Source organism: Euleptes europaea, chromosome 3 (assembly GCF_029931775.1).
Source record: "Euleptes europaea isolate rEulEur1 chromosome 3, rEulEur1.hap1, whole genome shotgun sequence".
NCBI lineage: Eukaryota > Metazoa > Chordata > Lepidosauria > Squamata > Sphaerodactylidae > Euleptes > Euleptes europaea.
The window spans coordinates 27170341-27458698 of record NC_079314.1 but is presented as its reverse complement, the minus strand read 5'-3'; the positions used below and the strand labels follow the sequence as shown (position 1 = coordinate 27458698).

The following is a 288358-nucleotide window of genomic DNA, read 5'->3' as shown; positions in this document are numbered from 1 at the left end:
TTTTGTGCACTGAGATGCGAAGGGTAGACAACCAAACAGTTGTTAATACATTAGATAAGGTTATTCAAGAGGAAGAAAAAAATCCAGGTATAGGCAGAAATTGACAGGTAACTGGGTGGTGGATTAAGGCAGCAGGTGGAACTGGTTACTCACAGTCGCAAAAACTGCCAAGTCCCTGGAAAAAGTAGCTGAGCAGAGACACTTTTGTTCCTAATAGTTAAGAAGGCAGCATTATAGCCACACACACCGAGAAGTATGCTGTAGGCATCGGTGGGGTTCTATGCACTTGGAGGCAATAATTCTGGCCAACAGACGGCGCCACGATAAAAGACAGCAAGCTGCTGTCCAAAGAGAAGAACCCAAAATGGTTTTTTTTTTAAAAAATCTTGTTATGCTGAAGCCAATGAGGCCAGCTTTCCATCCTCTATAATCATGCATGGCATGGACACATCTCCTCTGAATACAGGAATGGACCCCAAAGGCATTTCAGGACCTTGAGGCTAGTGAAGTAGGGTGGTCCGGACTACATTTTTGCTCACTCGGGGAGCATCCCTGAAACCCTCTTTTGTAGAGCTGCAGGTTTAGGAAGAACCATTTAATACAAAGAGATTTCCCTAGCAACACTTCCCTCGAAAGAACAGGTAGCGCTCGGGAGGGGGGAAAGGAGCATAAAAACCATCAATAGTATAACTACAAAGAAATACGGGTTTCCTTGGGAATATATTCTCATGGTGCTATTTTTAAGACCATGAATTATTATTTTTTGTTTTTGCAGGTACGTGCAAGTTTTAGTCTCATCGACTTTTTATTGTTTCTACTTCTGCATGCTTCTACTGAAGGACGCAGCTTATTGATCGCCTCTTGAACGGTAGGAAGCTCAAAAGTCAACGGTAGCTAAAAATCATTTATAAAGCTTAATCTTTACAGGGGGCAGTCTTGTTCAGCGCCATGAGCTGGAAATTTTGCCTATGTGTATGCAGTCACAAGGAATAGAAGCACGAGGGTTTTAATTTCATTACTTAAAAGAGAAAGCGGGGGGGGGGTTCTGCTTGTGAGGTACAAAGGCTGCTTGCTGCAGACCCCCAATTCCATGGTTCACGATCTCTGAACAAAATGCTCAGGGCTTAAAGAGCACTGATCCCAAAGTACCTTATATCCACACAGTGGATTTTAGACACCGTATTTCATTACTGTTCTTTCTCCGACATATATAATAATATGAATATGGTCCTCTTATCTTGGTCCTGACTCAAAAGGGGGAAAAAACCCTCTACATAGTACCCAGTGTCACAAGCAAAACTACAAAACTCTTTGCATGTTGTCAGTAGAAGTCTGTTACCCCTCCCTCCCCTCCCCCACGTAAAACTTCGGAAACAAAAATCTACAGCACCATCTTCTAAAAAGGCACTTTGAAGACTATCTCACTTTAAATATATCATCCCTAAGTTTTACAGACTGCAGACTTTTTGTTGTTAACAGGCTGGAGTTATGCACCTATCAAATGCAATTCAGATACAATTTTTGTACGGACATGGGGCTGAGAAAGAGACTGAACACGATTTCTCTTATGTCAACATTTCATCTCCTCTAGCAACGATTCTGAGGTCTAGCTTCTCAAAGGGGACTTCTGCTCACAGCTGAGATCTTTCTGCTTCTAATTCTAACAAGCCAAGACTGTAGAGAATCTAGAAGGCAAGTTGCAATGCATTTATCTTAATCTACAGTTTACAAATTAAAATAACTGCATGTGCTTCTGGAGTTACAGGGTTCCTCTTTAAAAAAAAAACAACTACACATACATATATATGGCCAAGTGCACTTAACTCATGGCTAAATGAGTGAGCATATAGTCAGCATACAGAGAATAACTTTGCTCAAGGGAGTAGTGGAAACTGTGCCTGATGTCCGTTGAGCAACAGCTGTTTTGCACACACCCGCTATCCTATGTGTCCTGCCCCTCCCCACCCCGTATGCACAAAGAGCCCCCCGCTCCCAGCCCCATCTGGCTAGGGAAGTAAGCTAAGAGTCTGACAGCCCGTTCCTGAGCTTGGGGCTGAAAGTGGTATGGAGGCGGTGTGACCCCCTGCGCCAGCGTAGGCGTCCCCTTATCACAGAATAAGGGTCACTTACGCCAGGGCGCTGCAGAGCTGCACTGAGCTCTGCTGCCACTTCTCCGGGACCCAAATCCCGGAAGAGAACTGTGGTGCTGGCGTTGGGGGGGGGGGCGCGTTTCCAGGGGCAGAGCTGATAGCTTCTTCATCCCTTCCAGCTCGAAATGCCTCCTGCAGAAACAGCAGTGCTGCGCCAGCTTTTTGTTGGTGCGGCATCGCTACTTTCAATGGGGCTATTTTCCCCCATTTTCAATTTTTTCTTTCTTTAAAGGCGTTTTTCCCACCTCACAACAGCCAGGAAACCTCTCCGGAGGCATGGCCATGGTGGGTGCCTCGGCCATGCTGTCCCCGGCCGCTGCAAGGCTCAGGAATGAGCTGTCAGGGTAGTAACTTGGTAGATTTGGTGTTGGGTGGCATTTACTGGCTCGTGGGCTGCTCTCATTATTCTTTAGCACCACTACACATTCAGGAGGGTATCTGTCTTACGTGGAGAACCAAATCACACTTTGAACATTATTTGCCCCATCAAGAACCATTCAAATTTGTAATTGTATACACATTTAACCTTGAACTAATCTACCCTGAACTTGGCAGAAATATGTTTGCATTCCACTGAGATTTCTTTTAAAAAGTTCCTCCAGTCTCCATTTTCCAATCCTGAAAGTGCTTGGAAAGGTACTTTTCCCCCAACAGTTTTAAAAAACAGAGTGGAATTCATCTAACAAGTGGCAAAAAAGAAATCTGACAATTTACAAATATTGCCGTTATTTAAAAAAAAGAACTAATGGCAAAGCAACACAACAGGGGCAGGTTGGTAAGTCTATTCAGTATCCCGTTCCAAAACACAAGAATTTGTATGAGGAACTAAGAAACAAGGTCAAAGGATACCTTGAAGCAGCTTGACGTTCAACCCTTAGAAAGGCAACTTTGCAGGAAACTGCCTTGAGAAGCATTCCAAAAAGGAGAGACACTTTGGGAAACTACCTTGCCGTCCTCTTAAAAACGTCTTTCATCGAACACTCCTGAGTCGTTTTTAAATTTCAACACAATCACAGACCAATTAACCAACAGAATCACAGGCACATAACACAAGTGCTGAAGAATCTCACAGAACGAAACCTTCAGAGCTGAGGACTTCAACACTGTGCCCCTTGGAAGCTGTTGCCAGCTTGTCAACGGGATTCTCGTGTGTTTCCTTCCCTACTACTGACCGGAAAATTGTAAGAGGGTGGGGAAGGATCGTTTCCCACACTAGCATCATTGGAACAAATGGGGATTGTGCCCAACAGATTGCAAGCTGTTGCTCGCGGCAGGCCACTGGCAGGTAGCATACAGATGCCTCGCCTCTGTTTCCCCAGAGGCTCTAAAACTATCCCAAGAGCCATCTGAAGTAAGGGGCCGATGTCGGGAAAACAGTGGCATTTTGCAAGTGTGTGAGGTTCAAGAAAAGTTGGGTAGAAAAGGGCGGGCGCCACCGTTCTACGCAGAAATACACATACCAAAACCAAGGCCAACCTGGATGCAGTAAGAAGAACTGCCAGCTTACGCCTCCGTACTTATTTAGGCGGAAGAGGCTGAGCCTGAGCGTGTAGGCATGGCTCCTAGGGTTTCCGCGAAAGCACATTAATTCAAGATACTTTCTTTAAAGAAAAGCATGTACAAAAATAGAAGTTCATTATAATCCTCTGAAAAATATACTGGAAATTGTTGCCACAGATGAGGTACCATTTATTTCCCTCCCACCCCTCTCCTCCATTGCAACACCAAAATATATCTTAAGTCTTTTAAAACAAAGGAAGAATATCTGGCTATTTCATAATCTTGGTTATAACAGCACCCTTTGTTATATTGTATGTTTAAAATTTCTTCTGCAGGACAAAACACACACACACACACACACACACACACACACACAAAAACAACAACCCAGAACGCCACGTCTTAACGCAAAGCCTGCATTCCTGCCCATCTGTTCTCCTTCCCTAGTGCAGTAATTGTCCACTTCCACTTCAATAAATATAGCAGCTACAGTATCGTTAAGTGTGGCCCTCAATGCCAGTAAGTTGATATTGTATTAGGAATATTTATCGGCACTTCACGAAAACAGTTGCAGAACTAAAATATATCGAGAATTCTTTTTTAAAAATAATAATAAGTTGCCGACTCAGCTCCACATGAAAACCATCTGCATTAACACAGCGAGCTCACATTTCAAAGAAGCTTCCTTTGAGTTTTAAACCAGTTTTACTTTGTGAGGACAAGGGAGGCAAATGCAGCAAGGAGAACAAGAGTCTTTGAACCCTGTTCTTGATCCTCTGGGGCAGCACGAGAAATGCACCCCATAGTGCATTCGGGTGTAAACAACTAAACAATTTGTGTGTGTGTTTTTAAAGGGGGAGGAGAAGTCCCAACACTAAGCACCACCCTTTAATCACTTTTTAAAAAAAGCACTCAGATAACCTTGTTGGGTAAGAGATCCCCCCCCCAGGAGCCTTTCAAAATGACAATCGTTCAGAAAGCAACAAAACGGACAGCAGACGTTTTGTATGGGGCTCTTGCAAATTCAACACTCACCCATTTTAGCACCCTAGAACTTGACCTAAGCCCCAGCAAGATTCGGTAGGCTGTCTCGGCAACAGCTGGGACGCGAGCTTTTTTAGGAACAAGAATGGGATACAAAAGGAGGCAGCCAAATCCTGGCCGGAGCAGGCTGGCTTTTTATACTGAACTATCTGCAGACTTTTTTTTTCCTGGTTAGGAACTCAAAGGTAAGTGCAGTGCATGAAGCATCCTCAGCTAGAACACTTCCAGAGACCGGAGCATTAAAACAATCAAACCAACCGCTTGGTGACTCGACTCACCTAAAAAGCTCTTTTGATTAGAGCAGCATCGTTTACTCATAGCACCTTCTCCCTCCCCCGCCTCCCATAACTATTCCAAGTGTACTTTGACTCATGCCCCTTCACCTCCCCAAGGTTAAAAATATGCATTGTACCATTTTGCTGAAACCGGGCATCGACTCAGCAAGACCACAAGTGTGGCAAAGCACTTTTGAGACAGGGTGAGCAGCAATATACGCCTGTACGAGAAAGCATACAAAATACAGTACTTACAGTTGGGAAGGGGGGGGGGGTGACCAAGAGGGAAAGCAAAACAACTGAGAGTCGTGTCTGGTGGAACTAAACAGGCTCAGATTTTTCAGCTCAAAACACAGTAAATTGGCAACTATAGTGGGGTTGAAGACAACTAAGAGATAAGCGAGATAACTTCAACCAAACTGGTTTTCATGTGGAGATCGGCTGATACATGTTTCAGTAGGGCTGGGTTACAAACAATGCCCGTAGGAACCACCTGCAGTATATATTGACACATATATACTATAAAACCAGTGCAAATAAAGCAGTCCAAAAATGCAGTTCGTGTTTCTGCAAAGTGCAAAACGCCCTCTGAATCCCTGCTACCGAGTTGAAACGCTCGCCTCCAACATCTTGTAAAATACTTTGCTTCAGCTTTAAAGTGGAATGAACACAAAAAAAAAAAAAAGAGAGGCCCATTCGCTCGCTTCACATTTCAGTGATCTTGCTTCCTCGGCATATTGCAGCCCTGTTTCGTTTCACTTAATTAAAACGAAACACAGGACTCAATTTCAAAAGGAAAGTCTCTCGTGGGTTAAAAATTGCTTTTTCAAAACCTCACACCTTGAGAGAGAGAGAGAGAGAGAGAGAGAGAGAGAGAGAGAGAGAGAGAGAGAGAGAGAGCTGCCCAATTTAATTTGGGCTAACACATATGGAACTCCCATTAGCTGGAAAAAAATGCACCCTTGCTACTGCCCCTGGGTAGCTGAGCAAAAACCCCGTCAAATCAACACACTGCATTAGTAGACAGTATTAAAGCTTGCACACTACAGCAGCACGAGGGTTTGCTTTTAGATTTTTTTTTAAAGAACTCTTGCCTATTAACAAGACTTTCCTTTCAAAATTAAGGCTAACATTGTCCTCTTACGTGTGCGGACATGTCAATTCTCCCACCACTAGAGGCGCAAAACCCTGCTGGCTTGCACACAGCAAGAGTGGACAGGATTTTCCTCTCTTATGACGCCTTATTGCACTAAAAAGATACCAAAGACAAGCTGTCAGTTCTTAGGGGGGAAAATTAGTTATGCTTCGAAACATGAAAAACTGATGTGACCAATACAGTGACAAATTAAAGCATTATTATTATTACTCTAATAAATATAAAAAGAGAGGAAGCTAAACCTCAGATGTGCATGTGTGTATATATATGTGTGTAATCACACTGAAGTGCACGGGGCAGCAGAAAAACTAATCTTTTCTTCAAAGAGACTTCAACTCCTAAGTGTCCGTATTTGCGTGGATTACACACGCTGCCCTGCAAAAAACAGGAAAGGACCCGATGTCACAAAAAGCCCGGGAGGTGGACGCATGGCGCACAAGACGGAAAATTCGTCGGAGCTTCCAGGCAAGGCTTCATTCCGCTCACCAGGCTGCGCTGCCAGCAGACACTTCACGTGGTTAATGTGTTTTCGTTGTTACAGGAACCTGACCCAAAGCTGAACAACTCCAAGCTACGGAGACAGACATAAAGGCAGCAGTTGGCTAACTACGGTGGGATCAGTGGACCGGCATGTGCAAAGACACACGCGGCGTGCTAACACAAAACCCCGCTTTACGCAACATCTTCAACGGGGCTGTTTTCTCAACTGCACTATATGATCGCGTTCAAGTGCCGACAGCCACTTGAGGGAAAGCCTTCTGCGACCCACAGGGGTTACAAAAGATTAAAAAACATTTTTTGCAGTCTCCTGACTTCCCTTCCTCCCCTCCCCAACAATCACTTTGATTGTTCCTATAAGTTTTAATACCATAATTAATTATTATTATTAATATTTTTTTTTTGCAGAAACAGTTGTGCTGCTGAGCAACTTGAGGTAAAGGCATAAAAAAGGGGTCAGACTACAAGGGGGAAAAGAAACGCACAAAGGAAAAGATGACGGCAGCACTTCCTATAGGAAGTCACTTCAAAAGCAGTTGGCTGGTTTCATATTGCATAATAGTGCCGGGTTCTTGGTGAAGTAAACAATCTTTCCTCGCATCAAATACAAGGATAAGGCCCGTGCCCCCACACAGGATCAGATTCAGCAGCGGCAGAGGTACACTCTGCCCCACCCCCCACGAACTGACCCCCCCCTCTGGAAACATACACTGTATGTGACTTAATTCTCCAGTTCTTCCTTTTCTGAATAGCCTTCATTCTTTTCTGTTTTTAAAATAGCTAAGCAAAGTACATGGTGCGTAAGGTGTCTTGGTGAATCTGTACAGCCTTAGCTAGGGCTTGAGGATCTCTCCCGTTACTCTGTCCTGAAACATGGCTTCCTTCAGCACTGCAAGACAGAACAAAAAAACAGAGAGTAAGAGATCTTAGGGAACCGCTTCAGGACCAAGACGCATCTTAAAAGTGCATATCATGATTCAGTGAATACAGAAATCCTTAAGTCCTATGTGCAGCGGTGGTCGGCACAGCATGGAACTAGCTAGACTGAACTAGTGGAAAAGGCCAGACCTGGAGACCTGATCCCTTTTGCTGTGCAGGCAGGAGAAAGTCTGGTTCTAGTGTGCTTCCTAATCTACCTCAGCTGGAGTTCTTCCTATGTGAAAAACAACTACTCTCAGAGGACAGAGATTGGTCTGTGTCTAGGCCACTGGATAGTGGTAAGAAGGGAGAACAGAGGTAGAATTTTGGGAATTCCGGTTCTGGAACCTGTAACAGACCTGCAATAGAATGAGGGACTGGAACAACTCTCAACCAATCGCTTTTAGAAGAAGAGTTGTTTTTTATATGCCGACTTTCTCTACCACTTAAGGGAAACCAGCTTACAATCACCTTCCCCTCCCCACAACAGACACCCTGTGAGGTAGGTGGGGCTGAGAGGGCTCTAACAGAACTGTAACTTGCCCAAGGTCACCCAGCTGGCTTCGTGTGCGAGTGGGGAAACAAATCCAGTTCACCAGATCAGACTCCACCACTCCAAACCACTGCTCTTAACCACTACACCACGCTGGCTCTCTTCTAAGGGCTTGGTTTATATGGTTATGGTGGTAGAACAGCTTGAACCTTCCAGTGTGCTAATGATTCATCATGTAATAGGACTGCGGGCAACAGCAATAAGCACCATTACCATTATACACAGACATATGGAAGGGTAACAGATCATGTGCATACACCATAATTCCAGGTTCTAGTTGTTTTTATTTTTGCAGGCACTTACCGTCAACTAGTTTTGTTGTTCTTTGCCCCAGTTACTGGGTGCCATGGTTTGTTATTTTGCAACTACTGGTGTTTATTTATTGGACCCTGCCTTTTCTACTACAGTTGTTTGTAATATGATTATTTTGTAGTATAGTTGCAACTGTTTTTGGTTTGGCTTTTATTGCATTATTGATAATTCATGGCTAATGTTGGGTTTTTTTACTCATTTCGTTTTTTGTAAGCCACTTTAATTTTGCTTAAGAGTTCAGGATAGAAATGCCTGAAAAATAATTTCCACAGAGCTCTGTGGTGTCAACCATGTACATTTGAGAGCTTGATGTTTTTGAGGTGATGGTGAGAAATAGAATTTGCTATGGCTGGTCACAATGGAGAGCATGTCCCTTTGTTACAATCTACCAAATGACTGCATAAAGGGTCAACAGGCCCTTCTTATAAATTAATCTTCCAACAACACAATCTAAGTGTCTGAGTGTGCACATGTTTGCTAGAGGTTAAGCATGCACATTAAGAGTGAAAGATTGGGTTGGATTCAGTGCAAAATTTCTGATATATATATTATAGGGAGGAAGGCACTGTGTTGCACAAGATCTTGCATTTGCAGTTCGTTTATGTTTCCCCTTGCACATTGCTGGATTCAAGAAGTTATGCTTTCACTCCAGAAATCCTCTTTACTCAACCCAACTTTCTGCAGCTAATTTGCAGTTTCAAAAACCACCATCCCCAATTGATTGGTACCCCTTTTACCTGTCATGTTCTTTGTCCACAAGGTGGTATCTTGCTCTGAATGCTACCAGGTGAGCATAATACGCTGGTGCAGGTATAGACACGGACCGTGTACAGCGCACATAGGTGTGGCAGAGCTGGTAGGTTAGCAGCTGAAGTTCGTCTGCAGTGAAACAGTTATCATCCCATAATACGTGATAATGCGAGGGACGGCTGGTACCCTATGGAGAAGCAAACATCAGTTCAAGGGTTCAATCAATTTTCTTTATTAACACTTCTACTGAAACATAATGCAAGAGCAAACTGTTCTTGTCAGAGTAGCCACTGCTGCCAACTCAGGAGAATCCTAGCGTACAGGTATTGCTGATGTGAGAACATAAGAAAGGCCATGCTGGATCAGACCAAGGTCCATCAAGTCCAGCAGTCTGTTCACACAGTGGCCAACCAGGTGCCTCTAGGAAGCCCACACACAAGACAACTGCAGCAGCATTGTCCTGCCTGTGTTCCACAGCACCTAATATAATAGGCACTCTCCTATGATCCTGGAGAGAATAGGTATGCATCATGACTAGTATCCATTTTTACTAGTAGCCATGAATAGCCCTCTCCTCCATGAACATGTCCACTCCCCTCTTCAAGCCTTCCAAGTTGGCAGCCATCACCAACCCTGGGGCAGGGAGTTCCACAATTTAACTGTGTTGTGTGAAGAAATACTTCCTTTTTGAAGTATTTCAAATGAATCCTACATCCAGCCAGCCCCAGCTCTTGGGTTGCCTCTATACATCAGCTGTTAAAGAATGCATTGTATTTAAGGAAAATCAGAGCACTCTCACTAAATATGGTAAATTAAAACAAACCTTCACTTCTCAAGAACTTGACACCACCCTGCTTTAGTTTAGAATATACAAACAGTGTTGACCATGTCTTTTCTGCAGCATCTGAAGAGGAGACGGGTGGATGCGAAGACACGGGCAGGTTTCCTGTTTGTCTGCAAACACACGTCTTGCCTTCAAAAGTTACAGAAAAGATTCAGGGTGCGAGCACAGGTTGTAGGTATCCCCTCCTGGGAAGTTTCTATTTAGCTGAAGGTTCTATTTAGCTGCAAAATCAATGCTTTGAATGCTTATGATGTAACTAAAAACCATGCATTCATTTGAAAAATACTGAATTACAAACAGGGAACTTGATTTAGAGCCAGCCTTCACTGCTTTCAGCTACAACTGATCTGCTCTGCTTGCAAGACTCATGATGCTGATTGCAAGCGTCCCTGAACAGCACCGGATTCAAAACCATCAGCAGATACTCTGATAAGCTGCTTTGGTCACATTTTCTGAAGAAAATGCTCTTTCCCACATCATGCACATGCTTTCTTTTTTTCTTACCTGTATTCCTGCATGGCTACAGAGGTAAAAATCAAATTCATATGGATGTGTGATGTCTGTGTCTACAGTTGTTCCAGCTGGGATGTTGCCACTTCTTCCAACCTAGAAAAGGGGTTTTCCCACCCCCCCAAAGGTGGGGAAGATGTTAGCCTGTCAGCGATTACAATAAACACAAGCCTAATAGGAGTATTCATCTAACTTCTCCTGTTTGCTCCCATTTGGTAAATGGAAACGAGCCTTGGCTACTTACCGTGAAGGCTTCTTCTGCTCAGAGGGACGAAGGACATCTGTAGAATGGGTGTTTTCCGTTCCTCGTTCTCCGGGAGGCAGGACTCAAAACTCAACTTCCTGTCCCTTGAGGGAAACGCCCCTCCTTTCAGTTTAAAGACTTTCCGAGTAAATACATTTCAAGTTGGATAGGTAAACATAAATATTAAAGATGGAGGATAACCACCTGAATAACGACAGAAACTAAGAACGTGCAACTATCTAAGAACGTGCAACTATCACAGGGTTTAGGAGGAGACCCTGTAGTGTAGAGCATTAAGGAACTGTCTGCTAACTGCCAATCGAGTTGATAGGACGTCTGGGTGGGCCAGATGTCCTTCGTCCCTCTGAGCAGAAGAAGCCTTCACGGTAAGTAGCCAAGGCTCGTTCTCGCTCAGAGGGAGAAGGACATCTGTAGAATGGGACATACAAGAGCTGTCCCGGCCCGGGTAGGGTTTAGACGTCCTGGAGTATACTTTGTAAGATGCGCCTGCCGAAGGCGGCGTCCGCAGAGGCGTATACGTTTAACTTATAGTGGCGCACGAATGTGGAAATGGAGGACCAGGTCGCGGCCTTGCATATTTCCTCCAGTGGGGCTCCTCTATCGAAGGCGGTGGAGGTGGCCGCGCTCCTGACTGAGTGGGCTGTGACCCCTGAAGGAATGGGAAGGTTGCTTTCTCTGTATGCCTGTGAGATGCAATGTGTGATGGTTCTGCTGATGGATGCCCTAGACATAGGTTTGCCCTTGTTAGGGGCTGTGAGATTAATGAATAGTGAATCAGAGTTTCTGATCGCTTTCCTGCGTTCTATGTATATATGGAGGGCTCTTCTAAGGTCTAGGGAGTGCCAGGCCTTTTCCGTTATGGTCTTAGGTTTAGGACAGAAGGAAGGCAAGACTAGCTCTTGCTCCCTGTGAAACTGACTGTTGCGTTTTGGGATAAAGGAAGGATCTGGTCTAAGGACTACTTTGTCCTTGTGGAAAATGCAAAGGTTTGGTCTAACTGACAGGGCCCCCAGCTCTGATACTCGGCGGGCCGAAGTGACCGCTGTTAGGAATAGGGTTTTCATGCGTAGCCACTTTAGACCTATCTGAGTGAGTGGTTCAAATGGTGGTTTAGTGAGGGCCGTGAGGACGGTATGGAGGCTCCATGAGGGGAATCTGTGTTTGACTGGAGGTGAGGCAAGGCTGACCCCTCGCAGGAAGGACTTAATGTGGGGATGTTTGTTTAGAGAATATCCGGAAACTTTTGGAACTATAGTTGCGATGGCTGCTAATTGTCTGCGGAGAGTGGATGGCGCCAGACCCTGAACGCGACCGTCCTGGAGAAAGGCTAGAATGCCGACTGCGCGTGGTTTCAGGGGGTTTCGGTGTTTCCGTCTACACCAGCGAGCGAAGGCTTTCCATGTGGTGTTGTAAATCCGTTGGGTAGATGGCCGTCTGGCCGCAAGAATGGTGGACACGATCTCGGGGTTGTAACCCTTGTCTAACAGTCTGCTCCGTTCAATAGCCATGCGGTTAATTGAAACCAATTCGGGTCCGGGTGGCAAATCGGGCCCTGTATCAGAAGGTCTGGTCTGTCCGGGAGCCTCCAGTGGTTGTGTCTGGACAGTTCTATCAGAGACGGGAACCATGGACGACGGGGCCAATGAGGAGTCACCATGATGACTGAGGCCTTGAGAAGCCGGACTCTCCTTAAGACTCTCGGGATGAGAGGGAGGGGGGGGAAGGCATACAGAAGACCCTGTGGCCAAGGGGAGAGGAGGGCATCGATTTGTTCCGCCCCTGGTTGTTGGTACCTGGAGAAGTATCTCGGGAGCTGGTGATTGGTCTTGGAGGCGAAAAGGTCTACTAGTGGGGTGCCGAATCGGCGAGTGATGAGGGGAAAGACTTCTGGGTTGAGGGACCACTCGGCTTCGTCTAGGTGTTGCCTGCTGAGCCAGTCCGCCTGTATGTTCGTGGTTCCCCTGATGTGTTCTGCACATAGTGATGAGAGATGAGTTTCCGCCCATAGCAACACTGCTGTGGCTTCCCGGTGGAGAGCCGATGACCTGGAGCCTCCTTGCTTGTTCAAGTAAGCTTTTGCGCTCACATTGTCTGTTCTGATCATCAGGTCCTTGCCCACCAGTTGTTTTTGGAAATGTTGCAAGGCTTTGAATATAGCTCTGGTTTCCAGTATGTTGATATGTAGCCTCTGCTCGGAGGGGTTCCACAACCCCTGCGCCGGTTGTCCAAGTAGAGTTGCACCCCATCCTAAGAGGGAGGCATCTGTGAACATCTGCAAAGGGGTGGGTCTGATGTATTGAAGACCCTTGGAAAGATTGTTTGGTTGTGTCCACCAGATGAGACTGGACCTGGCCGCCTTTGATAGGATTAGGTACCTGTCCCTTTTCTGGATGATATGCTTCTGATGGGCTCTGAGGAACCGCTGGAGAGGTCTTGCTTTGAGGCGAGCCCATTGCACAGCTGGTATGCAGGAAATCATGTGGCCCTGTAATTTCGCCAGGGTCATGAGGCTTACGGTTCTGGATTTGAAGGCAGATTTGGCCATGGAGTGTATTTTGAGAATCTTGTCCTCTGGTAAGATGAGAGCGTTGATTGTCGTGTCTATGTAGACCCCTAGGTGACGGAGTCTTTGAGTGGGATCTAGATGGCTCTTCTTGAAGTTTATCATGAATCCGTGAGTTTCTAGGGATTCCAGTACCCTTTGCGTGTGCAGTGAGCTTTGCTCGGTGGATGAAGCGCAAATAAGTACGTCGTCCAGATATGGATGTAGACGTATTCCTTCTTTTCGTAGCAGTGCCACCACTGTCACCAGCACCTTGGAGAAGACTCGTGGGGCTGAAGACAGACCGAAGGGGAGCGCCCGGAACTGGTAGTGATGACCTTGATACTGGAACCTTAGAAATCTTCTGTGTTGAGGGTGAATTAAGATATGAAGGTAGGCTTCTGTCAGATCTATAGAGGTGAGGAAGTCTCCCGGTCTTAGGGCCTCCGCGATGGATTTCAGGGTTTCCATCCTGAAGCGCTTTTTGAGAACGTGCCTGTTTAGGTGTTTGAGGTCTAGTATGGCACGCCATCCGCCGTCTCTCTTGGGCACAGTAAAGAAGATTGAGTAGATTCCCAAGGAGCGTTCCAATGGTGGGACCGGTTCTATGGCCTTGATAAGTTGAAGGTGTAGGATGGCCTGGGAGGTCCTGTGTTGTTTGTCCCTGTTCTTGGAGGTCGGTGAAACTCTCATCCGATCTGACGGAGGTCTGAAAAATTCGATTTGATAGCCTTGACGTATTAGCCGAAGCACCCAAGGGTCTGGCTGGGAGGCTTCCCACTGAGGGTAAAATAGAGTGAGTCTGCCCCCCACCGGAGGTGGGTTGGCGTCACTGTTTGCCTTGGCGAGCAGTCTTGTCTCCTTTTTCCCCTTGGAAGTTGGAGAATCTGTTGGATCTAGAGAATCGACCTGTTCTTCGAAAGGAGCCACGGTTGGAACTCCAATTGCCTCTTCTCTGTTCTGGTCTGAACCGCTGGAGGGTATGGTAGGGTCGAAAGGATGTGTTAGATGAGAAACCTTTGGGGTCCTTGCGTAGACTCTTGGGAAGCATCTTCTTTCTGTCCCTGGTTTCCACCAGGATGGAGTCCAGTTTATCTCCGAAAAGCCTCTTCCCTTGGTAAGGATATCCCATGAGGACTGATTTAGATCTGTGCTCTGTCTGCCAAGGTCGAAGCCAAAGCGCCCTTCTAGCGGAAGAGGCGGTAGCCATGGCTCTAGCAGCGAATGTCATCGTATCTAGAGTAGAGTCTGCCAGGAAGGACACAGCTCTCAGAATTCTTGACACTCCCTCCTGGGCATTTTTCTCCTTTGCCGGAATAAGTTGAGCTAGTTTGCGAGTCCATATGATGGCCGCTCTGGAAACCAGGGCCGATGTTATGGAGGAGCTTATGGCTAGAACAGACGCCTGATGAGACTTCTTACATGCTAATTCCGTCTTCCTATCAGCTGGGTCTCTGATCATCACTAAACCCTCCTCAGTGACCAGATCTGAAGAGTGTAGAGCTGTAACTGGTGACTCCACTAAAGGGACCTGTAGCAGATCAGCTGTGCTATTGGCTATAGAGTATAACTTTCTAGTGGCTAGGGGGACCTGTTTGGTTGCCATCGGTTTGTCCCATTCTGCCTTTAGTAAGGACAGGAAATAGTCTGGGACAGGGACTGTCCTGTCTGGGGCTTCATGCATATGGAAAAATTCCTTGGATCCTCTCTTTTGCTGCTCTGATTGCTTATCAGGTTCTGCTGAGAGGTCCAACGCTGCAAGCGTCTTAGTTATTAACAGGGGAAATTCCTCAGTATTAAAGATTCTATTTTGTTTTGGTTGGTCAGGGATCTCCTCGCCCTCTGAAGAGAACTCGCCCTCCTCTTTGTCACTCCCTTCGTCTTCAGAAGAAAAAGGGGAGGTGGTCTGTTGCAAGACATTGTCCTGAGTAGCAACAGTGGTCCTACGTCCCTTCCCTATTAATTGACTGGAGTAAGGATCCAGTGTTTGAGCTCTGGATCTCTCCTCTGGTCTGGGTGCAGAGTGCCCAGCCATGATGGATGGAGGTGGGGAGGCTATTTGTGCTGCTCTGATGCCTTCAGTGAGGGCTTCCTTAAATAAGGTAGAGAGCTCTGCTTTTAGAAAGGAGAGGCCGCTAGTATCCAGCAGGGGGGGTGGGGGGAAGGTAGGATTCATTGGTAGAATGTTGCCAGAGGCGATTTGAGGCGAGACGCCGGGTATATTTTGAGGCGAGACGCCTGGGAGGGGAGGGGGCGAGACGCCCATGAGCGCGCTGGGATTGAGCAGGGGCGAGACGCCCTGGAGCATGGCGGTGGAAGGGACTGGCGAGACGCCGACCGCCTGGGTAATCCCCCATGCGCTGAAGGAGGGAGGAGCGGCAGACGCCGCTGAATGTTCCCCGGTTCCAAACATGGAGAGGGGAGGGGCGATAGCCGCGCCGTAATCGCTAGCAGCGGTTTGAATATCGGCGGCGCGTGCTACAAAACCCGAAGCGGCGTGTGCTGCTGTTTCTCCCCCGCCCGTCTGGTCGGCTCGTATTTTTGGGGCGGCCTGCGGGGCGGGCGCCGCCGCGTCTTTCCCTTTGTTCCCGCTTGTAGGCGCGGTGGAAGAAGGAGAGGTGCGATCGGCTTTAGGCAGGCGTTTAGCTTTGCCAGTTTTAGAGTTGCCGGTCCGCTTCCTCTTTCCCGCTCCGGGGCCCCCTTTTTGCTTACCCTTAGCCTCGAAGGTATAGCTGCAGGATGGCTGCTCCTGCAAAGTTTGAGTGGGCTGCAAAAGACCCGGGTCCAGATCCCCCGGGACTATGAAGGGATCGGACTGCTTCTCCGCCATCTTGGAATGGCGGGAAGGCAGGTATCCTAATGTAGGTTAAATTTAGGACAGAATTAGGGATAGATAATTAGTAGTAGATAAGTAATTATAGTAGTAGAATAGGAAGAAGAAGAAGAAGAAGAAGAGGAAGTAATCAGATTATTTTCTATTTTCTAGTAGGTCTGCGCAGAGCTGCGACTCTAGGCTGCTCTCCCGACGAGGCAGGAAACAAAACTGAAAGGAGGGGCGTTTCCCTCAAGGGACAGGAAGTTGAGTTTTGAGTCCTGCCTCCCGGAGAACGAGGAACGGAAAACACCCATTCTACAGATGTCCTTCTCCCTCTGAGCAGAAGAAGCCTTCACGGTAAGTAGCCAAGGCTCGTTGTTTGCTCCCATTTGGTAAATGGAAACCTATCTGCTTCTTTACGCGGGAGTAATTTTTATACTGCACAAAGTAGTAAAGTCCTCTTTAAAGATTACTGCTTGTCTGTTAACACAGAATCCAACCTCAACTGGCCAGCAAATAATTTTCTTTTAGCCAATACTTAAAAAAATGGGTTGTTGTTTTTTCCAATACACCTATATTGAACACTGTTATGCCCACAGACAAATACTGTCTGTGGGCATAACAGAGTTCATGTGTGCCAGGTCTACATAAGGAGGCCCAGAACTGGGCTGTGTGACTGCATGCTTGGGACCTAAACCAAGGCTTCTTAAGCTTTTTCCACTCGCGACCCCTTTTCGCCCAAGAAAAGTTTAAGCGACACCGGGTATATAGGCATATAAAATAGGTAAAATGAAACCTACCGTTGCCAAATTTTTCACGACCCCCACATTCAGTTACACGACCCCATATAGGGTCGCAACCCAAAGTTTAATAAGCTTTGACCTAAACAACTGGATAACTGAGGAACTGGAATTAAAGACCAGCGTAAAGACAAAAGCGCTTTAGAAAATCAAGTTGGGACATCGTTTATCTGCCTGCCACTGAAATTGAACAGTAAATTTGCAAGCATATGAACACAGACATGGTGAGAACACTGGCCTGCGTAGCCCAGTGCTGTCTACTTCAAGGTCTCAGGCAGAGAAAGGTTTTCCCAAACACCTGCTACCGAGATCTTTAAATTGGGGGTGTCTGGGACTAAACCTGGGATCTTGCACATGCAAACAGTGAGCCATGACCCCACACTGTAGGATTTCTATGGCAAACAATGCTGTATAGTCTAGCGACTAAGAAGGTGAGCTACAAATCAGAAAGCCCCCCTTCCCGGTATGAATTTTCCCTCTGCTGTGAACTCGCTAGGTAAGCCTGAGAAAAACTACTGCGCAGTGGGGGCAACTCTTACCCTTTCCGTCCTATCAGCACAAAACAGTCTTGTGTGATGCCTCTTCTGCACAACAATGTACGTTATGCCTGGCTGGTAATCCTTTTCCAGGCTGATGCAGGCCTCTCTGATGGCGAGCAGCTCATAATATAACACCTACAGGACATAAACGTTCATGGAGAACTTAAGCCGCAAGCGAAGCAAGAAGCTTAGAGCAACCTGGCATTTTGAAAAGCACCTATTTTCCTCAACTGCTCATTCCCACAAATTACTAAAGCAACGTGGGTCTGAGAAGAGTTAAGTGGGAGATATCAGCTGGACTCGCTGTTCCAACACAAAAACTACCATTGCTGTGTCGAGTAAGTGCACTGAACCAACCTGGCGAAACTGTCCTTCTGACACCCCATCGCGGTAGAAGATAATTCTTGTGGGCTTGAACCGTGTCGACTTGTAGAATTGGATGAGCAGCTCTCTGACCATGGAGGCCAAGTCCTGGATGATCTCCTGGCGGGGTTTTTGAACTCTCACTGTGGCACAATACCTGCTTGGATGGGCATCCATGCTGCCTACAACCTGGAAGTGAGAGAGAGAGAGACGCATAAACAGAAGGCAGCAGCAGTCCCAAAACAGAAAAGATACAGCACAACACTCCAAACAAGACTAGGCCACTTCAAACAAGACTAGAAAGAGGACCCAAAGGTCCACAGAAGAAGAAAAGTTGGTTTTTGAGCAAGCATGGTGTAGTGGTTAAGAGTGGTGGTTTGGAGCAGTGGAGTCTGATCTGGAGAACCAGGTTTGATTCCCCACTCCTCCACATGAGCAGCGGACGCTAAGCTGGTGAACTGGATTTGTTTCCCCACTCCTCCACACAAAGCCAGCTGGGTGACCTTGGGCCAGTTACAGCTCTCTTAGAGCTCTCTCAGCCCCACCTACCTCACAGGTTGCCTGTTGTGGGGAGGGGAAGGGAAGACAATTGCAAGCCGGTTTGAGTCTCCCTTAAGTGGTAGAGAAAGTCGGCATATAAAAACCAACTCTTCTTATTATTATATGCCAACTTTCTCTACCACTTAAGGAAGAATCAAACAGGCTTACACCTTCCCTTCCCCACCCCACAACAGGCACCCTGTGAGGTAGGTGGGGCTGACAGAACCTGCAAGGGAAGCCTCTCCACTAGTCTTGGAGATAGTCTCCAGGCCACTGCCATGCAGGACTCATAGCCTGGCCCTGTAGCCCCCCAGGACCCTTTTCCAGTCCACAGGAATTTATGAAGAAGAAGAAGAATTGGTTTTTAAATGCTGACTTTCTCTCCCACTTAAGGAAGAATCAAACCGGCTTACAATCACCTTCCCCTCCCTACAACAGACACCCTGTGAGATAGGTGGGCTGAAAGAGTGTTACTAGCTCAAGGTCACCCAGCTGGCTTCATGTGTAAGAGTGGGGAAACCAATCCAGTGCACCCGCCACTCATGTGGAGGAGTGGAAAATCAAACCCGGTTCTCCAGATCAGAGTCCACCACTTTAAACCACCGCTCTTAACCACTACACCACGATGGCTTTACAACATCTAGTTTCTCTCTCATCGCTGTCAACTATTTCGCCTGCAATCCACACATTACCAGGGCAGGCAGGAAGGCAAGAAAGGCAGCCTGAGAAAGTGGGGCTTGCAGGAAACAGGTGAACAAGCCCCCCTGACTTCTAAGAAGTGCCCCAAGCATACAAAATAAATGGCACCAAGCCACGAGGGTATCAGGGAAACGCCTGAACTATACAATGCTGGAAAACTAAGCAAAAAAGGAGGCATGGAGAACTCACAAGACGTAGTCAAGGTGTAATTCAAAGTGACCAGTCCTCATGAACACAGGGGTTCCTTGTGCCCCCCGCCTTCAGCAACAAAAAAAAGAAAACATTAGTTGGACTTACAGCAGCTATGGATGGCTTCTTCCCATCGCCAGCAGGCGGATGAGTAACGTCTGCTCCCAAGAAAATCACTGGTTGTTGGAATACAGAAGGTCTTTAAAGAAAAGTGGGGGGGAGGGGAGAGAAGGCAGTCTCAATACCTTGTATGCAGCACTGCTTAGGAGGTTAATTGCTATTTTAGGAGAGAGAACGTCACTCTCACCATGTTACCATAAAGGGTTTTAGTATCTTCGTAACTTCAAATCAAACCACAACCACAAAATTCTGAACACAACATACGGAGCTGAAGGCATGAGACCCCTTGATTTATGACATATTCATATACCCTTGTTTCTCACAAACACTTCCGGATCTCTTGTCTTGTACCCTCCTGGCTGCAGGGGGAAACCCCCACTTTCAGACTAGTTTGGCTACAGATTTGTAAGCCAGAGTATCAACACTGATTAATATCAGGAAGTCGGGGAAGGTAACAGGATGAACCTGTGACCTACTACAATCCCAGGAAAGTGAGGTTTGCTGTAGCTTTTCATTAGAAGGTAAAGTACTCAGCAGGTGTACATCATAGGCAGGAAACAATAAAGGAGAAAACCATCCAAAGCCCAAGAGGTCTCCCCCCATGCCACCTCAAGGAAGTTTCAAAACCAGCCTGCAATGTTACACTTGTGTGTGTGTGTGTGTGTGTGTGTGTGTGTGTGTGTGTGTGTGGGGTCCCCCTGAGTGTTCAAGAAGTCAAAACTCTGAATCGGTATACCCTTGGGCTTGAAGCAGGTCCCCAGCCCACCAGTCCAAGATCAGTACTGGTGTTACAGCAGACCCCAAAGATTGGCCCTAGCCCAGATGAGATTTCAGAACAGGGTTTCCAATTAATACAAGGTAGGAGACTATCCTTGACTGAACCTTTCCTCACAATTTCTGTTCTTTTTTCTACTGAGCCTGATTGCAACCAATAAATCCAGATTTTAGGTGGTTAATATTTTGTGCCAAGAAGCATTACCAATTACTCAAACTGGGTCCTTGATTACTAGGTTTTTTTTTAAAAGGGCTGGTTTTTAACTGATTACATTTAAATACATTTACATATTGCATAACCTCAAGGAAGGTTCTTTTTTGAGGATCCAGAAATGTGCAAAGTACTTAAAATAGAAAAAGCTCTTGGAGAACAAGATCAAATTAATGAAAGAATACAGAACAGCCCTTATTATCCGATCCATAGTGGCTTTAAAAAACAAATACATACTACCTCTAGCATATGGACAAATATTTTAACATTAAACAGAGATTCTTACCGCTGATGAGGTACAAGGATGTTGTTGATTCCTCCAAGTTTTACATTAATCTTTAGGCACAAGTTTGAGAGGGTCTGAGGAGATGTTTTTATGACATTCTTTACTTGAACACACTGTGTGGCCATGCCCAAAAGCGTATCTCCCACACGCTTCACCTCCGCTGAGAAACAAGTATCAATATGGAGAAAAAAAGTCAGCTGACTTAGTTCCTGCCCTGCCCCCAGTTCTCAGAGGTGGGCGATTTCACAAGGAGCTGGACTGCTTTTCAGGACTTCCTAGTCTCTCTCTCTCTCTGCTTGGAGGGGCCTGGACTACTTTCCTGCCCCCAAACAATCTTCTGAAGTAGTTGTAGAAGGAGTGTGGAAGATGATCCTCAATGACAGAAACAGCACAAAAGAAAAATGCAGCCGGAAACGCCTACTCCTTCCTTTCCAATGCCCTGCAACTTTCTTTGCCTCTGGGGAAAGAGCTTTAAGAACATAAGGCAGGCCGTGCTGGATCAGACCAAGGTCCATCAAGTCCAGGAGTGGCCAGCCAGGTGCCTCTAGGAAGCCGACAAACAAGACAACGGCAGCAGCACTCTCCTGCCTGTGTTGCACAGCACCTAATATAATAGGCATGCTCCTCTGATCCTGGAGAGAATGGGTGTGCATCATGACTAGTATCCATTTTTACTAGTAGCCATGAATACCCCTCTCCTCCATGAACATGTCCACTCCCCTCTTAAAGCCTTCCGAGTTGGCAGCCATCACCACATCCTGGGGCAGGGAGTTCCACAATTTAACCATGCGTTCTAGATGGGCACAACTTTCTAGCATTCTAGATGGGCACAACTGGGTCTACTTTTCAAATGACAAGAGCAACTTACAGCCTGGCTCTCAGAGAGCACTATGTAAATATTTCTAGCTTTACAGCCAAAAGAAGACTGACAGCCCATTCCTGAAAAAAGGGCCAAAAGTCCTTAGGAGGCGGTGTGACCTTGCTGCCAGCGTGTGTGTAATCGTGCAATTACACGTACTTATGCTGGCGGCAAGGCCAGTCCCGCCAGAGGGAGAGCGCCACGGGACCACGCCTCTCCCCTCCACTGGCACGGCCTCTCAGTGGCGCCAGCAATGGCGTAGAGAGGCCTTGCCGGTGCACGGGGGCGTTCCGGGGGCGGGGAGGGAGGAGGAGCTGCCGGTTAGGCAGCCTCCTACCCTGGTCCAGCCGATTATGCCGGCGGCAGGAACGGCGGTGCTGCGCCTGCTATTTAGCCGTTTTCAATGGGCTTTTGGCCCCATTGAAAACAAAAAAAGCCCCCAAACAGCTTTTTTTGTTCCCGCGGCATGTGTGAAGCTGCTTAGGAAGAGGTGCCGCTGTACCTCTTCCCCGCAGACTCCGCACGCTGACTTTTCAGGAATGGGCTGTGAGTCACGTAGGGTCCATCCTTTGAGCTACAAAGGAGTGGGAACGATCTGCCGTCTTGCAAATATTCAACAGCCATTCCCCAACAGGGGACCTCCCTTGACATTCAACTGATAGGCTTATTCCTCTTACCCCCATTGGTTTCCCGCCACAAAACAAGCCTTTGGAACTGAAGAGTTTCCTCACAATTATTCCGCAGCGTTGCCCCACTTTTACTGTCTCCAGCAACTAGCTATGCTAAAATTTACCATTACAAAAAAACATACGGACAAAAGCAGCCATATAACCATGAACTGAGCATAAGTTCCTGATACTGGCTTACCATATACTGGCGTCTTCCCAGGCAGGATGACGATGATGAGTTGGAGCCCAGAATAGGTGTTCTTCAGGTGCCGGAACATGGGCTCCACGCTGTCTGCACCTTGTGCATATTTGCAGAAGCATGGCTGGCCCTGGATTGGCATCCCTGCGTCCTTGGAGATCTTCCGCAGCTGGTCCGTGAAACCCCTAGCCAGACATTAAGTGGTGGCTTATGAAGGAGCAATGCCAACATCTATGCAGACTGTACTTACAAGCCCTCTTTATATAATGCATCATTTAGGTAATCTGTCATAAGGAAGATGTCCCAATAGATACTTGTGTAGATGGCTTTAAAGAAGAATTAGACAAACCTAGGCATCTATCAATGGTTGACTATGTATGGATCCCCTAACAACTGGTGGTATGACAAGTAGGGGGAGATCAGCATAGGAAGGCAGACAGGCCAGCTTGGAGGAGATGGGGTTATATACACTTCAGTTTCTTAGCGCTGGTCATTACCAGTATTCTTAATGCTCCAAAATGAACCTGACCATCACCATGATCTTCTGCCAAGCTCCTACTCTGTGCGCCCCTGACCTTCAGAGGGCAGAAGGTGGGACCCTCCGATGTAGTGGAACCTCAACTATGGCTGTGGGGAGGTATTTCCATTATCTGGCACAGAGCCAAAATTTCAGGCATCAGGTCAACATATTATTGGTTCACCCAGGCTTCAGCCTGACTCGATCCTTTGTTGCTATGTGAGCCCCTATGCATTTTTTTTTTCTTCCATCCCATCAAATTCCAAGCTGGTGAGTGGGTCATAGGGACTGTAACACTCCAAACAAACTGCATGTTATCTCCTGTTGGGCTGTTTACAGCTTAATGATTTGTTATAAATTCATATTTTATTGTTATTACCCCGGTTTAACCATCTCAGAAGCCACTGGCTGAGAAGGGGGATTTAAAAAGGGTGCTACCTGTTTTTGTCACCTGGCCCTTTAAGGTCACACAAGCTGCTGACTCAGGGGAGCTCTTTGCTCTTCCACAGGTGCCCGGCCTAGTTCAACAGGTGTTCAGGCTGAGGAGCAAACAGGTTTTCAGACAGCATTTGAAATGTTGTGCTGAAGGAGAGTTTAACAAATACTGTGGACCACCAAAAGGACACATAAGTGAGTTCTACTTCAAATCAAGCCTGGAATGTTCCTAGAAGCTAAAACGACTAGATTGATGCTAGCGTACTTTGGTCACACTGTGAGAAGACAAGAGTCACTGGAAAAGATAATAATGCTAGGAAGATAATGAACGCAGCAGGAAAAGAGGAAGACCCAACATGGGATGGATTGACTCAATGAAGGAAGCCACAGCCCTCAGTTTGCAAGACCTGAGCAAGGCTGTTAACAATAGGACGTTTTGGGAGCCATTAATTGATAGGGCTGCCGTACCCTGGAATTGGCCTGATGGCACTTAACACACACAGAGTCAAAGCTCCTGTAAATTCACTAGTTGACCTCTGGAATGGGGAATTGACCCGAGCACGATTGCATGTTGGTGCCCTCTCTCAGGTCAAAGAGCTTCTGGGCTCAATTAAAGGTGCTGGTATTGATATTTAAAGCCCTGCCTACGGCCTGCAACCAACGCATGTTAAGGACAGTCTTCTCCCACATAAAGCTACCCGCTTAGTCCGGTCATCCTCAGTTGCCCCCGCCATCTGAGGGTAGACAGGTGACGATCTGAGAAAGGGCCTTTTCTGTTGTGGCACCAAAACTGTGGAACTTCCTATCCAGGGAGATTCATCTGTCTCCCTTCTATATTGGTATCTTTCGTCAGCTGGTAAAGACTTCTTCATCTGGATACCCACGATAATGGCTTCTGGTCCTCCTTCTAGTGTTTATGTGTTTTTAAATTGAATTTTATATTTTCAACTCTATTTTAATTATTTCAATGATTTCATGTTCACCACCTTGTGGACCCCGATTGGGTGGAAAGACAGCATAAAAATGTTTCAAATAAAATAAACAAATAAAACCCTTCCATTAAATAAGCAGTGTGAGTATTTTGAACAAACAAGCTACGTGGGGGTGGCTGGAAGGGGAATGATGCTCATGAGGGTTGGTCGTGAAACAAGTCATCCTACTGCACTGAAAGTCTAAACTGTAGACTTGGGGAAACAGACATGATGCGTCTCGCAAATGAGTGGGTTGCTTTTAACAGAAATGAAGAAAACTGAGAAATTCCAGCTTCTCTAGTCTGCTTTTGTAGAAACTCTTTGAAACATAATATGCTGCTATTATGGATCACTTCTGGTGCTGTTATGGTCCAGTGATCATTCCCTGTGTTTTAGGTACACTGTCCTCGCCTTTTCTGCTTTTCCTTCTCTTCTCATTACCCTTTCCCCATTTTCTTTCTTGGAGGATGGGGTGCAGCATGGAGAGGGCTGCTGACTGGAAATAGGATCGTGCTTAGTTCGGTTTTTTGATAAATACCTTTAGAAAATGCCACAGAAGACAAAAAGCAAGGAGGGATTGGGGAGGGGCTGTGACTCAGTGGCAGAGCCTCTGCTTGGCATGCAGAAGGTCCCAGGTTCAATCCCTGCATCTCCAGTTAAAGGAACTAGGCAAGTAGGTGATATGTGAAAGACCTCAGTCTGAGAACCCGGAGAGCCGCTGCCTGTCTGACTAGACAATACTGACATTGATGGACCAAGGGTCTGATTCAGTATAAAGCAGCTTCACGTGATTGGGGTAACGGATCATACAAACTAAGCCATGCCTATTTTCTTAACCCAGGAGGATAAGGGATAGAGAAAGTGTTACGTAACAAGGGTTCCTGCAGCGTTCACACCAGGACCCTCAAGAACCAAGAATACTGTGCTGCTTTGGTGAAAGTTCTTAATAGCTGGTGCCTAGATGAACAGAAAGAATGGGCCTCAACAGAAAACGAATAAATAGCCCATCAGTAGTCAAGCACATTTTCAGTAACCATTTCACGAACCATTTCGGCAGCAAAGGATAGTCTAGTTTCACCAGCTTCAAGGCAGCATGCAATAAACCATCATGAACACCTTCAAATCAACCATCCCAGCCTCAAACGTTTGGCATGGAGCCCAAATGCTTACTGCCCAAAAGACATTTAGGGGCTTACTTCAGTATCTCTTCACGGCACTGCCTCTGCGTTGCGAAGCAAGCTATGGCCCACATCTTTATCTCCACGCCGGTGTGAAACTGTTTTCCTCGCATATCCCACACACCGTGGCTTGGCGTTGCCACTGTTCGGTTCTAGAGAAATGTTTTTTCAAAAAAGGATATTGATGTACTGGAAGAGAAATTTACACCGTTTTTTGCTTCAAGGTGCCATTCCACAGATGCATATACTCAGATCCCTGCGTTAAGACAATGCCACTAAACTGAGCTTCCCAGAACTACAACCAGATCTAATAATCGGCACAATAAAAAAAAACCTCTTACCCGCCCTCCGTATTGCAGCATGGGAGCAGGGAGCACACGCCCTGTGACATGAGCCATCTCATCGCGAACTTTAAACTGAAACTCCTGAACAAATGGGTCGGCATCGTAGTTTGCGCTTCTCACCTTGGGGCAGAAACCAAACACAGGCATCATCATACTGGGTACGGGCAGTCTAGGAGTTGTTAAGAGTGCTGCAATTCCTTTCTGCTGCTCCAACAAGTTAGATTCAAACACTGTACTGTATACACAGAGCAGAGTCCTTCCGTAAATCTTCAACATACTTTTAGACTCCATGACCTTGAATGTAGAGCCATTTGCAAATTGTCCCACTAGTTGCTACTCAAACCCATTTTTAACACAACAGCCACTTGCACAGGCTCTTTCTTCTGGTGGAAGGAGCCTTCCCTTGTGGAGAAACATTTGCAGGAGGAAAATGCCTGAGCTAGTGAAGCAGCTCCACAAGATTTGACCCACATTTTACCCTTTAAGCCAGGAGTGTCAAACATAAGGCCCACGGGCCGGATTCAGCTCCTTGAGAGCTCTTATCTAGCCTGTGAGCCAGCACCCCCCTCCATCTCGATCTGGGCTGGCAAGCCATGACCCGGCCTGACCAAGTGACATTTATGTCGTATCTGGCCCGCATAACAGTTGAGTTCGACACCCCTGCTTTAGACTGAACATTGACAAGGCATAGTTAAAGTATTCCAGTTTTCTGTATCAACAGCACATAACCTTCCACCACTGCAACTGCATTTGATTTCCCCTGACTTAGATGGGTTTTTCACCTAACAGCAGCTGAGTGAGAACACCCGCTGGTTGCATAACTGAAATTTATGTTTTCTACTTCTATGACTACAAGTCAAGTTTCCTCCAAAAGTTCATCAGGCTAAGCCATAATGAAAGATGTGTCAGCGTGCAGCAGAAACCCCCCTCCCCCAATTCAGTTCATCAGAAGACACTCCTACACTCCACTGTGGAACTTTGGCCTGCTCCGCAAAATCTCTACAAAAGGCGCTGTTGGCAGAACCCTTCACGAACCCTTCACGTTCTGCCTCAGGCAGAACGGCACACGCGATGATGCAGTGCATGCATGCCTAATCTGTAAGTGCAACACAACCCCGGAGGAGAGAAGAAAGGACAAATGGTGAGTGTAATGTACACACATCACACTGTAGCCTGCATAAATTGGGCAAAGGGAGCTTAATCTTGCTCCCTTTGTGTAGAGTTTATGCAACGTGAGGATAGTGCGAAGGGCGTCACACTCTCTTCTAACACACCCAATAAAGGGACACTTTCTCAGCTCTAGTGATATGAACACACAAAAGTATCATTTTGAAAGAGAGAGGGAAGCAAACAGGCTACCACATGTCCCAGCAGGCACTGTGTGCATTTTGGGAGGAACCAAGATAATAAAGTTACACAAAGTTCCTGCTGTAAACATGCATTCGTCTGAATGCTTATCCCAAATAATTTATTGCAGAGGAAGCCAGCAGAAGGGCACTCTACAATATTCCGCTGAGAAGATGACCAAAAAAAAAAAAAAAGGAAAGCACATAAGTTATATTTATTGTTCCTTCCAGGGCACCCAAACTTTCATTTCAGATGTAGGAGTGAACTAACCAGCCGGCTGATTTCTTCTTGCCTGTCTGGAGCAGATCTTGCCGTTGCTTTGATCATGGTTGATGTCTGATTGTCTGTTAGCTTCTTGATACATCGCTGGCCTGCTACAATGTTACACACCTATAAAAACATGAAGTGTTGAAGACACATTTTGCAGTGGCTTAAGGTTTTAAGCAAATAAACTTAACTCAACGCTCTTTGAATGAATTATTGTGCAGGTTATAAAACATGGCTTGTGATGCGCAAGAATGGTATTTACGCCAAATTCTAGAAAACCAATTGGGGGGTTCCTTTGGATTTTTATAAGTGTTCCTTGATGAGAAAGTCAGTAAAATTAGATGGGTATCTCCGTAGGCCTGCTTGTGCACTACACAGCTGTAGAGGAATGCTGGGTAATTAATACAGGACAATAAGCAAGGCTGGGTCAACAGGGCATACCCATGAATGAGCTCCAAAATTCCTTGCAACACAGAAGCTCCATGGCAGGCAAACAATGTGGGAGGATTCCTTGAAGAACTACAGTCAAATAAAAGTTCCCCTCACATCTGGCAAGCTGTGCAATCTCAGCTGCATTTTGTTTTATTCCTGCTTGCAGGCATGAAGCCTGAGAGTGGCCACAGATGAGAGTTGAAGAGCAACAACTAAAGGACTCCTGGCATGTGGTTCACGGCCAGTGGCCACTGAGCGAGCCTTTCACTGGATTCAAAACCTGCGTACAGTTTTGGTTTCGCATTGGTTCCTGTTTATTAGTTTATTTTGCCTGTTTAAACTGATGCTTATTTAAACAGGGTGTTCGTGAGCTCCTTTGGGTCCCTATCAAGGAGGGAAATCAGGACCCCCAAAATATGCAGAAGCACCAGTGCTGGAGAAATGTTGATGGAATGTTTCAGTGGCCAGATCTTTTCTGCCCATGAAAGGCTGCAGGTGGCTAACCAGTCAAAGCTGGCAAAAGGCACTCCTGGCCACAGATGCCACCTAATATCCGGCAAGATGCCTGGGTCCAAGAGTATCTCCCAGACCATGGATCTGTTCCTTCAAGGGGAGTGCCATCTCATCCAGAACAGGAGCCACCTTAAATCCAGGTCAGACCTTCCAATCACCAGTAAGCACTGCTGTCTTGCCATGATTAAGCATCCACTTACTAGCCCGCATACACTCCAAAACTGCCTCCAGGCACAGTATTCAGGGTTCCTACATCCACCCCGGGTTTGGCCAGAAGTGCAAGACAGAGCTGAGTATCACCTGAATAGTGGTGACAACCCATCCCAAATCTTAGGATGACCTCACCCAACTTCATGTAGAAGTTAAAGAGCAATGGGGACAAGATGGAGTCTTGTGGGACCCCAACTAGTAAGCAGGCCCTAGCAAAACAGGCCCTTGGGCACCACTTTGGTCTGGGGAACAGTTTACCACCTTCCCACAGCAGGGTCCTTCAATCCTGTGAGCCAGCACAGTAGAGGGTAGCCCCCAAGATCTTACAAGTGGGTTAGATTAAAAAACAATTAAGTGTACAAAAAGATTTAACTCTTCCCCATTTAATTAAAGAACTGTCGTGACCCAGAGGGCCCAGGCTCATCTGATCTCATCAGATTTCAGAAGCTAAGCGGGGTCAGCCCTGGTTAGTCCTTGGATGGGAGACCACCAAGAAAGTCCAGGGTTGCTACACAGAGGCAGGCAAAGGCAAACTGCCTCATGAGTTGAAAGCCCTACGGCAGGGGTGGGGAACATCAGGCCTGAAAGCCGTATAAGGCCCGTGAAATCATTTGGTCTGGCCCTTCGTGGGTCCTGGCAGATCTCTAGCTCAGAAGGATCTAAGACTGGTGATCCGCCCCCTCCCGCGGCCAGGAATAGCCTTGATTCAAGGCGGATGTGAGTTTGCTTTGTCGAGAAAAGGAACCTTCTTTCCCCCTTGCAGAAAGGTACATTGTTTACTCACCGAGAAGGTCCTTTCCGCTCTGAAGTAGAAGGTCATCTTGAGCTTTGGGTGTTTCTCGTCCCGTTGCTTGGAGAGGCAGGACTTAATTTTAAACTACTTCCTGTCTCGGGGCGAGGAACGCCCACACTTCCAGTTTTTCTACTAAAAGCTCACGAGAGACAATTAAAACAAATAAACCAACATAACAACTAACACATCGTAACTGTCTAAACTCTGTAACAGGAATGTGACAATAACCCTTATAACATAGGAACACAACTCAGTGGTTAACCACAGACATTAACAAGGACTCTGTACATTAGTATCATTTATCTTTGTATACCAGTAACTGCTTGGCTGAGTCCCGTTGGTCAGCCACCTTGGAAGATGATGATCCATCTCCGGGTGGGCAAGATGACCTTCCACTTCAGAGCGGAAAGGACCTTCTCGGTGAGTAAACAATGTACCTTTCCCGCTCTGAAGGAAGGTCATCTTGAGCTTTGGGATGTCCAAGAGCAATTATATCGGGTGGGAATTAGTCGACATCATCTTCCACCACGAGTTGTAAAAACCGTCTCCCAAAGGCTACTTCTGCCGATGCCACTGTATTGATACGGTAATGCCTGATGAAGTGGAGACATTGGACCCCGTAGCCGCCTTACAGATTTCTTTTATGGAGGCTTGCTTAAAGAAGGCTGCTGAGGTAGTAGTACATCGCAGGGAGTGTGTAGTGATGCCGGATGGTACGTGCAGGCCACTGGCCAGGTATGCTTCTCTGATACAGCTGTGAATGGTCGAAAGTATCGCTTGGCATGACATGCGTATGCCTTTGTTGGGAGCTGATAATGAGCTAAATGGAACTCCGTTTTTCTGTAACTGTTTGTAACTGATTGTAACTGTTCTTGAAATGTATATGTACAATGCCCGACATAGATCTAAGGTATGCCAGTTACGTACTTGGGATTGGTTGGATTGGGGCAGAAGGAAGGGAGATGATTCTCCTGAGCATGGTGGTAATGTGTGTTCACTTTGTGAGTGAAGGAGGGGTCAGATCGAAGGACCACCTTGTCTATGTGGAATATGCATAGATCCTTGCGTATGGAAAGTGCTCCCAACTCCGGCACGCTGCTGGCCAAGGTGACCACCGTTAGGAACAACGTCTTCAGTTTGAGGAGACGTTGTTCTGAGGAAACATAAGGGAACTTCCCTCATTGGGTCGAATGGTTTCTAGGTGAGAGCTAAAGGAAATGCGTTAAGCCTCCAAGTTGGAAAATGATGCGCCAACATGGGGAGTGGATTGCGCCGCTCCCTGATAAGGCTTTCACCTCCAGATGAGAAGACAGCAGAATCCCGTCAAGCTTTGGACATATTGAGGCAATAGCTGAGATTGCTTCCGGAGAGTGGATGCTCTGAGATTTTGACGTACTCTGCCCTGGAAGAATAACAACAGTTGTGGCAAGGAAGATGATCTGGGGTTGGCGGACTTTCGTCCACACCACCTGGAGAAGGTCTCCCAAGTATACTCATATATCCTTTTAGTGGAAGGTTGACTGGTTTGTAAAATGGTTGAGACTACATCTTGTGACAGGCCCGGATCTAGAAGCCTAGCCTTCTCAACCTCCACGCGTTCCACTGGGGCCATCCTCGGACATCAGACTCTGAGGCCAGGGGAACAAAAGAGCGTCCGCTTGCTCCGCGTTCGGGTGGAAGAACCGGGAGAAGAATCTGCGAACTTGTCGATTCTGCGCAGAGGTGAACAGGTCCACATCGGGATACCAAATCGGTTGGTTATTAAGAGGAGGATATGAGGGTCTAATAACCACTCCCCTTCCTGGATGGACTGGCGGCTGAGTCAATCCGCTTCTAGGTTGTGTATGCCTCTGACGTGTTCCGCTCTCAAGGAAAGTAGATGTTTCTCCGCCCAGATCATGATGATGGAGGCTTCCTGATGCAAGCGTGAGGACCTGGATCCGCCCTGTTTGTTGATATGGGCCTTGGAGGCCGCATTGTCAGTCTGTATGAGGACACGATTGTTCTACAGGATGTGATGGAACTCCAGCAGAGCTACCTCACCGTTCTTAACTCCGAGAGATTGATGTGGAGTGTGTTTCTCAGAGGCCCGAACGCCTTGAGCAGAAGACTGGATGGGAGGTCTCATGTAGGTAAGTCTGGCCCGCTGTCAGATTGGTCTGGCCTATCCACCGTCTTAGGCTGGATCTGGCTCTTGGCAGCAGGCGGATGTGCGAAATGAGCAGCTTGAAGGGTCGTAGAGCTACCTGAAGGGGCCTGGTGTGGAACCAGGACCAGGACACTAAGCCGATGCAGGATGTCATTAATCCTAGAAGTCTTGTGAGAGCCATGAGTCGATGTTGTGGAGCTTTGGCTGTGGACTTTGGCAGTAAGGCTATCTTGAGTGCCTTGGCCTTGGGTAGAAAGACCTTGGAGACTATGAAGGCCCCCAGGTGAAGGATGCGCTGGGCTGGAATCAGGTAACTTTTGGCTCTGTTGATTAGGTAACCAAGACCTTGTAAGGTCTGAACAATTCGGTTGGTGTGTCTGGTGGCTAGCTGCTTGGAAGTTGCGCATACGAGGAGGTCATTGAAGCATGGATGCAGCTGGATCCCTTTCTCCTCAATAGGGCGACAGCAGTCACTAGGACCTTTGAGGTGGATGTAAGACCGAAGGGCAAGGCTATGAATTGCATGTGGGGGTCCAGGTAATTGAACCTGAGAAGGCGCCGAAGGGCAGTGCGTGTAGGCTTCAGTTTTAGATCTATGGAAGTCACGTAGGTGCCAGGTCGCAGGGCTTTGACAATGGTTCTCAGTGTCTCCATAAGGAAACGTCTTGTCGGGATGAAGCGAATGAAAAATTTGAGATCTAAAATCGCCCTCCAGACCCTGTTCTTTTCCTATTTGAAGGAATGCAGAACGGCCTCCATAGTTCTGTTGTGTTTGTCTTTGGTTCGATATTGTGGGAACTCCACACTTCGATCTGGTAATTTCCCTTAAAACTCTATTGCATATCCCTGTAGGATTAATTGCAGAAACCCAGGCATTTGCCTGGGCTCCGCCCCACTGTGGGAGGGGCATTTGCAGTCTTACCCCCACTGCTGTGACGTTGGCGTCACTGTTTGTACCTTCTTGGAAATTTGTCCGATTTGTCCCCTCTGAAGGTTGGGACGGGGGGGGGGGGGGCGCGCGGTTGAATCTATCGAACCTTCGAAAGGAGCCTCTCTGGGAGAGCCGGGAGGAACGCCTTTGATCCTGTCTAAACCTAGGCAGCATATGGGAGGAATAAAAGGACTGTTGGTATTGATTTGGCCTATAATCCTTCCTATGGTTATTTAACGTGTATCTGTTCTTGTCCTTGGTGTCGAACAGCATGTTATCTAATCTCTCTCCAAGAGTTTACCCCCCTTAAAAGATGAGCCAGCAAAATTGGCTTTAGATCTAAAGTGAACGTGCGAGTTCATAGCCACAAGGCCCTTCTAATAGCTGTGTTAGAAGCCACAGCTCTGGGGTCAAAGACTATGGCATCTAGGGATGCGTCTGCCATGAAGGAAAACGCCTTTAGAACTCTTTAGATAAAACGCCTTTAGAACGCCTTTAGATAAAAGGCCTTCAGCCGCCCTTTTATCGGCTGTGGGCAGAAGTTTAATAAGCTTTTTTGGTTTAAGCATTACTGACCTGGGTGGCCCAGGCTAGCCCGACCTCATCAGAACCCACAAGCCAAGCAGGGCCAGCCCTGGCCAGCATCCGGATGGGAGACCACCAAGGAACACCAGGGTCGCCGTGCAGAGAAAGGCACTGGCAAGCCACCTCTGCCAGTGTCTCGCCATCAAAAGCCCAAAAGGGGTCACCATAAGTCGGCTGCGACTTGAAGGCACTTTACACACACACGTTAGTGGCTCTGGTTATGGGTGCTATGGTTGCGTTAGCCTGGATCGCCAAGGCTGAGGCCTTGAGCGCCTTTCTAGACAGGAAGTCCATTTTTCTGTCCACATGTCCTTAATAAATCCTCCCCCATCGTCAGTAAAAAATTCAGAAAACTGCAGGGCTGTAACTGGGGCATCTACAACAGGTAATACCAGCATACCCATGGCCCCAGGATCCATCTAATACAGTTTCTTGGCATCGCCAGAGAACTGTTAGTTGTGGAGTGGCTTTACCCACTCGGACCTTATTAGGTTCTGAAAGGGCAATGGAACCTTAATAATGTGTGAGACACCTTGAGGGAAATAATCCTTGGATCCTTTGCGCCTGGATTTTGGTTTGGGGCACGTCAGAAGCCTCTGGCTGCTTAATAGATCCAGGGCAAATAAGGCTTAGGCTAGCAGGGATTGAAAAATCATCAAGGCTAAACAGCCTAGGCTGTTGCTCTTGAAATACAGTGAGCTCTTCGTCAGAGACAAGAACTCCTTTTCTACCTCCTCGGTCGCGGATCCCCGGCCGAGAGAAGAACAGTCGTCACCAAAGGTCAATTCATGCCTATTGGGGACTGATTTTTAGGGCAGCCTTAGTTTACCATTGTTTGTTAGTGATAGAATGGCTGCAGCATGGCTCCTCTTGCATGGGATCTGAGCCTGCATAGGACTGAGAAGAGACTAGGCCCTGGACTCTCCCTTGAGTGTGAACTGTGGCGCCCCCTGGGTTAGGGATAGATAAATTCAAGGCCTACAGCCTTTCAAAATGTTTTCCCACTATGAAAATCACCCTTTTCTCAGGTAAACCCTTTTCTCAGTTAATTCCCCTGGGGCCCCACTCCCATCCGGGGTGGGGGGTACTTTTCCCTTTGAAGTCTTGGAAGGATTTTGCCAACTAAGCGATCGGAGGAACCGGCAGGGACCTTGGAAGGTCGAGGCGGCACTCAGCTTAGTATATCTTCTTGAATGTTTCCCGCTCTTTTTCGCGGTCGCCCTTGTCGCTGCTTTTGCCGCCGTGCGGGAGGCGAAGAAGTTTTCTTGGCGTCCCTCTCTGAAAGTCCGCAGGAGCGGCAAACAGTGGGAGCCAGCTTGTTATGGCCGCTAAGCGCTGCATCGTGATCTGAATCGGAGAGAAGTTCTACTTCCTCCGCTACTGCAGTCGCGGCATCCATTTTGGGCACGTCTTTTTTCCCTTGCACAAGCCCGATGCAAACCGGCTATGCCGCTGCGGAACGGACTGGGAAGGCAAGACACACAAAGGGAGCCAACACAGTACAGTTAGGAGGGGAGGAGGGGAACAATGGAGTAAAACAAGAGGATAGAAGAATTCACTTAGCCAATCTCCTAAGATCTAAGTTCCAGCTATGGCTGGAGCATCCTCTCTCCAGCAAGGCAGGAGAATAACTGGAAGTGTGGGCGTTCCTCGCCCCGAGACAGGAAGTAGTTTAAAATTAAGTCCTGCCTCTCCAAGCAACGGGACGAGAAACACCCAAAGCTCAAGATGACCTTCCTTCAGAGCGGGAAGAGTTGTTAGCTATGGAGCTGCTAGGACCACCCAAGAAACTATGTTAACCCTTTCCCACCTGGGCTGTGGAGAAACGTATTTCCTCTGTATTACAAGAGGGCTGGGGGCAGAAGTGGCGACAATGGAGGGGTTAAAAGGGGCAGGACCAGAATGTATGGCCCGGGAATGATGCTATAAATATCCAAATGGCCCTCGGCAGAAAAAAGGTTCCCCACCCCTGCCCTACGGGGTCGTCATGATTCAGCTGCAACTTGATGGCGCTTTACAGACACATAAAAGTAAAGAGCTGCTCAAACATCTGGCAAGCAACTTGCGAATGCCACATCGTAAAAGATGAAACACACAAAGTAAGCAGTCTTCAGAGTACGTTACTTCAAGAGGCAGGTAGGTGTGTTTCTGCTCCTGTCCCACTTGCAGACAAGGAAGATGAGGATACTTCAGCTGGAGGTTGTACTTTTCTCTGAAGTACTGTGCTACTGTTCTTTCCACAGTCTGACCATTTTCTAACTGCAAAGGGAAGCTGGATGGGGGAAGAAAGGCATATTTTTGTCACAGTGGAATTAGAAGAGTTCATCGTTGACGGGCTACAAAAAAGCCCATGATCCATATGCATTTTAGTCCTCCCAAAGACCCAAAAATCATATTCACGATACATAAATCAGGTTTCAAACATTCGCTTACGTTTGATGACTGGCAGGTCTCCTTGTAACATTACAGACACGGTATTTCCGCCTCATTGTTCCACAATGAGTCACTTCAACCTTCAGACCTGTGTGAAAATAATGGGGGGGGGATGATTGACAATCACAGAATGGCTGTACACAAAAAGCTACTTTATAATGGGATGTGTGAATGTTTTATCAGTAAGGATGTCAGCAGGTTCCTTAATATGGAACAAAAGTGTGGCACAGTTTGAACATTGTAAACTTTCACACATACACACGCACAAACCCCAAATACAGGACTAGAAGAGGTAGAGAGGGCTCAAATAGGTCTTTGGACAGATGCTAAAAATTAGAGCACTTGCTATTATGTCTATTGCGTAACCCGCAAAAAATGGTAGAAATGGATTATGGCTTGGGAATAATTTGCTACTGTGCTTTACTGGGCTGCACATTCTATGATGTTTTGTAATTTTAAAAAAATTAAGCAGAAGGTATTTTAAAACTCCACGGCTTGCTGCATATGTCCAATACCAGTTCACTACAGTTTGGGGCCATATTTTGTACCCATGAAAGCTGGTTTTATCCAAGCTTACCTTTCTGAGTTTTGTCAGACCAGCATTTTCATTGTTTCCTCAAGAATGCGAGCCTTGATTAGGCTTTAGTAGATGCGTAACCTTCTACCGGTAACCTCTGCTCATGGCAAACACGCCCCACCTGGTCAACTGGAAAGAGCAATTTGCTGCCAACCAATGGGGGTCTCTTAATATCTATTAATCAGGAAAGGGCTCCCACTACTGTGCCTGGGCAAGTGGGCTGGAAAAAGCCTTTGGCCACAGAAACAAAATGGCATACAACAGGAAACGAGGGCTCTATCATATCAACTCTTGCTAGACAGCTGATAACTCAGGAGAGGAAGCCCTCTGAGTGCTGATGAAAAAGGAAGCACAGAATCTATGTCACGAACCGAAGTGTGTGTGTGTATTTGCATCCCACTAAGTGCCACAAACTAATCAAATTATTGTCATCTTCTTCATATAAGCTGCAAAGGGGCTGCCACCCCACACTGCAGCCACAGGATGCTCAAGTTAGACATAGAGAGAGGGTAACACCCTAACTTAGCCTTCACCCAACTTAAGTGACTGTTCTTATCAGTACAATTGTTTCAGCTTGCATACTGAAGAATTTCTTTTGGCAAGACGTACTTCTTGGTCGCCCTGACCTGGGTGGCCTAGGCTGGCCCAATCTTATCAGATCTCAGAAGCTAAGCAGAGTCAGTCCTGGTTAGTACCTGGATGGGAGACCACTAAAGAAGTCCAGGGTAGCCACCCAGGGTAGCCACTTGAAATCCCTATGGGGTCACCTTAAGCTGGCTGTGACTTGGTGGAACTTGAGACCACTTTCCCCCACCACTCATTGGTGAGAAGGATGAAAAGCAACATTGGAATTTGATGTTATAACATGGATAGGTGCCATGAGACAAAGACACATCACAGAAGATTTCTCTCTCTAGGCAGCATAGGGGTTTTTTTTTATGTGCATTGCTCAAGCCTCCAAAAGTTATGAGGGCTCAGGTTTCCTTGCACAGGTTACAAGGGTGGGATTGCAGATAAACAAGAATCCAAATTCTACATCAACACACAAAGAGAATAGTGTGTATGTGTCAAGAGAGAATATGCCATATACTTTCAAAGAACACACACACTTATAGATTTGAGAGAATTTAGCAAGAGTACCAATAAGAATCCTGAAAATGCCACCTGAGTTGCTCCACAGAAACCAGGGCTCTGTTTTCCCCACTTACCCTTTATCTCTTTGGTGAATTTTACCCGGTGAGAATCAGTCAGAGGTCGTGGCTGTTCATCAATGTTGTGAATATCAAGAACTTCACACATGAACTGAATTACAGGTTGTGCTTTGTAGAAGGCAGTGGCAGAAACTAAAGAGAAAATAAACCTGTTAAAGGATATGGACATCTTTCCTCAAACAATAAGAACATAAGAAAAGCCCCGCTGGATCAGACCAAGGCCCATCAAGTCCAGCAGTCTGTTCGGACAGTGGCCAACCAGGTGCCTCTAGGAAGCCCCCAAACAAGATGACTGCAGCAGCACCATCCTGCCTGTGTTCCACAATGTAAAGGAATCTTCTCATACAGAGAGTAACAAAACAAAAAACTATCGAAACTCCGTTTCATGTTTGCCTATCGCACCTGGAGAGGATCACAATTAAACATGTCAAGTATAGAAACAACATGCCTCTTTAGAAGAGAAGACTGAGAAGGGATCTGATAACCATTTTCAAGTACTTGATGGTGCCGAGCAGTTTTCTGTTGCCCCAGGTCAGACCAGAACCAACAGGTTAAAATTAAATCAAAAGAGTTTCCATCTAGTCATTAGGAGGAATTTTCTAACAGAACAGTTTAACAGTGGAACAGGCTTCCTCGGGAGGTGGTGAGCTCTCCTTCCCTGGAGGTTTTTAAGAAGAGGCTAGATGGCCATCTGTCAGCAATACTGATTCTATGATCTTAGGCCAGGGGTCGGCAAACTCATTAGTCAAAAGAGCCAAATATCAACAGTACAACGATTGAGATTTCTTTTGAGAGCCAAATTTCTTAAACTTAAACTATATAGGTAGGTACACTGTTTATTAACTTAATAAACTTTAATTAAAGTTTTAAGTCTTAATTAAACTATAGGTACACTGAATAAAACTTGATATCATACTTAATAGTGAACTTATGTATTGATAAAAATTAAATTGTAAGTCCCTGCCATTTCCCCCTCCCCGTCTGGAAGCCTGGTCTACCGCCATAAAAGCCTATTGGTAGACCTGGCCTCCGGCTGAGTCCCATTGGGAGGCCAGGTCTACCCATTGGCTTTCTTGGCAGTAGACCTGGCCTCCGGAGGCCCATAGAAGCCAATGGGTAGACCTGGCCTCTGAGGAGGGAAAAAAGTAAGTAAGGTATCCATAAAATTAAATCATGACAATGACTGACAAACACTGTATATTTTCCCCATCTGCATTCTCAAAACTCTGCAGGGGGGCTTATTGTTGAGTTGTGCATCTGAGTGGCAAATCCAAGGCAAAACCTCCCATTCACAAATGGCCAATAACCCCCATGCAGAGTTTTGAGAATCTGGATGGGGAAAATGTGCATCTGAGTGGCAAATCCAAGGCAAAACCTCCCATTCACTGGCAGGGCGAAGGTCTCGCCTGTCCGTGCCGACCCCCGAGCCACGGCCCCTCCCAAGAAGCCGGCTCCGCTATCTCTCCCCCACCCCCCCGGTCAGCCAAACGTCCACCCACGCTCAGCCAGGGATGAGGATTTTGTCCCGAGTCGGCAGGCTTACCAGCCGACGCGAGACAACAAACGGATGACTCCGACGACTCTTCCACCCCTCGCAGACAACGAGGGGAGCTGAGGGAGGGGGGCGGGCTCCCAGCAGAACAGCCGACCGGGAAAGAGGAGCGGGCAGCCAGGGAAGCAGGAGGCGGGGCAGGGAAACAGCCTGGCGGACCCCACGTAACAGCTGGGCAGGCGGAGCCCCGCCAGCCTCGAGACGGCCCAGAGCGAGGCGGCACCTGCCTCTCCCCCCCCTTGCAGCAGCAGCCTGGGCAGCTGGCCGCCGCCTCTCACCGCCGCCTCTGATCCCTCCCCGCTGGGGAGAGAGAAAGAGGAGGGGAGGCCGGGGGAGGGGGCGCCGCCTCCCGGCTCCTCCCGCCTGGGGCGCGCTGGAGCCCGGCGGGAGCACAGCACCTCTGCCTGGCTGGGCGTGGGGATGCGGAGGAGCCGCATCAGCCGACGGACGCGGGGGGAGGCGGGGAGCCGCACTCAATGGGCCAAAGAGCCGCGTGCGGCTCGGGAGCCGCGGTTTGCCTACCACTGCCTTAGGCAGATGATAAGAGGGAGGGCATCTTGGCCATCTTCTGGGCATGGAGTAGGGGTCACTGGGGATGTGGCGGGAGGTAGTTGTGAATTTCCTGCATTGTGCAGGGGGTTGGACTAGATGGCCCTGGTGGTCCCTTTCAACTCTATGATTCTATGACACATTCATTTGAAAGAAGCAGGGAAGTTGAGCTTGTTACTTAAAAGTTGTTTTGTAAAAAAGAGATCGTCCTCATTCTAGAAGGCTCAGCAAAAAACTGCTTGCGACCGCTGCATCAAGCTAATGTCTCTGCACATTCTCCCTTGAGACATTGGAAACACCTGGGCACAGCTGTGGAATGATGGTGCTGCACACGTAGCCACATTTCACTGTGCTGGCACAAGGTTTCTATTTCTAACACTCAGCATTTTAGGCAGTTGTGCACATCTGCATGAACCCCCCATGAAAAAGAAAACTGCTAAAATAGATAGTGGCAGAGTTGCTGAAGCCATATCTGGATTGATATTTTAAAGGTCACCTTCGGCAGTTTTAAACCTCTAGTTATGCATGGCATGGTATGCAGTGTTTAGTTTAAAAAAAAAATTATGTTCATAATTTTTTTTTTGAAACTTCCTTTGGTCTCTTACCCACAAGCCATTTATTTAATACATTTTCCCCTGCCCTTTCCCCATGAGCTCAGGGCAGCATACAATGTTCGCACTTTTATCCACACAACAACCATGCGAGGTAGGTAGGACAAAGACTGTCAAGGCGAAGAACTCCCAGGGAGCTTCATGGCGAAGTAGGGATTTGAATCTTGGTCTCTGAGAACCTAGCCCGATATTTTAACCTCTACCCACTCTCTAATTACTTAGGCTGTGGCTGTGAGCCTCCTCAAACAGAACTACCAGTTTAAAAAAAACCCTGCTGTAAACCACTGCTTCTGAGCCTATATGAAAAAGCAGAATATAATCTAACAATCTTTCCACTATTCCAGTGTTTTATAATTCTTTACCAAGTTCCTAGAAATTTCTGCACGTGTTTGCCATGTAATAGGAAAAATAGTTCCTCATATTCTGAAAATGGTGACTTCACTGCACAGAGTTAGATGTGCCCAAATGAACATTTATGGCCTTCTGATGCTTTGGTCAGTGTAACAGTTTAAGCAAGGATCTGTTTCCCTGCCTTTGCCGCACTGTGAGAACGCAAAGCCAAAGCTGCAATACGCTTAAGAATGCCTTCCGCATAGCAGAGCTACTAAACCGTGAAACAGTTAATGAGGCATTTCTGAGGTTCCCAGGCCTCAGATGCACGGAACACAGAACGTCCCCTTTACAAATACAACAAAACATTCTTCAGACATGCGTCACCGTCAGCAGCCCGCCAACTTCACATGACGCAGGCTAGCTGACACCTACAGATGTCGATTAACTGAATGAACACAAATAGCTTACACACACACACGCCTTACATACGAGCGAAAACCCACCCTGCTTTAGTTATTCACTATGGTAACCCAATGCGAACAGACTTTGTAAGTACGCTGCACTTGAAAGGTGATGATAAATAAGTTCCACTAGATTTCAGAGGAGGGGGAGCTTTGCTCCACGGCCAAAGTTAAAACACTTGTGTATGATGTTTCACCAGTTTAAACCTTTAACAAGAAGATTATGCACAAGCAGATTTTAGATGAGAGCTGAAGGGAGGAGCTCATTCTTTAAAACTAAAAACACTGGAAGTAATTTCCACATTAAAAATTCTTCCACCCCTTACCATGCCAAATTTGGTGACCCATACTAGAGATTCACTCCAAAACTATTTCAGTGAGATCTGGTTTGCATTCCTATCATTAGCAACAGGGAAAACATAGTGTATGGTCAGAATGTCAGACTGGGTGCCCATTCAGCCATCAAGCTCATTGGGTGATCAAGGGTTGTTCAGGCTTTCTCCCTCAACCTAACCTACCTCGCAGGGTTACTATGAGGGGAAGAGAGAACAATGTATGCCACCCTGAGTGGCTTGGAGGAAGGGCAGGATAAAAGTGTGCTAGACCAGGGCTTTTTAAACTTTTTCCACTTGCAACCCCTTTTCGCCCGAGAAATTTTTACGCGACCCCGGGTATATAGGTATGTAAAATAGGTATACAAATCAAACATTTACTGAAAATAAATAATAAATAAATTTATTTTAAAACAATTCTTTGGTATACATATAATTTTACCATTTACTATTGTCGCGACCCAGTTTAAGAAGCTTTGTGCTAGACAGCACCTTCCCAAATCTGAGGCAATATTCACCGATTTTTTCCTATCATTTTCTTTGATTCTATTTACTTCATTAATAGCCTGCTTTTCTCCCCAATGGTGATACAAAGCAGCTTACATCATTCTCATCTTTATTTTATCCTAGCAACCACCCTGTGAAGTAGGCTAGACTGAGAGTGCATGACTTGCCCAAGGTCACCCAGCAAGCTTCCATGGCAGAGTGGGATTCAAAGCTGGGTCTCCCAGATCCTAGTCCGATACTCTTAACCACTGCACCACGATGGCATTAACCGCTGCTATATTAGCAATACTGACCTTAATGGGGCACTTTATGTAGAACTAGTTTAAATGGGTGTCTACTGCAGAAGATCAATGCAAAAATCAATAGCACAAACTGAAAGCAGAAGAGGAATGCATGGCATATGTATAGAGTTTAGAGTGGCTTATGGTTTACTTGTGAAAGACACATCATTTTAATAGGACCACTACTTGCTCGTCTCCAAAATGTTACAAATGTGCCTTGGCAATTGCAGTTATTTTCCTAGTTTCAACACAGGATCAGAAGCAGACAATTAACTCTGCAAGAAAGCCAGTATCTCACAGCTGCACACTGCAGCAAAAGTCATTTTGGCCATGCCACTCGACAGAGACTTCCTGGAGACATCTCACTGACTACTGCAGGAATGCAACACCTTGAACTCAGGCATCAAGAGCAAGATTCAGACGGTGCAGGTCCTTTTGCTGAACTTTTGACTTTCAGACACCCCAGAGAACATCATTTTCAACTGGCTCATGCCAGTCATGACTGCCCTGACCCGGGTCTTGATAAGACAAAGAATTTTGGATGTAGAAAGACAGCATGATCTAAACAGAGTTTAAAATGTGTGTTGCAACCGAAGCACTCTTACCAACTTGGCCCCGATGTCTTATCTTATCCCCTTGAATAACCCTGACCATAGGAGGGCCTTCACATTGATGCGCTGTAATGCTTTTCCTTCAGCTATATCGGGAGATATATACCCTATGGTGAACGTTTACGCCCTTGTTCTGATGGGAGTATAGAGACCCTTGAACATGTTATGTTTGACTGTAAAATTTATTGCAAGATACGAGAAGCCATTTCCTCTATAATAGCTGGCTACCCAGGGAGATCTAGAGCAATCTGTCTTTTTAACATGCTCTCAGATAAGGATATGGAGCTAACCTTTAAAGTGGCCAAATTTAGATGGCGAGCTATGAAGACTAGGCGAGCATGGGTTGAACTTAATGGATGAGCGATTCTATATTCATATTGACTGCAATTATGTGCCTCATTTTAAAATTATGTTCTTAACGGCTCTCCTATGAGTGAGTGACCATTTTCGGCAAGTATTTATTGGTGTTACCCTTTTATTATGTATATTTTTTTTATTTGCTGGTCTTGGACCGTATTAAAGTTATTGATTGACTGCCCTGACCCTGGGCAAGGGTGTAGAAGCTGCTCATCATGTTGGGATGTTGGTCAGGGCAAAGAGCCCTCATGAGACTTCCCTAAAGGGGGGGGCATGCTTTAAGAGGCTGGGATAGATATTTAAACCCTCACAAATAACAAAACTTTTAATGTAAGTACACAATGCTTCATACTTTGATGCAATCATCAGGTTTGATCCAGAAGGAGATTTCCACAGACAGAAGTGGAGGGATTTGTGTTGAATCTCTATTCTACTGCATCTACGGTACAGTACATCTACATCTCATCCTCCTGGAGCAGCATTTGGGGGAGCCATTTGGGATGGGGTGGGTGGTGAGAAAGCCCCATGCTGCTGGTAGAAACACCTTCCATTGGATCCAACCCATCATTTTCATTGGAAACGTTCTTTGCCACATTCTTAAACTTACCATCAATATTCAGCATCATTTTCCACATAGCAGGCCGAACAGACTGATGGAATCCAAACCATACTTCCCGGCCACCTCCCAAAGGGTGGTCATATCCTTCTGGAGCAGAGAAAAAAGAGCGGCCTACAGGTGTATATCTATATGAAGAAGACATCAAGTTATGCTGCAGTTATCCTTTGAGATAGTTAAGTAGTCAACTAAGAAAAAAAAGCAGAAACAATAAGCCAGGAGTTTTTGAGCACACCTGTTATTTGGATCTCTGCCTTATCTAGTCAGACTGAAGACCAAGTACAAAAAGAAAGAATAAAGGTGACAAAAATGCTTCTGCGCCGGATTTTCTAGCATATTTAGAAGTTTGGAAGTGGAAAAATGGAGACTGGAATACATTTTGGGTTCAGCTACTCTAAAAACTATTTTAATATTTCACATAGATACACACGCACCCACACACAAACTGGGAGCCCCTGAAGAAAATCACATGGAAAATTATGCATGTACACAACAGCACAAAATTGGTAAGCAGTTTCCTACCCGCCTTTCTCTCATTTCCAGAAGTCTAGCACAACTGCCCTGTATCACTGACTGCTGAGCAGGAAGCTTGCTCATTAACCCCTAACCTGACCAGCACCACTTGGGGAAGTATTTTTATCTATCCCTTCCTGTGTTGTATGGAAGACCTGTGGTGGGTGGGGTTGGGCACACATCTCCTGACCCCAACGTCTCTCACTCAAGCACATCTCCTCCAACCCCGCCACATTCCAGATCATCGTATGTCAAGGGCTACTGTCCCCTCTGACGCTGTCAAAGGGTTGGGGGTTAATTAGTACCAGAGGAAGCAATTTCCATTCAAACCTTAGTTAATTCTCCCCCTACACACACACAAACACATGGGGACTGTTTTTACTTCAAAGGAGTCAGTATCCTTAAAAGCTGATTACATCATATTGTAGCTAGGTTCGAGTCCAGTAGCACCTTAGAGACCAACACGATTTTTGAAGAAGAGTTGGCTTTTATATGCCGACTTTCTCTACCACTTAAGGAAGAAGCAAACCGGCTTACAATCACCTCACCTCCCCCTCCCCACAACAGACACCCTATTATGTAGGTGGGGCTGAGAGAGAGCTGTGACTAGCCCAAGGTCACCCAGCTGGCTTCATGTGTAGGAGTGGGGAAACCAACCCGGTTCACCAGATTAGCCTCCGCCGCTCATGTTGAGGAGTGGGGAATCAAACTCAGTTCCCCAGATGAGACTTCACCGCTCCAAACCACTACACTACGCTGACTCCCCAGGTATAAAGGTAAAGGTCCCCTGTGCAAGCACCGGGTCATTCCTGACCCATGGGGTGATGTCACATCCCGACGTTTCCAAGGCAGACTTTGTTTACAGGGTGGTTTGCCATTGCCTTTCCCAGTCATCTTCCCTTTACCCCCAGCAAGCTGGGTCCTCATTTGACGGACCTCGGAAGGATGGAAGGCTGAGTCAACCTTGAGCCGGCTACCTGAAACCAATTTCCATTGGGATCGAACTCAGGTTGTGAGCAGAGCTTGAACTGCAGTACTGCAGCTTACCACTCTGCACCACGGGGCTCTTTCCCCAGGTATAAGCTGGGGTATGAGCTTCTGAGAACCTTCATCAGCTTTTGACTCTTGAAAGCTTATACCCCAAAAATTGCGCTGGTCTCTAAGGTGCTACTGGACCAGGATCTAACTATTCTACTGCAGACCCACACAGCTACCCTCGGAAACTACATCACAGAGTTAATTCTTAATTAACCCTCCCCTGAGCACTCTAAAAGCTATCTCAGGCCACTTACCCCACACCCCCTAACCACCACCTCACTCAGCTGCCCTCAACTTTCTGCACGCCCTGGAGAATAATTAGTATATTCAATCCTCATAATGCTTGTTTGGTGAGGGCTTTTTGTTTTTTTGTTTTTAATCTACCAACGGGTATTTCCTGCATATCTCTGAGGAATCCCCCAAGTATGCAAAATGCCTACTTTGTCTGTGGGTGGCCTCATTTCACCTCCCTCTTGAGAGGCACAGCCTAGAGTAGAATGTAGTGCAATTAGGCCAAGATACACATCCTATCAATCATGCTAAGAATTCAGCAGGACGGCAGCATTATCCCCAAAGCATGGTGAGGAGGCTGAGGGATAGGGTCTTGCCTCCTCATGAATCATGAATGATATGGGGGAGGAAGGGGATATTCCTGGGTGACAATTCAGCCACATATCCCCTACGCCGTTCCTTGGTTTGAAGTTTTAACGTCTCTCCCAGATGTACAAAAAAGGTTATTTTATCAGATTACTTTTTATTTCAGCACTTAACAGGGAAATAAATTGTGACAGTGATCCTAAATAAAGGGCAACGCACAAAATAGTTTCCTGTGTAACTTCTACAGCTCCCAAGGGTGAAGGATAAATATCTACTTGTTCTGAGAACTCTGGCAAGGGGGGGAAAGGCTTTCTGAAAGCATAAGAACATGGAAAGTTGCTATAGAACATGCTGTGCAGCAAAATTCTGTACCTTTTTGGAAAAGCATTAGCACGCTAGGCTAGCAAGGCACTGCCAGTGTGTCTGGCATCCTTTTACTGTTATTTTGTGCCCATTATCGTACTCGCTGACCCTTGCCAAATGTAGCACAAGCATCTCATTGCCCTTGATCTCTCCTGGCTGACCTCATCGCAGCAAACCTTTCCAATTAACCCATGGATTCCCAGACCCTTGCACACACCCAGGGGGGGAAAGTGTCCATCAGATACAAGTGAGCAGCTTAATACCATGTCAGTAGCACAGGTTGTGCAGCTTTTCTTCCTTACCACTGAAATGCTGGCAAAAACCTTAAAAAAATGATCTTTTGTAAAAAAAAGTTTATAGAGTCCAGAGCTTAGCAGGGAACATACTTCATGGAGGGCAGGTGTCGTAGCACCACGTCAACAGCATGAACAGGGTTAGTGCTGATTGGTTTGTCCAGTTCCAGAGGTTCGGGCAAGGTCCGTCCTGTCAGCACCTCGTGCAGCAAGTGCCAGCTCACGCGGGACACAAATTTTATCGACACCTTGAAGGGACGGTCTTTGCCTCCTTCTCCTGGCAATGTAACATCCAAATCCACCTGTTGGGCCAGGAGAGGAGAAAGAAGTGGAATCCAGAAGCGAGCCCCATGACATCACTAGAGATGCTGTCCCTTTCCTCCCCTGACCAAAACATTCAGCAACTGATTTAAAGCAGACTCAAACCCACCGCGTGGTACTAATGATGTTTTGAACATCAAATAGGGTCTGAAACACTGCACTTAATTCAGCATGATTTCAAGGAACTTGGTTAGAACAGAAAGAATGCACACACTCAGTGCCTGATATGGGGAAAAGATGCACCTAGTTCCCCACTGTGGTTTGTGTGGTCAACCACACCAGATTGAAAGCTCACACAGGAAGACCAGCCATACAAGGGGACTGTGTGTTGCTCTCTCCATAAAACCTCTCACAAGCCTCTTCTGGCTGTAAAATTCACTACTCTCCTCTCAATACCTTGTCATATTTACCTACTGGTGCGTGAGACCTCCCACCTCAATTTTACATGCCGATGTTCCAACCATTTGCTAAAACACAAAAACTGACTATACTGTGCACATTTATCCCATTTTAAGCTCAACCCTCCCTCTGTGGCATCCCTGTTAAAATTTACATCATAAGTTCTTTCAGTCAAGGACTTGTCTTTTCTGCTTTACTCTGAAGCACCATTATACACTGATGGCACAACGTAAATATTAAGTACTGCTCAATAAAAAAAAGTTAGGGTTAGATCCCATGAACTGTCCACTCAGAGAGGAAAAAGATTCAGTCCGTGTTCCCACTCCCTGTGCCATGGTTCATTTTATTTCTGAGGGCCCCCTGACCCTCAGACAGCAGATATTTAGGGAGGGATAAGGTATGTGGCTGAAGGGGGGGAGGCAGGAAAATATCAGATTCCATAAATGGAGAGCCCTTAGCATCCAACCTTTAGAGTCTGGACAACTGGTTTTCACACTGCCTAGAAAAGAACCTTACCGAAGTGGATGTTTTTTTTTTTTAAAGTACGTTATCTGGTTACAAAAAAAAATCAGAACTCAAGGAAAGATAAGCTGCCTTACCCCAGTAGTTGCCACAGGGAGTGGATTGGCTGTGTAAAGGCTTCTTTTACCATCATAAACTGGTCTACGGTCCCCAAATATTGTTACTTTAAAATGCTGCACCATTGAATCCACCACCTCCCTATGGAAACAAAAAGGATAGCATTTGCAATTAAGACATACACACACATACACCGCATGTTTCAGCCTATTCCCCTCCTTAGATGATACATTTAAAGTCACCTAGTTCAAGCCGAGCACAAACAATTATCCAAAAAGAGCCAAACTGAATGACGACACCAAGGCCCAATCAACTGTGCATGGTGGGATGGAACAGAATGGTCACTTCTTTTTCCTCAAAGCCAAAGATAGCTTTAAAGAGCGAAGCCAAAATGACTCATAATCTGCTGTGCGTGTTTAAATGCTAGGAGAGACACGGTGCTCCAGAGCCTTCCAACATTCTATCTGTGGCCTTATTCAGCTTGGTGAACTATTTACATAAACCAGTGAGTACTTCTTGCTACTGCAAACCATCAGATCCATGCCAGTAACTGTTATGTTATGTTACGACACAAGCTATCTACGTTGGCTTTGCAACTACAGATATGGGGATTGGTCCTAGCTTTTTTTTTTTTTTTTTCAAATTACCAATGGAAATTTTGGAGAGTACCCAAGAAACTCTTATGAAATATTTTCTCTTTTGGATACATGAAATTATTTTAAAGACAAGGTTTTACCCAATCAGAATCTACAGAAATAGATAATAATTCCTACATATAATGTACATATATGCCATGTATTTAAGAATATTAACATTATATGAGGCCAGTAGCACCTTAAAGGCTTATAAACTTTTCTGGAGTATAAGCTTTGGAGAGTCAAAGCTCACTTCATCAGATATAAATGAGAAGGAAGATCCATCATCCCTTACATCCAGGTCAGAAGGTGGGCCAGTTAGAGTCAGGATGCAGAGGTACAGTGAAAAGTATGACTTTTAAAGTACGTTTTAATATATTTTTTAATTTATATTTTTATAATTATGTTGTGAGCTGCCCTCATCCCGGCTTCCCAGGAATGAGGGCAGGATATAAACGTAATAATAAATAAATTCTAGTTCGGCAATCTCGCCTTGCAATCTCACTTTGAAGCCTTTACGCGGGAGAGCTCCACTCTGAGGTCAGCAACGGGAGGTCCTGGAATATTAAAATGTTCTCCCGCTGTTTTCAGTGTTTCAGCCCTCTACGCGATATCTCCTTGCTCTAATCAAGCTGATTATGCTTTGCACTGTGTGCCTCTGCATCCTGACTCTAACTGGCCCTTTTTTTGTAACACCCCTCCCGCCTCCTGACCAGGATTATAAGGGGTGATAGATCTTTGTCAGATACAAATAAAGAATGAAGTGAGCTTCGGCTCCTGAAAGCTGAAACCCTGGGAAATTTTGTTGGCCTTTTAAGGTGCGACTGGCCTCATATTTTGTCTACTACTACAGACATAGCCCTGACCTGGATGGCCCAGGCTAGCCTGATCTTGTCAGATCTCAGAAGCTAAGCAGGGTCAGCCCTGGTTAGTATTTGGATGGGAGACCACCAAGGAATACCAGGGTTGCTTTGCAGAGGAAGGCACTGGCAAACCACCTCTGTTAGTCTCTTGCCATGAAAACCCCAAAAGGGGTCGCCATAAGTTGGCTGCGACTTGAAGGCACTTTATACACACACACACACACACACTACAGACTTAACACAGCTATCTGCCTGTAACTACTTAAGGATGTGTTTGTTTAATGCTATTAGTTTAATCTTCAAAATGCTAGTAACGTTATGATCACAGTGTTTTTAAATATTATAAAGTTTAACCTGATATTCAACTATGCTGCTGGTTGTATTGTGAAACCACTTATAGCGAATAATACTCTTGCTTGCTACAAAGTTTGCTTTCTACTTCCAGCTTTATTTTCTCTAAAAATCATAGCGCCAAAACTAAGCCACACATGCAGCTAGAAAAAGGCTGCAGAAGTTCGCAGCTCTCTCTCTCTCTCTCAAATATTAGGTACATTTGGAGTTGTGCTTGTAGAAAATCAAGGCACTTATGCTCCTTAAATAATATAAATATGCCAAACAGTACATTTGCACATGCAAAATTATAAGTGATACATTTGACGTTAACGCAGTAAAAAAGGCTCAGTGGGAGAAGTATCTGCTTTGCATGCAGAAGGTCCCAAGTTCAATCCCCAGCATCTCCAGTTGAAAGGATCAGGTGGTAGCTAAAGTGAAAGACCTCCTCGTGAAACCGTGGAGAGCCACTGCCAGTCTGAGTAGACAATACTGACCATGATGGACCAATGGTCTTAAGAATAAGGCCGCTTCATGTGTACACAATTCATTGTCCCATGTGTAGACAGCTATTACATATATTTCTATTTTTCTCTAAAAACATTTCCTCCCACGGATTTAGCAGTATCTGAAAATTCTACATTTCTGCTTGCAGCAGCATCTCACACTGCTACAAGTCATATCTGTCTCAAGAGTCAAATTCAAACAGACCTGGAAGATAAGTGACTGGATCTCCTGGACCTTTGGCCAACAGTAGTCAGAGGGGAGGGTGTTAGACTTGGGCCACATGATGGTTTACTCCTCTGCTCAACTGTCCCTTCCCCTACACCTGCCTTGAAACTTATCCATCCTCCTTTTCCCTATCTTACTCTATACAGTTCCTTTTTAAGGCGTGAGAACCATTTGTTTTACAAATATTTGAATAAGGGACCAAAAATTTACACAACTTAAGTGAAAAGCTATTTCCCAAATTAAAAGCAATATAAATGGAGCAATTCTTTTCCCCACTGAATATGCTTCTCACAAAATCCCATATTTCAGCCATTTAACAAAAAGGTTAAATGCAATAAGACAGGATCATGATAAAGCAGAGGAAAGCAGGAGAGGATTCTGCTGTTCCAATATGTGAAATTAAAACACCTGCCACACAAAAAAAAACCCTGTAGACATTAGTTTTACCTAATGCTATGTTACTGAACAGCCAGTCTGCTGGTACACTGCACCCAACCGACTCCCTCCACTTGTTTGCTCTGAGGTTAAGACAGCAGCCGAAAGAAACACTTAAGGCATGCCAGAGAGCCACAATGTTTGCCACAGCAAGTCCTTACACATTCATGCTTGATAGGTTTAAAAACCCCAGTTTAAAGTGATCTTCTATAAACATATCATCACATAGCCAGACTGCAGAGAATTTATAGCACTTAAACTGCTCCTAAGTCATACATTATTGAGTATTCCTTACAGTCTGAACACATGTGACTAATACAGATGTAAAATTTCTAGCAATTTTGAGGCCACGAAATCCCCCCACCCCTTGAAAATCCAAAATTGCAAGGGTGGTGGTGGTTTTGGAACATATGCAGTACTTTATCAATGGTAAACTTGTTTTACTGCTTTAACATATAATACATCATTTATAACTTAATTAAATTTACTATCTTATGTATAAGAATAAAAAATATGAATGCCTTATTTTTCCACAAGCAAAATTATGAATATAGCCAATACTTGTGAGAGATGCAAACTGCTGTACACTATGCTACCTTAGAACATGTAGTTCAGTTTCCGCCATCTTAAAGGTAGGGGGAAAACAAAAGTTTAAAATAAAAACACATTTTGTATTCCGTGAAACTAAGGGCATTATTTGGACAGAAATGCTCTCATATCCATTATGATTAGTGGTATAGTTGGATGTAACACTGACCTAACACGGAACTATTATATTGTAAACACTTTTTTGTTCGGTTTGGAGTACCCTAAATAACTGTTATTGAGCCCCTTCCCTAACTTTGCTGTTGTGTGTTTTAGGTCTTTATATGTTTTTACTGAATTATTTTAGAAATTATTTTACATGCTGTTAAAAGGTTTTTAACAATTTGGGAACCCTATTTGTGTAGAAAAGAGCCCCATGGTGCAGAGTGCTAAGCTGCAGTACTCTGCTCACGACCTGAATTCGATCCCAACGGAAGTTGGTTTCAGGTAGCTGGCTCAAGGTTGACTCAGCCTTCCATCCTTCCGAGGTCGGTCAAATGAGTACCCAGCTTGCTGGGGGTAAAGGGGAGATGACTGGAGAAGGCACTGGCAAACCACCCTGTAAACAAAAGTCTGCCTAGTAAACGTCGGGATGTGACGTCACCCCATGGGTCAGGAATGACCCGGTGCTTGCACAGGGGAACTTTACCTTTTTTTATTTGTGTAGAAAGGAGGCACAACAACGTTTTGAATAGGTAATGAAGTATTACATCCTATATATTATTGCATATCATAAACTAATTCTGTTTTTTAAATAATAAACATATTATTTAAAACACTTTTAAGTAATAAACATATCCTTGAAAATCTGTTGTCTGCATCTACGGCATACACAGGAATTATTATCTAACGCTGTAGATTGTTTTATATAAAAATATTTATACTACACATTTTGAACCAGTGCTCCCTAATCATTTAATATATATTTTTTACGTTATCTGTAGTCCAGCTTTCTCACTGAGACTCAAGGCAGATTACACAGTGTAAGTCAATACAATCAACAGGATGAGGCTTCCAATAAACAGTGCAGTAGGATGGGTATTGCAGAAATCTGAGCAGAGCGGAAACAAAGCATACACATTAACACTACACATTAAACAATGCAGAAATTACATAGTAGGATCATTCTTACAGCAGCAGACAGTATGAACTATACACTGTAGTTCAGTCCACGGACCCTCACCCTTTATCAAAGCAGAAAACAGAAATTTCCCCCCGAAACTTTCTTTTTATTGCTAAACCCACGTGTCTGATGCATTAAATCTATTACTTTGCCCGTTAGACATGTAGCATAGAACAAGGCATTTTTAACTACTACAAATGGATCAAAGTTTCCTTACCTAACTAAATTCACATGCACGTTATCAAAATCCCCCAATACAAACTTTTCACATATTGAACAGTAAGAAACTTACAACTTAACAGAAGGTAGCATTATAAGAAGATAATATTTAAATAAACATTCCAGACCAGTAGCTAAAAGCAAGGAGAATCATGGCACTAACAATTGAAGTCACGCTAACAAAGCAATCCTGAAGGGGGGGTATTAAATGGCCTTAGGAGCCGGCGTTGACCCCTGTGCCGGCGTTACTGCCACTTGTGCCGGCACCGGGGTGCCAAAGGGGTATGTGCCAAAGGGGGGGTGTTCCTGGGGTCAGCGCTGGTGCAAGTGGCAGCTTCCTGAGCCCTTTCGCCCCAGGAGCGCCCCCTTTTTCTGGTGCAGACTTGTGCCTGTAAAAATGGTGGCACAGCCCTGGGAAAATGCTCTATGCAGTTTCACGGGGGTTGGGGGAAATTACATTTTCGGCTTGCTGTGCCAAGACTACACTGTAAGTACATGGTGATGAAGTGCATACAAAAGCTTATGTCACAACAAAACTAAGTGACTTTCCCTAGTGACTGTCAAGGAAAAATTGATTTTTGTTTAGTCAAAAGAGAGCCAGTTTTTAAACTAGAGTCTTATTTTATTTATATTTATTGGTTAAAAACGTTTATTAGCTGCCTTTCTACCTTGTAGAACTGAAGGGGGCTTACAATGTGAATAAAACAATGATAAAAAATACAAAGAAGACCATAATTAAAAATCACAATTAGGACTGCCAAATAAACTAAATTAGTCCAATGAAGTCCTAAATAAATTATTCGTTCTTATGCGGTATATGTTGTGTTGCTTGTTCTGTTTACTTTAATATTTTACTGTCAGTCACTTAAAGTTTGCTATGAAGAGTTATTGAAACGTAAGTAGGAAGACACTGGGAGGGAAGGGATAAGGTGCAACCTAAGATTTCTAATTCAAGTCACCTTGAGCCAATTGCCCTGCATTGGGTGGGCTCTTTACTTGTGCCACTAACCCAGGGGTCGGCAAATTCATTAGTCAAAAGAGCCAAATATCAACAGTACAACGATTGAGATTTCTTTTGAGAGCCAAATTTCTTAAACTTAAACTATACAGGTAGGTACACTGTTTATTAACTTAATAAACTTTAATTAAAGTTTGAAGTCTTAATTAAACTATAGGTACACTGAATAAAACTTGATATCATACTTAATAGTGATCTTATTTATTGATAAAAATTAAATTGTAAGTCACTGCCATTTCCCCCTCCCCGTCCGGAGTCCTCGTCTGGAGGCCTGGTCTACCTCCATAAAAGCCTATTGGTAGACCTGGCCTCCGGCTGAGTCCCATTGGGAGGCCAGGTCTACCCATTGGCTTTCTTGGCATTTGACCTGGCCTCCGGAGGCCCATAGAAGCCAATGGGTAGACCTGGCCTCTGAAGGGGGACTTTTCCCCCTCCTCGGAGTCCAGGTCTACCGCCAAGAAAGCCAGTGGGTAGACATGGCCTCCCAATGGGACTCAGCTGGAGGCCAGGTCTACCAAAAGAAGCCCGCCCTGCCCAACAGCTGATAGGCGGGCAGGGCGGGCCAGGATCCGCCGAGCCGCCCGCCCAGCAATCACGCGGCTAGAGGGGAGGCTTTAGCCTTCCAACCATTGAGGGCAAGGGAAAGGGGGACCCGGCCATTCTCCACGGCGGGGGGGGGGGGGAGAGAGAGAGACAGCGCGCCTGCTCACCTGCTCTCTTCGCACTCAACGGGCCAAAGAGCCGCATGCGGCTCGGGAGCCACGGTTTGCCGACCCCTGCACTAACCCATGAGAATTGATGAGGGCCCGATGGATTGACAACCCTCACTTTGGACAACATGTACACTTTACGGCATGGGAGATGATATAGTAACGTTTTATGAACGTGGAACTGAAGATGGAACCAAAAAGGCAAAATACCATCAGTGCTGCAGAACACATTTGTCTGACTTGTTATTTTCCTCCTGAAGTCCAGCAATCACCAGTTCTCTGAACTCACAATTCGTAATACACACGAGGTGCGAAATCAATGGATGTATTGATTCCTTGTCACCACCCTATCTCAGTCTCACTGGGCTAGCCCCTTGATGCTACCTTGTGGCCCTGTCTACCTGTGCCCTGTCTATCTGTTCCCTTTACAACTGGGATGCACACATCTGCATCTCCGTAGTATAAATGCTTGTTTCAGTTTACCCAGCGTTCTAAGCTATTGACACTGAGAGCTGAGATATAAATATTTTAAATAAATAATTGCCTTTTAAAATGCCCATGGAAAAGAGATCCATTTGCTGTCTTGCGTCTAATACTGCTCACTTGGAGTCTTTAGGACTGAACTACATGCCTAAATAAAATATCCCTTACCATGCTGTCTAAAGCTTTAATTTACTACTATGTCCCTTCCCATGCACATCAACAGTAAATGCCCATTTACTGAAATATCTATACGCCGTCTTTCCTAGCAGCCATGGCAAGTCAAGGCAGCTTACAAAACAGCCTTACCTGAAGGCAACCGGCAACCAAAACAAAGAAAACCAGACAACGTATGACCATGTAACGTACCATCAAAACAATATCCTTTTTGTGAAATGAACTACCAAGTGTCCACCTAAGAACAGCCTTAACCAGAGGAGAGTAGCATAGGGGGCCCTTCGCACTCCCTGGAGGAGGCCGTTCTAGAATGCTGGAACGGCCATCCAAAAAGAGAAGTCCCCTTCTGTGAATGAACAATCAGCTGAAACAGAGGGCTCAACAAGGACAGGGGCTCCGCGAGCACTCGAGGTGTCAAAATGACTCAAAACAAGTAGACAAGTAAAAAATAAGGTCACAAACAACGCTCCAGACAAGACACCTTTCTGTAGATATATTTACGCATGTTACACACAGATCTCAGGGTTACATTCAATGAGGCCCCTTGTCAACCAAACTGTTAACAAATGTATGATTCATGCACTCTGGCACAAATATTAATATTTTTCAATTATTCATGTAACATGGTCATCAGTGATGCTTTATAGATCAGTGCAAGTCAGAGAGAACATCCCATTCAAAGCTTACAATTTCAAATGTATCTGAAGAAGTGAGCTGTGGCTCACGAAAGCTCATACCCTGCCAGAAAATATTTTTGTTAGTCTTTAAGGTGCTACTGGACTCTTGCTCTTTTCTACTACTGCAGACAGACCAACACGGCTACCCACTGTGAATTAATTTCAAATGTGTATCTTTGGGGGAAACATAGAAAGGTGTGATAAAAAGAGGAAAGGGTGCTAGACTTAACATGAGAATGCTAGACTTAACATGCAGCCTTGTCTTGTACATGTTTACTCAGAACTAAGCCTTACGGAGTTTAATGGGGCTTACACGTGAATGAGCGTGAACAGGTAAACCGCCTTAGGGATCAGGGCTTCCCTGAGGGCCCTCTCTTTCTGCGAAAACCCGCTTTTCTCTCTCCTGGCCCAGACAGTCACTCCCCATTCCTGCCAGTCATTAAATGCTTCTCCTCCACACCTGCAGGGCTGACACATGTACACCCCTTGCAAAAGATCAGCTCTCTATTGGAGAATGGTTCCTATGCTGTGCACAGAGCTGGAAGCATGAATGCAAGGCAGAGGGAGGGGCGGGGAGAGATGGCAAAGGAGGGCTGTCATGGATGGGGCCTTCCACACTGCCAAGATGCACGCACAGCACTGGAGGAAGTAGCCCCCAGACTGAGCTGTATGGAGAAAGAGAGAGAAGGCATGGGAGATACTTTGCAAGGAAGGGGGGGTGTCTCTGAAGCTGCCTGTGCTAAAGAGGCCATGCTGGGTGACCTTGCCTTGCTGTCCTGCTGCTTCTCTCACTATGCATGCCAAGAGGCAGAAAGCACTGCGCCCTTGGCCTCTATGCACAGCAGGTCCTTTCAGAAAGCAGGAAGATGGCACATCTATGGCAGCTCATGGCCCAGAAACTGTGGCACTGCAGCCAACTCAAGAATCACAACTCCCTCGGAAGACAAATGATCTGAAGGACCAACTCCCACCACTGGTGCCTGTCTTCCCATTGTTTTCACCAGCTGCTCTGGCACCTCCTTTCTTCTTCCAGAGCTGGGTAGTAACTAGGAGCAGGGCCTTTTCTTTTAGGCAGGGAGGGTTTTTTTCACCTGGTGTATTATTTTGTCTGGTTACTGATCCTGGTTTAATTATTGCTGTTTTAATCTTTGCCGCTCTTCCAATTTTAATGGATACAACTATATACCATTTTAAGGATTACAGACTTTAAAGATCTGGAAATGATCAAACTGTATTTGAGCAGTAAAGTTCAAGACAGATTTTAAAATGTAGATATTAATATTGCACAAGTACAGTTATTTTGTTAGTTTCCCTGGCAACCAATTTGTCTGAGTGGCATGATATAAATGTTTAACTCAAAACAAAAATAATTATTTTTTAAAATCTTAAAATCAGTTTTATACCATATCACAGATCTAAGCCCCAAAGCTGTCTTTATTAGCATACTCTATAACAGCAGACCTTGAAAATAATTAAGTTTACTTTAACACTTTTCCTGTAAACTTTAACTTGCTGCTTCAAACAAGACACATCCAAAATTCAGACCAAAGTTTTTCAATATGCATGCTGAAAGGGGGTGGTGGTGGCTTTTCATCAGCTAGGGTTGGCAAGCACATCTATCAACTAGTGCTTGCCAACCCTAGCTGATGAAACTTTTCAGCAAGTGTGAAGTCAGTCACAATTACAAGAACATGAGTTCATATTAGCTGACTATTACAGTTAGTACCAGTTAGAACTGAAGTCATCCATCTTTTCAGTCAGCTAACACAAGGTTACTGTGAGAGATCCCCTCTCTCTGAGTTTACTTCTCCAAATCAAATGTTCAGACGTTGGTAAAGAAACAAAGGATTTATTGAAGACATCAGGAGATGAGACAGGCACAGATAGCAAGTTGCAAGTGAGGGGCTAATCGGGTTTACAGAATATATTGACTCCAGGGCACTGGGGCACTGGGGTTCACACTTATTGTTATGGGAAGTTACAAGCTTGGCATAATACAAAACATCAGACGAGTCCCAGGAAGTCTGGTGAAGCTATCACACTTCCAAGGCCGCATCGGCCTGAGGGAGTACTGACAGGAAGAACAGCGGGGGGGGGGAAGATACTTGGGGCAATCAGGCCTGGCGCCTGAGACCAGAAGGTGTGAACTGCTTTTACGAGTTCACTGATAGCAGGTGATGGGAAGCAGAGACACATACACAGAGACCCTCACATTCTGCCCCCCTTAAGGCCCCCTCCGGGGTCCTCGAGAGGGCGAGGCTTATCGGGATAAGCGAGGTGGAATTCTCGGACCAAGCGAGGGGCCGCCATGTGGGGTGCGGCCACCCACTTGTCGTGAGCGGACCCAAGGTTTTTCCAACGAACAAAGTAAAACAGTTTCCCCTTCTTCCATTTGGAATCTAAGACCTTGGATATTTCCAGATGGGTATCCCCTCCTACCACAGTAGGAATCTCATGGTCGGGAGGGGGGTGGAACTGGGGAGCTGCCACATAAGGTTTGAGGAGACTAATATGAAATACAGGATGGACTCCCTTGAGGGTCTTTGGGAGTTTCAGTTCCACGGTAACCTCATTGATCACTCTGGTAATGGGGAAAGGTCCCACATAACGGTCGCTCAGTTTTTTGCAGGGACGAAGAGAGCGGAGGTTTTTGGTAGACAGATACACTTGCTCCCCCACCTTTAGCTCCCATCCCGGAGACCGGTGTTTGTCTGCTTGTTCCTTGTACTTGCTTTTCGCCTTCTCAAGATTTTTGAGCAGCCACGGCCAGGTAGATTTAACTGCCTGAATCCACTCCTGAAGATCAGGGGTGGTTTGGAGTTCTGGCGTGACGGGGGCGGAACCGAAAGGACCGAATTCCGTCCCGTATATTACTTGGAAGGGACTAAAGCCGGTAGAGGAATGAGGCGCATTGTTGTACGCATATTCGGCGAATGGCAGCAGGTCGACCCAGTCATCCTGGTGGAAATTTACATAGCAACGCAAATAACATTCTACCACCGCGTTTACTCGTTCCGTTTGACCATCCGTTTGGGGGTGATAGGCGGAAGACAAACCCTGTTCCTCCACCCCCATGAGCTTTAGGAATGCTCGCCAGAATTTGGCAACAAACTGGACCCCCCGGTCGGAGAGGACCTTCCTCGGTACCGAGTGTAGCCTGAGGACATGTGTAACAAATAGTTTAGCCAAACCCTGGGCTGAAGGAAGACCTGCACACGGAACAAAATGGACCTGTTTGGAAAAAAGGTCCGTGATTACCCAGAGAACCGTTTTTCCCCGACTAGGAGGTAGGTCGGTGATAAAATCCATGGCTATGACTTCCCAGGGGCGGGAGGGGTTCTCCAGCGGTTTGAGAAGCCCGGGGGGTTTTCCCATCCGTTTCTTAGCTGTGGCGCAAGTGGGGCAGCTGCGCACATACAGCTCCACATCGGCTCTCATACCGGGCCACCAGAACTGCCTCCGTACCAGGTGAAGTGTTTTAATGAAACCAAAATGACCCGCCAATCTGGCACCATGTACAAGTCCCAATACCTCTTTGCGAAGGGAGGATGGGACATAAAGTTTCCCCCCCTGCATCCACCAAGTGTTGGTTCGTTCCAGGCCAGTAGGGAGGAGATGGTGCTCCTCCTCCTGTAAGGAAGCGTCCCGGAGCCGCTGTTGGAAGGCTTCCGGGATACCCTTGAGTGTAGGGGGGGTCTCTGGTCGATGGGCTTGGGACCGGGTGGTGACGGCTAAGCCGGGGACCTCCCCACGCTGCTCGGGCGTGAACAGGGAGTCGACAGGGCGATCGAAATCGTTGCGATACTGGGGAAGTCGAGACAGAGCGTCGGCTAGGGCATTGTCTTTACCCGGGACATGTTTGAGAGTGAACCGGAATTTGGCGAAGAATTGGGCCCACCGAATTTGTTTGGCGTTGAGCTTTCTAGCTCCCTTGAGAGCCTCGAGATTCTTGTGATCGGTACACACTTCAAACGGCAGTTCGGCACCTTCTAAAAAGTGTCTCCATATGGTGAGGGCATGTTTGACCGCCGCCGCCTCCTTCTCCCAAATAGCCCAGTTGATCTCGGACTGGGAAAACTTTTTGGAGAAGTAGGCGCATGGTCTCAACCGCCCCCCTTCATCCCTCTGCAATAGGGCCCCACCCATGGCAACATCCGAGGCATCCACCTGCACTACGAAAGGCTTGGTGCAATCCGGGTGAGCCAAAACGGGTTCGGATGAAAAAAGTAGTTTTAAACATTCAAAAGCCTGCTGGCACTGGGGGGACCATTGCAAACGGGCTGAGGGAAGCGCGGCGCTAGCCCCCTTGTCCTTGGTACGCAACAGATTGGTGAGAGGAAGCGCAACTTGGGCAAAGTTGGGAATGAAGTTTCGGTAAAAGTTAGCGAATCCCAAAAACTGCTGAAGCTGGCGGCGGGTAGTGGGGGGTTCCCAATCTCGCACCGCTTGGACCTTTGCGGGGTCCATTTCTAAACCTTGGTGGGAAATCACGTACCCAAGAAATGTAATGGAAGGTTGGTGGAACTCACATTTGGATACCTTAGCATACAGTTTGTGCTCCCGCAGCCGCTGGAGCACTTCTCGCACTAGGCGCACATGTTCTTCCATGGTTTCAGAGTAAATAAGTATGTCATCGAGAAATACCACCACCCCCCGAAACAGCAAATCATGCAAAACCTCATTAATCAATTGCATAAACACACTGGGGGCCCCCGAAAGTCCGAACGGCATGACTAGGTATTCAAACATTCCAAAACAGCTGGAAAAGGCCGTTTTGGGTTCGTCTCCTTCTTTAATGCGAATGCGGTGGTATGCTTCCACTAAGTCCAGTTTGGTGAAGATTCGGCCCTCCTTTAATTGTGCTAAAAGGTCGGGAATAAGAGGGAGAGGGTAAGCGTTAGACTGGGTGACCGCGTTTAGCCTACGAAAGTCAATACACAGTCTTAGATCTCCCGTCTTTTTCTTCACAAAGAAGGCTGGGGCCGAATAAGGAGCTTTGGAAGGGCGTATGAAACCCCTCGCCAAGTTGGCGTCCAGATAGTCCCGTAACACCGCCTTCTCACTAGGGCTCATGGGATAGACCTTCCCTTTAGACAGTTTGCCTTCCCCCACGATTTCGATGGCACAGTCCGTCTCTCTGTGGGGAGGCAGTTCGTCACATTCTTTAACATCAAAGACATCCGCAAACTGCGAGTATTCTGTGGGAAGTTGAGGAGGAACGGAGATCGGGTTGGGGGACCCTACCAATGCGGCGGCCGGAGTCCTGAGTACCCGTTCCTTGTCATGCAACCCACAGGGGCTTTCGGGAAACGAGAGCACCCGTTTAACCCAGTCGATGGAGGGGTTATGTCCCCGCAGCCAGTTCATCCCTAACACCACTGGGGTTACAATAGGGGCGATGGTAAAATACAAGCGTTCCCAATGTTCTCCCACAGACATAATTACGGCTGCAGTTCGGTGGGTCACTGGGCCCCGTTTAAAATCGCTCCCGTCCATTTGGGAAAAGCGGAGGGGTCCCGGAAGCCGCTTGCGCCGGACTCCCAGTTTCTTGGCAGCTTCCTCACTAATCATAGTGCGGGCACACCCCGAGTCAACCAAAGCGGGGAATTCTAAACTGGGACCCCCTTTGGGTAGGGACAGGTGAACACGCACATACACATTGTCCTCTTGGGCGCTTACCATCGGTGGAGCTCCTTGCACAACGACAGGGGCGGTCTGCTGCGGAGCCCCCTCTACAGCAGACCGACGGCGTTTTTTGCCGGCTGTTCCCACTCTTCCTCCTCGCTGGAAGAGGGGGACGGAGTGGTGGCGTTCGGGGATCCGTCCGAATCAAAAGTAGTATTTGTAATCCGGGACCCCGTTGGGCCTGTAGAGGTGGAGATCACATCCTGGGGGCGCGCATGGAGAGCGGAGGGTGCGCCGGAACGCCGGCTCGGTGGCCCGCTCCTGCGGCGGAGCTGGTCCTCAGCGGCCGCCTTCTGCGGTTCGGTCGGGGCTTGGCGAGGGGGGTTGGGACGACCCGCACGAGAGGGGCATTGCGACGCAAAGTGTCCCTTTCCTCCACAGGTCAGGCAGACGCCGGTCTCAAAACGCTTGCGGCGTTCAGCGGCCGAAGGACCCCCACTCCCTCCCGGTCGGAAGTCTCGGCCCCGGTCACTCCGGGGTCTCGGGTCTCGTCCAACGCGTTGTTTGGACAAGGTCAGGAGTTGTTTGCGATTCTCGATGTCGGCAGCGTGGCGAACCCAACCTTCCACATCCGGGGGGTTCCCTTGCATAAAAGCCCAATGCTGGAGGTCCGGGTCGAGGCCCTCCCTGAAACACTGTACCAAAGTGGCCTCACTCCAGTCCAGGATTCGGCTGGCCAGTGATTGGAACTCACTTGCATACTGCGCCACCGACTTGGTCCCTTGGCGCAGTTGCATCAGGGAGGCTTTAGCCCGCTCACCCAGAGTCGGGTCCTCGAAGCGGTTTCGGAGTGCTACCATAAACTCGTCCAGGGTTCGCAGCACCGGCGAGCGGAGTTCATACTGCAACACCATCCAGGCGGCCGCCTCCCCTTGCAGCAAGGAAGCCACGTACTGCACCCGGGACTCCTCGGAAGTGAAGGTTCGGCCTTGTTCTCGCATAAAAATGTCCACTTGGACCATGAAAAAGGTCAACTGGTCTCCTGAACCGTCATAGGTGACTTTCAGGTCCCGACGGGACGGGAGGCTAGGAGGCGCGGGAGGGGCTGCCGGTGTTCCGTCCGGGGGGTTGCCGGCAGGCGGTTGCACTTTCAACGCGTCCAGGGCCGCGGCCATCTCACCCATCACCCGCCGCATGGACTCCATCTGCTCCTGCATGGCTTGGCGATCCTCCAGCCACTGCCTGCGTTCCTCTTCCATCAGGGCCTCCTTGCGCGCCGGGTCCCCCTCAAGTCCCGTGCTGGGGAAGGCCAAACGGCGATCCTTCGCCGCGGTTCGGGAGAGAGACCAACCCTTGGGGGAGTCCAGCCAATTGTTAAAAAGTCCTCGGGGACGTCCGTCCCGGCCTTGGTCGGGGATGGGATCCCTAGGCTTCTTTGGCTTGGCACCCTCCTCCTTGGGATCCGGTTTCTCCGGTACCACCGGTCCGTCCGGTGCGTCAGGGGTAGTAGGGGTGTTTTCCTCATCGCCTGACATTCTGTCCCAAAAGGTACAGCAGCAGTTCGAGAGGCAAAGACTTGCAACTTAATGTGAGAGATCCCCTCTCTCTGAGTTTACTTCTCCAAATCAAATGTTCAGACGTTGGTAAAGAAACAAAGGATTTATTGAAGACATCAGGAGATGAGACAGGCACAGATAGCAAGTTGCAAGTGAGGGGCTAATCGGGTTTACAGAATATATTGACTCCAGGGCACTGGGGCACTGGGGTTCACACTTATTGTTATGGGAAGTTACAAGCTTGGCATAATACAAAACATCAGACGAGTCCCAGGAAGTCTGGTGAAGCTATCACACTTCCAAGGCCGCATCGGCCTGAGGGAGTACTGACAGGAAGAACAGCGGGGGGGGGGGGGAAGATACTTGGGGCAATCAGGCCTGGCGCCTGAGACCAGAAGGTGTGAACTGCTTTTACGAGTTCACTGATAGCAGGTGATGGGAAGCAGAGACACATACACAGAGACCCTCACAGTTACTTTGCTTCTCAAATTAAGGAAAGCATGCATGTATGAAAAAAGAAAGAAACCCCAACCGCAGCAACATTTCAACCTTCTCATATTTCACTAACTAGAGAACTTCACTCTACTTTGCTAAATGTAAATCATAATGAGCAGTTTACAGGAAAGTATGTCCTAACACTATACAAAAGAACTAAAACTGAAGAGGTCCCTAGAGCACATGTCTTTCCTCCACAGTACAGGTTAGGCAGTTACAGCAGCTGAATAAGCACTTCTTGACTGGAAGGCATGTCATAAACTTGGAAGCCACCAAGGGGAAAAGCTCCCAGCCTCACTAGACTGGATCTGGGAACAAGCCAAAGCTCTTCAAACCCTTTACTGCAGAAACTAGAAACCACAAGAACAAGAAAACTATTGGTAAGAGAAACTGTGAAGATAAGATAAAGCCCATAGTTATCTCAACATTTTCCAATACCATTGGGACAATGCACTGTGAAGGTTAACAGCTATGAAGGGTGGTTTCATCTTGTACACCAGAAGATGAACTAAGAATTTAAGAACAGACTTGTACTTTCAGTATACCAAGCATCTCCCTAATCTTCACATTTTGTTTCTAACAAACCAAAATTCATTCAACGTAAGCTTTGATTCACTTGCAACTCCTCATCTTGCAATGTTAAGGAAGAACCAAACCAAATCTAATCTGGGTCTAGGACCAACTGAATTCCTAATTTGTCCCATTATACACACACACACAGGTGGGCTGCAGAACTTCAGCCAAACAAAGAATGTCATTGATGGAGAATACCAGATCATTCACAACAGAACGTTAATTTTAGACAGCTGCTTATAGTTCTAGATTGTATCAAATCCTCTCTCATTTTCTCTGGAATAGTTAAGAAGTCAATCCTAAAAGACAGAAGCTACTTTCCTGGAAGCATATTAACATATTCCAACTACTTCATCAACTTTGCTGCGTCTATCTGTCTCACAATGTATACGAAGTAACTGTTTTCACGAATAATGCTAAACTTATATATATACACACACACACTTCAATTTATATATTTTAAATATGTAGCTTTTTCATTTTCTCACGTTATAATCACAAGGCTCACATTACAGACTAGTATCACCTGTTGCAAATGCCTAGAGGAACAATCTCTGCATCAACAAACAGAAACGGGGAAAGTAACATTTTGTTCAGAAAGGTACGATTAGAGCCCATTCCTGAGCTTGGGGGCCAAATGGGCTTAGGAGACACAGTGACCCCTACACCAGTGTCTATGCCACTTGCGCCGGCCCCCAGGACTGCCGCGGAAGAACGGCCCTCAGAAGCTGGCGCAAGTCTTCATGCTGGCTTCTCGGGAGGCATTCCCAGGGTGTTCCGGGGGGTGGAGCTGCTTATAGGAGCTTCCTAACCCCTTTCAGCCCGGGAACACCCCCCTTTAGCAACAGCAGTGCTGCGCCAACGTTTTGTTGGTGTAGCATTGCAGTTTTCAGTGGGGCTTTCCCCCCTTTTCTTATTTTTTTCTTTTAAAAAGCACCTCTTTTCCCCCCTGCTGCAGTGGCCAAACTTCTTTGGAGGCACTACTACTGTCCCGGCTGGTGCAGCTCTCAGGAATGAGCTGTTAGATCTAAATGTCACCTCTTAGCTACGGTAAAAGAGTGTACAGTATACAACTTCTCACCCACTACTTAATCATTAATACAACGTAGCATGCCAATAAAGGTGTGCGCGCAATGTAGTAAAAATTAACTATCTGACTTACCTGTTCACCCTCCGAGGACACTTGTCTGGCTTAATATCCACCTCATAGAGGTAGACATCAATCTTTGGGATTTCAACTTGGAAGCAGTTGGCCAGTAATTTAATGGGCTTGCCCATGGTGCCATAGCCAGGACGTCTGGGCACCATGAGCAGGGGTTGTGCCCCAACGGGTCCTGCAAAAAATAAATTAATGCATAGTTTAGAAGTGGAAATGGAAAAGATTTTATGGATTCTTGTAAACCACCTAGAATGCTAGGAAAAGGAGTATAACTTCTAAACAAAGTCAGAGTGAAACCATGAAACTGCCACCAGAGATAATGGTTTGGATCAAGCACAAGGATCACAGACCTACCTTACTATCCACTTTCCATTCCCCTCCAGTGGTCCTTCTTGACCGTGGCAATGTTTATTACTGGGGTTGCAGGACCCACATGGAATAATAGCTGTGTGGGCTGGTGAACAGCAGTAAGGAGTGGGAAGGAGGCAAAAATCACTCTGCTCTTACATTTTGGTCGGTGGAGCTCCACCGACAGTGCCATCTGGACAAGCAATTTTGTCTCCTTTCTCCACCCCACCACAGTCTATTGACCCCCACAGCAATTATTCCATGCAGGTCCCATGATGGGGGGGGGGGAATTCCAGGGATCAGAAAGGACTGTTGGAAAGCTGAGAAAGTAGGGAAGATCCCTTAAAGGCTTCTGCTGATGGACTGCTGGATGCAGTTTGTTAAATGTAACAATAAGTTCAGCAAACCTAGAACGCATGCAAGCCTGTTTGCCCTGGAAACCTTCTGCATTTTAGAGAAGACATTCCTGCTGAAAAGGCAAGAGGAAAAGCTTGCTCATATCACTGGACTATTTCTGGCCTACTGAAGTTCTTTGCTCTTATAACTGTTGCAGGGATACCAACTATTGTAGAATTTTACAGTTCACGAGAATAAGCTTTCAAACCAATTTCCACCTAAATGCATTAACATCCCATTTGTAACTATTAGTTCTTGTACCTGCTGCATTCTTTAATCTAAATGACTGCGTGAATTGATTTATATCCCGCTTTATGACCATGAGGGCCACAAAGCATTTCACAACAATTTAAGACAATATTGCCTCCCTTCATTGCCAATATAACAACCCCCTACTTCTCTGCTTCAGATCTAATTTGGTTGGCAGGTTTGGAATGACAGTTAATGGATGGTGGCCCTCTGGCTTCTTATTCCCAGGACTAGGGATGTTTAGTGTACTGGGAATATTCCCTATATTCCTAAGATTATTACTGCATCATATTGCCTCTGTCCTTTTGATGCTAAACAGGCCACACTTTTTGTTCTATTGCTACCATTATCTTAGGGCACTTATTTTCAGTTAGCATTTAGTCTTCTTTAGCATGGATAATCAAACTAAAAAGAATATTCCCATTGTGGTCCCCTCAGTGCCTTTTGAAAAGCAGCAATACTACGCCTATCCCTACAATTAGATGCACTAATTGGATGCAGCATTTTCAATTCACACTTCCTGCATTCCCATTCACTGACTCCTAATCATGATCAACAGCCCAGTCACAGACACACTAATAATTTGAGGAAGATTTCCCACTACATTTTACATTCACTTTGATTTGCTCTTCTTAAATTGCACTGTTTATTGCATTACCTTGCTTTTACTACCCTGGATTATAAAGCAGAAGACATCCCCCACATTATCTATACTATACCATACCTTATATGTTTTTTGTTTACATGGTTTCTAATTTTGTAATTCTATTCCTACTGCACTGTTTATTGGACATATTATGATGCCTGACTGTATTGTTTTTATATTTTGAGATGTGCCTTGAGTCTCAGTAAGAAAGGTGGGCAATAAATACATTTTTAAGCTGTCTGAAAACAGAAAACATGGCAGTTGCAGCAAAAATGTACAATGCTGGTCCACCATTTGAAGAGGAGGCTGAAGTTGGTTCCCAGTTTGTTCCCTATTCCTTATTCACATTTCCTAGTTCCTGAAGGATACTGAGGACAATTTAAAATCTCTGCACCCCAAAATAAGGATTGGACCACCACATATCATACACCTTCACATTCAGGGGACTTTTCCCTCTGAGAGGGCACATGCTGGGTCCTGATCCAAAGCCTGATTCTTGTGCCAGCTGCTCCCAAGTGGGGTGCCCCCAGGACAAATGAACATACAGACACTGGGGCTCAGCTGCACCACAAAACAATATTTGGATCACCCCACATTACACATCCCCACACTCCAGAGACTGTCCCTTGCAAGAAGACATACAGTGGTGCCCGGTCCAAACACTGGTTCTGGCACCACTGCCATTTGTGGGTCCCCACCATGAGGCCTGCATTTCAAGGGAGGTTTGAATAAGGAACTGGAACAGTTGTGTGCCCTCTGCACCCCAAAACAATCTTTGGACCACCCCACATTATACATCCCCACACTCCAGAGACTGTCCCCTGCAAAAAGACATACAGTGGTGCCCGGTCCAAACACTGGTTCTGACACCACTGCCTCATTTGTGGGTCCCTACCATGAGGCCTGGACCAGGACCCAGCATGCGCCCTCTCGGAGGGAAAAGTCCCCTGAATGTGGGGGGGGGGTATCATATGTGGGGGTCCAATCCTTATTTTGTAGTGCAGAGATTTTAAATTGTCCTCAGTATCCTTCAGGAACTAGGAAATGTGAATAAGGAACTGGGAAGAGGGAACTGGGAATAGGGAACGAACTGGGAACCAACTTCAGCCTCCTGAAAAGAACATATTATCACAATAGTACTAGTGAGGGGCTCAGCATCCTGGATTTTAAACAGTGGTTTACTCAAATATTTTGCCAAATAGAGGTTCAGATTATGCTCCTGCTAAATACTTAGCTCTCATTGTATGAGGCCATAAGTAGCCCCACTGTTTTCTCCCAAGAAGTTGAAGTAAGGGTTTTTATAATGTAATGTGAATAAAGTACAGGCATTCTCTTTGGGAAACCTGTCCTTACAAAGGATAGTTTAACCTAAGCAATTTATGTGGAAACATTTAAGAATTGTCTGTCAATCCCCACAGGAATAGAAAGTTGCCACTCAGGGCAGTCAGTTTCAATGGACTGAAACCCATCAGAGCAGGGAAGGTTAACACAGGAAAAGTATATACACTCCTGAGACAAACAGATATATCTGGCTCTCAGCATGATTTGTTGCCTCCTTTCCTGCTTTAGCTTTTCATGTACGATTTCTGCAAAAAAAACCTTGGACAAGAAGCAGACAGCATATTGTGAATTCTCATTTCGCTATCTTTGTTTGTCTCAAGAGAAAAAAAGGGGTGACCAATTTAAAAGATAAATATTGAGAATTACGCTGGGGTTCTTGAAATGATTCACAGTATGAATGTCATTTGTAGGTGTGATGAAGTCATTCAAAAAAAAACTTTTACACTCCTACAGAGTGACAGAGGTTGGATGTGTTCCCACCTACTGACTTCAGCTGGTGATATAATTCTTATGAGCGGACAAAAGCAGATAGGACATAAAAATCACAACGTTTCTTCTTGCCAACAGTGAAGTCCGTAATGCTCATGGTTTCAACAGCTGTACATGCACAACTCTATACTGCAATAAGCTTTCCGAGACATAATGAATACAAAAATGCAACAGAAAAGCAGCATCACAATCACATGGTCAAACACTTTGGACAATAAGACTTCCCCAGTAACTGTTCCATGGTGATTTATGCATCACATTCATTAACAAACCTACTGCCCAAAGCCTTGTCAAGGTAGTCAAGAATATAACAGAATTAGGTTAGCAGGACAAATAAATAGGAAGAACAAACAGCCCAGGCAAGCAAGCTGCATTTCTTTGCTGTTATACAGACTATATAAGCCACTAAAAAGATTAATCTTAAGAAAACATCACAGCCCAAGCTCTCATTCAAAAAACCTCTACCCTGGGGATGGACTGTTGAGTGCAATGGAGCTGTGTGCTACACCAAGCAAATTCCACACTAGAAAGGCTTAGCAGAAAGCTTTTGCTTTGTGCTCGATATTTAAACTAAACCGTGATCGAAGTAATTTTCTTCCAGGACAAACTAACCACCATAGGGATTTTTCTCCCGTACTGTTGGCATGAGGTTTGGTTGACTTGCTGTCTATTTTGCTACACTTTTCCCAGACTTCAGGAACCGAAAGCCTAGTCCAAACAATCCAGACAGTGGATCTACACTGGGGGATACTGGCCTTACTGCAACAGAGTAGACTATATATAAAACCTGTAGATCCTGGCCTAGGCCTTAGAAGTGTAGTCAAGCAGGTTGACACACCCAAGTCTAAAACCAAATGCAGGGGACCAGCACCACCCACAGTTATTGACCAAGTGAAGATAACTTGCATAACAAATGGAAACTAGTCAGATCCCATCAGTGCACAGGTCCGCCTAGGAGTCTAGCTTCGATCCCTCAAGGAATCAGCCATGTGAGTCTTTATATCAAATAGTGATAGCTCATGTTAATATATTCAATGCAAACAAAGAACCTGCAAGAACTTGCAAAGTGGGGGGGATCTCATTTTTCCATCTCCCCACTATTTCCTCTTTCCCTTCCCTGAGAGCCTCTTCCCTTTTCCTGCTTCCTTCACTCCTTCCCATTCACCAGCCAATCTACCTTTACCTGTCCCTATCTTGTTTTACCTGTCCCCTTGGTAGCCTCCAGCCAGTGTGGTGTAGTGGTTAAGAGCGGTGGTTTGGAGTGGTGGAGTCTGATCTGGAGAACTGGGTTTGATTCCCCACTCCTTGACATGAGTGGCAGAGACTAATCTGGTGAATCAGGTTGGTTTCCCCACTCTTCCACATGAAGCCAACTGGGTGACCTTGGGCAAGTTACAGCTCTGTTAGAGCTCTCTCAGCCCCACCTACCTCACAGGGTGTCTGTTGTGGGGAGGGGAAGGGAAGGTGATTATAAGCCGGTTTGAGTCTCCCTTAAGTGGTAGAGAAAGTTGGCATATAAAAACAAACTCTTCTTCTTCCATTTAGGTAAACTCCATTCGAGTTGCACAGTGCTTGCCACCTAGCCGAGCCCAGTTTTGCACTGCCTGCTGCTAGGCCCAGATGTGTGGTATCGGAAATCTCACTTTCCTCTGTATCCTCTCCCAATATTATTTCTTCTTTTCCTCCTCCTGGCAGACCCCATACCCTTATATTTCCCTGCTTCCTTCTCTCCTTTCCACCAACCTACTTTTTATCAGCCTCCCAACTTTAGCTCTATTTATTCATTTATACACCACCATCCTTCACAGCAGGGACCTAAAGCAGCTCATATTATTCCCCTCTCCTCCATTTTATCCTCACAACAACCCTGAGAGGTAGGTTAGGATGAGAATGTGTGACTAACTCCAGGTCACCAAGTGAGTTTTCATGTCAGAATGAGGATTCAAACCTGGTCTCCCAGATCCTAGTCTGAAACTCCAACCACTACAATGGCTGCTGTAGAACAATAGAAAGCAGCCAGTCCTGGGTGAGTTATGCAAGTTGTATGGTATCAAGTCATCCGATGGTTGCTGCCAGTTCCGCCCCTGATGAGTTCTCCCTCTAAGGTACAAAACAGGCATGTAAACAGCCCTACTCTGCTCTCCCTGCCTTTTACTGACAGAAACCAAGGCTTGAAGGCTGACAACTGTTGTGGTTGCCTAGCAACTCCCCAATGGTCACTGAGAGGGCATTCATTTCTTAAAGCTACAGGCATTGCTTCTATTGTAAATGTGCCTAGTTATTTAGTGGATAGATACAGATAAGGAATTAAAACTAGTGAATGCAAGCTTAAGAATTCAGAATGTTGCTATATCACTATCTCAAAATTACTTGACTCACTAGAAGTTAAGCCAACAAAAAACAGATCTCTAAATGACAGACAATTCTGCTGTAATTTCCAACACCTTGGTGTTTACAGAAAACACAGACTTGTGATTGGTTGGCAGGGGATTTACTGTGATGTCCTCCCACCCACACCTGTAAAGTATTCACACATTCCCTTACGGGGAAATTCTTTGGAGAATAAGATGTATAGCCATATTACCCAGCTGACAAGTAAAAATTAACCAAGCAACCTACACATGTCATTTATCATGTACATGGCTCTGACTGGCTATTTATCTTAAGTGAATGTCTAATTGCAGAAAATGATCACTTTTTTCATTGCAGAAAAGGTCACAGAGAGGCCTATGAACAGTCTTTACCCCTAAGGATATTCCACTTCTATTTGCAAAACCACTACTTTGCAACTGCTTTTTCCCCACCCCTGCACATTAGCATAATAATTGGGGGGGAAACCGGTCCGTATGCTGGGGAAATGCCATAGCTAAATTTGAAGGTAAGAAAGAAGAAAATAGGGCAGTAAGAAATATAAACTCAATTGTCCTTTGAACTGCTTATAATGTTAATGTTCTTCTATAGCGATCTGTCTTATATCAAATTAGATATAATCTAGCTATATCTTTTATATCAAATTACACCAGTGGGATTATCTAGCCCAGTATGGCCCACTCTAAGATTTTGGAAACTTGGCTTCAAGTGTCTGAGGGTTTTTTAATCTGTTTTGAGTGATAAAATAAGGGTTTTCCTCATACATTCACAGGCTTTTCTTTTACGCCACATAAGACCATAAGAAAGGCCATGATGGATCAGACCAAGGCCCATCAAGTCCAGCAGTCTGTTGTTCACACAGTGGCCAACCAGGTGCCTCTAGGAAGCCCCCAAACAAGACAACTGCAGCAGCACCATCCTGCCTGTGTTACACACCACCTAATATAATAAGCATGCTCCTCTGATACTGGAGAGAACAAGTATGCATAATGACTAGTATCCATTTTGACTAGTAGCCATGAAGAGCCCTCTCCTCCATGAACATGTCCACTCCCCTCTTAAAGCCTTCCAAGTTGGCAGCCCTCACCACATCTTGGGGCACGGAGTTCCATAATTTAACTATGAGTTGTGTGAAGAAATACTTCCTTTTATCTGTTTTGAATCTCTCACCCTCCAGCTTCAGCAGATGACCCCGCGTTCTAGTATTATGACAGAGAAAGAAAAGTTTCTCCACCAATTTTACTAGCAGAGCAAACTGCAACCCAGCCCTCTGAAACTTGGACCCTGGATCCACATCCCAGAAACTGAGCCACAGGTTTCTCCTTGACATCACATCTGATGCAAAAATATGTGCCCTGAAATTGCACAGCATCCGGAGTGGCTTGCTCATAAAGAAACAAACACACAGAAAGCTGAATTACTTAGGATGAAAGAAAAGGTCCCCAAGCACCCTCCACTCAAGGTCTACCTTGGTTCTCATCACTGGTGCACTTCCATATCCTTCTTTTGAGCCTGTTTTCCAAAGGTTGGCAAAATGCTGTTTCTCCAACAACATTTAAGCCATTAGGCTTAATTGCTTTAAGATGTATGTTCTACATAGATGAGCAATTACTTCAGTGACTCACAACGTTCCATAGAAAATTAAATATAGAACTCTGCTTTGAGAAATACTCTAATGTATGGAAGCGCCACCTATACGTGTGTTAAAACATTCATTAAACTGTTTAACCCAAGAATCCCTTGCTGACTTAGCAGCTGCATCTTTTTTAGACTACTTCTCCTGGGCTAATCAATACTACCCTGGCTTCAAAGTATTTTTCCAGTTTATTGGGAATTTGAGGGGGGGAAAACTTTAAGCACCATTCCTGGAATACATACTGCCTAGTGTAACACACTTTCCTTCTGGGAAACCTTTACGCAGAGAATGAAATTCGCCCTTATCCCATAGGACTTAAGATCACAGACTTTAAAAAACTAGTTACTCTGTAATTTACCATCTCCTGAACGTTCAATAGCGTACTAAAAACACACCATTTTGTAATTAGATTACCTTCTTCCTTACAGACTAACTAGGGTGTCCACATTAGAAGTCTTGTGGGAAGTATTTGTACACCAAGGATTGAGATTAAGGGTCTGTGCATTTCTTCAATTAAAAAGCAAGCCTAATGACTACCATGCAAAAACGTATCAGTTAAAACACAATATTTCCCTTTGACAAATTCCCTAAACATCATAAAAATAACTTTCATGCTGTACTATGAAGGAGACAAAATACATTACTCACATATTTTAAAGCTTTCTCCTTACTGTAACATGTGGCGCCACTCATCAATAACCTCTTTAATGCTCAAGCTCAGCATTAACAGAGCTACACACCTTGAACTAGCTTTCAAACTAGTTTGGCTGCATAAAGATGTGGATCACAACCACCATTTGAAATCTATCTTACAAAATGGGCTAAAAGTGGGTAAAATGTGATGCTTAGAGATCTCAGATGGACGGAATCAAAAGAATGATGAAAATAAATCCTATAATAACTTATTCCAAAACTGCAAATCCAGCTATTTGTTTTCATTAGCCAACATTTGTACTAATTAGTTCAGGCTCCAGTCATAGGTGGGGCTATTGCTCTGTGGCAGCAGAAGAGAAAGTGTTTATACCCTGCTTTTCTACACTTCAAGGAGCCTCAAAACAGCTTACGATCACATTCCCTTCCCACAACAGGCACCTTGTGAGGGAGGTGGGGCTGAGACACTTCTGAGAGACTATGACTGCCCAAGGTCACCCAGCAGGTTTCATGAGGAGGAGTGGGGAATCAAGCCACTTCTCCAGATTAGAGTCTGTCACTCTGAACCACTAACCACGCTGACTTTTCTGTAGTGGTATAGCATCTGTATGGCATGCAGAAGATTCAAGGTTCAATCCTTGGCTTCTCCCAGTAAAAGGCAGTAGGTGATGCAAAAGACTTCCAGCTGAAGCCCTGGAGAGCTGCTCACAGCCTGAGTGGAGAATGGTAACCTTGATAGCACAATGGTCTGATTCAGTATAAGGCAGCTTTATGTGTAGTCATAAGCAGCCACAAAGACCAGTAGCTATAGGGATATTAGTTCTCTGGATACCTGGCATGTAGTATTTATATCACCAATTGTTAATATAAATATACAAAATTATTGCATTTTAACAAATGAGCTTAGCTTCCAAACAAATCTATCCAATTTCACAATCCACAGAAGGCATTGCCTTACACCCTAGAGATTCCATCAGAATGAGTTATTTACTTTCATTCACCATTGAACGACCCTAGCAGACTTAATCCCATTTCGACAAAGGATATCTATTTGTCTCTATTTCCATTGGACTAGACCATCTATTTGTAATGGAAGTTCAGAGCCATTATCAGGTACTTGATGGAGGTGGGACTATATTGTATATGGCTCTGATTGGTAAAATTCACCTTTGACATCAGACATGGGGATATGCATGTAATTGGATAAAACTACTTGTCATTCTTGGAAAGGAGGCTTGCTTAGGTCTAGCTCCATTTAGCATAAGTATTTGGACATTTGGGATTTTCTCTTCTGTTCAGTTTTCAGTCTTCAGTGAAAACTAGGTCCACAGGAAGTTGGGTAGGGGTTAAGGATTCCTTCGACTTCTTGTTACAAGGGACTCTGCACATGCTCTGAGGAACCAGATACAGCTTAAGTAACATGTTTAGCTTAGTTCAACTGTATTGCTTTTTCATTTGAATATCTCTGTGTTGCTGTGTATTTTGTTTTGCCTTTTTCCACCCCTTCTGGAATCCAACCAACCTTTTTCTTTTCTTTCTCTCTTTTACAATAAAGCTTTTATATAAAGACTTTTGTTTGGCTTCACTAGTACAATGTATTGAACACATGAAGCTGCGGTCTACTGAATCAGACCCCTAGTCCATCAAAGTCAGTATTGTCTACTCAAACGGGCAGCAGCTCTCCAGGGTCTCAGGCAGAGGTCTTTCACATCACCTACTTGCCTAGTCCCTTTAACTGGAGATTGAACCTGGGGCCTTCTGCATGCCAAGCAGATGCTCTACGGCTGAGCCACAGCCCCTCCCCAATTTCTCTGGGATATTTCTCTTGATCTTTTCCCCATGTGCTAGACTGCACAGGTACTACTAGTCTGGTTATAAGTTATTTTGTTATTGCTCTAGTACTGTGCAAGAAGACTACCTTCTCAGTGTGTCAGTCTAGAAGTTCTCAGGAGGTCCTGAGTGGTGGCAGCTGGTTACCAAGACACTTTCCAGGGAACCCTTGGTCTAAGGAAATTTCCCAGCAAGGAAAGGTACCATTTCTTCCTTCCTACCAAAGCAGCTCCCAATTTATTCCCAAGCCCAATTAAAGATGTTGGTTTCACCTTTAAAGCCCAATATTGTCCGGGGCCAGCCTAATTAAAGACTGCCTACTCCCATACAAACCTACCTGAACACTATGGTCACCTTCAGGGGTCCTGCTTCAGCTGCCCCCACCTTCTGACAGCAGATAGGTAGCAATCTGACAGAGGGCCTTTTCAGCTGTGTGCAAAAACTGTGGAACTCTCTTCCCTGGGATATTCATCTACCTCCTTCTATCACTGTCTTTCACTAGTGGGTGAAGACTTTTTTGTTTTGTCTGCCATTCTCTCATTGTCTGCCATTCAACTCCTACATTCTGCCCTGTGTGTCGAAAGGATGTTTCACTGTTTTTGTATATAGGTATGTATGTATGCATGTATATATATATATATGTATATGTGTGTGTATATATATACAGGTGTGTGTGTTTTAATTCTGTTTATTTTTAAATTGTTTTATGTTTTTCTACTGCTTTGTTTTAGCTGCATAGGTGGCCCTGACTGGGCAGAAAGGCAGGTTATAAATCTTGTAAATAAGTAGGTACACTCCTAAAAGCCAGGAAACCTCACGTTCATCAACTCTGTCAAACACCATATTTATCCAACACCTAGATGAGCCAGATTCACTGAAAAAGGCATTCCTGTGCTCTTCAAACTATACATCTACACAGAGCTACAGCAGGTATATTTTATTAACCAAGGCTGAAACCTCAAGCATGATTTCTACAGAGGAAGTCTCAATTAAGACATAAGGACTTATTTTTAAGTAAAATAAAACCACTTCTTACACTTGGGCCAGTCACACACTCTCAGACTAACCTACCTCATAGGGTTGCCGTGAGGATAAAATGGAAGAGAGGACAATGATCTAAGACACTTTGGGGCTCCACTTAGGAGAAAGACAGTATAGATGAAATGAATAATAAGCATTCAGAAAATATGAGCACCCAAGCACATTAGCATCCAGCCTTCTGTCTTCCTACCCTCCACAATACACGATCTGCCAAACTACCATAGGTTTGGGGTTGCCCCTTTGCCTTTCAACATACGGCAACCATATAGCTCCAACTATTACAGCCAAACAGAACCTCCATAGCCAAAGGCAGTGTATCTATACGGAGCTACAGCAGGTACATTTTATTAACCAAGGCTGAAACCTCAAGCATGATTTCTACAGTGTAAGTCTCAGTTAAGCCATAGCCCATAAATGCGTGGAGCGTAACCACAAACCCATTTTGCTCTCATTCCTAAGGCAACTATGCAGATTTATCCTTTACGGCCAGACAGAACCTTCCACGGACAGAAGCCACTGAATAATAATTGTTACGGGAGAGGGGGAAGGGAGAGGAGAAAAAGACTTGTTGCCGTCACACTTTCAGTTCGTGGGCTTCCCAAATGCTGGGAGAGCTGGACCTTCTGCTGGAGGCTCCATGTTTTATTCCAACCGCCGCCACACCCTGGAAACCTCCCTCCCCAACCTGATAAGGTCAAGCCCTCCCAGAGGACGGCGCTTCCAGCGCCTGGAGCATCCCGTCAGCCGCCGCCTCCTCCTCCCTCACCTGCACTGCTGATTTCCATTCATGGAGCTCGGCGCGGCCCCTCTGGGGCTACGGGTGCCGACTGGGTCCCTTTCTCCTTGCCCCCTCCCCGGTCCGGCCGGGCCTGCGACGGTGCCGGCGGCTCTCGGCGAGGCCCTTCCGCTGACTCCGCTCTTCCTCTCCGTTCGGGCCCCGGCCGCTCTCCAGCGCGGTGACGGTTGGAGAGGCGGAAGTTGCGTGGCCGCCCGCAGCCCCGGCTCCTCTCGCTGGCGTCTCCTCGGACGAACTGACTGAGCCGCCCGAGTTTCCGCTTCGGCACACACTGAGGCGAGGGGCGCGCGTGCGCCGTCCGTTCCTCCCCCACCGGAAGTCCCCCCTCCCGCTGGTCAAGTCTGAAGAATCTCTCTCTTCAGCCGTCCGTGGGAGGCTTAGCGACGCTGGGCGACGCGCATGCGTGGTCCGAGGGCAACCCTTTTGCCGGAAGTTCCCTCCTGTTACCGTTAACGTTCCCTCCCCTTCCTTCACGCTCGTTCTCGCTCGCCTTAACTGCCAAAACAAAACAAAAAGCGGACAAGAAATCGCGCGTGCGCGTTGGCTCAGCAGCCGTTCCTCAAGTGTGTCGACAGATACACATTTCAAAGGGGACGGAGGCGGGAGGAAACCGCCCACCAGGAGCACAGTTCGCATTCCTACCTTGAGTACTCATGAATTACCACTACGTGGTAATTTGGAAGGCAATTAATTTTTTGCAAGGGAGCAGATGCAAGCATCTCTGTGCTGGGTGTACACATGCATATACTCTCCCCCTTGCCATCTACTATAAAAGGCTATAGGTAGGTTTTGCCCCCCTGTGCACAGACTTCAACCCAATGTCAGCTGTGCACTTAGGAACCTCAAAACTTGCACTGGTGACATGAGGGAAGTGGGGATCAGCTTTTTTTTTGCCAACTTTTAACTAACCATAGCTCTCAGAAAGCCATGAAGCAGGGCGGGCATCAATAAACCCTGAGGTGGGGCAGCTGCCAGGGCCCAGGGTTTCTAGCAGGCCCCCCGCTGTCAACAGCCCCCCCCCCGAGCACTCCCTTACTGGCGACACATGAACACACATGAAGCTGTCTTATACTGAATCAAACCGGTCTTATACTGAATCAAACAGATGCGTACTCTCTTTCCTCCTTGCCATCTACTATAAAAGGCTATTAGGTAGGTTTTGCACCCCTACGCACATCCCAATGTCAGCTGTGCACTTAGGAACCTCAAAACTTGCCCTGGTGACACGAGGGAAGTGGGGATCAGCTTTTGTTGTTGTTGTTGTTGTTGTCAACTTTTAGCTAACCATAGATCTCTCAGGAAGCCATGAAGCAGGGCGGGCATCAATAAACCCTGAGGTGGGGCAGCTGCCAGGGCCCAGGGTTTCTAGCAGGCCCCCCGCTGTCAACAGCCCCCCCCCCCCGAGCACTCCCTTACTGGCGACACATGAACACACATGAAGCTGTCTTATACTGAATCAAACCGGTCTTATACTGAATCAAACAGATGCGTACTCTCTTTCCTCCTTGCCATCTACTATAAAAGGCTATTAGGTAGGTTTTGCACCCCTACGCACATCCCAATGTCAGCTGTGCACTTAGGAACCTCAAAACTTGCCCTGGTGACACGAGGGAAGTGGGGATCAGCTTTTGTTATTGTTGTTGTTGTCAACTTTTAGCTAACCATAGATCTCTCAGGAAGCCATGAAGCAGGGCTGGCATCAATATACCCTGAAGTGGGGCAGCTGCCAGGGCCCAGGGTTTCTAGCAGCCCCCCCCCCCCCCGCTGTCAACCCCCTCCTCCGAGCACTCCCTTAATGGCGACACATGAAGCTGCCTTATACTGAATCAGACCCTCGGTCCATCAAAGTCAGTATTGTCTACTCTGACCGGCAGCAGCTCTCCAGGGTCTCAAGCAGAGAGGTCTTTCATGCTGATTCTGCGACCTTAGCCAGATGATGAGAGGGAGGGCATGGAGTATGGGTCACTGTGCGTGTGTGTGTGTGGGGAGGTAGTTTGGAATTTCCTGCATTGTGCAGGGCGTTGGACTAGATGACCCTGGTGGTCCCTTCCAACTCTATGATTCTGTCACCTCCTTGCGTCCCTTTAACTGGAGATCCCGGGGATTGAATCTGGGACCTTCTGCATGTCAAGCAGATGCTCCACCACTGAGGTAGAGGTTAAGCAGAACTATTTAATTATTATACATCTCACGGGCTCAAAAAGTGAAAGAGTCTATCTGAATAGAACTGTAAACCTCTTTCAGCGTCAATCTGGATAAAATCAGGGGTGTAAATTTTCACAAGCGGGCTATGTTAATTAAGAATTTAGGGTGAATTTTTTTCTTTGCGTGATGGGTTTTTAATAATATTTCTTGGACCCTGAACAGTCCTTTAGAAAGTACTGCATATAATTTGGCTAAGTAATCCCTACAACGGCCCTGTAAGGTAGTTTAGCAGGTGGAGGGGTGGCTGAGAATGGCTTGGTGAATGCCTCCTAGTGACACATAAACACATGAAGCTGCCTTATACTGAATCAGACCCTTGGTCCATCAAAGGCAGTATTGTCTACTCAGACCGGCAGCAGCTGTCAGGGGTCTCGTTAAAGGTCTTTTACATCGCCTTTTTGCCTAGTCCCTTTAACTGGAGATGCTGGGGATTGAACCTGGGACCTTCTGGATGCCAAGCAGTTGCTCTGCCACTGAGCCACCATGTGCCGTGTGGCACAGTTGAGATCTTAACCAGCCACCTCAACCTGGACTACATACAACTCATTCTCTTCTCATACTCCCCTTTCTCTATAATAGGGACCCAAAGCAGCTTACATCCTTCTTCAAAAATTATTAGTAAAGATAACGTTCAGAAGTATAAATGTTTGTAGTGGAAAATACCATTGTGTAATACTTTTTTGAGTATCTGAAGGGCTTCCTGTTTAATTTTCTTACCTGTCCTTACTGGCCAATGGCATGGCTGGCCCCTAAGGCAAAGCAATTTGCTATGCTGCATTTTTAAACCTTTCAGGCACTAGTCTTGCAGTTGAATCTTTAGGATAACGCTTTTCTGTGCCTAAAAGGCCACTTTTCTAAACACTGCAGCCATCGTCAGTTGCCTTTTCTGCTTTCCTTTCCCTCCTAATATCTCCTCAGCCAGAGAGACGGAAAGGAAGAACCAGGTATCTTAGATTAATTATATTGGTTGTGAGCCTTTCACTGTGTCCTTTGATCCTTCTGCTCTGTCACTGGGCACATGAGCTCCACCCCTTGACCCCACCAGTCCTGCCTCTAAATGGGTGGGCCCCGGGACCAAGCTCTGCCCTTTGCCGATTTGTGCATTTCCAGAGTTAGCAGCTCTACTTTTGAGGTAGATTGGTATTGTTCTAACCATTGTTCTGTTGGGATAAATGCTTTAAGGGTGGCTCTTGAATATCTTTGTTTTAATTTTGGTTCTTTCTGTTGTCACAAGCTGCCTCAAGCCTATCAATGGAGAAGCGCTTTCAAGAGACATAAATACCTAACACAAGATAATGGCTGAGAGATTGGGCCACTGTTGTTATTTTTATTGTATTATCTTGGGAGCTGCCTCAAGCAGTTTTCTAAGAAAGACATCGTATACATTTCCTAAATAATAAGCTGTAGATTGATTTTTTCTCAGCTTCAGTTCTGGCAGAATAGGAATAATAATACTAAACCTACTTTGCTAGGATTTCTAACATCTGGGGCACTTCCCTTATCTTGAGGTTGTTTGGATATTAACATCTGGAATGGCAACTCCAGAAAGACTAATCTGGGTAGGGGGGTGGAAATATGAATTGGGTTTACAATGTGGGATATAGGGAATATAATTACTTGAAGCCTAGAACTGAGTCAATGTTGGTGTCAGTAGTGGTCGGAGCTGGGCACATGCCAAAGCCCACCCCTGTTGTGAAATAATTGTGTGTTTTTTCCTCACACTGCAAACTTTACACCACTTCACAAAGTGGAGAATGGCAAGTTTATTACTTTATGTTGATGGATGCTAAGCTCTCACCAAGATGCCAAGGGACAATTTGCCCATTCTGACAACACATACTCCCCCTCTCTTTGTAAACAGCAAACCAGTGGACATCAAGGACAGTTTTTTGGAATTTCTGCATGTCACAGATACGACAGGAAAAGGTCTTGCAAGCATTGTGTTGGACAGGATGACAGAAAAGTACAGATTGCTGGTGTGTAATATTTGTGGCCAATGCTATGATAATAGTGCCAAAGGAATGCAAGCCATTGTTCTAGGAAAAAATCCTCAGGCTCTCTGTACCTCGCTCTCCCCACAACCGGAATCACGTATTGGTATATGCTGCAGACAGTTCTAGCAAGGTAAAGGCATTTTTTGTAATGTGTGTGTGTGTTAAGTGCTATCAAGTCGCTTCGGACTTATGTAATATTCCATCACGTTTTTTTCCCCCTTGGAGCAACAAAATGCTGGGAAGTGGCTTCGCAGAATTTGCCAAAACTGACCCTGAAACTCTGTCCCAGACATCTTGAAGCAGATGATATCAGATTGGTTTTGCTGCAGCAAACACAACTCGTTCATGCATTACTGGTGCTTTCGCATGGTACACATCTTGATTAAGAACATAAGAAAGGCCCTGCTGGATCAGACCAAGGCCCATCAAGTCCAGCAGTCTGTTCACACAGTGGCCAACCAGGTGCCTCTAGGAAGCCACCAGCAAGACAACTGCACTAGCACCATCCTGCCTGTGTTCCACAGCACCCAATAGAATAGACATGCTCCTCTGATACCAGAAAGAATAGGTATGCAGCATGACTAGTATCCAGTCTAACTAATAACCATGAATACCCCTTTCCTCTATGAATATGTCCACTCCACTCCCCTCTTAAAGCCCTCCAAGCCCTCCAATATTGTTATAGGTAAACACAATTTTAAAAATACACTTAGCCATTTTTGTACCCAATTCAGGACCTCAAAAAGATAAAAGATAATAAAACAATAAAAAAGGTTAAAAAGATAATAAAACAATAAAAAAAACAATACATATGTGTAAAACCAACAGTGAAAGATTTGGATTGTGGTAGTTGTTGGAGGATTAAATTAGCAGCCTCAAAGATGTTGTTCATGGTTTAAAAAATAGAGTGATGCATTTTTCCGCATTAAAAATATGTAGTTTTCTTGTATTACCGATGGCTACTTTGATCCTGTGTTGAAGAATAAAATTAAATTCCTTTCCCTCTATTGGTTGGTTCCAAAGGAAAATCTTCAGTATGGTGCGATTGTTCACTGGCTTAAGCATTTTGGAGGGATGTGGATTGGCCTTCTTTCATTTATGAGAGTGGAGAAACTTTTCCACTTTTTGTGAGACCTTCTGTCCGTTAAGTCATATATGTCAAAGCATGGATGACAGCAATGAAAATATAGCTGGGTCTCCTAGGGAAGGGACCCAAAGAGTCTATTGTTTAAGACTTGATTATGAGGCAGCTTAAAAGTGGGGGGGACCAAACCCCTAGTATAGTTAATCCTGGTAGTGTCAAGGGTACAGTATTTAAAGGTCACCCTTAAAATAAAGGAGAAGTTCCAGTAAAGGAAAAAAATACATGAAATTGGTTGGAACTGATGGTTTCACACAGGTTTCTCTGTATGCAGCTCATTTGCTGTTATAGTTGCATAAATCCTGCCTTTGCCTGCCTGTGAAGACTAGCAAAACAAAGTGGGAAACTATCTTTTGTTCTGCCCCTCTCTAAAATAAAGTCTGAACAAGCCTTGCTAAGGCTAGAAAAAATCATATCTGACCAAAACTGTTTCAAGCTCCCCCCCCATATAAACTGTATGCTGTTATTTTTTCTTCCTGTACAAGCCGTTACTACCTCTTTTGAACACGGTTGCCTTGGAGATTGCCCATTTCATCATGAAAAAGTGATGCAGTTTCCTTCTAACAACGGCATGAATAAATCCAAGAAGGTGAAAGTTTGAGAACGGTCAGGGCTGTTTAAAATGAGAAGTTTAATGTACAAGCAACCTAGAGAAAAAGTAACAGCGTTTCCTTAATGTAGATTGGTGGCTGGAAGAAGATCCTTGCTTAAGTGAACTTTGGTGGCTACTAGCTGTTGAAAATGCCCTACCTGTTCCATTGGAATTGGAAAGAAAACGGCAGCTGGAACATAGCTAGCAGAACTAAGAAAAAATTAGACTAAGTATTCTATATGAACACACTATTTATTTATATGCTGTTTTAATGTTTTCAATGTTTTGATGTTGACCACCTTGGGAGCCCTATTTGGATGGAAATGCAGCCGAGAAATGTTTTATTAAAATAACAGGAACACCATGAACACATGAAGCTGCCTTATACCGAATCGGGCCCTCGGTCTATCAAAGTCAGTATTGTCTACTCAGACCAGCAGCGGCTCTCCAGGGTCTCAATCACCTACTTGCCTTGTCCCTTTAACTGGAGATGCCAGGGATTGAACCTGGGACTTTCTGCATGCCAAGCAGATGCTTTACCACTGAGCTACGGCCCTTCCCTAACCCTATCCCTGCTATTTTCCCCTCACATGGGAACGCAATGATAAAGAAGACTCTTCCTGTGATTCTGCAGCTTGGCAGCGCAGCTTGCAAAGGCATAGGAGCCTTGTTGAAACCAGAGGGGTTGGCAGTTCATTGAGCTTGCTGTCTAGATCTTTGCTGATGTTGAATAAGTGGTGGATTGTGTCTCTGCTTGATTGGTGCATTGAATGTCTGGAAGATAGGGAATAGTTGCCACCTACTGCGAGTTCTAATGGTTATAGAATACCAGATTCTTCTGATACAATACCAGATTGCGAGAGATCCTTTTTGCCCTCTCATAATGCAAGAACTTGTGATCACTGGTGAAATTAAAAGGCAGCAGATTCAGGGGTCACACAATGCACTTTTTTCTGGTAAAAGTAAAGGTAGCCGCCTGTGCAAGCACCAGGTCATTCCTGACCCATGGGGTGACATCACATCCCAACATTCCCTAGGCAGACTTGGGGTAGTTTTCCAGTGCCTTCCCCAGTCATCTTCCCTTTACCCCCAGCAAGCTGGGTACTCATTTTACCGACCTCAGGAGGATGGAAGGCTAAGTCTAGCCTATTCTCTCTAGTATCAGAGGAGCATGCCTATTATTTTGGGTGCAGTGGAACACAGGCAGGATGGTGCTGCTGCACTCGTCTGTTAGTGGCTTCCTAGAGGCACCTGGTTGGCCACTGTGTGAACAGACTGCTGGGCTTGATGGGCCTTGGTCTGATCCAGCAGGGCCTTTCTTATGTTCTTATGTAAGTCAACCTCGAGCCAGCTACCTGAAGCCGACTTCCATCAGGATTGAGCTCAGATCGTGAGCACAGCTTGGACTGCAGTATTGCAGCTTACCACTCTGCACCACGGGGCTCTCTAATAAAAGAAAAACAGGCAGAAAGGCAAAAGCATGGAATGTGATAATATCATTAGTCTAATGTTACAATACCAGATCGCAATCTGGGTCTGGTAGATAGGGAATAGTTCCCACCTACTGAGAGTTCAGCAGTACTAACTTCTAAGTAAGCATGCTCAAGATTGCACTATAACTTTTGCAGGTAGCTACAAGGCTCCATGGATCTGACCTTTGCTTCAGGGGGGAAACTGGTTTCGTTTTAGAAATCAGCACTGTGTCTTGGTGCTAAAATCCCATGCTAAGCATATACACTTGTACCTAAACAGGTATCACCAAAGAACCATTAAAATCCCCTACTTTCTCATCTCAGAGGAGTGGACCCTACAAAAGGCTGGGGAAGCATGGCACCCTATATTCTTATATCTTACCTAACAGGTCTGTACAAGAACAGTTCTAGAACAGTGCAATAATTGGGAGGGAGGTATAGCCTGATCTCGTCAGATCTCAGAAGCTGAGTGGGGTCGGTACTTGGATGGGAGACCACAAAAGAAGACTCTCCAGAGGAAGGCAATGGCAAACCACCTCTGCTTCTCACTTGCCTTGAAAACCCATTTGGAGTTGCTATCCATTACCTGCGATTTGACAGCCCTTACGTACATACAGTAGTTACGGACAATTAAAATGCTTCTCATTAGAATCTCGTTCTTCCACTGACAAACACAAGATAGCACTCATGGAGTGATCCAGTTTACTTAAATCAGCCCTGCAAGGTAGATCAGATTGTGTGTGAGTGTATGTGTGACGGTGCACCCTTCTAAGTCCACTGGTATCAGTGGCATTAGAAAGGGTGTAACTCTGCTTAGGAGTGCAGCTGTCAGCTCAGATCTCTCTAACTCAAGCCTGACGCTTCATCTGCTATTCCATACCAGCCTGGGGGAGGTATTAAGCTGAAGAGTTTACTATGGAATGAATGGCATTTTTAAAAAAATCCCATCTATTTACACCAAAGAAAGTAGCAGAACGACATCCTGAATATAAACTACAACAATAGCAACAAAAAGCATGCATTGGCAGCAAATGAAGTGAAAGAGAACTCTTTTCTTGCAGTCATCATGAAACATTCCCACCCAGAGCAATAAAAACATCTGGCTTATGCACACACAAACAGGCTTTGCCTGAGAACAAGTTATTTTTCTTTCCTCAGGCACGTAGCCAGCCCAGAACCACCATAGAACATAATGTTCCTCCACAGCACGATACAGCTGCTGCGGCTTATAAGGAACCGGCAACCTGGGCTGATGGATAGGAGGTCATTCGTGCAAGTAGAAAGGTTCCTTTGCTGCATTCTCCGATTTCCTATCTGGGTTTTCTGTGCATCCCGGAAAGAATTGGTGAGTCACTTTTAAAGTTACATTAAGCTGTATTTTCACAGTTACGCGAATGGGCTTTGTTACACTGGCTCCTCACTTTGAATTTTGACAGTTTGGCTCTTTAGTTGTTCACACACACACACCACCCCAGTCTTAAGAGGACTGGAATAAAGGCAGTGAAATCGATCGTTCAGCCAGTTCCACTAGGTGGCAGAAGCTGTGCACTGTCTCAAAAAAGGACTCAGTCACGCTGCCCCTTGCACGCCAATTGATGCTGAGATCTCTCCACGTCCAATGACCTAACCTGGCTGGGAACAGAAAAAGGAGAAAGGAAACCTCTGAACAACAAGAACAAGAGGGTACAGAGTACCAGAGGTCTAAAAAATAATTGTAGAAGCATTAAAAAAACAACCAAAAGTGCATGTATATAATTCAAAAATTGCAAAATGTAATGGAAAATACAAAAGATTATTGTAATTACAAAAGAACAAGGTTGAACACACACATACGAACACATGAAGCTGCCTTCTACTGGTCCATCAAAGTCAGTATTGTCTACTCAGACCGGCGGCAGCTCTCCAGGGTCTCAGGCAGAGGTCTTTCACGTCACCTGCTTGCCTAGTCCCTTTAACTGGAGATGCCAGGGATTGAACCAGGGACCTTCTGCATGCCAAGCAGATGCTCTACCACTGAGCCACGGCCCCTCCCACACATGAAGCTGCCTTATACTGAATCAGACCTTTGGTCCATCAAAGTCAGTATTGTCTAAAACCGGCGGCAGCTCTCCAGAATCTCAGGCAGGGGTCTTTCACATCACCTACTTGCCTAGTCCCTTTAACTGGAGATGCCTGGGATTGAACCTGGGACCTTCTGCATGCCAAGCAGATGCTCTACCACTAAGCCACTGCCCCTCCCCAAAGGTTGAACCATAATATGTCCACAATTCACCTGGCTGATGTGGCTGGGCACACTTTTCATTACTGGGGGCTGTTTGACTCTACAACGGTCTTTTGTGCACTGGCAAACTAACTTCACCATACATGATACTGTGATATTTTTGTGGTCCCAAGGCATTACATCTGTGGGTCTCAAGCTGTGGGTGAATTTAATATATTGCTTTTAAGCTTTTTTGGTGGGGGGGTTTGGCCGTCAAGTTGCAGCCAACTTATGGCGACCCCAAAGGGTTTTCAAGGCAAGAGACATGCAGAGGTGGTTTGCCATTGCCTGCCTGCGTGTAATGACCCTGGTATTCCTTGGTGGGCACCCATCCAAATACTGACCAGGGTTGACCCTGCCTAGTTTCTGAGATCTAACAAGATCGAGTAAGCCTGGGCTATCCAGGTCAGGGCTTTAAGCATATACCCAGGTTTAAATGCCCAGTAAAGGAAGCCACGACCTTCTTTTCAAGACCTAAGTAAGGCTATTAATGATAGGACATTTTGGAGGTCATTAATTCATAGGGTCACCAAGTCAGAAACAACTTGACACACAACTTAAAAAAAAAAAGCATGCCCTCAGTCTTCATCATAACCAAAGACAGGGCCAAAATAAGGGCAGAGCAGGTTTGGTGTAGAGGTTAGTGCCAGACTAGAACTTGGGAGACCCAGTTTCAGCCCTGAAGTTCACTGGATAACTCTGAACCTGGATAACTCTGAACACGCTGCTGCCCTAATTCACCTCCGAAGATTATTTGTCAGGGAAAATGATTGTGGAGAACCACACACACCATATTAAGCTCCCTGGAAGAAGAGCAGGATAAAAATGCATAGGTTTCTAGAAAATATTGACTATCCCTAGAAAAGACAGTTGTCATAAATACAGTGGACTTTATATGTCCATTACTAAGAAGGGCTAATGGCTTATACCGTTTTTATTTCACTATTCTCAATTTGTGTAATCTAGTTTTATTGCATTATTGTATGCATTATACTGGTCTTTATGTGTTTATTTACTGTTAAATCTTTGTTTTGCTTTTTCATTTCTTGTGTTTTAATTGCCATGACCCCTGGCCTCATACAATAAATGCTACTTGACTGTTATAATGGTCTTCATTAACATTGTTTATTATTTTGTATTCTGCATCAGAAAGGTGTCTGATAAATACTTGGGAATAAGCTCTACTTTTTGCATTTTAAAGTAATATGAAACACCAAGCAATGGTGGTTTGACTCAGAATATGTATGGATTAGAATATTATGACTCAGTTTAGATGATTATATTAAAATGGCATATAGATATTAGTATAGATAGCAGCCTGACTAGCCCAAGCTCATTGGAATTTGGTGGTTGGCCATGGTCAGTACCTGGATGGGAGACCACCTGGGAGGACCAGGGCACTATGCAGAGGTCTGAACCTCTGCTCACCTCTTGCGTTGAAAGAAGAGGAGTTGGTTTTTATATGCCAACTTACAAACTGGCTTACAATCACCTTCCCTTCCCCTCCCCACAACAGACACCCTGTGAGGTAGGTGAGGCTGAGCTCTAACAGAGCTGTATCTTGCCCAAGGTCACCCAGCTGGCTTTGCGTGTAGGAGTGGGGAAACCAATCCAATTCACCAGATTAGCCTCTGCCGCGCAAGTGGAGAAATGGGGAATGAAACCCAGTTCTCCAGTTCAGAGTCCACCGCTCCAAACCACCACCCCATGCTGGCTCAACTCAAAATGGCACACAAGCATTAAGAACAGCAAGCAGGATGCTGGGGGGGGGGAGAGAAATGAGTGGGGGGAGATAGGATTTCCTCTCCAATGAGTTCTCATGGGTTCCCACTGGTATTCTGTAATCTTACCTGAATTTACTTCTTCTCTCAGCCTTTATTTTAAACGAGATGTCGCAGTTAAGTAGGGTTACCAACCTCCAGGGAGCAGCTGGAGATCTCCTGCTATTACAGCTGTTCTCCAGCCGATAGAGATCAGTTCCCCTGGAAGAAATGGCTGCTTTGGCAATTGGACTCTATGGCATTGAACTCCCTCTCCTCCCCAAACCCCGCCCTCCTCAGGGTCCGCCCCAAAAAACTTCCCGCCGGTGGCAAAGAGGGACCTGGCAACCCTACGGTTAAGCCCTCCTCCCCTCCCCACCCCAGGGCAAATATTTCAGACTGGGATAGGCCATTATTTTCTTTACAAACTTAGGCGTCCCCTTCACCCTCTCAATAAAGACTGTACAGCGGGTTGTTCAAATCCGTTTAATAAATGGACCGTACAATGTTCAGGTTCAAAATTAAAAAACAAAAACAAAAAACCAACAAGACGAAACCCCTTCCAATCGAGTGTCCTGTGAACATTCTCTATTTACAGTTCAACCCTTCCTTGTAACAGTTTTGTAAAAAAGAAAAACAGTTTTGAACGCAAACCACCAGAGTTCCCGTTAAGTTTAAAACTTTCACAATTATTTCGAAGTGCAAAGTTACGTGCACATGTGAGATACAGATTTCACTTTTATTGCTGTTCTGCTGTGTTGCTCCCATTTCTCTCCAGAGAGAACTGACACGTTTGCACTATGCTGCCAAAATGCTTTTAAAAGTTTTAAATGAGAGGAAAAACATAGATTTGTTTAAAAAAAAAAAAACATGCAAGGTTTTTAATTTTTAGGCTTTCCAAGAGTATCAGCTTGGCATGGACAGTAGTTGCTTTGTTGGTCCCAGAAAAGGTAAGATACAGAACAGGCATGGTGACTCTTACTTTAGTTGCAAAGGAAGTTCTACAAGTTTTAGAGCTATACAGAATTCTTCAACGGGAGGAGAATTTAAAATTAAATTTCTCAAAATTTAAAAAAGCTGGTTCCATGTAAATATCTTTATGTAAACAACACACATAAATGAGTATCTGCATGTGTCCCAGTTCTGTATAGCCTAGTACTAATTCTGTTCTACCCGCGCAACTCAAAAAACCTTGCATTTACAAATGAAAAAGGTAATCACCTCTGCTGCTATTTTGCATTGTATCGATAGCATTTTGGCATATCCTTAAGATATTAAGGATCGGGATCCCAAACAACTATGGACCATGAGCGCAAGAGAGCTTCAGACTTGATTTCCCCCTGGGGAAGTAGCCTCCTCGCTTGCATGATAAACAGCTTCTGAAAGTGAGAAAAGTTTCAAAAAGCAGTTTGCAACAAGGCATTGTGGGACCCTGCTGTACAAAAACGACACACCAACAAGCGGGTGCAAACCCCTTGTCCAGGTTTGTGCAGCTGGGTAGATCCTGGCCTAATATTTGTGTTGCCCCTCAATGGCTTCCGAGGAACAAGTTTCATCCCTTCGCATGTCTTCCCTCGACCGCCCTTATTTGTTTGTACAGAAGCATTAACTGGAACTAGCAGCAGTGCAGGTAAAAAAATAATTATTATTATTCTTTTTAAAAACAAGCCAACAACCGTCTACATAATGATGCTACCCATTCCCATAATACGTGGGACTTTGTAACGTTTTTCCAGCCGCAAAAGGAACAAGAGGCACAGCAATGAGTTACAGTCTAAGGTGCAAGGTGAAAAAACACTCCAGACAGGTTCCCGGAGGATCTCGAGATAACGTACGTAGCCTGGCGACACCCTGAAGTGAACAATCGGTTGCAAAAAAGAAAAAAAAGAAAAACAATAACAACGAAAACCTCCACTCTGTGCTTTCTCCAGCTATTTAAGAAGACAGAACATAGTTTGCCAAAGCTAAGCGGGAAAGGAACGAGAGCTTCCATTATACAGAGCATGCAGGTAGAGCTAACCCACTTACTGTTAAACATCCAAGAGAAGAAAAAACAAAGAAGAAACATAAAACCCCAAAGCCCAGAAACTTTGTTTCATAAAGGGTGCAGCAATGACATCATTTACGGCACTTAGTGAAAAACTCTGCATGCACCAGGTGAGGAGTGGGAGAAGAGAGGTGGGGGATATGAGCAGAAAGCATTTTGCCATTTTAATCCCCCCCCCAGCAGTTTGCCTCAGGCCAACACCCCTCCTGTTCAAAGCAGCTACTTAACATAGGAGTGCAAAAATCTGAAAAAAGTCCATTGATGCTCATTCTCAAGTCCTGGAAGATGTGTGGTTTTTGCTTCTTTCTTTTATTTTGTAAGCCATTTTTACAAAGCCACAAGCTTCTTATCACTTTTTTTTCCTTTTTCCATTATGCAAATGCACTAGCCGTTTTGTTGTTGAAAATGCTTCAGAAACCCAGACAAAATTTTTAAATGAACACCTTTTCTTCTGCCCAAAAAACAACAGCAGAGAATTTTGGTTGTGACGCCGGGGACCGAACTGAGAATCCCAGTCTGAGCAGCTATGCAGGCAGTCCACATGAAAAGATGCTAAGGAAATAAAAATGTTACTTTGATTTCCTTAAAAAAAATATTTCTTGCTCACCGAGAAAAGGGTGATCATCCACTGGATCTTTATTAAGGAATGTTGGCTTTGCCATTCTTACGCGATAGCTGCCACTAGTCTCATGCCGAATACAAAAGAAATCCTAGTCATTTAAGATATAAAGCAGCTCAGTGAAATCGGAAAAACATAAAAACTAAATCCAAAGAACCACCTGAATAATTCTGTGTCCCCAGTAGGGTGTTGTTCTTGTGCTTAAAGAGGAAAAAAAATCTCCATTCTCCCCGATGCTTCATAAATTAGCCATTTTTAAAAAAAACAGGAGAGGAGTTTGCAACATGAAAATCTGACCATCAAAGCCAGAAATCCCACTGGGTTCACGCAACTAAAGAAGTTCTTTGGATCCTGGCTAGCCTGTAAGCCATAATGCCCGACTCAGGGCTCGGTTCGGAGTGGCCAGATGCCCAGTTTTATTTGCATAGCGTTTTGGTGCGTTTAACATTCTGCTCCAAAGGGGCACATGAGGCAGGGTAGGAAGGAGAGTAAGAAGAGAGAAAAGAATGGGAGATCTGAATCAATGTGGCCACTGCAAGTGGTCTGGTCAGTGTTGTTCCAGGGAGCTGCAAAGCAAGCGCTTCAAAGAGATGTGCCTGCAGGAGAATGGCACCAAATTTAATTCAATCGTTTGTTTTCTCAAAGGCTCACTTTGGCAGTTGCAGGGGGAAAATGATGATTCCAAAAGGAAAGTCAAGCTTAGATGTACAAGGTCTCATAACTACCCACCTATGGGCATGCTCATTTTTATATTCTAATGGCAACTACCTACCCATTATTGATCACCTAGCATAACCTCCTACCTTACACTCTGAGGATACTTGGTAGCTTCAAAAGTGAGGGGAGAAGAGATTTATCTCGCTGGACACAAATCAAGAACCGTTAAGACAAAAGTGCATTTTGATGTTCTGATACAGGAATAGAGCCCATGCGTTTCCTTCTTTCTTTAATTGCAAAGGCAGGAGGGAAATCCCAACACCCCCCCGCCCAGTCCACAAAAAACAAAATGGCGAAAACTAAGCAGTGGAAGCCATCATGATTATTGGAAAATAAGCAAGATCTATTAAAAGGTGGTAGGCAGAAAAAATGAGCTCTTCAGGGATTCTGCAGGACAGAAAATAAGACCGAGCCCTCTTAAGAACTCTGGATTGAAGTTTGCAGTGCAATTCATGGAACGGAAAATCCACTATCAGCAGCGTGAATGCTCCAAAGTCCTCAACCGTTGAGAAAAATGAATTGGATTTGAGTGAATTTTGGCAACAGACTCTGCATTGTATAAAAATAATACTCAGTAATTTAAAAAATTCATTGGCATAGGAAAAAAAATCAGGTCAACAATTGATAATGGAGTTTTCATTTATGCCGGTGGGGTATGTAAGTATTTCCTCCCTCCCTTTCTCTCTCTCACACAGACAAACACACGCACACCCCATTTTGTCAGAAATGCAGTTTTAAAAAAATATTAAAAGATGAAAACCCATCTAAGAAATATGCCAGAATCAACATAATATCAACAAGCAATGAGAAAAATAGATTTATCAGCAGCTCTCCAAATTTATGTATGTAATGTTAAAAAGTGCACAGAATTTTGACCCCCTGGTGAGGTTGTGAGCTAATACGAAACTGCAAGCTCTGTGAATGTTTTTTAAAAAAAAGAATTCTGGACACCTTCAAGATAGAAATCTGGACCCCCACTGAGACAAGAGTATTGTTGGGTATGATTCTCACTTTTTACCTTGAAAGGTGACCATATATCAATATGTTTGCAGCATAGCAGTAAGGCACTCGGCCCACAGTTAAGCATGTGACCGTTGCGTCAAAACGGGGCAGCGGCTGACCCACATCAACAGATGGAAGACAGTTTCTTTCTTTTTCCCCTTCAGCTTAGCAGTAGTTAAGTGCTGGGGGTGCCTTACGTTAATTATATATACGGGGAGAAAATTAATTTTACTTAAAGGGGGAGGGCTAAGTGTTAAAACTCTTCTATATACTACTGGATTTTCTTCTTCTTAACCAATTAAAGCATCTTGTATCCTAAAATATTAGTTTTTTATAAATCTAGTAATCTGTTTTTAAGGCTCTAAAAATCCCTTTCCCCTCCCACCCAAAATGACAACACGCGCGCGCACACACACACACACACACACTCACAAAAGAAAAAACCTACCAGCGTTCGATTTGGCATTTGGAGGACCAAAACAGCTATTTCACAGTCAAAAGTCTAATATTGCTTTCCCCCACCCAACCCCCTGCAATGAAAACCTGCTCTCTTTTTTTTTTGACAGGAAGAAGGATCCCTTCCTTGGTTCAAATACTTTTTGTTTGGTCAGGTTAATTTGGAAAGCCTGAAAAACACAAGAGTCTCTTGTAATACTACGAAGGTGTATCCATCCGGTTTAAGTGGCTCTTCCGCATTTGTCCCGGAGGTTGCTGGTCTTCTTGCCTCCAACACCACCGTACGCTCGGCAGTGATTTCTCATTGGATGCTCACAAGGTGCTCCCAATGCTTCCTTTTTCTTTCTTTCTTCTTTTTATTTTTGTATGGCTCCTACAAATCTGAAAGCTTTCTGGAGTGAGGTAAAAAAAGTTAGGCTTTCAAGCAAAGTACATGGTACGTAAAGTGTCCTGGTGAACCTGTACTGCCTTCGCAAGGGCCTGAGGGTCTCGGCCGTTGCTCTGGCCAGATATGTGGCTGCCTTCTCCACTGGAAAGAGCAAAAAAGAAAAAACAAACACAGCATTAATTTTTTTAGCAGTATACAAAAAAGTTACGAATTGTTTCCTCAAGGGGAAGAAAATGCCTACAGGCAGAAAGAAGAAGAGTTGGTTTGTATATGCCGACTTTCTCTACCACTTAAGGCAGAATCAAGCCTGCTTACAATCACCTTCCCTCCCCCTCCCCACAACAGACACCCTGTGAGGTAGGTGGGGCTGAGAGTGCGACTTGCCCAAGGTCACCCAGCTGGCTTCGTGTGTAGGACTGGGGAAACAAATCCAGTTCACCAGATTAGCCTCAGCCGCTCATGTGGAGGAATGGGGAATCAAGCCCGGTTCTCCAGATCAGACTCTACCGCTCCAAACCACTGCTCTTAACCACTACACAACAGCACCATGGAGAGAGAAGCTCAAGTTCAAACTGCTCTTCCCATTTTCTGTGCTTTGGTTTTCTTAAAGTGGGAGAGTATAGGATCACTGCAGTCTTACCATCGGCGGTATAGGAGGGAAGATATAAGAAGGTCCCTATAGCAGAAAGGCTTTGCCCTTGTGGGTCAGGGGATATACAAACTTCAGAACATGTCTTGATCTGCTGTTCATTCTACCAAGAAGTCAGCACAAGGGTTCTTTCCCCTTCGCTTAACACTTGCCGTGACCCACCAGGTGAGTTTCTGGCTAAGAAGCTCCTAACTGATGAAAAATCAGTTACACTCTTGACTGCTAAATTCTGCGCTGCAGCTATTAAAATACGTCGTACCCTGACAGGATAAGAGTAACAGAAATACTTCATTACTCAAAATATTAAGGGGTTCACACCAAGTTATACGATGTTTATATAAATTTGATTCATACATGTCATATGTAATCTTTAGGCTTAGATTATTTGTAGTAGCAGCAGCAGCTGTTGTTGTGGTTTTCTTATTATCGGTTGTGGCTGTTGTTTTTTGCTGGTCAGTGACCGTATTAATTATGATGATGATGATCACTGCAGTTCCTCAGCCCCATCACCACCTATACTTTCAAGCGGTCAAATCAAATCAAATTTATTAATACGGTCGACTGACCAATCACATGCCAACACATCAACATTTCCAGACTCAATAGTTTTGCACCGCAGAATCACAGACTGCCCGTACAAATAAAGGTGTAAGATCAATAAAAGCAACCCCTGGCTAAAACTATCATCTTAAAATCGATAAAACTGTAAAATATTCTAACAATCATTCTCTAATAAAGTTCTGCATATTTTAATAGCAGCAGCTCAGAACTTGGCAGTTTGGAGCATAAGCTGAGGGTCTTCTCCTAATAGGAGCTTCTTTGCCAAAAGCTCAACTGACTCCTCAGGGAATTTACTAAGTAAGGGGGGAAATAAGCTTTGATCAAACTTCGTGGTAGAATGGGCAACACATCAGTGCATGCTTTCAAGTGGTCAAGTGTAGCTATACTTTTACCAACTGATGAGTTGTTTGCCCTGCGAGCTACAAGAACACCGGCACTCTGCCAGCTCCCGTGAGCCCAAACAGATACTACTGCCCATTGCAACTCTGCATGATTCACTGCTCTGAGCATGCTTATTTCCAATCAGGAAGCATGCCCAGAACAGTGACTCACACAGAGACATCACCTGGATGATTGGTAGAACACACCCAATCAGCGGTTTTCTTTTTTAAAAAAAAGTGCATAAAGTGCATAAAAGATTTTTGGGACAGTCCCTCACCTATCAGAGTGTAGAGAACATATCCTCCACACAACTTAGGGTACATCCAGAAAGGAAGCATCCCATTCCCAGTTTGATCATTAACCATATATGCATGAAGCAAGACAAAACCTATACCACGAAATAGCAGATGCCCTGTTTTGCAGGGGATTAAGGCACAGCTCTTGCCATGGCCCATACGCCCACACTGCCTGATGTACAAGAACTCCAGGGATATGATGCAAATCAAGCAGCCACCATAACCACCATCCCTGTTCCATAGTGTTTCCATCACTCCCAGGGTGATGAAAAAAATTCAGTTGCAAATTGGAACTATGGAAGGAATGCAGACTATCAACTCACCTATCGTGTTCTTTGTCTACGAGGTGGTATCGTGCCCGAAACGCCACCAAGCGGGCATAATATGCTGGTGCTGGGATGGAAACAGAGCGGGTACAGCGGACGTAAGTGTGGCAGAGCTGGTAGGTGAGGATTTGAAGTTCATCTGCTGTAAACCGGTTGTCGTCCCAAAGGACATAGTAATGGGAAGGTCTGCTCGTACCCTGGGCAGGAAGTATTAGAATTAAATTTCCCTCTAGAACCAAAAGGGATGAAGATACCTTTCTGGGGCCATAGCTTAACACATAAAGCTTCCTTATACTGAAACAGACTTTTGGTCCACTCAGACTGGCAGCGGCTCTCCAGGGTCTCGGGTCTTTCACATCACCTACCTGCCTAGTCCCTTTAACTGGAGATGCCAGGGATTGAACCTGGGACCTTCTGCATACCATGCAGAGGCTCTACCACTGAGCCACAGCCCCTCCCCAATTAATTATAAAGCACATTCAAGATGGAAGTATCTCAGTTATCAGATGTGTAGGTAGCATCCCAGAAGGTCCCAGGTTCAATCCCCATCACCTCCAGGTTCAAGAATCTCAGGTAGCAGATACTGAGAAGCATCCTACTCTGCCTAAAGCCTCCTAGAGATCTGTTCCCATTCAAAATAAGACAGTAATGAACTAGGAGGACCAGAGTTCTGACTCAATGCAAGGCAGGTCCGGATACCACCAGGGTAGCAAGCCAGGAAGGAATATTAACAATATGTTACTGATAAGTGGTGGCCAAAATTCCTGCAACAGTGCCAAGTATATTTTCCCGTTTTGTGCATTGTGATAATGTACAAGGACTCAGGAAGAAATTCATTGCAAAGCTGCTTTTTGGCTTGACTCATTCAGGCATCGCATCTAAAGTAGGCTCCCCCTCCAATGAAAAAACCTGAAATTTGAGCGGAAAGTTATAACAACATAATATTTATTATACAGTGTACACAGAAATAAAAACAATGGGCCTCATATACAGACTAATCAATTAAAAGAACATATATAAATAATTACTAACTTTCCAACATTGTTGATGATAAAAACCAGTGTAAACGACCAATAAATAACCAGATGCGTTTTGGACTGTGTGGCCTTCTTCAGTGGTTCTATATACAATTATTCTAGAGACACATCCAGAAATACATGTAAATGGAGTGCTATAAAGCAGTAACCTTATATATTGTGCGGCCCGTTGTCACTTATTGTTGTATATCATGGATATTTCGCCATTTGAATTGGCTCATATGCTTTATCACTGGTTGATGGTATACACATCTGTACAACAGAAATACAATACAAGACATCTGTGTGAGCTGATTCAAATGGTGAAATATCCATGATATACAACAAGTTTCTGGATGCGTCTCTATAATAATTATAACGCATATACAACCACTGAAGAAGGCCACACAGGCCGGAACGCGTCTGGTTATTCATTGGTCATTTATATTGGTTTTTATCATCAATACTGTTGGAAAGTTAGTAATTATTTATATTCATTCTTTTAATTGATTAGCCTGTATATAAGGCCCAGTGTTTTTTCTTCTGTGTACCCCATATAATAAATATTATTTTGTTATAACTTTTAGCCCAACTGTCAGGTTCTTTGTTTAAGTTCAGGTTGAGGTTTTTTTCTTTTGCTTCCCTTCAATCTTTTGTTCCCCTCCAATCAAGTCGTGCATGTTTGGAGTTGTGGCAGTCCTCATCAGGAGGACTTGTAAGGCGCTGCTGTTTCAAAGGGCTTTTTGTTAATTATTAAGGGTAGTAAATTTTGTTTTGCTGTTCAACAATGGTTAAAATTTTTGTTTTGTTTTTGGTAGAGTCTGTAAACTGTATTTAATCTTTTACAAACATGTAAGTAATTCTCTGTTTCAGTTTTTCTTACATAATTATTGGATTTCTCGAGTGCCAGTGCTATACAAATGTTTAAAATTGAAAATAAATAAATAAAATACACTGATTGCATAACAGTTGAGGAAAAGGCTGGTGCTTTTATAGCAAATGTAAAGATTTGTGGAAACTCAACATGTAGCCCTTCTGTATATATCAGATTTCCATACACTATTAGTAAATGCACTTTACTTTTAACAGTCGTGTGTGTGTGTGTGTGTGTAAAATGCTGTCAAGTCGCAGCAGACATATGGTGACATTTTTGTTTTTTGGCTATCTTCTGAGCATGGATTAGGGGTCACTGGGAGTGTGTGGGGGAGGTTGTTGTGAATTTCCTGCATTGTGCAGGGGGTTGGAATAGATTACCCTGGTGGTCCCTTCCAACTCTATGATTCTGGGCATGGAGTAGGGGTCTCTGTGGGCGTGGGGGGTAGTTGTGAATTTCCTGAATTGTGCAGGGGGTTGGACTAGATGATCCTGGTGGTCCCTTCCAACTCTATGATTCTATGACCCTGGAGGGGTTTCAAGACAAGAGTCAAGCAAAGTGGCTTGTCGTTGCCTGCCTCTGCATAGCAAACCTGGACTTCCGTGGTGGTCTCATGCCCAGGTACCAACCAGAGCTGATCCTGCTTAGCTTCTGAGATTGGATGAGATCAAGCTAGCCTGGACCATCCAGGTCAGAGCTAATAGTCTTGACCTATTTAAAATCATCTTTAAAAACAGTTGCTGCTCCTTTCTTGAGTCAACAGACCACAGATGATCCTCTGTTCTAGGGGAGTGCACAGATTAGGGTAATGTTGATGAAAATCAGCTTCCTCCACTACTGCATCCCTCATCAGGAAGGGAATAGGATTGATTAAACCAAAATGCATTTTTCTGGGGCTGTGGCTAGCTCAGAAGCATGCCCTTAAGCCATGGTACCTGAATGCCAGCATGACTGCAAAGATAGAAGTCAAACTCAAAGGGATGAGTGATGTTTGTGTCCACTGTTGTTCCTGCTGGGATGTTCCCGCTTTTGCCAATCTGTAGAGGTTAACAAGAAAACAAGCAAAAAAGAAATCAGGAACCAGCCCTTAGCAACATCAGAAGCCTGGGATATACTGGACCCTGCAGGGTGGGAATTCTGTCCCCACGTGGCGGTGGTGGTGGAGGAGGAAGAGGAGAAGAAGGGGAATGGGGGATGGGGAATCAAATCCGGTTCTCCAGATCAGAGTCCACTTTGATGTGCCGCTTGAGGTGGGCGTAAGTCCCTTGAGCCTTGTGCTTGCTACCCCCTTCAGGACTCTCTGTTGGAATCATGATCACTTTAGAGCAAAAACCGTGCCCAGAGCAAGGTGTCCAGCAAGGTCCCCTTCGTGGAAAACCCAGTTTTAAAACCCTGGTTGTCATTGAATCTCACCCTCTCGTTTTTGTCCGCACAGAAGAGGCGAGTGTGATGCCGTTTCTGAACAACGATGTATGTGATGCCTGGCTGGTAATCTTTCTCCAGTTTGATGCAGGCGTCACGGATGGCTAGGAGTTCATAATGAAGGATCTAGGAGAAAGCAACCGTGACACTTGGGAGAGAAAAAAGGAGGAACATGGAAGAGGCCATGCCAAGACCCACGTCAGAACAGGCGGGCCTAGTAGATCACAGCTCAACTGACACCCACCCCCTTTCCCCTCAGAAGATCCCCCTGATTGTTGGAAGAGATCCCTGATTGGCAAGCTGCAAGTTCAGAAGTCCAGTCGATGCACGAGCCCATCCCTGAAATTGTGTGTGTGTGTGCAAAGTGCTGTCGCGTCACAGCCCGCTTACGGTGACCCTGTAGGGTTTTCAAGGTAAGAGATATTCAGAAGGGGTTTGCCACTCCCTGCGTCACAAGTGAGGCAAAGTGCCAGGCTGGTTGCAGCACGCTGAGGGTAAGTCTTTGCAAGATCCTGGCCAGGGTGCAGAGCTGCCTCAGCAACTCCAGCATCCATCAGCAATACAGTGTTGGACTCAGTTACATCCCAGCCTACTTAAGCCAGGGCCTGGAAAAAGAGCCTTGCTGGATTATCCAGGGCACAAGGCCACAGCCCTTGCCTGCTAGATCTGGCCCTAGGCCCTGCCCGCTCCAGACTCTGCCTACTCCTGAAGCCCAGACCCTGCTCAGTGACCACCTGCAGACTAAGTCCTTCCTCTTGGGAGAGACCAGCCGAAGCCTGAGGTCAGAGCAACAGTGGCCATTTCCCCATTGCAAAAGAGTCAAAGGTCAAACGTGCCTCAGTGTTCAATTTATTCAATTTTATGGTCCTTAGACCATACATAAAATGTTTGCAGATACATTGCTTTACCCAAACCAGCAGTATAAAACAATACCTTTTGGTAAAACACTATACAAAATATTACCCTCTTTAAAAACTGGTCAGCAATATAAAATTAAACAATCAATCCACTCTACAACTTTTCATTTCTATTTAGATTTCCGATAATTAAATATCATTCTACAAAACTTGGCTACTAACTTTGTTACTTGAGAAAATTCATCCTTAAGAAGGATGTTCTTATGTTAACGCTAACGAATTCAAGATAACCAGTGCTCTTTCTTAAAAGAGGGCCAAGAATCTTCTCCCTGTCCTCCTTATAGGAACTGCACCTAAAAAGGACATGTTCCAGTGTTTCTGATTCACCGCTGTTGGAGGGACAGAGCCTTTGTGAGAGGGGGAGTCTTTTTGAATTTTCCTTCTAATACTGCAGAGGGCAGAACCAAACATCGAGCTAGAGTAAACGCTCTCCTAGTAGTATTTCCTTCTAACATTGAAAGGTATGTCGCTGGGCAAGGGATGTACTTGGTTTTGGCAGATGCCCTAAAAAAAGATGCTCTAGCTAGATCAAATTGCCTTTCGGTGTCTTTTATTCTTTGTTTTACTGCTTGTCTTGCTCTATCACAACCTACAGCCCTCAGATTCTCTGGGGGGAAACCAAGATGTTCTATTTTGGTTCTAACAGCCTTAAGCCAGCTTGATGGGTAGTTATCCTCTAGAATCAATGGCAGAAATCCACAGGGTCTAAAGTTTAATATAAGCCATAAGTAAATCGACAGTAAAACGACCCTAGCCTCTACTCTTATTTGGCTAGTCTCCAGTCTCACGATGGAGTTAGAAACACACGTAGGCACCTGTAGCAATGCTCTTAAGAATTTTGTTTGAGTTCGCTCTAGGGGAACAAAACAAGAAGAAGCTGATCCTAAAACACGTGCCTCAGTGAGATGCTGCTGAGGAGCACCAGGTGACTTGCAGGCGGTTAGTCGACCTAGAAGAACCTCTTAGGATACAGTCAGAAGCACCACGCGAGCAGCCAAGAGGGCAGGCTTTGGAAATCATTGGGGACAAGGCTGTGTAAAGCGTTGTTGGTGTTATGGAGAAAAAGGCAGCCGCTCACCTGGGGAAGCTGTCCCTCCGGCACTCCGTCGCGATAGAAGATGATGCGGGTGGGCTTGAAGCGGGTGGATTTGTAAAATTGGATGAGGAGCTCTCTCACCATGTATGACAGGTCCTCGATGATCTCCTGGCGGGGCCGCTGCACCCGCACCGTTGCGCAGTATCGGCTCGGATGGGCGTCCATGCTGCCCACCACCTGTAGGAAATAAACAGCAAATGTGTGAAACTGTCACCTGAATCACTGACATAAGAACATAAGAAAGGCCGTGCTGGATCAGACCAAGGCCCATCAAGTCCAGCAGTCTGTCCACACAGTGGCCAACCAGGTGCCTCTAGGAAGTCCACAAACAAGATGACTGCAGCAGCATTATCCTGCCTGTGTTCCACAACACCTAATATAATAGGAATGCTCCTCTGATCCTGGAGAGAATAGGTATGCATCACGACTAGTATCCATTCTGACTAGTAGCCATGAATAGCCCTCTCCTCCATGAACATGTCCACTCCCCTCTTAAAGCCTTCCAAGTTGGCAGCTATCACCACATCCCAGGGCAGGGAGTTCCACAATTTAACTAAGCGTTGTGTGAAGAAATGTTGGTTAAGGCAAGGAGAAACAAGTGTTGCTAAAAATTAAATAAAACACTACCATCTTCACTAAACGAAGCGGATCAGAGGTTAAAATTAAGTGGCTCACACTGATAAAGAGTATTTTGTCATACATTCACAGGAACTCCAGGAGGACTGCACGCTTGACTTTTTTTTAATGGATTGATAATTACAGGAAAAAATGCAATATGATCCTAAAGAACACTAAAACAGTACCCTGATGCCCCAGGCTAGCCCGCTCTCATCAGATCTCAGAAGCTAAGAACCTAGATGGGAGACCACCAAGGAAGTTCGTGGTTGCTACACAAGCAATGAGAAACCACCTCTCCTCATCTCTTGCCTTGAAAACCCTACGTTTGCCATAAATTGGCTGCGACTTGATGGCACTTTTCGCCACCACTCAAAGCAGTGTAATGCATCCAACAGCCTCAAATTTTTCAGACATTATACTCCTTTTATAAAAAGTCCCCTCCTGAAGCGTTCCGTTTCACACATTCTGCAGAATGACAAAAATGTGGGTGCCTTATTGACCTCTTTTAGGCAAGCCATTCTACCGGGGGGGGGGGCACACACACAGAGAAAGGCTCAGTCACTGGGAATCTGGCCCTCCTGCAGGGTAGCACCTTCAGGAGCCCTTGCACAGATGATGATATCGGGGTGTGTGTGTGTATTAAGTGCCGTCAAGTCGCTTCCAACTCATGGCGACCCTATGAATCAATGTCCTCCAAAATGACCTGTCCTTAACAGCCTTGCTCAGGTCTTGCAAACTGAGGGCTGTGACTTCCTTTATAGCGTCAATCCATCTCTTGCTGGGTCTTCCTCTTCTCCTGCTGCCCTCAACTTCTCCTAGCATGATTGTCTTTTCCAGTGACTCTTGTCTTCTCATAATGTGACCAAAATACAACCGCCTCAGTTTAGTCATTTTAGCTTCTAGGGTCAGTTCAGGCTTGATTTGATCTATAACTTACTGATTTGTTTTTTTTGGCAGTCCACGGTATCTGTAACACTCTCCTCCAACACCACATTTCAAAGGAATCTGCTTTCTTCCTGTCAGCTTTCTTCATTGTCCAGCTTTCACACCCATACATAGTAATAGGGAATACGATGGCATGAATTAACTTGATCTTGGTTGCCAGTGACACATCCTGACACTTCAGAATCTTTTCTAGCTCCTTCATGGCTGCCCTTCCCAGTCTCAACCTCCTTCTGATTTCTTGGCTGCAGTCTCCCCTTTTGGTTGATGATGGAGCCAAGGAATAGAAAGTCTTCAACAATTTCAATTTCCTCTTTGTCAGCCTTAAAGTTGAGTCGTTCTCCTGTAGCCATTACTTTTGTCTTCTTGATGTTCAGCTGTAGTCCTGCTTCGGCAGGTACACAGAACTTTTTAAATCCTAATCTGAAGGATGATTCTTTTTTACCTCAACCACACAGAGAGGCAGTATGGCAGGACAGAGAACTGGCATTAGACCAGGATTCAAACCCACTCCCACCCATGAAGCTCCCTGTTGAGCTTGGGTCAGTGAATCCCTCCCACCCTAACCTACCTCACAGGACTGTCATGAAGATAAAAATGGGACATCCACGTATGCTCCCTTGAGCTCCCTTGAAGGTGTATTGGATACAAGTTAAGATCTATTCTCATGCTCTTCGTTATAGCAAATGCTCTATAATTTGGACTGGCCGAAACACGGTTTCAAAAAATACCTGCTCACCTATGCGCATGCACGTTTTTGTAACCCACCAAATGTATGCAACGGAAAGGAGAGCCACAGTGATTTAAGCAGGTATGTTGCGTAAATGCATTTAATAACCCACCTGCAGCGCTTTCCCTAGTGGCAATGGCAGATTGTGCAGCTGGGGGCACAGGGCTACAGGAATAGACAGCTTTAAAAGAGGATTAGGCAGATTACAAGACAAAAGTAATGGCTACTGAAGAATTACACCACTTTAAGGTTGACAATGAAGAAAGTGAAACGGTTAAAGATTTTCCATTCCTTGGCTCAATCATCAACCAAAAGGGAGACTTCAACCAAGAAATCAGAAGGAGTTTTGAGACTTGGAAGGGCAGCCATGAAGGAACTGGAAGGTGTAAAGATATGTTGCTGGGAGTTGCTGTGGCTCAGTGGTAGAACATCTGCTTGGCATGCCGAAGGTCCCAGATTCAATCCCCGGCATCTCCAGTTAAAGGGACCAAGCAAGTAGGTCATGTGAAAGACTTGTATCTGAGATCCTGGAGAGCCAATGTCAATCTGAGTAGACAATACTGACATTGATGGACCAAGGGTTTGATTCAGTATATGTCCAGCGCCCGGGCAAGCCCTGGCAGCGGGACTACCCGGCGGCACACTTACTGGGCGGGAAGGCCGGCCGGCCACGGTCGGGGGGGTGGAACCGGCTGTTCCGCCGCCCGCGAAGCCCTCGGAGGGACAAACGGCCTGGTAGGGAGGGATAGAGCAGGGCAACACAGCCCCGAGGCCCAGCAGCGGGAGGTCCCCAGAGGCGCCGCATCCGCAAGCCGCGCCTGGGCCCCCTGCCCCGCGGCAGCCTTCCCCAGCAGAAAAAGAGCCGGGTGAGGAAGGGACGGGGAGACAGGCAGACGCCAGCGAGAGAGGCGGGGCAGGAGCCGCCGAACAGCGGAGCCAGAGCTGCGGCCCCGCTGAGAGCAAAGGCGGATCAGAGATGCGGGCAGGGGATGATTGGTGGAGCCTCAACAGGGCAGGTCTGGAGGTTCAGGAAGGGGCGGAGCAGGGAGGGGCCTGGCCTAGATGACCGGGGGAGGAACGCGGAGGCTGAGGAGGCAGTCCGCTGTGGAGCTTCGGGCTCAGTGGAGCAGGGACTGGCCATGGGTGTGAAGGAGAGAGAGAGAGAGAGAGAGAGAGAGAGAAGTCCTCATCCAACCCAACCTGAGGCCAGGGAAGCGCCCCAGAGTCAAACAGGCCAGGCCGCGGGGGGGGGGGTGAAGAGGCCGGGCCCACGGGACGGATCCTCACAGTATAAGACAGCTTCATGTGTGTTCATGTGTCGCCAGTAAGGGAGTGCTCGGGGGGGGGGCTGTTGACAGCGGGGGGGGCTGCTAGAAACCCTGGGCCCTGGCAGCTGCTCCACCTAAGGGTTTATTGATGCCCGCCCTCCTTCATGGCTTTCTGAGAGATCTATGGTTAGTTAAAAGTTGGCAAAAAAAAAAAAAAAAAAGCTGATCCCCACCTCCCTCATGTCACCAGTGCAAGTTTTGAGGTTCCTAAGTGCACAGCTGACATTGGGATGATGTCTGTGCACGGGGGGCAAAACCTACCTATAGCCTTTTATAGCAGATGGCAAGGGGGAGAGTATATGCATGTGTACACCCAGCACAGAGATGCTTGCATCTGCTCCCTTGCAAAAATTTAATTGCCTTCCAAATTACCATGTAGTGGTTTTGTAGACACCACATAAAATGTGCAGACATGACTCAAGACCAGGGCACCAAAACCCCACTCCACAACTCCTCTGTGCCAACTCACAGTGGACCTTCTTTATAAGTTGACGCGCTTTTAAAACCAGTACGTTTATGCGCCGGAGACCAAAGTGCTCCAATGCTTTCACGGCCCACTGGCACCCCCTGCTGTCTGTGAATCGCTAAACCACGAAGAACTGCAGCCTCAATGTCAACATTTCCTGCTGTATGCTCCCTGCCCTGGGCTGTTACCGCACTAGGTATTCCCAGCGATGTATCAAGTGTTTGGAAATGTTATAGAAAATATTGCTTTTGGATATGCCACGGCTAAAAAATGGTTGGAAGACGTCTTCACAGCTAAAGGGGCCAAAGAAAGTGCGAACAGTATTTTTTATAACATTTTCAAACTCTTGATACATCGCTGGGAATACTTAGTGTGGTAACAGCCCTGGGGCTTAGAGTGGCTTTGCACATTACAGGTTTTTTTTGGGGGGGGGGGAAGAAACAACGGCATCCCCCCTTTACCTAAACTAGCATCTACTGTCAAGAGCTCATTTTCAGCTGGCCCTCTTTCCTTCTTCATTGATTTATAAATTAAAGTTTTACTTAATTTATTATGGATTAAATTTGTGAAGGGAGCCCTGTGGCGCAGAGTGGTAAGCTGCAGTACTGCAGTCAAAAGCTCTGCTCACGACCTGAGTTCGATCCCAATGGAAGTCGGTTTCAGGTAGCCGGCTCATGGTTGCCTCAGCCTTCCATCCTTCCGAGATCGGTGAAATGAGTACCCAGCTTGCTGGGGGTAAAGTTTAGACGACTGGGGAAGGCACTGGCAAACCACCCTGTAAACATAGTCTGCCTAGTAAACGCCAGGATGTGACAGCACCCCATGGGTCAGGAATGACCCGGTGCTTACACAGGGGACTGCTTTTACCTTTATACACATGTACATTTTTGTTCTAATGGGAAGGTTTGTATAGAAAGTCTGTATACGTGCCAGTTCATAATTAAAGTGCAGAAAAAGAAAGATGTGCACTTAAAGTGCAGTTTCAGTTCATAAGTACTGTACATTTCATACTTAAAGTGCAGAAAAAGAAAGAAAAAGGAAATAAAACAGCTTACGGCTGTTATGGAGGGCTTCTTCCCATCACCTGCCGGCGGATGGGTTACGTCCGCTCCAAGGAATATAACTGGCTGTTGAAAGACAGCAGAGCTGCAGGAACAAAAGAGACATACAGAGCAGGAAGTTAATATCAAGTGTTAACAAAGACAAAGGGGAGTGAGTAGGAGGACCGTTACCCTATAATTATCATATCCTCTTTAAAGTTTCTTTTTTTGGAGGGGGGGGAATACCTCTTTCTATAAAAGTAACAACTATTGATAAGCGGTGTGCATGTTCTTTCTCCACTTCCCACCTCATTCAAGTTCTGCCCCAAGGACTCCCAGAATAGTGTATTCAGAAAAAGCTCTGCAAGGAGAGGAGAATAAAATTGGGAGTGGGGTAGGGAACTGTACAAGTGTGGTGTGGTGGTTAAGAGTGGTGGTTTGGAGTGGTGGACTCTGATCTGGAGAACCGGGTTTGATTCCCCACTCCTCCACATGAGTGGCGGAGGCTAATCTGGTGAACTGGATTTGTTTCCCCACTCCTACACATGAAGCCAGCTGGGTGACCTTGGGCCAGTCACAGCTCTCTTAGAGCTCTCTCAGCACCCCCTCCCTCACGGGGTGTCTGTTGTGGGGAGAGAAAGGGAAGGTGATTGTAAGCCAGTTTGAGTCTCCCTTAAGTGGTAGAGAAAGTCGGCATATAAAAATCGACTCTTCTCCTTCTTCCCCTCTGCCCATTCTGGCCACAATGGCTTGCTTAAGCCTTTATAACCATGACTGCCTTGATGCTTGAGGAAGAACAAGGTATGTGATTAGATGCCAATTTTGGTATCTCAAATTCTTATCTAAGAGGTAAAAAGGTATTGCTGAAGGATGGTGGTCTATGCTAGATGAAGGTTCAATAGTCAGAGATGAGCTGCTCATGACAACCACTCTCTGGGCAGTTATCAAACCCCAAAGATTGCAGTTTGGGGTGCTCCATGAATGACAGAGAATGTGGCATGCAAACAAATTATACAAAAAGAACAGCTGGACAATTGTATGATGGGCACAGAATGCAGTTCTTGGGACAATAGTTCTCTTTTTTTAAAGGTACGATATGTACTTCCCTGTCATATAGGGCAACAGTAGTTCGTGCATCAATCAGGGCCACAGATTCACGTTTTGTTTTGAAGAAGAAGAGTTGGTTTTTATATGCCAACTTTCTCTCCCACTTAAGGAAGAATCAAACCGGCTTACAATCACCTTCCCTTCCCCTCCCCACAACAGACACCCTGTGAGGTCGGCAGGGCTGAGAGAGCTCTTAATAGAACTGTGACTAGCCCAAGGTCACCCAGCTGGAGTCATGTGTAGGAGTGCAGAATCCGCTGCTCATGTGGAGGAGTGGGGAATCAAACCCAGTTCTCCAGATCAGAGTCCACCGCTCCAAACCACCGCTCTGAACCACTATACCACACTGGCTAAAGCTGAAAAATTTCAAGGTTATGAGTTCAGGTTCAGCAATGCAGAGCAGCAGCAAGGTTGTGTACGTGCGTCAGTGTTGTTAAGGGGGAAGAACCCCACTCTGAGCGACACGAAGGAGGCCATTTCTGGACGGCACGCTTACCGCTGATGGGGCACCAGGATGTTGTTGATTCCTCCAAGCTTGACATTGATCTTGAGGCAGAGGTTGGAGAGCGTCTGTGGTGAAGTCTTCACTACGTTCTTGACCTGCACGCACTGAGTAGCCATTCCCAGGAGCGTGTCCCCCACACGCTTCACCTCCGCTGGGGATGGAACAGCAGAATGTTACAGAAGAAGAGTTGGTTTTTATATGCCGACTTTCTCTGCCACTTAAGGGAGAATCAAACCGGCTTACAATCACCTTCCCTTCCCCTCCCCACAACAGACACCCTGTGAGGTAGGTGGGGCTGAGAGAGCTCTAAGAGAGCTGTGACTAGCCCAAGTCTTCATGTGTAGGGGTGGGGAAACAAACGCAGTTCTCCAGATTAGCCTCCGCCGCTCATGTGGAGGAGTGGGGAATCAAACCCGGTTCTCCAGATCAGACTCCACCGCTCCAAACCACCGCTCTTAACAGCTACACCACGCTGGCTCTCAGGTGAGCTTCTGGAAATGGTGTTTCAAACAGAATTTGAAACTGCGTTCATTCAGTTAGATGAGAAAAGGGTTTCAAGAAGGGCTGGGAATTGTAAAGCCAATTTAAAACATGCAAAGAAAAAGCTCGAGTCCTTTCCTTCCTGAGGCGCAACACTTCAGCATGAGGTTCATGGGGTCCACATTTTTTCACTTCTTTCCCATGCAGGGGGAAAAGTGTCCTGGATACAGCTAGTTAGCATATCACGCCAAAGGGGCCTAGCCCCATTGGTATAATCATTATTATTACTATTATTATTGTTGTTATTGTTTGATTTATTCACTGGGACCAAAGGCAGATTACAAATATGATAAAAAAACCCAACTTTTCCAGAATGGAAAATATATTTAAAAGTCAAGAATCAGATGGAGGTGGTTCATAAAGTGATTGCTAGTTTGAAATATTATATGTTTTATGCGTTTTATATTCCTATATGTTTTGGTTGATGTTTGGATTTATTGTTCCTTTTTAATGCTGCAATAAATGTCATTTAATTTTTTTTAAACCAACTTTTCAGTCAATCACTGAGCAGATTACAAGGTATGATAAAATTTGAATGTACCAGCAAAGACGCCTAGTAAAACAAAATAATCCTGTTAGGCAGGGATTGTAGAATAAGGAGGAGGGGGGAACAGAACACCACATGCAAACATATCAGTAACTGTCTGAAACCTGTGCTCTCTGGAGGAATAGCAAAACATAAAAATTAGCACAAATCTCTCTGGCTGTCCCCCACCCTTCTCAACATTTGTCCTGCTAACATACCATATACTGGCGTCTTCCCTGGGAGGATGACTATGATGAGTTGCAGCCCAGAATAGGTGTTCTTCAGGTGCCGGAACATGGGCTCCACGCTGTCTGCACCTTGCGCATATTTGCAGAAGCATGGCTGGCCCTGGATCGGCATCCCTGCATCCTTGGAGATCTTGCGTAGCTGGTCTGTGAAGTTCCTACACCAAGGGAAGGCGAAAAGTGAGCTCAAAAGGGAAGCATAGGAAGACAGCTATCTTTTGCATTACACAGCCGTGGGCCAGGCGCCCTTCTCCTTCTCCGCTCTGTAGCGGGAGTCACTGGGTCCAAGAAGTGCTTTTAAAAAGCCCTTCTTCAGAGAAGCAAGGGCTACAAGTAGTCCTTAAGCAGCAGGGAAGTCATTGTTCCCCCAGGATCCCCCCCCCCCCGGGCCTGTTTCAGTCATCATCAAGACCAGCTACAGAAAGTGGGGGCACAAGCTTGAAGGTATTCAAAGAAGCAGTTGCTCCCTTGACTGGCTACCAGACATTATGCTGGGCCCGGTACTTTTCAATTTTTTAAATAAATGATCTGAATGAGGGTGTGGCGGGACTACTCATTAAATTTGCAGATGACACCAAATTGGGAGGAGCAGCGAACACGCCAGAAGACAGAGATATAATTCAACGAGATCTGAACGCAGTGGAAAGGTGGGTGGATGTGAACAAGATGCAATTCAACAAGGATGAGTGCCGAGTTCTACATCTGGGTAACAAAAATGAGGGACATGCATACTGGATGGGGGTTACACTTCTGGGTAGCATGTATGTGAACAAGATCTTGGGGTACGAGTGGATATGAGCAGCCAGTGTGATGCTGCAACAAAAAAAGCTAATGTAATCTTGGGGTGCATCAACAGAGGTAATCTTGGGGTGCATCAACAGAGGTATAACATCCAAAGTGCAAGATGTTATAGTTCCACTGTACACAGCATTGATCAGGGCACAACTGGAGTATTGTGTGCGGTTCTGGAGGCCCCAGAGCGAAAAGGATGATCAGGGGCCTGGAGACCAAGCCCTACGAGGAAAGGCTGAGGGAGTTTGGAATGTTTAGTCTGGAGAAGACGAGGTTGGGGGGGGGGGTGACACATGATTGCTCTCTAAGTATTTGAAGGGCTGTCACTTAGAGGAGGGCAGGGAGCTGTTCCTGTTGGCAGCAGAGGATAGGACTCGCAATAATGGGTTTAAATTGCGAATGGAAAGGTACGGCTGGATATTAGGAAAAAAATTTTTACAGTAAGAGTTGTTCGACAGTGGAGTCAGCTACCTAGGGAGGTAGTGAGCTCCCCCCTCACTGGCAGTCTTCAAGCAGAGGCTGGACAAGCACTTGTCAGGGATGCTCTAGGCTGAGCCTGTATTGAGCAGGGAGTTGGACTAGATGGCCTGTATGGCCCCTTCCAACTCTATGATTCTGTGTTCTATGTGAGGCTTCAGCACCCTCAGTCCTTTGCCAGTTCTTTAGGACTTCTGGCTTCCGACCTACCATCAGCTCTTCTGCAGACCTGACGTTTCCTCACCCCCAGCCCAGTCCACAACAGAAGTAGTGCCCAGCAGGCATCATGCTGCTGAAACCATAACCTGAGACACAAGATTGGGGAGGGGGAGGGAGTAGAATGTAGGGGAAGACCCTCTTTTCATTTCCTCGTATTTATATCCCGTCCTCAATTCCCGGCAAGCTGGGTTCAGAGCGTGCTGTGAAATCAAGCTTGGAAAGAAAACCACTTCGCCTAACAGCTGGACAGGATCTATGCATTTCATGTGTTTTGGAACCCATAATTGAACAGGCCAACGTAGCTATTATTATAAGAGTACATCCAAATAGAAAGGAAACATGGCTACCAGGACAGGATCTGTTCCCAAAGCAGCACAATGATCCTTTCACAACTTACCACAAGACAATCCGGAATCATTTCCAGTTGATTCCCTCGGGGGGGGGGGGGGGAATGTCTGAAATGAACAGGCACTTCTCTTTTTTCTTGGATATCCAGATCTACCTACATTTCTAGATTTACCTATATCGTCTGCACGGCAGGCATTCACCCGGCTGACACAGAGCATGTTGATTCCAAGTCAGGCATAACATGACATTGTAACTTTGGAATTCTAATCTGTCCTCTAAGAGCAGGAAAGTGGGTACATCGGATACGATTAAGGGGTTGGAGCACCTTTCCTATGAGGAAAGAAGAGCCTGGGACTTTTCGGTTTAGAAAACAGACAACTAAGGCGGTACATAAGAAAGGCCCAGCTGGATCAGACCCAGGCCCATCAAGTCCAGCAGTCTGTTCACACAGTGGCCAACCAGGTGCCTCTAGGACAGTAGTGGCGAACCTATGGCACGCGTGCCAGAGGTGGCACTCAGAGCCCTCTCTGTGGGCACGTGAGCCGTCACCCCAGCACAGAGTTAGCCTGAGTTCGTTCCTCCGGCTGAGGAGGCTGGGGACCAGCGGTGCCTGAAGCACCAGGCTCCTTCCCAGTGCCTTCTCCGCAGTCGCCAGCTGCGCGCTCCAGAAGTGAAGACAACTACGAGCCTTCTGCCGAGGACTGGAAGAGGCGGAGCCGGGACGGGGCTGGACTGGGAGTGGGACGCCTGGGCAGCCGTCTGTGGCAGGCTGGTTGGTGACTGCAGTGCAGGGGGTTGGCGGTGAGGGCCGAACAAGGGCCTGCCTGGCATTTGTGCTGGAGCCAAGCCCTTCGCTTAGCTCGGGTTTCCACTCTGCTCGTTCATGCAACCGAAGGTGCCTCTGAGCGCATGCAGAGGGCTGTCCCCACCATCAGTCCCCCTGCATAACAGTCTTTTTTAATTTGTATGAAGATAACAGTTGGAAAAAGAAACAAACTGAAGGGGTGGGGGCTATGCTCCAGCTGCTTTCCTTCCCCCTCTTGGCCGCCCATGCAGGGTTGCCAACCTCCAGGTAGTAGCAGGAGATCTGCTATTTCAGTTTACCTGGAGAAAATGGCAGCTTTGGCAATTGGACTCTATGGCATTGAAGTCCCTCCCCAAACCCCACCATCCTCAGGCTCCACCCCAAAAACCTCCCACAGGTGGCAAAGAGGGACCTGGCAACCCCTAGCCCCGTGTGGACTTCTAACTGTGTTGGCACTTTGCGATAAATAAGTGGGTTTGGGGTTGCAGATTGGGCACTCGGTCTCTACAAGGTTTGCCATCATCGCTCTAGGAAGCCCCCAAACAAGACGACTGCAGCAGCACCATCCTGCCTGTGTTCCACAGCACCTAAGATCATAGGCATGCTCCTCTGATCCTGGAGAGAATAGGCATGCATCATGACTAGTATTCATTTTGATTAGTAGCCATGGATAGCCCTCTCCTCCATGAACATGTCCACTCCCCTCTTAAAGCCTTCCAAGTTGGCAGCCATCACCACATCCTGGGGCAGGGAGTTCCACAATTTATGCATTGTGTGAAGAAATACTTTTCCTTTTATCTGTTTTGAATCTCTCCCATTGGTTCCAGTGGGCAATCCTGTCATTGCTTTTAGTACATCCCTTTCAAAGGTGCCACCCAAATGCTAAAAATACGACCGAAATCCAAGATTTTTGTTTTATTTTGCTACCACAGAAGAACATAACGACCCCTTTGCAATCGTGGTGCCTACTGCTGCTGCCCCCAGTTTTGCACGAAGCCGCCTTTTGGCAACAGGGGGGTCAGGAAAATGAAGGCCCAGGTGAACATAAGAAAAGCCCTGTTGAATCAGACCAAGGCCCATCAAGTCCAGCCGTCTGTGACAGTGGCCAACCAGGTGCCTCTAGGAAGCCCACAAAACAAGACGACTGCAGCAGCATTGTCCTGCCTGTGTTCCACAGCACCTAATATAATAGGCATGTTCCTCTGATTCTGGAGAGAATAGGTATGCATCATGACTAGTATCCATTCTAACTAACAGCCATGAATACCCCTTTCCTCCATGAATATGTCCACTCCCCTCTTAAAGCCTTCCAAGCTGGCAGCCATCACCACATCCTGGGGCAGGGAGTTCCACAATTTAACTATGCGTTGTGTGAAAAAATATCGTATTTTTCGCTCCATAAGACGCACTTTTTTCCTCCTCAAAAGTGAGGGGAAATGTCTGTGCGTCTTATGGAGTGAATGCCGGCTGGACGCGTGCATGTTGGGACGGCGAGAGCCGGCGTTCCCCACCCTGACGGCCAGCTGGCAGGCAGGCGGGGCCGCAAAGAGCCGCGCGTGCGCATCGGGATGGCGCGAGCCGAGAGGCTGGCGGGGCGCAGAGCCGGCAGGGCGCACGCGCTGGCTTGCGCTGTCCCAACGCGAATGCGCCCAGCCGGCTCTGCGCGGCCCCTCCCTTCCCAGCTGGCCGTCGGGGCGACGAACGCCGGCTCGCGCTATCCCGATGCGCATGCGCAGCTCTGTGCGGCCCCGCCCGCCTCCCAGCTGGCTGTCGGGGCGGGGAACACCGGCTCACGCCGTCCCGACACGCACGCGCCCAGCCGGCATTCACTCCATAAGACAAGTTTTTAGAGGAGGAAAACAAGATTTTTTCTTGTTTTCCTCCTCTAAAAACTAGGTTTGTCTTATGGTCAGGTTCGTCCTATGGAGCGAAAAATACGGTACTTCCTTTTATCTGTTTTGAATCTGTCACCCTCCAGCTTCAACAGATGACCTCGCGTTCTTGTATTATGGGAGAGGGAGAAAAACTTCTCCCTGTCCACTCTCTCCAAACCATGCATAATTTTATAGACCTCTCTCCTGTCTCCCCTCAGCCGCCTTCTTTCCAAGCTAAACAGCCCTAAGTGTCTTAAATGCTTAGGACAGTTGCTCTAGTCCCCTAATCATTTTGGTAGTGGTTTATAAAATTACACACGGGGTAGTAGACAGAGAAAATTATTTCCCTCTCCCAAAATACTAGAACTCGAGGGCATTCAATGAAGCTGATGGACAGTAGATTCCTGGATGAACGAAAGGATGTATTTCTTTACACTAATAATTAAAAGGTTGAATTTGCTGCCTGAGGATGCAATGAAAGCCACAAGTATAGACAGCTTTGAAAAGGGGATCAGACAAATTCACGGAGGATAGGTCTATCAGTGGTTACTAGCCATGGTGACTAAAGGGAACTTCCCCATTCACAGGCAGTCAACTTCTGAATACCAGTGCCAGGGGACATCATCAGGGAAAGGCTTCAGCCTCTGTGCGCTACTGTTGGCCCTCCATAGTAACCGGCTGGCCACTGTGTGAGATGGGATGCTGGACAAGGCGGACTATTAACCTGATGCACCAGGGCTCTTCTTATGTTCATGAGGCTTTGAGTAAAACTTTAAGCACATTGCAAAACCTGCCCTCCCTCTACCAAAGCTTCCTGGGAAAAAAAAATTTGGTAATGCAACTCTATCTGTGGACTCTATCTGCCATTCTGAACCACTACCATTATGATGTTAGCTGACACACAGGGCTAATTTTGTGTGTGTGTGTTAAGTGCCGTCAAGTTGCTTCTGACTCAGGGCGACCCTATGAATCAACGTCCTCCAAAACATCCAATTTTTAACAGCCTTGCTCAGGTCTTGCAAATGGAGGGGCTTCCTTTATAGAGTCAATCCATCTCTTGTTGGGTCTTCCTCTTTTCCTGCTGCCTTCAACTTTTCCTAGCATGATTGTCTTTTCCAGTGACTCTTGTCGTCTCATAACGTGATCAAAGTACAACAGCCTCAGTTTAGTCATTTTAGCTTCTAGGGTCAGTTCAGGCTTGATTTGATTTATAACTCTGGCCACTTACGCATTGAAGGTTTTGCCTTGGATTTGCTACTCTAGACGCACGCTTTCCCCATCTGAATTGTCAAAACTCTGCCTGGGGGCTTATTTTTGAGTTTTGAGAGTCCGGATGGGGAAAAGGTGCATCTAGAGAGCGGCAAATCCAAGGCAAAACCTCCCATGCGTAAATTACTTCACTGATTTGTTTTTTTTTTGGCAGTCCACGGTATCCGTTACACTCTCCTCCAACACCACATTTCAAAGGAATCTGCTTTCTTCCTGTCAGCTTTCTTCGTTGTCCAGCTTTCACACCCATACATAGTAATAGGGAATACGATGGCATGAATTAACCTGATCTTTGGTTCTTGTAGGTTATCCGGGGGTTAACTGTCCTTCAGTGTTACTCCTCTGAAGATGCCTGCCACAGCTGCGGGTGAAACATCAGGAAAGAAAATACCAAGACCACGGTTACACAGCCCGGATAACCTACAAGAACCAATGAACTCTGACCGTGAAAGCCTTCGACAATATTTTTAACCTGATCTTGGTTGCCAGTGACACATCCTTACACTTCAGAATCTTTTCTAGCTCCTTCATGGCTGCCCTTCCCAGTCTCGATCTCCTTCTGATTTCTTGGCTGCCATCTCCCTTTTGGTTGATGATAGAGCCAAGGAATAGAAAGTCTTGAACAGATGAACACTAATTTTGTACACATGGACATATACAAACTGGTAACAGTATTGGCAAAGCTGGCAGAGGCTGGAAATGCTGCAGGAACTGGCAGCCAGTTCCCCACACCCTGGTAGGATCTCAGCACCATGTTATTCTGGAACAACTCACTCCAGTTCCCATGTCACTTACTTCAGCACTTCTTCCCTGCACTGCTTCTGAGGGGCAAAGCAGGCAATGGCCCAGACTTTGATCTCAATGCCATTGTAAAACTGCTTCCCCCTCATGTCCCAGACCCCCTGGTTGGGTGTGGCGATTGCCCGGTTCTGTTGAAAAAAATAAATGCTTTTAAGATTTCACATCTACCTTCTTGGAGTTTGACCCCACAGAGAACCTGGTCTGTCAAGTCAGGACAAGGAGGAGAGTTGGTTTTTATATGCCGACTTACCCTACCGCTTAAGGTAGTATCAAACCAGCTTACAATCACCTTCCCTTCCCCTCCCCACAACAGGCACCCTGTGAGGTAGGTGGGGCTGAGAGAGCTCTAAGAGAGCTGTGACTAGCCCAAGGTCACCCAGCTGGCCTTATGTGCAGGAGTGGGGAATCCAACCCGGTTCACCAGATTAGCCTCCGCCGCTCATGTGGAGGAGTGGGGAATCAAACCCGGTTCACCAGATTAGCCTCCACCGCTCCAAGAAAAGAAGAAATCAGAGGCACCGGAAATCCATTAGATGCCATCACTACTCACACACAGGCACCTCAATTACATCAAATGAGCAAACGAGGTATGGTGGCAGATATAAAAGGTAAAGAAAAGCTTATCCAGGCATATCCTTTGAAGAAGGGTTATTTCAGGCACCCCAGCCTCCTCACAGCCAAGACAAGCCTCACAGCACAGCTTTCTATCATCGCTCTCCAACCCATCCCCGCGTACCCACTCCACCCCCACCTCTGACAAGCCAAAAAGGCACGGCGTCCGACTGGCTTAATTTCTGCTTACCCGACCTCCGTATTGTAATATCGGAGCAGGAAGGACCCTCCCTGTAACTTCTGTCATGTCATCCTTCACTTTTATGCCAAACTCCTGTATGTATGGGTCCAGGTTATAACTGGCATTCTTCATCTGAAAGACAGAGAAGGAAATAATTCCTTACACAGGCAAAGTGATTAAAATGTAGAATTCACTGCCAGAGGATGTAGTGATGGCCTCAGACAACTTTAAAAGGAGATTAGACAGATTCATGGAGGATCAGTCTGTCATGGCTACTAGCCATGGTGACTAAAGGGAACCTCCATGTTCAGAGGCAGTCAACCTCTGAATCCCAGTACCAGAGGCCCTAAACCTCAGACACCCAGTGCAAGGAGGCAACATCAGGGGAAGGCGTTGGATTCTGTGTCCTGTCTGTTGGCCCTTCAGGGCAACTGACTGGCCGCTGAATGAAACAGGATGTTGGACTAGATATACCACTTGTCTGATCCAGGAGGGCCTTGTTATGTTCTCAGTTCTGGAACCATGAGGATTAGAGACTTTTTAAACACTTTTTAAATTACGTTTTGCACAATCTTTCTACCCAATAATCCATGGAAACAAGTTGCCCCACCCTGCAGAGCTCAACAAGTTGTCAATACAAGACCAACAGCATTTATTCAGCATCTTAAAGAGTGTTCAAAGAACTTCACATATGTTATCAATGTTGTATCCCTTTCGACAACTGCATAAGGTCATTACTAGAGATTCTACAAGAACAGGGCTTAAGGTCATTTAATGAGTTCACAGAAATTTCAACTGAACTGAACTTCCCAACACGTAGCCCCACTTCCTGACATGTAGCCTTTACATTCCATTAGCTCCACTCCTCAGCCCACCTGCCAACGACCAGCCCTATAAAGTTCCCAATACCCAGTTCCTGCTTCCCTCTCACAACAGCAGACAGACAAGAGAAACATACCAGCCGGCTAATTTCCTCTTGCCTATCCGGGGCCGACCTTGCGGTTGCTTTTATCATGGTGGAGGTCTGATTGTCTGTTAGTTTCTTGATGCAACGTTGGCCAGCCACGATGTTACACACCTGACAAAGCACGCAACAGAGGTCTTTCAAATTTTCTGTCTTGTCCTTCGGCTCAATACAGACCCTTTCCCCAAGGAGGCTTATAATAACGAAGCCACAACACACACAAACACCCCTAAAAACTAACCAGTAACTGCAATTAGTTACATCAACATTTAAAAGTTAGATACCTTTGATCAAAAGCCCACCCAGACTCACAGAGGACACTGTAACCCAGGTACTTGATGGACAAGGCAAAGAAAAGCTAAACCGTCTATCCACAGCAGGGTTCCCCAAACTTTTTAAGCCAGCAGACACCTTTGGAAATCTGACACAGGGCAGTGGATACACCCACAAAACGGCGGTTGTAGGAGGTGAAGCCAGCCACAAAATTTCAGGAGTGAGATGATGCATACATTTGATTTTAGCTCTTCAGTATTTCAGGCAGAAGCTCTTTTTAGCAGGATGCTTTTAATTAATGAACATATTGTTTAAAAATCTTCTCTTGCACATAGACAAGCATACATATTGAGCTCGCTAAGAAACACTCATCTGGCAGTATCTGTCAGATTTCCAGCAGGAGCTCTGCTGGCCCCACCCACTTTCAAAAAATACTTGGTGGGCACCAGGAAAGGTGTCCGTGGATGCCATGGTGCCCACAGGAACCACGTTGGGAAGGGACTGTGGCTCAGTGGTGGAGCATCTGCTCTGCATGCAGAAGGTCCCAGGTTCAATCCCTGGCATCTCCAGTTAAAGGGACCAGGCGAGAAGGTGATGTGAAAGACCTCCGCCTGAGACCCTGGAGAGCCACTGCTGGTCTGATTCAGTATAAGGCAGCTTCATGTGTTCATCCCTGGTCTATGAGATAAAGGGTGGCAGAAAATAGAATACAGCTGTAGCTCGTGTGAATACATGCGCCCACACACATAAATGGTGCAAGAGGAAGGCCAAAATTCTGCCAAACATCCCCCATTCCCAGAAGGGGCCTTCACCTCCAGAGGTAAGTACGTGTGCTTCTGCTCCTGGCCAACCTGAAGACACGGCAGGTGGGGGTACTTGAGCTGCAGGTTGTATTTCTGCTTGAAGTATTGTGCTACTGTGCACTCCACGGTCTGGCCGCTCTCCAACTGCAAAGGGAACCTACGCAGGGGGAAACAGTGGCTGCTGAGTGATGCCTGCACACTCACCTGGGAGAACATTCACCTGGGAGAACACAAGCTACAGCAATTACAAAACCACTGAAGTTTACTGGGTGCCCCAGCGTGCTGCAAAAAATTAAACCGTTAAAAGGCTCCTGGATCCCAAAGGGGAGGGGCGGTAGCTCAGTGGTGGAACATCTGCTTGGCATGCAGAAGGTCCCAGGTTCAATCCCCGGCATCTCCAGTTAAAGGGACCAGGCAAGTAGGTGATGTGAAAGACCTCTGCCTGAGACCCTGGAGAGCTGCTGCCGGTCTGAGTAGGCAATACTGAAGTTGATAGACCAGGGGTCTGATTCAGTATAAGGCAGCTTCATGTGTGTTCATGTGACACCTCCCCCAGAAGAGGCTGCCCCCCACAACCCTGCATGATTTATTTTACAAAATTCATACCGCACCTTTCTGCCCTCATAAGGGCCACCAAGGTGGGTAACAAATTAAAAACTAACATAATAAATCACAACTTAAAAACCATTAAAACCAACAAAAACCACACGATTAAAGTAATTCAGGCCAGAGCTAAAATACATACAAAAACATAAAAGCAACAATTAAACCGTTTACTGCTCCAACTTCATTTCCTTTCAATCTGCCTATGCTGGGAGTAGGTTGGAGTATCCAATCATTCCCAATGGAAAATCACCTAATATTACTGTAGCTGCTTTCAGCAGAGATTGACTGTTGCACCTCTGCATGAATCACTGCTCTGGGCCCACCTTCTTCCAACTAGACAGCCAAGTCCAGAAGAATAAGCAGAAACCCAAGAGACAAAATCCTCCAAAGATGGGCAACATTTCCTCTTACACATTCGTTTTAAAAGTAATTTGGGAGGAGGGTATGACATATGCTTCTAATTTTAATTCAGAAGATATTCGACTCACCCACTGCTATTTAATGTTTTCTTTAGTGAATGTACACTTTATTAGCAGCTGAATGTGTGAATCTAGTCCACAGAAAAACACTGGATTTGAGGTGACATTGGTAATATGCAAGACCTATATCCAATGAGGTCTCAATTTGCACATTTACCATAAAGTGATAAAGACACATGTAAACCAGTCCAAACAGCCTGGGGCAGAAGGAAGGTCAGTTCATACATATAAGGAGACACAAGAGGGTAGAAACTGTAGGGGGGGGGAGGTACCAGTGTCCTTCGCTACTGCCAGTTCAATGGAAAATCTTCCCAATTACACCTGTTTCCTTCTAGCATAGTGCCCTCCTCCCAGGACAATGGGCACAAGGAAGTAGGGGGAAAAACTGTGTTCAATAGCCTATGTACAATACGAAGCTCTATTGACCTTCCATAAGTAAAAGTAAAGGTAGTCGCCGGTGCAAGCACCGGGTCATTACTGACCCATGGGGTGACATCACATCACGACGTTTACTAGGCAGGTTACGTTTAACGGGTGGTTTGCCAGTGCCTTCCCCAGCCGTCTACACTTTTACCCCCAGCAAGCTGGGTACTCATTTTACTGACCTCGAAAGGATGGAAGGCTGAGTCAACCTTGAGCCGGCTACCTGAAACCGACTTCTCTCGGGATTGAACTCAGGTTGAGAGCAGAGCTTGGACTGCAGTACTGCAGCTTACCACTCCGCACCACAGGGGTTGCAATTGACCTTCTATGCCATTGTTTCTCCAGTCTTCTTTTTAATACCTCGGACAAGCTACCAATCACCAGGCACCAAGACTGCCCCCGCAGAGGCCCCTCTCCCCCGCCCCCCCAACCCCACTGCCCATCTTACGTTTGATGACTAGCTGGCCGCCGAGTAACATTACACACTCGGTACTTCCTCTTCATCTGTCCACAGTGAGTTACCTCCACTTTTAAACCTAGGAGCAGACACATGTTTTAGGCATCAAGAAGCCCTGTGTTGGTTTCTTTCGGAGCAGATTCTTAAAAATACCTTATGCAGATAGAGTCTGTAGATGTGGCGCAGGATGTCCTGATTCCCTGTCCCACATACTCCTGGAATGCCATCTATATGACACTTCAAGAGACAACTTAATAAAACCTCTAATTTCGAATTCCTTCTCAAACAACAGGAAAACACTCCAAAAACTACTAGCTGATCGGGACCCAGAAATTACAGAAAGTGTGGCGAAATTCCTGATGACAGCAATCAACCAATGGGAACTTAGCCAGAAAGAGGATCTCAACATTAAAGAATAAACTGTATCCAAACTAGCTTTTAACATTCAAATTTTTAATGTCAACTTTTGTATATTCTTTTAAACATATTATGCCAATAAAGGTATTTGTATCTTTTGGAGCAGCCCTCCCTCCATCCCTCTTAATGATTCTTAAACTACAGAGTTACCAATCAAAAATGGTAAAACGGAGAACATATAGCAGATACAAGCTATTTGTCTGCTGTCCAATAATTTTAAAATGGTCAATATCCCCAGAAGTCATCTGTCAGTCTCCTGTGCTCCCCCACAGGCACCTCTGCAAGAATCTCAGCAGTTTCCTATAATGTTGGGGGCCATGGGGAGGGGCGGTGGCTCAGTGGCAGAGCATCTGCTTGGCATGCAGAAGGTCCCAGGTTCAATCCCCGGCATCTCCAGTTAAAGGGACCAGGCAAGTAGGTGATGTGAAAGACCTCTGCCTGAGACCCTGGAGAGCTGCTGCCGGTCTGAGTAGACAATATGGACTTTGATGGACCACGGGTCGGACTCAGTAGAAGGCAGCTTCATGTGTTCAAGTGTTACAAGCAATTCCCCACACTCATTTTTTTAAATAGATAAATGTGTCCCAACATGCCTTTCCTTCCCCCCACCCCAATTCCACAGACATCATTATGAGCTGGACTGTACGTATACCAAGGAAACAGGAAATCTATGCAGTCAGAATCAGTCACTGAAACCTTTCTACATTTTTAAATTGCTGACAGAAAGGGATGTTCAAGGATGGCGCATCTCTCAGGATATTCCCAAAGGGTGGGCTCTTCACATCTATAAACATTTTTGCTATGTGCCCTCATACAGTTCTACCTTCAGAAGGGGATTCTGAGAGTTCAAACTTCAAACCAGGATATGTGAGCCGAGGTCTCAATTGCTAACTGGAGGGGAAGCAGGGGGGAGAGGGGCAGAGGTCTGGGGGATGCTCAAGGAGAAAGGGTAAAGTGGTCTCCCCACAGTGAGGGCCAGGAGCTAGCAGGCATTGGGGACAGAGTTCTATTGAGTGTGGTATCTGGGCACTGCTGCAACACAGCCCCCCCTTCCTGTGAGACTCATGGCTAAATATTTCTGCATTTGAGTTAGACTTAAATGACCAAGGGGTGGCCACTCCATCGCCAGTTTTAATGGTAATCAAAATGGTAGTCACAGTTATATAAAGCTCCATTCTGATCTGAGCTCTCATGCATCCTTCCCCCCAGATTTAGCAGCCCTTGCCCTATCCTAAGCTTGAGCTCAGCCTCTCCAGTCCCGAGTCGTCAGGTCAACACAGGACGCTTTGCCATACTATCTCTGCTGCCATAATAAAGACCGGAAACACGTTTGCTTCCTTCAAATGAAAAGCAGGTTCTTTTAGTATTGAACTGCAAGCCTGATTCCATATTTCATGCTGGAAATGGTGAGACCAAGGAAGCCGATTCTGTGAGTCATGGATGGGGGGGTGGGTGTCTGCTGTTCTAAGGCCTTCCCCCTTATTCTGTCCTTCAGCAATTCTGTGCTGATTACCAGCCCGGTTTCCACAAAGGGCCTTGCTCAGCACCCCTCTCCTAGGGGCAGTATGCCAACAACCTCCTCCCCTCCGAGTCTCTAACTCGTTTACCTTTTATCTCCTTGGTGAAGCGCACTCTCTGGGAGTCGGTCAAGGGCTTCGGCTGCTCGTCGATGTTCCGGATATCCAGCACCTCGCACATGAACTCGATCACAGGCTGGGCCTTGTAGAATGCTGTTGCTGATACTGTTACAGGGCAAGCAGATAGACAGCTCGTCAGCTGAAGAAGCACTAACGTTTCCTGCGTTCCTCTAGACACCGACAAGAAGAGAAAAAAGTGGGCAGGAAGTGGGGGGGCTCCCTTGTCTCTAGAACGTATCTGACTTTGTAACACATCCAAAATCCTGGAAAGCAGGCAGACTAAATGTCGCCATCAGCTGCAGCCTACAAAACCCCTGAGATACGAGATCTCGTGGAAATTCCCTCTTCTACATTAACTGGCTTTGTTCAGACATAACAAACCTTGCCCTACTGCTACGTTGGCAACCCCTTGAAGGATCTTCAGGTTTGTTCACACAATGCCTGCTTCGCCACTTGTCTCAGACACATTATTACTATTTCTTCACAGCAGCAACTCACATCCAGACTGGTAACCTACGATTTGCACTGGACTGACTTCCAAATTAGCAGCAAGCCATGGCTTGCAATCAAGGTGCAGCTGGAGATACCATTTGGCGCAAACGTAGAAATAAAAAGTTCTCTGTCCGAGAGAGAGGGTGCAGCAGGGGTCACAAGGGCAAGCTAGTAGCGCTCTCCCCACCACCATAGTTTGCCACTATGACTGATCTAAGCCACTACATACAGGAGCCATAATGTCAAAGGCTGTCCATCCCTGGATCAGGCACCAGCACGGTGTGGTGGTTAAGAGCAACGGACTCTAATCTGGAGAATCAGGTTTGATTCCCCACTCCTCCACTTGAGTGGTGAACTCTAATCTGGTGAATCGGGTTGGTTTCCCCTCTCCTACACATGAGGTCTGCTTGGTCACAGTTCTCTTTGTGATCTCTCAGCCTCACCTACCTCACAAGGTCTCTGTTGTGGGGAGAGGAAGGAAGGTGATTGTAAGCCGCTCTGAGATTCCTTAAAGGCAGAGAAAAAGCAGGGTATAAAAACCAACTCTTCTTCTTCAGGCCTCAAAAGGGGATCTGGAAACCAACCTTGAACAGCAAGCTTCTGTTCTGTACTGCTAGGTAAACAATGTGTGCGTGTGTGCAAAGTGCCGTCAAGTCGCAGCTGACTGATGGCGACCCCCTTTTGGGGGGTTTTCATGGCGAGAGACTAACAGAGGTGGTTTGCCTGTGCCTTCCTCTGCACAGCAACCCTGGTATTCCTTGGTGGTCTCCCATCCAAATACTAACCAGGGCTGACCCTGCTTAGCATCCGAGATCTGACGAGATCAGGCTAGCCTGGGCCATCCAGGTCAGGGCAGGTAAACAATACCAGTGTACAAACTGAAATTTGGCTCAACCTAGACTCCAGCAAATCCGAGACCAATGGTTCCTCCTGACCTCTGGCAACGGACCCTAGGTCTTGCAGGCCATGGAGGGGTTTTTCCCTCCCCCACCATGGTTCTTCGGTTCAAGCCATCTGAATACTTTGCCACATTGGGTTGGATCCAGCCAGCATTCTTGCTCAGTCTTGCCCAATTCCTCTTCTTACTACAACTCTCATCCTACATGGCAGTTTGTATAGATAACCAGCACGGCTTTTTGTAGCAGTCAAATGGGATTTCCCAACCTTCCCTTTTCACCGAAACTAGTCGGATCCGACCCACTGTATATTGAAAAACAAGCACATGAACCTAATAGCGGTATTACATTTCTGTCTAAAGCTCAAGTATATGCTTGTGAGCCTGCATGTTGTACCAGTTGTAATAATTTTATTGCAGTCATGGACCAGTAAATATAATATTGAATTGCTATGCTACAAATGCCCTGACCTGGATGGCCCAGGCTAGCCTGATCTCATCAGAAGCTAAGCAGGGTCGGCCCTGGTTAGTATTTGGTTGGGAGACCACCAAGGAGTACCAGGGTTGCTGTGCAGAGGAAGGCAAACCACCTCTGTTGGTCTCTTGCCTTGAACCCCCCCCCCAAAAGGGGTCGCCATAAGTCGGCTGCGACTTGACAGCACTTTACACACATACACACACACACACACTACAAATCCAAAATCTCAAACCTTACATTTAAAAAACTGGTAACAAGACAAATAAAAAACAGATAAAATACTATTCGCAGTATAAAACTTGGAGCAGAGTTTCTATACTTATTAAATTTTCTTATTCTTTCCATCGGCCCTTTTCTTGCTCCGGTCTTCTATCACACCAGCCCAAAAATTGGCCTCTTCTTTTGAGATAGTAGGGTTTTTGTCAATTAATAATTTATCCAGCCATACCTGCTCTGGACTTTCTGCAACTTTAACTATTATAGGATGGACAAGCTTAACCCTCAGACCACTATAATATGGGCATCGAAAAAAGACATGCTTCATTGTCTCCACCTCTCCATGTGTTGTACCAGTTAAGCGTGTTGTACTGCCAGCTTGGAAAATTGGGGTGAATCCTACCTCTGCCCTCCCACTCCACTGAGCAAAGTCTGAAGCCTTCCTCCAGCCTAAGAAGTCTTCCTCCGATTCACCAAACTGAGTTCAAATCACCACCTGCCATGAAATTTGCTGGGTAACCAACGGGCCGGTCATTCTCTCTCAGCGTAACCTACCTCACAAGATAGTTGTGAGGATAACGAGGAGGATGGGAGAACCATGGACACTGCCCTGAGCTCTTCGGAGGAAGAGGTGGATAAAAACGCTCTACAAAGATCTCAGCACTAGCCGGCGCCTTTGGGGATGCTCAAAATGCAAAGCATCTAAAGGCAACAGCTCTCCCCCTATTTGTCCCCAGCATCTGGCAGTCAAAGATATATCACGCTTGAACATGGAGGTCCCATTTTGTTATCATGACAAACAGCTGCTGGCAAGTCCTCGCCTCCGTGAATCTGTAGCGGCCGGGATCTACAAGCACTAAGTTACCATCAATGTTCAGCATCATCTTCCACATGGCAGGTCTGACGGACTGGTGGAATCCAAACCAGACTTCCCTTCCACCTCCCAGAGGGTGATAGTATCCTTCAGGGGGAGAGAAAAAAGAACGACCCACTGGGGTATACCTGGGGGAGCCAGAGAAAATTAGGAACACGTTAATCCACCACAAAGACCAGTAAACGAATGCCTAAAATCCAGAGCCAGGCACAAAAAACCCACTCCGCAAGTTGTATGGGACTTAAAACTCCTCGTAACTGTATCCAATCTAAGCTAGGGTAGCCAGATGTCCTCTTTTTTCAGCAGGAAAGCCCCATGTTCTGTTTTTGTCCAGTAAAATCAACTGAAGTGACAAAGGAGGCTCAGTTACAGAGCAGCCACAGGGGACCAAGAGTTCTCTGCAGTTGGAAGAAGGGCTGTTCAAGCTAGCCAGGCTGTGTGAGCTGACTTAAAGATAAGGAGCCATCAGAAAGGTCTTGAGAACATTTAGCAACAGAATCAGACAACTGCACTATGAAAAGTTGTATTTCTAGTTAAATTATAGTACTAGGTGTAAACTTGCATCCATGGATGTACGTTAGCATATGCAAATGTTATGCAAATTTTTCCTGGTTTTTCTTGAGGGCTCGTGCCCTTTTTTGGTCACCCTTAAGTCACCCACCCTACTCTAAGTACACACATGGGTTCAGTTCTTTTCTCTATACATTTATGATATACACTTATAAACTGAATTTTCCCCTACCTTTCCTGATAATTCTTGAAAAAGGCATCCTTTGGAGAGGTTTGAGATTGCTTATTTCCCTTGGCACCCTCCCAAAACTGCAATTTCCAGGATTCTTTGGTGGAGGCCCCAAACGCGGAAGAAGGTATAAAATCAACATGGGGAGGGGGGGTTGTAAATGAGCCCTAAATTGTGAAATCACCTCTTTGGGTCCCCCTGTTTCAGAGCAAGGCCCCGCTCGAGAAGCAGAATTACCTCATGGAGGCAAGGTGCCTCATGGCAACGTCAAGGGCCTGGACGGACTCCAGAGGCACAGGGATCTGACCGCTCACCAAGGCCTCATGCAGCATCCGCCAGCTGACGATGGCCATCCACTTGATGGAGACCTTGAATATCCTGTCCTTGCCTTCTCCCGGAATTGTCACCTCAAAATCAACCTGTGAGGAAAAGCAGAGGGGAACAAAAAAACACCACTCAGGACTCTAGCTCCCAAGGCCTCATTTAAGCGCCCTGACAGAAGAATTGGAGCCAACTCCACTAACAATTCGTATTTGTTTTAGAAGAAGAGTTGGTTTTTACATGCTGACTTTCTCTACTACTTAAGGAAGACTCAAACAGGCTTACAATCACCTTCCCTTCCCCACAACAGACATCTTGGGAGGTAGGTGAGGCTGAGAGAGCAGTAAGAGAGCTGTGACTAGCCCAGTTCACCAGATTAGCCTCTGCCACTCATGTGTAGGAGTGGGGAATCAAACCCAGTTCTCCAGATCAGACTCCACCACTCCAAACCACCACACCACAATGGCTCACTTAAACCTTAAAGGTTTAAACGTAAATGGTTTATATCCTAGTTTTTCTACAAGGGGTATGCCCTCAGAACATAAAAATATTAAGATGGTAAAATTAACAGGTACCAATAAACCACAATCCACCCACCCAAAGGAGAATTCCCCTCATACCCTTTCGTTTCCAATAGGCAGAGCAGTGACCGTGTAAATGTTCTTTTTCCCATCATACACCGGCTTCCGATCACCAAAGATTTGAGGCTTGAAGTGTTGCACCATGTATTCCACAACCTCCCTGCAAAAAGAAAGATGGGTGGGGAAAAAGAGAAAAGCTAAAAGGGATGGACTCTAAGGTTAGAAGCACAGTTCCAGTGGGGAACACCAGAGACAGGCTACAGCCATGAGCAGCGCTACGGGAATCTAGACCCGGAGGGTGCTTAGGAGCTCCCACGTCACTGTGGGAGGAGCTGTGGCTCAGTTGTAGAGCATCTGCTTGGCATGCAGAAGGTCCCAGGTTCAATCCCCGGCACCTCCAGTTAAAGGGACTTAGGCAAGCAGGTGATGTGAAAGACCCCTGCCTGAAACCTTGGAGAGCCGCTTCCGGTCTGAGTAGACAATGCAGACTTTGATGGACCAAGGGTCTGATTCAGTATAAGGCAGCTTCATGTGTTCATGTGCTGGAACCTTATAGCTAGGGATTGCCAGGCCCAACAGGAGGAGATCGGGGAGGACATGGGTGCAGCTGCCAGCAACAGTGTGATGTCACTTCCAGGAAAAACCAGAAGTGGCACCAGTCTTCTCCAGGACTCACTAAAAACTCTATGGTTTTGCCACAGAATTTTTGGTGAGTACTGAGGTGTGGCATCACTTCCAGATTTTCCCGGACATGATGTCATGCCATTGGCTCGCCTTTTTTTTCCTTTCGCCCACCAGGGCAGAGAATCCCCTGCCAGGAGACTGGCAATCCTACTCGAAGGGCAGAAAGCGAAACCCCTAACATTTATACTAGGCCTACTGAGGGTTGTCAGACCCAAGAGCTCAGGACAGGGCTCGACGAACCCATCAAGGGAGCTAACACTAAGCACCTCAAGACAAGCACAAAAGCAGCTTGCCCCTTTCATTCTGGCTCCTCACCTTAATTACCCAGTATGCTGTTTCCAGCTCTGCTCCGGCATCTGTTGGACCAGAACAGTCCAATGTGGCTGGAACTCCCAGCAACTTCTGAAATGTAGTTCAAAGGTGTGTGGGCCCCCCTCCCCCAATTCAGATATGGACCGCAGTGCATGGGAAGAGGGGGCTTGAGCCAATTTTGAAATGGCCCAGGAGTAGCTTTGCCCTGTTGGAGATACTAGCCCATTGCCCATAAGGACATTGCCCCCAACAGGAAAAATGGAGGCTCCCCTGAGGGCCGTTTCGGGTCAGGAAAACAGGGCAGAGGAGAGGGCTTAAGCCCTTTCTCCCCATGGCCCCAATCCAGATCAGCTTTTTGTGCTTCAGAATTTTCTACACTGAAAATCTGGTTTGACGGGCCCTACGGCAGACCCGTAATCAGTGTAATGAGTCATTCAGCCCTCAGATTGTGGACTTTCCCACCAAGGCCCTGAGACAATCAGACCCCCTGGCCAATTAAGAGGTTTTACACTGCTTGCCAATCACAAGAGCCGACACTTGGCATTTCCCTAACCTTGGCATGTCCCTAAAAGGACTTGGGAGGGCACACATTCCACAGCTGCTTAGAAGGCTAGCCTCCCAACCTCAGGTTCTGAGGTTCTCGGTTCAAGTCCCTGATTAAGAAACTAAACCAACGATTTAGAAATAAGAAACACTCCCAAGGACAACACCAGAGTGGGTTTCTTGCTTTAATACGGACACCTCCTGCTATTGCAATGTGTAGGGGAAGAATATGGAAAACATTTTAATGCCAGCACTTGGGTCCGCACACACTGCTGCAGAATAACTGTCAAACTTCACCAGCCAAATTTCGAGAGACCGGCTTATATTTCAGCCCTGCCTACACAGTCTTAGGCATTGTCCTGTCAACAGGAGCGAAGCGTCTGCACAGTAAGAACACAAAGAGCAGCTCTGGTGGATCAGACCAGCGGTCCATCAAGTCCAGCATCCTGCTTCACAAAGAACACACAGGAAGCTGCCTTATACTGAATCAGACCCTCGGTCCATCAAAGTCAGTATTGTCTACTCAGACCAGCTCTCCAGGGTTTCAGGCAGGGGTCTTTCACATCACCTACCTGCCTAGTCCCTTTAACTGGATGACACCAAATTATTTAGGGTGGTTAAAACAAAATCGGACTGTGAAGAGCTCCAGAAGGATCTCCACAAACTGGAAGAATGGGCATTAAAATGGCAAATGAGGTTCAACGTGAGCAAGTGTAAAGTGATGCATACTGGAGCAAAAAATCCCAACTTCACTGATGGGATCTGTGCTGGCAGCGACAGACCAAGAAAGGGATCTTGGGGTGGTAGTGGATCGCTCAATGAAGATGTCAACCTAGCATGCGGCTGCTGTAAAAAGGCAAATTCCATGCTGGCCATAATTAGACGAGGAATTGAGAATAAAACTGCTGATATTATACTGCCCTTGTACAAATCTATGGTGAGACCACACTTGGAATACTGTGTACAGGTCTGGTCACCATACCTAAAAAAGGATATTACAGAGCTTGAGAAGGTGCAGAAAAGAGCAACCAAAATGATTAGGGGACTAGAGCAACTGCCCTATGGGGGCGGTTAAAACACTTAGGGCTGTTTAGCTTGGAAAGAAGGCGGCTGAGGGGAGACATGAGAGAGGTCTATAAAATTATGCATGGTTTGGAGAGAGTGGACAGGGAGAAGTTTTTCTCCCTCTCCCATAATACTAAACGAGGGGTCATCTGCTGAAGCTGGAGGGTGAGAGATTCAAAACAGGTAAAAGGAAGTATTTTTTCACACCACACATAGTTAAATTGTGGAACTCCTTGCCCCAGGATGTGGTGATGGCTGCCAACTTGGAAGGCTTTAAGAGGGGAGTGGACATGTTCATGGAGGAAAGGGGTATTCATGGCTACTAGTCATGATACATGCCTATTCTCTCCAGGATCAGAGGAGCATGCCTATTATCTTAGGTGCTGTGGAACACAGGCAGGATGGTACTGCTGCAGTCGTCTTGTTTGTGGGCTTCCTAGAGGCACCTGGTTGGCCACTGTGGGAACAGACTGCTGGACGATGGGGCTTGGTCTGATCCAGCAGGGCTTTTCTTATGTTCTTATGCTGGGAATTGAACCTGGGACCTTCTACATGCCAAGCAGATGCTCTACCACTGAGCCACATCCCCTCCCCATGTGCCCTGGAGGGCCAACTAACTGGGCACAGATGCCAAGGCTTTCCCCTGACACTGCCCCCAAGCAAAGGACTGCTGCCTTTGTATCTAAAGTTTCCCTTTATTCACAATGGCTGGTAGCCATTGATGGAACTCCCCTCCGTAAATCTGTCTAACCTCCTTTTAAAGCTATCTATGCCTGCGGTCGCTACCTCCACTGGCAATGAAATCCATAGTTCATTACTCGGAGTAAAACAGGACTTCCTTTTGTCTGTCCTGAATCTATTGCCTATCACCTTCAAGGGGGTACCAGAATTCTAGCATTATGGGAGAGGGAGAAAAAGCTCCCTGTACCCACTTTCTCCACCCCATGCCTAGTTTTATAAACGTCTATTATGTCCCCCATTAATCACCTCTTTTCTAAACAGAGACGTCTCAGACAACATCAGAAAGGCTAGCCTTTCCACACAGCGTACCCCTGCTACTCTGCTCGGCTCTCAATCCCAACCTCTACCTTTTCAGGAACCTCTGGCTGAACCTCTGAACCTCTCAAGCCCAAGTGCAACCAACCTTCATCCCATGTTGGCCTAGTCTCCCACAGCCCCATAACTCTCCATTCTGTCTCCTCTCCCCCCAAACACACACACACAAACTTCAGACGGTAAGCTCCTTAGGGCAGATCTCTCTTGCTTTTTGGGGGGGAGGGGAGCTTGTGCTCTAGTCTACAATAAAGCAGTGTCCTGTGATGCAGAGTGGTAAGCTGCAGTACTGCAGTCCAAGCTCTGCTCACGACCTGAGTTCGATCCCGATGGAAGTATTCGAAGCTTGGGACCCAGCCAGAGAAGGGGGTGATACATTGGGAGCTTAGGAACCAGCCTAAGAGAAGGCTGTGAAATAAGTCCTAAGATTGGAACCAGCCAGAGAAGGCTGTGATAGATTCTGAGCTTGGCAGCGAGACTGAGCGGAAGCCAGACTGTACTCTGTGAACCTGAGGGTTCTGTTAAAGCCAAAGCTATTGAAACACACAACCTGTGGGAGTGACATGATCTCTTCCAACCTTGTGTGATTTTTTCGTGATTTGTGAATGTACCTCGCTGCATTGCAATGCAAGAAGTTGTTTCTAGCTCTTAGTGCAAAAAAAATTTTTTTTTTTAAAGGTAAGTTTGGAAAGCAATCCTCCTGAAACCCCCAGAAGCCAGAGGGGTGACTAAAGTCAGATTTCTGACTGTTGGGGACAGGCCTTCCGTATCATCCTCCATCACTAGCAGAGCCAGAACGGTGCAAAAAAAAAAAGTTTTTTGTTTTTTTTAAACACCTGTGCCAATTTGATGAGTTTGACTACATCCGGTTTGCAATTTGCATTCTTCCGGGACACAGCAAACACAGCCCTGACCCCCCTGAAGCTTAGGACTAAATGAAGAGCAGAATTTAAAGCAGCAGTATAGTCGCCCGCAGATGAAGGACAGCTATTTTAAAAGTCTGGGAGAACGGCCAAGATCATGCAGCTGTTGTAAGCTGAACAAGTGAAGGAGCCCAAAAAGGCCCAGTTATCTCCTGTGCCACCCCCGTACGAGGGGGAACACAATACCCAGGGTGGGTGTGGAGGAAGGAAGGAAGAAGGGGCACAGGAGAACCCCTTCTCTGCCGGGCCAACTGCTTTCTTGCAGACCAGCCCCACAACTGCAAGAGTAGCCAAGTCCAAGCAGGGGAGCAATGCAGAAACAGCCATGGCTGGAATGGGGGATCCTAAAGTTAAATTGTGGAACTCTCTGCCCCAGGATGGTGATGGCTGCCAACTTGGAAGGCTTTAAGAAGGGAGTGGACATGTTCATGGCTACTAGTCAAAATGGATACTAGTCATGATGCATACCTATTATCTCCAGGATCAGAGGAGCATGCCTATGGTATTAGGTACACTGGAAAATAGGCAGGATGCTGCTGCAGTTGTCTTATTTGTGGGCTTCCTAGAGACAACCAGCTGCCCACTGTGTGAACAGACTGATGGGCTTGGTGGGCCTTGGTCTGATCCAGCATGGCTTTTCTTACGCTCTTAAAGGTCAGCGAAGGGAGGTGGGGTGGACAGGAGAAGAAATGGCCAAAGGCTAATACTTGCCTTACCTGTTGACCCTGCGCGGGCACTTGTCCGGCTTGATGTCCACTTCATAGTGATAGACGTCGATCTTGGGGATGTCCACTTCAAAGTAGTTGGCCAAGAGTTTGATTGGCTTCCCGACGGTTCCTATCCCAGGCCGGCGAGGAGCTTGGAACACCTGCTGCAGGGGTGGCAGGTAAGTGCCCGCAGCAGCCGCTGAATAAGGCAAGAGGAGGGAAAAAAGGAGAGACGGGGTTGGAAAATGATGCTTGGCGTTCCTGTACCACCTTCTACTGCCTCCTGTGTTAACCCTAAAAGTAGTATTTGCGCTGAATGGAAGGCAAAACTTCAGACAGGAATTTTGAGGACATGAATAAAGTAGGCTTCGGGGATGAAAACCGGAACATTGACACCTGGGTTTCTTTTTAACCCCCTATGCCATTTTATTTATGTTGATATTAAGTGTGAACACGAATGGATACATGAATCTGCCTTCTACCAAGGTCAGTATTGTCTACTCTGACTGGCGGAGGTCCACCAGAGTCTCAGACAAAAGTCTTTCACATCATCTATTACCTGATCCTTTTCAAGATAGATGGCCAGGGAACTTGAATCAAGGACCTTCAGCAAACAAAGCAAGATGCTCTACCATTGAGCTGTGACCCCTTTCTTGCTGCCTTTTTCCTGAGTCAGACTATTAGTCTATCAAAGTCTGTATTGTCTACTCAGACTGGCAGCATCTCTCCAGGATCTCAGGACCTTCTACATGCAAAGTAGAAAATCTCCCCACCGAACCCCCTTGCACTTGCCCTACACTCTGAGTCAGACCTTGGTCTATTATGGTTGATCTTGTCTACTCAGCTGTCAAGTTGCAGACAAGTTACGTAGGGTTTGCAAGGCAAGAGATGAGCAGAGGTGGTGTGCCATTGCCTGCCTCTGCATAGCAACCGTGGACCTCTTTGGTGATCTCCTATCCAAGTACTAACCACCAACCCTGCTTAGTTTCTGAGAGCTGGTGAGATCATGCTAGCCTGGGCCATCCACGTCAGGGCAGCCATGAAGATGCCTTATACCTGTCAGGCCTTTGCTGTTAGCAGGAGTAAAGGCTCTTGACATGAGTAGGCCAGTTTCTGGCTACACGTCAAGTCCTTGGTTCTCATGCCTGTAAACTCTGTGTACAGTTTCGCTCGTCCTGTTTTCCACAGCTGCGCTAATGTTTAGTCTTCCTTCCTGGGAATCGCTTATCTCGGGGTTGCTTAGCCATGTTTACCTTCACCGCCTGTAGTGCTTTTAAAAATGTAACCTGCCTATGTTTCGCTATTACCAGCCTCACCTGCCCGTGGGCAGTCAGCTCTTCAAACTGTCTTTTGGCTCCTAATAAAGTCTTCCTGCTTCAGATCTACCTGTCTGGATGAGTTTGCTTATGGGATGCTAGGGACAGACGCCTGATCCTGACAATACCAAATCAGACGCTTGGTTAAGCAAGGTCGCTCTTGCCCTGCTCTGGCTGGCAGCAGTTCTCCAGTGTCTCAGGCAAGGGTTCTTTCACATCATCATCTACTCAATCCCTTCAACTGAAGACTGGACATGAGACCTTCTGCATGCAAAACAGGTGTTCAGAAGCTCTCAGCTTGTGAATGACAACAAAGTCCTGTTCAGTACTATGGAAGGTTTCTTGGCATAGCAAATAATTCTACACATCTCTCAGGAATAAACAGAGGTGCACATGCTACAAGGAGAGGCAGAAGACCAACCAAGGAAGAAACTCAAAACTACCTGGCTTGGTCCCAAACGCCTTTATACCCGAGTCCCTCTTTTCTACTTGGGGAAAAGAAATCTTACCCTATGCAACCTCCTGTACGCAATCAATCAATCACACTCTTCCCCCCCCCCCCCGCCCCAATTTTATTTTTCCTGTGATGGGCACAGTGCAGCACCCAGGATTTCACCTTAGAGGAGGAACAAATGAGAGACCCTGCTGGGTCGGGCCAACATTATGAAGTGGAGGCAAAATAAAGGCAAGTCAAGAAAGGTTCCAAAAGGCAATCAAGAAGGGTTGGGAGGAAGAGTTGGTTTTTATATACTGACTTTCTCTACCACTTGAGGCAGAATCACAGGCTTACCATCACCTTCCCTTCCCTACAACAGACACCTTGTGAGGTAGGTGGGGCTGAGAGAGCTGTGACTAGCCCAAGGTCACCCAGCCGGCTTCATGTGTAGAAGTGGGGAAACCAACCCTGTTCACCAGATTAGTGTCCGCCGCTCATGTCGAATGGGGAATCAAACCTAGTTCTCCAGATCAGAGTCCACTGCTCCAAACCACTGCTCTTAACCACTACACCATGCTGGGTAGGTTGCGAGCGGCAGCAAAAAGAAGTGGCAGAGTCCTGCGACAGTGAAAAAGGCTGTACCCTCAGCTAGAAAGGGCAACTCCATCTCTGAATGCTCCCCTATATAAAAGCTAGCACATCAGGGAAGAAGGTTGTAGCCCAGCCTGCTCCTTGCCATGCTAGCTTTCTACCAGCATGGAATTGGGGTGTGTGTGTTGTAGCCTGCATTTTGCCACCTCATGACACTATCATCATCCTGTTATGTTTGGAGAGAAGGCCAAAGTCAGTTAAGGGAAGACCAATGACCAATTCAGTGAGAATGGCAGCAAAAGCGTGGTGTAATTGTTAAGAGCAGTGGTTTGGAGAACCGGGTTTGATTCCCCACTCCTCCACGAGCGGCGGACGCTGATCTGGTGAACTGGATTTGTTTCCCCACTCCTACACTCGAAGCCAGCTGGGTGACCTTGGGCTAGTCACACTCTCTCAGTCCCACCTACCTCACAGAGTGTCTGTTGTGGGGAGGGGAAGGGAAGGTGACTGTAAGCTGGTTTGATTCTGCCTTAAGTAGTGGAGAAGGTCGGCATATAAAAACCAACTCTTCTTCTTCTTCTTAAGCTCACGGAGGCCTACGACTTTCTCGAGGGACTGAAGCCCAGCAGAAGACCTCTGAGGAAAGTCCGCAGCCCACGTCCGTCTCTAGCAGGTGACCTCAGCGCTGGTCTTTTAAGGTCCTCGCCTCCAACTTATCCTGGCAGAAAGCTATTGCCACGGGATCCGTTCCTTGGATGTTCTGTGCTGCCTCCTCTAGACGCCCCGTCACCTACGAGAAGCGATCGGCCATTCCCGGCCGAGCTCTCAAAGGCCCCCCAGCTGCGCTACGGAACAGCGGCCAAAGTTTTCACACAATCCGCACTAGGAACGGCAAAACAGAAACGGCTCGCTCCAAGGGCGGCCCTATAAATAGCCCGAGAGGGGCCCGGCGACTGGGAAAGCTGCTCTTCTGGAGACAATACCGTGCACCTTGACGGTTTGCAAGAGAACGGCAGCAGAAGGAGGGAGCCCTTATTCTCCGAGATCTGAAGGAAAAAAGGCTAAGCAGAAAAATCCCACAATGGAATTGACACTTAATAAAGAGAACCCAGCAAAGCAGCCAGAAGGCTGGGCTTCTGATAAGCAGGATTCGCAGCTGAATTTTTCAGGGGTCGGCGCCGCCTGACACAACCCACGGACGCCTGCCTTTGAAACCAGGGTGGAAAACCCAGTTCATAGAATCATAGAGTTAGAAGGGACCACCAGAGTCATCTAGTCCAACCTCCTGCACAATGCAGGAAATTCCAAACTACCTCCACACACACCCAGCGACCCCTGCTCCATGCCCAGAAGATGCTTAAGGTCATAGAATCAGCATTGTTGACAGATGGCCATCTAAAAGGTAAAGGTAGTCCCCTGTGCAATCACAGGGTCATTCCTGACCCATGGAGTGATGTCACAGCCCAACGTTTACTTGGTAGACTATGTTTACGGGGTGGTTTGCCAGTGCCTTCCCCAGCACTTTACCCCCAGCAAGCTGGATCCTCATTTTACCGACCTCGGAAGGATGGAAGGCTGAGTCAACCTCGAGCCGGCTACCTGAAACCGACTTCCGTCGGGATCGAACTCAGGTCGTGAGCAGAGCTTTTGACTGCAGTACTGCAGCTAACCACTCTGCCCCACGGGGCTCTTCATGGCCATCTAAACTCCTCTTAAAAGCCTCCAGGGAAGGAGAGCTTATCACCTCCCTAAGAAGCCTGTTCCACTGAGGAACCAAAGGGTTCCTGGCAATGGAAGCTCCCATCGCAATTTTAAAAGGGGGGGGGGTTGCACCACTGCCTGCAGCTCCAGCCAGTTACGAAACGAGGCTTACAAACCCCACCTTGTCTTCATCTTCAAGTTTTCGAAAAACGCCTCCTTTTCACAGCGTACGTATGCTCGGTATCCCCAAACCAGAAACCAAGCCAAGACCTGCACCCAAGAAGCAGAACAGATGGGCCGTTTGTGTGATTTATAGACGCTTTCAACTTCTTCAAAAAGCAATGTGGAGAGTCGCTGCCAAAAACGGAGTCTGGGGAGGGAGGGGGCAGAGGAGGAGGATGCTCTCGGGTGCTCCCGGCAGCCCTTTCTTGCGTCCCCGGAGAAAGACACGAACGTTCCCCTGCCCTCACTTGCAGAGGGCAGGCAGAGCAGCCCAGTAGCTCCGAGGCCACATGGCAGGACTCAGCATCTGCTCAGCTGAAGATGCCTGGAGATTCAGCAGAGGGGCGCTTCCTTTGTGTGCTGCCTTCCAGAACAGTAGCAGGGACTCCTAGGTCAAGGTTTTTTGTTTTTTCCCAGCAAGACAAAGGATGGCATCTTGGCAATCTTCTGGGCTGAGTAGGGGGTCACTGAGGGTGTGGGGAGGGAGGTAGTTGTGAATTTTCTGCATTATGCAGGGGATTGGACTCGATGACCCTGATGGTCCCTTCCAACTCTATGATTCTATGACTGGCCAAAGGGTTTCCCTCCGGTATAAAGCCAAAGGTACCTTCTGCGTCTCTTTCTCCTCCCCAAAGCCCCAGGTTCCTGGATCAGCATTCGTCCATAAACATCCCCAACCTAAATCCAGTTTGCACTCTTGCCCCAAACCTCAACCCAAACACGCTCCTTCTCCCTCAAATCCCCTAAACCCTCCTGTGACTCCTCTTGGGGTCCAGAACCTCCCTCCCAAGCTGTCTGGGAGGACTGTGAGCGTAGGGGGTGGGCTTCAGCAGAGTTACAGATGCGCCACCCTGAAACGGTCGACCCAAAGACAGGGGACAGACCTGTGGGGCAGGTGCGGCCGGGCACCCCTACAGCAGGGCACAGATTGGTCAGGCCGCACCTGGAGTATTGTGTGCAGTTCTGGAGGCCTCACTTCAAAAAGGATGTGGACAGAATCAAGTGGGTGCAAAGGACGAGGATGTTCAGGGGCCTGGAGACCAAGCCCTACGAGGAAAGGCTGAGGGACTTGGGCATGGAGTCTGGAGAAGAGGAGGTTGAGGGAGGATATTAAGTATTTGAGGGGCTGTCACTTAGAGGAGGGCAGGGAGCTGTTCCTGTTGGCAGCAGAGGATTAAAAACATTACGTTTTCACCGATGCTCTTAAAATTCGGAGTTTGTATGCATAAGCTAAACCCAGGGATTAATCCTCCCCTAATATTTAATAATTTGGGACTTTTTTCTTCTTCGTCCATGTGCTTTGGCATATAGGTGCTCGAATTTCTGAACAGGAACAGGCTGGACTCTAATCTGGAGAACCGGGTTTGATTCCCCACTCCTCCACATGAGCGGAGGACACTAATCTGGTGAACTGGATTTGTTTCCCCACTACTACCCATGAAGCCAGCTGGGTGACCTTGGGCTAGTCACAGCTCTCTTGAGAGCTCTCTCAGCCCCACCTACCTCAGAGAGTGTCTGTTGTGGGGAGGGGATTATAAGCCAGTTTGATTCTCCCTTAAGTGGTGGAGAAAGTCAGCATATAAAAAACCAACTTCTGTTTCACCAATGTAATAAGCTAAATAGGACATCTATTGTCATCCCTGGGTCTCTGCCACCTCAATCTACCATTTGAGATCCAGCCTGATTTATTCAGTTTGAGAAAAGGAAGGGGAGTGGGAAATCCAGGCAGAAAAGTTTCTCTGATGCTTTTCCGGAGAAAGGAAAAACATATGCAGATTATAGACTCCAAGAGAACCTCACCCATCCCCTGCTTAAAGGGAAGCCTTGGCAGCCATTGGTCCCCATCAGTCACATCACCTTCCACCCTGACCTCTAGCCCTCCAGGATTTCCTGGTGACCAGAATTTGGAGCCGGTTTCCTTCCAAGGTCAGCTAGAGGCTAGAGCCCAGAGACAAAAGAGGGTTCCTCACCTCCCCGTCTGCAATTGTCAACCCCACACACACACACACACACCGTATCCAAGGGTTGCTAAGATCAAGGCTGCCACCCGAGTAAAAAGACTCAAGAGAACAGACTGGAGGAAGCGGGAGGAAGGGGCAATCAAACAAAAGGCTCTTTTTTGTGTTGGCTGCAATCGGTGCGCAGAGAAGGAGAGAGATCGCATTAAAATTACATTTTAAAGTTTCAAATGACCCACCGGACTTCACCAGCGATGGTGTTGGGTGGCTGTTAGAGCGGACAAGTTGTCCACCGGTGGAAACCAAACCCAGTTTGTAAGTGCATACAAGCTCTCGCTCTCTCTGATTTGCAAGGAAAGGGATGTCTGAAGTAAGCTCTCCCCCCCCCCCCCGCACCCGCTCAGGTTTCCCATCATCAGACACAACCAACAGTTAAGGAATCTTAACTAGGGTTTGGTACAACTCCTGAATTGACAAACCACCTGGGATTAGTCAGCAGAACTAACAGCAATGCTGTAAAGCAGCTGCTGTCCAACTAGCATTCAGCATGATGCGCAAGCTGACAACCTGTAGTCTTCAACCTGCTCTGCCTGCAGATACTGTGTCACTCAGAACTATGCGCCACTCAGAAACCTTTTTGGAAGCTGATGGGCCCAGTGTTACACATCCCTGAATATATCTTCTCCTATGCTTCAGCATGTCAACTGCTATGGTGTCACTGCCCAGCCTGCTGCCCTCACTGTGCTTCTGATAAAGTGAATAAAATCATAGAGTTGGAAGGGACCACCAGGGTTATCTAGTCCAACCCCCTGCACAATGCAGGAAGTTCACAACTACCTCCCACCCCCCCACCCCCCAGAGACCCCTACTCCATGCCCAGAAGATGGCCAAGATGCCCTCCCTCTCATGATCTGCCTAAGGTCATAGAATCAGCATTCCTGACAGATGGCAATCTAGCCTCTGGCAGGAGCGCTTACCACATACCGTCATGAATATATGCTTAATTTTCTTCCCTTACTTAGGAAAAGGCATTATTGAAGGGTTTGGCAACCTATTACATGACCTTAAAAATTATTATACCCCATGCATATAAGAAGGTGCTTCCAGGAGGCTGTGCAGGCTCACACTTGCTTAGTGTCAGCGAGGTTGCAGCCTCAGAGGCTCCCAGACTCCTGGCTACATCCCATAACTTCTGGCGCTCACTTGGCTTCCCCAATGCCTGTCAGTAATTCAGGGTTTCCCAGCATGGTGCCCTTGGGCAGCATGGCGCCCACCAGTACTTCCCTTGGCACCTACCAAGCTTTTCAGAAAGTGGGCGGGACCATTGCAAGACAGGCCTTATTGTAGTCTTCCCTCATTCAAATGAAAGAATCTTCCACTGGTGAATGAGGAGGTAATCAGCTAGGCTTTCCTTAGTTAGGGTTGGTTCTATTTCACCCTTCAGGATTTCCTTCTTCCTAAGAGATGTGAGGAGGATGGCATTCTGTTGGGTGCCACCTCCGGAGGCAGCCATTTTCAGTTTGGCTCTGCTTCCTGCAGAAGCCATTTCGGGTGGTGTTCACCACCCCCTCTCAAAATCCCAAAGCCTCAAAAAGAAGAAGAGTTGTTTTTTACATGCCGACTTTCTCTACCACTTAAGGGAGACTAAAACCGGTTTACAATCCCCTTCCCTTCCCCTCCCAACAGACACCCTGTGAAGTAGGTGAGGCTGAGAGAGCTCTAAGAGAGCTGTGACTAGCCCAAGGTCACCCAGCTGGCTTCATGTGTAGGAGTGGGGAAACAAATCTAGTTCACCAGATTAGCCTCCACCGCTCATGTGGAGGAGTGGGGAATCAAACCCGGTTCTCCAGATCTGAGTCCACCGCTCCAAACCACCGCTCTTAACCACTACACCACGATGGTTGGGGACCCCTGCTCTAATTACACTAATTCTCCTCTGCCACACAGTTTTGTAAAGTGTTCTGCAGTAACCACCAGCTGCTTCTATTCTTTGAAAGGACACAAACCCAACAGTACAAAAATGAACCAGGAATGCCAGCAGGATTTCTGCCCAATATTTTGCCCTGAACGCCCTCTGACACGGCCCGGGGCCAATGCTTAGGGAAAGTAGGGGAATCCTCTTATCCCAAGCCATGTAAACACTGTGACTATTGGATTTCTTTGTGAGGCTGCCGCTAAGTTGCTTTTCAGCAAAGTCCCACCCTTTTGGACGGAACGGGCTCGCAATGATCTCTGAAATTGCTACGGGGTCGGAGGATTCAGTCTGTTATATGAAGGCTCCCCTAGGTCTTTAAGACAAGGATAGCATGCAAAACAAGATTTTTAAAATCCTTATTACCTAATAGCCAAAGACAACCTCCGTGTGGATCCTACCCGGGGCTAGGATGTCACTTTCCACAAACCTAGCAGAAACCCCAAGGTTTGCAGAAGAGGGAGGGGACCCATTTCCTCGAAAGTGCGGGTTTAAAAATCGCAAGCAATGTCCGTGCAGATGTACACCGTTCAGAGGGAAAATACCAAACATCAGCTTACTATGCTGTAGTGGTGGCTGTGGTCACCTCTAGAAGGTGAGCTCAGGGAAAGAAAGTGGGAAAGGGGACACTGTGGAAACGGGGGGTGGGTGGAGAGACGGGACTGGTGAGATGAAAAAAGGAGGGGAGACATAGATCCAGCAGCATAGAAGAAAAAGATTCAAGACAGTGGGGGGGGGAATAGGAGCTAGAGCATGCGGGTAGGGGGAAGCAGAGCCAGTGTAGGGTAGGGGACTGGTGGGGGGAAGGAAAGGGGTTCCCCCTCCCCTGCACACCCCCAGGAGTCTCTACTTGTACCACTCTAGTAGTACACTGGCTGGCCCCTGTGACACTAACAGAAGTGGTATAACTCACTCGCTTTCCTTTCAAACTCCTGGGACCCAAAGGTCTTGAGCAGTAAACGGGGAGCCTTTATTTCTTCAAGGGAAATATGGTGGAGAGATACTCGGCCACCTCCAGTGTCATTTTTGGATCTCTATCCACCAGTAGAACGGGGACTCACTTTGTCATCTGGTACGGTGGCAGATCATTTAATTCAATAATCCATTGATCATGGCAAGTATTGTACAGGGGACATTCCAACATCATACGAGATAGTGTGTCAACTCTCTTCAGGTCACATGGACAAGGTCTATCTGAATAAGGTAAGGTTAGCGTATCTTCCATTTAGCACCGCCGAAGGAGCTGAGCTCGGGTGAGCAAGCATAAAAGCTCTGCACTGACAAGGGACTGTTAGGTTGCTAAAATAAGCTGGGGTTCACAAAGATGGAAGGATACCCAAAAATTGGGTAAAGCATACTCTCCGATCATGCATTATAAGGCTCAAATAATCAATTTTTTTAAAATATAATTCTTGATGGCTAATATAGACTCTTTCCCCCATACTTAATAAGGTATCCTTAGATAGGCCTAGGTGTGAAAGTGGTATAACTAAGGCAGTCCCAGGTCTGCAGAAAACTGGATTTTTTCATTAATCAAAAAGGGGGGGGGGCTCTAAAAACTAGCCAGATATTCCAGAAGGGATGGAATACTGAAGGGGGGCAGAAATCAGACCGCTCAAGAGTCAAGCCCTTGAGAGCTTAGACAATCCTTGAGGAAGAGATTTGGGAAGAGTGGGTTGTCATTTCCAAACTGTTGCCCCACCTGTGATTCCTCCCCCCCCCCCTCCCAGCCTGTATTTCATTTATTAGACATTCTAGAGGTCTCTGCCCACAGGAGCATCGCTCAATTTATAAAATGTGAGACTCCAGGCCGCAAGCCAGCCTGTGTGAAACGCACACCGATGAGGTCTGCATTCAACATATGTGGGGAATTTTTAGTTGGGGTGGGGAAATAACTGGACTGCACCAGCTCAGATACCCTCATTTATTATTAATTCCAGGAGGCAAAACCAAGTCTGTGGCACCAAAAGACAAAAGGAGGATCCAGGATACCTTAAATGACAACACATTTTAAAAACCTGCATCTGAAAAGGGGGGGGGGAGAACGCGCTCTGGCGGACCAGGTTGTTGCTTTTGTCGACTAGAGACCATGGGGAAATATGAAGCGTTTGTAGATGTTAAAAAGGTAAAGGTCCCCTGTGCAAGCACTGGGTCATTCCTGACCCATGGGGTGACGTCACATCCTGACGTTTCCTAGGAAGACTTGGTTTTACGGGGTGGTTTGCCAGTGCCTTCCCCAGTCATCTTCCCTTTACCTCCAGCAAGCCGGGTCCTCATTTCACCGACCTCGGAAGGATGGAAGGCTGAGTCAACCTCGAGCCGGCTACCTGAAACCGACTTCCGTCGGGCTCGAACTCAGGTCGTGAGCAGAGCTTGGGCTGCAGCACTGCAGCTTACCGCTCTGCGCCACGGGGCTCTTTCGTAGATGTTACGTACACACAAATGCGCAAGCACAAATTCACGGGGGGTGGGTGGGAATTGCATACAGTGGAGTGAAAAGGCCATAAAACATATGAGGCAGCGGCAGGCATGCAAAACCCGCACATATACAGGAATAGCAACCAGTTCACATCACTAGTAGGTGGTAGCTTCCTGTCTTTCTGGCGATGCTACATTAACACCTGCAACTCAGAAGAAGCCCTGTGGTCCTGATTAAACCCAAACTGGGCAGTATCAAACTGGCTGATCGCCTGACGTTCCGATAAGAACGTACTCCTAGCAAGAGCTGCACCCATTTTCAAAGGGTGTTTCTCCTCCCTGCTCCGCACGCACACAGTACATTCACACGCGGCTGCACAGTACCCCCCCCCACACCCCCCACCGTAAGGTTTCCCCTGAGAGTTTCCCAGGGAGCCTGATTTGTTGGTCCCGTGGCCCAGCTGGGCAAGGCTGAAAAGACCACAAGTGTGCATAGTGCGCATAGGACTACCGGAGCTTTCATCCATCTGAGACGGCTACCTCTCCCCCCCTCCCCCCCCAACTGCAGCCATCTGGCCACCCAACAACCACAAAAACCCCTCTGCTTGTGTGCAAATCATGATTCACTAATCTGTCGCACACAAAACCTCTGTTAAAGGGGCAGGACATTTTTCCCCCCTGCAGGCAGTTGGCAACCCCTATGTCTATGTCATGTACGGAGTAGTTTTTAACGCCTGTGAAATTTTTAGGCTGTGTTATTGGGTTATATTATTGTACGTATACCATCTTTTACTGCATTGTTTTCTAACGTGATATTCCAGTTTTAACGCACTGTTTATTGTAGGTATTCTACTGGTTTTATTGCATTTCCCCCCCCCAAAGTTTTATCATTCATCGGGCACCTCTGTGAGAAAGATGGACTACAAATGAAGCGAATAAATAAAGCAATTAAGTCCAGTCTCGTTTGCTTATTATCTGCAGTGTAGAAAAGAGCAAGAGTCCAGTAGCACCTTAAAGACTAACATCATTTCTGGCAGGGTATGAGCTTTTGTCTGTAGTGTCTGTAGTGTGATTTCTATAAAACTGAAACACACCAAATAGTGAAACATGGGGAAATGAGCATTAACTGCACTTCAGCAAACTGAAAGTAATCAGAAAACGGAATGGGTCTTTAAAAAAACACTGCACAGACACAAATATATCACTTATTTGTACAAGCCATGCCTGCCGAAGAATGTGTTTATTTACTTTTTCCACAATGGCGACCCAAAGCAGCTTACGTTATTCTCTTCTCCATTTTATCCTCACAACAACCCTGTGAGGTAGGTTAGGCCACGAGAGAAACGGGGACTGCCCCAAGGTCAGCCAGCGACCTTCCATGCAAGAGCAGGGATTTGAGCTCGGGTTTCCCAGATCCTAGCCTGACTAACCACTTCAAAATACTGCACCAAATATGCTAAGACCGACCACTTTAGTATAATTCTGGGAATTGTGTAAGAGAAACAAGGAGGGCTTTTTTAAAACAGGGGGTTCGGTTTTAAAGACTTGTCTAAGATACCTATGTCTGATACAGACATGTCTGTTTCAACCATTTTAATTTCTGCGAGCCCACCTGGGTCCGTTTGGAGAAAGGTAAGAGATAACTCATCAAAATAAAATTGGACTGCATCCCTCTCCCTGTCTATCCGGACCCACCAGGAGGACATCTGGGGTCAGCAAGCTGACCAGTAGCCCAGAGTCACTATTATTTAAGCCCATTTTATCTGCCCTTCTGCCAAGAAGCCCAAGGGAGCACACAACTGTCCCCTGCCTCAATTCTCTTCTCACAATTACCCCAAGTTAGGCTAGGAGCAGTGGACTCTGATCTGGAGAACCGGGTTAGATTCCCCACTCCTCCACGTGAGCGGCGGACGCTAATCTGGTGAACCGGGTTGGTTTCCCCACTCCTACACGTTAAGCCAGCTGGGTGACCTTCGGCTAGTCACAGCTCTCTCAGCCCCACCTACCTCACAGGGTGTCTGTTGTGGGGAGGGGGAGGGAAGGTGATTGTAAGCCGGTTCGATTCTTCCTTAAGTGGTGGAGAAAGTCGGCATATTAAAAACCAACTCTTCTTCTTCTTCAAGTCATCCGTGCTTGTGGCCATCACTAGCTCTACTGGTAGCAAAGTCCAGTTACTGAATAAGACAAGGGTTTTTTGCAGGGCCGTCAAAAGAATTTCAGTTTCATCTCAGTAGCAAGGCAGAAAGAGAAACCAACCGGGCTTCCTATAAGGAGGTCCCCTATCCAGTTTCAAGGCAAAGTATGGGGGGAAACCATGCCCACTTTCACCCTAAGGGGCTTTTCCAGGCTTCCTCTGCCAACTTGAGCTGAACTATCTCCCTAAGTGAATATAGGGGGAAAGGAGCATTTTCAATTTCACTTCTTGGCTTTAGATAACTATCAAGAGATGAAACCAACAAAGATTCCTTTAGGGGAAAGAAATGAAAGGTCTGCTCCCTCATCTCCAGCGCTGGCACGCACAGCTGGCATAATCTTTGATTTTTAAAAAGAGGATATTCAGAAGCAAAATTTTCTCCCTCCCACATCCCCAGAAGCAAAGCCTACCCACCCCCTGCATACCCTCGTAATTCTGTGGTTCTCCACTACGCGGGGACTCCGCGTGCAGGATGGGCTGAACAAAGGGCCCAGTAAATGTGGAGCGCGCTGAGCGGGATCACAAGAGATAAGCCCGGAGACTCAAAACGGTCTTTTCTCTTCTCCGACACCCAGGCGGAGAACAGCCTACGCCAGAGTTCCTGCCGCGTCACTGCACACGTTTGCGGGGCGAAAATGAATGGACAAAGCGCAGCTGTGGGCTGGGGGAGAGACAATGCCGGCCGAACTCTCACAGACTCCCTCGGGGCTCTCGCTTTTCATCACATCTTCCTTTCTGTTTCTCCCTCCCCCTCCAAAAAAAAAAACCCCACAACCCTCTCTCTCACCCACCTGCAATCCAGATCAAGTTGAGGATTAGCTACAGCAGACAAGTAACCACAACAAAAACTTTTTCCAAGACATCTCGTCAGGTTTAGAAGCTACGGCATTGCTTTTTTCTTTTTCTTCTGCTAAAACAAAAGCGGAGTGGGAGAAACAGCAGCGAAGTTTTGCAAAACCCCTGCCAAGCTGCCACGGAGTCTTTAAGCACACAAACGTGAGGTTTTCGGACCGTCGCCAAGACCTCTCTCTCTCTCCCAAGGCCTCGCAGATTAATTAATGAAGTCAAGGAATCAATGCCCAGATTAAAAGTGGTTACCCATAAGTGGCACAACAACGGGCGGGCGGGCTGAACGGCAGCTGAACTGCGCACGAGGACATAAAAAGAGTGACCACAACCCCAGCATGGCAGCTGGCGAAATGGCACTCAAATGCAATCGACGGCCCTGCTCTGGAGCGTCGCTCTGTCCTCCCGTGCCCTGTAACTTTCCCACGCCGCTTCACCTCTGCAAGAGAGGCCCCCCACACACACACACCTTGGGGCTTGTTCAGCCAAATTTCACCCTGCGCTGGAACCCACATCCACAGCAGGTCGAAGTTTCTGCCCCTCCCAGCGATTAGCGAATGCAATGAACAATGCACAATAAGCAATTATATCAGTGTGCTTAATTTGCATAATTTACACACATCACAGAATTCTGCTGACCTGATGAAGAATTTTAGTGCTGGGAGTCAAAGCTTCACTCTGCATCCTGGAAAAATCTTATTTGGACTTTTCTGGCTCGGAAGACATCACCCAATATACATCTTTTTGAAGCATGTCATATTTAATACATTTTTATCCAACCCTTCCTGCAAGGCGCTCAGAGGGCGTGTGCCCCTTCCTCCATTTTATCCTCACGGCAACCCTGCGAGGTAGGTTAGGCTGAGAGGACACAGCTGGCCAAAGGTCATTCACTGAGCAGATTGGGGGGGTTGAACCTGATCCTAGTGCGACACAGTAACCACTACACCATACTTCACAGCCATTGGTTTTAGAGCCCACAGAAATTCTCAAGGACCTAGAATCCACTCCCACGGCCATATTCCATGGTTTCAGAGTGCCCAATAGACACATTCCCTATTACTCTGTATGGGTGCGAAAGCTGGACAAAGCTGATAGGAAGAAAGTAGATTCCTTTGAAATGTGGTGTTGGAGGAGAGTGTTACGGATTCCGTGGACTGCCAAAAAACACATCAGTGGGTTCTAGACCAAATCAACCCTGAACTGACCCTAGAAGCTAAAATGACTAAACTGAGGCTGTCGTATTTTGGTCTCATTATAAGACAAGAGTCACTGGAAAAGACAGTAATGCTAGGAAAAGTTGAGGGCAGCAGGAAAAGAGGAAGACCCAACAAGAGATGGGCTGACTCCATAAAGGAAGCCACGGCCCTCAGTTTGCAAGACCTGAGCAAGGCTGTCAAAGACATTTTGGAGGACTTTGATTGATAGGATCACCATGAGTTGGAAGTGTCTTGATGGCACTCAACACACACAATATACACATACAGGGCTGGGTTTTATGAACCCTCCACAGAGAAGAAGGCAGAGGCTGAACCAGAGACCTGGCTGGCAGAGGACCAAAGAGGGGACAGGAATGGCTTGGGATGACAAAATACCTCCAAAAGACCCTGACACAGCAACAGTTTATGATGCAACGAGGCCAAGGGGTCAGCACGCATCATGCAGAAATCCCACTATTTGAAAACCATTTCCATTGTCACAGCAACTAAAGCCATTGAGTGGAAGCTCCTCTCTTGCAAGCAATGACCATGCCAGAAGAAAACCCATTTCTTGCCTCCTCCTTTAGAAGAAGAGTTGGTTTTTATATGCCAACTTTCTCTACCACTTAAGGAAGTATCAAACCGGCTTACAATCACCTTCCCCTCCCCACAACAGACACCCTGTGAGGTGGGTGGGGCTGAGAGAGTGTGACTGGCCCAAGGTCACCCAGCTGGCTTCATGGGTAGGAGTGGGGAAACAAATCCAGTTCACCAGATTAGCCTCCGCCGCTCATGTGGAGGAGTGGGGAATCAAACCCGGTTCTCCAGATCAGAGTCCACCACTCCAAACCACCGCTCTTAAACCACTACACCACGCTGGCTCTCCAAGTGGTAGGTGATGCAAAAGATCTCTACCTGAGACCCTTGAGATCCTTCGCCAGTCTGGGGAGACAATGCTGACCTTGATGGACCAATGGTCTAAATTAGTACACAGTGGTGGGTGGGAGGAGCCCAGTAGAACAGAGGGTTGTAAAAAGAAGTATCAGCAACCACACAGGGAAGGTTACCAGCCACAACTAGGAATTCCCCTTTGCACCCTTCCTGAACATCAGGTGCTGGACACACAGGGACGAAACAGGTTACAGGACATGCCACAGGGGCTGCACTCAGAAAAAACATGGGCACCCATCCAAGATCTGTCCCAATTCTGGCTGGGGTGTGTGTGTGTGTATGTGTGTGTGGGGGGGTGCCTCTCCCCGCATACCTCCACTCACCATGGCAAAGTTGCATTAAATCCCCACTTTGTCATGCAAATGAACATGCCTCAGCAGAGGGGCACAAGGAGGGGAGATTGGGGAGGGGGGGAAAGAGAGCCCATTTTTCAGTCGGAGCACAAAGGGTTCAAGTGAGCGGTACACCCGGATTGCATTTCTAATGGGAAAAGGCGCTATGGAAAGCCCAGTGTCAAAGTAAACAGTGCGTCCCAAAGCAAGCTTCCTTGAAAAACTATGAACACCCCCCCCCCAGCCACCTGTTTTAACACACACCTTTATTTGTGGGGGTGAGAGAGATGGAACCTTGGGGAGATGTCAGAGTTGAGTCTCTTGTTTTTTGATACCCCCACCCCCAAACAATAGCTTTCTCCCAACAGCTGTCAGCTAGTTCTAGGTTAACAGCTGCCTGATGGAAGTTGCCCCCCTCCCTTTAGAAGAGCGTAAAATTAACATATCTATTTAGATCCTTGCACCCCCAACAAAGTACATGGGGGGGTGTAGAAGAGATGCTCCAGGACAACACAGACCCAAGACCAGTTTCTTTTCACAGCAGAGGCTGCAAGGATAAACCGCAGCGCGCACACACCCAAAACCCTTTGGCTTCCACACATACTCCTGCTGCTTCAGTAAGTGTCAAGGGTGTGTGTGCAAAAAGGAAAGTAATTTCAGTGGGATCCCGAAGTGGGAAGAAAGGGGGGGGGGAGACGAGCCCCTGCCCCACACCCAGTCACTTGACAAAAGACGGTTAAGCGTGTCTGTGGGGAACACATGCCATTAATCACCAGACCCTGAGAACTGGCCCTCACAAAAGGCGCAAAGATGCAAAGACCAAGTTTCCCATCCATAGGCGGATCCCCGGCACCGGCTGAAAACAAAATGCTAACGCCCTCCTCCCCACACAAGATTTGCAAATAATGGCTGGGAAATTTACATTTCTAACCAAGCACCTGCATCCAATTTTGAGAAGGCAAAATTCATTTTTTAACACACAGACACACATGCTGGGCCTTCAAAGAAACAAGGAGGGCAAAATGCCTAGGTATCCATCCTGAAGTTTTAGAAGTCCAGGCAGACAGTTCTAGGTTTTCCAGCCCTTTACAAAAATAACTTACGAGCAGAGACAAAAGAATTTTGCTATCGTTTTACAAAAAGGAAGATAATCCCAAAGCTTGCCTGAAATTATTTGGGATGGTCTAAGGCAGTGTAGTGGTTAAGAGTGTCATGCAAGGACCTGGGAGACCCAGGTTCAAATCCCCACAATGCCATGGAAACTTGCTGGGTGAACTTGGGCTATTCACACACTCTCAGCCCAGCCTATCTCACAAGGGTGTTGCTGTGACAAAGAGAAGAAGCGAGAACAGTGCTGAAACCACTCTGGGTTCCCCACTGGGTAGAAAAGTGGGGTATAAATACTTTAAGGAATTAACCAATCAGAATGCAGTCACATGGCCAGCAAAGGGAAGATACCTGAAAACAATTCAACACATTTCATGCATCTGTGTTACCCTTGGAGGAGGGGGGGGGGGGAAAGAGATGTCTAGATATTAGGACCAATTTTGTAACAGTTGGAGCAGTTCCTCAGCAGAACAGGCTTCCTTGAGAGGTGGTAAGCTTTCCTTCCCTGGAGGTTTTTAAGCAGAGGGTAGATCTGTGGCTCAGTGGGAGGCCTCTGCTTGGCATGCAGAAGGTCCCAGGTTCAATCCCCGGCATCTCCATTTAAGGGGACCGGGCAAGTAGGTGATGTGAAAGACCTCCACCTGAGACCCTGGAGAGCCACTGCCGGTCTGAGTAGACAATACTGACTTTGATGGACCGAGGGTCTGATTCAGTAGAAGGCAGCTTCATGCGTTCAATAGCATGATTCAGGAGGGCCCAGGGTGTCCCTTCAAACACCCATCCAGGCTACCATCAAGATCCAGCCCTGGGCCGACAAAGCCACCCTGATCCACCGCTCCGGTGACAATTTTTGCTAACCTTTTCACACTTGTGAAACTACCCAAGCACAGCACCCAACACAGGAAACAGCCGCCTTCCTCTGAATAACCTGGTGGGCAGCTCTTCTCTCTTCCTGCACAGAGAAGCAAATCTTTCAAAGACAGCAATTACTGGTCACCTTTTGGGAGGGGAGGGATGTCACACAGGGAGAAAGACAGCCGGCTCTTCTCTTCAGGGGTGCAGTGCCTCCTAACGCACTAGACGCAGGCATATTCAAAACACGCTTGCATTGTCAGCATCTGAGCACTGAAGACAGACTGCCATGACACCACACAAGGGTACAGACCCCAAAGCCAGTGTATAATCCAGCGTGTGCATGTTCGCACCTCGCTTAAAGATCTCAAAAAGAAAGGGGAAATAAATGCAATGCAGTCATATAAACTAACACAAAAATATAAGCCCAAGAACAAAGGCTTCCAAAACACCCACATTCTCTTTAAAGGCCATTCTAATTTATTTTTTTAATATCTTGACGGTGTATAGTTTCAGAGCCAAAGACAGGGGGGAAATATATTTTTAAGAATCGCACCAAAAAACAAGGCAAAAGAACCGAAAGGAAGAAACCTCAACAGTATGCCAAAAAAACAGCTTATCAAAATGAACCCAACACATCCCAACCCGAAAAGCCTTCTCTAGGAGGCCTTATTTTGCTCTCTGAAAGCATTTTGCCAACCAAACGGGATACTGCACTAAATGGGACACACACCCCCAGCAGGAAAAACGTTCTCTTGTTCTTTAGTTCCACCAACAGGGATCTTCATTCCATTTTCATGCCATCCCTTTTAAAGCAGCTTATGCATATTCCTGCGGCAGTGAGTTCCGCGAGTTAATGGCGCCGCTGGCAGGGACAGTGCGCACAGCCCTAATACAACTGCAGAACTGTAACAGACTCATAATAGTCTTCTTAACCCAGGAAACGTTTGATGCAGGTATCCAGGGAAAAAAACATTTCGGCGCTTCAGAAATCAACAACGTGGCGGCTGGAGGAGGAGAAACTGGACAGCACTTTTATCAAATGGAACTGTTCAGGAGTGCACTTTGATGAAGGGGATGGGGCTATAGTTTACTGAATGTATTTTCTTGCTTCAATTGCCTTGATTTCTAACCCAGTCTTATTGAACTGTTTATGGTATGTCTTATACTGCTTTTGCTGCATTGTTTTTACAACATGTAATTCATCTGCCTTGAGTCTCAGGGAGAAAGAAGGGTGGGCTACACAGTAAACAAACACATAAATAAATTTGCAAAGCTGATGTAACTACTCCCTTCCAGCCAGCATGGTGTAGTGGTTAAGAGTGGTGGACCCTAATCTGGTGAACCGGGTTGGTTTCCCCACTCCTTCACATGAAGCCTGCTGGGTGACCTTGGGCTAGTCAGTTTCCTCTGAACTCTCTCAGCCCCACCTACCTCACAAGGTGTCAGTTGTGGGAAAAGGACGGGAAGGAGATTGTAAGCCGGCTCGAGTCTTCTTAAAAAGGTAGAGAAAATGGGGGTATAAAAGCCAACTCTTCTTCTCCAAGAGGAGAAAGCTCAAAAGTCCCAGGATTGCCCTAACAGTGTCTTCGCTGCCACAAGAAAGCTTTTTCCAAATGAAGAAAAGCTGAACAAGGATCAGTTGCATCACAATATGTTATTGCAATAGATGACATTTGTACCTCTATGCGAGAACAGAAGGCAAGCGTGATCTCCCATGCAGAAACCTGCCAGACCTATAGCCGCTCAGCTTCAAGCAAGGTGGTTAAATCTGAACGTGCCCTGAGATTACTTCCCAGTGAGGAGGGGAGCGCCACCCTGTACACCCTTTTAAGACAAGATGGGAAGAAGTGAAGATGCCACACAGCTATCAAGAAAATAACGACCTCATGTGACCAACTTTAATGCTGATCTTTAAAAAGAATCACACACACACACATATATATATATATTAATGAGAGTCACTGGGCAGAACATCAATGCTTTCCCTAATTTAATATCTGCACTTCTCTGGAGTCAAGGTCAGCAAAAAAGAAAGCCTTTGGAGCACTAGTTCCCAAACTGTGTGCTGCGCAAATATAAGTAGCTCTTAAGCGGCAAGCCCTAGAGGAGGCTGCCTGCTGCATCTCTGCACGATTCACTGCCCTGGCCTTACTCCTTTTCAACCAACTTCTGCCAGCAGCAGACAATTTTGCCCCATTTCTGTTTCAGAGATAGCTGGAGTATTCATCACACAGAGGTAAATCAAAATTATCTGGTCCCAGAGGAGGATGCCTGCTGCTCCCCTGCACTGAGTCCCTGCATCAGGCTCGGCCACTAACAGAGGCTAATCAAGAGCAGCAACTCCTGCAGAAACAGCAGAGTTAGGCTCCAAAGAATGCATGCAGTTCTTATGAGAGTATAGCCAAGACTTTTAAGGTCTACGTGGAAAGCATGCCTGCTGTTTCTTAGGGAGGGGAGAGCACATCTTTGATTATTAGAAAGCGGGAGAATGTTCATCCCGGCACAGCCCTGCGCTCCTGTCTGCCTGAAATCAAAAGAAACACTGTGAATGTACTGAGAGCTTTTTTACCATTTGGTGCCTGCAGGCGCCTCTAAACTAGAGGCAGGTTCACCTACACTTGAACATCAAATGAGGAACCGGCCAAGAAAACCCAGCAGTCCAAACTTCTAATTCAACCTACTTGGAAACCCACCTTTCCCCTTTCAAGTAACAGCTGCCCTTTTTAAGCCCAGGCAGGTGGGCTGCAGCTACTTCACACCCAGGAATTCTCCAAAACAGCCTTAAAGGACGGGTTCCAGGGCAAAATTCTTTGCCAGAGCAAATGAACACAGCGGTGCCCAATCTTTAAGCAAGCATGGGTAACCAGTGCTGCAAAAACCCTCTCTGGACATACTTCCCTAAATGAAAACCGACTCCAGAATCAGGCCACAAATGCTGGGCTGCGATTTACTTATGAAGAGGTCGGCATCTGCACATGCCTGAGTTCTGACAAGCTTCAAATAGAACAAGCATCTTACAAAGATATCGAGGAATGGACTCAGCAGACCTCACCTCCCTTTAGCCCACCCAGCTAAACTTAGATTTAAGTCTCCACTCTGCCACAGGCTCACTGTATACCCCTGGCCACGTCACTTGTGATCAGCCAGAGATTGGTTGATTGATAATATTTATATCCCGCTGTTTTGCTCACTTAAGACGTCCCCATTTGTAGAATCACCCTACTTCTTAGGATGTTAATTCCAGACTGCTTCACTCGAAGTGCACTGGCTACTCTTGAAGGGAGCTCGATTTAAACTAGCCTCTCTTTTTTGTAAGAGCTGCTGCAGCCCACCGTTTTGTTGCCAGTATAAATGCATCAACCCGACTGGAAGCATGCTTCTCTGACTCACAAAAGATTATGCTGGGATATACTCAGTTAGTCCCTAAGGTGCTGCTGGAATCCTATCCTCCTACCTCCTGGGGCAAAGACAAGCACGTTAAAGATCACAAACCACTCTGGTGTTTCAAATACACAAATTATAGCAGATGTATGTCTCCTAGCTTTCTACAACACACTAACAGGTCTAGGGAAAGTGAAGTTTTCTACACCTTCTTTCTGACTGGCAGCAAGGAAGGGGGGAAGGATCCCGTTTAAAGAAAGGCAAACCAGGATATGGGGATGGGAAGAACAAGACAATGCAACTTTCCTGAAACTAAGACCATCCAGTTTCTAGATGGGATTCCTCCTAGGAATCCCACATATAGCTGTAGTTCTATGACAGAAGAAGGGCAGGATAGAGAAACACCAAACCAGGATATTGCGTTTTCAAAATATTAAAGAGCAGGAGAGAAAGGAGGATTTTTTTTTTTCACTTTTTCTGTTGGCAAGATGCTCTGGAAAGTCTCATTCCAGTTGCCCAAAACTTCAAAGATGACCCCAGCACCCCTTGTTCTGCCTGGAGGGGGGGGGAACCCCAGCTGCTTCTGGCTCCTCTTGGCTGAAGAAGGGATCCTCACTCAGCCTTCACCCCCTCCTCCCGTCCAGACACGCTTCACAGCTCAGATGTAAGCCCCCTCCCCTGCACTGCCTGTCTTCCACCCCCCCCCAAATAATTTCCCAGAAGTCAATGAATCAGCAGGGGGCATCCTTACAACCTGCCATCTACTCTGCACCTACCCCCCCCAGCACACAAATCAGGACTCTACCCACCTTTACGCTCCTCTCCATAACCCAATGGAGCAAATGGGACACAAGCCCTAAAAGGACCCCGTGACCCGTCCTGCTTTGACCCCAAAGTTCCAATTATCAGAACCAGGGGAGAAGAAGAAGAGATGGTTTTTATATGCCAACTTTCTCTGTCACTTAAGGGAGAATCAAACCGGCTTACAATCACAGTCCCTTCCCCACAGCAGACACCCTGGGAGGTAGGTGGGGCTGAGAGTTCAGAGAACTGTGACTATCCCAAGGTCACCCAGCTGGCTTTGTGTGCAGGAGCAGGGAAACCGATCCAGTTCACCAGATCCACCTCCACCGCTCAAGCGGAGGAGTGGGGAATCAAACCCGGTTCACATCAAGGCCACTGCTCCAAACCACCGCTCTTAACCACTACACCATGCAGGCCCTTTGCTGGTTCAAAGCAGGAGCCCAAAGCAACCTCTGCTTCTGATCTGATGGGTCTTAACCCCCCCACCCATTCCCAGTCCAGTCTTTGGAAACCCACTATGCACACCAACCTCCCCCTCCTTTCTCTTCTCTGCAACTTGCTTTTACCAGCCCAGACGGCTCTAGCATCTCAGCCCCGCCCCATTATAAGACACTAATTCCTGTCTGAGTAGTCCACCCCACATCTCCCCAGTGCCGCTCCCCCCCCCCACAAACATGCTTTGCACTCAGGCACCCATAACCCTAGCTCCCACCCCACGCGGCTCAAGACTTCTCCCCCAGGCCTCCCCCGACTTGGCTCTTTCTTTGCAGAACGGCTCAGCCCCCACCACCCCCAGCCACCCTCCCCAGCTGTAGAAAAGAGCAAGAGTCCAGTAGCACCTTAAAAACAAAAATATTTTCTGGCAGGGTATGAGCTTTCGTGAGCCACAGCTCACTTCTTCAGATACACCTAGAATGTGAATCCATCTGTCTTTAAGTGGAGGAGAATGAATTCAGACAAGCATAATTCACTCTCCTCTGCTTAAAGACAGATGGATTCACATTCTAGCTGTATCTGAAGAAGTGAGCTGTGGCTCACGAAAGCTCCTACCCTGCCAGAAAATATTCTTGTTAGTCTTTAAGGTGCTACTGGACTCTTGCCCTTTTCTACTACTGCAGACAGACTAACACGGCGACCCACTGGGAATTACCTCCCCAGTTGATTCTTCCTATAGATTCCTTCCCCCCCCCCATTGATCCTCGAGCCCCTCAGCAAAGGACGTGACTCCCCCGGCCATTCTTGTCTGGGGGGTGGGGGGGGGAGGCTGGTTCTCAACTCTGCCCGCCAGCACCCCCTCCTCCGCGACCAGCGCCCCCCCCACCTCCGAAAATGACTTCGCCCCACTTTATCAATGCGGCTCATCTGCGGCCTCCCTCGCCCCCGTTCTCGCCGCAGCCCCCCTTCCCTCGCCCCACTGCACCCCATTCCTTGGCAGACCCCTTCTTTTCGCTCTCAGCGGCGCTCCTAAAGCCCCCGAACCTATTGCATCCACTGTGAATTATCTATTGCATCCCGACAGAGCACGGCTCGCTCTGCAAACCTCCCCCCCCCGGGACCCATCTTTGCAAACCCCATTTGTGCCCTCCGCTCCCTAATCCCCGCAGCCCCCGAACCGACTGCAATCGCCCCCGAGAGAGAAACGCGCAGACCCTTTCCTAAGCTCTTCCCAAACGCGCTCTCCCCTTTGCAGACCCCCCCCTCTTTGCAATGCACCGGCTCCCGTGCGCCCCCGAGGCTATTGCAAACCACCCCCACCCCCACCCCCGGGGACAGCATCCCCCCTCCCCAAAAGCCCCCGTTGCATCTCTCCGGCTCCCACCTGCTCCCGAGGGTCCCGCTTCCATCCCATCCACGCGGGCGTCGCCCCGAGCTTGGCGGGGGTGGGGGGCGGAGGGAAGGGGGGGGCCGCGCGCGCCGATCCCGGGGCGCCGCTAGCCCTGCTGCAGCCGCAGCCTCTGGGTCGGAGCGAGGCAGGCGCCTGGTCGCCGGACCGCGCATGCGCGGCCGTCCAGCCAACCGCCGGCGCCGCGCCGGGGAGCCGCTCGCCCTCGAGAGGGGCCGGCGAAAGTCCCTCGGAGCGGCCGCCACTTCCGGTTCCTGTCCGGCGCCTCCCGGCGGCGTCGGCAGAGCCTCGGCGAGAGGTTCGAGTCTAGCCAGCGCCGGATTCGAATGAATGAAAAACCTTTAATGGCACAAGTAATATTACAATGGTTACAGAAGGTGCATAAAACACGCAGTCATTCAGATAAAAACATAGGCCAGTACATTCCAAAAATAGAAATTACAAAATATTGTCGAAGGCTTTCACGGTCAGAGTTCATTGGTTCTTGTGGGTTATCCGGGCTGTGTGACCGTGGTCTTGGTATTTTCTTTCCTGACTTTTCGCCCGCAGCTGTGGCAGGCATCTTCAGAGGAGTGACACTGAAGGACAGTGTCTCTGTAAGTGTGTAGGAAGGGTAATATATAGTCAGAAAGGGGTTGGGTTTGAGCTGAATCATCGTCCTGCAAAAAGTATCAAAGGTAATGTGCTAACCATTGTCCTGTAAGTATCAAGATAATGTGCTAATGAGGGTGTGGTATGTTAATATGGAACCATTGTATCCTGAAGTGATCTGTTAATGTGTGAAATCCAAAGCTAATCCGCATGGCTATTGTGGACTGTGGTCTTTGTTAGTCTGGAGGTTTTCAGGACAGGAAGCCAAGCCTTATTTCACACATTAGCAGATCACTTCAGGATACAATGGTTCCATATTAACATACCACACCCTCATTAGCACATTATCTTGATAATTACAGGACAATGATTAGCACATTACCTTTGATACTTTTTGCAGGACAATGACTCAGTTCAAACCCAACCCCTTTCTGATTATATATTACTCTTCCTACTCACTTGACACTGAGAGACACTGTCCTTCAGTGTTACTCCTCTGAAGATGCCTGCCACAGCTGCTGGCGAAACGTCAGGAAAGAAAATACAAAGACCACGGTCACATAGCCCGGATAACCTACAAGAACCAAGAAATTACAAACTTCGGGCTTTTTGAACTTTCATCACATCCACTAGAAAATTGGCAACATCTACCCGCAGTGGTTCCCATCCTTTTTTTGACCAGGGACCACTAGGACTTTTTTGTTTGGTGCAGGGACCCCAAGGTTCAAAATAAAAATTCTGAGAATTTGAAAATAAACTTTAATCATAACTGTTAGTTAAACATTAAACTTAGAATAATATTTGAATATATATTTTTATAATAGAGAACTTTTAATTGAAAATATTAATTTATTATGGGTTTATAACTTTGTTTCGCAGACCCCTGGGGGTCCATGGACCCCCGGTTGGGAACCAGAATCATTTAATAAAAATTGACGTTTTGCTTGTGCAGATAGGTGATATTTGGAAAGAAGCCAATTTTTTAACCATTTCCCACGGGGTGTTTCATATAAGGGGCAGACCAACAGAATATGATCAATTGAGTCCAGGGAATAGGTATCACAGGGACAAGTCCTTTCCTGGATTGGTACTTGTTGATACCTTCCATATAGCATCCTTGAAGGAAAGGCATTAACCCTAGCGAGAGAGAAAAGTGCAGGATTTACGTATAAGCTAAACAAGCTATAGCTTAGGGCCCCACTCTCTTGGGGGGGCCCCAAAAATTAAAAAAAAAAACTGGATGTACATTTCCAAAATCAACAATTACTTTGATAAAATACATATTTTGTTATGTGCAAATGGCTTTAGATACCTATTAGGTCCATAAATTACCATATCACATATATTCAACACAAAAAAGAGTGACAATTTGTTGTTGACAAAGGACAGCTGGACATATAAAGGGCCCCATTACCTTCAATAGCTTAGGGCCTCATCAAACCTAAATCCGGCCCTGAGTCTAGCATCCCTTTTTCAAGCAGTGGCCAACCAGTTACCCAGGAGAACCAACAGAACAGGGCACGGAGGCCGCTGAAGTTGCCTCCTCACAGAGGTGGATTGCCGCGGAATGTGGAAGTTTAGCTTGGAAAGAAGGTGGCTAAGGGGAGACATGATAAAGGTCTATAAAATTATGCATGGTTTGGAGAGAGTGGACAGGGAGATGTTTTTCTCCCTCTCCCATAATACTAGAACGCGGGGTCATCTGCTAAAGCTGGAGGGCGAGAGATTCAAACAAAACGAAGTATTTCTTCACACGACGCATAGTTAAACTGTGGAACTCCCTGCCCCAGGATGTGTTGATGGCTCCTGGCTTGGAAGGCTTTAAGAGGGGAGTGGACATGTTCATGGAGGAGAGGGCTATCCATGGCTACTAATCAAAATGAATACTAGTCATGATGCATACCTATTCTCTCCAGGATCAGAGGAGCATGCCTATTATATGAGGTGCTTTGGAACTCAGGCAGGACAATGATGCTGCAGTCGTTTGGTTTGTGGGCTTCCTAGAGGCACCTGGTTGGCCACTGTGTGAACAGACTGCTGGACTTGATGGGCCTTGGTCTGATCCAGCAGGGCCTTTCTTATGTTCTTATGAAGTTCTCTGTGGCCATTTACGCAGGGTCAATTTTGATGCTCGCTCAAAGTTGTTGTTGTTTTTTAAATGCTATCTTTAAAATGCGTATTTGCGGTCCCGATACAAAACTTTATAGCTATCTGTATTCGTAGCCATAACTAATTCCACTAGCAGTGAATTCCACAATTTACGCTTTTGAGTAAAGTATTTCATTTTGCCTGTCATTTTCCTTAGGTACCCCTGCAAACCCGTAACATTATTGGGGGGTGTTCTTTCCATCTGCTTTCTCTACCCCACGCATAAATTTACAAATATAATGGCACTAGGGTTGCCAGCTCCAGGTTGGGAAATACCTGGAGATTTCTGGGGTGGGGCCTGAGGAGGGTGGGGTTTGGGGAGGGGAGGGACTTCAATGCCATAGAGTCCAATTGCCAAAGTGTCCACTTTCTCCAGGTGAACTGATCGCTATCGGCTGGAGATCAGTTGTAATAGCAGGAGATCTCCAGCTACTACCTGGAGGATGGCAACTCTACATGCCACCTCCCTCCGGCCATCGTTTTCCTAAACTGCGAAGTCCAGGGTACTTTAGCCTTTATTTCCTCAGAGTAAAGGCCTTTAGTCATTCTGGTTACATTAACTTTTTCCTATTGTACTTTTTTTTGTGGGGGGGGGGTCCATTTCAAATTTTTAAACTAGGGGGGGCACTATGAATTTAACTCCTGTACTAGCAGAATCAGATCAGTAGTAATTTAACTTTCTTATTGTGACAGTCTCCACTGGTGGGATTTCTGTTTGTCCAGGTCATTAAATAGCACAGAAAAGACGGAGAAGTGCAGAAACCCTGGTTATTTCAAAGTAATGCAGCGAAAAAGAACTTTTAACCAAGTCCGATTAATTTTAACATTAATTTATTGCTATTGCTCGTGCCCCGAACATGGAGTTCCAACTAACGGCTGTTGGTTATCGGAAATTTTATGCGAGATCCATAAGCCTTTAGCCTTTTGCTCTTTCCCCTCGGCTCCAGTTGCCAACAAAGGGAAAGATGAAATGATTCATGTGGCAGAGACATCTGGTGGCTGCTGAAGAAAATGCAGGATTCCATACCAGAGGGCCATATAGGGCCTATGCAGCATGGTTGCCATTTTGAAGCCAAAACAAGGCTGACCAATGCTTTCAATAGTAGTTGTCGTCGGCTAGCGGAGGTGGAGCTATGCAGTACTATAAAATGAGGTGGTACGGAAGTCCGAGACAGAGAAATCACACTTTGATTGTAGTCTACAGTTTAATCATTTCTTGCAAGTAGAAAATTAACACAGCAAAGAGACCGCTGTTTCTCGAGGAGTTAGTTTTCTGCTTGAAGGGTGTTTGCTTTGTTTTGACACAGGGACACACGTTCAGCAATGGTATATCTGCATTCCAGGGATTGGCAAAACAGGCTTTAGCGATGCCAGCCCCCCGGTGGGGCCTGGGGATCTCCTGGAATTACAACTGATCTCCAGACTACAGAGATCAGTTCCCGTGGAGAAAATGGATGCTTTGGAGGGTGCGCTCCATGGCATTGTACCCCGCTGAGGTCCCTCCCCAGGCTCCACCCTCAAATTCCGGATTTCCTAACCCGGATCTGGCAAGCCTACCCTACCCCTGCCAATCCTGGATTTCCCAACCCAGATCTGGCAAGCCTACCCTACCCCTGCCAATAGGGTTGCCACCCTCCAGGTGGTGGCTGGAGATCTCCTGCTATTAATATTGATCTCCAGATAACCAAACTGAGTTGCCCTGGAGAAAATGGCTGCTTTGAAGGGTGGACTCTATTGCATCATACCCTGCTGAGGTCCCTCCCCACCCCAAAGCCCACCCTCCTCCATTCTCCACCCCCAAAGTATCCAGGTAATTCCCAACTCAGAGCTGGCAACCCTACCCACCGATGGCCAGGGGGGACCTGGCAGTCCTGCCAGGTATATGCTGCCTTATTCATGCTTCCCCAGACTGCGCCCCATGAAGCTCTCTCCTGCTGAGTCAGACCACTGCTCCACCAAGTTCAGTCTCATCTAGTGTGACTGGGATTACCTCTCCGGGTCTCAGGCAGAGGTCTTTCACGTCAGTAATTACCTGAGTGTTTTAATCGGAGGATTGAACCTGAGACCTTCTGCATACAAATCAGATAGTTGTAGAGCTGTTTGGACCTTTCCCCATATAAACTGTCACATGAACATGGGAAGCAGCCTTCTACAGAGTCTGTTAGGATCAGTCTGGTCTAGTGTGACTGATGACAGCTCCCCAGGGTCTCAGGTCTTTCACATCATTTCCTGCCTGATCCTCTTTAAAGGAGATGCCAGTAGGGCTGCCAACCTCCAGGTACTAGCTGGAGAGATCTCCTGCTGTTACAACTGATCTCCAGCCGATAGAGATCAGTTCACCTGGATAAAATGGCCACTTTAGCAATTGGACTCTATGACATTTAATTCTCTCCCCTCTCCAAACCCCGCCCCCCTCAGGCTCCACGCCCAAAACTTCCCGCCAGTGGTGAAGAAGGACCTGGCAACCCTAGATGCCAGGGATTGGACCTGGGACCTTCCATGTGTCAAGCAGATGCTCTACCACTGATCCACAGTCCTTCCCCCTTTCTCTCATATCTCCACATCACTCACAGGAGAGTCTCATGAATTTTAAAAAACCATGCAGTGTTAGATACAGGTTATTCAAGAACAAATGCACTTCATGTGCATTGTAACGGATCCCCAACTTTTCCCCAGCCTTAGAGAGCAGTAATTTCCCCCACCCTCTCTTTCCATCAACTCCTCTGCAAGAAAAAAGAAGAAATTGAAAGCGTGTTTAGAGTTTGTTCGAGGAGCACGAAGACATTATTAATCCTCTTGCTTAGCTCTGCTCATCCAAAGATTGTTAGCAAACCACACGCCTCATCTGGAAGCCTCCCCACCCACCCACAGTTCATCAAGTGTCTTTTTCAACCTTAATACTCAGGGCAGGAAACATCTGCACCCACAGGTACCCCTCCACTGTGACTCAGGTTTGCCACATGGTAACCAATTTCTTACAAGGTCGTCACTTTCATTTCAGAACCTGAGAAAGCTGAGCCCATGAGGAATGGGGGGCGGTGGGGGGGCTTGGAAACCCCACCTCCCCCAGATTTCTCGGCAGCTTGAATAGACGTAATCCTTTAAAACAACACTCATCTGAACTCAGCATTCTGCGCTCTTGGAGCATATTGAGCTTTCACAGGGCTGGTTTTTGAGGGATTTCCCCCCTTTGGGTTGTTTTACAAAATCACCCTTTTCTGTATTCTTGGAGCGAGGAAGACCCGAAGGTCAAGGTCCAACAATGAAGAGCTGGAGAACGTGTGGCTAGTCTTGCATCCACGTTTCGAAAGGCTTCTTCAGCTCAAAATGCTATAAATTGACTGGCAGTCATTAAAGACGAATTGTATCCAAAGTAGCTGATAGGACCGTCATGCTAGGGAATAAATCAAATGAAAATATATACTCGCGTAATTTCCTTCCCTCCTGGAGGTTGGCAACCCTAATTCCAGTTGTCTCCATTAGCCAAGGGTAATTTTAGTTTCTAGCACTTGTCCTAGCTAAATTCCAGACCCTCTTTGGCTTTTTGAAGAGTTCATTTGTTAACAATTACTAGCACAAATGTATGGATATTAGGGTTCTGTAGATTTCTAACCTTTCCTTGGCTCTAGAAAAGCCCAGTGTAAGAAACAAATGCATTTGTTTATATACATATAGGCACATTAACACCAAGTATAGCTTTCCTCCAGCGACCTCTGTAACTGGTGGGTACTAGCACTTGATAATGCCCCCTTAAAAACAACAACAGGATAATATACATTATTATTAAATCCTTGCCTAAATGAAACATATTGAACGTGGCATCAGAAAGAAAAAGAGGAGACAAGCATGCTTCTCTGAAGAGGGCATTCTAGATCTCAGGCAACATCTTTAAGACCTTTTAAGAAGCCTACCTCTTCTCAGATGGGAAGGCACTAGGAGTCACATCTCTAGAGACAGGCAAAACAGGCAGGCGTATAGGGGAGGAGAAGATGGTACTTTGGATATCCTGGTTTTGGGTGGGTATGTTGTCTGCTCCCTAGATCTGGAAATAAGGTGTCTTTATGACACCCCCAATGGTATGTAAGAACCCCCTCAATATGGTTGGCGGGGGGGGAACAAGCCAAGGTATGTGGGTGTGCTTGCACTGGGGGTGAACAGAAATATTGCAAGAAAAAAATGTAGGCTCTGTCAGTCCAGGACACTTGACCACACAGCTGTGGGAGAGCAGCTTCCTGGGCCTGAGGAAGTCAGGTGTGGGTCTATTTACATTTACAGACGTGTCCACCCTCATGCATCTCCTGTCCTCCAAGGAGGTGGTGGATGGACTTGGCAGGAACACACATGGCAGAGTTATTTATAACTGCTGGATGAAATGCATTCTAACTCACTTAACAGCATCATGGGACAAGCCGAAGAATGCTTTTGATATAAATGGGTTTTCAGGCTCATGGCTTCCAAAACCAGCCATTAAAAGATAATAATACAGAGACCAAGTGTTGGATCCAGAGTAACTTTTCCACTAACAGGAGGTATTCCTGTCAGAAAAAATAACTTTCCTGAAATGGAGACAGAGGACCCCCAAGAACAAGATGAGAGTCAAATTAGTGGTCTGCATCAGAAAGGGGAAATTGGTAGAAGTTACACCTCACCTTCTGTTCAGGGAACGTTTCTGGATCCAACCCCTTTGTAATAAATACAACACAAACACTTTCCCCGCTTCTTTCCCTCTCAGCAGACTAGGGTTGCCAACCTCCAGGTACTAGCTGGAGATCTCCTGCTGTTACAACGGATCTCCAGCCGATAGAGATCAGTTCCCCTGGAGAAAATGGCCGTTTTGGCAATTGGACTCTATGGTCCCTCCCCTCCCCAAACCTTGTCCTCCTCAGGCTCCACCCCAAAAACCTCCTGACAACCCTACCAGAGACTGACAATGCCACTCATTGTGTATTGTAGGGATATAATCTGTAGTAAATTAAGTGACAAAACAAGACAGAGTCCAGAAAACCACTACAGAGAGGTCAAAGTATTTTCCCTACCTTTGTTACTACTTTTAATTTCCAAAGCCTTTACAATCTTTCTCTTGCATGTCACACCAACTCTATAGGCTGTGCACACATCAAGGGAGCACTCCAGGACACTTTAGAACTGAGAAGTCAATTATTTAAACCCTTTGCCACTCTAATTTTTTCAAAATATATTGCCAGTGGAAAACATGCATTGTTAGTCCTACATAAGCTTTTGTGGGGGAATGTCGAATGGTATATGGTACAGCCAGGGCCGGTGCCAGTCATTTTTGCACCCTAGGCAAGGCTAACTACTTGTGCCCCCGCCCCGGTTGCTAACTAATTTTGAAAAACAGATGTCTTGTAGAAAAAATAAAAGCACAAAATGTTTAATAAGATGTTATAATTAATTCTGCTCCATAGCACCGTTGCGGTACTTACCTTAAAATAAAAAATAAATAAATTGTCAGTTGCATTTCCCCCCCAAGAAACTAATTTGTTCAAAAACTGCCCCTCGGGCCAGTTCCGCTCCCCTCTGAGGTCTGCACCCTAGGCGACCGCCTAGTTTGCCTAGTGGTAGCACCGGCCCTGGGTACAGCTCTATCTTGTCAGATCTTGGAAGCTAAGCAAGGTCGGTACTTAGCTGGGGGACCACTAAAGGAAAACTTGACAGGGGACGGCAATGGCTTTTCATTTGCCTTGAAAGCCCCTTGCTTGGTCAACATTAGATAGCTGCGACTTGACAGCACACACATACATAAGCTTTTGTGGGAAAGAGCCTGTTCCTTCAAGATGCTGCGAGTGGATCCTCACCATGTGATTCCATTTGCCTCCCCCGTGTGCCTTCGTTGCACCCCCCAAAACCTTCAAACCCTTGCCAGGAGACGTCACGAGAGTGGGAAAACTTTACTCTGGCTCAAGCCAACTTCCCAACATCCAACGTTTTCGCAAGGTGCACCTACCTCTGCGTTTGGCAGCAGGAGGAAAAGAAAACCCTGCTTTAGGTGGGAGGAGGGTTTCCTCTCTGCTTCACACTCATCTTCTTCAGTTAATGGGGCATTCCACCATCCTCTCACGTAGCGCTAGGAGAATATGTCACAAGATGTAGAGATTTTCTTAGCCGATGTGTAAGGGCAAGAGCAGCGATATCACAGCTAAGTTGTCCAGTCCTTATATAGCTCAAATAAGTCCTTAAGTAGCCTGGCTTCCCTGTGCTGTGGAAACTGTTACCTTCCTTATAGTAAGCACAGAGCTGCCCCTGCACTCAAAGTAGCCAGTGGTGTCCTCTTCCCACCCCCCATCATTTGAGCAAGACAACAGCAACCAAGGTCTGGACAAATCCACCAGGCGTCTTGGGATGACGGAACCCGGAAGGGCAGGTCAGAACTCCCCCATTTTTGCACAACCATCCACCGTTGACTTGTTCCAAGCAGAATTTTCCCTACTCTGAAATCAATTTTCTTTTAAAAATGCCAGCGTCGTGTAGTGTTTAAGAGCGGTGATTTGGAGCGGTGGACTCTGAACTGGAGAACCAGGTTTGATTCCCCACTCCACATGAGCGGCGGAGGCTAATCTGGTGAACAGGATTTGTTTTCCCACTCCTACACATGAAGCAGGCTGGGTGACCTTGGGCTAGTCACAGCTCTGATAGAGCTCTCTCAGCCCCACCTACCTCACAGGGTGTCTGTTGTGGGGAGGGGAAGGTGAAGGGAAGGCACCATGAAAGTGCCTTGGGGAAAGCACGCACGGTGCTTTGAGGGAAGACGCATACAGTGTCTTGAGTTCCCGAGATCAATCTGAATTGCCCCAGTGATCTGTTTTATTAAGAAATATTACAATGGAATAGCAAAGGTCAGTCAGTGATTACACAATGGAACTAAAACAAGGCATACCACGATTAGTGATTAACAAGATCAAGGCATAGCGAAGACAATGCACATTCCTCTTGTAGCCAGCATCCTTTAGCAAACATTTGGCTGTATGTTACATAGAATGATTGGATTAATAGAAGCTAATCCCTTTAAGGCTGCTACACTAGGGTGAGGAGGTCATCATATAGTTAGTTAACTTTGGCCAGGAGCATTTCCAGAGGCCTAGAGCTTGTTGCAAACCAATATTTCAATAAGGCAAGAATCAGGGTTCAGTGGAACGAATATTAAAATGGCGAGGGTGTGGAAAACGGTTGTATGCAATGCATTTTGTGCCAAGGGCCTGCCCTGCTGGTCACGCAAAATACATACAAGAATCTTCTACAGGAAGGGAAGGTGATTGTGAGCCGGTTTGATTCTGCCCTAAGTGGGAGAGAAAGTCAGCATATAAAAACCAACTCTTCTTCTTCTTAACCCAAAGCTGACATTTCACAAATCAGAAAGATTCAGAGGTGGTGCCAAGAAGTGTGCCAGCTTGAACAGTATGCCCACAGGGCCAACCCCAGAGACTATAACACAGCCCAGGTGCAATGCCCGTATAAATGTTCCGCTCCAAGAGAAAGCCACATCGCAAATTAAACAATTGCTTACTTGTAACTGTTATTCTTTGCGTGGTCATGAGTAAATTTGCACTGATGTGTTTGGCATCTGCGCAGATGGAGCAAACAATTGGGAAACTTTCAGAGTTAGCATTTAGGCATCAAAGTCTCCTTCCCTCACAGACAGAGATCTTAAACTTGTATGTGCCCAAACTCGATGCATCTCTTAGAATCAGAGTTGGAAGGGACCACCAGGGTCATCTAGTCCAACCCCCTGCACAATGAAGAAATTCACACCTCCCCCCCATCCCCAGAGACCCCTACTAGATGCCCAGAAGATGGCCAAGGTACCCTCCCTCTCATGAACTTCTTAAGGTCATAGAATCAGCATTGCTGATGGGCGTCTAGCCTCTGCTTAAAAACCTCTAGGAAAGGCTTACCACCTCTCGAGGAAGCCTGTTCCACTGAGGAACTGCTCTGTTAGAAAATTCTTCCTAATGTCTAGATGGAAACTCTTTTAATTTCAACCTGTTGGTTCTGGTCCAACCTTCTGGGGCAACAGAAAACAACTCAGCACCATATGATTCTCAACAGGTTACAGGCAGCAGGGTTTAGGATCCAGACTATATCGGCAATTTCCACCGATTTCCCCCTTCCACTGCTGAACCCCCCACATCATTCCTCAGGGTCCCCCAGCTCCCAGGAGAATCACTCAGCGAGGAACAGTGTAAGGGGAGGAAGCAGGAAAAGTTCCATCCAGCCTTTCAAACATTTAGACTGGATCCAACCCCCTGTAAGCAAAATAATGGTTGCTATAGTTCATACATATTTCCATGTCTGAAACACAGAAACTGGTTAGAGGACAGAAAAACAGGTGTGCTGCAGTTCTGATCTGATGGAACGGTCTTTGGGAGGGCATTAGAGGATCTACATTCCCTTCTGCAGTTTCAGAAGGGATGGCCAAAACCAAACTTTTTCAAAGGGCTTTCTGCTCATAGGATGGGTGGTTTCTAACATTCTGGTTTCAGCTGTTAAAATTCGGTTATTTCCTGCTATTTGATTTTCATGCCTGAGTTGGTTTCATTGTTTATCAGTGGTTTAAGTCAGTCAGTACAGAAGCACAGAATGTAAAAGCAGACAGGATTTAGCTCCCCTGTGTATTCTTCCCCTTCCCACAAAGTACAGTTCTAGCCTTGGATAGTTGGAAAGATCTCTCAAGGACATCTTTTGTGGGCATTTAAAATTTACCTTCTGTGATTCAAGAAAGCCAGAGAGATTGCTAAATAAAACTGAGAGACCAGGTTGTAACATCTACGCAATTCACAAGCAAAACTCAAATTCTGAACAAACAAAAAAAGGAATTCTTCAGTTTCAATCGTTTACACAGGATGCATATTTTGAAACACCCCTCCCTCAATTACACCTGTTTTTACCTGCCATAGTGAGCCATGCCAAGAAATTCCAAATGCAATGGGGTTTGGCTGACCATTGCTAACTTAGGAGACTAGTGATTGTACTGGAATTAACATTAGTGCTGGAGAAGCAAGTTAATTAAGCTGCAAAAAAATGTTCTTCCATCTTCATGTATTTGTATGCGTAGGTTTATTCACGACATTTATATTCTGTCTTTCTGCCCAATCCAACTTTTGTGACCCAGCTGATCTGGTCACACGGCTGTATGCCACAGTAACTTAAAGGCAAAGCTATTACAATGCATTCTATATGGCTCTGGCCCTTGAAGATAACACAGGAACTCCACCTGGTGCAGAATGCAGCAGTCTGATTTACTATTAAGAGTTAAGCAGACTATGCCCATTACACCTACTTTGTAGTCGCTTCATTCGTTTTCTGATTCTGTTTAAGACATGGACTCTCTCTTACAAAGCCCTTTATGGCCTAAGGCCCTTTATGGCCTAAGGCCCATGTGCGTCAAGGCAACAGCTGCATTCCTTTTAGCAAAGTTTGCTGAAGATGCTACCCTGCAAATGGGTAAGATCAGCAGCTACCGGTACCTGAGCATTCTCCGCTGTGGCTCTCATTTTGTGGAATAGTGTGCCTTGTGGTGGTCAGGGTGGCTCCCGCACTGCAGAATGTGTAAAATGGAATTGTTCAAGAAGACACTTTTATAAAGGGACAAGGGCCGTAGCTTATGGTGCTGTTTCATGTATGCATTATCTGGTTTTTACTGCATTACTTGCAAACTTATTTTACTATTTTATTGTATGTCATACTGTTCCTACTGTACTGCTTTAAAATTTTGTAATCTGCCTTGAGTCTCTGCAAGAAAAGCAGAATAAAAAACAAATAGGTTTGTAACCAACTAGGGTTGCCAACCTCCAGGTAGTAGCTGGAGACCTCCTGCTATTACAACTGATCTCCAGCCAATAGAGATCAGTTCACCTGGGGAAAATGGCTGCTTTGGCAATGGGACACTATGGCATTGAAGTCCCTCCCCTCCCCAAACCCCACCCTCCTCAGGCTCCACTCCAAAAACCTCCCACCGGTGGTGAAGAGGGACCTGACAACCCTATAATCATCACATTTGTAAGTTTAGATACTACTACATTTCCTAGCATGTTATATTATTAATCCTGTTTTGAATTCAAATCAGAAATTTCTGTTACAAACAAAAATATTTCAGGCTATATTTTTATTATACACCAATAAAGAAAACATTTGGCACACAAATGCCTTTATTATTATTTTTGGACACATGAACACAAAATCCCTGCAGACTAAGAAAAAAAAATACATTGCAGTTATACACAGCCAGCAAATTATCTCACTGAGGGTCTGCTAAGCCCTCTCCCCCAAATAGGGATTTTTGTTTTGTTTTTCAAAGAAAAAAGTACCTCGTATTGCTATAGACATACATCCAGTCCAATTTTAATAAAATACATTTTAAAACATTACAAGTCTAACAATATAGAATCAAAAAAGAAAAAAAAATACATCAGAAGTCAAAAATGAACAAATGCAAACAAGTTTTACATACAAGTTTCAGGCCCTAGACATAGAAATATCACAAAAGTGTCAATAGCAAGGTATAAAGAAAACTCTTTTTTTACGTGATATTCACATATGTTCTTTCCTCAAATCGCACAAGGGAAAAAACCTTGCAGCTGAGAACAATATTGATACAATGCCCTCCGAGCTCTTCTTTCCTAAAATGAAAGCAGAGCGACAAGCCTTGCTATTGAGCAAGAAGAAAGGGGGGGGGGAATTCTACAGCACACCCACGAAGGTAGTTGGGGAAGGGGAAAGAGATGGAGCTGTATGAAGGTATCAGAACAAAAAGGGAGGCCTTGTGCCCAATGGGGAGACAAAAGGCTTTTGATATAAGGAGGAGGGGGGGCCGGTACGTTTTTGGATCGCACAAGAACGGACTGCGCGGAACAGAGCTGCCGCAGCCCAGTAATGTGGCCTCCTTTGGAGCTCACCTTCTGGTGCCGGGTAAAGTCGCAGCCCCTCACAAGCGTAGCGGTCAACAAACCGAACCCCACCTGCCACTCCCCACAATCTGCTACACACCCAATGCTTCTGAGAACCCTTTTCAGGATCGGACTGCTGGCAAAAAAAAAGCAGAATAGGTTCGGGGAAGGAGAAAGCAGGAGTTTGCTGCCCCTTTAAATATACACCAGCATCCCCCTTCCTATTCCTCCCCCTGCACTCCCATATGCTACATTTGAAAAAATCTTCCACAACATATAGCTAAACAACAGCCTTTAAACCCAAAGGAGGGGGGGGGAAACCCTAAACACAATCCCAAACACCCTAAGAACTACAGCTACAGAATGCACGTCTTCCCATTGATTGACACATGCATAAACAATTCAGTCCCTTGGGGATGGGGATATCAAGTGAGCTGTGACAAAGCAGCCTCAGCCACACAACAGTATTGCTGCTCTTGGACCTTGCAAGTTATTAGTCCTGAAGACCTTTTGCTGTCTCCCCCCGTTAGCTTTGAAACACCCTCACCCAAAAGACATCAACTGCACTCCTCAGCGATAGCTGAACATTTTTGCACAGAAACATTTCCAAACAGAGGGGAGGGAAAATAAAGCATGAAGGAAAATAATTCATGAAAAAACTCCCAAGAAAGTGCAAAAGTTGGCAAAAAGTTTCTCTGTAGGCTTTGTTTGCTTCTTTTTTTTTTGGATGATAAAATTTATTGTGACAATGCAAAGATTAAAAAACAACGACAAAAAACAGAAGACTCAAGAATAGCTGTGGTCTGTAATGCAGAAGAAAGCTTATTTCCCCCCCCCCCATGATAGAAGACGAAAAGACCATTTGAGCTAGCCCTGGTGTTGTTCTTTTCTTTCATGTTAGGTCAGCCAGAACCGAGCTGAGGTTCCTCGGTCTGCACAGTTTGAGGTTCACAGAGCTGGGCCTCATTGCAAGCAGTCTGATTAAGAGTATCTTTCTGCCCAGCCTGTGCAAGAGGTGTTTGGTGCCGTGACGCACCTGCCTGTCTTTGCTTCATGCCATCCCTTCTCTCTCAGCCATGCTCTTACCTAGTGCAGGGGTAGGCAAACTGCGGCTCGAGAGCCGCATGCAGCTCTTTGGCCCCTTGAGTGCGGCTCTGGGATGCAGGATCGCGGCCGCCCACCTGAGAGAAGCCACCTTCCCCGGGCGTGGAGGGCGCAGGGGGGGGCTGGTTTCCTTCGGCGGAGGATCAGGGCTGCATGTCGCGGCGGAGGAGAGCTTGGCATCCCTTCCCTGCCCCTGCTGGGCTCTGCACGCATGCAGATGTCCCGCAAAAGTTCTCCGCCTTTCTGCCAGCCCAGAGCCGCCGTGCCTGGGGGGGGGGGCGGATCTTTGCAACGTGCTGGCCCGAGCACCGGGGAGAAGGAGGGAGGCCCCGATCCAGCACACACACACCCTCCCCCACCTTCCTCACCTGCAAGCTCCAGTGTGACCCCCTCGTGGCCTGCCCTTCCCTTCCGCCGCTGGAGAATGACAGCGAGAGGGGAGGGGGGGGAGGATACCCACCTTCCTCCTCCTCTTCTTCCTCCTCCTCAGAGGCCGAGGCGCTGAGGAGGGGTGGACGGCAGGCCGGCAGGCCGGCCGGGGAGGGAAGGAAGGAAAGAGCCCAGGTGGCGGCGAGGAGGCCAAGAGGCGAACGCAGGAGGCCGAGGCGGCCGGGATGCGCCATGGCGGCCGCCGAGAGGTCAGTGGGGTTCGGGGAGATGCAAGGCCATTGTTCACATTAAGTGTTTGTCAGTCATTGTCATGATTTAATTTTATGGATACCTTACTTACTTTTTTCCCTCCTCAGAGGCCATGTCTACCCACTGGCTTTCTTGGCGGTAGACCTGGACTCCGAGAAGGGGAAAAAGTCCCCCTTCAGAGGCCAGGTCTACCAATTGGTTTCTATGGGCCTCTGGAGGCCAGGTCTACTGCCAAGAAAGCCAATGGGTAGACCTGGCCTCCCAATGGGACTCAGCCGGAGGCCAGGTCTACCAACAGGCTTTTATGGCGGTAGACCAGGCCTCCAGATGAGGACTGCAGACGGGGAGGGGGAAATGGCAGGGACTTACAATTTAATTTTTATCAATAAATAAGATCACTATTAAGTATGATATCAAGTTTTATTCAGTGTACCTATAGTTTAATTAAGACTTAAAACTTCAATTAAAGTTTATTAAGTTAATAAACAGTGTACCTACCTGTATAGTTTAAGTTTAAGAAATTTGGCTCTCAAAAGAAATCTCAATCGTTGTACTGTTGATATTTGGCCCTTTTGACTAATGAGTTTGCCGACCCCTGACCTAGTGCAATAACAAAACCCTACACACTAAACAGGTGCTTATAACTCTTTCAAGGTGCCTCAGTTCTCCATATGTTAGGGCCAGCAGGAGTTCGATTCTTGCATCTTCTCCCTGAACAAAGCATTTAGGGGAAAGGAAAAGGAAAGGAAAGCAGCAGGCTAACTGAAGCAGCGGTTACTCTCCCTCCCCATATCCTGATTATTACCCAAGTGAGGTATCCTTTAAAAAGAGAGAGAGAGAGAGAGAGAGAGAAGAAGAAGAAACCTAGTATCTCAACCTGTCTAACACTAGGTATCCAAGCTGAGCTTGCTTCACTCCCATTTCCAAGTGGGAAGAGGAAACTTTAAAAGCCTGTCATCCCCCCCTCACTGAGACATACAATTCCGAAGGAGCCTGCAAAACTGCTTTATGAAGACTAACTTCAGTGTACTCCTTTGCACAGCTGAACGAGAACTATTTAGAAATGTAAACTTTAATTTATTTACAAGTTTTATGTCAAAGACTGAAGGAAATCAAAACCGCAACCACATGCCTGCTGGCCTCCGAGGTTACAAAACCTCACCAGGTCAGGACTCAGCAACACCACCTGTCCATTTCAGAGACTTTTCAGAGTGCAATTATTGGCAAAATTCCAAATTTTCACAGTGGTGCCACATCACATAGGTTAAAAACTAGGGGGGGTTAAAGCATCTTGCGCTAACACTTAACAAGCTAGTTTCAATGAACATTACCGCATCTGCAGCTCCCCTCCCCTTCAAATGACATATTTTGGTGGGAAAGACTCAAGCAAATAAAGAGTCCTAATTTATAGAAACAGGTCGAGATTGGTATTAAATTTACACTTCACACATGCTATTGAATGTTTCTGTACATGCGGCAACCTAAATTCTCAGAGGAATAACTTTTTTAAAATGCTGGTAAAAATCTTCAAGATCACAACCGTCACACTATACACAGCTGTACATGTTGGCAAAGCCTTTCCTATGCGGAACACCCACTTTTCAAGCTTATATAAAAAAGGGGGGGCCAGACCGACCGATGGTGAATATAAAACAGTTAAAAATAATCATTCATAAAAAGCATGAAGGAAGCCTCTTCTGATCCACTTTTAAGAATGGTCTGATTTTTTTCTCCTCAGGACAGTTAAGAGTCAACCCTACATGAGAACATTTTGGCTGTAACTCACGTAAAGTTCAGCTAGAAAAGTTACTGCCAGGGTACGTAAAAAAAAATACTTATTGCCAAAGTTAAAACCTTCTATGAAAAACAGTATTAAAAATGACCGATTCATCAAACACAGCAGCATAAAATGGGCACTTTTTGTAATGTCTGAAAAAATACCTAAAACTAATTTCTTTGAGAACTTCATCACTTTTTTTTTTTAAGAGGGGGGAAAGCAGTTCAGCATTGCGAAGCGTACGGCGGTGGCGGCGTGTTTTGCTGAGATCCGCCGAAGGGCACTGCTGTCTGCTTACGCTACACATTCACAGAACGAGAACCACCTAGATGAATTCGCAGTAATAGTGCAATTGCTTTGCAGCCCATGACTGCAGAAGGGTTTACAAAAAAGAGGACTAAAAAAATGGGACAAAGAAAAGCAAAACAGCAATACCTCTGAAAGTTAATGTTTGTTGAAAGGCGTTTTACAGTAAAAGTTCCATTTATAAAGTCTATATATATATATAGGTATGGCCCCCCACATAGCAGAACAGTGGAATAAGATGGTTCGCCATTATCTGGAGACTCACTAAGCAGTAGGGAAAGCGGCTCAGGAGGAATTCAGGTTTCTTGATCGGCTTAAAGGGGAACGATGAGGAGGTAACTCAAAAAGTGATTAGCAAAATATTTCAATAAAAACCTTTCGTACCAAGTCCGTTTAAAAACTTTTTTTTTTTAAAGGATGATCAGCCTTTTGCTCTTTGAGGTAAAAATTCAGTCCCGATGCAAAGACAGTCCCTTATGAAATTTCAATTTGCTGAAAACCGCAACATAAAAATGGCTCAATTTGCACGTCTCCATCAGACGTTGCCGCAAATGCTGTTTTCAGCACAACCCTCGGAAGAGCTGCTGTGGGTGGCAGCTGGAAACAAAACTGAGCCCCTGACCCGTCAGTAGTAGTCGGCGTGCCCAGCCGAGGCTGCCGGCTCTCGCCTCAGCTCCTCGGGGGGCTCGTCAGGCAAAATACATCGTGTGCTGGGTGTCATGATGGATCTGCACCGCCTTGGCCAGCGCCTGGGGGTCACGGCCATTGCTCTGTCCCGATACGTGGCTGCCTTCAGCGCTGCAAGAGGAAAAAGACCGCCGAGTTAAAAGGCGACCTGCGGGGCAGTAGCTCAAGCACCTGCCAATCCCTGCTCGATGGGGGGCCTTGGGGGCAGACACGCAGGGCAAAAACGCACGGGAGGTTTTTGCCTTGGATTGGCCGCTCTCTAGACGCACATTTTCCCCATCTGAATTCTCAAAACTCTGCATGGGGGCTTATTTTTGAGTGTCGAGAATTTAGCTGGGGGAAGTGTGCATTTAGAGAGCAGCAAATCCAAGGCAAAACCTCCCATGCGTTTTCGCTCTCACTCAACCCCAGCCTAACACACAAGATTACCGGGAGGATAAATACATACGTTCTTAAGAGTATTTTTGCTTTGTAGTAGGTAGAAATATTAAATGTTTTCAGTCATTAATATTTGAAGTTGGCATTGCTAGCTTAATTAATATAGAAAATATATACATGATTCGTATAAGGTAATACTATTACATAATAGGCATTGTTTGACTATGTATTTGTTACAGTAGACTGTAATAGATAAACCAGCTCAGCAGTTATAGTATCTAGCAGTTAAATATTTGATTATTTAATATTAGCTAATGTTTTACCATACTTAGAGTATCTTAGAAATGCGGCAAAGTAATGGTCAGGTGTAGAAATTTTAGGGGCGTTAAAGTATACACATATCAAAATATAGAAGCTTGGGCACAGACATGTTGTTATTTATGTTATTTCCCCCTATATTCTTTTCCGTATTTTCTTTTTTCTGTATCCCCATACATTAAAAATAAAAATTATACATATATTTTAAAAAAGATATTACTATGAGGATAAAAGGGAGGGGGGAAATGATGTAAGCTGCTCTGGGTTCCCACCGGCGAGAAAAGTGAGGTATAAATATAAAAATGCGCAGTGAGGCACTGTTCCTTGTCTCCTCTCCACCAGCCCTATCCTTGCCCCCAAGTCCCTTGTTCCGGGTTAACAGCGTTCACTTTAAGATTTGGCCGGGGGGAGGGTACGTGCTCCACTGGCTACTGCTCCATCTTGAGAGGTGCCAACCTGCTTCCCGCACACATCCGGCTGCCAACACAGAGAAAAGGATGTGTGCACAAAGTGGCTTTGGTGGCAGCAGAACTCACACGCAGGTGAAAATTTTAAGTAGTGAAAGTTGAGGCACACTTTCCTCAATGACCGGCAGCGGCTCACTTGGGCGTTAGAGGCAGAGCTCCTTCCTACCCTTGCCACCAGAAACTCCAACTAAATATGCCAGAAATTGAACCCAAGATCTTGTATAAGCAGTGTACCTTCTCCACCACTGAGCTGTGGTTCCTCCAGAAATACCCCAAAGTTTGAGCAAACACTCTTATAACAGCTTCTACTCAGAAATCCATGAAGAGGGGACTTCTTCTCTGGTGCGCCCTGCTCAGGCAGCCTCAGCGAACCCACCCTCCTCCTTAACCAGAGCACTGCAAGCTAAGATGCACTTCTATGCTACAATGCAGGAAAGCAGGAGTCTGCAGAGAGGGCAGAACACATGAACACATGAAGTTGCCTTATACTGAATCAGACCCTTGGTCCATCAAAGTCAATATTGTCTACTCTGACCGGAAGCAGCTCTCCAGGGTCTCAGGCAGGGGTCTTTCACATCACTACTTGCCTAGTCCCTTTAACTGGAGATGCCGGGGATTGAACCTGGGACCTTCTGCATGCCAAGCAGATGCTCTACCACTGAGCCACAGCCCAGAGCGGCAGGAATATGAATGTTGCCTGTACAGCAAGGGCAAACAGCAAGCAGTGCCCCACTCATCCCTGATTTTACAATGGAAAAATCATGCCTTTCCCGTCCAAAACAAGGTGCGGAGGGCAGTGAAGAGCCAGCTGAAATCCAGGATGAAGAGGGTGATTGAGCTTTGAGATTACCATTTGCACAGAATGCAACCTAACGGATTCTTGACACCACGTTAACAGAAACACACATTTTGTTGTTCCAAGCCCCCCATTAACTCCTCACCTGTCGTGGTCTTTGTCAACAAGATGGTACCTTGCCCTAAAGGCTACCAGCCTGGCGTAGTATGCCGGAGCAGGGATCGAGACAGACCGTGTGCACCGGACATAAGTGTGACACAGCTGGTACGTCAGCAGCTGCAATTCGTCGGCGGTGAAGCAGTTGTCATCCCACAAAACTTGATAATGAGAAGGGCGGCTGGTTCCCTATGGAAGAGGAGAGCCACAAATCCATCATTGATTGAAAACACTGACCGCGCTCAAGAGAGATGACTGGATAACTGTTCGTGACGGCTTTTGCCCCTCCTTTCTGAAGGGTGAGGTTTACACACCCAGGGACTGATAACCAGATTTTTCTGGGGAAAAGGTTTGTCAATTCATAGGTGAATGCTGTTCATCGAGAATAAACATCGAGTGTAGTGGTGAGTGTAGCGTAGTGGTTAGTGTGTTGATCTACAATCTGGGAGACCCAAGTTCAAATCCCTCTTGTTGCATGGAAGCCAGCTGGGTGACCTTGGGCTAGTCACAGCATTCTCAGCCTCACCTACCTCATAAGGTGTCTGTTGTGGGGAGGGGAAGGGAAGGTGATTGTAAGCTGGTTTGAGTCCCCCTTAAGTGATAGAGAAAGTTGGCATATAAAAACCAACTCTTCTTAACTGAAGAGCTGCCATTAATATATGACAGCCTCAACAAACGTGAAGCTGGGAGCAAACCATCAGCTATCGAGATGCACTAAGAGTGCTGCTTACCTGAATCCCTGCATGGCTACAGAGGTAAAAGTCGAATTCAGAGGGGTGCGTGATGGTGCTGTCCACGGTAGTGCCCGCTGGAACATTGCCGCTTTTCCCAACCTGTTAGGTTCACCGAGTTAATAAGCAAGCCCACCTTTGTTCACAACACAGTTTTAGGACTGGACTGAAGCAGGGGTTTTTGTTTTGTTTTTCAATTTCCTCGGTCTGAGTAGCGGCATGCACTCTAAAAGCTCACCTTGCATTGCCAGGCTAGCAAAGTGGGGTGAGAACCAATACCTGACCAGCAATCGGCCAGTTCCCTTCACCAGGGCCCTTTCAGCTCATACGTAAGGTACAACCAGAACAACAATATCCAGCAACACTGGCTGTGAAGCATCAGCTGAAAGAGCTCATAACCGTTCCCCTGCAGTGGTATCCCTGGCCTTTCCTCACCGCTTTTCAAATCCCTTCGACAATCAAATCTGACTGTTTTACAACCAGCTGCTACAAGTTATTACTGGAGTACCTCGAAGGTGCTATATGGCTGGGTCAGAACTTGCAATATAGCTTCAGCCTCTAAGCAAGGCTATCCATTTTCAGTGTGGCCTTTGGGCTGGCCATAATAGCTCAGCAGTGGCCTAATAGCAACACGACCGAAGGAAGTGATCTAAATAAAGAAATTGAGCTTGTAGCTTCTGCACGATGTGTCTCATCACCACCTACTGCAGCCTGAGAAAAAAGCGACCTTATGAAATACATGTGCGCTTCCCACTTTTCCTAATAAGTTGTACGTCACCCTCCTGCGCTTATGCAGCTTTCAGAAGGTTCTGCCCGCCCCCCTTTCCCAAACCTTGCATTACCTACCCTTTCGGTTTTGTCAGCGCAGAAAAGTCTTGTGTGATGCCTTTTCTGCACAACAATGTAAGTGATCCCTGGTCTGTAGTCTTCCTCCAAACTGATGCAGGCCTTCCGGATTGCTATGAGTTCTGGCCAAGCTACCTAGAAATGTTAAAGGCTAACGTTAAAGATTGCTGAACCGGGCTGTGAAAATATTTCAGTCTGACTCCCGACGTAGACACAACCTGGGAAGACTTTCAAAGTAACACTCGCTGCTTTCTACAAAGGAAATGGGCAGGGGATGTTTCACTGTTCATCACATATAGTGTCGGCAGAAACTGGCTCATCAATGTTTAAGAATCACAAGATTCTTAATCACAGATCTCTCACTGCCATTAAGACAGACTGCTGGCAAGCGGCAGAAACAACCAGGGGGAGCAGTTTAAGCTACGCAAGGGATCCGCCCTTTCTGCTAGGGCGAGGTTTCCATACCCAAGAATAAGGCAGCCATCTATTGCAAAGATTAAGCCCTCTCCCAAGCAGCGAAGGAGTTTAACACAGGTTTAGGATTGAAGAGCCCAACGGGAATGCTTTCTGCTAAACCGTATCCTAGCTATATAAGAGCAACTCCATCTTTGGATTTTACACAAGTCCAGACAAATTGCTCCAGTCGGGAAAACCATGGTGTCGTTACTTGCTTTACATGAATCTCAAGCTGGCGCTCTGGAAGAAAAAAGCATTAACAGTAACCCAGACCCAGGACCCACCTGATGCCTTATTGGGGTTTTCCAACATGCCAAACCTACCCAGAAGCAGCAGCAGTGTGTGTGTGTGTGTGTGTGGGGGGGGGTGTCCACTGGCACTGAAAGCCTATTGTGACTTGAGGAAGGGGGGAGAAGGAGCTGAAAGCTCTGATGTCTGTGGTGTTTCAGGATCTCAGAATTGGTTCCAGTGGCACAACCTGTTAAGTATGTGGTCCTTCCCTCAAAACTGGATGACTCCCACTTCTGAACAGGTGAGTTTTAGCGAGACCCTCCCTGTTGCTGGCTGACCAATTGGAAATGCTATCTCATGGCACAAACCCTTCTCTCCAGAAACTACTATGCTTGGCTAGAGCTTCACAACTTTGGGGAGACAGAAACGCCCCCCCACCAAACACACTCCAGCAAGTGTTCCTGACCAATACCTGCTTCATTTGCCCTTCTGACACGCCTCCCCTGTAGTAGATAATCCGCGTGGGCTTGAAACGAGTGGATTTATAGAACTGGATCAGCAGTTCTCGCACCATGTTGGTCAGGTCCTGGATCACCTCCTGACTGTATAGAAGCTCCTGGGAAGTTTCCTGGCGGGAGGTTTGAACCCGCACCGTAGCACAGTAGCGACTGGGGTGGCCATCCATGCTGCCTACTACAGCAGCAATGGAAGGCTTCTTCCCGTCTCCAGCAGGTGGGTGAGTGACATCTGCTCCCAGGAAGATCACTGGCTGCTGGAACACAGAGGGCCTGTTCAAATGGACAAAATAGGAAGGGTTTCATTTGGAAAACTCAGGAAACCAGCTGGACAGTAATACTCTATACTTCCAGCTTAACGTAGGTGCTTACTCACACAAGTTTAGCCTAAGCAGACCCAGAAGTAAAGTCCAATGCCAGAGAAATAACTTTGTGTAGCGGCTAGAAGTGTGGGACTTGTAGGTGGGTTCAAGTAGTTTGGCAACTGATCAAGCAAAGCAAGAAGCCGCATTACTTTTGTTCTGGGTTCAGGTCAACATTTTAAATCAGGAAATATGTTCTACAGAACCTTGCATTCTAAACCAATAGCACTAATAGGTACACCAAAATCTATCGGATGTATGCCTACTACATTCAGACATTTCAATGAGGTTTAAGCGTAATCAGACCTTTGATGTGGTACAAGAACATTATTTATTCCTCCAAGCTTCGCATTGATCTTCAGACAAAGGTTCGACAGAGTCTGTGGAGAGGTTTTGACAACATTCTTCACCTGAACGCACTGGGTGGCCATGCCTAGTAGAGTATCCCCAACACGCTTGACCTCAGCTGAAAAGGAAAATAAAAAGTCACCTTGTATGATATTCCATCACTTTGGGGGTAGCTGGACTGGATACTCTCTTCTCACACACATTTTAAAAAAACAAAACAGTTTTTTTATTAAGGCTGGTTTGTGTAAGCATACTGCAAATGGAAAGGTTATGTCAATCAACAAAAGCGGTATCATTATGCCCATTCGGCTCTATCCAGCTTTACCACCTTTCATGGTTTGCTTCGCCCTGATTTTCTTGGCCGCCAGGCCATACATGCCATTCTTTGGGAAATATATGGGTCCTTATCTGATAGCAAATAGATTAATCTGTCAACATTAGATGATAATTGTGACACTGAAAGAATGTTTGCCAGAAACTTATTCCGGGGCTCAGTGTATAAAGGAAGGGCCAGGACATAATGGGGGAGATCTTTCACTGAACCACCACATAAACAAATGCGTTGAGTCAGAGGTATTTTTTAAAAACGGCCTGCAAGGAGCTCCGTGGGCATAGTTTGGAAACGCAACAATGTAAGGGCTGCTCTGAGGCTGTATGTTGTGATGTCTGCCAGGTAAGAGGCTCTGAAATGGTCCTTTTTTAGTTTAAACCATGGGGTGAATTTCGTATGGACAGCTAGATGGTATTGTTATGCACTTATTATCAGTCACAGTGATTGTAGTAGTACTGCTAGTTAAATGGTCAAGGTTGTTTCCCCAGCCCTTACCATAAACTGGTGTCTTTCCTGGAAGGATCACGACTATTAGCTGCAAGCCAACATAAGTTAACTTCAAATGTTTGAACATGGGCTCCACGCTGTCCGCACCCTGCGCATATTTACAGAAGCACGGCTGTCCTTGAATCGGCATCCCTGCATCCTTGGAGATCTTCCGCAGCTGGTCAGTAAAACTCCTAAATAACAAATTCAGATTATGTAGTCATAGGCATGGCAAGTCAACAGTTCAAAATCCCATGGAGTATTCATCAGTGCTACACTATTATGGTTACACAAGCTCCTAGAGGAGAAGTCTTAACAGCCACTAGCCATGGTATCTAATGGGTACAAGCTAAATAAATGGACAATGCTGGGGTCAGCCATCTCTCCTTCGGTGCACATCAAGTCACCTGGTTAGCCACTGCTGGAAACAGGGTACCAGATGAGACAAGCCCCTTAGTGTGATCCAGCAAGGAATTCTTAAACTTTCGACTTGCAATTTCTCACAACTTGTAAACTGTATTGGCAATTCAAATGTAGGTTTAGGAAAGAACTTCGATCACGATCAGCTTTCAGAACCCTCAAAAGGGTCTCAGAGGATAGCAGTGTTGGTCTGCAGTAGAACAGTTAGATTAGAGTCCAGTAGCACCTCAGAGACCAAGAAGAGTTTCAGGGTATGTCACGCCTCCCTGGCGCCGCCGTCGCCTTCGGGGTCTCTGCCCTGGAGGAGGGTCTGACCGGAGGAGCCTCCTCGGCCTCAGACCAGTCCGAGAGGGAATCAGAACTCGTCTCCCCCTCGGAAGCAGCCAGGTTGCTCCAGGTCAGCTCAGCCCTTGCCTCCTATAGCTGCTGCTCCTCCCCGGCCCAGGCTCCTCTCTGGCCTTATATCCCCTCCAGGCCAGAGAGGCCCCGCCCCTTCCTCCCTCAAGGCCCGCCCCCGAATTCCCAAATAAGGGCCGACACCGGGCCAGGTGGCCGGCCTTAACACGGGGAGCCGGCGTGCGCTCCCTGGCCCCGCCGGCGCCCTCCCTCGGCTCAGCTGTTGAGCGGGCCGGGCTGTAGGCGCGCGGGTCGGCGCCGCCGCAGCCGGCGCTGCGGCCGGGCCGCTCGGGCCGTCTTTTCCCGCGGGTCCCAGGGCTGCAGCCAGGGCGGAGGTCCGGCCGTCGGCGGGGTGGGCCGCTTTGCCTGCGGGTCTCCCCCCACCCCCGGTGATTGGGATCCCTTCCCCCGGGGGGGGGGGAGACCTGGAACGGCCCGGGCAACGCTGGGAGGGGCTCGCCCCGGGACAGGGTATAAGCTTTCAAGAGTCAAAGCTCCCTTCGTCAGACAAAATGGTTGTCTGGTGTACAGTCCAAAATAAATGTAGACTTCCCTGCAGTGAGTTCACTCATTTCCCCTTCACAGTATGTCTGCTGCCAGCACAAGACTGTTCAATAGTCACCAGAATCAGCTGCAAAAGAAGATATAATGGTTCAAAATGCTAAGTTACTTACTTTAACAAGTCTTCCCGGCATTGCTTCTGAGGAGCGAAGCAGGCAACAGCCCAGACTTTAATCTCAATGCCAGCATAGAACTGCTTTCCTCTCATATCCCAAACACCTTGATTTGGTGTAGCAACAGTCTTGTTCTAAAGGAAGATTTAAAAATAAATTTCTACCAGAAATTTCTACCAGATGTATACATGAATAGTTTGTGCAGGCGTTTAGTACATATTTTAGCTGTATCTTTTTAGCATAACTTTCTAATAAAAAAACCGAAAACAGTCACCAGTCCCAGGTTTTGAGCAATCAGAAATGCAACTACAGGTTGAGTATCCCTTATCTAAAATGCTTGGGACCAGAAGTGTTTTGGATTTTTGGAAATTTTGGAATATTTGCATATACATAATGAGATATCTTGGGGATGGGACCCAAGTCTAAACATGACATTCATTTATGTTGAGGGCCAGGGGCAAAAAAAAAAAAAAAAACCACAGTGAATAATGTACATAGGTCTTGTCATCGTGGAGAATCTACCATCGGTTTGACCAGCCTGCACATGTGCCATTTTATTACCCTTTGCGGGCGTGTTTGCATGGGGAAAACTATCAGCTCAAAAAGTTTTGGATTTTGGAGCATTTCATATATCAGATTTTCGGATAAGGGGGATACTCAACCTGTACTAATTAAATGCTGCCCAACTGTTTGCATAATGCCCAGTTTTGTGCAAGTTGTTGAGAACTTACCCGGCCTCCGTACTGTAACATTGGTGCAGGCAACACCCTGCCTGTCAGCTCTGTCATTTCATTATGGACGACAATCCCAAACTCTTTCAGATATGGATCAGGTCCACCTACCATGCTATTACTCTTCACCTAGAGATAAGAGAGCATCTCATGAGCACAAAGTCTTCTCTGAATATTTAATCTGCACAAGCCAGGCTTAAGACCAAAGCCACACAATTCCATTAGTTTCCTTAGGCACAGATCAAACATCATAGATCACAGTATGAAACACAGATCAAAACAGAAGACACAGATCACACAAACAGAATATCTGAGATCCAGCATGGCGAAGTGGTTAAGAGTGCTAGACTAGGATCTGGGAGACCCAGATTCAGATTCCTGCTCTTCTGTGGAAGCCTGTTGAGTGACTTTGGACCAGGCACACACTCTCAGCCTATCCTATTTCACAAGGTTGCTGTGAGGATGTAACAGGAAAGAATGTAAGCTTTCTCCTCCAGGGAGAATGGCAGGGTGGTAAATGGAGTAAACAGAGGCAGCCACAGAACTCATATTTGATATTAACACACCTTACATGCTCCAGACCACTCAAAACTGGTGCACTTGAACCGCCCCCCCCCCCGCCCATATGACAAACCCAGTGGGACCAGGAATGGCCTCTGACACTGGACACAATGAAGCATTTTGGAACAGAGAAGAGAGGCCTTCTGTGAGAAGCACATTGTGACTTATGGTCGCAGATTCTTTTTTTCCCCCATAGGCGCAAGTGACAGTTACTCACTAGTCTACTAATTTCTTCCTGCCTGTCAGGAGCAGACCGTGCCGTTGCCTTGATCATAGTCGACGTCTGATTGTCTGTTAGTTTCTTGATACAACGCTGGCCGGCCACTATATTACATACCTAGGATCAGAAAGACGGCGGCATGAAAGGGGAGCATGTTGCGGTACAATGGAACAGAGGAAGTAAAAACTGCCCAAAATTATTTTACCTCGAGGGGTAAATATGTATGTTTCTGCTCCTGCCCTACTTGGAGGCATGGAAGATGAGGATATTTTAACTGCAGACTGTACTTCTGCTTAAAATACTGAGCTACTGTACATTCCATAGCCTGTCCATTTTCCAACTGCAAAGGGAACCTGGGAGAGAAGATAATATTGATCTGATCAGTTTTCGTAAGAAAAAGTCTCCTACCATACAACCTGATTATTTTCTGACATCATGCATTTTGTACTTTACAGAGTACATTGTGTAAGTTAAAATATACAACTAATTTAATACAGAATTTTGGTCCTGGGGTATTTCACAATGCAAGATGTCAATTTAAATTTGTTTGGTTATGCTATTATCTTCATAACTCTTTATAAAAGTTACTCATTCCAAGAGAAGTACAGAAGGTATGAGTAACCTGAATTTTAAAACTAATGAATAGGCATTCTTTTCAACAGCTAAATTTAAAAGCACAGCAAGAATGGCTATACTTACGTTTGGTGGCTGGCTGGTCGCCTAGTAACATTGCAAACTCTATATTTTCTCTTCATCTGACCACAGTGAGTAACCTCTACTTTTAGACCTGCAAATCAGGGGGGAAATGAGTTTGGAGAGTGGTTTGGGCTCTGATATGGGATGCCAGAAAATCCCTGCTCTCTTGATAAATAAAAGGCCCTATCTACACTACAGGGCTAGCATAAAGTCTACTTTACATGGATTTATCCATCTCAAAAGCTCAGAATAGATTACAATCTCGACATCACAAAGTATATAAGATTAGACACAAAACAAAATATACAGTGAAGCTCTTTCCCTAATGCAAGATTCGCTCAAGCTACCATATCAGCCCAAATTAAAAGGTCGGGAACTTCTAAAAGCTGCCCAGGTTAGTGCACTTTGTCATGGCTCATGGGGAAACAAATTCCACAGAATAAGCAACAGACTCTGTATATTGACAAATGGTGTAGACATATGCCACGACTGCCAAAGCAATTATGGCTAGTGGACCCAACATTCATTTCCAGCTACAAAGATGGGAATACACAGAAAGTTTTTTTCAGAAATCATGCTACTGGTTCATCATTCATCCCTTTAAATACACATAAACATGTTTTGTTTAATTCAGAACACTCACCTCTAATTTCTTTGGTAAACTTAACACGCTGGGAATCTGTAAGGGGCTTTGTTTGTTCATTGATGTTCTGAATGTCCAAGACCTCACACATGAACTCAATAATAGGTTGGGCACGGTAGAAAGCAGTTGCTGATACTATAATAGGAAGGGGAAAAGGATACTAAGACCAAGTTGGTTGGTGGGGAAATTTTTACAGTGCATTTAAACAAGGAGGTTCTCACGTACCATCTATGTTGAGCATCATGTTCCACATAGCGGGTCTGACAGACTGGTGGAATCCAAACCAGACCTCCCGGCCCCCTCCCAGAGGGTGGTAATAACCTTCTGGGGGAGAGAAGAAGGAACGGCCCACTGGGGTGTACCTAGTGAGAAGGAATTCCAGAGTAAGAGCTTGGGTAGTCCATTGCAACAATCATCAACTAGGAGTCTTTTGGCACTTCAGGATTAACAGATTTATCATAGAACAAGCCTTTGTAGACTAGTGCCATTTTATGAATCTGACTAAGTAGGCTCTACCCCTTGAAAACCACGAAAGAGCAGACGTGTTAGTTGTAGCAAACCTCCCCCCCACAAAAGTCCAGTGGTACCTTATAGACTAACAAAACTTACTTCAATGTGTGTTTTCGTGAGCTACAGTTAATAAAACAAGACTTTAAGGTGCTACAAGACTTCTCCTGGTTTCAAGTGAGAATGGGTGAGATTATCAGTTTTCATTTCTCAGACAAACTTTGCAGATAGGCAGGAGGCTGAGTGTGCTCAAAGTGTTTTGAGATGTTCTGTCAGTGTTACAGTGTGACAGAGCAAAACGTATGGAACACTTTTTAGGATCTGGTTCACTGCAAATATTGAAGGTTTCTTGATTTACCAAACTACTTCACCAACATGATGTGAGAGGTACATCACAAAAAGACACAGCTGAACTAGCTTCCTTTCTGGACAGACCAATTAGAAAGATACCGGGAAAGCTCACCTCATAGAGGGAAGGTGCCGGGTAATGACATCAAGTGCCTGCACAGAGTCTTCTGGGACTTCATTCAGATGACCTGCCAAAGCTTCCAGGAGCAGCTGAAGGCTGACCACAGACACCCACTGAATCGACACTTTAAAAGTTTGGTCTTTCCCTTCACCTGGAAGAGTGACCTCCATGTCCACCTGAAGGAAAAACAATCATGAAGTTATCATTAAGCCAGATGGTTGATATGGAGGCAGATTTTTCTAACTTTATTAATGCTGCAATTCCTCAAGCGAGTGCAGCTTGACAAGTCAGTGAGCAGCTTCACAGAAACTTGATCCAAACCAGCTAAGGAATTAGGACTATTTTAGCCGCAGTGAATTACATCTGCAGTGGAAGTATTTCCATTCTCTCTCTGTTTACAGCTCTGAAGAATGTGAAGCACACGTAAGTGCTAGAATGTGGCAATGTTCTTGGCCCCGGAATGAGTTAAAAAATCACGAAGACTACTACCAATGCTGAAAAAAAGTACAATAAGTCCTAGTTTAAGAATGGATCAAAAAGCCCCTTCGGAAAAGTCCACATGAAAAGCAGTCCTTTCCAGACAGCAAACGCATCCTGTTCAACTCTTCTTTCCTTTTTCCACAAAGGAAGATAGCTTGATTCAGACATAATACCAAACCATACTAGTTTGCAGGGTAAGCACAAACCATCATTTGCCAATTTGGCAGCAATGGCATAAAAAAAATGGCTTGCCACCAAAAAAAGGATGCAATTAATCTATGGTTTGGCTTTAATTTGAACCAAGCCATTGCCAAAGGCCTTAAATTACCTTGAGCCTCCTGCAGAATGTTCTTCTTATGTAGCATTTTGAAAACTGATATCAATATTTTACATTCCTGCAATAACCTGAAGATCAGGTTAAGCATGGCATCCTGAGGATGTAGGCGCTGAGCCTTTGAGCACGGCATCTTCAATAGATTCATCAAGTCACCTACCCTGTCCCTGCCAATGGGCAGAGGATGTGCCGTGTACATGTTTCTTTTACCATCGTAGCCAGGCTGCCGATCCCCAAATATCTGCATCTTGAAGTGTCTCACCATAGTATCCACCACCTCCCTATTAAAGAATTGCCAATTGAACAGAGGTTAGTATGAAAGACAAGCCAAATTACAGGCACGTACATTTATAATACTAGAAGCCTCCAAGTCAAGATTGTGTGTATGTGTGTGTGTGGTGTATTACTTGGCTAAATGAGCAGGTATTTACAGAGCTTACCAGAAACATAGTGAACCAGTCAGTCAGTGGGATACAATCACCCCTAAATATAAGCATTACAAAAAGGGCAGGAAAGGTGTACTGAGGGGTGGTGGTACTCCGCAAATCAGAAGGAGTGGAGAGATCAAGTAAACTAGAAAACTTAAACTCCTCTACAGTCATTAAGGGTAGAAATACCAGGCCACAAAATTAACTTAGAACTGGAATGCATCTTTACCCTTCCTGACCAAAACCGTGGGTGATCTTAAGACAGACAAATCAGAGAGCCCTAAGAGACAAAGCACAGCTACGATAGTTGACTTCAACTGCTGTCCTGCTGACTGGGTGAACACACTTTCAGGTCACGACAGAGTAACTTTCTAGATACCATAAATGGTTGTGCCTTGGAACTGGCTAGAGGGGAGAAAACCCTGAATTTAATCTCAAATGGTTTCCAGGACATGGTGTGTGATATAAACATGGGAGAAATAACTGGGTACAGTGGCCACAGAGCTATCATACTCAAACTAGGTGGACAGTTGCCCAAGAATTCCAGCATAATTATATCTGATTTCAAAAGCAGGTTGTTCTCACAATGGGGGTGGGGGGGGGAGAGACTTAGAAATCGCTTGAAGCTCAGTCACACATTAGGAAACATAACAGCAAGTCCGAAATGATGCCATTATGGGTAACAACCTGAGGGAAGTTATAAGGCATAAGACTGCTTCCTGTAAAAATTGGAAGTCTTGGCGAAATGGGGAAAAGGAGCACAGATTCCAGCAAAACGTAGGAGCATGTTAAAATCTTTAGAACAGGGAAGTGTTGAGTTATTGGACAAAGGAGAGAAATGGCTGATAAAGGAGGATAGGAAGACTGCAGGGAAGGCTTTCTTTTTAGCTTTTTGTCTTCCTTGCTGAGGATGCTGGGAGATATCCATACCAAAACAGCTATTTCTGGGGAGGATTTCTGAAGTAGCCAGATGAAAGATGAAATTCTGTGGCAAGCAGATCAAAAAAGTGTGCCTGGATGGCACACGTCTGAGAGTACCTAAAGAACTTAAACCTGATATTGCTGAACGCTCTAACCAATAGGCTGTGTGTGAGTGTGTGTTAAGTGCCATCAAGTCGCTTCCGACTCATGGTGACCCCATGAATGAAAGTCCTCCAAAATGTCCTATCTTTGACAACCTTGCTCAGATCTTGCAAATTGAGGGCTGTGGCTTCCTTTATTGAGTCAGTCCATCTGACTCAATAAAGTGACCAATAGGCTACCCATCGCTAAAAGCAGCCAGCATACAAGAGGATTACAAAGCAGCAAACACAATGTCAGTTTTTAAAGGGACCCAGCATGAAGCCAGGAAACAGGAAACCACAGACCAGTTAGCCTAACAGTGTTCTGAGTCAAATGAAGGAAAGCATTAAAGACAGATATTAAAGTCTTGCTGAGGAAGGATCACCGTGGTTTCTACAAAGCAAACTCCTGCCCCACTGCCTTTTGGAGCTCCTTGAAAACGCCAATGAGCAAGACGCAGAAATAATCTGGTGGACATATATATTTGGAATGTCTTAATGTTTATCCAGCATGGGATGGCAGAGAAAAAGCAAACATCATGCTAATAATTAATTCTTGAAAATAAAAATGTCAGTGTGAGGGTTTAGCTTCCCTGAACCGACAACCATTGTTATAGGAGGAGAAAGTTTCCCTTGGCTGCCCTCAAATGTAATTAAGAGGCTTAGAGGCTGTCGTTGATTTTATAATAACGAAGATAATTAAAGTTTATCTACAGAGAGGTATCCATCACAGTCAGCATCACAATAACTATGTATGATACAGCCACATTTTGAGTATTGTGCATAGTTTTCATCACTCCATCTCAAAAACAATATCATAGGGATGGGAAAGGTGCAGAAATCAGCATCCATAGCGATTCCAGTAAGGAAAGTCTAAATGTTTAGGGGCTTCGTAGCTTACAAAAAATGGGGTCATAATAAAGATGTTTATATATGGCACAAAGAAACAGATAAATTTGTCCCACCATCTCCCATTAATATTGGAACCAATGAAGTAAATGACCAGAAAAAAGATACTTCAGACCACACAATCAGTGGAATTCACCATTATGCATCCATTAACTGAGGATAGGGCTACGGGTATCAGCAGCTATTAGCTATGAAAACTTAACGAAACCTCCATGTTGGGGTAGTATGCCACTCAATAACAAGCTGCCCTTGCGCCTTATTTGTGGACTTCCTGGGGGAAATCTAGTTTTCAGTTGTGGAATCCTGAATAAGATGGACCTTGGGTATGAACCAGCAAAGTTCCTATGTTCTTTCTGTCACAAATGTTTATATACAGTTTATCTGCCTGCAGAGTTAGAATAAGAGGCGAATACGTTTAGCCAAAGAATAAAGTAGTTTCTACACAATACCAGTTTCTCATCAGGTTTGTTGATGGGTTGGACACAGGAGAATTCCATGTTTTTGAACAATTAATTTTAGTATTCCAAAGCTTAATGTTCATTTTAGTTTTTCACTCAAACCACCTACTGAAAAACGCACAACAGTTGGAGAATAGTTACAAATGTTCTAGATGCTATCACATTAGCCATACCTGTTCACCCTCCGGGGACGCTTTTCTGGTTTGATATCCACATCATAATGATAAACATCAATTTTAGGGATCTGCACCTGGAAATGATTGGCTAAGAGACGGATTGGTTTCCCAACAGTTCCCAGACCAGGGCGACGAGGCGGCTGGAAAAGGCTGGCCGGTGGCCCTGTAAAAAATGAAAAAAACATTTGAGACCAGCACTTACTGGCTAACAATTCCATCACAAGTATTCCAGTGAGTCCAAATCAAGATTGTGTGCCATTTATTCTCTTAGACTTAATTTACTTGCCCAGATAATGGTGCACAACATATTGGATAGAACTGTCAGAGCTGTGGAGTAATATTGATTAACACAGCACACACATCCTAACCAAAGACTGCCAATGTGACCTTAGTGACCATTTATATGCAGTCCTGCTTCTTTGTGGCAAAAAACAAAAACAAAAAATCCCTGTAAACTATTTCTTTTTAGTTGCTCTGCATACTATTCCTACCACCAGTTCCTTGCAGTACCCATAACAGATACATTTTGAGATCTTGGTAGACTTTTGCATCATGTTATTGCTTTAGTCATTTTCTAAAAGGTAAAGGTCCCCTGTGCAAGCACCGGGTCATTCCTGACCCATGGGGTGACGTCACATCCCGACGTTTCCAAGGCAGACTTTGTTTGGGGGGTGGTTTGCCAGTGCCTCTGCGCCATGGGGCTCTTAGTCATTTTCTAATGCAAATCAAATGTTCACGTTCTAATTAAAAATGAGTGAAAGCCAAGCTCGTTACATTCTTAGTGACTGGGTTATTACACAATCAATTAATAGCAGAAAACACACACACCCAACGACCCCAGATGTTTGGCCCACAGGTGTTCTGCCCATCCATTCCTGGCCAAAGCAATTCTCAAACATTTTGAAAAGATGAATAAGGTGAACTCCAAAGACAGACAACTGTTTACATCAGGCTAGCAATAACCTATGGACAACCAAGGTTGCTGGATAACCCCAGAATTCTATTATTGAGATATGGGGAAAGCTCCTATCCACTCTCCGCTGCACAGTTCATAATTCTTTGTTTACTTCCATATTCTCGTAAGACATTTTTCCAAAGCTAAAAGCCCCAAATATTTTAGCCTTTCCTCATTGGAAAGTACTTCAACCCCCTTATAGGACTGCTACTATTAAAAGGTGAGATTGCTTACAAGCGCCCACATGACAGCAAAGTGCCACAGGGCTGCACCTTATCGCATTAAAAAACCCCCACTTCTTGGCTACCATGAATGAAGGACAACCAAACTTTACTGATTTGCATACTCAAGAGAAGATCCACTAATTCTATGAAGTCTGAAGTAACACAGATGTGGACGACCAGTGACCTGCTCAGAGAGATTACATGGAAAATATATCTGAGGCTTGCAGCATTAGCAATTTTTGTGAAGTCTGAAGAAGTTATTTACTTTCAGTAGCTCACCCTCAATTTCTGGCTAGCTCTCTGTATTTATATAGTGCTTTTTAAAAGTGGTACAGTTTATTTCCTTCATTTACACCCTGCCTTTCTCCACAGTAGCCCAGTGGCGCAGAGTGGTAAGCTGCAGTACTGCAGTCCAAGCTCTGCTCACAACCTGAGTTCGATCCCAACGGAAGTTGGTTTCAGGTAGCCAGCTCAAGGCTGACTCAGCCTTCCATCCTTCCGAGGTCGGTAAAATGAGTACCCAGCTTGCTGGGGGTAAAGGGAAGATGACTGGGGAAGGCACTGTCAAACCACCCCGTAAAACAAAAGTCTGCCTAGTAAACGTCGGGATGTGATGTCACCCCATGGGTCAGGAATGACCTGGTGCTTGCACAGGGGACCTTTACCTTTTTCCCCTCCACAGTGGGGATGTGAAGTGGCTTGCATCATTTTCTCCTCTGTTTTATCCTCATAACAACCCTGTGAGGTAGGTGAGGCTGAGAGTATGTGACTGACCCAAAGTCACCCAGCAAGCTTTCATGGCAGAGTAAGGATTCAAACCAGGTTCTAGTTCGACACGTTAACCACCATGCCATGCTGGCTCTCAATAACACTTTTCCTCAGTAACTCTTACAACCCCCCTTAAAAGTTGGGCCAGTATCTGGAAATAGAGGCTGAGATGCTGGCTTGACAAAGCCCACCCAGTGAGTTCATGGCTCTGTTGAGATGTGAAACCAAGGACATTTTGCTGCACTGTTATCAGCTCTGTAGAATGTATAGAAGAATAAATCAAATAATGTTTTCTAGTCGAACACATGTTATTCCCATTCTAGAAACCTTTTGTATCAGAAAATTATACTGACTGGCCCAAAGCAGGAGCTACTGGCCAATGTGGCACAACGGGAACCACCAGTCTTGATATAAGGTGGAGATTCCCAGATTCAAGTGTCAGGCCCTTAAGCAAGCAGCAATGATTCCAGACTGGTCAACATTGCAAGGATGTGGTAAGGATAAGTATCAAAAACTGTAAACTGCTTCTTTGGGTTCTCTCTGATAATATGTTAGTCTTGTCAATAAAGCAGTTTTTATTGAACTATTCATTTATAGAAGGGGGTTCTGCATTTTTACAATTTGCTCCTATAGCCATCTTGGCAGTAGTGAACAAACAACTCAATTTCCATGTAGCCTTTCATGTACTCTAACAGTATTATCTTAGGTTCAAGAGATATGTTCATACCTAACATTTCATTATCAACCTATGCTTCATTTCTACTCCACAAACATTAATACTATACAAAGAGCAAAAAAAAATTAAAATTAGCATTTACCGTGATGTTTTATCACTATTTGGATAGCTTATTCAAGAGGAAGACCGCGGTCCAAACATGGTTAATGGTAGTAGCAGAAGGGTTATCCACTCAGGTATTTTTTTTAAAATGCTTTGCTTACTATTAATTCTTTACATTACATTAAATCAGTAATCATATTTCCATACCATAATGGGGGGAGAAGAATTATCCTGAAAGGGAAATGTTTCTCTTAAGTGAAAGCACTTCTAAGCGAAAGACCCAGTCCTCGAGAAATGGGCAGATTTCAGAATATAAAATTTGCTTTTACAACTGCATGCCACAACAAAAACAGCTTAAAAACATAACATGATCATGACTCATCAAGTACTTTGGAAGATCCAGGTTTCAATGTATTAACACCAACTGCAAAGCAATGACATGCAGCAGTCACTTGTGGTTCATACTGTTAAAAAAGGAAAGCCAGAGTTTTAAAAAAATTACTGCTGCAAGAAAATCATACCCATGCAGTTTGTACCAGTCCCAAGACCCAGAATCTTACTTTACTGTCAAACTGCAATAATGAATGGGATTAACTAATCTGTGGTTAAGACATCACTTTGTCATCTTCACTGGTTAGCTTGCAGTCTTAGGTTCTTGATCACAAATAGCCTTAATGTTTCACTATTTCATTAAGTTTCATATACAGAAACACATCATAGCAAAGCTTTAGTTTAAATGCAAATGTTTGGGAGTAATCACAGTCTTCTAGGCATTTTAATTACATCAGTGTAGTATGCAACCCACAAAGCCATATGCTCAGGGACTAAATTTATTCATGATCATTTTAGCTCCTGCCCATGTCTCTTCCTTGATCGTGACAACTTTTCACATTCAAATATCTACCAACATACCTGACACATATATCTCCGTGTACATGCTAACACAGAAGCGAACAAGCCCAAGAGATCTGATAATGCTTTGGTCATGGCAAAGACTTTCAGAGATCCAACTGCATTATGCATTATACAGTTCATCTGAATGATTTGTAACAAGCAAAAGCCACAATTCAGCATGCCACTTTGGCACAGGACTTGACCATACTTTCATCTGTGATCTGCAACTTAACAGAATACATATAAGTCTTGCAATACTGGGTCTCCTGGCCTCATTTTCTAACAACCACCCCCATCCCTTTTTTCTGTTTCTACCCATGCATATACAGTTCTGTCCAATGAGTGCAATACTTTATATTTCTAACAAACTGGGCTTTGGCTCATGAATGCTTATGGCACAACACTGTTTAGACTGAGGTGCCCAAAGATTCTTTCACATGTGGAAAGCTTATGTCAGTGTGCAAACCTGACTTGTGCCAACAAATGATGCAAAGGACCTGTCTGCCAAGTGCGCAAGGCAATCTGGACTAAAAAAGAACACCCATTCAAGCAATTTTGTGAATCAGCCTTACTGCATCTTCACTTACTATGTCATTGTGGGTAGAATGCTGTGTTTACAGGCGGGACATTCTGGGTTTGTACACCACTTTTGAGTTGTATGAGGAGCCTGCTTATGATGTTCAGAAACCTGCTGGCGTTCCTCTTTCTTAAGAACAGGAAAAAGTAAACTAACCACATGAAACTGTGATGGTGGAACCCACACGCTGTGAACTTTACTTGCTGAATCAACCTTAAAAAAACCTCCTAAAAGTTACATCTAACAATAAATAAAAACTTCCTACATTCTCTCTACCTCTAGCTCCACCAGCCATACTTTTCTCCAAATCACATATCACAAAGAAAAACGTAGACCTCTACCTTTAGGCAGAATAGCTGACTGTACTTTTAAAGATGTTCAAACGTTTTCTACAGAGAATTAGATCAGAAAATTCAATTTTAAAATGTTTTATTTAAAACTAAAATTTAGAAAAGCACTGGAAAACTGGCATTGGTACATTTGAAATGTGGTGTTGGAAGAGAGTTTTTACAGAAGGTGTTCCAACGGGATTACAGAAGGTGTTCCAACGAAGTATCGTATACCTGGCTGTACAAGGTAAAAACCAGCACCTTTAATTTAGCTCAGATACAATCTGCAACCAGTCTAGATCAAATTATCAATATCACATCCTAGAAACTAACACCTGATATGTCATGCTGTTATATACTAGACTAGTATAAGCTCCCGAATAGTCTTCAAGGGCAACCTTGCACAAAACAGTAATGCAGAAAACAAATTCAGTGGTTACCACAGCATACACAATAGGGGCCAAATATCCAGGAAAAGGCACAGCTGGCACTATCAAAGGTGACCAAATACACTTCTAGCCACAAGGTAATGCAAAAGCAGCACTGGGTCTAGGACTCCTCCCAAACTCCGTCTCTGTCTGTCTGTCTCTTTCTCAAGAGGAAGGATAACTTCCTCAAGGGACAGCATTTCCCCTAAGCTCTAGTCAACAGTCTTTCCTGTCAGCATCTGCCTCATCTGGACTGAGCCTCAGTTTATTTGCCCTCATCCAGCATGTCGTTGAGCTCCAACAAACATTCAAGACACAAATCTGACACATAGGAAAAGAAGAGGGAAACCTAGCTGTCATTTGCATATCTGCTTCTGGCCCAAATTCCTAGTAAAATCACCCAGCTATTTCACACAGATTTTAAAGAACATGAACACACAGAGACAGCTGCCTTAGACTACTGATCCATTTCACTCAAAGTGACTGGCAGCAGCTCTACAAGGTCTCAGGCAGATAAAGATCTTCCCCAGTGCCTGCTACCTGAGATTCTTTTAAATGGAGTTGCCCAAGACCTTCTGCATGCCAACAAACATACTTTCCCCTGAGCCCTCTTTAAACAAGTAGGAAGAGAATCCTGCAAGGCACCTTCCCCAAGGCAGAGCAGCAGCACTTCAGCACTGGAAACCTCTCTGCAAGATAGAAAAGGAACCATTGCAATCCAGTGCATCCCCTCGGCTCCCCCACAGCAGCTCAGAAGACACAATAACTTAGAGCTGCTGAGAAATTTAGGATCACACATAACCCAGTACAAATCATCCACCAGACAAATCAAAGTGTTTTCCATTCTGAACTCTACCCCTGGAAACCCAGGATTAAAAGTATTGCATTATTCTGTAACATCCTGAAGAACCTACAGTTGGTAAATGACCGCCCTCTCAACCACCTTGGCCAATAAAGGAAACTTGGAGGTAGAAAATTTTCTAACACAAGAGGATCCAAGCAGAGATTTTTTTCTCCCCCACCTGCAAGACAGCTCTAATAACTACCTATTTACAAGGCAATCACTATTGCTCTTTCCTGCAAAGTCCCCTCAAAAGTTTCCCTGTAATAGTTTAGTAATCAACAAAGTGTAGCTGTTTACTAGCCAAGATAAACTGAGATCAAGTGGACAAACGGTAACAGAGATCAAAGCATTGTCAACACCCTCAGGGATCAGCAACTGAAATTCATGACAGGAGGCTCTGGATACCTGTACTATTGATTCTGCCCCGAAAGAGGAGTCCATGTCAGAACCAATAATCCACAAAAAATACTCCTTCAAGATTCCAGAGTGCTATATCAGTTAGCAGCAATGCTGGAGGCAGGAAGGTTTACCTAATTATACCTGTACTATTCAGAAGAGCTCCACTGGACAAGGCAGAGCAGATGCAGAGTTGGGAAAGAACGAAGTTCTCCGCCACCATCACCACCATGCATTTATATCTGCTCTAAACTGTGTTTGGTTGGAACCGTCATAAGCTTGCCTCCCAATAGTGTTCTAATTTATCACATTAACCACTTCATCCTTGTAACTCTTCAGAAAATCAAATGAGAAAATCTGACTAGCTGGAGAAGACACTTAGGAGCTAATGTGCCATACACCCAGGTGAGAACCCTATTCCCAAAATTCACCAGGTCTAAGTCAGCTGGGTCCTTTCTTATAGTCAACTGGAAAACCATCTGGATCCGATGGCCTTCAGAGGCTACCACTCCTCTACAGGGTCAAAGAAAACCAACATTCACTTGGTAGTGAATTGCCCACAACAAAAGAGTAGTCACAGGCTAGTTCACTGATGATCACTTGCCTCCCATCTAGAACAGGAAGTAAATTGGGTATTACCTAATGAGAGTGTGTTGGGCCCAATATATACTGGGATAAACATGTGTTGGCTACAGACTCTTGTAAGCCACATCTGTTTAGGAGGCCTTAGTGGACAGACACCCCCCCAGCACACCCAAGACACACAAGGAACTTTGTTTATTGGAATGTGGTATTATATTCTTATGGACTAGAATATCCTACCCATCCCCATCCACTACCTCATGTAGATCCTAAATGGAGCACCCAAGTGGCTGTCCCCCAATAGGTTTCTTTCCCTAATTCAGCTATATCTCCATAATACTCCAAGTTAGTAAGCACTCTCTTCAATAAATAACAGATTTTGGACCCAGTATGCATTAAAAAGAAGCAGCTCCATGCTTATTCAGATGCCCAGGATACACCAGACAGCTTGCAATGGACCATTCTTCTTTTAACATGTCTTGCCACTCCCCTATATCTTTCTCTGTGCCATACAAAACCAACAGACCATTACTCCCGCCCACCAGTTTCTGCCCAACCTGCAAAATGCCACCTAGCAAACCAAGAAAGGAAGGAGCTTTGTTTAAAGGAAAACACACACAGAGAACTGCCACAAGATTCTACTACAGTTCACCAATGTGACAAGTATCACCAAGTCTACACCATACTCTTGGCCTTATCAGGAGCAAACAAGAGTAGCAGCAGCCCACTATCTCTGGAAAACTTCCCACAATTGAATATAGTACCCCCTCTCATTGAGTGCATTATGACCTGGGCCTTGAAGGAAGGCCTAGTACCAATCTGTTATATGACTGGGTTGATCCTCCAATTTTAAAACCGATTGTGTGTGCATACTTTTTCCCATCAGCCATGCCCCAAATATTAACCCAAAGGGGCAATCTCTTTGGTATTGTACTTCAAGTGGTGACCTGTTTTTAGGGCTAAATATATACCCTTTAAAGAGCTCAAGCCAGCAAACCAAGTTGAGCAACTAGCATCACTTCAAGGCATAGAACACACCAGCTTCACTGTGAGCCCAAATGCAAGCATTTACTAAACTACTAGTGGGCAGATGGAAAGAACTGAAGGGGGGGCGGGGGAGAAGAAGAAGAGAAGACTCAAGGTAGCAACAGTCTCACCCCCTCACTGGATGGAGCTAAAAATGACACTGAATTTTATTTTTGTGTACTTTATTATGAAGCTGTTAGCCATTTTAGGGGCTCTTCATGGCAGGATAGAACTAAAAAACAAAATATCTAAGTGACTCATCTAGCAACATTAGGTGCCTGACTTAACATTACATGGTAACAGCTTTCAGCCCTCACACATTTCGAATACATACTGCAGAACAGTAAATTCAGCAAGTGAAAGGTTTTGCATCTACCAATAATGTAAGAGCAAGGAAGTTATGTGTGTGACTTTCTTAGCCTTTTGAACATGGGTTTAACAACGTCCTGCATTGAAACTCCAGACTTTCAAGACCAGTAAAACACTGTTTTAAAACATTAATTTATAAAGAACCTAAAAAGGGTTATGTGATGTACAAGGCTCACGGAAAGACAGGCCCTGCCCAATGGGCTGAGCTAATTTACATGTCCCAGAAACAAAGCTAAACACAATGCTGGGGAAGGCCAACAATTCCAGAGGCTCACTGAAAGTAGTTTCATAGAGTTTTTCCACCCAGAACAAGAATCAATTGTTGAACGATGCTCTGAGAGAAATGTCATTCAAGGTTTAACAACTAAGGTAAAAAGCCTCAAAAGTCATCCCCGTGTTTACACCAAAAACTGAGAGCCGGTGTGGTACAGTGGCTAGGGTGTTGGGACTCTCACTTGTCTACCTCACAGTGTTATTGTGAGGCTAAAATGGAGAAGGGGAGAACATTATAAGCCGCTTTGAGTCTCCACAGAGGAGAAAAGTGGGGTATAAATGAAGCAAATGAATAATCAGTTATGAAGTTCAGAGCTGCTTGCACAAAAACAGCTTATCTACAATTTACCTATTAAATGAAGGACAGGTTAACAGTACACTTATCTTCCAACCAAATGAGTTAGGCTCTTATGTTGGCACATCTCAGACCTTAAGAGCTCAGATGAATTAGGGCCTCCATTCCACTGTCATGCTGAAGATGAAACAGCCCACCTTCAGCCACACCAGGAATTCCAACCATTCTCCTAGAGCTCACTTTCATGACCTAGTGTAGGTGTCCATTCTACATAGTGAAATTGTGGAACTCCCTGCCCCAGGATGTGGTGAGGGCTGCCAACTTGGAAGGCCTTAAGAGGGGAGTGGACATGTTCATGGAGGAGAGGGCTATTCATGGCTACTAGTAAAAATGGATACTAGTCATGATGCATACCTGTTCTTTCCAGGATCAGAGGAGCATGCCTATTATATTAGGTGCTGTGGAACTCAGGCAGGACAATGCTGCTGCAGTCGTCTTGTTTGTGGGCTTCCTAGAGGCACCTGGTTGGCCACTGTGTGAACAGACTGCTGGACTTGATGGGCCTTGGTCTGATCCAGCATGGCCTTTCTTATGTTCTTATACATTTAAAACTAAACAAAATGTTACTACATGCACTGCGGCACTGCCAGTGATCAAACCCCAAGGACAGTACAGTGCCACCACAATGCCAGTCAGGCCACTTCTCCTTACCACCCCAATCGACATTCTTCCTGAACCAAGAGTCCTCATCTAAGCTGCCCATCCACAGCCATCATTAAGCAGGCACTGTATCTTATATACAAGGTAGCGTATGTTCTAGTTTGGGTTTTTTCCCCCTACCTCTTAAACTGGAACCCACCCAAAGCCCCTGGGAACAACACAGGACAAACAGAACTGTGTGTGTGTGTGTAAAGTGCTATCAAGTCGCAGCCGACTTATGGCGACCCCTTTTTTTTGGGGGGGGGGGTCATGGCACGAGTCTAACAGAGAGGTGGTTTTGCCAGTGCCTTCCTCTGCACAGCAACCCTGGTATTCCTTGGTGGTCTCCCATCCAAATACTAACCAGGGCTGACCCTGCTTAGCTTCTGAGATCTGACGAGATCAGGCTAGCCTGGGCCATCCAGGTCAGGGCACAAACCGAACCACACTACACATAAACAAGATAGAGAGGTCACAGACCTTAAGAAACCCTGACCTAGCAGTCACAGAGCACTGCCATGCTACAGACTAGCCAGACTCTCTCAACGATCCCAGCTGGAATAAAGCTCCCTGCAGGGTCAAGCTCATACTAGCACAGGTTGCCTCCACCTCCCCATGGCCACTCAACAAATTACTTTTTAACGGATATACACTGGAGCCACTTGACAACGTACACCTAAGAACACAAAAGTGTGAATGCAACGACGGTGCTAGCCAAACATCGGCATCACATAACAGTGCTCCTCTGAGAGCCACAATCAGACACCGTTCCTGGATGGGTTTCACATTCTGTGGCCAACCTGAGTTTTGCTTTAGCTTGATAAAAGGAAAATGCCCTGGAGCCACAGAAGGGGCAGGGCCATCCACTTGCAGGCTCTTGGCTTTGCTTTCCTCCTGAAAGGAGGACGATTTGGGCTTCCATGGCTGTTATTAGAACCCTCCGTAGGTCCCACAACCCCCTCCCCCCCCACAACCTAGTCTATATAACCTCCTCTATAGGATCCTGGATGGCCCAGGCTAGCCTGATCTCGTCAGATCTCAGAAGCTAAGCAGGGTCAGCCCTGGTTAGTCTTTGGATGGGAGACCACCGAGGAATACCAGGGTTGCTTTGCAGAGGAAGGCACTGGCAAAACCACTTCTGTGAGTCTCTTGCCACGAAGACCCCCAAAAGGGGTCGCCATAAGTCGGCTGCGACTTAAAGGCACTTTACACACACATAGGATCCTCCCCAAAGCCAGAACCCCCTTCCCCACCAGTTTCAATGTCACCCAAAGTCGCCTTCATCACACGGCCACCAACCCCCTTCTTCCCCCCTCCCCCACTGGCGCAGCCCCTCCCCCCCCAGCCGCACACCTGAGGACCTGCCCAGCTTCCCTCCCTTCCGCCCGGCGAGGCCTCTCACCTGGTCCCAGCGCCTCCATGGCGACGGCGGCGGCCTCGCTGCGGTCCCCCCCGGCCCCGGCCGCCCCGGGCCCCGCAGCTCCAGCCGCCGCCGCAGCGTATCTCTTAATTTCGGGAATATTGGCTCCGGGGTGAGGGTCGGCGCAAGGAACGGGGGTGTGGGGGTGTGAGGAGGGAGCGTCAGGGGGGAGGGGCGTCGGTCCCCGCTTCACAAATAAGCCCACACGGCCGCGCGGCGGGACCAGCGAGCGAGAGAGCGGACCAGCCTCCTCAGCCCGCGCCCTCGGCCACCGAGCGCGCGCCTCTCGCGTGGACGCGCCTCCGCCCCCCTCCCCACCTTCCCCCGGGGCGGAGGAAGATAACGACGGCGGCAGCGGCAGAAGGCTAGGTATGGGAACGTATCGGCGCCGGAGTGCGTGCTGACGTGAGTACGTAATTTCCCCCCTCCTCCCCGCCCCCACTTCCAGCAGAGGGAGGAGGAAGAGAAGCCGGGCTGCCTTCCCCCGCGTCCCTTCAGACAGCTGTTTAAAACGACGTGCGCGTCACCAGAGGCGCCGCCCACTCGAACCGAATCCATAGCGAGAAGTGGGGGGGGGAAGAGGCGGGGCAACGGCGCAGGCGCGCGCCGAGGTCTCTCGCGGCCGCCTTCTCAGCACGCGCGCTGCGAGCCTGGCTCTTTCCTCCCCATCGCTCCCTTCGTGACAGGCGTGGAGGGGCGCTCGCGCTTCCGTGCGGCCGCCACAGAGCAAAAAAAAAAAAAAAAGGAGCGCGCACGCGCGCTCGGCCACTCTGGCGCGCGCCTCCTCCTCCCCAGTCGCCTAACTGACCCTCCCCTGAAAGGCATTTAAAAACGCCAGCAGCAGCTCCGCCCTCGCTTTCCCCCCCTCACCAAAAATCGAGACCTGGATTGATAAAGCATACGAATATATAACAATGGCACGACTAACTGACACGCTACAGAAAGAGGCTCAAAAACAAAATAGAGATAAATGGAAATCATTCTATGAATATATTAAAACCAAAAAATGACAACAAAACTTTATAGCACTCAGCAGATTCACATTTGGGATTGAACACAACTCAATGATAAGTTAATGTATTATGATACCCTACAAGGTGGCAGTACTAGATATATTATTGCTGTATAATATATATATATATATATATATATATATATATATATATATATATATATATATATATATATATATATATGTGTGTGTGTGTGTGTGTGTGTGTGTGTGTGTGTGTGTGTGTGTGTGTGTATGTGTGTGTGTGTGTGTGTATATATATATATATATATATATATATATATATATATATATATATATATGTATACATATGTATATGTGTGTGTGTGTATATATATATATATATATTGTTCCCTATCCCTTCTTTCCTTCTGTATCCCATTTATTATTAAAAATCAATAAAAATATTTATTAAAAAAAAGAGAGGAGGGGGAAGCGGAGGCGGTGTGGCAGCGACGCCCCGACCCTGGGACGCCCCCAACGGCTGAGCCCTCCACGTAGCACACCTGGTCGAGCTCTCCGGGCTCAGCAGTCCTATGAAGAGAACAGACTGCTGGACTTGGCTCTGAACATGGGCAGAGTGCCTTCCCTTCAGTCTTTTTTTTTTAATATATATATTTTTATTTTTCTTCATTTAATGTATCAACAGAAACAATATTAGTAATAATAAAAAGAAAAACAAGTAATATCTCTAATTTAACAATAAAATGACTTCCCCCTCTCCCTCTTCCAGCTAAAAATAAATTGTATAAACTTTTGCTAACGGAACTAATCCCAATATTATTTTAATTAACCTGTTCTTGTCGTATCCAACATTATTAAATCAATGCCTAATATAAAAATTAATACAAAATGTAAATAAGGGATTAGATCAAAGAGTATTCTTTAAATGGTCCTGTTAAAAAATGATTTAACCTTCCCTTCAGTCTGGAGTGCGGTAGCTAGGAGTGCCCCGGTACCTAGGTAGCTAGGTAGCTCATCATCTGGTGAACCGGGTTGGTTTCCCCACGCCTCCAAATGAAGCCAGCTGGGTGACCTTGGGCTAGTCACAGTTCTCTCAGCCCCACCTACCTCACAGGGTGTCTGTTGTGGGGAGGGGGAGGAGATTGTTCTTTGGTTATTCCTTAAGTGATTTGGTTCTTCCTTAAGTGGTAGAGAAAAGCCGGCATATAAAAACCAACTCTTCTTCTTAAGTAGCCTCAAGCACTTAACTGGCACACCTACTTGCCTGTGTTTTTTTTAAATGCCACCATAGCCTTTCAGACCCACACCAACAACAAAAAAAGGAAAACCAATCCCAGAGAGGTGCTGTAGCATCAGATCAACTCAGGGGTCTTGTGGCACCTTAAAGACTTTTAACGTGTATGCCAGCATAAACTTTCGTGAGTCAAAGCTTGCTTCGTCAGACCCAAGCAAACTTTGACTCACAAATGTTATGCTAAAATAAATTTTGTGATCTGTGAAATGCAACTGGACTCTGCTTTACTAAAAACCAGTCTTTGTTGACCGTGACAAAATACTTAAGGGGTAACTTAACAAAATACTTAAGGGGTAACTTAACAATAACAATTTCAAATGTCACCTAAAAAACTCACTAAAAATTAAAATTCCAGTCTTGATTGGTCCCTCTCTGAGGTTGGGCCTTTTGTTGAATATAAGCTGTGACAAAACTGCATTCCAAAACAAAAAATAAACAGTTAAAAAAAAAAAACACCAGTCCACTGACCATTAAAATATTTTGAGGCAACTTACAACAATTTCAAATATCACCGACAACACATTCATGAAACAGTAGAAAACATTTTAAATAGCAGTTTTCATTGACCACTCCAATTAGTTTGAGACAACTTGAAATGTAAAAAGTCACCCCAAAAAATTAATTAAGAATACCAGTCTTCACTGACAATGGCAATACGCTGGCCCACTAAAAACTATTAATAGAATAAACAACCGTTCAAAAATAAGACATCTCACACTCACTTCAACCAGCTGAGCATTTGCCTCCTACCCAATATAAAACAGCAGAGGCAACACAGAGGTCCCCAAATTTAGACTTTTGACATTATCTCCAAATGAAGTTATAAATACAGTCACAGAGATATAGTGACAGGATTGAAAGAAGATGTTCATCATACAACTTTACATTTGTGTTCCATTACCAAGCCACACTGCCTGTAGTGGACATTATGAATTAATATCCCCCTCCAGCGCAAGGCTGGAAGCCATGCCAGGCTCCGCAGCAGCAGAGGAGGCTGGGATATCATTGCTGCAACAGTTAACATACCCAGACCTTAAAGCGGGGGGTGGGGGGGAGTGGCCCAGGCCTCTCTCAACCTCTGAGAGATCCTGGATTGTGCTACTTGTCTATAACAATTTCCCCAAAAGTATACAGCTCTGCAAGCACTGGGCCACTTGGAACAAGCTGGCCTGGGCCTAGGGTTGCCAGGTCCCCCTGGCCACTGGCAGGGAATGGGGGGTTGTCAGATCCAGGCTGGGAAACTCCTGGAGATTTGGGGATGGAGCCTGGGGAGGACAGGGACCTCAGTGGGGTACGATGTGATGGAGTCCACCCTTCAAAGCATCCATTTTCTCCAGGGGAACTGATACCTGCAGTCTGTAGATGGATGAGCTGAAATTCCGGAGGATCCCCAGGTCCCACCTGGAGGCTGGCATCCCTACCTGGGCCTGAAACTTACAAATTAATATAGGCTTCATAGCAACTTAACCATTCTGACTCCTCTCCCTCGTAAGAGTCCTGGGAACTGTAGTTTGGTGAAAGAGCTGAAAACTAAGATTCTATCTGGGCTCCTCCTTAAAAAGGTAAAGGTCCCCTGTGCAAGCACCAGGTCATTCCTGACCCATGGGGTGACATCACATCCCGACGTTTCCAAGGCAGACTTTGTTTATGGGGTGGTTTGCCAGTGCCTTCCCCAGTCATCTTTCCTTTATCCCCAGCAAGCTGGGTACTCATTTGACCGACCTCGGAAGGATGGAAGGCTGAGTGAACCTTGAGCAGGCTACCTGAAACCAACTTCTGTTGGGATCGAACTCAGGTCGTGAGCAGAGCTTTTGACTGCAGTACTGCAGCTTACCACTCTGCGCCACAGGGCAAGTCACATTACTTGCCCGGCTCCATGAACCCACGTCCCTGCAATCTCTACCCTCTTGGCAATCCTGATCTACAGTGAGATACATATAGAGCTATAAAAGTCACTTTATAGCAAAAGACCGTTTGATTACCTAATTGTACAGAAGGCTTTCCCAGGCATACTGTCTTTTAACTAGAGACTAAGCCAAGAACTTTCTGCTTGACCACTCTTGTTTTAAAGCCCAGGTTCTCCAACACTCCAGCAAGCCAAGACATGAACATATGAACATATAACTTCTGTAGCCAAATCCAATGAGGGCATCATAATTAACTCTCGAAAAGCCAGCAACATGTTTGTTTGTTTATTTAATTTATACCCCATCCTCCCCAGCCAAAGGACATCTAAATTTAAACACAGTTTCAAGGCACCCAGTTTTGAGCAGAACTGGAAAAGTACTACTGAGCATAGTTTCCCGAACAGAAATCTCTCTGCTGTAGGCCAAAAGAGCTGGTAGTTTAAAAAAAAACCCTCAGGAACAAAACATGTATATATGTTTTAACAGCTCCAGGGTAGAGGGTCTCTACACAGGAAACAATATGGGTAGATGACCCCCAGTACCATGGCACTGAGTCAAATCTCTCACCTCCCCAAGCTTCTGTTTAATGTTAAACAAAATGTTGGAAAGTCCAATTATATGTGGTTTGCCTCCAAGATAAATGTTCTTGGGCAAATGTTTCTGAGCACTATAGCCGCATGCATGGCTACTCATATGTAGGGTTGCCAACATCCAGGCACTGATGGAGATCTCCTGCTATTTCAACTGATCTCCAGCCAATAGAGATCAGTTCACCTGGAGAAAATGGCCGCTTTGGCAATTGGACTCTATGGCACTGAAGTCCCTACCCTCCCCAAACCCCACCCTCCTCAGGCTTCGCACCAAAAAACTCCTGCCTGTGGCAAAGAGGGACCTAACAACCCTATCCTCCGGTTTAATTATTTGGATTATGATATAAAGACAATTATACATTGCCATTGGCACATTCTTCATAATGTACCAGGGTGTCAACAATTTCTGCTTTTTGGTCTCAGGAAGACACAATCGCTAAGGAATCATTTGGTCAGAACTGATTTACTGGAAGGGAGACAAGGAGTTAATGTTGTTGGCCATCACAAATGTGGCTCATGCTCAGTTTGTGCTTACAGCCTCCCAGTCAAGGAAGTCAGCTCGACCTCCACGAATTTCAAATTTAAACTTAAACAATTTAGCAATTGTACATCACAAAATGTTGTTTACGCCATTCTATGTCCCTGTTCACTTATGTGTATCGGTTCCACAACTAGACAGATTAAATTACGTATCGGGAACACCGAGCACGGATATGTGCAAAGGTAATGGATGCGCCTTTAACGGAACACTATTTACAAAAAGGACATACAGACTACTGTCATCTACTGTTTTTTTGTTTTATGGCAGTATAAACCCCGTCCCTATTGTCTGCAGGATGTGAGTAAGATATTACACAGACAAGAAATGAAATACATCTATCTTTTTAAAACTATGACACCAACTGGTTTAAATAATGAGTTTGATTTATCCTGTTTCCTTTAATAGCATCAGTTATTGCATTAGCCAATTTACCTTTTCTAAAAGGTTTTTTCCCACTTCTTTAAAGACTGTCCCTTTTAGTCAGGCAAAGCTGTGTGTAATTTTTGAAGCTTAACGGCTTAAATTAATGGTTAGGTTAGCAGTTTCAAACCTTTTAGGAAGATAGGAGAACCCTTGAGCTCCATTGATCATATTATTGTGGTAAGCATGAATTTTCTATGTACAGTATTAATTTGTGAAGATAATGTAATTTGTGAAGACAATGATTTTTTTATATAAATCAGATGAGTAAGCATACTTTATTTCTTTCAGAGGTATTATATACCCTTGTGAGTTTGAGATACTGTAGCAATTTGCAGTGATGATAATAATTTTGGAGACCAACTGATGAAGCAATTTTGCGAAACGTACACTGATCTAGAGGTGTCATCTTGTTGATTGAACTCTGCTTGCTTATTTTTCTCATTGGAAACACGGAGTGCTCCGGCGGGGCACAATTCGTGATCTTGGAATAGTAGAACCAGCTACGACTTACCACTTCTTCGAAACAACCTTGAAACAATGTTCATAAACATCAGCTCCAGTAGCATTTGAAAGGATAATTTCTTTCACAGACCTTGTTCCCTTGAGAAACTGACGAGTCTTTATTTGTGTTTGATGTTATGTAATTTATGTTTTGCATCACAGAGAGTTATAACAGATGTTATAAGTACACAGTAAACCATTGTATAACTGATTCTATACTGAGCCTTTGTGCTGTTTTTTGTTAGTAACTTTGTTAATCCAGCATAGGTATTTCTTATATAAGAACCTCCAGGTAGTAGCTGGAGATCTCCTGCTATTACAACTGATCTCCAGCTGATAGAGATCAGTTCACCTGGAGAAAATGGTCACCTTGGCAATTGGACTCTATGGCATTGAAGTCCCTCACCAAACCCCATTCCTCCTCAGGCTCTGCCCCAAAAATCTTCAGGTATTTCCAGACCTGGAGCTGGCAACCCTACATGATACAGAGCTGAAGTGACTCATAATTACTTTCTTCTCCAAGAGCTGATTCACTTTAACAGAAAAGGAACAGAAATCACTTTAAGAGAAAAAGAGCAGAAGTGGCTGTGAGCTAAAACTATGCTCCTAATGGAATAAAGATTCCCTCTGCGGTCTTCGTGCGAATAACTCCTGCCTGTTGAAGAGGACAATTGGGGCATCTTGGATCATACCCGAGTCCTAGCCCTTACAGAAGAACTCACGGTGCTGTGATTTGTGCAGCGTGGATCATGAGTAGGACTTCTATAAGACTATAACATACTAGTTGTTAATGAACCATTGTTATAAATGTGCAAATGGCCCTTGGCAGGAAAAAGGTTCCCCACCCCTGCCCTAATGTAATCAGGTAAAACCAGCCCAAAACATAAAAATGTCACCATGCTCGCCTTTCGAGTTTTAATTCCATTTGCCTCTACATATCTCTGCGAGAGTGGATTTTCAACACTTCTTCATATCAAAACACTCTTCTATACCATCCCTGCATGCTTCTCTCCTGCTCTGAGCTTGCCTTTTTATTTCCATACCCTGATCCCTAGGGTTGCCAATTCCAGGTTGAGGAATTCTTGCATATTTTGGGGGGTGGATCCTAGGAAGGGCAGGGTTTGAGGAGGGAAAGGAGCCCAGTGGGGTATAATACCATAGAGTACACTCTCCAGGGGAGCTGATCTATGGCATCTGGAAATCAGTTGTAATTCTGGAAGATCTCCCCACCAGGAGGTTGGCAATATTACATATTTATTTGCTCAAAGACAAGAAACAGACTAAATGTTGAGGATGACATGAGGTTGGCTTTAACAAACAGTCAGCCATTAATTTTGAAGCTGGTTACCCAGATGCAAGCACAACCATCACATTAAATATTAATTAATTATTTAATGAACTTAGCTAAATATTACGTTGGAATTATATTCCAAAAAATCTATTTGTATTGTGTTTTCTTTATCCTACTGAAAATGTCATTTATGACTTTATTATGCAAATGTGGTGGGGGTCCCAGATTACTTGGCAATTGTAAAAGGGGGTCATTACTCGAAAAAGGTTGAGAACCACTGTTCTACAACTAGCTTCCTTGCTCGTCTTACACTCAGTTACTCATTGGGTTGCCAACTCTGGGTTGGGAAATACCTGGAGATTTTGGGGGTGGAGCCTGGGAAGGGTGAGGTTTGGGGAGGGGAACATATAATGCCATACAGACCACCCTCCAAAGCAGCCATTTTCTCCAGGGATAACTGATCGCCCCACCTAGATATTGGCAACCCTAGTTTACTCAGGAAAGCTAATATCTAGAGACAACTGTGGAAGAACAAGAAACCCTTCCAACCAAATATCCTTTCTTATTGCCACAGGCTATCTGGCAAACTACAGGCCTCAGTAGATGTTCCACTATGCTGATCCCTGATGGGTACCAGCCTGGTATGTTACCCAACAGAGGTTTGGCAATATATATATAAAGGCTATGTGTAAACAACTCATTAAGAACAGACTTGCCAATGGAAAGGAAAATGGGCACACATATCTCTGTGTTACTAGTGCAGCAGAGCTTGGGGGTGGGGGAAATAAAGCCACTAATGTTAACTTTCAAACTTTTAAAATATTCAGTGTTTCATAATTCATACTATCAGGGTAATGAGTCCAACTACAAAGAATTTAGGTACCTTTGAATGACATGATAATAAATAAACATGGGGATCTAAGATGATCAAAAAAATCATCCAGTTACCCAAAGAAAATTAATATATTATTGTTGGTAAGAAAGTAAACAATGAACTAGAAATTGCAATTTGAAAACTCACCAAGCTGCCTGAGGCAAATTATTGCTCTCTCGAACAGGAAGCCATCCATAGTAACACCATTTCTTTCAAACCTCTTCCTGGGTCCCTCAAAAACCAAAACTTAATGCAGTTCTTGAAAAAACAACATACTATATAACCCAGGGGTGTCGAACTCAATTGTTATGAGGGCCAGATATGACATAAATGTCACTATGTCGGGCCAGGCCATGGTTTTACAGCCCAGATAGAGAGTGGGGGGATGGCTGCCTCCTGGGCCGGATAACAGCTCTCAAGGGGCCGCATCCGGCCTAGGGGCCTTATGTTTGACACCCCTGATATAAACTTTCTGTGTTAGCAGCTGATACAAATTGCAATCATAATGACAGTTCAGCTTTTTTTCAGTATCATTGTAACTACAGGCTACATTCCTATACACACTTTACCTGCAGGTAAAGACTATTAAATACAATGGGACATATTTACAAGTGAAGATACACAGGCTTAGGTCACACAGCTGCTATTTTAATAGGGTTGCCAGGTCCCTCTTCACCACCAGAGGGAGATTTTTGGGGCAGAGTCTGAGGAGGGCAGGGTTTAGGGAGAGGAGAGGGACTTCAATGCCATAGTGTCCAAAACGGCCATTTTCTTCAGGGGAACTGATCTCTATCGGCTGGAGATCAGTAGTAATAGCAGGAGATCTCCAGCTAATACCTGGAGGTCTCCTGCTATTACTACTGATCTCCAGCCGATAGAGATACCTGGAGGTTGGCAACCGTATATTTTAAACATATTAGCCAAGTTATCAATTTGAAATCAATAGGACTCATTTCCAAATAATCATAATTAAAGGGTCAAGCTGTAAGCTAAGTGCAAACATAAAATCACCTGGGATGCAGTAACTTTCAAAGGGATCATATGCCTTAGGATCACAGCCACAGGCTCTCCGTTTTAATTTCTCAACATTTCACATTTCTCTTACAAAGGAATTTCAAAGGGAGATTGGAAAGAGAAACTGCTGAATTACAGTTGATATTCAAACTAAAGACAATTACCTGGGCTGAATAAAGACCTTGTATTCATGGCTCATTACCAATGCTCATTTCTCCACACCCATCTCTCCCCTGGACATCACAGACTCTTCTGCGTACCACTCCTAATCCCATCACGCCTGCTATTCACATTTACATACTGTTAACATTTACATACTAATGCTTGTCTGAATTCACTCTCCTCTACTTAAAGACAGATGGATTCACATTCTAGCTGTATCTGAAGAAGTGAGCGGTGGCTCACAAAAGCTCACACCCTGCCAGAAAATATTTTTGTTAGTCTTTAAGGTACTACTGGACTCTTGCTCTTTTCTACTTCAACATTTCACAGTTTGTAATTAATTGCATTTTCTCTCTGTGTGTAAAAGTTGCATTCTACTGATAAACGTAACAGCTATTCTTGCTGGCATAAATGATTGATTAGTACCTAGCAGCTAATAGTTAACACAGAGAGCAGCGATCAATAGCAATCATGGGATGTCACTCAGAATTTGGCAGGAAGGAGAGACACTGGAAAAACAGGGAAGGGTATTGGCTGCTGTCATTAGCCCTTGAGCAGTTAAAACATAACAGGCCAATCCTGAAGATTCAATGCTATGTTTGTTCCTGAGGTCCCAGTAATTTGAAAAGCATTCTCTACAGTAAGTGCCTTCAGGATCTGGCCTTCTATGAATATGAAACTTGGAAATGAAGGAAACCACTCCTGACAGCATTGGACATATTGTTGGTGGGTACTCAATTTGTGCCTAATGCTGAAATGCACCCGATAGGTCACCATTTTGTTTACCTCTACTTTTAAAAGGTGGCACTCTAGCCTAAGGTGCCTTTGCCTCCTTTTAAAGTCCATCCTGCTTCATTCTGATGTGACTCTGAAACAGGAATAATCTTTTCCCCTTAGTATCTTCACAGCATCATTGTGCATTGTACAACTTCTGGCTTTCCCCACACCTTGCTGCAATCTTTCCTCAACCTGCTTCAGGAGGATCTTTTTCTGAAAGATAGCAGCCAATGTTTGAACCAGTGTGAATGCGATTATTTGGCTTTTCTGATCCTGCCCTCATTGGCATTTCCTTCACACACACATACACCCTATTTCCTGCAGTAGCCATTCTGCCTTTCACACCAGAGGAGGATTTTTTCAGGTTTAAAAAAAAAAATCAATTGACATTTCAGTGTTATAATGCTATGCAGGTATGTCAATTAGTGATTGTTTTTAAAGTCTGAAAAAGTCTTCTGGTGGCTTCTGATAGGGAATGATAGCTGTAGAGGAGTGTGCAGGGAAGGGCAGGAGTCACCTCCGTGTGGATGCTTCTCTGCCGCTGAGAATGTAATGGTATTAGCTGTGGCCGCATTGTGAAACGCTGCTGTGTGGCAGTGTCCCATGTTTTGAGAGGTATGAGGGTACTAATCCCATTTGTTTCTTTAACATTTCCATAGATTTTCATTTCAAAGGAGTGGATTTGTTACTTACATGATTGGGAGGGCCACGGCTCAGTGGAATAGCGTCTGTTTGGCATGCAGAAGGTCCAGGTTCAATCCCTGGCAGCTCCAGTTAAAGGGACTAAGCAAGCAGGTGATGTGAAAGGCCTCTGCCTGAGACCCTGGAGAGCCGCCGCCAGTCTGAGTAGACAATACTGACTTTGATGGACCATTGCAAAGGGATAGCCACGTTAGTCTGTCATAGCAAAACAAACATTTAGTGGCACTTTAAAGAAGAAGAGTTGGTTTTTATATGACTAACAATACCTATTCCAATATGAGCTTACGCTGAGATTCCCACTTGAAAGGCTCATAGTGTAATTCACACCAAGCCTTGACTCCTCTTCCCCATCTTCAGCTTCTATCCACCCTATTATCATTCCCCAATATGGTTTTCCATCACATATCTGTCTGAGAAAGTGGGCTGTGTTCTATGAAAGTTCATACTGAAATAAATTTTGTTAGTCTTTACAGTGCCACTAGACTATTGTTTTATTTGATTGATTGATTTAAAACATTTATTAGGCTCTCCTCTACCTTACGGAACTCAAGGCAGCTTACCATGTAAACAGGGCATAATATATAAGAATATATGAAACTAGGGTTGCCAGGTCCCTCATCACAACCAGCAGGAGGTTTTTGAGGTGGAGCCTGAGGAGGGGAGGGTTTGGGGAGGGAAGGGACTTCAATGCCATAGAGTCCAATTGCCAAAGCAGCCATTTTCTCATGGTGAACTGATCTCTATCAGCTGGAGATCAGTTGTAATAGCAGGAGATCTCCAGCTACTACCTGAAGGTTGGTAACCCTACATAAAACACAGAGGCTGTGGATTAAAATCACTGCTTGTAGTTCAGTGATGCCTGTTTTTAATTGTCGTAACTTAATTTTTATCTGTATTTAATATATATTTTATGGCATTTTATCTTTGTTGTGAGTCGCTCAGAGCCTGACCTAGTCAGGAATGGGTGGCATACAAATCTAATTAATAAAGCTGCCAATAAGAAGAAGAACTGAGCTAATTGAATACCATCCAAAATAAAAACATCTCCAGCTGTCTCAAATTAAAAATGAGGGGGCTAGGTGTACCTACCCGAGGAACTTGCTCCATAAGCATAGGGCTGCCACTGAAAAGGCCCCCTCTCATATACCCACCAAATGAGTTTCTTACAAACAGGAAACAGGCTTTTTTTGTGTGTGGGGGGGTTGGCTTTAAGGACTGACAGCTGTATTGTGACAGAAGGGTTCATGGACTAGAACCTACTTCATCAGATGCACAAATTTAAGAGATAGGTTTCAGTCCAGGAAAGCTCCTTCTCCAATAAATCTGTCAGCCCTCAAAGTGCCACAAGACTCTTTGTTGTTCTCTACAAGTGCAATGCTTGTCTTGCCCCAGCTTCTGCAGGAGTCAATCTGTCTTGCCTCTTTCTACCTGCTGCAAACTATGCCCCAGTGGAAACAGGAAGAGAATCATGATTTCTGCGCCTGTCTTTTATTTTACAGTCCTCACCAAACATCTCCTATTTATTGTTTGTTTCTGTTGCCAATTCACTCATCTGTCATATAAAAGCACAAATTGCAGTTTGAGATTTAAGTGGCAGCAACATTTATTGTTTCTGTGGGGAAGATTTAACAGCTATGAATGCCATGGTGAAATTTATTTCCTTTTGATGTCAGCAAATAGGGATCGGTGTCCAAATTGGCAATCTTACAGGGGTTTAGATATTGCAATAACTTGCAGTCTCAACTTCAGGAATTTAGAGTGATTGTACATCAAGGTTCTCAGTCCTTCAAGTACTTGCACATACTTGAGACTTTGCAGGATCACCAGTAGGCTCTTTCTGCATACAGTGTTCCTCTCTGCAGAATTCAAAGAGTCATGGGACCATTTGTACATTGATCAATTGATTGATTATGCCATTCTTTCTCCAAGTAGGATTGTCAACAGGCCCAGAGAAAAATTTCCTGTCCCTTTAATAGGGCTTAATGGTGTGTTGCCTCCATGTAATGAAATGTTTCCGCTGCTCATTTCTACATATTAAACCTCTATTAAAAGAGCCAGGACATTTGTTTTTCTAGGCCAGTTCTGGCAACCTTACCTCCAAGAAGCTCAGGGTGGTAGATGGTTTCCCCCATTTGTTTCCTTATAACAACTTTGTGACATACTTTAGACTGATTGTGGCTATCTTAGCATTGTGCTAATTTGTTTGGTCCTAAAATAAAAAGTGTTACATGAATTCTGTTGTTGTCCTAAGATTGCCCAGTGATCTGGGATTTGAACTTTTAGTTTAATTTTTATTACACATATAGGTTAGACATTCATATTTGAGAGCAAACTCAGCAAACCACGGGCTACTCATGGGTATGTATTTTGTAGAGTCTTCAAATTTCTTCATTTCTATAAGTTAAGAAAGGAGACATAGAAGAAGAAGAAGAGGAGTTGGTTTCTATATGCCTATTTTCTCTACCACTTAAGGCAGAATCAAACCGGCTTACAATCACCTTCCCCTCCCCACAACAGACACCCAGTAAGGTAGGCAGAGCTGAGAGAGTTCTAAGGGAACTGTGACTAGCCCAAGGTCACCCAGTAGGCTTCATGTGTAGGAGTGGGGAAACCAACCCGGTTCACCAGATTAGTGTCTGCCACTCATATGGAGGAGTGGGAAATCAAACCCAGTTCTCCAGATCAGAGTCCACCTCTCCAAACCACTGCTCTTAACCACTATACCATGCTGGCTTGATAACAGAGCATATACTTTGCAACTGTGGGGAAGGTTTCAGATTAAATTTCTGGCACATCCAGCAAAAAGGATCTCAGGTAGCAGGAAAGACAGGATGAGACCCTGGAAAATTGCTGCCAGTCAGAGAAGACAATATTACCGAGAGGGGCAAGTGGATGGAGTATACGGCAGTTTCGCCTATAAATTTCTAACATTATTTTTGGCAACTCGGAAGCTTTTTTTTTTGCTGTCAAGTCACAGCTGACTTATGGCAACCCTATAGGGTTTTCAAGACAAAAGAAAAACAGAGGTGGTTTGCCATTGCCTGCCTCTGCATAGCAACCCTGGACTTTCTTGGTGGTCTCCCATCCAAGTACTAACCAAAGCCAACCCTGCTTAGCTTCCAAGATCTGATGAGATCAGCCTAGCCTAGGCCATCCTAGTCAGGGCAACTTGGAAGCTACTTGGCAATTTTGAAAAACAACAACAAAATTCTTCCTAAGCAGTCTGCTCACTAATTTACTGTGTGCTTTGCAAGCACATAAATTCTTTTTAGTGGATGGTGCTGCCAATCCTCAGACAAGAAAAGGCTAGCGTTTGGCTTTGAAAACAACAGCATATTACAGCAATCTCTGTGATTTTGGCAAATGAGGCATTTTAAAAAACCCTCTTTATTCACATCTAATAAATGAGCCTTTACTCAAGCACAATTCTCGGGAAATGCCTCCACCTGTATGCACCTCCCTGTTCGCTTCAGTTTATGGCTAAGGCCTTGTTCTACATCCCCTTGTTTGCCAAAATGAATTCGGCCAAAGCAGGAGGCAGATTTTCTCAGTGTTGGCACCCACACTTTGGAACATCCTCTCGAGGGAGAGCCATTTGTCAACAGATTTGCTTGTGTTTCACTGCCAAGTGAAGCTGTTTTTATTTAGGAAAGCATCTTCTAGCTGCTCATATTTGGACTGATTGTGAGATTGTGGTGCTGCTTACATTCTGCTCTGTAAACTGGCTTCATACAGTTGTCTCACGGCCTGCATGCCCCAATCCTCCTATGTATATTGTTGTCTCAAAAGCAAGTTCCACTTTGCACAGTGGGGCTTATTCCTAAGTAAGTGTACACAAGAAAGTAACTTTATGGCTTAAGACCTATTTTAATTGATATTATTATTATTATTACTAACTGGATTAATATCCCGCCCTCTATTCCGGCCAAGGCTCAGGGTGGGTAACTTGACAAAGGTGTTTATGCTTTTACTTGCATGCAATGTAATGAACCTTTCAGATTTTGTTTGTTAAGGGGTGGAGTTTGGCTTGCTTTTCAGTAGTCAGTTCTGGTTTACCTTCTAGACTATGACAGAACCAAAAGAAAGGGAAGAACTATAACAAAAACCTAAAGTAAAAAGTAGCAGAAAAATATATGTATGTATGTAAATCTTATGTGTATTTTTTCTAATTCCGTGGTTTTTGGTCTTATTTTCCCCTTACCTTTTCCCCAATCCTTTCTGTTTGGCCATTCCCCATCATATCTGTATTATTGTTAGGGTGCCACCTGAATTTTAGATAGTATAAGGCTTTTAAATTTTACAGTATTGTATTTTAACTTGTTGGTAGCAGCCCTGAACCTGACTGCAGTTGGGAAACAAATCTAATAAAATAAAATAAAATAAACACAATTACTTTACAGAACATTTGAAGCTGCCTTATACTGAATCAGACCCTTGGTCCATCAGAGTCAGTATTATCTACTCAGACCAGCAGCGGCTCTCCAGGGTCTCAGGAAGAGGTCTTCCACATCACCTACTTGCGTAGTACCTTTAATTGGAGATGCCGGGGATTGAAGCTGGGACCTTCTGCATGCCAAGCAGATGCTCTACCACTGAGCCACAGCCCCTCCATTGCTTCAATTTAAAAAGGTTGGGAGCAGGGAACACGGGCACCCTTACCGTATATGATGGGTCCTTTTGCAAGGATAGGGGAACTTTGTGCTCCCTAGCTTTGTTAAAGCATGGCGGAGGCAAGAGATAGGGATTGTCTATTTCATTAAGGACCATTAATTTGAGCACCGCTTATAAAATATCTGCTGGATAGATGACTAAAGGCATTGATTGTCAGCCTTTGTTGAGCAGTACGTGATTAACTCAAACACACAAATGCCAATTGCCAGCATTCAGAGCCCAAATGGGCTATGACGATCAGAGATGCCCTACAGCAGGTCCTGTAACCCTTTGCTGATCTTCTGACGATCAGCTTTTACCAGCAAAACACACCCGGGTAAGCAAAAACGTATGCCAAAGAGGCATATCCCCACATTCCAGAATGCATTCCATGAGTTCAGACACCATATGAGCAATTTCACAACCACCTCCCGACTTGACACATGTGGCAGTGGAAGAATGGGCAGGGTGTGCCCTCAGAGAGGGATGATCGACACTCACAGCAGCAGACACGCTCTGGCTTGTCAGGAGCTCAAGAAGCCAAGTGACAGATTGCATTTGGAAAGATGCTGCCGCTGCTGTTCTATTACAGGCAACAGCTGAGTTGAGGTTTTGTTGCATATGAAATCCTAGAACCATTAAATTGAGCAAATATATGAGAATAATCCATTCCCTGCTAGGGCTAACTGTGGGCTAGGTATTTGGCTGTATAAAGGTAGGGACGCTGAGGGCATGCCTTGCCCCACAGAAACACCAATTGCAGCAAAATTACCACCCCTAAATGGGAAGGCACAACAACAAAGGGAGGTTTCTTGCACCATCAAGCCTCCTCCAAAACAGGATATCCTCCCCCCCCCACACACACACACAAAATGCCAAAACCATCTTTTCCCGTCATGTAGGTTTATGGAATTGAGAGGGGGGGGTTCCCTTTACCAGCATGGTATAGTGGTTAAGAGCAGTGGGTTTGTTTCCCCACTCCTCCACATGAAGACTGCTGGGTGATATTGGGCTAGTGACAGTTCTCTCAGAACTCTCTCAGCCCCACCTACTTCACAAGGCAATTGTAAGCTGCTTTGAGAGTAGGGTTGCCAACCTCCAGGTACTAGCTGGAGATCTCCTGTGATTACAACTGATCTCCAGCCGATAGAGATCAGTTCAGCTGGAGAAAATGGCCGTTTTGGCATTTGGACTCTATGGCATTGAAGTCCCTCCCTTCCCCAAATCCTGCCCTCCTCATGCTCTGCCCCAAAAACTTCCCGCTGGTTGCAAAGAGGGACCTGGCAACCATATTTGAGACCCCTTAAAAGTAGAGAAAAATTGGGGTATATTCAAGGTGAAGTTATTTACCTTTACATTATGAAAAGCTTCAACTGTCCATTTCCACACATTGGGATAGGACATTTTTTTTCAGGTCAGTTGGCATCTCTACTTGATCATAGCTACCTATCTAGGAGTTTTTTTTTTGGGGGGGGGAGAAATTGTTGATGAGTGGTGGTTATCCTGAGCGATATCTGTGTTAGTCTGCTTCAGCCAATATAACAAAAGTATATTGGGATATCCTTAAAGAAGAAGAAGAGTTGGTTTTTATAAGCCAACTTTCTCTTACCACTTAAGGAAGAATCAAACCGGCTTACAATCACTTTCCCTCCCCCTCCCCACAACAGACACTCTGTGAGGTAGGTGGGGCTGAGAGCTATAAGAGAGCTGTGACTAGCCCAAGATCACCCAGCTGGCTTCATGTGTAGGAGTGGGGAAACCAACCGGTTCTCCTGATTAGCATCCACCATATTAGCACCCACCTCTCATATGGAGGAGTGGGGAATCAAACTTGGTTCTCCAGATTAGAGTTCAAGACTAACAATGTATTGTCATGTCAGCATTCATGAACCACAGCCCACTTTGTCAGATGCATTCAGTTGCATTGATTCCAAAGATGCAATCAGGATAGGTGTGGACCACTCCTAACTGCTGAATTACCAAAGTAGGATCATTCATCAACAGCTTGGAGTAGTTCACACTCACCTTTCGCATTTATTCTTTTGACTGGATCTCTTGCACTGGGAAATTGGGCTTTCTGGCATCGCTAGGGCTACCATAGGCCTGCAGAAAAAAAATTCTGTTTCCTGAATAGAGATTTACTGTGTGGAAATGGGCAGTTGAAGCTCTTCATGGCATGAAGGTAAAGATTCCATTAAGCCTCAAGGGACAAGACCTCTTGGCAACCCTAGTTCTGGCTCATGAAAGCTTATGCCATAATAGATTAGTTAGGCTGAATACACAGATAGTTAGATATTGTGCTACAGCAGTTATTGGATTGTCTTGCCCACGCAGGAAAATCCAGTTGCAAAAGATTATTGTACTGGAATGACAGCACAATATCCAACTACTTATAGAGGCAACCTGCAATGCTAAGTAGAGTTACACATTTTAAGTATATTGATGTCAGTGGGCTTAGAAGGGTGCAGTCCTGCAAAGATTTGAGGGAAGCATCTAATTTGTCCCCCCCTCACTGTTTCCTTTTTCCCTTTCCTGAAAGCTCCAAAGCTCTTTTCTTGCTTTCATTCTAAGGTTGCCAACCTCCAGGTGGGGCCTGGAGATCTTCTGAAATCACAACATATCACCCAACTACAGAGATCAGTTCCCCCTTAGGGTTGCCAGCTCCAGGTTGGGAAATTTCTGGAGATTTGGGGGTGGAGCCTTGGGAGGGCAAGGTTTGGGGAAGGAAGTGACTCAGCAGGGTGTAATGCCATAGATGCCACCCTCCAAAGCAGCCATTTTCTCCAGGGGAAATTATTTCTGCAATCTGGTGAGTAGTTGTAATTCTGGGTGATCTCCAGCTCCCATCTGGAGGTTGGCAACCCTAGTTCCCCTGGAAGAAATGGCTGCCTTGGAGGGTGGAGTCTGTGGCATTATACCCTCCTCAAATCCCACCTTCTCCGGGCTCCACCCCTCAAATCTCCAGGCATTTCCCAAACTGGAGTTGGCAACCCTATCTCTTCCCACCCAGCAGCCAATTTACCTTTATCTGTCTGTCTCCCCAACCCCCTCTGCCTTGGAAAACTACCACCTTTCTCCACAGTGGGGACCAAAGCAGCTTACAGTAGTCTCTCCTCCTCCTTTTTATCAGCACAAAAACCCTGTAAGGTAGGATAGGCTGAAACTACGTGACTGGTCCAAGATCACCCAGTGAGCTTCCACAGCAAGATGGGGATTTGAACCTGGGCCATGCAGACCCTGCTCTGAAGCTCTAGCCTCTCCAACACACTGGCTTTCATAGAGTGGCTGCTGTTGAACAGTAGCAAGTAGCCAGGCCTAGTTGAATCATGCAAGTCAGGTGGCATTAAGTCACTCAGAGATTGCTGCCAGGCCTAGAGTTGCCAACCTCCAGGTGGGACCTGGAGAGCCCCTGGAATTACAGCTGAACTCCATGCAACAGAGACCTGTCCCCTGGGACAAAATGGCTGCTTTGGACGGTGGACTCTAAGGCATTATACCTTCCTGAGGCCTCTTCCCTTCCCAAACCCTGCCCTCCTCAGACGTTCCCACAAAATCTCCAAGAATTTCCCAACCTGGAGCTGGCTACCCTAGGCCTGGCCTCAGCATAGGGATGCCTGCCTCCAGCTGGGGCCAGGGATCCCCTGAAATTACAACTCATCTCCAGACTAGAGAAATCAGTTCCCCTGGAGAAAAAGGATGCTTTGGAGGGCGGACTCTATGGCATTGTCCCCCACTGAGGTCCCTGTCCTCCCCAAGCTCCATCCCCAAATCTCCAGTAGTTTCCCAACCTGGATCTGGCAACCCTTCCCCCCATCCCCCGTCAGTGGCGGGGGTGGGGGGACGACAACACACACACCTGGCAACCCTATCCCCAGCGAGTCCACACTCAAAGGCCAAAGTAGGACTGAAAAGGCCCCCTGCCTTTTATTCACAGAAACTGAAGCCTGGAACTATGTGGTTGCCTTCATTGCCTTAAGCTACCGGCACTCCTTTTATCATTTTTGGATTTTTTTTAACCCCCTAATGTATTTTTTTTCCGGTATACCATTTTTCTGCAATCCTAGGACCCTTTTCAGGTTTGTAGAAAGATCTGTCTTGCCCGTTCACAGCTCCGGTCACTGGATTGTGACTTGCATCCAAAGATTTGACCAACTTTGCTATTAGAATATAAGATTCCAGTTGACAGAGATCTGTCCCCCTGGAGAAAATGACTGCCTTGGAAGGTGGACTCTATGGCATATTCAGCTGAGGCCTCTCCCCACTTCAAACCCTGCCCACCTCAGACTCCACCTCAAAATCTCCAGGAATTTCCCAGCCTGGAGCTGGCAACCCTAGCCAGGCCTGTCCCCAGTGAGTCCTCCATTAAGGCCAAAATAGGCCTGGAAAGGACTCTGCCCCCTTTCCCCTTGCTTTTACTGACAGAACCAAGCCTCAGAACTCTGTGGTTGCCTAGCAATGGCCACGGAGGGAATCCGTTGCTTGAAGCTACAGGTGCTCCTTTTATTATTTCAGGTTTTTAAACCCCCAATTAAAAAAAGCATTTCACATTATTTCTGCAGACCTAGGGCCCTTTCCAGGTTTGTAGAGATCTGTCTTGTCCATTCACAGCTCCTGTAACCAGATTTAAGTATTCAAAGATTTGGCCAAAGGGAGATTAGAAAGAGAGACTGCTGAATTACAACTAACAATGAAGATCAGGACTATGCATTCTCCTAGACTGAATAGAGATCTGGTATTCCTGTCTCATTACCATTGCTGATTTCTCCACGCCTACAACCCCTCTGCATATCACACTTAATCCAATCACTCCTGTTAATATAATTTACTTCCTTTTGACATTTACATGCTATTGCATGTCTAACTTACTCTTCTATGCATAAGGATAGACTGTAGCTGTATCTGAAGAAGTGAGTTGTGACTCACGAAAGCTCATACGCTCCCAGAAATTTTGTTTTTAAGGTGCTACTGGACTTTTGCTCTTTTCTACTGCCACAGACAAACATGGCTACCCATTGTGATCTATCTACACGCATACATTTGTGTGATCTTGGGCCAGTCACACATTCTCAGACTAACCTACCTCACATAATTGTTGTGAGGATAAAATGGGAGGAAAGGAGGACAATGTAAGCAACTTGGGGTTCCATTGGGGAGAAACTTGGGGTATAAACGCAGTAAATAAATAAATTGCTGCAAAGGAACAGCCACTGACGAATTACATTCATACATTATTTTCTGTAGTAGAAAAGGGCAAGAGTCCAGTAGCACCTTAAAGACTAACAAGAATATTTTCTGGTAGGGTATGAGCTTTCGTGAGCCACTGCTCACTTCTTCAGATACTCACGAAAGCTCATACCCTACCAGAAAATATTATTGTTAGTCTTTCAGGTGCTACTGGACTCTTGCCCTTTTCTACTACTGCAGACAGACTAACACGGCTACCCACTGTGAATTATGAACATTATTTTCTGTATCCCCTAACTTCTGACAAACAAGTCACCCCTCATACTGTTTTCTAAGTCTGCATCCCCCTCCATCGGTGCAGTTTAAAGTTTCCAGGCAACCACCGCCCACCCAAGAGAGCAACCTGGACCACTTGGATGACTCAGAACCATAGAGTGCATACCCTCGGATTACTAGACAAGACCAGCCCTTCCCGAGGAGCGCAAAATCATACAAGAGCCCACAAAGGGAGAGGCTTCATGAATGAAGGCGGGGAATGCGGTCAAATTTCTCTCCGCTAGACAGCCAATAGGAACAAAGAGAGGGCAGAACCCTGAGGGAGGAGGCAAGTGGTGATTGGGCAGGGTCCGAAGGGCGGGGCAAACAGCGAGCGGGAACGCGAAGACTCGAATTAAGCCGCGCGGGGATGGATTCGGCGCCGGCGCTTCCGAGTTCCTCAGTATCTGAAGCGATGACGGCGGCGGAGGTGAGCGGAATATTTATACGGCTGGAGGTGGCCTTGTGTTAGGCATGGGGCCTGGCTCGGTAGTTACTACTGTAGGTGGGTTTTGGTGGAGGTACCGGCCGAAACTCCTCAGAGGTTGGGAACTACCCTTCCCAGCGTGCTTTGCGGCCCCGCTCTTGTAAAGCCAGTATCCCAGCATACATTGCGACCCTTGGTGTGGGCGTTCCTCTGGCACCCTGGGGTTCGTCTACCTACAAATGAGGTCTAGAATGGGCCGTGCCTCTTCCGGTTGTTCCAGCGCTGGGTTGGGTGGCTGTCACGTGTTCAAAAACTCCCTGTAAATAATATTTATTTAAGAGCCTCTTTCCATGATGAGCAAGTTTCTGTTTACAGGGATTCGTTGTGGAGTTTAGGGAAAACGTTGCTTTTTAAAAACCATGTAAGAGAATTTATATGGTGACTCAGCAGTACATCTGGACTTTATCCCCACCATGGTATTGCAATGCACTGGGTCCCTGAAACTTTGTTCCTGGGGTTAGTGTAGGGTGGCTGGGAGGGGGGGACTAATGGAAGTCCTTACTTCTGCAAATGGAGAAGCTGGTCTGTTGAGGATCTGTGTGGTTGGATCTGTGTGAATTAAAAAACGACGACAACCCAGCAACATAAGAATTACCAATGTTAAAACAAGCCATTAAAATGTGTTCCTTGATGTCTATTTTGCTACATGTGTAGTTGAGGTCAGGTGGAAAACCGATGGTAATGGGTGGGAACAGATTGCTTGGGCAATCTTGCCTGCTAAATTCCTCCTCTAAAGTAGAGCATCAGTTGCTGAGCTTGGGGTGTTAGCATGCCTGAGTAGGTGTTGCATTCCACCCTTTTGCTCTTAGTCGGCTCTTGTACAATTTGTGTCTTTATGTTCATCACTTGAAACTACTTTTCTTGTTATTTAATTATACTTTAATAAAACCCATCACTGTACAAACTCCTGCTCATTTGAGACTTTTCCCCAGGAAAAGTCCTGGTATGCATAGATTATCGATCCCAGTTACCCCCTCTTGCTCTGTCTCCTCACCTAATTCCCCCAACTAAAGGGGAGACTGCCTTATTGGGGTAACACCAAAGGGCATCAGAACTTTTGTATGGATTTTCAAAGTGACCAAAATGTATTTAACCGCTGCTTCTGTGACTCTTCATTCAATACCCAGAATAATATTGAGGAGGTGATACACTTTCTTATCTGAAGGAGGTGCAAAGCAACACCTGCCAGCACTGTACAGACTTGCACAGCTGCTTACTGATCAGCTCAGGGCATGACTCATCATCCACACATTTGGCTGAGCCACCCTCTACTTTATCTGTTTGTCTGGGCAGGAGCTTCATGTTGCATTTGACCAAGCACCTATGTGGATTTAAATTACTTCAAATCCCACTGAAAGTGTTTTGTACAGCACCAAGGGACAGCATTTCAGGGAGCTCTTTGGGCTGCAGCGAGATGGGGAAGGCGAGCAAGTTCTGTTGATGGAAATCCCTTCTGGATCCATCCCATTGGCTGGAGATCCAATACTGTTGTCATTGCAACTGGGACATGGGTAGTATCAAACTTTTATTTCGTTCTTAAACCCTATCTGTGTTCTTGGCTTGTACCTGCACCAGGATGTCCAGGATCTGAAATCTCAGGAAACCTTTGACAGCGAAACCGATAGTGGACAGGGCAGCTGTGAAGTAAATTCTCCAGTACGGATGTGCGAGAGAACTGCTTCTTCTGGAGATGATGGAGGTCTGTAACCCACTGTTAAATGATCTTGTCCCTTAAAAGCGAAAAGGGTGTCTGTCCTATAACTACATTACATGACCGAGAGTCTTCTACAGTGGCTTGAACTGTGGGCCATGACCCAAAGTTCCCTACTCTCTCTTGTGGGTGATTTGTGAGACTCAGAACCTGCAGCACTGAGTTGCGGGTCTCAAAGGGTAGAGATAACCTAAATAGTGGCCCTTCTTCAAAAAGTTTTAGAACTTCTGCTCCAGTACAAAGTTGCCATAATCAACTTGGACTTTAGCCTTCATGATTAAACAGCTTGTTTTTCCATGGCAGCCTCTCCCTGCATTGTCTGACCCCCTTCCCAAAAGATTTTTACGTGTGCCTTGATGGCTGCTGCCACATTAGAGCTGATTTAAAAAAAGAAAAGAGCTCTGTGCTTAGAATTAGCCTGTGCAGTGTTACAAGCTGCAGTGATTTGTGAATTGTAGTGGGGGGGCATTGTGCCTATAGGAGTTAAATTTCCCAGAAAAGGTCAGCTAAATGCTATTGAAGTCAGTGCTTCTCATCCAGTAGATCAGTGGAACTCATTCTGAGGATTATGAAGAGCCACATTTGCAATTAAGATTGACTAAGAGAAATGCATGACTACTGTATGCCCTGGGCACTATCTCAAACGCACCTAAGCAATAATGCATAATATAGCCGTTTTAATAACCAGAGTACCTTTGAGCATCTAGGGTTGTCTTTCCCTATTATTGGGAGTTTTGTTTTATGGGCTTGCATTCAAAAGAGGTATGCCCTGTTTAACCCTTTATTCAGCTGCACATGTGATCCAATCTCAAACATAAAACCCCTACATCTGTACAACCTTGACATAAGCCTTGTTATGGGCAAGTTGTGTTGCATCTTAAAAATACAATAATTTCATTTTGGGCCTATAGTAATGATGAAATTATTCCAGTTTCTAAAGGAATTGTCCACTTTCCTGGAACGTGGGGTGGGTATCATGGTGGAAAGTGCTCAGAAGAGCCATAGGTGGCATGTTAAAGAATCACCTGAGCCACTGAGTATCACAGCAATAGATGCTTGAGGCTGAATTCGCAATATTTCAGATAACGAGAAGAGGATAGAATTAGTTTATTAATCACTTTATAGTGTTTGTATGTTTAAAAATTGATGCATTTCACAAATGTGTGCATTATTTTCTCAGAGTCTGATGAAGAAATTTATGTAAGTAAGAGAATCCGAAGTAAGAAGGTGCTTCCCGACAGTGAGAGTGAAGGGGAAGATGTTTTGCACACAGCATTGGAGGCTGCGGCCAGGAATGCAAAAAGTGCAGAGGAAAACAATAAATTTGCTTCTAAGGATAAAATATTGCATTGCATCTACAAGGCTCCACTAGACAGTGATGAAAGTGATGCCGACAACCCGTTGCACAATGAGAACCTTCCAACAAATTCACAGCCTGGCTCACCTGGGCTTGCGTTTGCGACATCAGCAATGCCAGGGAGAAAGAGCAAGAGCTGCAAAGCTGGCCAGGCAGAGCGAATGGATGAAGAAGAAAAGGGCCATCAAAGGAGGAGGAGAACGGAGAAAGAGAAGAAAATGAAGGCCATTAGACAGATGACAAAGAAGAAAAGGAAACGAAAGCAAAAGGTATGAAGAGGAGAAAAGAATGCTCAGGGTGTGTCTTCATGTATGAACAGTGTAAAGTCTGATCTAATATCTGGCTGTGTGTTTCCATCCGTGAGGAATGACACATACATGCATGTACACACATACATGAAGCTGCCTTATACCGAATCAGAGCCTCGGTCCATCAAGGTCAGTTTGTCTAGCAGCTCTCCAGGGCTTAGGTAAGGATCTTTCACATTGCCTACTTCCTGGTCCTTTTAATTGGAGATGCCAGGGGTTGAACTTGGAACCTTCTGCGCGCAAAGCAGAGGCTCTTCCACTGAACCACTGCTCCTCCCCTATGACCTATGGACAGGTGTTCCACTGATACTACCACTGAAATGTGGCCCTGTGGCAGTCTGTTACCATAGCAGGAGACAGAAAGCCTTAGAGAAACAGCTCATCATATGACAGAATGGTTCCTGAACTATGTTGCTGCAGAGTAAAGATGGAGGTTATATAATTGAAAGCTCCCCCCGTATCTAAAGAAAAGAACAATCCCTACAGAGAGGGAAACTCTGTAACAATGCTATAAAACTTCCTACTCTCTGATCTTGTTTTATGTTTTGTTTTCTTGCTTAGGAAATGTTCAAATGTAGAATCTTCCATTTGTAGTCTAAACCATACAATGAGCGAGGCTAAGTTTGGGTGCTGCGGCACATGCTGCGGTACATGCTGCGGTGTGGAGCGTCAGTGTTTTTGCTTGGCCTGTTGCCTTTTACCTGGTAATCTGTGAATTGGATAATTTGAGGGTTCTTTTAGCAGGGGTGGATTTTAATACTACATTGGCAGTTGTCAAGTTTTTTCCCCAGTCAATCAAGATTTTAAAAAATACTAATTTTCTTATGGGTTATTTAGATAGTTCTTTTTCTTTAATTTTTGATCTCAGTGTGACATTGTTCATGGTCGAATTGGCCATATGAACAGTATCATTAAAGTAAGCGCAGCTTGGCCTGTCACATATGTTTGGGGGGAAAAACCAATTTAGGCAGCAACATAACCCTTCGTTACAGATTTAAGTGTTTTTTCCCCTTACATCAGTGGGGAGAGGGAGAACACCCATCAACGCAGGCTCTCACATTCTATGTTTTGTGGTCCAGGAGGAGGAGGAGCTGCCTCTTGAGGACAGCGGGTGTCTCTTGACTGATAAAGACCTCTTTGAGAATGGCTTGGAGGATGAGGAGGAGGACTCCTTCCAAGAAGACCCAGAGTCACTGGAGGCAATAAAAGCAGCAACGAAACAGAAAATGAAAAAACAGAAAGTAAGTTACTCTACGCCTTCCAGGGAGCCTGGATTCAAATGCGAGGAAACAGCCAAGAGTCTTGTGGCACACTGAAGCCTGTCTCATAAGCTGGAACCAGTGGTTCCCAAAGTGGGCAGTACCACCCCCTGGGGGGCGGTGGGATTACCTAGGGGGGCACTAGAGGTGGGCCCCTTCAACTGTGTTGTTCCCTAATTTACAATAGATCAAGCTATGGCACCATGCTGGCAAGTTTGGTGGAAACTGTCAGAATTTCTTTTCCAGACTTTGAAGAGTTGGTACCACTGGACCAAGTTCATCAGTTTTGTTGAATACATTTAAACTACAAAGTTTTCATTTGATTTTGAATAGATGTGCAATTAACTGTTACTGTTTTGAAATTTTATTGTTATTATCTTTAGTGAGTCATGCAAACTCCTATTTTGAATAATGCTTTTTATAGAATACGGTAGGGGGTGCCGGGGTTCAGTTTGTGGAACCAAGGGGGTGGGGCCCCAAAACGTTTGGGAACCACTGGCTGAAACAAACATGTTAGTCTTTAAATTACCACAAGGCTGTCAGAAGGCTGGTTTTGTTTGTTTTTGCAGCTGTCTAGCATGGCTATCTCTCTGGACTTGCAAGCCCATAGCACAATAGTCTGTGCTGTTTAGTTTCTAGAGACAGCAGACACAGAGAACAGTATAGGTTTCCTTTTTAACAGGATGGCTTTGGTATACTTTTTTTTCCTGCTCCTTTCCAAAGGGTTGAGACAATTTAAGGGTGGGTGGGGAGAGACACAAATACTGACAAAATATCCACTGCATCTTTTTACATAATAGACTGCCATTTCCCGCTCTGAAGGAAGGGCATCTTGATCTTTGGGTGTTTCTCGCCCATTGCTAGGGGTAGGCAGGACTAAACTAACAACTTTCTGTCTCCTGGTGAGGAACACCTCCCCTTCCAGTTCTTCTCCTGCCTTCGCTGGGGTGAGAGTGTTGCAGCCATAGCTTCTGCCTAGGTCTAGTGAAATTAGGTTAGAATAGATTATTTTCCTTACCTTGCCGTATCCAATTGTTTTTCCTCCCTACCCTCCCTCTCGTTTGGGTATGTTTGTTTTTTAAATTTAAGCTCCCGGCTCTGCCGACCATCAGCTGAGCTGCGGGAGAAACAGCTAAGCCGCAGGAAAGACGCGGCAAACAAAATGTCTGCTGGAGAAGCTGCATCGGAGGACATCAAGCTCCTTTCTGATGCAGATCAAGAATTGGCCTTAAAATTGGCTCCTGCTGTTAGCCGCCTTGGCGGACTATCGGAGAGGGAGACCGGAAAGTCATCGCCGCCATCTACTTCGGCTGGAAAATCGCTAAAGAAAAACAAGTCTATTGGCAGGAAAAAAGGCGGCAGCCGCAAGCGCCAGTTTAAGCAGAGTTCCACTTCGACCTCTAAGGTCCCTGCCGGATCCTCTGCTGCGCCTTTGGATGTGGAGCCCAGGATACCTACAGAGGGTAAAATAACCCACCCTTCTGAGGAAGGGGGATCCCCCAAGAACCCCACATTTGAACAGGTACATAATATGATAGAGGGCTCCATGGAAAGACATTTTCAGAGGCTCCAATCTCTTATCCTACCCTTCCAGCAGGGTTACCCTCCTTAAAGACTCCATCAGCCACTTCCTCAAGGGTTTTCATATGGTTGGACATCTTCCCCTGGGTCCTCAGTCATATCTGAACCCATGCAGGAGGAGCCTGGCTACAGCCAAAGCGCCCCCTCTAGGCAGTGGCCCACTAAGGCAGCTATGAAAGCAGTGCCAGTTATCCAAGAGCAGAGAAATGAAACCTACCCTGTGGATAGGGATTCTGGGGCTGACGATAAGGAGGAAGGAGAGTTCATTTCAGACGAAGAACTCCCCATTGTTCATGAACAGCAGCCTCGGCTGTTCTGTTCTGATGGTTTCCAGCCTCTTTTGGCCAAGGCACTTTTTGCTTTAGACCTATCTGATGAAGCTGAAGCTCCTGAGGAATCTAAGCCTAAATCCAGATGTAAAGGTTCCAAGGAATATTTCCCACAGTGTGAGGCCTAGACTATTAAGGTCCCCATACCAGAATACTTTGAGGAAGTTATTAGAGCTGAATGGGACAACCCCCTACATAATAAACAGTTCTCTGGCAATGCCAAGAAACTATATGATATCGCCTCATATGCAATGGATATGATGGAATTGCCTGTGGTAGATGCTCCTATCTCTGCCCTTCAATCCTCTGACTTCCTGGCAGAGGATGGAGTGGGCTTTATTAAAGATCAGCTCGATAGGAAAATGGAATTTCTTTCCAGAAAGGTAAATGAGGCAGCTGCAATGTCTATTCAGGCCAATACCACAATAGCACTGATGGCTAGGGCTTCAAATGCCTGGATAAAGAAGCTCACTCAGCTTCTACCCACCGCAGATAAAAAAAATAGCCGAGGGCCTGTGTTGAGTGCTAAAGGCGTCCTCCTTTGGTAGTTGCCTCTTTGGACGCAGTGATCTTCGCTGCTAGAGCGGTCACCTCCAATACGGCCATTTGCAGGGCCCTATGGGTAAGGCCATGGTCAGCAGAGTACAGGTCCAAGACCATGTTAATAAGTCACCCATACAAGGGTTGAAAGTTATTTGGAGAGAGACTAGATAAGATGCTCTCCGAAATTAGGGATAAAAATAAGGCGAACCTTCAATCCCATAAAAAGGAACTCTGTCCTGACCAATACTCTCAGTCCTTTCGATCCTACCATACCTTATCCAGGTTCAGACAGGATCAGAGACGCCCACACTGGGCTCCTCAGAGAGGGTCCTTTCGACGTTTCAACAGATTCAACCTCCCCTCACAACCACAGTCCTTTAGGGTGGACAAACCTGACAAATTCTTCAAAGGAAATAAGCAGTGACTCCAGGGATCCACTGGTGGGGGGAAGGTTACTACTTTTCCTTCCACAGTGGCGCCACTCCCAGATGCCTGGGTACTACAATTAACTCAGCAGGGATATTTAATAGAATTTCATCACAAGCCTCCAGATCGCTTTGTCGCATCGCCATGCTACCGCATTGCTGTAAAACATCAGAGAACGATGGAAGCCATTTCTCACTTGATCCAGATCGGGGCCATAGAGGAAGTACCTATTCAGGAACTTCTCCAGGGAGTTTACTCCAAATTTTTCACAGTCCCCAAAAAGAATAGGGACTGGAGGACTATCCTGGATCTCAAATTTCTCAATCGATTCATCCAGGCCAAACATTTTCGCATGGAGACACTGCGAACCATCATAGAGGCACTGCATCCAAACACCTTCATGACATCCATAGATCTCACAGAGGCTTATATGCATATCCCCATCCATCGGTCCCACCAGCGCTTTCTGAGATTCAACTATATGAACCTTCATTTTCAGTTCAGGGCACTACCATTCTGGTTGACATCTGCCCCCTGAGTTTTTTCCAAAGTGATGGTGGCTATTGTGGCGATGTGAAGGAAGGAATCCAAGTACATCCCTACCTAAAAGACCTACTGATATGCGCCCCCTCATACAATCTGGCACTTCAGCACACCACTCAAGTCATCACGGCACTCGAAATGCACGGCTTTCTTATAAACAAAGCCAAAAGCTTGCTAAGCCCATCGCAGAGGATCCTACATCTGGGAGTGGTCATAGATTCCACCACCAATTCAGTATTCCTCCCAACAGACAAGGCCCGCAAAATTGCGGCGGTGGCCAAGTCCACGGTAAAGTCGTCACGACATCAACTGATGGCTCTGACAAGGCTCCTTGGCCTCATGGTATCATGTCTAGGCCTGATTCCTTGGGCTCGCTTCCACTCCCGACCACTTCAAGCAGCGCTGCGTCCATTCCAGCTGTTCATCACACACAAGATAGACAAGACCCTCTCCCTCAGTCCGGTGGCCAGGACGAGCCTCTTATGGTGGACCAAAGTTGACAATCTAACAGTCGGACAACCATATCTACACGAACAGCCAGTCCAGGTGTTTACAGACGCCAGCCTCGAGGGATGGGGAGCCACGGTGGCAGACTCCTTTGCTCAGGGCGTATGGAGCCAGTCAGAAACATCTCTCCTCATCAATCTCCTTGAACTCAGGGCAGTACGCCTAGCCCTCATCAAATTCCACGACCTTGTCAGAAACAAACATGTGCTAATCAGGACAGAGAATGTGGCGACCAAGGCCCACATCAACGAACAGGGTGGGTCTAGCTCCTCTCGCCTGCACCAGGAGTCATCGGCCATCATGATCTGGGCAGAAAAACACCCTTTGTCTCTGAGGGCAGAACATGTACGAGGCATCCAACCCACTCAGGCAGATTGGCTAAGCTGTCAGACCCTCCAGGAAGGGGAATGAATGCTGAATACTCAAGTCTTTCAAGCCATCACCAGCTGGTTTGGAACGCCCACGGTGGATCTGTTCGCCTCAGTCCAGAATCGTCAGGTGGAAAGGTTCTTCTCCCGGTTCTACCATCCGGAAGCAGAGCAAGTGGACGCTCTTCTGACTCAGTGGCCTCCGGATCTCCTATACGCCTTTCCACCACTGCCTATCCTTCCAAAAGTCATCAGGAAGATAAGGGCGGAGAGAGCGAAGTCTTCCTGATCGCCCCCAATTGGCCATGCCGGCCGTGATTTCCGGCACTCATGGAGCTCTCCACCAGGGCACATTGGCAGATTCCGACATCCTCGGATCTCCTTCAACAGGGACCAATGATTCATCCAGATCCTGGATGGTTTCAATTGACTGCTTGGAGGTTGAAAGGGCAAGACTCTTAGCCCTTGGGCTTTCCGTGGAGGTGGTGGGGACCATCCTTAAAGCCCTATGTCCTTCTTCTACAAGGATATATCAATACACCTGGAAAGCCTTCTCCAGGTGGTGCCACCGAAAGACGATCAACCCTATCTCTCCTAAGCTACCTCAGTTACTGGACTTTTTACAGAATGGTGTGCAGCAGGGCCTTATAGCGGCAACCTTATGAAAGCAAGTGTCTGCTGTTGCAGTCTGTCCGGATATTGATGGGATTTCTCTGTCATCGCACCCTCAGGTTAAGGCTTTTATTAAAGGAGTGGCTCAATCTACCCCTCCGGTGACTCACCGCTTCCCTACCTCGAGACTGAACACTGTACTTTCTGCTCTAACCAAAAGTCCCTTCGAACCTATGAGAGACGTTCCCTTACGATTACCGTATTTTTCGCTCCATAAGACGCACCTGACCATAAGACGCACCTAGTTTTTAGAGGAGGAAAACAAGAAAAAATATATTCTGTGTCCCGCGATGGACCCTCCGGCAGGGATCGCGGGACATAGTGCTGATGCCTCTCTCCCCTCCGCGGAGGGCCGGCTAGTCTCACCCGGCACAAACAGGGAAGTGAGGGAAGATGGGGGGCCTGGGGGAGGCCAGGGTGGCAGGACGCAGGCTTACCCGCTCCCTCTCTCTCCTCCGCAGGACACCAGCCAGGAGGGGAAACGGGCAGAGACCCTCAGGTCGGCCACCGGGCGGGAACCTGCAAGCCTTGCCTCGCCTACCCCTGCGCGAGCTGTCATCTGCGGCTCTGCAACGTGCGTCATGTCTGCGCAGAGCGGGCGAGTCTCTCCCTGACCCCCCCCCCCCCCGCTCCTTTCCTCAGCTGGACCCTCGGGCGTCCAGAGACCGCCGCCCAACCTGGAAGCAGGCAAAAGGGCCCGACCCTTATGGGCTCGGGGGCGGGGTTTGGAGGGGAGGCAACCTTATGAAAGGGAACCCCAGCAGCCTCCTCTCTGCAGCAGGGGGAAACAGCGCTCCGCTGGACAGACCCAGGAACCCCAGCACTTTCCTCTCGGCTCCAGTTACCGTAACACACACACACACACATTCACTCCATAAGATGCACAGACATTTCCCCTCACTTTTGAGGAGGAAAAAAGAGCGTCTTATGGAGCGAAAAATACGGTAGTAAGGATGAAGACCTTATTTTTAGTTGCCATAACCTCTGCCAGGAGGGTTTCCGAATTGGGTGCCCTCTCTATTCGCAAAGACTTATGTATCTTTCACAAAGATAAAGTCATGCTACGGACTGATCCCTCGTTCACCCCCAAAGTGGGTTCCCGGTTTCATGAGTCTCAGGAACTTCACCTCCTTTCCTTTTGTCCTAATCATTCTACTCCCAGAGAGCGAAGTTGGCACACCTTGGACCTGTGTAGAGCTATTCATATTTATATATCTAGAACTGAATCCATTAGGAGAACGGAATTTATGTTTATCTCCATTTCTGCACCCAACAAGGGACTTCGCATGTCCTGACAGTCTATCAGCACATCCATTAGACAATGCATCAGAGAAGCCTACCTAGCCAGTGGTCTCCGAATGGGATCATGGCCCATTCACTGCGAAGCACAGCCACGTCAGCCGCATTTTTCAAACAAGCCTCGACTGAAGAGATTTGTAAAGGGACTACTTGGTCCAACGTGACTACCTAGACATTATCGAATCAATACTATGGCATCCGCCGAAGCGGCATTCGGCAGACATATTTTACAGCACGTGGTGGAAGATGATGAGGACTGAGTTCCCACCCGTTATTTCATTGCTTTTGGAGATCCCAAAGATCAATATGTCCTTCCTTCAGAGCGGGAAAGATACATTGTTTACTCACTGAGAAGGTCCTTTCCGCTCTGAAGTAGATGGGCATCTTGCCCACCCGGAGATGGCAACATCATCTTACAAGGGTGGACTGAAGCACACCAAACTGGCCTACGGATTCAATCGGCCTAATAATATTGTAGCAATACATATAGAATGGGTTTAAGTTTATTGTTCAGTTTATTGTTGTTTGTACTCATTGTTTGTGAGTGCCTTTCCCTGTCTCTTGAGCTTGCTGTAGAATAACTGGAAGGGGAGGTGTTCCTCGCCAGGAGACAGGAAGTTGTTAGTTTAGTCCTGCCTACCCCTAGCAATGGGCGAGAAACACCCAAAGATAAAGATACCCTTCTACTTCAGAGCGGAAAGGACCTTCTCGGTGAGTAAACAATGTACCTTTTTGTACAGTAAATTTTCTCCTCGCCTCCCACTGGGGGACAGCAGGGTAGAGGAGCACAGAACGGCGGCGGCTCCTGTCGGTGCTCTTTCTTGCCATGAATTAAATTTTTTGAATGCGGGATCAACAAACATGCAACTTCACAGGGACAAAACAAGGAGAACCGAGCTGTGCGTTAACAGCCTAAGAGAATGAGATCGGATCCAGGTTTGCTGGTTTAAATTTAATCTCTACTGCAGGCTCACTACATGGGCTTGGGCAAGCCACTTTCTTCAAGCCCTCCCCCAACTTCAATATGGGTAAGATAACAAATTTGGCCTACTTTGCAGGGCTGTTGTAATGATTACTTGATCCTATATTACTTTGAGCATGAACAGTTCAGTCCTAAGCAGATGTATGCCCTTCTAAACCCATTGGCTTCAATTGACTTGGGAAGGTGCAGTTTTGTTTAGGGTTGTGCTGTAAGACTGTGGTCTTATGCACACTTATTTGGGAGTAAGGTATTTTGTACTTAGTTGGAATACTTTAGGTCAATGTGCATAGCACAGGAATCAGTGATACTGGACTATACCTTGCAGCAGGTGCCACAGAAATCTGAGAGATTCATCTTAATGAATAAAGGTCCCTAACGTTGCCTATGGCTGTTCAATTAGAGCTCTTCAGGGAGATGGAAATAACATCTTCCCTCCACTTCCTTTTTGGTCTAAACAGCTGTTTACAGGGAGTGACGATGACAAGCATGTGCTGGATGAATATGAGGGACCATTGTTAAAGGAGCCTAAGAAGGTGAGTATCTTTTCATACCATTTTCTTTTTGGCTTTTGTTCTGTGTGAGTTTTATTTTAACATAGGAATTAGCATGGAGAGCCAGCGTGGTGGTGTGGTTAAGAGCAGCGGACTATAATCTGGTGAACTGGGTTTGTTTCCCCACTCCTACACATGAAGACTGCTGGGTGACCTGGGGCTAGTCACAGTGCTCTCAGAACTCTCTCAGCCCACACGGAGGCAAATCACCTCCGAATGTCTCTTGCCTTGAAAACCCTACGGCAGGAGTGTCAAACTCATTTGTTGCGAGAGCCAGATATGACATAAATGTCATTAAATCGGGCCATGCCTCGCCAGCCCAGATTGGACTGGGGGTGTGTGGCTTCCTTGGTTGGCTCGCAGGCCGGATAAGAGCTCTCAAGGGGCCATACGTTTGACACCTCTGCCCTACGAGGTTGACATAAGTCAGCCATGACTTGACGGCAAAAATCACTCTCATGTTTGCATGGTATTAGCAGAACCTCATTTCTCTTTGTCCATCCTCCCATTCCAAGCATTCCTTATTTCAGTCCTCTTTAAACCACATTACAGCGGATTGTACTGTCTTTCATTTTAAAAATTGGCTTACCATTCTTAAGTCTTTATTTTTTTGTTTTTTAAGGAGCGGAAGGCAGCCAAATTAAGTAAAGAAGCCATCAAACGACTACATAGTGAGACTCAGCGGCTTGTTAGAGGTATGACAGCTCTTGGCAGACAGCCCCAGTTCTTAGGGGAGCCATGACCTCCGTGGGTTGAGCAGCTTCTGGGGGACTGTAGTAGCCAGTGATTGGCCGTCCAGCCATTTGCCAAGAGTCTCTTGGTGCCACGACCTGCCTCTCCCCCATTTCTCCAGTAACATTTAGCTCCAAGAAATCAAGCACTGTCAGAGGGCAGTGGGGCCAAGTGAGAGTTTACCAGGGGTTGTGTGCAGGTGAGTCCAGCAACTGTTGGCTATAGCCGCAACAGTCTCTTGGAGCCTAGTTAACTGGCTTCTGTGTGTGAACTTTCTTTATAAGCATTAATTTCAAACATTTTTCTTGGCTAGAGCTTAGCACCGCAACCCTCCTATTATGAATGTACCTTAAAAAAACTTTAGTTCCTGCACTGAAGGATTAATGGGTTTGTTAAGATTTTCTGTGAATGCTGCAAATGCAATTAGTTGCATCTATTGCAAAAGGAAGTTTTATTAGGATTCTTAAATGAAAAATTCTGGGCTGTCATGGTTCAGGCATTGTTTGCATGTTATGTTTTTGCTAAGACAGGGCTTGACAAATCCCAGGAGCCAGGTAGCCATGGCGCCTAGAAATTTCATTGCAGTGCCTAGTATTTTCAGCAGTGATTTTATTATGATGACAGCCGGGGTTACCCCCATTTATATACCTCAAAATGTAAGAAACAAAATCCTGAAGCAAGAGTTCTGATTGGGAAGCATTCCCTCTCCTTACCCTGCCAGGTCCCCATCCTCCCAAATATATCTAATTTTGGCTTTACAGTGGGGCATAAACAGATTGGATCCAGACTAAATTTTCTCAATGGAATGGAGCTTTCCTGCCTTCCCCTCTTTACTGCAGCCCGCTGAGTTCTGCAAAATGCTGTTCCTAAGGGGATCCTGAGGAATTACATGAGGGAGGCTTGCAGCGGGATGGAGAATCGGTAGAAATTACCAGTATAGTTTGGATCTGACCCATTGAATTGTACATAGTGTCTTAGCTTTGTAGGGTTGCTCATTTTCTCTAATTGTGCAATGGAGAGAGGCCTCTAACACCTATATAAAATTGTGTGGATCTTAGAGCCTCCATCTTGCTTACTGTTAAGAGAAAAAACTGCTTCTGTACTTGGTTGCTGGCAAAATGTTGCGTAAGAATTGCTGGGGGGATAGCCTCATAATTCTTGCCTGTTGTACAGTGTCTTGTGATTTTATTATTCTTCCATTTTGTTGATGTTAACCCTAGGCTGTCATAGTGAAACCATTCCTGCATTATACATTAGTTCCTTGTTTCTCCTCTTGCAGAATCCAGCATATCTCTCCCATATCACATACCAGAAGCCAAAAGCATCCATGAATTCTTCAAACGCAAACCTCGTCCTGCCTTCCAAGGAAGTGCTATGACTTTGCTCAAGTAAGTCAAGCCCATTTTAACCAAGATCCTTCTAAATTGTCGAAGGCTTTCACGGTCAGAGTTCATTGGTTCTTGTAGGTTATCCGGGCTGTGTGACCGTGGTCTTGGTATTTTTTTTCCTGACGTTTCGCCAGCAGCTGTGGCAGGCATCTTCAGAGGAGTAACACTGAAGGACAGTGTCTCTCAGTGTCAAGTGTGTAGGAAGAGTAATATATAGTCAGAAAGGGAGGGTTTGAGCTGAATCATTGTCCTGCAAAAAGTATCAAAGGTAAGTACATTGTCCTGTAAGTATCAAGATAATGTGCTAATGAGGGTGTGGTATGCTAATATGGAACCATTTTATCCTGAAGTGATCTGTTAATGTGTGAAATCCAAAGCTAATCTGCATGGCTATTGTGGACTGTAGTCTTTGTTAGTCTGGAGGTTTTCGGGACAGGAAGCCAAGCCTTATTCATTCTTAAACTCTCTTCTTTTCTGTTAAAGTTGTGCTGATGTTTATGAATTTCAATGGCTTCTCTGTGCAATCTGACAAAATAGTTGGTAGAATTGTCCAGTCTTTCAGTGTCTTGGACTGGAAGACTGGACAATTCTACCAACTATTTTGCCACAGCTGCTGGCAAAACGTCAGGAAAGAAAATACCAAGACCACGGTCACACAACCCGGATAACCTACAAGAACCAATCCTTCTAAATTGTTTCTCCTTTTCGCAGTGGAGACGGTAGGGTGGATCAAGACCAAATCACCAGTTTCTACCACTTTCCCCTTCTCGCTGCAGACTCTTTTTTTGTATCGTATCGCAAAGATCCCTTTCATTCAGGAACAGCACTTCACGGAGATCAGCAGGGTGCAGGGAGGGGGAGGAGTTTCATGGAGCAGATGAAAAATTTAGTCTGGATCCAACCACAGCTGCGTGCACCACAGTTTTGCAAGAGTGTTGGACAAAGCATATAATATATTGGTAACGGGATTCAGCTTCATGAAAAACTCAGATTTTTCATTCCCTGCAAGTATGTAGCCCTTCTGGCTGTGAAGGCATGCTTGAAAGGTATGGGAAATGATGTTTGGGGCTCTATGTGGACAGAGTGGTTGCAGGTGGTGGGCCTGAAAAGAGACCATTTGTGTAGAAGAATTACATTTCCATAGATCAAGGAAGAACAGAGTTTCAGTGTCCTAAATATATCTTTGTTGCTCCCAGCAAAATCCCTAATAAAGTATACAAAATAAACATATTTCATATCTCTAATTTCGCAGATTCCTTATAAGCTCCTTTCCTTTTATAACCTAACACAATAGTTTAGTCTCTGTTTTCCTTTAGGTTGATTAGGAGTTCCTAACACCTTTCAGTGATTGTGTGTTTCTGATGTATGTATACCCTGCTCTTATGTGGACTTTTCAGTGGTCTCCCATCCAGACTTTAAGATCAAATCCTCACTTCCTCTAGGTTTAGTAATGCATTTGTTGGTTTCAGACTGTTTGCTGGGCACTTGCAGCAATCATGTTTAGCGAGGAGAAAGGAAATATGACGATCCGTCTCTGTTCTTGGCAGATCAGCAAAATATCAGCCCAGGCTAGATGAAGAAAGGGCTGTTCCCAAGATCCCAGGTGTCACCTGCAACAGTAGTGGAGAAGAAACCGAACGTCCAGCAACACAGGGAATAGAAGCAGGACTTGGCCCAGAAGTTTCAGCCATCACAAATTTAAATGTTGCCAGATCTGTTTCTGGGGAAGGGGAGAGTTTGACAGCAAATTATCCTGAGCAACACGGACAGGACTGCGGTTCCAAAGCTGAAAGCCATACAGAGGAAACCAGTTCTGAGAAGCAAGGAGAATCTAACCTAATCGGTTCTGAATGCACCGAACTGGTGGCAAATAAAGCGGAGGAAAAAGCACTTGAACCAGAAGAGGAGCAGTCGCCTGAAATGTACGTAGAGCCCAAAGTACCTGTACAGCCCCCAGCAGCAGTCTCGGCGGTTCCAGGTGAAAAATCGAAGAAGTCCAAGCTAGATCGCCTTCGGGAGATGGGGTTGGACCTGACGATAAAGCCTCAAATCCCTTCCGGGGATGATTCATTTATTAATCTTGATGAGCCAGAATCAAACAGAGGTATGACGCAGACTGCTAGGATTTTGCCAAGTCTAACCCCCAGTCTTTATGAGCTTGTTGCTACTTATAGGGTTTTAAGAGGAGCAGCTAAGTGTGCCCTGGCCTCTTCATGTATGGCATTAATTTGCCAATGGACTTTAAATGGTTAAGGAGTTATAAATGCATTCATTCTCTCTTGTGGGGATGGGGCTGTGTCTTAATGGCAGAGCTGCTGCTTTACATGCAGAAGGTCCCAGATTCATTCCCCAGCATCTCTGGTTAAAAGCATCAGGCCATAGGTGTTGTGAAATGCCTTGACCTAGAACTCTAGAGAGCAGCTGGCAATCGATGTACTATCGTTCTTGATAGGGCAGTGGTCTCAACATAAAGCACCTTAACTCTACTGATGCATTATCTATTAAAGTGGTTCAGTTTGTTGGACAACGAACTGCTACTTCATGAGCGTTTGTTTCCAAGAAAGTTCATTTTTAGCTTAAAACCCAACTGGTAGGTCCATGTAGCACATTAACTTTGGCTGTGTAAATCTGAGTCATTTTACTCTTAGTGTATCTCGGTGCAGTTAAATGAGGACAAGGAAGTTTTGTTTGAATAATTTGTGACAGATGGGAATCCTGAACTGTTTTTTCCTTTGATAATGTCTAAGGAAATATATAAATATGATTCTGAATTTTGTTATCAGTCAAGAAAATGTTTTGGAGTGAAATTGCCACTACCTGCTGTGAATGAATGAGAGTAATTTTGTTCACTTTTTTAAAAAAATCTAAACAGAATTGGAAGCTTTGAAAGAACGTTTTGTGAAGCATGCACTTCACACAACCAAACCGAAAACAGAACGGGTAGTGAACATGAGTGTTATTCGCAAAGAGGTGACAAACGAGGGCAAAGAGGAGCTGAAAGCCGGGGTGGTACCCGTGATTCTCGTTGCAGAGAGTGTAGAAGAGGCAGTCCACGCAAAGCCAGGTATGTCTCTGGGGCGGGGGTGGGGGGCAGCTGCTAGATTTGGTGGACAGGATCAGTTTGCCCATTACATTTGAACCAAAGGATGAGCAACTCTCTGCTTTGCCAGCATCTGTGTGTGTGTGGGGGGGGAGTTCACATGTTAACGCTATACCTCTTTTTTGGACTTTACGACTGTTTGTGTGTAATGCTCTTGCCGTGGCTGAGGGCATGCTCTTCTTACTGCCACATAGTGCCAGCTTTACTGTGTTGTCTTACCACTGACTGGGGGGGGGGTCAGTGTACCCAAAGCTCCATCCCACACAGAGAGGCCCTAAAGTGCAGAAACTGGCCACCCCGGTATGGAGTAATAATAAGTAGGGTGTCCTTTCCTCTGCAATCTCTTATTTCTTTATTTAGAGCATTTTTATGCTGCCTCTCCAGAGAAGAAGAAGAGTTGGTTTTTATATGCCGACTTTCTCTACCACTTAAGGGAGACTCAAACCGGCTTACAATCACCTTCCCTTCCCCTCCCCACAACAGACACCCTGTGAGGTAGGTGGGGCTGAGAGAGCCATGACTAGCCCAAGGTCACCCAGCTGGCTTCATGTGTAGGAGTGGGGAAACAAATCCAGTTCACCAGATTAGCCTCCACCGCTCATGTGGAGGAGTGGGGATTCGAACCCAGTTCTCCAGATCAGACTCCACTTTCCAAACCACTGCTCTTAACCACTACACCACGCTGGCTCTCTTGTCCCATAGCTCTTGAAAGACCCTCCCATCCCCACCAGCAAATACATTTTAATCTTAAAATGTAAATATTCTCTCTATGCTTATAGCTTTATTAATTTGTTTTGCCTGAAGCAGTCAACCTTACTTAAAAAAAAACTGGCTGCAATGCATCCTTCTGTATTCATGGCCTCCACAATTGTCCAGGTGAAAAGTTGCAAGTGCTGAAGGCTAAACTCCAGGTGGCCATGAAGCTCCGTAGGACGGAGGAACGCCTCAAGCGACAAGCACTGTTTAAACTGGATAATGAGGATATGCTGGAGGAAGAGGAGGAGGAGGAAGAAATGACAGACGAGTCAGAGGAAGAAGAGGAAGAAGGCAACGAGGAGGTCTCTGTCTCATTGTTTCTTTCTGTATGTGTGTGTGTCTTGTCTCTCTGCCTATTTCAGCAAGTTTTAATGTTTTGCTGATTCTTCATATATCAGCCAGGAACTAAGAGAATTGGGGATTGTTCCAGATTTAATATTGGCCTCTTGCCAAAAATATTTTTTTTAAAGAAGTTCTAATTATGACAGTTAATTACTGAAAGGTATCAGTTTCTCAGGGCTGGTTGCTGAAGGGCGGTCTTTGTTTTCTACACCCAACTTTTGGCTAAGAGGACTGCAACCCCACAGGCAAGAACCTCTGAATCACCCAGTGCCTCTTTTGATTTGCCTCATAGAATCATAGAGTTGGAAGGGGCCATACAGGCCATCTAGTCCAACCCCCTGCTTAATGCGGGATCCGCCTAGAGCATCCCTGACAAGTGCTTGTCCAGCCTCTGCTTAAAGACTGCCAGTGAGGGGGAGCTCACCACCTCCCTAGGTAGCTGATTCCACTGTTGAACAACTCTTAGTGTAAAAATTTTTTTTTCTAAATATCCAGCCGGTACCTTTTCTCCTACAATTTAAACCCATTATTGTGAGTCCTGTCAGCTGCCAACAGGAACAGCTCCCTACCCTCCTCTAAGTGACAGCCCTTCAAATACTTAAAGAGAGCAATCATGTTCCCCCTCAACCTCTTCTTCTCCAGACTAAACATTCCCAACTCCCTCAGCCTTTCCTCGTAGGGCTTGGTCTCCAGGCCCCTGATCACCCTCGTCGTGCTCCTCTGCACCCGCTCCATTCTGTCCACATCCTTTTTGAAGTGAGGCCTTCAGAACTGCACACGATACTCCAGGTGCAGCCTGACCAATGCAGTGTACAGCGGAACTGTGACATCTTGTTGCGCATTTTCCAACAGCCACGTGGTGAAGTGCAGGAAGGAGGTGAAGCACTGCTCAAGAGACAGTGTAGGAAACCAGGCTTGGGCCAGTGTGGCTGTGCCTGGACCAAACCAAGCAGCTGCATCCTTCAAGGAGCTGGAGCTCCAGAGCAGTTTAGCTGTACACTGCCATGCACTGCAGTTTAACTTCCTGTGGCAGCTTGTACATTATGCGCCACACCGTGCTGCTCTTGTACGGTGCTGAGGAGGCCCTTGCAGATTCTGTGACTCAGCTTCCTGCATCTCCCTAGTTGCTTACTGAGAAACTGTAGCGACTCCCCACATGTTAGAGCAGGGGTAGGGAACCTTTTTCATGCCAAGGGCCATTTGCATATTTATAAAATCATTCAGGGGCCATCCGGCCGTAAATCTCCCGGGGGGGGGGTGCTAGGGTTGCCAGGTATTCTTTGTCAACACCGGGAGGTTTTGGGGGTGGAGCCTGAGGAGGGCAGGGTTTGCAGAGGGACTTCAATGCCATAGACCCCAATGGCCCAAGGGGCCATTTCCCCCAGGGGAACTGATCTCTATTGGCTGGAGATCACTTGTAAAAGCAGGAGATCTCCAGCCAGTACCTGGAGGTTGGCAACCTTAGGAGAGGGAGGGAAAGGGAAGGAAGGAAAAAGAAAGGGAGGGAGGAAGGGAAGGAAGGAAGGGAAGAGAGGGAAAGAGAAAGAAAAGTAGGGAAAGAAAAAAAAGGACGGAGGGAGACAAAGAAAGAAAGACAGAAAAAGATGGAGAAAGAGGGAGACAAAGAAAAGGAGAGAGTGACAGAAAAAGAGGAAGAGAGAAAACCCTTCCCCCACAGACACTCACCCGGCCCCACCTCCGCCCTCGGCCCGCAACGGAGAAGTCGGGGGGTGCTGCCCCATTGACAGCTGCCCCAGCCCAGCCCAACACTTTTGCATCCAGAACTTGAAGAGCAGCTCTTCTGTTGGGGGGGGGGGGGAGAAGAATGTCAGACCCTCTCAGAGAGAGGAATTAGAATTGTAACCACCCAGCGGAGGCTTCCGAGCGGCAGGAAGGGGCCCTTTGCAAAGGCAGCTGAAGGGTGCGCCGCATCAGCCACCGGTTCAGGCTGCCTGGAGGTGGGGACAGGAGTGGCGGGTTGCCCCAGTGGCGCCAAGCTACGCTCCCTGGCCAGCGGCGCCCCGCGGGGATGGCTCTCCGGGCAAGCTGGCTGTGCTCCAGCAACACCCGGTGCCACATCCTGCCTGTCCGGAGGGACTCGACAGCGGGGCGAAGGTCGCAGGCTCTGCCTGGCCAGGGGGAAGGGAGCAGCGGGGCGCGGCAGATCACAGGAGTGGGTGCGCTGGGGTGGAGCCGGCCACTCCCATGGAGTTCCTGGCCGGGCTCTCGGCGCGCCTGCAAGCCGGGTTGGGCCCCGCACAGGAGGAGGAGGAGGACGACGACGATCCCCCACCCGGCCGGGCCTCGCCGCCGCCTCCCCCACCCCCTTTAGACGGGCTATACAGGGGCCCACCGAGCTGGTGGGGCGGGCAGCGCGCAGGCCGGCAAGGCCCCTGCGGCACCAATCTCAGCCGCCCCCTCAGCGCTGGCTGCAGAGGGGTTGAGCAGGGGGAGGGCTGTATAGGGACCCGCCGAGCCAGCTGTGCGGCTAGCGCGCAGGCCGGCGAGGCCCGGCGGCACGAGTCTCGGCCACCCCAGCAGCATTAGTCCGCGGCACAGGGGTGCGGCCGGGGGATTGCCCCGCCACATAGGCAAACTGGGTGGGGGAGGGGGAGGGAGGTTCAGGGCTGGCATGCACTCCTGCCTCCCAGCAAAGCCTGAGAGGAGGCCCTGGCTAGTGGCAGCTAGCTCCGTGGAGCTCCCGGCCTTGGCAGGCAGGCCGTGGAACTCCTAGCCTTGGCAGGTGGGCCGGGGGCCATTTAAAATGAGCTCCCGGGCCGCTTTCGGCCCGCGGGCCAGAGGTTCCCCACCCCTGTGTTAGAGGGAAGGGCTTCCAGATTAAAGGGTAATATTCCCAGATGTTAGAGCCAACATTTTCCTGTAGCAATTGTGCTGGCTCTATTATCTGGATGAGCATCTGCATTTTAAAACAATAGCATCAATTTATTTGGAATTTGGTGCTTGTGTGTTCTGTTAGACTGCAGATTTTCTTCTTGGAGAGGCAGAAGAGGACAGTGAGGAGCTTGAAGAACAAAGCCTTGATGATGGCGACAAGGAGACAGACAAAGAATTGGTGGATGAAGAGCACGCGGCCAAATCACGGCTCTGCAGGGCTCTTCCTAAACTAGCCCCCACTGAGTCGACGCTGCTGCTTTTCAAGGATAACTCTTCAAAAACGGGGTGATGTTAGATCTTATCGATAATATTACCACCTATGCTAATCTAACCTGTTTTATAATTTATACTTTTGTACTTTAGATTTATCTTTATTTAGCTATTATCCTTTACTTATCTACTGGTAAGCAGTTCATTATTTTATGACTTTTTATAACTTTATTCCTTTATTTTTTGACTTAAGTATAAAGGCCAACAGTCCCTTTTGGTTTTCTTCTGAACCGTGTGCATTAGGTTTTGGTTATTGTAGTTCTGGCCGGATGCTATTACAAGTTTTGCCCACTTTTCGTGTCCTACTGCCGCCTTTTTTTTGCGACTCCCAAAAAGCCAGTCAAAAAGAAAAAAAAGAAAAAAACCAGTTCAAGGCTGTGTATTGTAGTTCTAACCGGGAATGCCCACAAGTTTTAACCGTGTGCAATGTACGACTGTCACCTTTGTCTGTTCGAACTGCCGCGTCAATCCCCTTGTAAATTTTGTACTTTGCGTACAAAACTTTTTGAGACTTGTTTTTTTTTGGGGGGGATGTTGCTTTTATATAGTGTTTTAATCGTTTGTTCGTTTTTAGTGATCGTTATGTGGTATTTACATTTTTAATCATGTTTTTACCTTGTAAGGCAGGTTCTCTGGAGCAGTGGTGAAGAAATTCTCCAAAATAATGAGTACAAAATGGCTCGTATTCCTGCAGATCTGTTTCACTAGCAGAGGTTTGTCTTTCTGGCAGAAGGAGCTTTCCTGTGATGCGAGACACTCAGACGTACTCATCTTGGGTCAGGGGGCTGCTCCTACATCTAGAGGAAAGCACTTTCACTAGTGAAACAAATCTGTGGACTTCGACCTGCAACATGTTATGTTACAAAGTCAGTAGTGTTGTCTGTGTTTTGAGAAAGACGAGTTTGCAGTGTGAGAGCCAGCGTGGTGTAGTGGTTAAGAGCAGCGGACTCTAATCTGGAGAAATGGGTTCGATTCCCCACTCCTCCACATAAACCCTGCTGGGTGACCTTGGGCCAGCCACAGCTCTCAGAACTCTCTCAGCCCATGCAGAGGCAGGCAACGGCAAATCACCTCCGAACGTCAGGTCGCCATAACTCAGCTGTGACTTACAAGGACTTCTTTACTTTGCTGTGTATGGTGTTATTATTGAACTTATTTGTCACACTGTCATCTTACATTTGGGCTGATTTTGTTTCTTGCAGATATTCTCTTCCAGGTGAGAAAGCTGAGGTGGAAGATAAAAGGCCTGACAAGCCAGGTAAACAACAGCCTGTCTGTAGCAGACTTTTCTGTAGTAAAAGCAGGTACATTCCCTAGGGATGTCCAAGTTCTGTATTCCCAAAGGTGACTACTCTGGACGTGACCCTCTAGGGGCCAGAAGTGTATCTCTTTCTCCCCCCCCTCCCCTTTAATTGTTTAAATTTCACAATGAAGTTTGTATCATATTGCAGTGAGGGCTAACCAGTTATGGAGCACTTATGCTTTGGCATAATTCTACACTTCAAAAGTGCAACAAAGGAACATAACAATGGGGGATATCCAGTGCCATCCTAAGTAGAGTTACACTACTCTAATGGTATAACTCGGCTTAAGAAATGCTCTGATTATCCGTGTCTTACAACATATTTCCTTTCCTTATGAATGAAACTGTGGGCATCTTTGGGCAAGGCCTGTAAGGGGGGCACTGAGTATATCTCAGGCCCAGATGTGACATGTGAGCCAGAAAATGTTCTGGGAGATCCTGTAAATATGTTTTGCTTTGTGTTCCAAGTGAAACTGATTTCCATAGTTAAGGTCTGATTTCCATAGTTAAGCAATCTCTTCCCCACCCCAGTTTAAAAATGATTTTGGTTTTGGTTTTGACTTCCTCTGTGGGCTGAGTCAATGTAGGTTATTTAACAAAATAGTCCTTTAATCTGGAAGGTTCCTCTGAACGGGGCACCTTGTTGGCTGCTTTAATAAGGATGTTGCATTGACATACATGTGGGTTTGTGTGAGAGAGAGAGAAAGAGTGTAACATTGCACTGTATAGCACTGTGGTGGTCTATATAGCTTCCTTCCAGTCATATTCTAAATTCATTTGGGCTGACTTTGACTCTCATGGCAGTAACCTTTGAACCACCAAGTGAATGAGAGTTTAAAAAAAAAAAAAGCAAAAAACAACCCACAGAACACTGGTGTCCTATTTTAAAGGGCTGGGACCGTAGGTAAATTCTGATTCAATCCCTGCTATGTCACGAATACGCGGTGATGGCCAAGCTGACGCATTTGTTGAACAAAAGACCTTTAGGGGAGTTGGAAAAAAGGGGGGGATGCTATTTTGAGTATGCAAAATTGTAAACATGAGGAACTTATTGCTATGTAGATATGATAGAAGTATCTTCTAAGGCAGGGGTGGGGAACCTTTTTTCCGCCAAGGGCCATTTGGATATTTATAACATCATTCGCGGGCCATGCAAAATTATCAACTTAAAAATTAGCCAACCAATACGTTTCTCCATGGCCTGGGTGGGAAAGGGTTAACACAGTTTCTTGGGCAGTCCTAGCAGCTCCATAGCTAATGATTCTTCTGCAAGGGGAAAAAAGGTTCCTTTTCTCGGCAAAACAAACACATCTGCCTTGAATAGAGGCTATTCCTGTCCGCGGGAGGGTGCGGATCACCAGTCTTAGAACCTTCTGAGCAAGAGATTTGCCAGGACCCATGAAGGGCCAGACCAAATGATTTCGCGGGCCTTAAACGGCCCGGGCCTGACGTTCCCCACCCCTGTTCTAAGGGTCAAATAATTGGTATTGACAGAGTAGAGATGTTAAATATAGTAATTTCACTATTGCATAGTTTTTTACATAGAATGTTATCAAATTTGTATTAAGAGGTAAAATAGCAAGTATAAAACTAGAAAATAAAAACAGTTGTATAGGGTTAGCAGGATTTTAGCGATTCCTTAGCATAGTTTTTGCAATATGGGTTTTCTCAGCAATTAGGTGGGCTGTGTTATATGCTATGATAGGTATAGGCACATTTTAGAAGGGGGGAAGCTGCTGTATGTTTGTTGCGTGTATGTGGAGTTCGTTGTGTTTTTGTATTTAATAAATAAAACAATAAAAATTATATTTTTTAAAAATCCCTGCTGTGCCATGTAGTTAGCAAGGTAGACCTCACTGGATAGCTCTTGGCCTAACCTGCTTTATAGGGTTGTTGCGAGTCCAGTGTATGGCTTTTGAATTTCTTGGGATGCAAATGTCGTTTAGCAGTTGTCCTCCTCTAGAGTAGCAGAATATTCTCCCCCGGCAAGTCCACTTGGTCCTCCCCCTTTGCCTTTGGAGGCAAAGTGAAAGCATGCCAGTTCCAGAAGCATGTGGCCATAGCTGAAATCTGCTCTGATGGCAGAAACCTTTCTTATAAAATGGTATGAAAAGAAAGCAAATGATATGGTAGGGAGTACTAATGGATGATTGCAGTGTTATAAACTATTTTGCTGCTGTTGGCCACTCCTGGGCTTGTTTCTAGCATCTAGGCCAGGGGTGGGGAACCTTTTCTCCACCGAGGGCCATTTGGATATTTATAACATCATTCACGGGCCATAAAAAATTATCAACTTAAAAATTAGCCGACTAAGCCCCAAGCAGGCAGCTGCCCCAGATGACCCTCCCAGCATGGGCAAGCAGGCAGGCATCCAACCGGTGGTGCACTCACCCACCTGGTGGCACAGGATGGTCTGTTGCACCAGCCGGGCGTAGCCGTCCAGCCACATGCCGGAGTTGTTTCTGCTCCTTATGATTGGGGCCAGATTCTACAGCTGGCTCTTGCTGCCTCTGCCTGCAGGGGTGAAATGAGGACACACTGGCTAAGAACTCCCCCTCCCGTGCATTCTGGCCCTGCCCCCTTTAACCCCTCCATTGTCTCCACTTCCGCCCCCAGCCCTCTTGTAGTACAGAGGGAATACGTTTCTCCACGGCCCGGGTGGGAAAAGGTTAACACAGTTTCTTGGGCGGTCCTAGCAGCTCCATAGCTAACGACTGTTCTGCAAGAGGGGGAAAAGGTTCCTTTTCTTGGCAAAACAAACTCACATCCGCCTTGAATAGAGGCTATTCCTGTCAGTGGGAGGGGGCGGATCACCAGTCTTAGATCCTTCTGAGCTAGAGATCTGCCAGGATCCACAAAGGGCCAGACCAAATGATTTCGCGGGCCTTAAACGGCCCCCGGGCCTGACGTTCCCCACCCCTGATCTAGGCTTTAGCACAGTTTCTGTAGCAATTGCAAGGTTGGCACCATCTTATTTCCTTAGTTTATTTTGATAGGTGCTCTCTCTCTCTTATCCACCCGCCCCTTTCCAGAAGATGAAGATTCCTTTTTGCTGCCGACCTTGGCGAAGGAAAACAGCCACAACAGCAGCTTTGAGCTGATTGGGTCCATGATCCCCTCCTACCAGCCCTGCAACAAGCACACAGCTCGGGGAGGCAGCTTCCTTTCCACTGTCAGCAGCATCCGTTCTCCTTCCCCCGGCTTTTTCAAAGCGGGCTTTATTAGTTCTGCATCCAAGGTGACCACCTTCTCTTCCCCCTTTCTTGGTTCTGATTTACATTGGGGTAATACCTGTCTTCCAGTCGACCCTTGGTTTATCTAGATGTGTTCTATTTTGGATTTGCTTAGAGTTCAGGAAAGGCGTCTGAGCCTTCTCTTCCCATAGAGGACTCCCAAGACCTCTACGATGCTACTCCTGAAGAGAAAAGCCCCGTTCCGGCCGCTGCCAGGTTTCAATTCCAATTCTCCCTAGAAGACGGCACTCAGAGTCAGCTGCTTGATGCAGATGGGTAAGTAGTTCCAGCGTGGTGTGCTGTTTAAGAGCGGTGGTTTGGAGTGGTGGACTCTAATCTGGAGAACTGGGTTTGATTCCCCACTCCTCCACATGAGTGGTGGAGGCTAACCTGGAGAACTGGGTTGGTTTCCCCACTCTTCCACATGAAGCCAGCTGGGTGACCTTGGGCTAATCACAGCTCTCTTAGAGCTCTCTCAGCCCCACCTACCTCCCAGGGTGTTTGTTGTGGGGAGGGGAAGGGAAGGCGATTGTAAGCTGGTTTGATTCTTCCTTAAGTGGTAGTGAAAGTCGGCATATAAAAACCAACTCTTCTAGTGGATAACAGTAGCACTCTTGTGTAGGTAACACTTTCAGAAATACTTAAGATTTTCAGAGCCTACAGTATCCGTAAATAAGTACAAAATACACCCAGTCAGACTTCTTCCTTAATATCAGAACTGGAACTTGTTAGTTCATTGGTTCAAAGCAACTGAGAACCTAGTCTTGGTGCAGTTGGCATTCTGGATCAGCTTATCTGGGCTGCAGAAACATTCAAGTGTTCCACAGATGAACTCTCCCTGATGACTATACATGGTCAATTTAGTAATGCCAATATTTTCTCTAACCTTTTTGTAGATTAGATTTTTAGCTCTTGTTTTAATTGTAGTCTTTTTGGGGTTGGTTTTAATGGTTTTACAGTGTGATTTTATTGTGTGGCAGGAGCTCCATCGTGAGAGGAGCCACAATAAGCTATGCTGGAGTACTTGTATCTTATAACTGTCTACTTCTGAAACCATTTGAATGTTCTGTGATGCACCAAAACTTTCTAAAAATAGATGGTGGTCATGATTCTTTTGCTTCCCCCTTTCAGGTTCTTGAATGTTGGCCATCACCGGAATAAATACCAGTCTTCCAAGAGCCACCTTCCTTTGGCTAGCATGGACGAGAATGCAATGGATGCGAACATGGATGAACTCTTAAACCTCTGTTCTGGCCAGTTTGCCTCCCAGAACAAGCACCCCCCTAATGCTGATAGCAGCAAGAAACAGAACATGGAGGAACTGCTCAGTCTTTGCTCCGGGAAGTTCGCGTCTCAGGGTGAGTGATGAGCATTAATGCTGATAGCAAAATAAAGCTGGACTCATGCACTGTATTCTGAACATCTTGGCACAGAATTTTTGCACTTGGAATATGGTGTTCAGACCTACAGCTCTTGTATGGAGAAGGAGGCTAGTGGGCATGTATTCAAATCCAGTGCACTTTATTCGTTGTCTGGAAATGTATTGTTCTACCCATATGGCTAGAACCAGGGCTGGACCAAGCCTTTTTGGTGCCCTAGATGGGCTTTGAATATGCTGCCCCTACTTGCTGCCTCCACTTGATCCCCATGCACCACGGTCTACCACTTAAACCAATTCTTTTTCTTCTTCTTTTTCTCCTTTTCCTTCTCCTCCTCCTCCCCCCACCCAAAGGAAATTGCTGGGTTTTTAATGCCGTAGATGGCACCTGTATTGGTCTAAACTAACTCTGCTCAATGGAAAAAAGGACCATTCCTACACCTCAGTCGCCCACTCATTGTTGCATTTTGAGATACGCGAAGGAGGAAATGTAGCTGCTGAAGCAGCCTCATTAAAGTCTAGGGATAGGTGACTGGGTCGTGCTGGCTTGATTTAAAAAAAACCACACACATTATGAAAGTTGAACAGCAGCCTTGTCATCATTATTGCGTCTGTGGCTTTTGCTTACTCGTACCTGATATAGTGAGCAGCTGAAAATGGCTGCCTCATCTTTGTAAGTATCAAAATTCTATCTTATGATTGGCGCAATTGAGCACGCACAGAACTGTTGGGTGTTTGCCTCTGAATAATTGCCGCAGCGACCCAAGGTCTCTGAATATGGAGGCGAGAGACTTCAAACAACTTGGGAGTTTTTCTGGAGAAGATCAGCTTCCAAAACGGTTCTCAGTTGGCAGTTAGCTGTCCGTCATCACTGTGTTACTGGCTGAATGTTACGTTCAGGGTGTTCTCTGCCATTTCGATGAACCTTTCTGTCTTTATATAATTGGCTATACACTGTATTTTGTCATTCATTTCTGCAGTATCTAAGTTGTTTTTTTAAAAAAAAAATTATTGTAGGTGGGATACAAAAGGGAAAAAGGAGAAATGGGGATATCAACAATACAATTAAAAGGACAGAAACGCGAAATTGTGAAAACAAATCAAACAGATTGCATTGCCATACTTTTCAGTGCTGTTGTACAATCCAATAGTTACCCAAGTTATAGAAAATAATTTTAACATTGCTAATCATGTAATCGAAAAATAATCGCCTTGTCAGGCCTATTAAGTGTGTTTGATCAGCATCTAAGTTGTTGATATTTATGAGCTGAGGTGTTGAATACAATCCTTATAATAACTTTCTTCATTATTTTTGTATTACACCTCTAGTACGTGAGCACTTCTGTTTTCTGCTCTTGTTGTCATAGCTGGATAAACTGCCAGAGGAGAGGAAAAGCTTACGTACTTTGGGGTCTTTGGGGTGATCTTGCTGATGGCTCATCTGTACTCTAATGACTTCTCAACTCTGGTTTCTTAGATTCTCCCACTCAGACCTCATCAGCATCTTCTCAGCTGAAAAAAGAGAGCAGCTTGGATCCCATGGCTGAAGCGCTCGCTCTTTGCTCTGGCTCCTTCCCAACAGACAGGTGAAGTGTGGAAGTTTGAGATGTGCAAACGTTTCGGTTCTGCAGGGGTTTCCTTACTTGCTTCAGTGGAGCCAGGGTCACATTTGTCTGCCCAAAAGACTGCGTGCAGAGCTGTCCCTTTCACTGAGATGAGGGTGGTGTGTGAGAGCGAGAGCAAGAGAGACTGCTTATACAGCAAGGCATATGTGCAGAAGGACAGGCTGGATTATAGAATGCAGTGGATCTCTCTTTATTCAGCCAGACTCCCTTGCCTCGGAATATAAAAGCTTTTCAGTCAAACGGAAGATCTTCATCTGCTAATCCCTGGCAGGTGCTGGTACCTTTCCTGTTATGCATCTTGTGGCTTCCAGAAGATTTTTTTTCCTGACTAGTCTATAGCAGCAAGAAGACATTGAGTGCTGTGGCACCTGAGATATTGTCACAATAAACCAGGTGGCTCTTTAAGGTGCTGTAATGCTTCTTGATCTGCTGTCAGTTTTGTGTCTTAGGAAGTTAAGTGCAGCAGCCTGAACAGCAATTCAGACACGTGCTAAACCCATTACATTCCGGGTGCTAAATGAGTATGTTGTTTTTAACTTTTCTTTCTTATAGGGAAGGGGAAGATGAAGAGGAGGAAGAGTCTGGAGACTTCCAGTTTTTAACAGATGACCATGCATTTGACAGCGAAGACGTGAGTATTGTGCACTACTGCATTTTATGGTAGAGCTGAGTCTCATACATGCCTGCCGCAATCTCGGAAACCGTTTCTGTTCTGAAGCACACAGCCATCTTCTAATTTGTTTTGTGCTGGCCAGATCAAATCTTCTGATAATTGATTTTCAGGGAAGCCAGAAATTCATTTCCATTTTTAAAAAAAATGGAAATTCTTCACCCAGAGAAGCTTGGTTCTGCAATTGATATAAATTATGTCAATTTGTTGAGCATGCATATCTTTCTCTTGCTTTGCATAATTTCTTCTCCCTTTGCTGGTCACAGGGAGGAGCTTGGCAAAGCACTGAAGCTCCATTTCAGGGGTAGAAGGGGCAGCCCCAAACACTGGAAAAACAAAATGAGATGTGGACCACGTGCTCAAAAAATACAACCCTCTCAAAGTGAATGGAATTAGCTGTTAGTGTTATAACAAGATGTTTCAAGATTCTCCTATCCTTGAAGGAGATCCTTTTGAAGGATGCGGAGTGTGTCATACATTATAGTATCGTTTTGTTTCTGAACACCAGCCCTTCTCTTCCTTCTGTTTGTTTGTGCGTGGTTTTCCCCCATTCATAGTCAAATCCTTTGGAAACATTAATTCAGCTAGCCCTTTCTCAGCAGGCATTGACCTCATATTTTCAACCATCCCTCTGCAACCATAAGGTCTAGAAACGTACTTTTCTTTTTAATGTGAGCCTACTGTCACTTGCAGTGAATTGATACCTTGCTCTGTAGTCTGTCTATACTCCTCTGGAATTGCAGTATATGTGTAGCTCTGCCAGTGGGATTATTTTGAATGAAAGGCGGGCCTGAAATAAAGTAAATAAAATAAAAATAAAGATTGCAGGGAGTGATAATGGAGCTGGTAAGATGCTACAAGAATTTCTTAACTCGCGATTTTCTGGACTGGTAGGATGATAAGAGCAAAAGAAATGAGGAGAAAGAGGAGAGTGAACAGGAGGAAGAGGAGAGTGAAGATGAAGTCGATGACGATGACGAAGAGGAGGTGTTGCGACAAAGAGAAGGAGTGAAGAAGAAATTGTAAGTCCATCCTAGTCTTGTTGATAAAACAAGACAAAGTTTCTGTTGGTTGGATATGAAAGGTGCTGGCCAAAAAATTGCCCCTGTGCTCACCTGAGAAGATGAATAGTTTTTTTCCGAGGCAAGCATAGGGAGTCTGCACTTCCACTAAAGTTTGGTTGTGGCAGACCCTTCCATTGCTCTTCATCTTCGGCGTGATGTGTGAACAGGGAGTGCAGGCTGAGAGTCGGTCATGAGGGGGTGGCAAAGGCGCTCATGCCGTTCCATCTGCAGGACTGTTCTAGTTCAGCAAAAGGTGTTGCTCGTTCAAACGGAAAAGACAAGGTTTTGTTGGGGCATGTGTCTCGCTTTAAAAATGGTTCTGAGGTGTGGCAAGGTATCTGAGTTGAGAATGTACCCCTGAACCTCCAGGCCTGCTGCTGCTTCTCGCAGGGAAGCCAGCCAGTTTGGAGGCCCTCCGTCACTCTTGTGTTTGGCTTTTGGCACGTTCTCTGGGCAGGTTCGTGCAGTGAACAGACCTGGCAAGGCCCATCTTGATGTTGCTGGTCTCTACACAGGGAGGCAGCGTATCCAAGAGTTTTCTGGGACATGTCCTTTTTTTGGGGGGGGGCGTTCGTAGTTCTTCCACCTTTTTGGCCAGTTTGGCAGCTTTTGGCTGTGTGTGGCTGAACCATGTAGACCAGGGGTGTCAAACGTAAGGCCTGCGGGCCTGATCCACCCCCTTGAGAGCTCTTATCTGGCCTGCGAGGCTGCCGAGGCAGCCACCACCACCCACTCTTGATCTTGGCTAGCGAGGCATATCCTGGCCCGACCAAGTGACATTTATGTCATATCCGGCCCTCGTAACAATTGTGTGTGACACCCCTGATATAGTCCATGCCTTCTTTTCTTGGCTTCTAGTAAGACACCCGTGCTCATCATTGGCCTTGTTATTTGAATGTTTGCAGAAATTTGTAACTGTAAATGACTCCTTTCATCATTTAAATATTTTAATCATTTGCACCCCTCATCCTGGCCTATATATGTCCCATGTAGGGAGAACCAGAAATGCTTAGCCATTGACAAAGCCGTCCAAGCTTTCTAAATAATCTTGATGCACGTAATACAAGCTTGTAACGAGCCATTTGCCTAATGGGAATAAATATTATTTCCAGGCAATTGGATAAGAAAGGGTTCGTAATTTAGAAGAATTTTTGCTTTCAGGCAGTCGATATACTAGGAGTGGCTAACTGAAGTATATGTTTGAAAGCAGGATGGTAAAAATGTCAGTGATGTCAGACTTATTGGAAAGGCTGACATCCTGTTAGGTAAAGGTAGTCCCCTGTGCAAGCACTGGGTCAATACTGACCCACGGGGTGACATCACATCCCGATGTTTACTAGGCAGAATATGATTATGGGGTGGTTTGCCATTGCCTTCCCCAGTCGTCTGCTCTTTACCCCCAGCAAGCTGGGCACCCATCCTGTTAGCTACTGCCATTTCAAGCAAGGATGTCTCTTAATATAGTATCTGTTAACATAGGAAGAAAATAGATTCCTTTGAAATGTGGTGTTGGAGGAGAGTGTTACGGATTCCGTGGACTGCCAAAAAAAACAAATCAGTGGGTTATAGATCAAATCAAGCCTGAACTGACCCTAGAAGCTAAAATGACTAAACAGAGACTATCGTATTTTGGTCACGTCATGAGACGACAAGAGTCCCTGGAAAAGACAGTCATGCTAGGAAAAATTGAGGGCAGCAGTATAGAGGAAGACCCAACAAGAGATGGATTGACTCAATAAAGGAAGCCACAGCCTTCAATTTGCAAGATCTGAACAAGGCTGTCAAAGATAGGACATTTTGGAGGACTTTCATTCATAGGGTTGCCATGAGTCGGAAGCGACTTAACGGCACTTAACACACACACACAACATGTTACAATGCCTTGGTCTTGCATTCTGATTCCTATGAGATGCTCTAGTTCAGGGGTAGGCAGCCTCCATCTCAGCACCTGGGGTATAGTAGACCATTTTGCTTGGCACCCAGGGCCAGATCTCCACCCAAGCAGCCCAGGCACTGGCAGCACTGCTGGGACCAGGGGTGCAGGAGAAATCAACAGGTGTGGCTCTTCTGCCTGTCGTTGCCTCCCAGACCTGCACAGCGACCAGCCAAGGCAAACCATTGAGATGCTGGCAGTGCCCATGGGGTTTGACTTGCTCCAACCATGTCTGGCTAAGTACAACCCTTGTCTCTCCTCCCGCCACCCGTTCTTTTGCTGACACACTAACATCTTCACAGGTGGACGTCGCATTTTTCTTTTCAGCACTTAGGCCAAAAAGGTTGTCTTTCCCCTGCTCCAGCAGTTAGAGAGCATGCTTTGTGTTTATGAAGTTTCGCATTTGATTCTGGCATCTCCGATGGGGTTTGCTGGCCACAGGACATAGAGAGAGCTCCCTTTTACCTAGGAGGGCCAGGGTTGGATCCTGTGGATCCATTCCACAAAGGTGATGGTGCTTCACTCTGACAAAAGGAGCTTTCCTGTGCTGTGAAATGTTGCGAGCCTCTTGTGTCAGATGAAGGCTTCTTCCACTGGAAGGAAATGCAACACAGTTGCAGATTCCTTGTGGATCAGGGTCGACGCTGCTGAACAAGGTGAATCTTTAGTCCGGTCTCTGTATATAGTCGCTTGTAAAATCCTTATATTTTTTGTCTTATTCTTATTTTTTTGTCTTATTTGAACCTGTCAGTAAATTGCAGGACTTCATGGAGGACGAGGCTGAGCTGTCAGGAAGTGACATGGGAAGTGAGGATGAATATGACGGCGAGGAGCTCGACGAGTACGAAGAAGAAGTCCTTGACGAGGAGCTTCCTACCCCTGTGGAACTCCAGGACCAAGTCAACAAAATACACATGTCAGTAGCTGCGGATACGCTGATGCAATTTCATGCATTTAAATCACGGGCAGTGCCTTTTTCCTTTTTGCAAAATGGTGGCCTCGTTCTTGAATAAAGACTGATCTAAGCTTTCCCTTCTACGGGGACTGTTTTAGGAAGGTGATGCTGGATGAAGACAAGCGGCAGCTCCGCATGTATCAGGAGAGGTACCTTGCCGATGGAGACCTACATAGCGATGGCCCTGGGCGAGCAAGGAGGTTCCGGTGGAAGAACATAGGTACGGTCTCTGTCACATCTGCTTCGCTTGTGATTTCTCCAAGCTGAACGCAGTTCACCAGCCACATATTACAATCTGCCAAATGCTTGATAAGCCCTCTTCTTCCAAACCCTAAGAAGGTTTTGCTGAGCGCCTCGTGGACATAGTTCTTTAATTTCTGATTTGATGTGCAAAACCTTGGTCATCTTCCAGACACTGGCCAGCATCCTTGTTGAGTCTGTATACACCAAAATATAGGAGAAGTTTTCCATGGGCGCACTGTACCATTTTGTTGTCAGCAAGCCTCGTGGGAACATGACAAGCAAATTCCTTCAAATGATTGCCAGTGTCCACAGGGAGGTAGAGACTCTAACATGTGCTGGTGTTTTATGGTTACTACCAAGGAATTAGAGATGAAGCAATTGTTCTACTCTTGGCTATGGTACCCTGCCGTTCAACAGAAGAGCTAGTTACCCTTTTATTTGCTGTGGAAATAAAGAAATGGCTATTTTTTTTAATGTAGCTACTGAAACTAGGTACTGAAAGTTGAAAGAATACTGTTAACCGAGCATTTACAAAGACTGCGCTGTAGTACCGGAAGAGGCCTGTTGGCTGTATGATAAAATTATAGAGGGTTTATTGCACTCCTGTAATATGTGGTTTGCAGGCTGTATTCCGCTAAACATATCACAGTGTTGTGCAGGCCTGTCCTCTGGGTGAGAGAATGCCCCCCCCCTTTCTAACATCTTGATCCTAAATGTTTGGGACCAAACCTAATCCTACACTTGGGAGCGAGCCATCTTGTGACTCCTACGCTTCCAGAACCTTGGTCATCTTCTACCTACCAGGACTGCCTCCTTTTACTTTGGAGAACTGCTGCCCAATCAGAGTAGATAATATTAAGCTACAGGGACCAGTGGTCTTGGTTAGTTTAAGGCAGCCAGATATGTTTAGTTGGTTATCCAGAGACCCCATCAGGCAAAGACCCTCCCAAGGGTCTGTCTCTTCCCCTTGAGTTACTATCATAACTCCATTTTAGAGGCAGAATTTGAACCTCATCCATGACTGCACAAGGGAAATCTTTCAGAATATGCCAGGGAGAAATACCGTATATACCCGTGTATAAGCCGACCCGCTTATAAGCCGAGGTGCCTAATTTCTCCCCAAAAATGGGGAAAAATTAGGCACCCACGTATAAGCCGAGGGTCGGCTTATAACCCCTCCCCCCCCCGCAGGCTTACCTGGCGGCGGGCTCCTGACGGCGGGAAGCAGCGTATCCGGCGGGGGCGGCCTTCCTGCAGCTGCAGGAGGCCCCCCCAGGCCGCTCCTGGCGGCGAGAAGTGGCGCGGGCCCGGCGGCCCGGCCGCAGGGGGCCTCTGAAGCCCGCTCCCGGCCGGAAAATGGCGGCGGGGGCGGCTGGGCGGCCTGCCTGCGGCCGCAGGGGGCCTCTGAAGGCCACTCCCGGCCGGGAGAAGGCGGCGGGGGCGGCTGGGCAGCCTGCCTGCGGCCGCACGGGGCCTCTAAAGGCCGCTCCCGGCCGGGAGAAGGCGGCTGGGGTGGCTGGGCGGGCTCCCTGCAGCCGCAGGGGGCCTCTAAAGGCCGCTCCCGGCCAGAAAATGGCGGCGGGGGCGGCTGGATGGGCTCCCTGCAGCCTCAGGGGGCCTCTAAAGGCCGCTCCCGGCCAGAAAATGGCGGCGGGGGCGGCTGGGCGGCCTGCCTGCAGCCGCAGGGGGCCTCGAAAATGGCGGCGGGGGCGGCTGGGTGGCCTGCCTGCAGCCGCAGGGGGCCTCTGAAGGCCGCTCCCGGCCGGAAAATGGCGGTGGCGGTGGTAAGTTCCCCCCTCCCTCCTCCCTCCCCCCTCCCCTCTCCCCCCTCCCCTCCCCTACCGTATTGACCCGCGTATAAGCCGAGGCCGGCTTTTTCAGCCTTTTTTTTGGGCTGAAAAACTGCTTATACGCGAGTATATACGGTAATTTGTTTTCTATCCTTTGTCTTAGATGATTCTTCTCTGATGGATATGTTCCACCAAGAAGCTGATGATGGAGAGGAAAATGAAGAGCATCTCGATGAGACAGAGGCTAAGTGGAGGAAGGAACGCTTTGAGCGGGAACAGTGGCTCCGTGAACAGGTAGCAAGTTTAATCTTTTTGATGAGCCACTTCTAGGACTATTTTCATACTTCCTGCTCTCATCCAAATTGTAGAAAAGTGGCACATACTTTGTCACCCTTGGTTTCAGGATGCAGAAAAGTTTGTTTGTTGGCTGGTTTACTACATGGTACTGCTGATTTGGTGTAGGGAGAGGCATCAAAGAAAAGAAATAATGGAAATAAAAAGATGAACTTAAATTTCTTCATGCCAACATTGGTGGTAGACTTTCCAAGCACACAGGATTTTTCATTGGGTGGTTACGGATGAAGAAATCTATGGGACTCTCTCCAGACCTACGCAAACACAAATTGGACCCCAAAGAATAAGTTGTTGTACAAAAATCTTATTCAATCAGTAATGGCATGTAGAGAAATTTTGAAAAGCAACTAACAAGCTTTAGAGCCAGCATGGTATAATGGTCAAGAACGGTGGTTTGGAGTGGTGGATTCTAAACTGGGGAACTGGGTTTGATCCCCCACTCCTCCACATGAGCGGCGGACTCTAATCTGGTGAACTGGATTTGTTTCCCCACTCCTACACATGAAGCCAGCTGGATGACCTTGGACTAGTCACAGCTCTCTTAGAGCTCTCTCAGCCCCACCTACCTCACAGGGTATCTGTTGTGGGGAGAGGAAGGAGACTGTAAGCCACTTTGATTCTTCCTTAAGCAGCAGAGAAAGTCGGCATATAAAAACCAACTCTCCTTCTTTGTAAGTACAATGTCAGAAAAACATGCTAGTATCGTACAACTCTGGCTGTTAAAAAAATAATCATTGATTTAAAAGACCGCTTTGTGCACTAGCTGATTAGGAAAAAAGAAGCATACACCTAAAATATAACATGTGAATGAGACAAAACTGCATCGTCGGTTTCACTGGAAAGCTAAAATTGTGTGGCTGCTACTGAACAGACGTTCGTCAGGGTACTGCAGCCGATTTGTATAATGACTCCAAGGTGATGTTTGTTTTTTAAAAATCGTCACATTAGTACAGTGGGTTTTAGTCAAGTTGCTGTTTCTGCTTTTGTATTGATTTTTCTTGTGTGATGAAGGTATTTTTATTTGCAGTCAGAGAAAGGAGAAAAGGAAGAGGAGGACGTTGGTGAAGACAGCCAGTTCATGAAACTAGCTAAGAAACTGACTGAAAAATCCCGACAAAAGAAAGGTCAGTCTACTTCGTACTGAAGTGTTGTTATGGGGCTGTGGTTCAGTGTTGAGCCTCTGCTTGGCATGCCGAAAGTCCCAGGTTCAATCCCCGGTATCTCCAGTTAAATGGACTAGGCAAGTAGGGGATGTCAAAGACCTCTTAACTGAGACCCTGAAGAGCCGCTGCTGGTGTGAGTAGACAATACTGACTTGATGGACCAAGGGTCTGATTCAGTATAAAGCAGCTTCATATGTTCATGTGTATGAGCGCTTGCAGAATGTTTGCTTAGGAAGGGGGGAATGGGTTTTTAAATCCTTAACAACAAACCCAAAGCTCCGCTACCAGGTTCTGTATTTGAAATATGCTTTGTGCCCTTGTGACACTTCACAGTTTAATCCTCAGCGGTCATGCTCAGAATCAAGTCCCATTGAATTCAACGGGACTTGCTCCCTTACTAAGTGTGCTTAGTATTGCAGCCTTAAATATGTAACTACTGGACAAGTGTCTGTAGTGGACTGCACTTCCTGAGAGGAAGGAGTGAGCAGATAACTGGTGGCTTTGGGGTTTGGGGATGTGTGGAAGAAGAGGAGCAAGGGTATGGAAGGTAAGGACGGAAAAAGAGTTGTGTAGAGTGAAAACGAGAGAGGGTTCTTATTGAGCTGGTTGTGGTGTTTGTCGTTTATTCCTCTGTTGCTTATTTTATTTTCAGATTTGTGGATGATCTTTGAGACAGGAAAACCATACACATACCATGTTGTTTTCTACCTGCTGTCACAATACCGTGTTGCAATACCACGTTGTTTTCCTTGCCTTAAACTTCTGGATTCAACTCTGATGGAAACTGTGTCTTATCCTTTGACCATTAGAAGCAGAGTCCAGTAAAAACTGGCTCAGAACTTCTAGATTTTCTAGCTGTGGGCATTGTCTGAGCTTTTCCTTTTGGTTTGTTTTATCTGTCTCTGTAGGGTGACCATACACACCCCTTTTAAAAGCAAACTAATATTTTTGGGTTCTCTACCGTTCGCTCTGAGGCAGCATAATCTCATGGTATCTAGTTTCAAAATGGTGATATACATTTTATAGCTCTGTATCGGGTCACAGCCCTGACCTGGATGGCCCAGGCTAGCCTGATCTCGTCAGATCTCAGAAGCTAAGCAGGGTCAGCCCTGGTTAGTATTTGGATGGGAGACCACCAAGGAATACCAGGATTGCTGTGCAGAAGAAGGCACTGGCAAACCACCTCTGTTAGTCTCTTGCCATGAAAACCCCAAAAAGGGGTCGCTATAAGTCGGCTGCGACTTGACGGCACTTTACACACACACATCTGGTCACACATTTGCTTCTCTTCCCAAGTAGTGGTCTGTAAACCAGATGCATGGTCTTGTTGACTCGTAGGACTGACTTACCAGTTCCTCTTTAGCTGGACCCAGCATGACTCTCTCTGAGTGGTTTGTCCAATTAACTTTCTGCCTCTGCACAGCACCACTGCAATGCCGTACCAAATGTACACAGCTTACTTTCTTTCTTCTCCATCTAGCACCCCCAGTAATAGTAGCCCAGGAAACAAGATTGATACCCAGGAATCCATTTGAAACTTTACAGTCTGCCAGCAACCCACAGGTGAGTAGTTGTGTGGTATAAATTTGAGGATGTTTCCCCCTCCATAACTGCAACTAGATAGAACTCCCTCCCTCAATGAATGCAGACCATTTTGAGTCATGGATGCTGGAGTACATGACAGGTTATTGCCCTTATCTTTGAACATGTGAGATCCAGAAGCTCAATTGCAGAGCCGTGTGATTTGCAAGTAGAAGATCCTGGATGTTCAGTCCCTGGCTTCTTAATTTACAGGCTCTCAGGACTGGGGGAGATCTCTGCAGAGTATCGTGGAGATCAACTGCTAATCAGCATTGGCTATGCTGGGTTGGACTGACTTGCAGTATCTAGGCCAGTGGTTCCCAACCTTTTATTGGCCACGCCCCACCTAAGCATCTCTAAAATCCTGATGCCCCCCCCCGTGACATTGTCATTAGCTGACCGCCGTGTACATTCTGATTTTAATTTTTAAAATGTGTATGTCACAATATATATTTATATACTGTATATGAGGCCCCTAGAACCATAAGAAATGCAAAAAATTCACTGTTAATAACTCATTCTCGAATTGCCCCCCTTAAAAATCAAATTGCCCCCCTGTTGGGAACCACTGATCTAGTTCTATAATGCATTTCTAATGCAGCCATTTTCTACACACGTATAAGGCATGAAATACTTTTATTCATACACACAAAGCCGACTTATATCGAGTCAGGCTATTGGTCTGTCATGCCCTGACCTGGATGGCCCAGGCTAGCCTGATCTCGTCAGATCTCAGAAGCTAAGCAGGGTCAGCCCTGGTTAGTATTTGGATGGGAGACCGCCAAGGAAGTCCAGGGTTGCTCTGCAGAGGAAGGCACTGGCAAACCACCTCTGTTAGTCTCTTGCCATGAAAACCCCAAAAGGGGTCGCCATAAGTCAGCTGTGACTTGACGGCACTTTACACACACACATGGGTCTATCATGGTCAGTCTTCTCTGACTGGCAGTGGCTGTCCAGGACTTACTGAAAGGGTCTTTCGCATCACCTACTGCCAGGTCCTGTTCAACTGCACATGCCAGGCATTGAACCTGTGACCTTCTGCGTGCAAAGCGGATTTTTTTACCACTGAGCTATGGTCCCTTCCAAAATTAATGCACTGCATGAATACACATGAAGCTGCTTTCTACGGAGTCAGACCATCAAGGCCAGTCTTGCCTATTCTGCCTGGCAGGAGCTTTCCAGTGTCTTGGGATGAAGTATTTCATCTCATCTGCTATAACCAGAGATGCTGGGAATTGAACCCGGGACCTCCTGCGTGCAAAGCAGGTGCTCTCCCACCGAGCCCCAGCCTTACCTTGATTGTTGATTGTTTCTCTGTGAGGGAAGGATAAGTTGGCTGTTCCGAGTAGTTGTATGGTTTGTAGTTATTAAATATATGTATATGCTGTAGTTCCAAACATCTTTGTCCGAGGTGGCTTCCAGGAAAAAAACAGAATACAGCAAAAACCATAAAATAACAAAGCTGTGAAACAATATAAAGGGGCATAAAAGGCACAAAAACTGCAAAGAGTCCTGTAACTGCATAATATAAAATGACATGAAATAGTATAAAAGAGTGTAAAAACAACAATGCACAGATTACAAAAAGCCAGCAGCAAGAAATCAAATGAATGAATGATTCCAGGTCCTGAACAATCACCAACTTACAGATGCTGGAAAGAACAGCCAAGCCTTTGCTTGACAGAACACCCCCCCAAGTCCAGCATGTATTCCATATGTAATGTGTCACAGAAAAGGGCCAGTTCTTTGGGCCACCCACCTTCAGATAGTGGTGGCAAACACAGTCAAATCTCTGAAGCAGATCTTAGAAGAAGAAAGTTGGTTTTTATATGCCGACTTTCTCTACCACTTAAGGAAGAATCAAACCAGCTTACAATTACCTTCCCTTCCCCTCCCCCCTAACAGACACCCTGTGAGGTAGGTGAGGCTGAGAGAGTGTGACTACCCCAAGGTCACCCAGCTGGCTTCATGTGTAGAAGTGGGGAAACCAACCCGGTTCACCAGATTAGCCTCCATCGCTCATGTGGAGGAGTGGGGAATCAAACCCGGTTCTCCAGATCAAAGCCCACCACTCCAAACCACCTCTCAACCACTACACCACACTTGCTCTTAAAAAGTAGATAGGCTCAACTGGAAGCAGGAGATCCTTTTAGATACCCTAATCCTTGACCTGCCTTGTACCTATGGACCTCCCCTCCTCTTGCAGCTAAAGAATGGATCACTGCTGAATAGGCCTAAAGCAGTCCTGCAGAGATTGTCAGCGATGTCGGACCTCAACCCAAATGCCCCCCGGAACTCGCGCAATTTTATCTTTCATACCCTTTCCCCTGAGAAGAGTGAGGAGACGAGGGAGAAGTCCAAGCCCCAGGTAGGTATCTGCTAAGGGATATTTTTGTGTGTGGGGTGGTGGTTATTATGCTGTATTGGTATTTTATTCTGCAGTGCTAGCAGCTGTGATCTTTATCAAAGACACAACAGTTTTTGTTGTACTGTTGGAAACACAGCTTGGGTGCACTTGGAGAGAGTATTCCAGTACTTTGGAAGGGTCTGGTTGTACACATGTTTGTGTGAAGTCTATCCCACTGCTTAAAGTTGTGATTCAATGACAGTACTGCAGAAATTCCCATGTTTGATATCAAATACCCACATTAAAGGATCTTGGATGACAATGCCAGGAAAGGTTTCTGCCTGAATCCTTGGAAGGAGCTTGGGGAATATGGGCCATAGGGGTTTATGTCTTTGTCTGGTTTCTGGCATGTCTGCAGCAATCTGGTTTTGGAAACTCCTCTTCACTATAGGTTCTTTAGTCCTTTCTTGGAGGCTCCCTCTCTCCAGTTCCTGCCATAATGTTTTGTGCCTTTTCATGTTTGTCGGCATCTCAAAGGAAGTCTCTGATGCACCTTGGGGATGGGAAGAATGTGGAGGGGCTAGTAATTGCAGTCAGGAATGCCAAGGGGTAAGAGAGAACAGGAGAAGGAACACTTTCCCTACGATGAATGGGATGATGTAAATGTGGATTGCCTCTTTGTGAACATGAGAGACGATAGAGGTTTATTGTGCTTGCCAAATGCCTGGGCGGAAAGCGAACAAGCTGTTGCTTTGCTTCTGAGCTTTCCAGGTGTATCTGGCTGACTACTGGGCTCTTTTGATTGGATCTGGCAAGGCAGTTCTTACATTTTCCTGTCTTTGGCAGCTTCTGAGCTCTGAGCAACTTCCTTGCCTCTCCTCAGTGCAGCCAAGATGCACCCTGTGGCAAGAGGAGACGGGTAAACCACCAGGTTCTGTCCTGATAATGTTAGCATGGGCAGAAAAGCCACCTGGTTTTCCCTTGGGTATAGAATACCCTGGTTTAGAATTGTTGGCATACAGTCATGTGCGCCGTTACATGTAGCAAATAAATCTGGCTTCCTAGGGAAGGAAGATACTGGCGGTTCTTTTTTGCTCTTACCTTTTATGACTTGCCTCGCGGTGCTAGCCTAATGGTTCTGTGCCATTTTCCCAGGGGAAGAAACGAGCTCCCGTTCCCACTGCAACCCCCTCTCCCAAGCGGCTTCGGCTGGATGGCGCTTCTGCTCAAGAAACCCGGAGTATATTCCAGTTCTTGGAACGGTAGGAACAGAGATTAACTGGGCAGGTTGGCGATGTGTCTTGCTGTGTTCCGTGCTATGCAGACCTCTGCTATCCAGTGGCAAAGAACTGATGGCTCCTCGTGGCCCTCTCTGGAACTGCCTAGTGCCACTTGGATAATGTCCGTCACATGCTGGAGGTCCGTGCTCCATCTCCAGTCCTCTGCTTCATGGGAAAACGGTTTCCCTGTTGGATGCAGCTGCAGCTTGAGTATCAACGGAATCAGCACTTCGCTGTTTAGGTCTTCTCCTCTTGGGGGATGCTCAACTGGTGCGGTGCTCCCAGCAAGTCACTGTGGTGCTCAGTACTGAGGGTGAAAGGTATTGAAAGCCCACTGTTCCTGTGACTTTTTTTCTTACCACTACGGAGGCTGAGAAGTCCCCCCCCTCCTTGACATTGCCCTTATTTTATATCTTGGAAAAACTCCAGTTTGGTTGGTTTTTCCCCCCTAAATGACAACACAGAGTTGTAGAACAGATTCCTAGGGTTTTTTTGTCCTCTGTTTTTTCATGCCCCTTGCTAATTTGTTCTGCGTGTGCATTTTAACAAAACTTTGAATGCTTGTGGAAGAGTGAACTAGGGAAAAGGAGGTGTTTCTTGACAGCTGTGTCTTGCCTTTTCACTCCTTCGTAGCCTTCTTTGGACACTTAAAATGTAAAACCGAGAACTAGCAAATGGATCTTGTTTACAAGTAGGTCAGGTTTTTAGGCAGCATTAACAAATGAACGGAATTTAACACAGCGTGGTTTCGTCAACCTTTGGAATATGCAGCGCTGAAGACATTTTACGGTGAAGTCTTGCCTGGATTTTGACAACCACAAAATTAATTCCTCAAAGGCTCAAAACCGTAATACCCAGATTGTAAATTAGTCCTATAAATGCAAATATGCGTTTTGTATAAAACAAAACAAAACATGCTGTGTATGCTACCAATAAAGAACATGATACTCTACCAAGCAGTCTGTCGTAATAACCACATGGGTTTTAATCTTCTGTTAAAAAAAAAAAAAGGAATAGATAAAGCCCAATGAAAAGATTTCATAGGAAATAATTTGCTAATGTGTTGCTAATGCCCCAGGCATTAGGTGCTGAGTGTCCTTTCTCTTTTAAATCTGCCTCCCTCTCCCACCCCCTTTTTTGGTTAAGCCTAGCACTTGTAAATGCAAATAGATTAGGATGGGTAGTAGAAAAGAGCAAGAGTCCAGTAGAAAAGAGCAAGAGTCCAGTAGCACCTTAAAGAGTAAAGTGTTTAAAGACCAAGGTGCTACTGGACTCTTGCTCTTTTCTACTTGTAAGTGCATTATTTTTCAACATTTCCCAGTAAAGATAGGCCATCGTGGTGGTGATGTTTTCTTTAGCCTCGTAAATGGTAACGAGTCTGCACTGTGGAGAGCCTATTTGGGTGGAAAGGTGGCATATAAATGTTTTAAATTAATAAATAAAATGTATATGGCGCCTTAAAGTAATATGAGCAGGGGGGAATGACAATGACAACTTTTATTCGGTATATAATCGGGTTGGGGGCGGGGAAACAAGCCTGTGTCCCTAGGAGCTTACATTTTTTACATTTCGACCATAGGGCTAGCTGAACTGAAATTAAATCAAAAGTTTCTGTCTAGACATTAGGAAGAACTTTCTAACAGTTAAAGGAGTTCCTCAGTGGAACAGGCTTCCTCGGGAGGTGGTGAGCTCTCCTTCCCTGGAGGTTTTTAAGCAGAGGCTAGATGGCCATCTGTCAGCAATGCTGATTCTATGTACTTAGGCAGATCATGAGAGGGAAGGCATCTTGGCCATCTTCTGGGCATGGAGTAAAGGTCACGGGGGGTGGGGAGGAGGTAGTTGTGAATTTCCTGCATTGTGCAGGGGGTTGGACTAGATTACTCTGGTGGTCCCTTCCCCCTTTTTTAACCACACATACTCTGGCAAGCATCTGAACTTGTATGCTGAAGCTTTGCAGACATACAGCTGAGCCAAGTCTAAAAACTGGTTCAGAGTTTGTTTTTCACTGAATCTGAACTTATAATTACTCAGTCTCTTTGAGCTAGACCCTGAACCTTTAAAAACTCAAGAAAATAGTAACTGGTTCAAAATATTGATTCAGATCAGGAGATTTTTCTGTAGTGAGGCCTTCTTTCTATTCCAGCTATACATATATTTTGAGGTTGAACGTATGACTTGTCTTGAAAAGTAAAGATCTAATGTGCAGGGTATTAAAGTTGGACAAATTACTCTCTCCACATATGCCTGTGTAGCAGATCCCTGAGAAATACACTACAGAACACCTGAAGATGATTCTTGAAGTTAGAAGTAGTTATGGAGTTTCTCTGAAGCAGGTCGCCAGGCACAAATAATGCTACTCGTACAGTGCATTCCTGAGAGGAATGCCTGTGCTGGGCTTAAGAGGCAACGTAGCTGTTCTGCCTCCTTGAGCAAAAAACCCTCCTCCTGGGGCAAAAAACCCTCATAAGGCTGCACATCTCGCCAAAAATAAAAAGGCATTCCTGGCCTGAAAGGGTTTTGGAGGCTGCCTAAAGGCGGCCCTGCCCCCAGCCCGGCACTGTAACAGCCTGGGAACACCTCCCGGGACGCCGGCATGGGCTTTGATGGCATTTGGATGCTGGCAGAAAACTGCGTCTGCGGCCTGGGCAAGCACCTCCACAGCAGCGCCCCGCTACCACCATCCAGGCCTTCCCGCTGCCGTTAGTGGCCCGGACACTGGCGTGAGGGCCCCGAATGCTGGCGTGGCGCCTTCCTGGCCTCCTAAGGGCTTTCACCCTTAGAGCTCAGGAATGCGCTGATAGTGTCAAATCTGTTCAGTGCATGATTGCAGAAGGCAGGGAAAGGAAGAATAGGCCTTGTGTGGCTAAGAGTCCTCAGGAGATGTTAAAAAACATGTCAAGCAGCTTCAGATAATGGAAGAGACAGAGTTCAACCTAGTAGACATTGGTAGTGCTATTGTTGTGGCTGTACATTGCAACATGCTATTGAAGATTATATAAAAAAATAGCTCCATCAACAATATAGTAGGGAAAGCATGTTTGGTTTGCAAAAGAACCCAACTAGGTTGATAATTATGAAAAAGCATAAGTTGAAAAAGGCAATAGTAGGATTATCCAATGAGATGTTGGGGGTGAAAGAATCCTTGAACTCAAGATTTTTGTTTCTTTTTTACAATATGGTTGCTTCAGATTAAGGTCTTTCCACGGCTGACTGAAAAATGGAATGTCACTAATACTATTAAGGAAGGCATTTAAAGTCTTGCTAAATTAACAACTAAGCCACTTCAAGCAATGTTGTACTGATTTTTATGGAGCTAGGCTAAGTTGCTAACTTGACATAAAGTCATGTCCATCATTGGCTAAAACACCAGTAGCCTCAATGGAAATCAGATACCCACAAAGATGTAGTTGGATAATGATAAATTTTGCTCCTGCATGTATCGTGATCTGAGATGCAGCTTACTGCTTTCTTCTGAGGATAACAAAAGTATTTAACCTTAAGATTAAATATTGGTCAGAAGAGTTGATGCTCTTAGACCTTGGTCCCTCAAAGCATGCAAGATAGCCAAGAAGCAACAAGCATGTGGGGAAAAAAGCAAGAACATCAGAAGTACTGCTTCTTGTCTGAAATTTTTTGTTTATCACCTTCGCCTCCCCACAACAGACACTATGTGAGGTAGGTGGGGCTGAGAGAGTGTGATTAGCCCAAGGTCACACAGCTGGCTTCATGTGGAGGAGTGGGAAAACAGATCCAGTTCACCAGATTAGCCTCCACCGCTGACGTGGAGGAGTAGGGAATCAAACCCGGTTCTCCAGATCAGACTCCGCCACTCCAAACCACCGCTCTTGACCATTACACCACGCTGGCTCTCTACGCCACGCTGGCTCCCAGTAGTACTGGCAGGGATGCAAAGCCACAGAACCAGAACTATAACAGCCAGTGTAAAAACTCCACTTAGTCTTATTGGCTTCTCCTTGCTTGGAATGTGGAGAAGGTGGCACAGAGTCTTTAAACTGGCCTAGGCGCCCTTGGTTGGCTTGGCCTGATGTACTTTGGTTTATCTGTCTGCACAGAAGGCCAGCGAGAAGCTGCAAAAATGAAGTGCTGCTGTAGAGCATATTGCAGTCATTGAGTAATGGCGATTGCAGAAAGATAGAACTGTTAACCTGCTGGCCTTGTTAGCAGCTCAAGTTCATGGGAGAGGAAATTAAAAGGAGTTAAAGGCAGGGGCCACTGACAGGCCCTGTGTTAAAGGTTAACATTGCAGACACGTTCCTAACCATCACTCTCTGCTGCTGCAACGGGTCCTAGGGGGCTGGAGGCGCTTGCAGAATTATATTTCTTTTTTTTCCTGGAGAGAGTGAGAGGCAGGGAAGGAGGTGGGGAATCCAGAGACCTATTTGTTTGTCTTGTCTAATTTAATTTATGTTATTTATCAAAGAGACAGGCTATTTGGGAAACCAGATGGACCCAGGCTAAAAATGATCTGTATTTCAAAATGTGAAAAATGGATTTTGAGTGGACAAGGCAAGAAGACGTTGGTGTGAGTTTCTGAGCCCTTCTCCTGCATTCCAGATCTTTCATCAACCCAGCCCCCCCTTGTCTTGACCACAGGGTTAAAACATAAGAAATCACGCCTTGGGGTATGAGGAGACAGCGTGTCTCTGAAAAAGAAAGAGAGCCCTGTTACAATTTTGTTTCGATTGTTAAAGAAGCGATCTCATTACTGGAAATATCTTCAGTGAGTGATGACAGGAGTATGTTCTTGGAGCAACGTTACTTAAGTGGGTTCTTCTGAAATTGCATGCGGTTGTGGAAACCAGCTGTCTTCTTCCTTTCCTTTGGGTTTTTGGTTTACCGTTTAAAAAATGCTACAAAGCCGTCCAAAATTATTACCCTCATTGTGTAGATGTGGGGGGGTTGAGTCTTGTCTTAGCCCCCCTCCCTGTGCTCATGACAGATTTGGGTATCATTCGAGCTAGGGGCTTGTCCAGTCATAGTGTGGCCACTACCACGCTAGCTTTCCATATTCACATCCATGCAGACTGATGATCACATGAACACATGATCACATGAATACATGATTCAGCCTTAAGCTGAATTAGACCCTTGGTCCATCAAAGTCAATATTGTCTACTCAGACCGGCAGTGGCTCTCCAGGGTCTCAGGCAGAGGCCTTTCACATCACCTACTTGCCTAGTTCCTTCAACTGGAGATACCTGGAATTGAACCTGGGACTTTCTGCATGCCAAGCAGAGGCTCTTCCACTGAGCCACGGCCCCTCCCTTAAAGAAAGCTGTGCTCTTCTTATGGGCTACTGCTCCAAGGTTAGATTCAGAGAGTAGCCATGTTGGTCTGCAGGAGAGGACCTAGATTCAAGTCCGGTAGCTCCTTAGAGACCAACAAGATTTTCAGGGCATGAGCTTTCGAGAGCCAAAGCTCCCTTCATTAGAAACTCAAGGTTACAGAACCGCATTTTGACAATGAGAGCTCTGTCCACCCTTTAAGTCGACTCCTCAGTCTGGACCTTTCTATGCTAATTGAAGGCCTGTAAATAGCTGCTCACAAGTTAGAACCTCACTTGGCAACAAGGAAAGGAAGCTATTGTAACACATGAACACATGAAGCTGCCTTCTACTGAATCAGACCCTTGGTCCGTCAAAGTCAGTATTGTCAGACCGGCAGCAGGACCTTCTGCATGCCGATCAGATGTTCTACCACTGAGCCACAGCCCCTCCCCAGTGTACTCAATGGTAGGAAAGGTTTGCTACTGCGGAGGGGGGGACATGGCAACTATAGTCCTGTTCGTCTACCATATATATCCTGTGTACATGTAGAAGTTGGCCTGACCTAGCTCCCCCCTCTCCCCATTCATTCTAGTTTGCTTTGCATGTGGGTTTAGGACAGTCTGAGTAGAACTCAGGTCACTGTGTGCGAGTTCTCAAGTTTCCCTCCTATGTAATATGATTTCCTGAATGAGCAGATATACCATTGAAGTGTCATGGTTGAGCGATATGTCCAAAAACATCCAGCTGTGGCACTATCCCAAATGGGATACCGGAATGAATGGACCGTAGGTAGACCTTATGCATATCTGACTCCAGGTGTTTCATGGGGCTTGGTCAGAGGCTTTCTTAAGAAGAAGAGTTGGTTTTTATACCCCGATTTTCCCTACCTTTAAGGAGTCTCAAAAGGGTTTATAATTGCCTTCCCTTCCTCTCCCCACTACAGACACCTGGTGAGGTAGGTGGGTAGGGTTGCCAGGTCCCTCTTCACCACCAATGAGAGGTTTTTGGGGCGGAGCCTAAGGAGGGCGGGGTTTGGGGAGGGGAGGGACTTCAATGCCATAGAGTCCAATTGCCAAAGTGGCCATTTTCTCCAGGTGAACTGATCTCTATAATAGATCAGTTATAATAGCAGGAGATCTCCAGCTAGTACCTGGAGGTGGCAACCCTATAGGCGGGGCTGAGAGTTTGGAGAGAATTGTGACCAGCCCAAGGTCACCCAGCAGGCTTCATGTGTAGGAGTGGGAAAACCAACCCGGTTCACTGGATTAGCGTCTGCCGCTCATATGGAGGAGCAAGGACTCAAACCCAGTTCTCCAGATTAAATTCCTCCGCTCTTAACCACTACACCACCACCCAACATCAGAACCCCATTCACCGGCCACTCAGAGTCTGGCTATCCTTCCGCCCCCCACCCAGTTTTGGCAGCCCAGATGGCTTGTCGAGCCATTTCAAGTCTCTGCTCAGTTTGGCGGGTTGTGAGTTGTATGAACACATTCTGTACAGATATAGAAAAAAGAAACGAGCTCTCTATGTGTGACTTCATTAAAAATAGATGTGAAAAAAACTCTCAGGGCCAGAGAAGAGAGAATGAATGGTGCATTTTTTAAAATTTATTTTTTAACGGAAGGAGAGCATCACAATCCAACTGTGGGCAGGTGGGGGCAGGGAGGCGGCCCTGTCTTTTCTTCCAATGACTACAAAGCGCTTGGCCTCCTAGCCATGTAAGGGCCATTTAGCCCACTGCATTAATCTGCCTCTGACAGGCTGGAGGGATGCTCCATTTATCACTGCCCTGTGCTGGAGCCTGGATAAAGTTAACACTGTGTCAAAAGGGGGGGGGGCTTAGTGAATCCTGAACTCGTAGTTTGTGTGTGCATTTTAATAAATGGCCTGGAGTAGAATAGGGAAATTGAAATGTAACGGACTGGTGTCTCTGCCTGCCTTCCTTACCCGAAACTTGCGACTGAGCTTGCGTTAGGCTATTGCTTCAGCCAGAGTTAGGAAAGGAGGTCTGTTAGAAGGCACAATAAAGGGGTCTGAAGTAGGAGCCATGCAGGCCAACATTTTGGCCCTATTTGGGGAACAGAGCCAAAAATCTAAAATTTATTCTAAAGTTTCTAGTTCTCAAGGCTGCAGAAAGGAGTTTGAAAACAATAATCTCAAGGGCAGCTATTTGGAATTAGCGCTTCCAGCCACTGGTGAATATTAGTTGGGAATGGTCTCTTTTTTATGGAAGTATGCATGCTAGAATGCTGCAGGGCCCCCCTCACATATAATTGTAAGCAAAATGCAGATCCATGCTAAATTATGCAGATGTGTTTGGGGAGGGGCTGTGGCTCAGTGGTAGAGTGTCTGCTTGGCATGCAGAAGGTCCCAGGTTCAATCCCCAGCATCTCCTGTTAAAGGGACTAGGCAAGTAGGTGATATGAAAGACCTCTGCCCGAGACCCTGGAGAGCCGCTGCCGGTCTGAGTAGACAGTACTGACTTTGATGGCCCAAGGGTCTGATTCAGTATAAGGCAGCTTCATGTGTGATTCACATAAGCAAGAAAGTGCAGCTCTCCTTTGGTTCACCTGCTCCCTGCCCTTCCTTACTTCTCTTGCGCACAACTTGTCTCCAGTAGCTGTCTGTCTCTTATCTGAAGATGGAGGCACGCTGAGCAGGTTCCTCTGATGAAGTTCTGAATTATTAGGCAAGTTTTTATGGCTGTAGGTAGTACCCTTGTCTAATTAGAACTTTAAAAGTAAGACCTTGGACTTTAAATTGGGCCTGCAAATGAACTGGGAATCAGTGGAGTTTTTTCAGCACTGGTGAGATTATGTTCTCTGTGATCAGGATCGAATTCAGGTCGTGACGTGAGCAGAGCTTTTGACTGCAGTACTGCAGTTTACCAATTCTGTGCCACAGGCTTTTAAATAAATGCATACATACATATATATGGGAGGCCTCGACCTGGACGGTCTAGACTTGCCTGATCTCCGAAGCTAAGCAGGGTCGTCCCTCATTAGTACTTGGATGGAACACCACCATGGAAGTCCAGGGTTGCTACACAGAGGCAGGCAATGGCAAACCACTTCTGCTTGTCTCTTGCCTAGAAAATCCTACCGGATCACTGTATGTCAGCTGTGACTTGACAGCACTTTCCACCTTACATATGAGACTCTGCTCTTTGGCCACTAGATAGCAGCATTGTATCACCACCAACCTTTGCAGTCTGTGTCCGGCACAAAGGGGAGGCTGAGACCTCATTCCAGGATTCTTGTACCAACTTGTGGCTTCGAAGCCAGACTGACCCAAGACACTGTACCCCTCAAAGAATCTGCACAGCACCCTCTGTGACCCACACTGTCCCTTGACAGCATCACTGACAATAATGGGATATGACTTTGATCACATTTTGATCTACCAACTGAGTTGGGTGAAGACTGGATAATTTCAGTAGTTTGAGCTGCATTTTTTTAAAAACAGCTCAAATTATCCAGGTCTGAAATCGTAATTCCACTAAGTGAGAGTCATCCTCTGACATAGTCATAAATAAGAACACGAGAAAGGCCATGCTGGATCAGACCAAGGTCCATCGGGTCCAGCAGTCTGTTCACACAGTGGCCAACCAGGTGCCTCTAGGAAGCCCCCAAACAAGACGATGGTGGCAGCACCGTCCTGCCTGTGTTCCACAGCACCTAATATATTAGGCATGCTCCTCTGATCCTGGAGAGAATGGGTATGCATCATGACTAGTCTCCCTTCTAACAAGGAGGACTCCACACTTAGTGGAAGAGGTATTATTTGGACCCAACCTTACATTTCCCCCCCTGCTTTAACATAAAAATAAATCAAGTCATACAAAACAAGTGTTATGTAAAACAAAGAGAAAATAATCTTCAGGACTGTGTTTACAAGACTGATGCTTTCATCAAGGCCATATGTCTTTCTTGATGTCTCCCTCTGGTTTAATAGTATTCCAAAACAAAATCAATGTTTGCTCATCATTGTTTCAAAAGCATGTCATTTGAGTTAATTGGCCTTTGAGACAAATAAATTCAAGTATCCACTCTTCCGTTATTGGATACTTGATTAGCCCCAGTATTTTGTTAGGACATTCCATTAAATTATCCATCTATGCTATCTTCTGCAAGTAAGCTAATACTGGAGAAGCATTTCAGACATGAAAAACCAATGGACTTATGCAAATCTGTAACATGTTTGCAAAATAAATAATACATTCAGGTGATACTTTCATGGGCCGGTGTGGTCATCAGCTCATATGTGGAGGTGTAATTTGTAGTGGAATCTTTAATAGAGTTGCATCTATCTAAGCCCATTAATTCTAGTGGACTTGGAAGGGTGTAACTTTGCTTAGGGCTGGACTGTTGTACTTGCCTCTGTTCATAGGATAATTCACAGGCTTTATTGTACTTTGATCGAGGCTAAGGAGAAAGGCAGTCTAGGCCCAAAGATCTTGATCTCTATGGTATTTTCTGCAATTATACTTTAAAAGATGCTTTCACATGAACAAAAATGCTATGAGATCCTTCTCATAGGAGAAAACAGGATCCCATACCTTTGTTCTGTTTACGGATGAGGATAGATTCCCTTCATTTTTGCCTTGCATGTTAAGTGAAAGAACCTCAGAGTTGTCCAGCTTTCTTCGACCTAAGACGGTCAGGGAAGGCACCATACAATGGTAATGTTGAAGAATAGGAGTGGTTACCCCTGATTAAAGTGGAGTGTGTGACCTTAGGCAGATGATGAGAGGACCTTAGGCAGTGACCTTAGGCAGATGATGAGAGGGAGGGCATCTTGGCTATCTTCTGGTCAGTAGGTGTGGGGGGGAGGTGGTTGTGAATTTCCTGCATTGTGCAGGGGGTTGGACTTGATGACCCTGGTGGTCACTTCCAACTCTATGATTCTATGATTCGATGTGTATTCCTGCTCTCTCCTCATTTCCCCTTCCCCCATTATTAAAAGAACAAGGCATAAAGCACATAGAGGGCTATGAAGGACCTTCCTGGATCAGATGAAAACTCCACCTAATCCAGTATCCCCCACAGTGGCCAACCACAGATGTCCCTGGAAGGTTGATAAGCTGGATAAGAAGGTCTTCTTAGAACATGAGCCCTGCTGGATCAACCCAGTGGTCCATATAGTCCAGCACACTTATTCAGGCAGTAGCCAGTCAGTTGCCCTGGAGGGTCAACAACTAGGGCATAGACGCCAAGGCCTAATGTTGCCTCCTATCACTGGTATTCACTGGTACTCAGCAGTTTACTGCTTCTGGGTGCGGAGATTCCAGTCATCAGGAATAGTGTCCATTGATGGACCTCTCCTCCATGGCCCTGTCAAACCACCTCTTTAAAGCTATCTATGCTAGTGGGCATCACTACATCATTTGGCAGTGAACCCTACTGTTACTTGTTGAGTGAAGAGGTACTTTTGCCCTTCCTGTAATGCCCATTAACTACATTGCATGCCATCACCCCAAAGTAGGATATTCAAAGGAACGTTGTCTTTGATTAGATAGTTCTATTTAACAGTCCTAGCTAATAGACGCTGATAGATAGACCCAGCCTCTGATGTTGTCTGATTCCCTTTGGAAAACTACCTTAGCTCCTAGACAGCAGCACTCACAGTGGCAATGAATTCCAAACACCGGTTAGGCACTACATGAAGACGTACTTCTTTTTCTCTGTCCCAGATCTACAGCCCATCCTTTTTTCTGGGTCACCCCAAGTTTGAGTGTTACAGGTGGGGAGAATGCTGTCTCTCTTTTTCTGCTTTCTCTGCACTATATATGATGTTATAAAATTAGTTTATTAACATGAGGTAGCCCTGCATGTGAACCTGACCATATTTCAGACTATTTAAAAAATATTTGAAACAGGTGATCCTTGTGCTTGGCTTCAGGTATAGACTGTGTCTATAGGTTTTCTACAGTTTCTTGGCCACTTTAGAGACAAATGAGGATCCTGAAAGAGGTAGAGATGGTGGCTTACTGACAGATCATCAGTTTTGCATACAGCAAGTCCCAGGTTCAATCCCTGATGTCTCTAGTTTTTGTTTTTTGTTTGTTTTTAGGATAGAGTAGAGGGTGATATTAAAGACCTCTATGTGAGACCCTGGAAAAGCCACGGCCAGTCAAGAAGACAGTAGCAATCTTGGTAGATCGGTGGCTGGGCTCAGTGGGGTGCTAGACTTGGACCACGCAGCTGCTTTTCCTTGAGCCAAACTCAAGGATTATATTGTCCCTTATCCCTCAAGATCCCTCTTGGTTGTGTGAGTTGGCTCAGAGGAAGCTTCTCCTCCCCTCCAAGTTTTAATGATTTTTTCAAGCATCAGAGAATGGAGCTTATTCTAAGGCGGCAACCTTAGCTGCAGGCCCTTGTGTAGCGAATGAGGATCCAACTTTTTCATTCATTCTGTACAGCTGAAGAAAACCGTGGTTAGGCTAGGTTAGGCAGAGCCTATTACCTGTTTTAGGGAAGGGTTTCCCTGTTTCTACCCCCCCATGTGGCAATAATAAAAGCTAGTACAGATGAGAACAGCTGCAATTAATTAAAAGGAATCACAAACCCTTATCGAGAACAACTGGTGCAACATCCCTAGGGGGTGAGCAGTGTGGAAAACATACCGCATTCCCCCAAACAAAACTGGTATTTTTCATGTAGCATCATGGGGGGGGGGGGTGTATGGAAAGGACCGGCTGTTCTTTAGGAGCCCTGAAGGGGGCACCAAGATCTTCCTGGTCTCCTGGAGAAAGTCAGTTGCATCTGAAAAGAAAAAGAGTCGGTATTAGGATGTAACAATGCTCCTCTTGGCTTGGGATTTTGGTCAAGCGTCAGAAGGTTTCCCATTTCTGTGGCCGCCTTTTCCAAGGACTTTTCCAAGCCACGCAGAAAAGGGAGCTACACTTGTTCTGCCTCCTTTCCCAGTCAGACTGATCTTGGCCAACGTCGGAGCAGCAACCGAGGTGTTGTGCTGTTTGTTCCTCAATGGAAAATATGGAAATGAAGCTTGGGTTGGAGCAAGATCATGACCCAGAAAATGAACATTTACCTTTAACGGCCCTGATAAACCAAGAGGCTGGTAATCTGCATTTTTCACAGGTGCCTGTTCCCAGCCAGGCAAACAAAGGGGTTTCAAGGCAAGATATGAACAGAGGTGGTTTGCTGTTGCCTGCCTATGGGTAGCCACTCTGGACTTTCTTGGTGGTCTCCCATCCAAGTACCAACCAGAGAGTAGAAGGCAAATGCAGTTACTACTTATTCCACCCAGTCTTCATGCAAAACCTTAAAGATATTTTCTGTCCTTTTTGGGGTAATATTTAACACCTTTCTTCACATGGATCTGTGTGTTTGTGTGTAAGAGAGAATGAGAGAGAGAGAGAGAGATTTCTCTTAGCTTCTGAGCATTAAGCAGGGAGAATGGGAAAAGGTTAAAGGCCACAAATGCCCCTCTAGGGAAAACATGCCATCCTTCAGCTGAATATTTCACCTCAGTGAGCTGCGAAAAGCCCCTAGGGCAGCGGCTAACACAGGCCATCAGTCAATCAATCAATGTCCCTGACATCAACCTCCCTGTCAGTCATCCTTACCAAGAGGACAACTTTCCAAAACGCTGTGCTGAACATTGATCTACCTGGCTCCAGGTCACTTCCAGAACTGTTCGTTGCCCCTGTGTATAATGCTGATTCTCCTCTTGCACTGGAAGATGTGGGCCACTGTACTGAGCCGCTGAGATGTTGAAGAATATTTTCAGTTCCCTGAAGGAGTGTAGGGGACTATCCCCCCACACACACCCCATGGTCATATTTTGGCTCATACAGCCCAAGAGCTTTTAGGCAAAATATCAACCGAACTCCCAAAATATTATGATTAAAATAATTCAATATACTATTAATAGCATTCATTTTCAAGCCTGAATGTCCTGTGATTCTCAACTGTTGTGATTTTTTAAAAAGTTTATGAAAGGGAATAGATGGCTTTATGTGGGTTGGTAGGCCCCTGAGCACAAACTGATGTTTGTAACAGCTGTGTTTATTTTCTGTCCCCAGAATGAGTGCACTCCCCTATAACCCTCATCCCAGTGCTTTATAATATCAGCAGGTGAGATCATGCTTCAAGTTCCATCATACAGAAAGGCCAAACTGGCTTTTGTGTAAAGTTATTTCGGTGGTGGTCCCAGACCTGCGGAACCAGGACCTTCGTCTTCCCTTTCCTTTCCGCCAAAAGAGCCTGAAAACATTGTTTACAATGGCCTGTTAAATATTTCTAAGGAGATTAAAAACCATCAAAGGATTAAGAAACATCTTCCTTAGCATGATTCTTATACTTGCTATAGGTTTATGTTGCTATTATAAAGATCTCTAGTTTGTTTATTTTTTAGCTCATATTTCTCTGATTTTAAACTGTTTTGAACAGATCCCCCCCTTCCCAAAGAAGCATTGTCGGGGCGGGGGAGGGGGAGAATCTAAACAGCTTTGTGGTGACATTTCCCTATAAAATCTGATCTTATGACCTCACTACTGGAATCATCCTCCAATAAGCTTTTTCTTGGACTCTCCCACTGCCTTTCTGCTGGCTAATTCCCATCCACTGGCTGATGGGTAATATATTCTGGGTGGTGCAAAGGGTCAGTGTTTTGGGGACCAAGCTGCGCCGATAAATAAGTTCAATAAACAGTTTTAAAGTTTAAAAAGCTGTGAATTCCTGTCTTATTACTTGAGATGGCATTCCCCCCCCACCCGCAAGTTACACGGCCCCCCACTTGCCTATAGTTGGCCACTGAACTTAGGTCACTGTCCTGCAGCGCCCTTAGCTAGCTCATTTGGAGCGGTGAACATGTTATTCCAATCTTGTTCCAGCAACCTTACTTCAAGAATCCAAGCAGGTACCATTCTTAAGTGGTTCAGACTCTTACAGGATAGAGTTCCTCCTTCACTAGTGGAAGAGTCGGTGCGTGCCCCCCCTTCTGTGCAGAGCACTACAGGTGATGCACGCCACATGGAAGATGGTTGCACAATATGAGGGAGGGTAATGGTGTGAACTGAGCATAGAAATCTCTGTGTGAATCATTTGCCATATATACTGTATTATACGTGTGGGTGAGTGGAAGAGTACCGGACTGTTCCTCCAGTATGGGAGCACATTGTTGCCTAGTAACCATCTGAAAGGGTATGTACTAATCTCTAGTCTACTTTGTAATAGGGTTGCTGTGAATTTTGCAATTAACATGTTCAACAGTTGAATGTACCATGTTCTGCTGTGATGATCAGATATGAGCCAATCAACAGGCCTGTTGAGTCCAACACTGAGCAACTTGAATACGGGCTGAACAGGTTTACATCCAGTTTTTGCAAAACTGAGCATGCATGAAAATGCTGCTGATCCAAACAGATTGGTAGATATTTAAATCATTAAGGGCTATACTAAATGGTAGGAGTTTTTAAAAACTATATCATTTGAAGAAGAAGAGTTGGTTTTTATATGCCGACTTTCTCTACCACCTAAGGAAGAATCAAACCAGCTTACAATCTCCTTCCTTTCCCCTCCCCACAACAGACACCCTGTGAGGTAGGTGGGGCTGAGGGAGCTCCAAGAGGTCACCCAGCTGGCTTCATGTGGAGGGGTTGGGAAACCAACCCGGTTCACGGATTAGAGTCCACCGCTCATGTGGAGGAATGGGGAATGAAACCCGGTTCTCCAGTCCACCGCTCCTAACCACCTCTATGCCGGGAGTGACTTATTTCTGACTTATTTAAGTGTCTATTAAATACTTACCTTCTTAGCAGAGCAGTGGTGCAGCAAACACAAGGGGGAAGCGGAACTCAATCAGGCTGTGAGAATGCGCATGCACAAAAAAAGTCAGTTGTATTGTGCTGTACTTTTAGGAAGGAATAGTTGAGGCAACTGGCTGGACAATCATGAACAGGTTGACAAACAGGTGCCCAATCCGTCAAAAAATCGGCTGCTTGGCATGTCTGGAAAACAGGACATAGTCACACCAGTGGGTATGAGCGTCCCTACAATGTAGATGGAACTGCTGACAAAAATGTTGAAGGTTATAGAGGTTTTCTAGGACAGATACAAATGGAGACCAAATTAGCTGACGACGCAGGAAGAAAGGCAATTGTACGAACATAGCCGTTGAACCAATGTTAATTAAAGCAAGAGGAGACTCAGTTCGACATGTGTTCTCCATTGTGCCGAAGGCCGGGGGGTCTTGGAAGAGCCCTCCAAGCGAGCCGCTCTCCTGGGAAAAAGATATCAAAGTCTTTATCTGGCCTTGTTATGATAGCCTCACTTCTCTCATCTTGCTCTCTCCCTGCGCATGTGTTCTGGGGAAGCATATGACACGAGCCAAAAAGTATGATACGACATCTGGGATGAAGCCTTGTTTTTCTGGCTGTGGGTGGGGGCAATCATGCTGAAGCTCTGCATGGGGGAGGGGGGAGAGCGCTATCACCTCTTCATATCACATCTTACGATCCATGTTAGATGGGCCAACGTGCTTGGCTGTAGATGGTGGGCTCAGTTGGGAAGGAAGGCACCATTGTGTTGCACCTAAGTGACTGCAGCAGAATACGCCCCCCCCGCACTTCATGTGATGGGAGCAACTGATAATAAATCCCCCCCCCCATCCATTTTCTTGCTTAGTGATGGAGTGATGGGAAAGGATTATCGTTGGCCTATTGACACAGTTCCACTCTGAATGTACTTGGGCGGAGGGTGGGATCTTGAAATATTCTCTCCATGTGTTGAGCATTGTGTGCCTCCCCATAGCTCAGCAGGAAAGGAGCAGTTTTGCAAGCAGAAAGTCCTGGGTTCAATCTCCATCATCTCCAGTAATGATGTCTCAAATAGCCAGGGTGGGAAAGGCCTTCCTTTGCCTGAAATGTCGGAGAGGCACTGCCAGTCAGAGTAGACAACACTCTGTCTGACTTGGCTTAAGGTGGCTTCATATGTTCGTGTTAAAATTCTCCTTGCATTTTGAAATCTAATAATCAGGGCAATGTTTTTGTACTATATGGGGAGCTCCAAAAAGCTCCAAAAGGCTGAGGTCATGCTCATCACCTACAACCTGATTCTTTTTAAATGGAGATGCCAGGGATTGAACCTGGGACCTTCTGCATGTCAAGCAGATGCTCAACTAATGAGCCACGGCACATTCCCCAGATATAGTGTTTTAAGCTGCTCAGTTATTTGTTTTTATGTTCTGTCTGAAAGCTGTTGTTTTAAGCTGCCCAGTTATGTGTTTTTATATTCTGGTTGGGTTTTAAAATTCTGGATTTTGATTAATGACTTTTAATGTTTTGTTTTTTATTACATTTTGCTCTGTAAACGCTTTGCGCAGGTTCCCCGGAGAGGCAGCATAACAACATTTCTAAATAAGTAAATAATAGTGGCCAGGCCTTCTGGGATTGTGTTCTAGTGCAGGCTTTCTGCCTTCAGGGAACGTTTGCCCGTTCCTGAGCATCCTATGTTACAGGTCCTCCATGGTGGAACAACCAATCTGAGGTAGTATTCATGGTGCATATCAGGCTGTTTAGCTTTTTCTTTTCTTTTTCTTTTTTAGCTTTGTTCTCTAACTTTGTTATCCAGCTTTATTACTCTGTTTATTGCATGTAATATAATGTTTTACTGCATTGTTCTCTGGCCGTGTAATTCCTGCTTTACTGTCTGTTAGGGTTACCAACCTCCAGGTACTAGCTGGAGATCTCCTGCTATTACAACTGATCTCCAGATGATAGAGATCAGTTCCCCCGGAAAAAATGGCCACTTTGGCAATTGGACTCTATGGCATTGAAGTCTCTCCCCTCTTCAAACCCTGCCCTGCTTATCTCCTAAGGCTCCACCCCCCAAACCTCCCACTGGTGGTGAGGAGGGACTGTCTGTATTATTATCTGGGGGTGGGGGTTATGCAGTGTTTTCTCATTTTGTTTGTTGCTTATATTATACTGTTGTTGCCAGATTCTTTTTTATTCATAATCCACCTGGATTTTAATAAATAAAGGTGGAGGTTGACTCATCTGCCAAGAAACTCTGCAAGGGTCTGCCCCTTTTCCCGCAAAGGATTCTTGGGCATACTTTAAAGCTCATGCTTGGTCTGTCTGGGCCTCTCAGCTGCTCATCATAATTCACCCCTGCTAGAGCACATTCTACATTCCCCAGGTGAATTCATCTGTCAGGGACACTCACCTGTGTTACTGATCATCAGAAGCACCCAAGGAAAACCAGGTGTCTCTAGAATGGAATGTCTATTGAAAGCCACATTTGATTGCATTTTTATCAGTTAATTTTTCAAAGGAATGCTTTGCACGGTCGACCTATGGGTTGTTTGGGCTTCCAGAAGTGATGCCAGAAGAAAGTGACCATTTGCAAAGATGCTGGACGGGCCCCTGGGCTTCACGTTTGACACCAGCGTGATGTAGTGGTTAAGAGTGGTGGTTTGGAGCGGTGGACTCTGATCTGGAGAACCGGGTTTGATTCCCCTCTCCTCCAAATGAGCGGCGGAGGCTAATCTGGTGAACTGGATTTGTTCCCCCATTCCTACGCATGAAGCCAGCTGGGTGACCTTGGGCTAGTCACAGCTCTCTTAGAGCTCTCTCAGCCCCACCTACCTCACAGGGTGTCTGTTGTGGGGAGGGGAAGGGAAGGTGATTGTAAGCCGGTTTGATTCTTCCTTAAGTGGTAGAGAAAGTCAGCATATAAAACCCAACTCCTCCAACTCCTCCAACTCCTCCTCCTCTTCTTCTTCTTCTTCTTTTTCTTGGACTTGGAGAAATAAAAATGTGCAAACAGTCCCTTTGGCTTGCTGCTTCTGCTTCTTCTTCTGCTGCTTCTTCTTCTGCTTCTTCTTCTGTTTCTTCTTCTGCTTCTTCTTCTGCTGCTGCTTCTTCTTCTTCTACTACTACTACTACTACTGCTGCTGCTGCTGCTTTGTGGACTTGGAGAAATCAAAATGTGCAAACAGGTTCTTTGGCAGACTTCAAGAGCTACACAAATTCTGCACCTTTTAACACACTCGAAACCATATTGTTGACCTTGGTAAGTCTCTATTAGGGCTCCTTGTTGAGAATCAATAGCAGGATCATATTGTCACTCAAGAGCCACAGGACAAATGGTTACAAAGAAAAGAAAAAGAGAGAAAGGGACGCTGATGGTGCTAAATCCAGGCCTCCAAGGGATGCTTTGCTGGGTCTTCCACCCTCCCTGAATTGGTATGAATAAATCATTGTGCCCTTAAAGAGAAGCAGCTGCTTTTTCAGATTTGGAACACCCCCCTTGGTATCCATACAACCTTTTAGCTGCTCATGCTTTGACTCTGAATCCCCCATTGACACGCTGTGAGGCATGGAAATTTATATACACCCAGTTCCCTAAATCCTATTGAGCCTGGTTTTCTTGCACGAGCGGGCTTGAAAACAGCTAATTCACAGCTTTTTGTGTCGCTGGGGTTAAGTGGTTAAGTGTGTGTGTGTGTGTTTGTGTGTGTGCACTGCCACCACAGAAAAGGTCTCCAAGTCCATGAAAAGCTATATTTACATTGTAATCACCAAAGAACGATTTAAGGGGGTTCAGTAGCTGGCGGAGAAAAGGCGCCGATTGTCGCCTTGACACTCTAGAAGGGCCCCCTACTCCACGGACCTGGGTCTGAACAGAAGAAGTGATTATGTCCCACTGAGCCAGCTGCCAATTGGGAGGGGGAAGAAGGGGGGAGGCAGGGTGTCCCCCAGCCCGTCTGTGTCAGCAGCTTTGTTCCACAAGTTTGGGACAAAATGTTTGTTTCTTGATGGGGAGGTCTGCTGAAGGTGCCGACCGATACGGCAGATTTCACGGTGTCCATGGAAGATTCCAGGAGGGAGATGGAAAAACGTGACACCTTAGCAAACATGCTTTTCTTTCAGTCCAGTGGTTTTCCAGGCCATTTTCTGGAGCTGTTTTTGGATGTCGTACTTGGGGTGTCCCACTGTGCATATTGGAAGCGCGTGCTGCCCACAATCTTCCCAATAAGTCTCCATTCTATCTGAAACAAGCAGCGGAGGGTGGCACTGGATCGGGCACATGAACACCAGCATGATGTAGTGGTTATGAGCGATGGTTTGGAGCGGTGGACTCTAATCTGGAGAACTGGGTTCGATTCCCCACTCCTACACATGAAGCCAGCTGGATGACCTTGGGTTAGTCACAGCTCTCTCAGCCCCACCTACATCACAGGGTGTTGGTTGTGGGGAGGGGAAAGGAAGATGATTGTAAGCTGGTTTGAGTCTTCCTTGGTAGAGAAAGCGGCATATAAAAACCAACTCTTCTTCTCTCTCACTCCCACATTGTTTACATTGCTGCCGCTGGAGCGATAGTATACTTTCATGCCTCTCTGCAAAATCAGCCCAAGTTTCCCCTTGCATCTTTGGAGAAACCCCAAAGTCCTGATTCATATCATTATGATCTGTCCTGTCATTCCAGTCTCTTATTATCTTTGACATGGCTTGATCACTAACAAAGGAAGCTCATTAATACTGAGAAATCAAGACCAGCTAGCAATGTAGATCAGGGTTCCCAGCCCTGTACCAGCAAATGCTGGGAGATCGGGGGGGAGGCAGTGTCAGGGGAGGGTGGAGTTTCAGGAGGATACAACACTTTTGGGTGATACTCTAGGAATTCTTCCCAATCTATATGGTAAATACCATAGAGACTAAGGTACATAAGAAAGGCCGTGCTGGATCAGACCAAGACCCATCAAGTCCAACAGTCTGTTCACACCGTGGCCAACCAGGTGCCTCTAGGAAGCCCACAAACAAGACGGCTGCATCAGCATTGTCGTGCCTGTGTTCCAAAGCACCTAATACAATAGGCATGCTCCTCTGATCCTGGAGAGAATAGGTATGCATCATGACTAGTATCAATTTTGACTAGTAGACATGGATAGCCCTCTCCTCCATGAACGTGTCCACTCCCCTCTTAAAGCCTTCCAAGTTGGCAGCCATCACCACATCCTGGGGCGGGGAGTTCCACAATTTAACTATGCGTTGTGTGAAGAAATACTTCCTTTTATCTATTTTGAATCTCTCACCCTCCAACTTCAGCAGATGACCCCACGTTCTTCTATTATGAGAGGGGAAAAAGCTTCCTGTCCACTCTCTCCAAACCATGCAAAATTTTATAGACCTCTAACAGGTTCCCCTTAACTGCCTTCTTTCCAAGCTATGTCATATCCTATCTCAGCACAAGGAAATGGGCTCTGTAAAAAGACTACCCGGAAGGTCCTGCGGTAGATCTGAGCTGTCTAGAAGCTCAGATTTAGCAAGGTGTGTTAGCTTGAAGAGGTGCCTAGTGAATTCAGCTCTGGGCCAGTGAACTTTAGGAGCATTGCTGGATATTGCGCTATCATTGTGCTACATCAGTAATTCACAACGGGATTTTTCTGGTGTGGAGAAGACAGTCCAGAAGGTGAATGGAACGACAACATAGTATCCAAGGACGTGTGAATGCAGCCCAGAGAAAGCCTCTGATGGGTTTCGAGCGATCAGAACAAAAGGGGTAAGTCAAAGTGGGAGAGGTGGAGGCCTTATGAATCAGGTGTCGCCTGCTCCATGTGGAAGAGCTGCTATGTTTATTACACTTTAAATGTGGAGCTGTTCCAAAAATATTTTGATTTAAAAATAAAAAACATATCAAGAAGGACAACTACCAAAAGACATCTTGAAAAAAAAGGTTGACATTTCCCCATTAAAATTTGACATCTCTTTTGACATTTCTTGTCATGTGCACGCATTGCACCAGCCGTATTCAAAATAAAATGTCAAGAGTGTTGATGTGAAATGTCACACGGTTCATAGTTATGACACTTTTGACAAACGGAGTCTCCGTCCCCCTACCCCTGCGCCTCACGATGGCTTCCAGGTTTTTGCTTTCGGCTTGCTATTCTGCTCTCATACGTGCCTTGCCCACACATGACCAGACTACCGGGTGAAACCTCAGAATAAATCACACCAGTTCAATACATTTGGGCAAACGCGTGTCATGTGACGTCAAGCTCGGGTGTCGCTTCGGCTCGCCCTAAATCTCAACTGTACCTATTGGATGGTCATGCCCAACAATCAATTTCAATAGCAAGAAGTTTGGAAGCCCCCACCCCTTTCCCCCAGGAGCAGGCTGGGAAGTGAAAATGGCCCTTGAACAAGCCAAGATGAGCAGCTTTGCCGTGCTACAAGCCAGCACCACAAGGCCTTTCAGCTCAGTGGGGCTGACAGTGGGCATTGGCTCACCCTCTGTATCATTCCCCAAACTGGCAGCAGTGCAGAAAAAGACACCTGTTGAGGTGATACCAACTGCCATTGCTGATGCAGGGTCTAAGGCAAGCAGCCCCTGAGTCTCAGGCAGAGTTGCTGGGGCTTAGCTCTGTTTCCCCCTGGCCGCCAGCAGCCCTCTAGGGCACTGGGCGACCGGGAAGTTTCCCTGGAAGTCCGACCCTGAAGCTCCCTCCGTAGGGTTGCCAGGTCCCTCCTCTCCTCCGGTGGGAGGTTTTTGGGGCAGAGCTGAGGAGATCGTGCGCAGCCATGCCGGCGTGCATGCTCATCACTTCCGGTTTACACCCGGAAGTGCTGCATCGCGAGGGGCCTTTTACCACTCCAACTCCCAGTTTGTGTGGTAAAAGGCCCCTTGCGATGCGGCGCTTCCGGGTGTAAATGCATCGCAAAGGGCCTTTTACCACTCCAACTGGGAGTTGGAGTGGTAAAAGGCCCCATGTGATGTATTTACACCCGGAAGCGCCGCTTCGCAATGTTTGAGTGGTGTAAGGCCCCTCGTGATGCGGCGCTTCCGGGTGTAAAGTGACGTGCCGTGGTGTGTAGGCGTGTGCCGTGGTGTGTAGGCGTGCACGTTTGCCCGCCGACCCTCAGCTGGTCGGCTTTCCCCACACTCCACATTCTCAATTCAAATTGGACCCTGCACACCTGGGAAGCACAGAACTCCTGAACACATCTCTCAAGTTGACCAGAGGATGTCCCTGGGGGAAAGGTAATGTGAAAGGAGGCCTTCAGGCCTGCTCCTGTTTGCATAGCCCCGTTCTCTGTTAAGAATTGGTCTATATACAAGTAATTTTGCTACTCCTTTCAGTATATAAGCCGTTTTATAAGTACCTTCTTTAAGCTGTGAGTTGGCTGGGCATTTTCAGCTTAATGGATTGATTTACACATAGGGTTGCCAACCTCCAGGTAATAGCTGAAGATCTCCTGCCGATAGAGATCAGTTCACCTGGAAAAAATGGCCCCTTTGGCAATTGGACCTCTATGGCATTGAAGTCCCTCCCCTCCCCAAACCCTGTTCTCCTCAAGCTCTGCTCCAAAAACCTCCGGCAAATGGCGAAGAGGGACCTGGCAACCCTATTCACAGATGACTTGCTGAGGAAAGGTGGTCAGAAAACCCAATGGGAGTTTCCCTCCATAGTGATAAGGAAATGGGGCTCCTAGCTAGATATATAAATATGCTTTCTTAATTTTTTGGA

At 46.1% G+C, this 288358-nt stretch overlaps 4 protein-coding genes across 5 annotated transcripts; 1 reads left to right on the top strand and 3 right to left on the bottom strand.

The window, feature by feature from the left end:
- Positions 1 to 7121: 7121 nt before the first annotated feature.
- On the bottom strand, positions 7122 to 76850 carry LOC130474341 (protein argonaute-3). The gene is made up of 19 exons (XM_056845909.1): positions 76741 to 76850; positions 64981 to 65152; positions 47606 to 47726; positions 46380 to 46588; positions 43474 to 43610; positions 37270 to 37404; positions 35485 to 35572; positions 35176 to 35323; positions 27442 to 27561; positions 25822 to 25944; positions 25499 to 25632; positions 22380 to 22564; positions 20654 to 20813; positions 19371 to 19461; positions 17829 to 18023; positions 17472 to 17606; positions 10505 to 10606; positions 9144 to 9343; positions 7122 to 7512 (listed from the first exon to the last, which is right to left on the bottom strand). The coding sequence occupies exons 1-19, from the start codon at positions 76757 to 76759 to the stop codon at positions 7404 to 7406; spliced, it is 2583 nt and encodes an 860-aa protein (XP_056701887.1). The 5' UTR covers positions 76760 to 76850; the 3' UTR covers positions 7122 to 7403.
- Positions 76851 to 93371: 16521 nt separating this feature from the next.
- LOC130475706 (protein argonaute-1) lies at positions 93372 to 156517 on the bottom strand. Of its 2 annotated transcripts, XM_056847539.1 has the most exons (19): positions 156428 to 156517; positions 132338 to 132527; positions 127081 to 127201; positions 126377 to 126558; positions 125392 to 125528; positions 122416 to 122550; positions 120383 to 120470; positions 118436 to 118583; positions 117345 to 117464; positions 116396 to 116518; positions 115588 to 115721; positions 108982 to 109166; positions 107689 to 107848; positions 106101 to 106191; positions 100944 to 101138; positions 98940 to 99074; positions 98462 to 98563; positions 95634 to 95833; positions 93372 to 93564 (listed from the first exon to the last, which is right to left on the bottom strand). In XM_056847539.1, the coding sequence occupies exons 1-19, from the start codon at positions 156450 to 156452 to the stop codon at positions 93456 to 93458; spliced, it is 2580 nt and encodes an 859-aa protein (XP_056703517.1). In that variant the 5' UTR covers positions 156453 to 156517; the 3' UTR covers positions 93372 to 93455. The 2 variants fall into 2 exon arrangements, with proteins under 2 accessions (XP_056703517.1, XP_056703518.1); XM_056847540.1 differs by lacking the exon at positions 156428 to 156517 and having other exon boundaries at positions 127081 to 127197; positions 132329 to 132465.
- Positions 156518 to 174606: 18089 nt separating this feature from the next.
- Positions 174607 to 201185, bottom strand: AGO4 (argonaute RISC component 4). The gene is made up of 18 exons (XM_056847538.1): positions 201028 to 201185; positions 190186 to 190351; positions 187317 to 187437; positions 186337 to 186518; positions 185592 to 185728; positions 185367 to 185501; positions 184727 to 184814; positions 184233 to 184380; positions 184025 to 184144; positions 183247 to 183375; positions 182516 to 182649; positions 181035 to 181219; positions 180167 to 180326; positions 179456 to 179771; positions 178297 to 178431; positions 177451 to 177552; positions 176709 to 176908; positions 174607 to 174715 (listed from the first exon to the last, which is right to left on the bottom strand). Exons 1-18 carry the CDS (start codon positions 201044 to 201046, stop codon positions 174607 to 174609), a joined length of 2586 nt encoding a protein of 861 aa, XP_056703516.1. The 5' UTR covers positions 201047 to 201185.
- A 21408-nt stretch (positions 201186 to 222593) lies between these two features.
- CLSPN (claspin) lies at positions 222594 to 265557 on the top strand. Its single transcript, XM_056847537.1, is given in 27 exon segments — positions 222594 to 222676; positions 224318 to 224432; positions 225625 to 226070; positions 227130 to 227159; positions 227162 to 227350; positions 231838 to 231840; positions 235077 to 235151; positions 235792 to 235864; positions 237181 to 237289; positions 238837 to 239393; positions 240162 to 240353; positions 241266 to 241447; positions 244465 to 244667; positions 245855 to 245910; positions 248988 to 249193; positions 249304 to 249464; positions 250320 to 250546; positions 252044 to 252152; positions 252744 to 252822; positions 253756 to 253883; positions 256610 to 256774; positions 256912 to 257033; positions 259010 to 259140; positions 260228 to 260324; positions 261844 to 261926; positions 264151 to 264312; positions 265447 to 265557. Coding segments are annotated over 27 exon segments (4071 nt in total). The 5' UTR covers positions 222594 to 222616.
- Positions 265558 to 288358: the final 22801 nt, after the last annotated feature.

Coding starts and splice junctions, on each gene's coding strand:
- LOC130474341 (XM_056845909.1), bottom strand. Junction 25,945..27,441: donor AAGAAGAAATCAGCCGGCTG/GTTAGTTCACTC, acceptor TTCTGCCCCAAG/GTGAGAAGCGCAAACTACGA. Junction 18,024..19,370: donor AGAAGCCATCCATAGCTGCT/GTAAGTCCAACT, acceptor TCTCACTTCCAG/GTTGTAGGCAGCATGGATGC.
- AGO4 (XM_056847538.1), bottom strand. Junction 184,145..184,232: donor ATACATATTTACCCCTCGAG/GTAAAATAATTT, acceptor TTCTGATCCTAG/GTATGTAATATAGTGGCCGG. Junction 180,327..181,034: donor AGGAAAGACACCAGTTTATG/GTAAGGGCTGGG, acceptor TTTCCTTTTCAG/CTGAGGTCAAGCGTGTTGGG.
- LOC130475706 (XM_056847539.1), bottom strand. CDS start 156,452: ATGGAAGCGGGACCCTCGGGAGCAG. Junction 115,722..116,395: donor TATTACAATACGGAGGTCGG/GTAAGCAGAAAT, acceptor TTTTTTCAACAG/AACCGGGCAATCGCCACACC. Junction 93,565..95,633: donor GTAGACAAAGAACACGATAG/GTGAGTTGATAG, acceptor TGCTCTTTCCAG/TGGAGAAGGCAGCCACATAT.